Below are 288,358 nucleotides of genomic sequence, written 5' to 3'. Positions count from 1 at the left end.
CTATTTCGCTTTATCGTTTATCGCTATTTCGCTTTATCGTTTATCGCTATTTCGCTTTACCGAGTCTTAGTGTTTACGTCTTTTGTTTTTCTTCTTTCCGCTTTAAGTTTTTTTATATGGCAGGCTGAATATGTCTCTGTGTGTACGTTTTTTCTCAACTGTTGTTTTAAACTTAATTCTTTTCGCTTTATCATTTATGTATAAGAAGAGCTGACAAGTCATCTTGTATACGTTTTTTCCGATCTTTGTTTTTAATTATCATTTCTACCAAAAATATTAACAAACTTAGATATATTGCTTTTCACTGATTGATATTATGATAAAAACTTTTATTTACAAGAAAGTGGTGTGGCAAGAAAAGTTTAAGACGATATTTAAGATCAAATGTTGGTCACATTAAAAAAAATAATATACTTGCTTAAAGTTAAAAATTTTTACAACTTTAAAGAAAATAAATCTGATCACCAAGAAAATCCATTAAATCAGAATCTTATCAATGGTTCAGTGAAGCAAGAAATCCAAGATTGTGCTCATTAAAATCTGTGGAAACTTGTGCAGAAATTAATTTTACTAATTTACACAAAGCTTCTCACTTAAAAGGTAAAGAATTTAGTAACATATTTTGGGATGGTCGTGTAGGGAATAAAAAATATGCAACTGACATAAACAATACTTAGAAATTTCATTTGATCTCTGAAAGGAAAATTTATCGAACATAAAAGCACTGGTAAATTACAATGGAGTCTTTTTAAGAATGGTTTTACAACTTCTGGAACAAGTAAAAGTTATACTTTCTTAATTAAAAAATTCAACCGTAAAAGGGGTACGAAGTGTTGAAAAGAATTTAGGCCTGACTGGTTGTTCAAAACATAGAAAGGCTGAGTTGTTTAAATTAATAGATGGTTGTTGTACAAACCTATTCGCTTCAATGTACTTACATTACGCGGAAGCAATTACGTTAGGTGAAAATTGACGTAGTTTTCCTTGAAAACCTGTAAATTTTGTTTTTAGCGATTTTTTATGAACATATTTGAGGTATTTTTAGTATAAATTTAATGCGAAACTTTTGTAGATGAGTATTTTTTTGAGTAAAGGTTTACACATGCAACGCTGTGTTCTTTTTGAGAAAGCTATAAGCTTACCGAGCGTGATAAAGTCATCAAGAAAAATTCGGACGTCTTTAAAAAATAAGATGTTACGTCAGATGCCGCAACTTGGTTGTAGCGAACCAAGCATGTCAGTTGTTTGTCAAGCGGAAAGATGAACGATGGGAAACAAGTAGATGTATTATTGGCGGATTTGAAACGCTTGACGTGTCAGACAAGGTTGCCAGATAAGGCAATACGACTGGCGTTTGTGGTTGGAATGTGCGAAGCAAATTCTTTATGGTATAGGACCACGAAAGAGACAATTGACGTGATCTTGTTGAAAGTAAGAGTTGCTTTGAATCGAACGAGTGCGAATGAGCTGAATATCACCGCATTCACCACCTGCCGGAACGTCACGAAAACCAAGTCACCTGAGTTCGTACATTTTGTTTGTAGCAAATGTTATTGTCTGGATAAGTAGTTAGATGATGTTGATAAAAAGGTAAAAAAATGTGAAATATATAGATATTTAAAAATAACCTACAGATGCTGAAAAAACAGATTAAAAAAGAATATGAAAAACGAAATCAAACTAAACCAGTGTTTTTGAAACCAGAATATTTCCGACCAAAAGAGAAAAATCTACTTTGAAAAAAATCCATATATATATATATATATATATATATATATATATATATATATATATATATATATATATATATATATATATAGATATATATATATATAAATATGTATTTGATTAAGAAATATGTGCAGGCGAGCTTAGAAAAAGTAAAAAATATGGTGCTGAACTATGTGTGAAACTATTACTTATCTCAGAAGAAGCGGGTTCGGAGATTTCCCCGAAAAGTAACTATTGTCTAATTATTGAAATGAGTCTATTTCATACAAGGAATTCATTAGCAAAAAGCGCGGAAAACTTTTGGAATGAAAACTTCTAGACAATATCATTTCTTTACAATCAGCTAGATAATTTACTCTTTGCTGAGAATTTTAGAGGTATGGTTCAGATCCTGCATAGTATTACACTACTCTTAAAATGTCATGGAATAGTGCTCTTAAAGCTACTAATGCTTAATTAGAAACGCTTTATGATCCTGATGTAATACTCATGTTTGAACAAGGTAATCAAGATGGAATGTCATTAACGTCTAAAAGATATGCAGAAGCTAATAATAAGTAAATATGAGATAAATAAAACAAAAGTGAATCACCAAGGTTTAAAATCTAGATGCTGAATGATCACGATATGTATATTGCTTAAAATCTAGATGCTAATGAATGATCACGACAGGTATATTGCTTATCATGAGACATTAAAACAGTGTAAGTTTACGTTTTGCTATCGAAAAAATTCATAGTATTATAATATTTAAGGAAAATCAATGGCTAAAGAAAATTACTGGTTTGAAAGTCAAGTTTAGGACAAAGGCCGACAACAATTTTAAAAAGGATGTCTTCAAGCTCATCATTAAAGCTGTTTTTTTAAAAAACCATGGGTTGGTAAAGGTGAAAAATTTTACTATAAAGGTCTACAAAATCTAGTGGAACTTCACTTTGCAGAAAATGAGTAAAAGTTGAGTATTGTAGAAAGATGGACTCGCATAATGAAAGTAAAAATGAGGAAATACTTTATTGCCAATTCAACTCATGTATACATAATCGTTTTGGGTGATCTAGTTAACAACTACAGTATTATTTATTCTAAAGGCGACAACTGTTGAAACTGGCATTATGAAAAATGAAAGTATAGTGTGGAAAAGTCAATTCGCAGAAAAATTTGAAATATCAAAAGGAAAGTCAAAACCAAAAGTTTCACTTGATGACATAGTTAAAATAAGCAAGAAAAAGGTCCATTTTCAAAAACGGATGCACCAATAAAAGAACGGAAAAAGTATTCACATTTTCTGCGGTCTAAAATACAAAACCAGTCACATTTAAGAATTAAAATTACAATGAAGAAGAATTAACTGGAGCATTTGATAAAATAGATTTACTAAAAAACAGAACAAGATATTTTTAGAATAGGACTGATCTGGAAGAATTTTAAAACATAGTCTTTAGTTAATTGGATTTTCTTCCCAGATTCAATCAGGACATGGATAAGTAATTTATTTAATAATTTATATAATAAATTTAGTGCTTAGATTTGACACTTACAACCAAAGCAAAAACAGTACTGCATCCAGCTATAAAAATTCTTTTCTTTTCAATAACAGTTTTCACATGTTTGTGACCTTCAAGTGGAATGTTTTGAGCTGTGTGCATTAGCATTCTGCAGTTTTGCCAATGTGCTTCATAACAGCTTTGAGTAGGTGGTGGTGGTCAGCTAAACTTTGATTAGCGAAATAAAGAAGCGTATTTGTGACAATATAGACATTGGTGTTTAGGAGTTACAAAAGGCAGCTGTTGAGTGCAGCCTTTTGTAACTCCTGAACACCAATGTCTATATTGAAAAAAAAAAAGGGTCTTCTTGCTCAACCACTTGATGGTCTTTTGCTGAAATATATACATGTGGAGTTGAGCATTGCCTAAATCTACACATCATATGGTCATATTGTTCAGGGCAATAGCATTTGGCATTATTACCAAGTTGCTTATCAAACACTTCACTTCAGTGAAGCCTGCTTTGGCAGCAATCAGGTAGTGAGATTGGTTTTTTTTCATCATCTATGTATGCCACATATAGCAGGCAACCCTTTCTCCTCATGCAAGCCTGTGATTAAGAACTTCAGACCCAGTGAACTAAATGAACTACAGGAGAGTCAAGCTCATGACTTGCCATACTTTTAAAGTTAATCTTTGCCCCTTAAACTTAAAAACAAATTGAAATATGAATGTTAGAACATTTACCACATACACTTGGAAATTCATCACTGAAATCTCCACAATCATTCTCCCCATCACAAACCCATTTGTTATTTATGCAAATTCCTGTACCACACAAAAAATTATGTTCTGTGCAGTTATCAGCAGCTAAATAAAAATCACTTTAAAATTAGAACCATTATGACACATTATGACTATTTTATTTTATAGCTTTCTCTTAGAAGAAACTAAAATTTTATTTAAAACTTTGAACAAGTTTTTAAAAACACGCACAACAATCTCTTTCATCAGAACTATCTTCACAATCACGCCTAAAATTGCACTTCTCTAACAAAGTGTAACAAGCCTTTTCACCGTCACATTTTATTTGGTTTTCAGTGCATTCATCTAAAAATAAATTTTGGTCATTATAATAGTATGTTTAAATTTTCCTCTCTTTAAGTGTAACATGGCTTAAATCTTTAACAAACTACAGATTTTTTGAGAAAAAATATCTTACCTAAAGAGCGTCCATCATACTGGCACCTTAACCCATAATAATTGTCAGCACATCTGCATTCATTGATATAAAAAAATGTAAACTTTTCATCTAAAATTTCTTTTTCCCTCAAAATATATATGTATATATATATATATATATATATATATATATATATATATATATATATATATATATATATATATATATATATCTATATACACACACATAACTTTTTGTCATAATTTTTTTTTTCAAATTTTAATTTTTCAATTTATTTCTATGATTTTAAGAACTGAGTACAAAATGCAGATTATTAGAAGAATATATATACGTATATATATATATATATATATATATATATATATATATATATATATATATATATATATATACGTATATATATTCTTCTAATAATCTAATAATTCCCCATTTATTCGTAAATGGGGAATTAGAAAGATATAAAGAATCATTGAGAAGCTGATTCTTCTATATCTTTTATTTACTTTTGGGCAGTTTCTGTTCTTTATCTTATTCTCTCACTGCTAAGATGGCAACAAGCCATAAATGCCGAAATTCCAATTTCTTCCTGGTATTTCTTTCACTAGTCTACTGCAGTGATTACTTTCAAAAAAAATTTTTATCATGAGTTTAATTTTGATTATAAAAATTGAAATGCCAATCTTTCTATTGTCTTCAAACTAAAATTCTAACAAGTGAATTATTACACCCAGTTTAAAAATTCAAGCATGAAGATTAATAAACAAATTTGTAACAATAGTAAAAAACAATTTCTAATAAAACTTACAAGCAAACTTCATAATTTTCGATTCTTTCTGTATCATTAATACATGTTCCTCCATTCAAACAAAAGTTTTCAATTAAGCACCAATCTTTTTCAAAAAAAAAAAATTATTTATATATAAATAAATATACAAATTTTTGCTTGAAACGAAGATAAACTGATATTAAATTTTTTTGCTAAGTCTTTTTATGAATTAGACAAAAAGTTTCCGAAGAATCAAAGGTTTTACTTTGCATAATTTCAACTGTTGAACCCTGGATTTGATCCACGTCCTAGTTCTCATTTGATGGTGATATGCTAAGACAAATGATGTTTTAACATATCTGCTGATTTCCCTTTCTAGAGTCCATTGGAAACAATATCAGGTGTTTAATATTTTAAAAGAACGTTGATTTCTGACCATTTGTTTTATTTGATTTGTTCAGAGTGTAATTACTTCTTTGAACTTTTTTTTTATTTAAAGAAAACAATTAAACATTCTGTTTCGTTTTGGTTTATTGTTATTTTTGTTTTTGTTTTTGTTTTTTTCTCCCAAAAAATGATAATAAAATCTTTAATTTTGATGAAAGTTCTCTTAAGTTAAACATTGTTGTTAGGTCATACTTTTTCTCTTACATACCTTATCATTATTTAAGAAAGTGAATTTATTTAGTTTATTTATTTAGAATTAAAAAAAAATCCTTAGATAAATAAAATGAATCAAACTATTTTCAACTGCTAATGGAAAAAGAGATAAAAACCTTTTACGTCGCTCTTTTTCATTAAACTACAGTGGAAAATGCAGAAAAGCAATGCTATTTCATCAAATAACCACATTGATTTTTGGAAAACATTAATGTAACTACCACGTGCGAAATTAGGAAAAATTTTTTTTTTTTTTCGAAACAATACATCTACTTTGCTTTATTCCATTGAGAACATCGCATTTGTTACCTTTGTATTGAAAAAAAAAAACCCAGAAAAAGATGAAATAAAAAAACTCCCTTTCATCCAGAAGCGATTTTTCCTCGGATTGCATCCTTTGATTGTAAAAAAATTATTTAGTCGAATCCAGGACTTTGATTAAAACCCGCCTAACAAAAACAGTCGTAGAGACCGGGCCCGGTTGGCTCAAGGAATGATTTGACACTGCGTTTAACTTTGGATTTTTTCACCAGAAATTTAAGAAATCACACGGAATCTCCCAACTTAGCTCATTCATCTTCCAGTGAAGCATTAATTTATTGATTTTCCAGTGCAATATTAGCGCAATTAGCGAGTGTTCTAATAATACGCTGTTAAAGTTAGAAGATAAAGCAATTTTTGTGTTTTTTTTTAGAAACTTTTAATGACCTACAGGTATGCGAAACTATATCAAGAATTGGAGTAAAATTAAAGCAGTAGGCGAAGGATGGTCTACCGCTGACCTCAATAGACAAGAAGCTTTCAATAACTCGCAGCAAAAGCTTTTGGCGCTCTGTTCAGTGAAAATAATGCTAAGTAAAATTAATTGATATAAAAAATCGAAACAAACGTTTTTTTGATTTCTACGTACATCTATTTAATTATTATTTTTTATGTTTATTATTTATGTAATTTTTTTTTTTGTGTAGTCCATCTTTTTGAAAAACTCTTTCAAGTGAAGGTAAGTGATTTGTGAACTTATCAAAATAATATACTTTTTCCAATTCACTCCGCTTAACGTCATAAGAATCTAATCAACAAACGCAATTTGTAGCATCGAAGATGAGTTTAAATCAATTTTTAATACTCTGAATTAAAACAAAGATTGTTGTGAACACTTGAAAATGTTTTCTTTTTTTGGTTTTTTTTTTTTTTTTGCAGTCAATTTTATGCATCATTTGATCACAATGTAATAACAGAATATAATAATAAATAAATAACACAACTAAGTCAATATTTTTTGCCTATATCGAGCGAACTAAACAATTAAACTGGAAGGTAAAAAAGAAAATAGCTAACAAAAACATTTTCGTCCGAGAAACAAATGCTATATAGCTTTTCAGCAAAATTGAATCAAGAAAACAAATTTGTCTTTCCATTAAAGAAGTCTCGTATTTATTTTTCCTCGATTTAAAAAATCAAGGAAAATCATACTGTCCAATCCAAAAAGAAATTAGAATTCCATTTACCGCAGCGTCCTCAATCATTAAGAAACATGATCTGACTAGAACTGTTGCTAGTATGGCTGACAGAGGACTAAAATGCAAGACTGTTCCTTATGCTGCAAAAGCAGGGACGTATTGGTTTACTTTCTGCAGTTTAAACTAAATTAAATGAGGGAGAATATTAATAATTGAAAAGAAGAATGTTAGAGAAAAAAGTGCAGCACCAGTTGTCACTTCAACAACATCTGCCTTAAGTGTTAAATCGCTATAACTTTGTTCTGCAATTAAAATGGCTGCCCGGAAGATGATGATACAATAATCATGATACCTTAACCCTGAAATTCCAAGATCGGTTCCGTTTCTAATAAATTTCTAGCTAATGAATAAGCAAGTTCTAGCTTATTAATAAGCGAGTCAATAATTAACAAGACTATTCATATTTCAAACTTAACAAACATTTTCTTCTTTTAGCCTCGTTTGCATGCTACATAAACGTCATGCAAAACAAATTGCGAAAGATACAATCATCAGGGAAAGAATGCTTCATAAAAATGGATTATGTTTAGATGCCTTAAAATAAATAATGCTTAACACTGTCATTAAAAAGGTCCACAGTCATTGTGTTTGTTATTTTTATTTATACAACATTAAGAGAAAAATAAATTACCTTAAAATATTCTCAGAATCAGATATATATTTTTGGGCAATAAACCACACAATCGTTTTAATAACATTTTTTTGTGTTTCAAAATGTTTAACAAGTTTACTAAAAACATGTAAGTAAATATATAAATGTAATATATATGCATTTTTTAAAGTATACTTAAAAAGAAAATAATATACACTACCGTGCAAAAGTCTCCGCTCATGTGTAATATTTGCAAGGAACAGTAAATGCAATACATTTTAGGATGATTTTAAATACATAAAAAGAAAAAAATGTTAATATAAAAAGTTGATGAGGCCAAATCATAATTTTGCATACTTTTTCCTTTTCTTTTTGTTTCAAATAATTTTGTTTACCTTTGTTTTGTTGAGTTCTGCTGCTAAAAACATGGCAGAAATTTTTCTATATGAATAACCTTTTTCACGTAAAATACATATAAAGTTCTTCAGTATTCTTCATTAAATTTAAAACTGCACAAAAGTTTTAACCAAAATATTTTTTGTAAGCTTAGGTTTGACAGTAGCATGATACTGTCCGGCATGGTAAGGATGTTTTCAGTAATTTTAATTGCTTGCTTTTAATAGACTTATGTTTATATTTATACTTGAAAATGGCATTAGTGTGCGCATTTAATGTCTTGAATTTAATAAAGAATTTGAGAAATGGTGAAAGTAAAGAAAGAATATTGTGAAGAACTTCGTGGCAAAATATGTATTTTACGTGAAGAAGGTTATTCATATAGAAAAATTGCTTCCAGGTTAAAAATATCCGAATCAGGTGTGAGATATGCTCTACAACGATTGCATGATATTGGTTCCAACAGTGACAGATCACGTTCTGGAAGACCAAGAGTTACATCACGGCAAGAAGATACGTTTATTGTTGTGTCCAGCAAAAGAAATAGAAAAATTCCAGCCACAATTTTAACAGCAGAACTCAACAAAACAAGGGTAAAGCCAGTATCAACTGATACTGTAAAAAGAAGACTAAGATCAATCAACTTAATTGGACGCATTGCTGCACGTAAACCTTTGTTGAGGGCAGTAAATAAGAAGAAAAGATTGGAATGGGCAAAAATGCATAAAAATTGGGGATTAGAAGATTGGAAGAAAGTCCTATGGACAGACGAGAGTAGGTTCGAACTTTTTGGTACCCGACGTCGCGTGCATGTTAGGCGTTTACCTAATGAAAGAGTCCTTCCTCAATGTATACAAAGTACTGTAAAACATGGAGGTGGTAATATTATGCTTTGGGGATGTTTTGGCAATGGGTTAACTGGAGATTTAGTTAAAATCACATCTACCATGGATAAACACATGTACCATAATATTTTGGTTAAGCACGCGATTCCATCTGGTATTCGTATAATTGGGAAAGGATTCATCATGCAGCAGGACAACGATCCAAAACATGCATCTGGGTTATGCAAAAATTATTTGAAACTAAAAGAAAGGGGAAAAGTTTGCAAAATTATGACTTGGCCTCCTCAATCACCAGATCTATCACCCATCGAAAAGTTGTGGGATGAACTGGATCGGAAGATCAGAGAAGCAGGTGAAACATCTTTTATTAATCAGCAAATGCTATGGGAACGTTTGCAAAAAGCTTGGAATGAGATAACAGCGGAAACCATGAATAAATTATTAGCCCGAATGCCAAGATTATGTGCTGCTGTTATACGCTCCAAGGGGTCTCATATTGATGAAAATAAAATTTAACATTTACAACTTTGTATATTAACATTTTCTTGATTTTATATATTTAAAATCATCCTAAAATGTATTGCATTTACTGTCTAATTCATTGTTTAATAAACAATTAAAAATAAACGCAATTTTCTTGCAAACTTTTGTTACTTTATTGAAATATTACAAATGAGCGGAGACTTTTGCACGGTAGTGTATATATATATATATATATATATATATATATATATATATATATATATATATATATATATATATATATATATTACATTATATTATATTTCTCTGTGTGTATACAGCTATTGATTAGTGCTTCATTTGACAAGATCTTGAATTCTTTCTTGATCCTGGTGACAAACTCCACCTTTGGAATTGCATGGGGATAGAATTTATTTTTCGGACAAAAAGTATTTATAAGCTATTTTTTTTTTTACTTTCCAGTTTAATTGTTTTGTTCGCTCGATTTATGCAAAAAATGTTGACTTATTTTTGTTATATATTTGGTATTATATTGTGTTATTATATTGTGATTAAATGACGCATAAAGCTGACAGCAAAAAAAAAAAAAAAAAAAAAAAAAAAGAAAACACTTTCAAGTGTTCACAACAATCTTTGTTACTGAACACTTGAAAGTGTCATTAACTTTTTTTTTTTTTTTGCAATCAATTTTATGCATCATTTGATCAATCGTGTAAGTATAAAAAGGTTCAATAATCACTTTATTCAACAATGCACAATAAGTTCTTAAACAATACTTAATTAGATATCAAGCAAAAAAAAATTCAAACATTTGACGGACAACTTTAATACGCAATTTTTAAACTTATGGGAGTTTTTTTTGAAAGTACGATTTTTTTTATTTTTATGCACACCATCAAATGGTGTACACAATATTTGGGAAATTTTGAAAAAGCTTATCATGGTTTTTCAAATAATCGAAATAAGTTTCAATCTGGCTTCAGTCTGAAAAACCGACTTTGATTTTTTGATGCACTTTTTTATTTTACTGTGTAGTGTGAGAAATGTATGAAATTTGTGAAAAATGTATGAATTAATAAGAAATTTTACACTTTACTTCTGTTAAAAGGTTGTGCATTGAATTAGAGCAAGTTCGGGCGACTGATTTTTTCTGCTTTCATATATACCTATTCTTGGGGAAATGCTAAAACTACCATGGAATCTTGCGGAATTTTAGTTTTTCATTGGAACTCATAATTTGAGTTCCAATGAAACATAAATCAAAGTTTCGCAATGAAAATAAAATAAAATAATACTTTTCAGGAATATGTGCAAAAACTGGAGAATTCCTAAAAATCAAACAAGAAGTAATTAATTCGAGTCTTTTGCTTCAGACAGTTGCTAAAAAAAGTCTTTTAGAGTATAAGTTGGATTGTGACTCAGTTTATTAGTTCAAAAAGTAAGGTGAATTTTTAATTTAAACTTCCCGCCGTATTCGAATCGTCCAATCTTTTTTATTTTTAAGTTGGTAGGAATGTCATTAACATTTGCGCCAAATTACATGTCAAACTCATAATTATTTTTTTTTGTTTACGCTTGTTTCTGAAGTACCAAAAGTGCATTCGGCGATTTTTACGATGTCTAATTTTGTTGAGCAAAGAAGTGCTATTAAATTTTGTTTGCGGAATGATATTTCTGCTGCTAAAACGTATCGAATGTTGCAAAAGGCCTTCGGTGAAGAGACTATGTCTCAAAAAAATGTTTACAAGTGGTACAAAGACTTCAAAGAAGGCCGAGAACGTGTTGATGACTTGGAACGCTCTGGACGACCATCAACTTCGATTGATGATCGCCACATCAACAAAATCAAAGAATTGGTGCTTGCAAATCGTCGGTTAACCATTCGAGACCTTGTTGACATGGTTGGAATATCATTTGGGTTGGTGCAAGCGATTTTGAAGGATCATTTGGGCCTCAGAAGACTCAAATCACGTTTGGTGCCGAAATTTCTCAATTTCTTTGAAAAAGAGCGTCGCGTTAAAACGTGTGAAGCAATGCTTTCTGACTATCAAGACGTCCACAAACAAATTATTACTGGCGATGAGACTTGGGTCTACGCATACGACCCTGAAACAACCGACCAATCGAGTGAATACCGTGAAAAAGGCGAGCCGAGACCGAAGCAACCACGTCAAAGTCGCTCAAAAATCAAGGTCATGTTGACTGTTTTCTTTGATTATTGTGGTGTCGTGCACTACGAATTCCTTCCAACTGGCCGAACTGTCAACAAGGAATATTATTTAAGCGTTATGCAACGTTTGCGTGAAGCTATTCGCAAAAAGAGACCGGAATTATGGGCCAATAACTCTTGGATTTTGCACCACGATAATGCGCCTTCGCACACAGCACTGGTTCTTCGTGAGTTTTTCGCCAAAAACTCTACCCATGTTGCTCCACAACCACCGTATTCGCCCGACTTAGCACCTTGTGACTTCTGGCTGTTCCCAAAGCTCAAGAGACCACTCCGGGGAAATCGTTTTGAGTCCATTGAAGAGATCCAACGTGAATCGGCACGCGCATTGAAGGCTATCCCTACCGAGGACTTTTCGGCATGCTTCGAAGACTGGAAAAAACGTTGGCAAAAGTGCATTGGGACCGGGGGGTATTTTTTTGAGGGGGACGATACAGATTTGGAAGAATAAATAAAGATTTTTCATTTTATAAAAAAATTCACCTTACTTTTTGATCACAGTAGCATGTGCAAAAACTGGAGAATTCCTAAAAATCAAACAAGAAGTAATTAATTCGAGTATTTTGCTTCAGACAGTTGCTGAAAAAAGTCTTTTAGAGTATAAGTTGGATTGTGACTCAGTTTATTAGTTCCTAACAATTGTGTTTTTAGGAGGTTTTGTGCTTAATTAAAACAATAAAAAAAAAAAAATTTTAATTGCTTTTCAAGGTTATATATTTTAGGTAAATATTACCATAATCATTTAGCTAAAAAAGAATTTTAATATTATTACTATTATTATTATTATTATTATTATTATTATTATTATTATTATTATTATTATTATTATTATTATTATTATTATTATTATTATTATTATTATTATTATTATTATTATTATTATTATTATTATTATTGTTATTATTATTATTATTATTACTATTATTATTATTATTACTATTATTATTATTATTATTATTATTATTATTATTATTATTATTATTATTATTATTATTATTATTATTATTATTATTATTATTATTATTATTATTAGAAGTATTATTATTAGAAGTATTATTATTAGAAGTATTATTATTACTAGCAAAAAGCAACCCGTAATACGGGTTATGGTCGGTCTGTTACTTAATTTATAGGGGCTTTTTCCACAAATTACAGTTACGAAACGTTAACTAATACCTTTTCAGAAAAACGCCTTCAAATAGAAAAAATTAAACCATATGTTAAATTAAAATTTATAGTATGCGGAGGTAAAATAATTTACTAATTATTTAAAATTATTTGAGTAATTTATAGCTGACATAGGTCATATCAGTGTAAGGCAGAACCATTTTCCTTGACATTACTAAGTTCAAAACAATAAGTTTTTAGTTACTGACACATAGTAATAACACTTCATCATGCTTTAAATTGACGAAACAGTAAGGCTAAATTCTTACTATGTTTTTTACAACATGAACTTTAATAAGATTAATAAAAAGCAAACGCAAATCATGCAAGAGTTATTAATTTTTTGGTATCCCGTTGATACATGTTCCTATAAAAAAGGAAATTGCCTTTAAAACGTTAAATGCACGAAACGAAATAAATTTACTAAAAATAACTGACCGTTTGACCATTACTATATAAGGCACTAATCTGACCATTTTTATATATGCCCTCTTCGTTTCAATAGTTTTTAGTAAACGGTAATTTGCTACTTAAAATTTTGTTTACTTTTGTACTACTTTGTTTACCTTTTGTTACTCGAAATTTAATTCTCTTAAATATTTTTTCACTCCCTTCCCTGTTTTTGTCTTAGTGGTCAGGAGAATAGAGTTAGTTTTATTAAGAGTTATCAAATTTTCGATGAAGACCTTTTACCAGAAAAAGAAAAAGTAAAACAATTATTTACATGAATAACAATTTTTTCTATTTGTAATGTATATAAGAATTTAACATATATAAGAATTTTTTCTTTCTTCAAAAGTGTTGCAAATGCAAACTAAGCTAATTAATTAGTTAAACACCTTATAAAATTTAAGTAACTCGATATTTGACAAATGCGCAATACTACAATATTCACCCCCCTCCCCCCGTAAAAAAAGATCCCCTAAGTTACGTACAACAAATTATTAGGCATAAAATAGAGAAAATTTTTAAAAAAATTGCATATATTTATACCATTTTAACTGACAAAAATTTACAATAAAAGGTAATCATGTTTTCCTTCATAAATCGTATAAATGCGTCAATCGTAAATCTTACAGAAAAAAAAAAAAGGAATTATGATACCATAATTACAACAACAACAAAATAAGAAAACACAACATAAAAACTGAAAATCGATTTACCTATTTATAGTAACCTACTTTGACATGGCAGTTAATATAAACATTTATCAAAAATGTAACTATAAAATCTGTTTTGAAGTACAAAAGGATTAAAAATACTAACAAACAAAAAAACAAACAAAAAAAAGTTCCAATAATGAAACTTCCTATTATTCATTTTTAACAATAGTCACCAACGTAAAGGTAAGCCAAGCAGTCTATCAACACAAAACATCACAACAATAACACATAGCAATAGAATATTTACACCCTTGATCCTAAAATCCAGCGAAAATATCAAACCAAACTAAAATATGAAAGGCAAAATTACATATATATATATATATATATATATATATATATATATATATATATATATATATATATATATATATAACTTATAAATATTTAAAGGGAAATAATAAAAAATTATTAAATAACTATAATGGATCAATCTATTTTCAATGGCTAATGAAAAAAAGAATTAAAACCTTTGACGTTGCTCCTTTTCATTAAAGTACAGTGAAAAATGCAGAAAAACTATGCTATCTCATCAATTAACCCCATAGTTTTACCAGGTGCGAAATTACGAAAATTTTTTTTTTTTTTAAAATAAACATCTTTTTCGCTTTATTTCATTGGTAACAACGCATTTGTTACCTTTGATTTGAAAAAAAAAATTCAAAAACTTTAGCTACCTCCCTTTCAACCATTAGCGATTTTTCCTGTGTTTATTTCCTTTGATTTTATAAAAAAATTTTTAAAACCCACTTAATAAAAACAATCGGAGAGACCAAACCCGACTGGCTCAAGGGATAACTTGACACCGCGTTTTACTTTGGAGTTTTTCACCAGAAACTTGCAGAAATCACGTGGAATCTTCCTACTTAGCTAATTCATCTTCCACTGTAGTATAAGGGCAATTAGCGTGTGTCCTTATACTACACTGTTACAATTAGAAGATAAAGCAACATTTGTGTTTTTTTACAAGCTTTTACTGACCTGCATGAATGCAAAACTATTAAAAGAAAAAAAAACAGCTTAAGAACTGGAGTAAAGTTAAAGCAGCAGGGGAATGCTGGGTTGCCACTTACCTCAATAGAAAAGAAGCTGTGAATAAGAAATTTTTCCTTTGCATCCAAACGGCGCTCCTCAAGTGTCATACTATACTTTACTAAATTCGAACGGTGCCATTACTATCTATACTAATATGTACCTTAAACCATTCACGCATTAAAAATATTTTTCCTAGGAGCGAGATTTGTCCAGTGTATATCAGATGGTTGAAATTTAGATCTTTCAGTCTGAACACTGTTAGTTTTTTAAGCAAATTCGTTGCAAAAGTGTTTGGCGCTCAGTTTAGTGAAAAAACTGATAAAGTAAAATTAGTTGAAATGCAAAATCGAAACCAACATTTTTTTGATATTCTAATAAGCAAAGGAATTGGTATAGAAACCTTTTTTCTTGTGTGAAGTACATCTTTTTGAAAAACTTTTAAGTGAATTGTGAGCATATTAAAATATTATACTATTTCTAATTCCGTCCGCTGATGGTCAAAAAAATTGAATCGAAAAATAAATTTTGTAGCAGCAAAGATGAGTTTAATTTGGCGATGTTTTCATCGATTATTAATATTCTGAATGAAAACAAAGACGTTTGTGGTCAAAAACAATGCAAGTGATGAGTGATGATGTAATTGTGATAAAAATAAAAAAACAAGGAATAATGAAAAGCAAAAATGAAAATTCTTCATATTCAGACGTCACTGAAGAAAAAGATAATTCTAAATGGGAAGATATCACTTAAACTACAGTAATATCTTAAAGTGTACAATTTAGAAGTGGTGAAAATCTGCACGTTCTAAAGTTTATGCGAATGTCATTGAACCATTAAATTTTTTACAATTATATTATACCAACCAGCTAGTTGAAGAAATTTTGGCTGATACTAGTAAATATGAGCATAATAAAATGAAAGATAGTATTAAAAAGTAATATAAAAATAAATTGAAAGAGAAAGATTTATTGAAGTAGTCTACGTGGATAATCGGGAAAGAATTCGCAACACAAAAATTTTGTGCATTCATCGAAGTAATCCTTAACATGGGAGTAATTCCGATTGTAAATGAAAACAGTCAAATTCCTGTTTATCGAAATAATATTATAAAGTATAAAGAACTTATGAGCAGCGTTGATTGTCCCGATCAATTTAAATCTAAATTCGGAGGTCGTTAAAATTATCTTTTTAGGGACTTGAAATATGCGTAATCATTTCCATATTTTATATGAATTGGAGAAAAAGCAGAGAAACGAATGATCAATCAGTCATTTAAAATATGTTAAACTGTTAGTGAGTCATCAAAAAAGAGATATTAAGTTTAGTTTAAAAATCTTATGCTTGATGACTTTTTGTTAAAACTATTGTCAGGTAGCTGATTACCCTTACTAAAAAATGGTTTCTTTATAAAATCTTAAAGCTGTTAAAGAATAGAACTTACTTTACATAATAAAATATATATCAAATAAAGAATCGGGTTTTATACTTGAACAAAGAGCTTAAGTATGTCTTCATAAAGTCGGATTAGATGATTTAAAGGAACACAGAAAACCGGTATTCACTCTTTAATTAAATAGGCGAAAAGCTTTTCGAATTGAAAAGTTTAAACCATGCCTTTAGGTCAATATTGCACATTTCCAAAGATAAAAAACTTTGAACACGACATTATGTAAAGTAAGTTCGACGTACTTTTGAATTTTTTTCTTCGCATTTTAACCATTGTAAATACTTTTATAAATTTATTAAATATCTATATATTTATCTATTCATCGACGTAGTTTTTATCTCATATTTTTCTATATATTTTAAATAAATTTACAGATTATTTTTGCATTATATGTATATATCAATATTTGTTTGTTCATTTATGTATTAATTAGTGTATTTCAATATTTCTTCCTATATCTATAATTTTATTCATTTATCCCTATTTTCAATTGTTTTTTTATTTTTTAATTTTATGAACTTATTTACTATAAAAGTGTTAACAATTAAATTTAAGTTATCACAACATTTTACCATCACAAAAGTAACAATTAGTGATAAACATTTCAACACATCAGTTTATGTCATTTAACATATCTACTATCATGCTTTTACGTCACTGACTTTAAACTAACATCAGCGCGATTGTTTTGTAGCATTAACCTCAATGAGTTTAATTCCGAAGTGTTTTATATAAACCTGTGATGAGTTATTCAACAATAACGATTGTTTTTAACAGAAGTTTGCAAATTTTTCTAAAGATACGTAGCAAAAAGTAAAAAAGAAGTGAACCGGTGGGTATGTATTTTTTGTTTAAAGATCTCTGCGATCGACTCAGATTTAAAAATAGAATTTTAAACTACTTTACAGCAATAATATTTACTTTCTTCTTTTCCTTAAAAAGATACAGTCAGCACTCCATTATCTTCTTTGTCGACAACTAATCATAAAGAACCAAGTTAAAAAAAAAACCATTTAAATGATCATCGTTGGTATTTTTAATACTAAAGAATGGCTCTGGCCATCGCCACATTTACTCTTTACTTTTATTTTTAACGATTATGTTATCATTTTGTTATTGATACTTTTTCTATACATTGAGTGTATATCAAGAATACCAAAACAACATCCCAGCTAACAAAAACGTTCAAGCACCATTGGAAACGTTTTTAGAACGTGCCCCACCGTTTCTAACGTTCTACGAAAGTTTCTTGAACGTTTTGTGTTAGCTGGGATATGGCTATTCATTTTACACTCTATATTGCAATATTGTATCAACTTTTCTTTATTCATTGGAATCATTATTATTTTTTTCCATCATTTGGTCGACAAAGACCTGTTCTTTTGAATCGAAACGACTGCCATATTATTTTTTATTTGGTAATGAACCAATTAAATCTGCATTTTCTCTAAGTTTACGTTCCATTTCATCTCTTTGTTTCTAACCAACTCCCACTTAAAACTAAAAGTCCCACCTCAATTTTTATCTTTGCATTTTTACGTTTCATATCTATATGAAGAGTCATGCTTATGATGTGAACTTCTAATCTAGATTACAAATAGTTTTTAACAAGGTTGTTTTTACAACGAATTGGATATCAAATGGCTTTAAAGATACCAACATTAGTAATAAAATGAAAAATCGACTTTGCAAAATAAATAACCAATTTGTTTAAAACTAAGTGCAGCAAATCTGTCCATGTTTTAGAAAAGTTCATCATGGATCCAAAAATAAAATGCATTTTGGTTGACAACATCTCTCCGGAATGGAAAAGATTTGCACGTGATGCAGCTTTTGATAGAGCTGTCATTGATTATATCAATCTCGATGAACAGAGTGATCAGCTTAAAATGGACGAGCTGCTAAAAAAGCTGGTTTTACGAAATCCTTCCGACTTTGTATCTGTGATCGAAAAATCTCTCACGCTGATGGGTAAAGTAGATGTTTTGAATGAAATCCAAATGATTTGTAAGTAACGCTTTCGAAATAGAAATACTTTAGAAACTTTGTTCTATAATTCAAGTTGGCTAAGGATTGAAGTTACAGAATTTATAAATGATTAAGAAATAACTTAACGAAAAAAACGCTTTTAAAATATAGTTAGTTAGATAAGCAGAACATTTAATTGAATAATTAGATGCAGGATGATAAAATGGGAACAACTAAATTGTTCTATTTCTCAGACCTTCAAAGAAGTTTCGGAATGGTTTTTTCAAAAGTGGTTGACTTACATTTTTCAAACTTGAAAAGAAACCAAAAAATAAACTTTCGCTAAAGTTTGTTAATAGAATATTAACATGTTATTAACAATATGTTAATAGTAAAAGAGAAATGCAAGAGCTGGCTCAACCCCGTTTGACCAATGTTTAACCATAGGCGATGATCAAATATATGGTTAAAAAATTGCAATCTAGCATTTTAACTTTTAACTACATGTTCAAACGTTAAGCTTCTATAAATTATTATAAAATTTCCACCACTATAAAAAACTTGGAACAGAACTTATATGACCTGAATGGCCCTTTTTGGTCATATGTTTAACTTTTCAGCTATGATTAAAGTTATGGTTAAAATTTTAAACCTGGAAACCCGTTTTAACACTCTGTCCCACTTTTCGCTTTGCTTCAATTTAATCATTAGTTTTATTTTTGCAGCAGAAATCAATTAGTAATTTCAACCATATGTCTAACTATTGAGCTATGGTAAACTTTCAATAATTGCAGAGGTTTTATAATATTAAAAAAAAAAGGAGAGGAAATGTGGATATTGAAGATTTGCACAAAGTAAGGAATGCTTGAGTGAGGGTAAAGTTAAATATGGGATTTGCATTCACTTTAGAGTTAAAAATCAGTGTAAAAAATGTAAAGGTGCATTTAGAATATGGAAATTTTGAAAGAGACTTCTTAGTAAAATTAGGAAGGTGTGGTATATTACTTTTTATTAAATAGGTTTTCACTTAATTATAACAAATTGCTTGACGAAGAACATATGTAACCTCATGCATTTTTTTCAAAATTCTTTGTAGCAGCAGCTTGGTTATTATTTCATTCATTTACAATTGTTATCATATCACATCCCATATCCTACACACCGTTTATTTATTGTACTACGAGATTTTCTTATAAAACTTTGTTCTAAATATGTTAGTGACACGCCAATCTCAGTTGAATTTGTGGCAGAAAAAGCATTATCGATTTTATCAACAGTTTATTTTTTATTAATATAAAATAATAAACTGTAAAAATCTTCTCACCATGGTAAGTTAGACTCCACTATATCTAGATTACACTTTACAAAATATCTAGAAAAAATCATCACTAACAACAAATCCTTAACAAATTGTGAAAAATTGTTCATCTCTATTTAAAATTTAAATCCCGTCTGGTTTAAATAACCAGTTAATTAATGTTAATTTTGTACGTCCAATTAATAAAAGTAAATTAAAGCTCACTAATCTTTTTTGATTACATCATACTGAACAAGCTAAAAGCCATTTAGTATATTCCATTATATTGAAAAGCAAATCTATTTATTTCGGCTTCAGGATTACTTAAGTTTGATATATTGCAGTAGGACCATCATTTAAATCGGAACACTTCCAATCGCCTGTAAAGTATGAAATAAAAAAATATATGTTTTAGATAAGTAGTAGTTTTAGAGAATGGAATCAGCGAGGATGACTTAAGGAGGGCATCATTTAGGTTTAAATACAATATCACATATACACCTTTAAGACTTTGCCTATATAGATGGTGCTGGTGAAAAAATACTTTTCTTTAATGACTTTATTATATTTGTGACGGAAATTGAATTATACGACTATTAAATATAGAAAATGGCAAGATAATGGAAACAGTAAAAAAAATGTATTGTTGAATGCTCATTGTCATAATTTAAAAAAAAGAAATCCTAAAAACGTTCCAGAGATTTTGTAAATTTAAGCGTTGGAAGCGAAATTCTAAGAGTTCTAAGAGTAGACGAAAAACATACTTCTTTTAACATCCAAATATTAGATGAATATCAATTAGATGCATATGCTTCTGAAGTAAAAAAAGAAAAAAGGAAAAGGAACGCGAAAGAAATTTTGAAATATTAGGAGTAATGACTAAACTACGTTTTCCAAATATCATATTAGATACCTTACTGGTTATATTTAACAACTGAAGGAATCTCTAACAGAATTCAAAAAACCATGTTATATATCCCAATACAAATATGTTAAAGATCCTATTGAGTTTAATAAATCACATCTTTAAGAACTATGATATGGAAGAATAACGAAAGTTGTTTAAGAACCAAAATATAAATTATTCTTTGCACAATGGTGCTATTAGCGCCATATGGAATACTTTTGTCATTATAAAATTATTATATTCAAATGAAATTATCAATACCAAAGTAAAAATTAATTATTGAAAGGGCATCAACAAAAGACTCTCTCAAATCAGTTAGAACAATTGTCAAAATTATGAAATAAATACGAATCCATCTGATAACAATGATGTGCATGTCTTTTGAAATTCATTACAAAAAATAATTAAAAGCGCATTTGAGAATGGTGAAAGAGTTAAAATGAGTAATTAAAATGACCAAAACTCATATAGCTTGTAATATCTAAATTGAAGATGGATTTATAAGTGTATTAGCAGGTGTTGCAGCAAGTCTTTTACCAACTAGTGCAAAAAAAATCTTACCTGCACTTGGAGTTTGTGCTCTATCTAGTCTAGCCACTGCTTGAGCTCAAAAGTTAATCGGAAGTCGAACACTTGGATAAAGTTTCTATTAGAAAAGGGTTATAAATGTGCTATTTACACTTTGCAAAGTGATGGAGTATGTTTATATTTGTTTCGATGCAAAGGATGTGAAATTGGTGGTGAATTGGATGATGGATGAAATGTCCCGCCTTAAAAAAACTTCAGGGTTCCCTAAGGGCAAACCCTTAAGGGACCCTTATGAAAATGTCCGCGCCAAATTTCAGGATCCCTTAAGGGCTACCCCTAAAGCGGCCAAAAAAACAACCACGCTTTACTACTCATCCTGTATGAGTAGTAAAGCGTGGTTGTTTTTTTAAACTAGTAATATTCAATAGTTTAACACAGTATATTTAATAATATTTATATAAATCATCATTAAATATCTTTATTTATAAAAGTGTTTTCTAAGTCTTTTGCTTTTTTTGTCGAGGATCTTTGTTTTCACTGTCGTCTTCGTTTTCACTGTCGTCATTATTTCCTTCATAGTCGTCGCCTTTACTCTCTTCCTCAATCGAAACTTCAAGTGTCTTTTTCTTACAGCGCTGCAAACGACCACCAGAGCGATCCTGGCGTTATTAAAAAATCGTGCTACTTTCAGTTCTATCTTTTTAGACGTGGTGCCAGGGAAAATGTGAACAGTTGAAACTATAAACATTTAAATAAATACTTTTAAATAAATACTTATAAAAAAAAAGATAAAAAATATGTAAATAGTCATTTAAATCTATAATTACATAACCAATTACTATAGTTATGCCTAAATATATGGATTCAAATGTATTAGAGATTCACATTTATTAGAGATTGTATTGTTTGATATAGCCGCATTGACAATATAAATTATATCTGCATATAAAAAGATATTAATAGTTTTACTTTATCTTACTGTTAAGTCAAACACCACAAGTCAAACTGTGGACTCACTGTCAAACAGATTCATATTTGTACAACTGTTCACAGTAGATGTAGAATACACTGATTTTCTTACGCTGATTTTCCAGGCTATCAAAAACTTCAGCTTCCTATGTGTTCCAAGCCAATTGATCTTTTGCTGTAGGTCATGCGCCAGTAATTTTTTGAAATTGTTCATAGACAGTCAACCCTCCTTCACTCTTCATCAATGCTAACTAAAAAAGATCAGTTAACAACTTAAATATATTACACCATCATTCACACTATGTTCCCTTGTCAAGAACAACACATCATGGCTATTCTTACATAATCAGAAATTGATAAAAACTTACCATACTATTTGGGTGCTTTTTAATCTCAGAATATTGCTGCAGAGAAGTAAAGATTGGAAATTATGTATGACAGACATTCTGATCAACGAGATCACAAGCAACACATGCCTCCAATCTTCCCTGTCTTTGCTCAAGATTGGTCAACTTATATTCAGTTCACGAAGAATGAACATATTCATAAGAAACTTATCAATCTTACTAAGGTTATCAATCTTGCTTGACATAATGCCAAGTCACACCACTTTGAAAACATGGAAACAACATAATTAAAACATATATACAACTATAAACAAATATGTTTTTATAACACATATACACACATTTTATAACAATATTAAACAACAGATATATTTATAAAAAACTATGAAAAAAATATTAAAATAATAAATAAAGTTGTACATAAAATGTGCTTAAAACCTACTAACAGTAAATTTTCGAAATGAAAATCTAAAGACTATAAAATAAGAACATTAGAATATATGACATTATTTTTGAAATACTTTTCACCTACCATACCTTAAATGAGATGTTTGTCCATTTTGAAAAACAAACTACTAAATGCTCTATGTCTTGAGCATGCAACATATAGTTGGCCATGAGACAAACACGGTTTTTTGAGAAATACCCCAACTCTCTCAAATCTTTGACCTTGACTTTTATTAATTGTTATTAAATAAGCCAATCTGACAGGAAACTGAAGACGTTTAAGAACAAAAGGTAAATTAGAACGTGATGGAGCCAACTGAATTCGAGGAACAAAAACCTGTTTACCACCAGAAACACCTGTCAAAACCTCTGCATCAATATGATTATTTTGAAGAGCACAAACTTTCCTTCAAGTACCATTGCATAACCCAGCTTTGAGTTCTAAATTTCTAAGTAGCATAATTACACAAATAATTTTCAATTTTTAACAATGAGGTGGCATACCTAAGGGAGTTAAGCTATTCAAAAACTCAACAGGAAAATTATTTCTCTCATTAAGATCATCAGTATCAATTTGATCAGCATGTAAATAAGTTTTGACATCATCCGGCAGACATTCAACCACTTCTTCATTGATTGATAATGAATCAACATTAGTTGGTGTTAAAATCATGCGTTTAGAATAATAATTTTGATCAGCATCTTCAAAACTCTTTTCAACAATCGGTTCATTTTCTCTAATAATGCACTGCTTTGGTATTTCAATGCATTCTTTAAAAAGATCCTCTTCTTTGACAGGTATTGTTCCATTCCCAAGTTTTAGTAGCCATTGGGAAAACTCACCTTCCTCATATTGTACTCTCATATTTTCAGTTAATGCAAACTTCTGCACCCATTGCCAATGCAAAGAACATTTTATACACAATTCTTCTATTTCAGCTGGTTGTCCTCTTTTCACAACAGGCAGAATTTGCCTAAAGTCACCGCCAAAAAGAATGATTTTTCCTCCAAACAGAAAGTTGTTTTTGCAAATATCTTTTAACAACCTATCAATTGCATTTAAGGCATGTTTAGGTATCATGGATGTTTCATCAAGCAAAAACAAACTAACTTGTCTTAAAAAATGCCCGTGCATAGAGTTAGGAGTTACATTACATGTGCTATTATCCAATATTGGAATAGGAAGTTTGAATAAGCCATGCAATGTAGATCTATTTGTAAGAATTGCTGCTCTGCCAGTCCATGCAGTTGTAGCAGATTTAAAGCCTCTACTTAAGGTTTCAGCAATCAAATAATTATAAGTAAAGTTTTTTCCTCTACCAGCTGGTCCATCTATGAAAAACAACCTAGAATGTTGATTTTTTACACTTGGTTGCTCAATCAGTACTGAAGGATAGCATTACATACATTTAATTGATTGACATTAAGCAACAGTCTCATTAATTTGTCTTATTTTTATACCTTACATACATATTTAAACACATTTTTAAAACAATTATATAACACATATTAACACATACACAAACAATAAAAAAAACACTTTAAATTATTATAAAAACACATTGATAAAACAACTATAAAGCACTTATTACCACATACACATTCATATCAAAAAAGCATATATGCAAACAATAAACATGTGCAAACAAAATTTTAAAAATGAAGCAAGAAAATTTAAAAAGATTCAAAGTAAACAAAATATATATTTACAAACAATACTCTTTACCTTCTTTTTTTTTTCATAAGAACTGTAATCTTCATAATAAAAAATAACAAAATTTAACCTTTACATGCAACAACATGTGACATGCCATGTCAGTGTTGGCACAAAGTTTTGATTTATTTTTCTAAATTTTCTAAAAATGAATAAAAATAGTTAATAGCATCACAGAAACTTCAAAGTAGTAATAACCATTTTATGGAAATAGCATTAGTATAGCTTTAAATAACGTCCATACCCCTATTTTCTTTCTAAAAAATAAAATAATAAAAATAAAACTGCTAAAAGAAAAGCTAAAACAAACAAAATATAAAAGATTTAAAAAATAAAAATCCTTTCTACTTTAAATCCTTTCTACTTTACCTAATAAAAATTTAAATCCTTTCTACTTTATCTAATAAAAATTTAAATCCTTTCCACTTTATCTAATAAAAATGTGTATATAACTATTTCTTATACTTACTTCAATTATAATATGATTTTAACAATGATTATTTATCTTAATGTGATTCTTTATGCAATATATGTAAACTAATAATTAAATTCCAAAAGGAAAAAAGTTTCAACTCGCTTAAAAGATCCTTCTCCAATGACCGCGTGCAAAGCCTAGTAACTAATGATGAAACGTCGTTAAACATTAAACATTGAATATTAAGCATTTCTGTAGGAAGTATATTATAGATGGCAAAATAATTTGTATTGGACTTTAGTGAATGATTTAAAGCAGTGATTTTTAATAAAATTACCTATTTACCATTTTTAACAATAGACACCAACATGAAGATCAGCCTAATGTCTATTAACTCAAAAGATAACAAAAAAAACATCATAGCAACAACACAAAACAATAGCACACACCATAAGTTAATATAATATGTATCTATATATAACTTAAGTAAGGTAACATTCATATATAACAATACATAAAAAACAACATTATGCAAAATGTTATTAAAATACATTATTATGTATTTTTAGAATAATCTTTAATAATAAAGGTTTGAAAACAGCTAGACCTAAAGCAGTAACAGTTTGACAATAAACACTATCATGTAACCCTCTGTTAAAAGTAAATCACTTGGCTGGCAAAGTTGACAAACCTTGCTCTACACATTAACCAAGTCACAGCACTTTGAAAACCCAGAAACATCATAATATAAACATTTGTACCAACTATAAACACAATAAATGTGTTTAAATATGTATATAAGGTTAAATATATACCTTATATACATATTTAAACACATTTTTAAAACAATTATATAACACATATTAACACATACACAAACAAAAAAAACACTTTACATTATTATAAAAACACATTGATAAAACAACTATATAGTACTTATTACTATACATATCAATAAATGTGTGCAAACAAAAAATTTAAAAGTGATGCAAGAAAATTTGAAAAGATTCGAAGTAAACAAAATATATATTTACAAACAATACTCTTTACCTTCTTTTTTTTCATAAGAACTTTAATCCTCATAACAAAATTTAACCTTTACATGCAACAACATGTGACATGCCATGTCAGTGTTGGCACATAAGTTTAATTTATTTTTCTAAATTTTCTAAAAAAGAACAAAAATAGTTAATAGCATCATAGAAACTTCAAAGTAGTAAACACCATTTTATGGAAATAGCATTAGTATAGCTTTAAATAACGTCCATACCCCTATATTCCTTCTAAAAAATAAAATAATAAAAATAAAACTGCTAAAAGAAAAACTAAAACAAACAAAATGTAAACGATTTAAAAAATTAAAATCCTTTCTACTTTTAATCCTTTCTACTTTATCTAATAAAAATTTAAATCCTTTCTACTTTATCTAATAAAAATGTGTATATAACTATTTTTTATACTTACTTCAATTATAATATGATCTTATGATCTTAACGATGATTATTTATCTTAATATGATTCTTTATGTAATATATCTAAACTAATAATAAAATTCCAAAAGAAAAAAAAGTTTTAACTCGCTTAAAAGATCTTTCTCCAATGACCGCGTGCATTAACAGTACGCGCTCTTTCAAAGCCTTGTCACTCATTCAAAGCCTAGTAACTAATTACGAAACGACGTTAAACATTAAACATTAAGCATTTCTGTAGGAATTACATTAAGATAATCCAGTCGCACCATCAAAAATAGTAAGCACACTTCTATCAAAGTTATCTTCACGAATTTTAATATTCTCCTCCTCTACAACAGGCTCACCCTGCGTCATATAATTGGAAGATTCTCCTAAAATGAATATATTTGACCAAAAATGTTTTTAAAAAAAGTTACAAAAGTTTAGATAAAAAAAGGCAGTCAGATAATTGTCTGACAGTCTATAAATAGGATGAGATAAAAGCAACAATGTACTATAATTACTTTATAACATTACTTTCATATTTTTAAATTAGCAAGATTATTAGCTACCTATTTATATTGCTGTATTACCTTTTCATCTTGAGACAAAAATATCAAGTTGATTACGACGTTTTCTTCTTTCAGTTCTTGAAGCCATTTTTAAATTATACAACAAATATTTTGTTGCTATTATAGGATTATATCTTTATTATATTAAATAACTCATGAAAAATAGTTTAAATAAAAATTGATCATCATGATTAATGTCTATCAATACTTAGAAGCTATATGAAAGGACAAAAATCTTTGAAGCAAATCTATTTTCTAACCATGTAGCTTTCTCGTAGCGAACACAACGGTTCAATTCTACATTTCCTCTTATACTAAAAAACTCTTCTCTACTTAAGTTTTGCATACAACTTATACTTATAAAAATCCGTAAGAATATCTTAATTACTATCATAAAAAAAGCCACTCAAACTATATTTACAATTTTTTAAGGAAACAACGTCAATATATGCTTTACGGAGTTTCTGAATGGTTCAAAATTGTTCTGTTAAATCGTTTTTTTCCGAGTTTTAAAATTCCAGAAAATTAGAGCCGATTTCGGGCTAGCCCGAGTTTATCCCTAAGCCACCCCTTATTAGGATCTGCCCTAAACACACCCTAATTTTAAAAAATCATCAAAAATATACAAATTTTGTGCTGAAAAGAAATGTAAGCTAATATTTTTTAGTCTTGTTAAAAATTTGTTTAAGAAAATTCGCCCTTAGAATACCCTGAACCACGAAGGGACCCTTATGGGGCCCTTAAGTCATTTTAAGGTGGGGTTAGTCATACAGGTAACAGGTATGGACAAGGTTTACTACTAGCAACAAGTTGTCTTTTTAGCTTTATACCTTTATTGGAAATTATCTAAAAAAATATTTAAAGTAAAAAAACAAACTACATAAGAAGGTCTTTAGAGCGTATTTTTATCAAGACTAAGGCTAGCTTGGAAACATAAACTCTACAATTAAGATATCTTTTTTAAAAAAAAATCTTAAAAACTTGCCTCAGCTTCATTTAACTTTATTTCAAATTTCCAATTTGACCCACAAAAAAATAATGAATATTTTTAATGGTTTCAATATAATTAGCCACAGCAACACTTTCTTTATTAAAAATATTGAAAATAGTTTTAGAAACTATCACTATTTAATGCCATTTGATATTAAAAGGCTGTATTAATATGTGTTTTTCAATTATTGTTTTCACATATGGTACATGAATCTACGTAAAAAACTTTACTCTAAATGGTACATGAATAAGCGTAAAAAACTTTACTCTAAAGTCTATCGTCCCAATGTTTAGTGCGACTAACATTGGGACGATAGACTTTAGAGAAAAGTTTTTTACATCTCAATGAAGTGAAATTCAACCAAAATTTCTGGGACGATAGACTTTAGAGAAAAGTTTTTTACATCTCAATGAAGTGAAATTCAACCAAAATTTCTCAACTCTTTATTTAGCTCATTTCCTATAAATACTCGATAAACAACTACATATCATCATCATTAGATGTTCCTCTCTCTTAAAAATTATTGCATGAATCTTCTACAAGTTTTTAAGATTTAATCAAAAATAAAGTTAAATAAAATAGGGAATAAAAACTTAGCTAAGAGTAAGTTAACTTTTCTATTCTTTCAAAACTGTTTCCCAATTATCTAATGAGTTTTACTACTGTGCTAAAATGTAAGAACTGCTCATTCAAAGAATGATTAGCTGAATGGTTAAAGCACATTTGCCGATTTTTTTGAGAAAACAAATAATTCAGTAATACACTTAAGTGGTGCATATTCATATATTTCTATTTAGATGCAAGCGGTCTACTGAAAGCTTATTACCAAAACACTTACGGGACAATTAACCGACATGGACAGAGTCAAAGAAAAGATCTCGAACTTCTCTTTAGTAACTTAAAGTTTGCTTCAGTAGAAAAAGCAGACATTACGATTCCTAATGATGACTTTAATGAATGGGAGTACTTTTGTCGAAGTCAAAACAGTTACAGAACAATGAAATATGAGGAGGTACTGGATAAAAACTCAGAGTTGATTATGATTTCAGGATCTAAAGGTGTTGGGAAAACAAACCTTCTGCAAAGTTTTCTTTTTTATTGGTCAAATGGACTACTTTGGCAAGATTTAAATTTTGTTTTTTATTTCGAGTTCAATAAACTGAACAAGCATCTAAATGTTTCAAACATGAAACAACTGGTAAAGAAGTTTAATAAAAACATTCTAAAAGGATATGAAATTTCTTCGTTTAAAGCAACAATGTTTATTATGGATGGATTAGATGAGTTCATTTACTTTGAACATTTAAATGATTTCAAACATTCAAATACCACTCCTATAACAAGAGCGCTAATGGATGTCTTTTGTTCAAAAACATGCAAGTGTGTTATTAGTGGGAATATTGCTGTTGCATATAGATTCTGGAGCGCAATTAAAGATTACAAAGATGCCGCAAGCATGAAAGTTATGGGTCTTAACGTTAATGGAACAAAGAGTTTTTTAGAAGATCTACTACCGAGTAAAACTCTGATTACTGACCTGGAAAAATTATGTAGCTTATCTCGAAAGGAGGCGGCTTTACTCTCTGTGTCACTTTATTTAAAAGCAGCCTGTTCAACGTTGCTTACTTTAAACATTGAGTCTGTTAAAACCATGACCGAACTGCAGATGCTGATTTTCTTACACATCGTACAACAAGACCGCGATAAAAATGCTCCAATTTCGCTTTTTATACAAACAAATCAGCAGCATATTTTAAATGTCTGCAAAGTGGCCTTCATGCTTATAAATACAGGAAAAGTGAATCTTTCGCATAGTGAGCTTGGCCTTATTTTAGATGAGAACGGCTTTGAACCACTTGGTCTTATAAAAAAATCGGTTGTAAGTCATCAATATCATTTTGTGCATTTATTTTTATTGAGGTTTTGCGCCTCTATCCATCTTTTATTCAACGCATCTCTTTCTGATATTATTAATAACGAAAGATTGCACTGCTGCTTACCTTTTATTAGCGGTTTTGTACACCGTAACGAGAGAAACTTTTTGAGTTTAATTTGCAAACTAAAGGAACCGTCACACCAACATGTTTTTTGGCTCAGAGACATCTGCGGTAAGATATATTCTTTCTTTCATAGGAAAACTTATGTTTGATATTGGAGCATTACTTTTTTGTGTGTATATTTTGTGTGCATTTATTTATGTATATTTAGTCAATTGTTCTAAAATAAAACATTAACGACGGTAATAATCTTTATGAATAAATTTTTCTGGGACTTTCTTAAAGTTTTGTCTAGGAATGATTACGATGATTAGAATATTAGGTATTCCCTATTTAAAAACGATTGCTTTAATGTTCGTTTTTCCTCTCGGATAAATAAGTTGTTTTTTTTATTTATTTAGAATGGGTGGAAAGTTGAAATAAGGAAGGTATTAAAAAATAAATAAAAATTTTGGGTTACTATTCGGTTTTTATTCACTCAATTCCAAAATAAATTACTTAGGTTTTAAAAATCAGGATAGATAGAAGGATTTTTTTAAAAACAAAATATTCAAGTATGATAATAAAATAACTTGGTTTTTGCAGACTTTTGATTTTAAGAAATAATTTACCGTATTTTAGCTTTAAAGTTGCTATAGCACTGTTATTGTTAAAATCTTCTTCTATATTAATATTGAGAGATACTATGTTAAACAGTTAGCCTTAAGTAAATTTAGGTTTTCTGAATTGTGTCCAAACTAATTTCAACGATTTCTAAAAGCGTATAGTTTACTGATCACTATGTGTATAGTCCACCAAATCAGAAAACTCCTATTAAGTAATTATGGCATTTTTTAGATTTTTTCGCACCTTTTTTTCGCACCTTGTTTGTCTTTTATGACCATCTTTAATCCACCATTTTTTCTGCCACAAATTTAATTGCAAAAGACATTCATAGAACAAATTTTGTTTAAAAAAATGTTAAGAATCGGTAAATCACATCCTCAGACTATTTTAGATCATCAAAAGAATATATGAAATAATATATGAAAATATTATATGAAAATAAACAGCCCAAGCCATATAATCTCTAAAGTTCAGAGCTGTTTCTCAAATTATAACATTGCTGGTGATCGATGCCTTACTGGATTATTTAGTCTTGCTTAGGATCCGGACTTGATTAAAACTTTCAAACTAATATCGAAAATTTAAAAGCCTGCTATAAAAATTTGATGTTGGAACATGGTATTACTTTAACACCAAAATTTCATATCCTGTTCAATCATGTGTCTGAATTCTGTAAAAAAAAAAAATGGGCCTTGGAATTTATTTGGAAAAATCAGGAGAAAGTGTTCACTACCTCTTAAAACTGCCTCGTAGAACCGGTACAAAGCGTCCGCAAATAATTCTAAGTATGGACATAACTTAGTAACGGTTTTAAGTTCTTTTAATGGAAAACATCTTATTTCTCTTGGACATGTTGATCTAAATGTTGATATTTTTTAGTGATTCAAATCAAGAAGAAATAGTTTTTAATTTTATATTTGTAAAAATTTTGATGATTTAAAACATTCCGACAATGTGATTATCCATTCTTAAACTATGTAATATAACAAAACACCATCTGCATTATTCATTTCCAATAAATTGTCTGTAACTTTTACAATAAAGTTTTGAATAAAAACATGGCGGACCAAAAAAAGGCGAAAAACACTTGCAAAAAAAGGCGCAAACCAAAACGGGCGAAAACATGGCGCGAAAAAATCTTTAAAATACCATAATTATTTAGTAGTTTTCTGATTTGGTGAACTAAATACATAGTGAGCAGTAAACTATACTCTTTCAGAAAACGTTTGGACACAATTCAGAAAACCTAAATTTAGTTAAGGCTAGGATTAAGATTTAGGATAAGATATAGAAACCCATAGAATGGTTTTATTCCGTTAAAAAGATATTTGTTAAAGTTAACTAATTTTCGACGAATGTAAAAAAAGAAAAAAAAAGCATATAAATTTTCTGTTTTCAACAGCACACATTGATCGCGAGCTCTTCATAGAATGTTTCTTTGAGGCAAAGGTTTCAATTGACGAGGATTTGAAAAAAGCAATAAATAAACAAATAGGATGGTTCAAGGAAGCAGAAGATGAAAATATGGCTGTTCTTAATTCAAAACAAAAATATTTTACAGAAAAAGTAGTTGAGGCAGGAATCCATTTAAATTGCATAGAAAACCGCAAAGATCTTTCGTCAAAAAAAAAAAATCCCATTTCAGATTCCCCGAGATTAAATATATCATACGAAAATAAAAAGAAAACTGACATAGTTACTAAAACTCCCAAGAGCGCGAAAAAAGAGAATGCTAAATCACATTTCAATAACGCAGAAAAACAGTTTCGTGATGAAGAAAATATACAAAATAAGGATTTAGGAGAAAAACATCGACATAGAGTAACTACTAAAAACTGGACTGCTAAGTGCTTATATGAAAAACAGCAAAATGATAATGCTGAAAAGCTATTAAGAGATGAAGAAGTTATAGAAAAAGAAGTTATAAAAGAAAAACATTCAGATACAATAAATGCTAAACACTGGATTGCAATTTGCTTATATAAAAAACAGCAATATGATAATGCTGAAAAGCTATTTAGAGATGTAGAAAGTATGCGAAAAGAAGTGTTAGGAGAAAAGCATGCAGTTACAATAAATGCTAAATACTGGATTGCAAGTTGCTTATATGAAAAACAGCAATATGATAATGCTGAAAAGCTATTTAGAGATATAGAAAGTATGCGAAAAGAAGTGTTAGGAGAAAAGCATGCAGATACAATAAATGCTAAATACTGGATTGCAAGTTGCTTATATGAAAAACAGCAATATGATAATGCTGAAAAGCTATTTAGAGATGTAGAAAGTATGCGAAAAGAAGTTTTAGGTGAAAAACATGTAAATACAATAAATGCTAAATATTGGATTGCAAAGTGCTTATATCAAAAACGGCAATATAATAATGCTGAAAAGCTATTAAGAGATGTAGAAAGTATGCGAAAAGAAGTGTTAGAAGAAAAACATGCAGACACAATAAACGCTAAACACTGGATTGCAAGGTGCTTATATGAACAAAAGCATTATGATAATGCTAAAAAGCTATTTAGAGATGTAGAAAGTATGCAAAAAGAAGTTTTAGGAGAAAAGCATGCAGATACAATAAATACTAAATACTGGATTGCAAGGTGCTTATATGAAAAACAGCAATATGATAATGCTGAAAAGCTATTTAGAGATGTAGAAAGTATGCGAAAAAAAGTTTTAGGAGAAAAACATGTAGATACAATAAATGCTAAATACTGGATTGCAAGGTGCTTATATCAAAAACGGCAATATAATAATGCTGAAAAGCATTTAAGAGATGTAGAAAGTATGCGAACAGAAGTGTTAGGAGAAAAACATCCAGATACAATAAATGCTATACACTGGATTCCAAGATGCTTTTATGAAAAACAGCAATATGATAATGCTGAAAAGCTATTTAGAGATGTAGAAAGTATGCGAAAAGAAGTGTTCGGAGAAAAGCATGCAGATACAATAAATGCTAAATACTGGATTGCAAGGTGCTTATATGAAGATCAGCTTTATTTTTTGGCTGAAAAGCTATTTAGAGATGTAAAAAGTGTGGGAAAAGAAGTTTTAGGAGAAAAACATGCAGATACAATAAATGCTAAATACTGGGTTGCAAGTTGCTTATATCAAAAACAGCAATATGATAATGCTGAAAAGCTATTTAGAGATGTAGAAAGTATGCGGAAAGACGTTTTAGGAAAAAAACATGCAGATACAATAAATGCTAATTACTGGATTGCAATTTGCTTATATGAAAAACAGCAATATGATAATGCTGAAAAGCTATTTAGAGATGTAGAAAGTATGCGAAAAGACGTTTTAGGAGAAAAACATGCAGATACAATAAATGTTATACACTGGATTGCAAGGTGCATATATGAAAAACAGCAATATGATAATGCTGAAAAGCTATTTAGAGATGTAGAAAGTATGCGAAAAGAAGTTTTAGGAGAAAAACATGCAGATACAATAAGTGCTAAATACTGGATTGCAAGTTGCTTATATCAAAAACGGCAATATGATAATGCTGAAAAGCTATTAAGTGATGTAGAAGGTATGCGAAAAGAAGTGTTAGGAGAAAAACATGCATATACAATAAATGCTAAATACTGGATTGCAAGTTGCTTATATGAAAAACAGCAATATGATAATGCTGAAAAGCTATTTAGAGATGTAGAAAGTATGCGAAAGGAAGTGTTAGGAGAAAATCATGCATATACATTAAATGCTATATACTGGATTGCAATTTGCTTATATAAAAAACGGCAATATGATAATGCTGAAAAGCTATTTAGAGATGTAGGAAGTATGCAAAAAGAAGTTTTAGGAGAACAACATGCATTTACGAAATATACAAAAGTGTGGATTATAAGTTGTTTAAATAAAAAGCAACGTTTCCTAAATGCTGGGAAAATAATGGGTTTCCTGAAGTTTTAGGTGAACAACATGCAGATACGATTACTACAAATGAGTGGATTATAAGATGTTTAAGTAAAAAACTACGAGTCCTAAATGCTGGAAAATGCTTTGTGATTTAGATTTTGGCAAAAATTAAATTGTTGAAGTAAACACTCTGGTGCTTGTTTCTTTTGTAGCGATTAAACAGTTATTTAAAAAGCTTGAAACATTCCTTTGCGAATGAGTTGGGTAGAGTTTTAGTCAGACACTATATTTTAAAGGCTTGATTGCTAATTTTTAGTTTGCAAAAGAATTATGTGATAGTCATAATAGGGTGTGTTTAATGTAGAATGGATATGTAAACAAATTATTTGAGGGAGACTTATCGTGCAGTATTTTGATAAAAATTGGAATTCAAGCTGCTTTTATATATAACAATTAGTTTATTACGCTGGAAACTTATTTTTGTTTAGAAAAATACCATTAGGTATTGTCTATATAATCTGGGGATTATATAGTGTACGACTTTGCGTTGCAGAAATGATCCAAATGTTCCATAACGAGTTCGCTTATTTATTAAAATTAGAAGTGGTTAAAGCATCTGAACTATAGCATGCATTAGGTTTCATAGTTTATATTGCTGAAAGATCATTTTTCTTTTTTGAAATATATATTTTAAGGAAGAGGTTAAAAATAGGATTGGATATTTATCAAAAAAATTTTCGGTTTTCTTTGGAAAGAGGGTTTAAAGTGTACGGGGATGAATTTTATTTTTACACTTTATTGAATATTTATAAACAATTACTAATCCTTTGCCCACTCTTTTTGTTAAGTAGAAACTAATTTTGTTAAATCTATTGACCTTAACATTCATACAATATCGTTAAGCATATTAAGAGAAACTTTATTGACTTTATCGATTTTATAGACAACCATTTAGCTATGGTTAAAGATTACGGTGAAAACATATAGAATATTCATTAAAAGAGTCAATTTTAAACAAATGCCAGGCTAGGAACACATGATTACTTTTAACCATTTGAAAGAAGTGTTCCAAAAACTCATTCATAAGTCTTCTTCAAACCAAATAGAAATCATTATTAAATGATAAAAATTCATTTATTTTAAAAACTAAAGTAACTATAACAATTGAAAGAACCATAAAAAAATTTGCAATCAACAATTTGAAAAATTTGAAAAATAAAAAAAATTTTTTGGTCAAAATCAAAACTGAACAACTGATAACAATTTTTGAAAAACAATAACTTTAACAAATTAGATTAGGGTGGAGTGTAAAATTAATCTTAACTACTTTTCCATGAGCTGAATGAATCTGGGTTGCAAATCCATTTTACTGAAGACTATGTTTAACTTTCTTTCAGACCTTTTCTATTCTATAAATATCTTGCTCTGTTTATTAGTAATTCTTTTTAATAAAATGCTCCAATTATTTCTTCTTCATTGTAATTTTCAATCTTATATGTGTCTGGAATTGTTTTTTAGCCTGCAGAGAATGTGAATACTTTTTCTGTACATCTTGAGGCGCAGCCGTTTTCGAAAATGGACTCTTTTCTTGCTTATTCTTACTTTGTCACCAGATGATATTTTTGGTTTTGGTTTTCGTTCTGATATGTCAAATTATTCTTCGAATCGACTTTTCCACTCTACATTCTCATTTTTTATAATTCCAGTTTAAACAGTTGTCAATTTTATCAAAGAATGAGTACTATTATAGTCTTTAACTAGATTATCCAAAACATTTTTGTATTCATGATTTGAATTGGTAGTGATGTATTTCCTCATTTTTGATTTCAGTTCACGAGTCCATTTTTCCACTACACTCAACTTTTACTCATTTTCTGTAAAGTGAAGTTCCACTAGATTTTGTAAACCTTTATTGTAAAATTCTTTACCTTTACCAAACCAAGTTTTATTTTTTTTTAATGAATAAAGTTTTAAAAGCTTTGGCAACAGTCTTACCAACTTTATCTCTTAGAGGAATTAAGCAGCCAAATTTAGAGAAAGTATCAATAACTGCTGACAAGTATTTTATACCTTCGTTAAGTTTGAAGAATGTTTGCATGTCAGTGAAATCAGCAGCTAATATTTCATCCACGCCATTAACACTAACTTTGATTTTAACCTATTTTCTTTTCACTAAGCTAATAATGCATCTGCCAATTTCCAAAGGTACCATGGCTTGTGATTTACAAATTACTAACACCAAAGGTACCTTGGCAAATGATTTACAAATTACTTATTGTTCATTATAAATTTATTTTCCTTAAATAATTTCTTACAAATAACTCATTTGCTCTTCTTTTGCAGAATATTTACTCTTCATTTAATTGTATTGAAATCTAAGCATTAACGTTTTCCTCAAGTCAAGATCACAAGTATCTAGATATACTGGTTTTTTTACATAGCTTCTATTTACTAGCTTCTTTTTTTTCACTTGTATAGTGACTTATAAGCAATTATATTACACTATTTAAAGTTTGGCTCCGCATCTAGTTTCTATGCTTTCAAAATTAAGTATTCAAATAACTTGTCTTTTTCTAATGTTTTTCATGTATTTTCAAAAATCAGCATTATTCATGAGCTTAAATAAATCCTTTTCAAAATCTTTGTTGGCCTTTGCCATTAACTTTGCATTCAAACAAGTAAGTTTTTTTAGCCGTTGATTTTCCTTAAATGTTATTGTTCTATGATTTTTTTCGACAGTAAAACGTAAACGTTGTTTTAACGTCTCATTAAAAAACGTAAACATTGTTTTAATGCCTGATGATAACCAATATACATTACGTGATCATTCTTCAGCATCTAGATAGGTTATAAACTTTGGAGGTTCATCTTTTATTTTATATATATATCCTTTGTACTTGCTATTAGCTTTAGCATATTTTTTAGAAGCAATGACATTTCGAGAACAGTGTTATACCATGCAGGATCCCAACCATACGTTTAACTTCACCTATCTTTATCATTCTCAAAAGTATTACCAACGAGTAATTATCTGGCTGATTTTAAAGAAATGATATTCTCTAGAACTTTTAATTGTAAACCTTTTCCGCGATTTTGGTAATGAATCTTTTGTACGGAATGGATTTATTTGATATTTTTGATGATAACTTACTCATCTCAATAATTTGACATTAGTTTTACTTCGGGGAAATGTCCGAGTACGCTTCTTCTGAGATAAGTAATTGTTTCAAATATAGTTCAGCACCATGCTTTTTTACTTTTTCTAAGCTCGCCTACTCATTTTTCTTAATCAAAGATGTTGATATATTTGGATTTTTCTTTTTAACATTTGTCTATAAAATTAAAATTGGTAAAATACTTAATACCAGTTTTATCAAAATAATTCAATTGTATAAATAGCTTAATATCAATAAGTTAATCGTTGTGATTTTCAGGATAATTTGCTCTCAATAATTTAGGAAGTGGTAATAATAAGCTACCTTATTTGATATGGTTCATAAATGAAATGGTTCATATTTAACACTGTGAATATTAACAGATGTTATTGAGTTTAATGACTAACAACTACCATTTCTAATAAAGCTAGTAAAACTCTCAATAAAACGATGACTCATGGTATCATCTTAATACTAGTTTTATCAAAATCATACAAGGCAAGTAAATCTGTAGCTTTTAAACTTTTATCTTAAAATGAAAACTTAGCATCTGTTTCAAAAAAGTGAAAATCACCAGACATTCATTTGCTTTTTTCGTTATACATTTTAGAATCACTTTTACTTTTGGTTTTTGTGTTATTAGCCAGACAACGTTTTATTGTTGTTCTAACAGATGCCAAAAAAGAAAGAACATCATTATTTCACCATTAAGCTGTTGCACTACATCAACATCAATAAAAACATTTGCACATTTTTTCAAAGCAGATTTTTCTCTTATGGTTTGAGATAATCCTAAATGCTGTTTTTGTTTGTTTTGCTTTTCTAATACCGTTTTAATCAGTTTTTTCAGCAACGGTAGGTTATTTTTAAATATCAATATTTTTCACATTTTTTACTTTCTTATCAACATCAACTAACCACTTTCCAGACAACAACATTTTGCTTGTCTGAGGTAATTCCACTTCTTATTGTCTCTAATAATTTAAGAATGTTTTAGACGTCTTATTCTTTCGTGAATACCTCGATGAACCAATAGATTTCTTTCTATTCTACGACCAACCGAAGTTTGCTTTTTTGTTTTCTTGAACCACTACCATTAGTGGTAGCTGGCCTTTTGGTGGTTCTACCGTGGAACATTCAGTATCAATAATAGCTCATGCATTTCTACCATCCACCTTGAAGTGAATGACCAGAAGGGTGCTTTACACACGAGTATTCAAGAGCGAGCTAGCGCACAGCGGCTGCTTTGTGCATTTTTCCGCCCCTTATCCCATCTCTTCACATGTGAAGCACAGGACATTCATCCCTGCGGCTGCGCAATAGTATCGCGACCTGATTTAACTCTCGACAACTAAAGCATACTTCGAACTTAGGTGACTTTGTTCTCATAACGTTCCGGTTGGTGGTTGAAGCGGTTTTACTAGGAAATGCGGATTCTGGCTAATTGATACATTTCCCATACTTAAGGATTCGAGATGGCGTCGTGTTTTAATGGAAAGTGTTAAGATCGTGAATAAAATATTCTTGCGGGAAGAAAGTTTTTGTTGCCTTACCTTTTTTTTTTCCGTTTTGAAGTTCTAAAATATTTTTTTCCGTTAAGTTCTAAAATATTTCTTTCCGTTAAGTTCTAAAATATTTCTTTCCGTTAAGTTCTAAAATATTTCTTCCCGCTATGATTCTTTAGGACGGGGGTCTGTTTTGGAAGTGTCCAATAGCCAAGGTGGGAATGCCGTCCTCTTGAATGATTCTTTTGTCGTCGTTAGCGCTGAGTGCGACTTTGTTAATTTCTTCAGTGTGAACATCGTGAAGACGTGATCGTATAACGTTCATGGTTGCAAGTTTTTCTTTCTTTTCCATTAAGCATTCGTAATAATCTTGGTGAGTGATGTGATTTTCAACCACAGTTTTCTGAACCCCTTTGCATCTTTCGTGTTCTTCTTTTTCATTAAAGACTTCATAGGAGTAGAGTTTCGGTCTCAGCCCAACAAACTCTTTAATTTGCTTACCAGCAGTCTCATCCTTGAACTTTCCAATAACCTTTTTGTTGAGGCCCACTTTCAACCCAACGCTTTGAATGGCTGGATGGTCTTTAGGACAGTCGCTTGTGTCAAACTTGCTCTCTACGTCTGCGGCAATGTCTTTATAAAAATCTTCCGTTTCGATTTCGTAAAAGAGCGAGTCGGTATCAGTCATTAATAATTTTGCGCGATCGCCGTATTTAGGCTTCATGTAGTCGTAATAATGCTCAAACATGAGAGTCTTGCTGATGTCGAGGATGCTCATTCCCAAGAAAACAGGCTTGTCGTAAAAGACATTTGGTCTTAGACCATTGCCATTTGACCGGAAAGTACCGTGGAGTTGCGCATAACAAATGCAACTTGGATTATAAAATTCCAAAATTCATACCTATCGTTTTCCACAATTTGTCTGGCTACGACAGCCATTTGTTCATCAAAAAATTAGGTGGAAGACTCAATTGCATACCCAACAATGAAGAAAAATATATCAGCTTCTCTAAAAAAATCAAAGTGAGAAAATTTATAAAAAATGGTAAACTTCGAGAAGTGTGGAAAGAATTGAGGTTTATTGACAGCTTCAGATTCTTACCCTTCGGTTTAGAGAAACTGTCTAAAAATCTAAACAACGATCAGTGTAAAAACGTGGCTGAATATTACAAAGAAAAAAAACAGTTTGATTTGATAAGGAAAAAAGGGATTTACCCTTACGATTGGGTAGACTCCGTTGAAAAATTCTCTGAAACGCAATTACCACCTATTGAAGCATTCCATTCAAAACTAAAAGATGAACCAGCAAAAGTTGAAGACTATGCGCATGCGCAAAACGTTTGGAACGAATTTAAATGTAACACCTTTAGAGATTATCACGATTTATGTAATATTTCAGACGTGTTGATACTTGCAGATGCATTTGAAGATTTCAGAAACACTTGTTGCACTCATTGCGGCCTTGATCCTGCTTGGTATTACACCTCCCCTGGTTTGGCCTGGAATACTATGTTAAAGAAAACTGAAGTCGTGATAGAGCTTCTAACCGATATTGATATGCTCAACATGGTTCAAAAAGGAATACGCTGTGGAATCAGCATGATCTCCAATCGATATGGAACTGCTAACAACAAATACATGGGAGACTCGTACGATCCTTCAAAACCTTCGAAATTTATTCAGTATTTAGACGCTAATAATCTTTATGGGTGGGCCATGAGCAAACCTATTCCTGTTAGAGGATTTATATGGATGACTGAAGACGAACTCACCCATTGGAAATCCATGTCTTGTATTCTTGAAGTCGACTTGACCTACCCCGATCAACTTCACGATGATCACAACAATTATCCTTTGGCTCCTGAAAGAATGCTCATTGGAAAAGTAGAAAATCTAGTTCCCAATTTAAACAACAAGGAAAAATATGTCATTCACCATGAAAACCTAAAACTCTATGAACTAATGGGTTTAATCATTACCAAAATTCATCGTCGTATCACCTTTGAAGAAGAACCTTTCATGAAAAAGTACATTGACCTCAACACTAGATTAAGAACCGAAGCTAAAAACGAATCTGATAAAGAATTTTTTAAGCTCATGAACAACTCTGTCTTTGGAAAAACCATGGAGAATATTCTAAAACGCGTTGATGTTAAACTCATTACCACGAAAAAAGAAGCTCTAAAATTATCTTAAAGCCCTCGATATGAACGAAACACCATTCTTGATGAAAACTTAATCGCGGTTCACATGAAAAGAACAGATGTCTTTTACGACAAGCCTGTTTTCTTGGGAATGAGCATCCTCGACATCAGCAAGACTCTCATGTTTGAGAGTCACTACCAAAACAGACCCCGTCCAAAAACACTACCAAAACAGACCCCGTCCTGAAGAATCATTGCGGGAAGAAATATTTTAGAACTTAACGGAAAGGAATATTTTAGAACTTCAAAACGGAAAAAAAAAGGTAAGGCAACAAAAAATTTCTTCCCGCAAGAATATTTTATTCACGATCTTAACACTTTCCATTAAAACACGACGCCATCTTGAATCCTTAAGTATGGGAACTGAGCCAGAATCCGCATTTCCTAGTAGCAGCGGTGATATTCAGCTCATTCGCATTCTTACAATTCAAAGCGACCCTTACCTTAGACAAAATCACCTCAATGTTCTCTTTCGTCTCCCTAAACCAAAATGAATTTGCTTCGGACAATCCAACCATAAATGCCTAACGTACTACCTTGTCTGGCAACCTCGCCAGATACGTAAAATGTTTGAAATCCACCGAAAATACGTTCACTCGTTCCTCATCGTTCTTCGATACGCTTGGAAAATAACTCACATACTTGTTTCGCTGCAACGAAAATTGCGCCATGCGACGTACCATTTTATTTTTTGAAGATTTCAGAGAATTTCTAGATGATTCCATCACGCTCGGTTAGCTTGTAGCTTTATCACAGAGAACACAGCGTTGCATATGTAAATCTTCTTTACTCAAAAAAACTCTCCTCTACATAAGTTTCCCATTCATTTTACACTTACCGAAAACATCTCAAATATGCTCATCAAAAACCACTCAAACTAAATTTTCAGGTTTTCAAGGAATTCGATTTATACTTCATGTAATTGCTTTCGCGCAAAAACATTGAAGCTAATAGGTTTGTACAACAATCATCTTTGAATTTAATCAACTCAACCTTTCTTAGTTTTGAAAAACCAGTCAGGCCTAAATTTTTTTCAACAATTCGTGCTCCTTTTACGATTGACTTTTCTAAATAAGAAGGTATTATTTGAACTTGTTACAAAAGTTGCAAAACTATTCTTAAAAAGCTACTTTGTAATTTACCAGTGCTTTTTGCGTTAGATAAATTTTAAGTTCATAGATCGAATGAAACTTTTAAGTGTTTTTAATGTCAGTTGCATACTTTTTATTCCATACACGACCATCCCAATACGATGACACTTTAGATCCTTTCACTGTAAAAAGAGAAATTTGTGCAAGCTAGAAAATTTAATTTAACCTCCAGTTTCAACAGATTTCAATGAGAATGATCTTGGATTTTTTCTTGCTATACTGAACCATCGATAAGATTTTGATTCAATGGAATTTCTTGATCATCAGATTTATTTTCGTTAAAGTTATAAAAGATTTTAACCCTAAGCAGGTCTATTTTTTTTTTTTAAATATAACCAACGTTTGATCTTGTTATCTCCAAATATCCTCTTTAACTCTTCTAGTTATACCTCTTTCCGTACCACTGTAAATAAAAGTGTTTATCGAGATACGAATCAGTGAAAAGTAATATATCTAAGTTTGTTGATAATTTTGGGAGAATTAAATTAAAAACAAAGATCGGAAAAAACTTAAAAAAGATGACTAGTCAACTCTTCTTATAAATAAATGATAAAGCGAAAAGTTGTAAGTTAAATACAACAACTAAGAAAAGACGTACATAAGGAGACTTATTCAATCTGTCATTTAAATGAACTTTGAGCAAAAAGAAAAAAAATAAAAATAAAAAAAACAAATGGGAAAAGATGTAAACGCGAAGACTCTTAAACGATAAAGCAAAAAGAAGAAAGTTTAAAAACAACGACAGGGAGAAGACTTATACTCGATTATTCATCAAACTATCACATAAGAATATGATAAAACGGAAAGAAAAGAAGTTAAAATGACATGAAAGACCTAAACACGAAGAAGTCTTAACGACGTAAGTCATAAAGACGTAAGCACGAAGACTCAACAACCTCCCATGTAAATAAATGATTAATAGGCATCGAACAGAAAACAACCGAATGCTCAAAAAAAAGGGTTTTACGAGAGAGAGATTTTAAAGAAAAGTAAGAGAGAGTTTTCAAGAAAGTTTTTAAGAAGAATTTTAAAAGAGAGAGAATTTTGGTCATTGAAAAATACCTTGACGAACAAACAGTTTTATGAGTGAACAAAAGAGAAAAAGAAGAAATTTTTGATAATCCGAAGAACTAAAGAATGAAATAGACATCAGAAGAAATATCGATTAAAGAAGAAATACCAGAAGTTTTAAAGAAAGAAGAGATATTCGTATAGAAAAAGAAGAACAAAGAGAGGAGTAATTGATAAAAACAGTATCGAAGAATACAAGTAGAGTAAGAGAGTATTATTTGTAATTTAAAAACATAATGAATAAAAGGGTGCTAATCATTTCACATGAATAGAAAGTTTATTAAGTTATACTGTATAATAGAATATACTGAGGACGGTAAACACAAACCCCAATCCTTTAACGATTAGACCTTGACCATTCCTAACCAAACTATACCCAAACCTTCTTTTTCCTAACAAGAACTTACCATCAACCTCGATTCTAACCTCCATTTACCCTTCCACATAAACCAAGAACCCACACCTCTTTTTCTCTTACACTTTACCATCATCATACAGACAAACATAAAAAACGCTCTCACACGTTACGTTTAATAAATAAGGTTTTTCAACGAAAAAACTCATATCGGTGATTCGTAAAATGGTGCTTAGCGCTTGTACCTTAATCTAAATTTCTCTCCATCAGACCGACATTTTGCAAGTCTGTCAAATATAACACCAACAAAGGCTTGGGTATTTGCTCGAACCTTAGGTAAAAAGTAGCACCTCACATGAAAGTTAGTTGACTACATTCATGTACGGGCTACACAGATGACTACATGGAGCACAAAAATAGAGAAAAAGGGTTATAAAATCAGATAGTGTAATGTCTAGATTTGATAAAAGTTCATTCATTTTGTAAAAAATTAATCTGAATGAAATAGAGAATTCATAAACACGTCTAGTTCTTTATCTTGAAAAATTAATATCATAGACAGCAGCAGGATATCTAATTGATATCCATGTGACGTAAACGTTTGCCACATTATCAAAAGTGGCAGGAGTCTGAAGCTGATTATTATCTTTATCCACTTGGGATCAAAATAAATCTACATATCTCTGGTGATGACTTTAGAGAGAGTCTTCAATTATTGTATGATGATACTGGCAATTATCACTATTTAACTGATCGCACTGGTCTCATTCTATAAACTAATGATAACTGGTCTCATTCTATAAACTAATGACAATTGTTTTTAAAGATGTTAACTTTTCTACTTATGAAGGTGTAGCTTGTGGCTTCCATTGCTATACTCTATCAATTGTTCCTTTTCCAGCATTTTCTGCATTGTAATTCACAATTATCAGACTTTTTTGTTAGTGTAATTGTATGTAATAATAACTATAACAGAGTGTAATTGTACATCATAATAACCATTACAGATTTCAAAGAAATGACGCAATCGTACTTTCAAACTAATTGCACTCTTTGGACCTTCAGTAAGAAAGGCTTGTCTTAAAGCAAAACTAATAATATCGGCTATGGTAGAGCTGTTGATGTATCTTTAATCAATTCTTAATTCAATCTATAAGACTTCGAAAAGTCATCAGTATATTTAAGCTTGTTAGCAATAGAAGCATTATCATAATATATCAATATTAGCATAATTATCTTTATCAGAACTAACATAATTATCGCCAGTAGGTTCAGACAACAATCTTCTAGTTTCCATATTCTATATCTATAATTTTTGATCACTCACAACCTTTTTAGCTTAGGTTAGCATTCTTTATGACTAATGGACAAGTACGGAATTTTTGAAATTCAAAAAGACAAAACTTTTTTTTATATATCCTAGAAAAATGTTTTTATTAATTTATAAACAAAATTTTATAATCACAACTTTTTGTGCAGGTCCTCTTTTCGATCGAATGGATCAATTCAACATACGCACTAATCAACGCATTATTATCTTTTAATCCTGTTTTTAAGTCCATCAGCTTTTCATTACTTAAAGATTTATTCTTTGTTATTACAGTTTTCTATTCAAATGTAGGTTGTTGATTGGATGTTAATGTTTTAGATGCAGTTTATCTACCAGATCTATTTATTGAAGCAGGCTTACAACTACTTATTCCTGCATTAACAGCTATTTTACTAACCATTAGCAATCAAATTTATCCAGAAACCCATTTGGATCACTAAGAATAGAGCGTTTGTCATACCTTAATCAGTTGTTTTGGATTCATTTCAAATTGATTTTGTTTGTTATTTCGTTATGAAATTTTACTTGATCTAGGAGTTGTGACATTTTTTTAATATTTTTTCATTTAAGTACAATTTTTGTTCACTTAATTTCCGAATACTTTTCATACCCTTCAGCAGTTTAAACTTTATCATCTGGCTTCTTTATCATATCAAATTTCTAAAAGACTTTGAGTACCTTCATATCCGTCATCACATTCTGTAATATTATCATTAGAAGAACAAACTTCAGAGACACCTATGTTTAGTTTCCCATTATTTGTTCACTAATAGCAAGAGTTTAGTCAACTCTATTTAATGCAAATATTTTCAAATATTTAGCTCCAGTTGGTCCAAGAAGACAAAGCATATCTTCTTTTTTAATATAATATATAGCCTCTCTCATTCCCGTGAAATTCTCTCTTTTAAGGAAATCTAGCAACTCGAATATTATAAGACATGTACCAGAAAAATTCTGCGCGTGTTCTGATGTGGTGTTTACGGTAACTGCGCATCATTTTAAATAGCTTATTGTTTTAAAATGTCATTGTATTTATGTTATTCAAAATTTAAACAATTCTGTTATTAAAACAATTAGTTTTAATTGAAATGTTATCAAATCAAGATAAGAAGCGAGAAAAATTTTTGCATTTTCTCGTTGAAAATCCTGGTGTATCTAACAAAACAATTTCTAAAGAGCTGCAGATTGCTTTGAGAACGGTGCGTTGTGAAACAATTTAAGGACAATGGTACAATCAAAAGAAAATCAGGAAGTGGAAAAAAAAATGTTTTGTTAGACAAGATCTTGGTAAAAAAGTGAAAGATGCCATAGACAGAAAACCGGAGATTTCTGTTCGAGCTTTAGCGAATAAATTTAAGACAAGTGCTTCCACTATAAAAAGAGTAAAGAAAAATTGTGGCTATAAATCTTATTAAGAGAAAAAAAGTTCCTCGTCGTGAACAAAAGCTAGAAAATGTCACAATTCGATGTTCAAATCTGCTCCATAAAGAATTATGTGCTAAAAAATCTTGTTTGATTATTGACGATGGAACTTATTGTGCTGCATATTTCCGATCTCTTCCAGGACACCAATATTATTCAGCAATTAATTGCAAGAAACTGAATTCCAATTATAAATGCTTTGCAATGCAAAAATTCGCTAAAAAATTCTCAGTTTGAAAAAAGCTCTTGTTTTGTGACTACGGGAACAATTAACACCAAAATATTCACAAAAGAAACGTTTTTTGCCGTTTTTAAGAACACACACGGGTAACCCGTTAATTTAGCCCGATTTAACATCATGTCACTACTCTGGGACAACTTTAAACCGGCTTAGAGAACACAAAGTAGATTTCGTTGAAAAACACTGCCATCCACCAAATTGTCCCGAACTACGTCCTATCGAAAGATATTGGGCTCTTGTCAAAAGAAAACTAAGGTGCAATGTAAAAGAAGTAAAAAACATTAAAGACTTCAAAAATAAATGGATTAGAGCTGCCAGGAAAGTCCGGCCCAAGACTGTGCAAAAGCTGATGTCAAGTGTAAAACGCAAAGTGCGTGCGTTCTCACTTACCAAACATCACAAACTTTCTGAAAAGAAATATAATAATATTAACATATGTACTTTCAAAATACATATAACATTCAATATTGAAATACAAAAGTTAAATAAATATCCTTTGTAATGTTCGTGCGGATTTTTTTTGGTACATGTCTTATTTCTGACTTCTATTGTTTTTTTTCCAAAATGTATTCTTTAGTGATTTTCTTTTGATAAGGTTTTTGCGAAGTGTTTTGGGTTTCGATTTTTTGTATGGACGTGGATATGCGTGAATGTTCTGTAAAATGATAGGAATGTAGTTTATTTTTACTTTGCATTTACTTTTTTGACACCCTATTTTCCTGTGAATACTAACATAGACAAGTGGTGATAAGTATACAGAGTAAGAAAAGATCATTGCGCACCACTTTCCTATTGGTTGTCAGAAGTCCTTAGATCACTAATAGCATCGCCTATTTGCTCAGCTGTGCAAGCACAGTCTCGCAAATAGCCTCGTTGTCATCGGTCACATTACTTCAATTAACCAATGGGAAGGAGGTGCAGAATGATCTTTTCTTACTTTGTCATATAGTTTTTTGAAACAGAGCAGAGCTGAAATGAAAAACATCCGAAGTAGCAACCATTATGTGCAAAAAAGCACACACACACAAAAAAAAACATTCAAAACCATCAATCAAACCCTTTAGAAAACAGCAAAAACCTGTTCAAAAAATAAAAATTAAGAAAATGAAAAACCACTTACTGAGTCCTTGGTTAGCAGAATTGAGCTGAAATGAAAAACCTCAAGCAGCAACCATTTAAAAGTCGAAAAACACACAAAAATATATATCAATAACAGTAAAAAAACATATCATAAAGTAGCAAAACAACGTTCAAAATGCGCAACAAATACGCGTTCCCAGTCGCAAACCGATTGTTTTTGTAAAAGTTCAAATAATAAAATACAAAAAAAGAAAAGGCCGTTAACCAGTTCTTCGCCCGATGTAAATGTAGTACATTGAAAATTTGGGTAAAGTCTCCGCATCCGTTTATCTCTGGGGCTTTCCTGAACAGAGGTTTTTTTTATTTGCTCAAGTATTTATACCCTTCGAAAATCGACGGCCTTTAAGTATAAAAAAGCGTGTATTTTGCAGAACAGACAAAAATAAACCAATCAGATTGCAGAGAAAAGTAAACAAAAGAAAAAACGAAATCGACCAATTAGAAACGAGCTAGTGCCAATAAATCTAAAAATAGCGACCAGTCAGAAAATTCGAAACAGGTTCTGTGATGCAACTTCAGCGGGTGCAAAGTGTTCATTTTTCACATTCTTTTCTTTTGTGTGTTATGTTTCTTTCATGTTGTAATTGTTTTTGTTTTCTTATTTTTTCTTTTTCTATTTGCTCGAGTGAGATATTTTTTTCTTTTTTTTTTTGCTCTGTAGCTTCGACTTTCCCTGCCTTGACTGCATGCTTTGAAATACTGTCTTTTTTTTTCTATTTCCGTTTGGGACATGTTTTACCATCTATTTTTGCATTTTTTCCTGTGAGCTTGCAATTTTTCTTTGTGGCAAATTAAATAATGAACGATTTTTTTGTATTTATACTTAAAGACGAAAAATAAAAATGTTGGGAGAAGAAGTGTTGGACAATTCGCTAATCGAACCGACGCTTTTTATAACTCGGATAATTGTGGGGATTGTTCGACGAAAGACCATTTCAATATTGTCGATAAAATTTTCTTCACCACTTTTTAGTTTCAAAAAGAGCGTGGGACGAAATACTTCTTAAAAAAGATCCTATCATTCACTTGCAGTCCATGATGGTTCCGGCTAATATGTCGCAGATGGAAAAAGAAGAAAACAAAAAAAAAAACAATCCCTTGATTCAAAAAGTCACGAATTATTTTAAAAACAATTCTTTTGAGTTATTTCACGAGCTTGTTTGAACGACGAACCTGTAATGTTGGATTGGATCACCGAAAAAGAGATTGTAGCAAACGGATGAGACGTGAAAGTGTTTGGTTTTAGAAAAGGCATTCGAAAGAAACCTTACAATTGCCATTGCACTACAATGTTGATGGACGACCAATATTTGAAAAGGATCAACTTGAACAACGGAATAAAATAGCTGAGGTGGAACGATTTGCGGAGCGAAATTAACGACAATTTTTAAATGCAAGGATTGAGATAAAACAATTCTTTTTTGGAACGATCTAATTCCTTTTCCGAAAGACTCTCGCAAAATGAGCGAACCAGAATCCGATAAATTCAACATGAAGCTGTTCAATTCTTGCAATCAGTTTTTTTTTCCGAAGCCGAGCTTGTTGCCAAACAAAAAACCTCTTTTTGAGGAATTGAAGTGCGTGATGAATTATGCTTACATTTCAACTCATTTGCAATAGTTTAGGAATATTCATAATAATAATAATATTTAGCAATATCAAGATTCTCAATACAATCTGAACAGCGCTAACGACAATTTGCACAGTTTCGCCAGACAAGGGTACAAAAAGTTTGAAAACGGAAAGAATTTTTAAAAAAACCCTATTGAATATCACCCTATCGAATATCACAACTTGCCTTTTTTATTTTCTGCTGAGCATGACAACAATTCGAGAGAACACAGCGTGTTAGACTTTATCAATCCTGATTGAAGGAAGTTTACCTATTTCTTTTCTATTAGCATCGAACCTCTAAATAAAGCAATAAAAAGCGGTAATGTGAGTTTAATTCGAACTACTGCTCGCGTTTCAAATGCGGGTCGTGTTTTTGGTGAAGATTCAAAAACAGATTTTCATTTCCCGTTTTTGTTCCAACGACTTTTGCAAGTTTGTTCAATGACATAAATCGTTCAAAAGAAGGTACGGGTGTGAAATATTATTACAAGTTCAATAAAAATAAACATTTGGACGATTTGTAGTATTAGAGCGATTATGGCTATAATTTTAAAATTGAAATGCACAATTACGGAAGACCGAACAAATGTTTGTCAATCGAAACGATGTACGGTTATTTATACGGTGAGGACAACACCTGAGTTATAAAAAACCAAACAGAAATCGAAAGCAACTTTAGAGACTGGCAACACATGTTATATCAAGATATGAAGGCTTGGGAGCATTTTCCTTGTTTACCGCCTCGCGCGTTCTTTTGAACATGTTTAAACTTTTGAAAGAAAAAAATCCTGTGGGAAGTTTCAAATACGATTTGAAAAATAACGACGAATTCAAAATGTTCATTAACGGTGATTTCAAAACTGCTAAGTTTAAACCTTATATGTACAACGAGAAAACCAATTTTGAAGCAAGGCTGTATCGCGATCAGGTGAAAGAAAGCTATTCGACGTCGGTGAAGCTTTCTTTGGTGACTTTGGGACTTTGGAAAAAAGAAACTCCCAAGCCGAACAAATCAAGTTATCTCTATTCGTTACAACTTCAAATGAACTTTTTGAGCGACGACGTCGTTCAAAAACTTATCTTTTATTGCACATACATATAACATCGATTGCTGGTGCAAATAAGACACGACGGAACAATTATAGCCAATCGGAGAAAATATCATCCAATCAAATGTGTGCATTTGATCTTGTAATAGCCGAAAGACCGAGGGAAAAAACATAAAACTGACGACTCTGTTCGAAACTTTGCTTTTGCACGGCGGCAATTACAGCATGAACTATGAAAGAAATCTTTTTGCTTTGATACTGTGTTAGTTGATGGTTAACGAGATTCAGCAAAAAAATTAAAAGAAAAAGTATTACCGTTTCGGGTGAACATTTACTTTTTTCTTTCTACATAACTTTCTCCTCCCTCGCTCCCCCAAAGAAGATTGTTGAGTTCAATTGACTCCTGAGATGGTTCAAAAATGTGAGGTTTATTTGAACAACGTGAAGATGAAACACGTGGTTGCATCGTTCAACTTGAATAGCTATTCCACGAAAAACAAAAAAAGAGTAAACGTTTCGTTTTTGACTAACCACCAACCTCTTTTGGAAGGTTAAACGTGCTATTTTGTGGTGAGGGGCACCCTTGATTTTTCTAAATTCAGATGAACGTTTTTAAACTCTAAAAACGAAAAATTGTTATGTCAGAATCCAATCGATCCCATATTTTTGATGCAATGAACCCCATTTTTTTTAAAATCGACTTTTGTTTTGCGCAGAGATTTGTCAAAAGAAACGAAAGAAAAGAATCCGCTTCCGGTATTTAATATTCTAGTTGGAGGAAATTGTTAAAAAAAAGAGAAAAATGAGTCACATCAAAGCGTATTTGAAGACAGCTTCGGAATGAGGATGGTAAAAAACGAATGAATGAATGATTTGAAGAGTTGAAGGAAAAACTGGAACGGATAAAAAAAAGAAAAAGAAATATGTGGCAGAAGAAATGAGGAAGTGGAAAAAGCGAGAAAGAGAAAAATCGAAATGAAGAGCGATGAAGGTGAAAGCTATGTAGAAAGTAAATAAAAATTGAAAAGAAAAGAAAAAGAAAAGAAAAAAAAGAGCTTATTGTGCAGCACGCAGGAAATGTGGAAGAGGCAAACGTGGAAAGACAAATTCGAGCATGCGCAATGCGAACCGTAGTATGCAAAAGACCCGAAAAGCGTAAAAAAGAATGGGTTCAATAAAGTTTACAAAAAACTTTTAGTTTATTAGAAACCTAATTTAAAATATATTTTCGTTTTAAAAAGTTTAACAGGTGTTGATCTTCTTCTGTTACTTTGTGCTCCCTTGAAATCTCCATCAAACGTTTTATAAGGGAGATCAATTTTTCGTTTTCTTTTATAGTGTTGACTGAATTGCATTAACCAATAAACAGGTAATTTGCTTAAATCATTTTCATATAAGAACATTAAGTTTTTTAGACTTTCTTGCGTTCTTAACCAATAAAAAATACGTAGCAGGTTTTTCGTGTTGTTGTTTTTCAAGATGTTCATTTCGTTTTTTAATATTTGCTTCACATTGTAAACAAAAGCGTTGGAAAGTTAGTCTTCGATTTGTTGATTTTCGCTCCGTAAGTCCATTAAAAACAGTTTTTTTGCTTAAGGTTTGTAAAGTTTTGAAAATTGGTTTTTGTCAAAATCGTTGAAATTGTAAATGTACCATCGATCGCAAAAATTGTTTTCTCGAAAAATGAGTCGATGGGATTCGCTAGAAATGAGACAAATGAAATTTGGTTTTGTATTTTGAGGAGATGTTGATGAAATGCGAAAAGAATCACCAACGTCCTCACAATACGGTGTTTGGATTTTGATAAGGTAAGTGGATGGATTTTATTATTTCTCTTTCGAGTGAGATATGAAAGAAAAATACATTAACGATGAAGAGAGTGATAATGACAGTGACGACGTTGATATTTGTGTCGCGTCTTCGGTTCCCGCATATTCACGAAAACGGTAAAAAAAAAAAAAAAGAAACGGAGAAAAAAAACTTCCTGAGAAAAAAAAGAAGGAATTCAAAACGCTCATATTTTGTAAACGAAAAACAAAATCAAGATATGTCGATAACGAAAAGAACAAAAGATTTAACTGATTCAAAAAATTATTATAAAATGGGTATTAGCGAGTTGCAACGAAAACATTAAAGTGATGCGATAACAATGCAACAAAAAAGATTTTTTTAGTTATGGAGTTGTTTGTTATTTATGGTATAAATATAATCCATTTTGAACAAGATGCAATTTTGAGTTTTTTTAAATGCATTTTACCAACAGGGGGCTTCGGACAAGTGTTAAAACGGGTAATAACCACCGCGTTGTCTTTTTCTTTTCTGTTTTTTTAATTCGTTGTCTGTGGCTAGGTGGATGATTTGGTGTATTTTTTTCTTTTCTTTCCAGCCACTCAATATTCTCTCATTTAATTTCCGTCACCGTTTCCACCGGGATAAGAAAAAAACAAGTCACCAACGCCTCAATAAGTGAAAACTCTTCCGCTCAATTCCTTTTTTTCTTTTTTTCTTTTTTTTTTTTTTTGTGAATTTTTTTTCAAAGTGTCACGTGATTAAAAAAGTTTTTCTCCTAATTCTCGAAAGTGTCTAAATAAAGGTTTTTATTCCTTGAATTGACGAGATACAAATCTTTTTGCGAACAGCTATTTTTCTTTAGTTAACGGTGTGCTCGACAAAGTGGCAATGCGTGGGGGCGTAAAAGTTGTTGACTTGATCTTTCGTAGCAACAATTTTGGCTAATCGATAATTGATTCTTAAAACGATGGCCTCGTTGCTGTTTTTGTGCAACTGATCGGGCGTGACACCGCTGTAAGAAGTGGAATTGATGATGTTATGCAAATCGTCGAGATACAAATCATAGTGTTATAAGAGGTAAGTTGCTCGCTCATTTGCAAACGCCTTTTGCAATCCAAGTTGCAAATAGCTTTTTCAGATCGATAGGCATGTCCGGTCTTTCTCGAAAAATGAGTAGTTTGGTTTTCTTCGCACCATTCTTGGAACGAAGAATTAAAAAACTCACCGCCATTATAGATTCACAGAAAAACACGGTCTCTGAATTCTCTCTCGATGCCGCCTAAAATGTTTTGAAGAGCTTTCAAACGGCTTTGGGTTTTTTGTTCAAGGATCTTTGCAAAATAATTTTTCTGGAAACGCCGTCTCTGAATTTTTTATGTCGATGTAGCAAATGTCCGAGAGATTGCCGTGAAAATAGGCTCTCGGATCGGTTTATATTTTCATTTCCATTTCATAAGAATAAGAATTTCTCAAAGCCTCCCTCTTGTCAAATTTGGTTTTGGTCTCAATTATTTTGGTTCCGTGACCAAGCTACCAGCATGTTTTTTGTCGAAGCGTGTTCGATTTGAGGAATACAGTTGTTGAAAATATTCGGCAGCTTTTCGTCCATTTTGTTTTTGAATTGCTTTTCGTCGGTCAGATAACGAAAAGTTTTTTCTCGTCGACCCGCAAAACGAATTCGCTTTTGAAGATGTTCTTCCACTTTTTGATGCAAAGTGCGGGATACGATCAATTTTCGATGATTTTTCGGATGACTTTTCAAATTGAACTTGACTTTCAGTTTTCTGAGAAGTTCGTGAGCAAAAGCTAGTACTCTTTCTTTGGAATCGATTTTGTATAGTTTGAAATATTCTTCAATGATTTTATGGGCGTGTTTGAGCTTGTCTTTCAAGTGACAACCAACGGCGATAAATAATAACGAAATGGGTAATAAAGGTTGAAAGTTCCACGCAACATTTCGTTAAAGGACGAGATGATGTTGTTTTTCATTTTTTCAAAAAAAGTAAAAAATTTTAAATAAAAAAGTATTTTGCCAAACGCAAAAAACCGTTTGTTTTATCTGCTCTTAGTTTTTGAGACATTTCATTTTAAAATTTGTTTCCCTATATACTTGTTATCTTATGCCACCCGTTATATTAATTCTTGCGCAACATCTTCTTTTGAGCGCAATATCATCTTTAATTCCTTTAATGATAAGAAATCTTTCGAACACAGAGAATCTTAGAACAAGTTCACACATTTTAAACTTTTAAAATGAAAATATTTATGTTTACTCTGGCTAATTTATTCTCTTACATGTTTTTCTATTTGCGTTAAGCTGACCTTGATTTCCGTTATATCTCACCTAAGTACATTCTCTATTATATCTCCAAAAATACTCGTCTCGTTCTTTTAAAATAATTTTTTAATGATCATTTTTTTGGTCGAGCGTTGGAATCATTTGTTGGAGTTGTATAATTGATGTTTTAAGTTGCATTACTTTCCTCTCAGAATAAAAATTATAATCGTTTTCTTTTAGAGAAAATGTTTATTTGTAATATTTATATGGCTTGTTTCACTTGAAGTTGTTTTAGTGCTTAAGTAATTAAATATGTCACAGAAAGTTCTTATCTCTTTATCTTCCATAATCATTCATTTAAAGAAATATTTATTTAAAGTAAATATACGAAGAAATTTTTGTTAAAAATTAAACAATCACTTTATTATTTGTTCCTATTCTTCATAAATCTTTTTTGAAATAAAGATAGCAAGATTTTTGGCACAATATGACTTCTAAAATGTTATTTTTTTGCACGCTACTGTAGGCCAACTACTCAGACCTACTGCAAAAAACAGGACTACCAAGGATAAGATTTTAAAATTGAAAAGTTCGCTAGTAAGAAAGATTGCAAGTAAACCTTTAAAAGTTCAACGTTTCAATAAAAAACGAACAAACTGTTCATTTATTGAAACATTAACTGAAACTCAAAAATAAAATTTCATTGATACTGATTTGTTCTTACTTCATTTTCCATTTTTTTTTCTCATCATTTTAAAAATAGTTATTAAAGTTGACATAATGAACATTTACACAGTTGATGAATAAGTTCTCATCCTCAAGAGTAAAATTTTTTAATAAGGAAAATAATTAGAGGCCATCCATTAATCACATTCTCCATGTAATTTTCTTCATTTAAAATTAAACGAGCAGTTTTTACGCGTTTTCATATCTCCAACATGTTTTTGACGAGTAATCTAATCAAATTCTCTATCGATGATTTCTGGGTTTTACAGAGACATTTGATGTAAATTTTTTGATTGCTTGAAGTTGAGCAAAGTAGTTTTAACTTTGTTGAGTGAACAAATTTTTCATATCAATACTTGTGTTTTAATCGCAACATGGTGTTTAATAATTTGCTAATAGTAGCAACACAATGTTAAATTCGATATTTTGCAAGAGAAAAATTCTTAAATTGAAAAAAGATCCCTGAAATACAAATTTCACTTTTACTTATAATAAAACCAGAAAATAATAGTTTTGATGATATTTATCTTTAAAATTAATAAATAAAGTATCAAATTAAAGTAATTGACGTTTGGCTTTGCGACGTTACGTTTAAATCATGCGTTCGAATTAAAAGGCAACAGTTAACTTTGATATTACTGCAGAGATTCTTGAATTTTCCACGGTTCCGAGTACTCCAAAAGCTAATTCAGATAAACAAGGAAGTAGTTGCTCCCAGTGAAAGAGTTCCAAGAATAAAAGTGTTAAAGTTAAAAGGAGTTTTTTTGATAGAGAAAAAATATACATAACAGAGTGAATTTATAAACTTTTTATTAATAAGTTTGTATCTGTGTAAGAGAGAGAAATTTAACTGAATTCTAAAATATTTTAACTGAGTTTGCAGATTCGCTTACTAAAATTAAGGTCAGTTTGGATAACGCGAGGTTCTTACATAATAAAATCCCCCTAAGTGAGGTGACCCATGCGTAGGCTGACTTACACCCGCACTCACTGGTTATATAGCAATTTTTCAGATGAGTAAATTTAGATATTAAAATATCCGATAATTGGTTTTCATGTTTGAAAAGCAAAGTTTTATGTTACCTCAATAAAATAATTTTGATTCCCAGAGCATAGATCTTTTAACGACCGATTTTTTAGTATCCGCAGAGGCCTATATTTACCTACAGCTATTTTTAAAGATTGTATTTTTGACATTTGCATGATGCTTGAAAGATATTTTTGATTATATTATCAACATACATATCGGCTTAACTAAATTCATCGACATAATTTATGCTTAAAACATTTATTACAGTTATGTTCAGAAAAGTTAGAGGAACAAAGGTGAACACGTTTAAAATAGAACATATTTTAAATATTATTCCAATTTTATTTACAACAAATATAAACTTCCTTCTGCTGCATAAAACTCTTTCAAATAAAAACTTTCATAAATATTAAAACTTATTTAAAATAAAGTACAATAAAAATCTCTACAAAAACAAAAAAATTAACTTAAAAAGAGGCGATTGCTCAAAATCACGATAATTCACGATTAATCATGATAATTCACGATTAATCACGAAAAATCACGATAAATCACGATAAATTCTTGAATCAAAAATTTAAAACAAAAGATTATCCTAAACTAAATAGTTGAAAATTTACATTTTCTTTAAATTTTGAAGAATTCCTTCCTCTTCCCAACTCCTTATCTTTTTCCCTATCTAAATAAACATGCAAAACAAATTTTGTTATAAATAATAAACAAATGCCGTAATAAAAAAGAAAAAAATGTTATTAATAATAAACGAATTTTATAAATAATAAACGAATGTTATTAATAATAAACAAATGTTATGAATAATAAACGAATGTTGTTATAAATAATAAACGAATTATTAGTTTGGTAAAGTACACAAGTCATTGCCTTTTTTTGTTTTCTTTTTTTCAACAAAATAATGATCAACTTACACAAGGCCCAAGATTTTCAATTGAACAAAAAAGAAATAAGTCATGGTGAGATAAAATTTGTCTGCTGGGTGAAATGAATGTGATCAGCTTGTTTGCTTCTAAAATCAAACATTTGTGGAATTAAATGCACCAGTGTTGTATGATGTTGAAGATGATGCAAATGTCATTATGCCGCACAACTTTTAGACAGATCGTGAGCAAAAAATGCTTCACCAAGGTGTGAAGCCGGAAACGTTGTGCTGGTATGTAAGTGTGAGGGATATTTTGAGTAGAGTGGAAAAAGAAATTGAAAATTTATTTTTTACAGTGTAAATCTATTTCGAAATGAAATATTATATTTTTTGGAATAGTATAAAATCTTTGTAGCATAATATCTTTATAGATTTATCTTTAAAAAATTATTCATATACAGCTGAGAAAAACACAAAACTTCAAATTGAGCTTACCAAGTCCAGTTGAATTGCAGGCGAAAGATAGAATAAAGTTTCGTCTTTGGAACTGCATTGACTGTTGGTAGGTGCATTACTATCAATCCCATTTGGGCATCTGTTTTTTACAGCTAACAGTCTATGATGAAAATCAGTGCATGTGTTGGCTTTTTCGTTTATTTAGTTAATGCATAACTGAATAACTGATTATTAATAGAAAATATTAAAATATGATAAAATCTTAAATAATTGTTAACAAAGGTCAAAGCCAAGGATTTAACATCTAAAGTCGATAAATAGATTAAAAAAAGGTCTTGCGCCCTGGGGTTTTATAAAAAAAATCCAGCATCCTTTGGCATCATACATTACAAAATAAAGTAAAATGGTTATTACTGTTATGCACATAATACAGCTTATTTGAAACATTTTTGACTTATCAATAACTAATGTTATCACCTCTTGATGTTATTACTGCCTGATAGCACCATGGCATACTTTCAATTAGGGATCTAATTGTCTCTTAATAGATATCTCCCCACATGCATAAGACTTTATTGCAGCTCGTCAAGGCTTGTCAACATCCACCTTGTAACAACGTGGTGGATATTGACTTTTAACACGGCGTCCCATTATGTCCCAAAGATGCCCTATTGGGTTCATACCTAAACTATAAGCTGGCCACTTCAAAATTTCAATATTAACATTATTTAAATATTCAGTAACAATATGTGCTGTATGTGGTCTTGAATTATCCTGCATAATAAAGAATCCATCTCCAATGTATGGTGCAAAAGTCCAACATCCACCATCAACAATAAGAAGCTCTGAACAAGCTAATAAAGATATTCTACCCCATTTCATCAATGAGCCACCTCCACATAAAGTGGTTTCTTAAATGTTACAAGCAAAATATCTTTCATTTAGTCTTCTGTACACTCTTGGGTGGGGATCAGTACTTACAAGGCAAAACCTTGACTCATCTGTTAATAAGACCTGTCTCCAATAATGTATTTCCCAATTCATTTGCCCCCTGAGGTTGTAAATTTAAAGCACAAAGTCTTCTTATCTTAATTAAAAGCAGTTCCATGAACCACAACAAGTTCTATTTGGAGACTTTGTGCAGTAGTGAACTGTTCTCTCAGTGTTCGAAGCAATAAAAATCAGTCCTCAACAACATTGGTAGCTCATGGTCTGCCTTAGTCATGTCATCTAGTGTGATCATTGGTCTCTACAAACTTTAGTAGAACCCTACCAACTGTTGCATGAGACACTCCATCTCTTCTACCAAGTTGGCAATTTGTTAATTCTTCATTGGACAAAATAACAATTGCAACACATTCATCTCAACATAGATTTTCTCTAGAACGCTGCATTGCGAACAGAAGTGTTGTTCAAATGACAGTTACCTTTTCTACTGTTAAAACAATTTAAAACCAATACATACTTTCTTTTAGAAATGAGTTTTAATTACAGCAAAACATGCTACTTATGAAAAGCTGCTTTAATTTCAAAGTTAATTAAGGGAAATGGAATATAACCTACAAAAGGCATAACAATAATCATTATTATCGTCTTGGTAATTGATTAATCAGGGAAATAAGTAATATTTTTCAAAATAAGTTGGAATTTATAAGTGGTGCATTAATTTTGCTGATTAGTGTATATATATTGAATTTATATTTAAACATTAGCATAAATAATGACTCTATATATGTGATGCTGTTTTCTCATAAATAAGATATTACAATCATAATTTTGCAGAATGTTTTGTGCTGATGGCCGACTTTACATTCGAGTCATTATTTATGTAACGTCATTTTGCATTCAAAGATATTGTTAATTTTAAAACCCTTTACAATTAACATTCATAAATTACCATTTTTATGTGGTAAAAAGGTGATGTGGATTCCTCATAATAATTTTTTTTTTTTTGAAAAAATGACCCTTTGATACTTCTCTTGGTGAAGTTCAGTAAGACACCTCTAGGTGTATTACTCAGCTTCATCAAGTAAAGGTTTCTTCTACTACTACCAGAGCAAACAGTAATTGATTAATATCAAGGAAATACCCAGGGGGTATATAAAGCTTCAACAGATCTATTGTTAAATTTACAGGAGATGAAAGATTTGATCTTCCACTAAAGAACTTCTAGTAGTTGTAGCAAAGAGCATTTAGTTTAAGAATAGCTGTTGACTGGTTTACCAGTCTTCAGAAGCCATACTATTTCACTGAGCCCTAAGCATTTTAAACCTGCACAAAAAATGTAAAGGTCTTGTTTAAAAGGATAACTAGTTGAAAATATCAAATGATGACTAGGTGAAAATATAAAAGTTCAGAAAAAGTGTATAGAATTTTCAAAAAAAATGGGAATTTTATTGTATCATTTAAAGTAAGACATTGAGTTCTTTACAGACTTCAGTTTCAACCTTACGATTTTAATTTTTCATAGTTTCAAAGTTTTTACTAAGATCTTTTTCTTTTTTATGAAATTTTTTTTATCAATTTTTGATTAGGTGTCAATACATATAACTTGGTGGTCTATCTTGTTCACAGTGTAAAGTAATTTGTTCAAATATGTTTATGCTAAACATTAGCTTAAATAATATCAACTAAGAATTAAAATTATTAACTTTAGAAACAATTTTTGAAACAACATTTTATAGATCTGGTACTTTATCATTTTGGTATTTGACTTTATTTGTCATCACTTAACCTCAATGGACACAGCAAACAATCATTTAGCAATTGAATATTGAGAAAAGTGCCAGTATAGATACACCAAGTAGCTTCTTAGAATAAATCGAATGTAAAACATTGCAAGAACATGGAACATCCTGAAAAATGTTATAGCTCTTGTTGATAGATAGGTGATAATGATATGACTGGTATCTAGTTTTAAAACAACAAAAATTCAAACAGTATGTTATTTGAAACATTGGGCCGACATGAACTCATTTAAAAAAATCTAGCATAAGGTCTTGGTTTTTGGGCACATGCATAGCTTAACAAAATTGACCAAAATTTTAAATATTGCAATGTATAGCCTCTAATTATAAACTGCTAATTGTACTACGAAATTCCATTCTACATCAAATGATTGCATTATAACAGAAATAGAGAAATTATACCATGATATGCAACAGAATGAGAAAACTGTTGCTAGTTGCAGCTGCAACTATTGAAACTGGGAAACCTAATTGAGCATAAGTATTTTAAAAAAGTTTACAGTAAAGCAATAATGAAAGCTGAAATTAGTGCGCATTCCAATAAAATTCAAACTAAAATTTTTCTTTAATTCAAATGTTCATAATCTGCTATAATAAAAGAGGTTGAAAGTGTAAAATAACAACTCAAACATAGTGCATTGAGATTTTTTTTACAAAAAAAAAATTACCTTCGGCTGAAATACCGACGCATCTGCACACCTAAGAAAATGAGAATACAAACCAAAACTGCTGCAACAACAGTGATAATCAATGGTAAACTAAACTTTTCTAGAAATAAAAAAAATTTTCAAAACCACATGTTTTGCTTCCAGAATGTTAGCTACCAGAAGTTGTGCAGCAACTCTTTCTGTTTCTTCTTTTACAAAATCTCTCATCTCTTGAACTTTTTTTGAAGCTTCTACATTGTAGTCTTGGTATTGATCAATCATTTGCTTAGCTTCAGATTTTATTCTCTAATAAAACAAAAAAACAAAAAACAAAAAAACATTTATATACTTTATTTTTTAACAAATTTTTTTTTTATTACAGTAGTTTCTAATAATCTTATTAGAAACTGCTTTAACAAATTTTAGATTTTTTCTTTTTATCCTCATAAGGAACAGTTGCTTTTAGTTTTTTATAATCTGTTTTTCTGGGAAACTTCTGTATCTAGCAAAACAAATATATTTAAAATACATTTCTGTATTTAGATATATTTTGTAATTAATAATGTATATTTCATTTTAATATTATGTTTTGCAAATGACTGTGACCCTTATAAAAGGTCAGATATGAAAATAAATTTTAGAAAATTTAAAGTTTAAATATTTATAGAAAAATCCATAGGTATTTCATGTCATAAAGATTTAAAAAGTTGTCATTTTACATGGTCGAAAGATTTAACTAAAGATTTAGCTGAACGTTTTCTTTGAATCTTTTTTCTTTAATGAATCATTTTTATTTGATGCTTCTTTGGGCAACACAAGCCACAATTGCAAAACGTACAAAAATATTTTTAGGAAATTTTATTTAAATTTTAAAAGTTTTAAAAAATGAATTAGAGTTTTAAGTAAGATTTTAAGCCATTTCTTTTTATATCTATAAAAAAACAAAAAAAAAAAAAACATGTTTATTCATTTGTTTTTTTTTTTTGTTTTTTTTCTACAAGAATTTGTTAGAACAAACAAATGTCAATTTGTGATTAAAAGAGGAGACAATCAAATTCTAATGGGTGTAATGCCATTTATTTTGTGGGCTTTATTACTTAATATAATTTATTTTTTAATAAATTTTTTTAATTTTTTAATAAGTTTTTACAATTCAAACACTTTTTTGTAGAGCAGCATAGGAAAATAATCTTATAAAAACATTTATGAGATTAAGTTTTTATGAGATTAAAGATTTCTTTATATAAAAGGGGAGAAAAGATTACCTTGAAGAACTTTTGTTGATGGATTGTTAGTTAGATAGGCTCCGATATAGGAGGTACATCTTTCACCATCATAATCCCTTGGACATTTTACATTAAAAGCATAAATATATAATTAGAAAAAACTATTATAACAATAATAATACTAACAACAAAATGTTTTGCTTTACAAATTTGCATTAGTAAAGCAAAACATTTTTCAAAATCTTTCCTACTTGCAGATTGGTTTGCAAAGTAACTTGTTGAAGTCATCATGCTCTTTACATAACCCACCATTTTTATAATACCAGGATACACATCTATATCGCGCTGCAAAAAAGAAAACACAATCAAAATAATAGAGTATTTGATAATATTGAATTCAGAAAGTTACGGAATCAAGCTTAGAAAATAATTGCTAGAAAATTATGTAAACCTAAATGATCTTTTCAATGAATCAACTCAATCTGATTTTTTTGACTTTGATTTTAATAGTTTTCTTCATGAAAAATTCCAAGTTTAGCATTTTTTGAAAAAAAAAAAGCCTTTGGGACTTGCCTAATGAACCATTCTCATACAATGGATGAAGATCCAATTTGTTTAGACAACAATAACCTGCGTATCCATTCTTACATCTAAATAAAATAACCACACCATATCATACATTCTTGGGGGATAAAAAATCTTTTGAACAAAAAAAAAAAACTAATTGGAGAAGCTTACAGACAAAAGGGTGGGACTTTTTCCTTTCCTTTCTTATCTATACAAACGCCGTGATTTAAACAGAAATCCTATTTACATAGGAATGCATTTGGTAAACAAACAAAAAAAATTACCAAACATAAAGAATAGATGAAAAATAGATATTAAACATAAAGAGTATTTAGTAGAAAAAAATGGTGTTTATACTTGCCTTTTTGATAGATATACTTTTAAGTGCAATTTGTTATATTATTATTTTATAATCAAACTTAGTAAAACCTGTTGTTGAACATATTTTGAGTTGTTTCTTTAACTTTTGATAAATATTTTCAAAATATTTATCAGAAGTAGAAATAAAGTAGTTTAGTATTTAGTAGAAATAAAAGGTGTTTGTGCTTGCCTTTTTGATAGATATACTTTTAAGTGTGATTTATTTTATTGATGTATTTTGTTTTATAGTCAAACTTAGTAATACTTGTTGTTTAACTCAGAAAAATAAGTCAAATAGAGTTTTACAGATTACCACAAAAAAGAATTATCTTTTTTTAAGAAATGTTAAAAAAGAAGTTATTTAGATGTAAATCCTTTAAAATAGAACTTTTGTAGAGATTAAAAATTAAATATTATATAGATGTATTTTGTTTTATAGTCAAACTTAGTAATACTTGTTGTTTAACATATTTTGAGTTGTTACTTAAATTTCTGATAAATATTTTAAAAATATTTATCAGAAGTTAAAGTAACAACTCAAAATATGCTCAACAGCAAAAATGTCAACTTTGGAAAATAAGTTATACAGAGTTTTACAGATTAAGGTTTTACCACAAAGAAAAATTCTCTTTTCTTAAAAATGTTAAAACAAAAAATTATTTAGACTTAAAACCTTCAAAGTACAAGTTTTGTAGAGAATAAAATTTGCCACAAGAAAGTTACTATTAATCCTACTAAGTTATGTTTTGCATATTTATTTTTCTTTCCAAATATTTTATTACAAATATAATTGTGAGCATGGTGATAATGAACAGAAATAAAAGTATTTCATAGTAGCACTGTTCAGATCAAAATTATTTTTAAAAAATAACTTTGATATAACTTTTGATAGTATATATAAATTTGATATAACTTTGATATTTTAAATAAAATAAAAACAAAAACTTATTCTTATTTTATAATAAATTATGTTTAAATTTTAATTATGGTTCTATTTTAATTATGTTTTTATTTCAAAAATGATATAGAAACTGTACCAGGAGTGTTGCAAGTGAAACCATCAGACAATAAATCAATACCAGTAGGGCAAGCACATCTATATAGTTGATTATGCGAAAGCAAGCAAAGATGGCTGCAATAAATATTTGCACATGGATTGGAAACTAAATTGAAAGAACAAATTTATTTGGCTAGATCAAAAAAGTTTTAAAAAATAAACTTAAAAACACGTAATAAGTATGTTTTATACTCTCAGGTTGAAGAACCCCATTGTAAACTGAGATGATGCTATTACTTGATGGCGAGGCAATTAATCTGGTGACCTGACTCCCTTTAAATTTATTGCATTTTACCACAAAATCTTTTTCTATCCATATGACATCATCAAGAAACAATCCCAAAGTATATGGGCCTTAAAACCGTTGAGTCACCCTTTGAAAATCCTGACCATTTGTTCCAACACAATATATATAATTCAAATCAAACCAATAGATCATCTCAGTAGGAAAATCTAGTACCAGTGTGTATGGTAAAACTTGATGTGATTTGTAAACAATATGTTTTGTAGATTTTTCTCCATCCATGCTTACTGCCCAAATAAATCCCATTTCAAGCCAATACAAGAACCTTTTGCTACAAAACAAGCACATCAATTAATTAATCAGCATAGTGCTACCATAAATTGTAATATTAAAAAACATGCAATAAGGCGAACAAAAAAATGAGAAGTTATTTGCATAGGATCTCAATGAACCAATGTTATAAAAGTTTCATTTTGATAATAGTTCAAAAGTTCCAAGGTTCAAAAGTTCACATTTTGCTTTTTCAACTTTTCCTTAATTATAATATATAATATGCATATATCAAATTGAAATATTAAACAAAAAGTTGAATCAAAATATCAACTTAATAACCAAATTAAACTTCAATATTTAAAAGAGCAACAGGGATGTCTTTTTTAAATAACTTTAAATTGTTTGGAAAGGAAAATCACATTGGAGAAGGATCTACAACGAGAGCATAAGGTTTGTTAGCATTCACAAGTTGCAGCATGTTACTTCCATCAAGCTCAGAAACCTCAATAAGATTATCTTTTGGAAGAGTCCAGTAAAGCTTTAATCCCACCCAATCAATTGAGATAGCATAAACTCCGTTTAAATTTTGAATGACATCTTCTTTCATGAGGTTTTTTGAAATAGACTTGTTAGTATTTAAAAGATTTAATCTAAACATGAAAAAGTTGTTGATATTATCTCACAGCAGAGAATAAAAAAAGCTTATGAGCATAAAAAGAAGCAAACTAAAATGAAAAGTAAATCAATGGCATTGAAGTTTTGCAAATGACTTCTTTCCATCTCATATTAAGTTAAATTATTTTACTTTAAAGAGATCTTACTCCAAAAAAAAAACATTAACAACTATGGAAAAAAAACTTTTGTGTGAAAACTCAAGTCCTCTTCGTTCATACCTTCATTTTTTTTCAAATCTTAAAAATGATACCATAAAAAATGAATTCAAAAAGATTTTTTGAAAAAGCACATTCACAAAGAAAAAAAAAAAGGAATAAGGTTTTAAGACATAAAATGGTTTTAAAGTTCATTTATAGTCTCAAATATTTATTATTGGTCTTAAAAATACAAAAGTTCTTAACTTAATTTGCTGTCATGATAACAAAACCATCATGATAACAAAAAGATGATAAGAAAATTGGAATCATAAGCTTAATATAGTTTAAGTATGTAGGAATAATATGTATATAAATATACAAAAATGTAGGAAAAGTTTTTAGGTGTCATCAAGCCAAAACATAAGAATTGCACCATTTCCCCAACCTCCCCCCCACCCCACCCACATTCCTTTTTTTATTTTTTTGCATAGATTTCAACAAAAAAAAAGCAGAACATACCAAATCAATATGCTTTTGATTTCAAAGATATTAAAAAAACTATAAAACTTTTTGCATTCAGTATATTAAAACTATTATTAATTATTAAAAATTATCATAGATTATTAAAAACCTAGAAATAAATTCAAAAACTAAAGTTTGAAAAAATAAATTATGACAAAAAACCACCTGCTTATGACAGATTGCTCCTTGTCTGTTCAATAAATGTAATTATGCTTTGCATGAAAAGAGCTTCCACTACCAAGTGATATATTATTTAAAATGACATGATAATCTTCATCAAGTTTTTTGTATTTATCTTTTACCATGATTACTTCCCCAATGGTGTTATTACCAAGTATGTGCAAAAAGAAACCATCTAAAAGTTAATCATAAGATCATAAAGTTAATCATAAGATCATCCAAAATTAAAAGAGCAACTAGAATGTTTGTTCCAGTGAAAACTACACACTGTAGAATTGATTTCTGAGCAAGAAATACATTTCATAAAATTGCTCGTCCAGCCCAAGAAAGATTTAATATATTTATAGTCAAATATCTTTATATTTAAATATAAAATATTTAACATAAAAATCCAGAAATCTTAGGTAAACTCTAAATTGCTTTAACTTTTCAGTGTTACACTTTTCAAGAAGTTGTATTATCTATACATGAAATATTATTTTTCAATTTTAAACTGTAATCTTTCAACAAAACTTGCAAAAAAAAAAAATATTACATTTAGTTATCTAAAAAGATAATCTGTAGAATCTGTAAGAGAATTGAGGTTAATGTTTACAAAATTAAAAAAGGATTTTATTACCACCAGGGACATCACAAAATCTTTTCTCACGTAACTCATATCCATTCATGCAACTACATTGATATCCACCTGGAAAGTTGCGGCACATCTGACTGCATATTCCCAGTACCAAACACTCGTCCACATCTAAGAAAAGCATAAAAAGCAAACAACTCTAAATATAAAAATGTGAATTTAGAAAATAAATTTTGGAATGACAATGGAGTCAGCACTTCAGATCTAAGACCTAAAGTGTGTAAAAAAAAAAAACAACAGATGATACTTGAATACAATTCAAAAAATGATAAATATAATAATGTTTAGAACTTAAATAAGTAACATAGTTTACAGAACAATTCCAAAACAATATTTGCATAGAACTTTATTTTATTTATTTGCATAAATTACTTAAATAGTCTAATCAAGATTTGTCATTGAAAATTACTAACTTCAATTAAATTACTTGTATAAAAGCGAGTATCTTCTGTGTATGTGTTACATGCTTTTTACAGAAGCTGTGTACACAGTCTGGTTGTATAGAAGCTGCATACAGAGTCTGATTAAAGTCTTTAGTGCTTAGATTTGACAACCAAAGCAAAATCAGTACTGCGCCCAGCTATAAAAAATCTTTTCTTATCAAGAATAATTTTCACACGTTTGTGACCTTCAAGTGGACTGTTTTGAGCTGTGTGCATTAGTGTTCAGGAGGTACAAAAGGCAGCTGTTGCAGCCCTGCCAAACAAAAAAAGAGAATCATCTTGGTCATCCACTTGATGGTCTTTTCCTGAAATATATACATGTGGAGTTGATCATCGCCTAAATCTAAACATCATATGGTCAAATTGTTCAGGGCAATAGCATTTGGCATTTTGACCAAGCTGCTCATTAAATATTTAACTTCAATAAATGCTGCTTTAGCAGCAATCAAGTAGTTTTTTTTCATCATCCATATATGCCACATATAGCAGGCAGCCCTTTGTCCTCATGCCAGCCTGTGATTAACATTTTCAGACCCAGTGAACTATATGAACTACAATAAAATTCAAGCTCATGGCTTGCTATACTTTAAGAGTTATTTTTAGACCCTTACTTTATAAACAAATTGAAATGTCAAAGTTAAAACACTTACCACATACACTTGGAAATTCATCACTGAAATCTCCACAATCATTCTTCCCATCACAAATCCATTTGTTATTTATGCAAATACCTGTACCACACAAAAAATTATGTTCTGTGCAGTTATCAGCAGCTAAATAAAAAAAAACATCACTTCAAAATTAGAACCATTTCGACACATTATGACTATTTTATTTTTTAGGTTTGTCTTAAAAGAAACTAAAATTTTGTTAAAAATTTTGAAAAAGTTTTTAAAAACACGCACGACAATCTCTTTCATCAGAACTATCTTCACAATCACGCTTAAAATTGCATTTCTCTTTCAAGGTGTAACAAGTCTTTCCACCGTCACATTTTATTTGGTTTTCAATGCATTCGTCTAAAAATAATATTTAGTCATACTAACATTATGTTTCAATTTTTTGCCACAACCTTTCTTTCATTATTTTACCTCTCTTTAAATGGTTAAACCTTTAACAAACTACAAACTTTTTGAGAAAAAATATCTTACCAAAAGAGCGTCCATCATACTGGTACCTTAACCCATAATAATTTTCAGTACATCTGCATTCATTGATATAAAAAAATGTAAACTTTTCTTTAAAATCTTAATTTTCTTTTTCCCTTAGTGTGTGTGTGGGTGTGTGTGGGTGTGTCTATATATATATGTAGACACACCCACACAATTTATTAATTTAAATTATCATAAATGTATTTAAAATATTTATTTGGAATTTGTTTTATTTTGAGTAAAAAGTAAAGGATTTTGTATTGAAAAAGGGAGAAGTTACCAAGTAAAATTGACACAAAATCTTTCATTCCTAAACCTTAAATTCCAATTTCTTCCTGGTATTTTTTTAACTAGTCTACTGCAGTGATTGCTTACAAAAAAAAAGTTTTTATCATGAGTTTAATTTTGATTATAAAAATTGAAATGTCAATCATTCTATTGTTTTCAAACTAAAATTCTAACAAGTGAATTATTACATCCAGTTAAAAAATTAAAACATGAAGATTAATAAACAATTTGTAACAATAGTAAAAAACAATTTCTAAGAAAGCTTACAAGTAAACATCATAAATTTCAATTCTTTCTGTATCATTGATACATGTTCCTCCATTCAAACAAAAGTTTTCAATTAAGCACCAATCTTTTTCTAAAAAAAAATATATAAAAATATACATAAAAATTTTTGCTTGAAACAAAAGATAAATTGATATTAACTTTATTTGCTGAGTCTTCTAATGAATAACACGAAAAGTTTCCAAAGAATCAAAGGCTTTACTTTGCAAAACTTTAACTGTTGAACAATAGATTTGATCCACCTCCTAGTTCTTAATTGATGATGATATGCTAAGACAGGTGATGTTTTAACATTTCTGCTGATTCTCCTTTATACTGTCCTTTGGGAACAATATCAGGTGTTGGATATTTTAAAAGATCGTTGATTTATGAGCATTTGTTTAGAGTGTGATTACTTCTTTTAATTTTTTTTTAAAAAGAAAACGTTTAAACATTCTGTTTCGTTTTGGTTTATTGTTAATTTTGTTTTTTGTTTTATTATTTTTTAGTTTTTCTTTTTGTTGTTTTTTTGTTGTTTTTTTTTTTTGTCCCAAAAAATGATAATAAAATCTTTAAATTTGATGAAAGATCTATTAAGTTAAATATTGTCGTTAGGTCATACTTTTATCCTTTTATACCTTGTCATTATTTAAGAAAGTGAAATAATAAAAAATCATTAAATAAATAAAATGAATCAAACTATTTTCAATTGATGATAAAAAAAAAAAGAGACAAAAACCTTTTATGTCGCTTCTTTTCATTAAACTACAGTGGAAAATGCAGAAAAGCAATGCTATTTCATCAAATAGCCCCATAGTTTTTTGGAAAACATTAATGTAACTACCACGTGCGAAATTACTAAAAAATTTTTTTTTTTTTTTATTTCGAAACAATACATCTACTTCGCTTTATTTCATTGAGAACATCGCATTTGTCTCGTTTGAACTGAAAAAAAAAAAAACCGAAAAATAGATGAAATAAAAAACTCCCTCTCATCCAGAATCGATTTTTCCATGGATTGCATCTTTTGATTGTAAAAAAATTAGTTGGTGGAATCCTGGACGTTGATTAAATCCCGCCTAATAAAAACATTCGGAGAGACCGGGCCCGGTTAGCTCAAGGAATGAGTTGACACTGCGTTTAACTTTGGAGTTTTTCATCAGAAATTTCAGAAATCACATAGAATCTCCCTACTTAGCTCATTCATCTTCCAGTTAAGCATTAACTTACTGATCTTCCAGTGCAGCATTAGGGCATTTAGCGAGTGTCCTAATACTACACTGTTACAGTTAGCAATTTTTGTGCTTTTTTAGAAACTGTTAATAACCTACAGGTATGCGAAACTATCAAGAATTGGAGCAAAAAGTAAAGCAGTAGGGGAAAGGCTGGTCTACCGCTTACCTCAATAAACAAGAAGCTGTCAATAATTCGCAGCAAAAGTTTTTGGCGCTCTGTTTGTTGAAAATAATGCTAAGTAAAATTAATTTACATGAAAAATCGAAACAAACGTTTTTTTTGACGTCTACGTACATCTATTTATTATTATATTTTTTTATGTTTGTTTTTTACGTTTAGCAAAAGAGACGGTTATTAAAACTAATTTTTTTTTGTGTAGTACATCTTTTTGAAAAACTTTTGCAAGTGATGGTAAATGATTTGTGAATTTATCAAAATATTATACTTTTTCCAATTCCGTCCGCTTAACGTCATAAAAATCAAATTAACAAACGAAATTTGTAGTATCGAAGATGAGTTTAGATCGATTGTTAATATTCTGAATAAAAAAAAAGAATGTTGTGGTCAAAACAATACAAGTGATAAGAGTGATGAAGTAATTGGGATAAGAAGAAAAAAAAATCGAATAATAAAAACCAAAAATAAAGATTCTTCAGATTCAGACGTTACAGAAGAAAAAGATAATTCTAAATGGAAAGATATCACTGAATCTGCAGAATGAATCTTAAAGAGTACAGTTTAGAAAATCTGCAGGTCCCAAAGTTAGTACGAATTTCATTGAACCATAACATTTTTTTAAGATTCTTTTACATCGACCAGATAGTTAAAGCAATTAGCAACTGTTAAAGCAATTAGCAACTGTTAAAGCAATTAGCAACTGTTAAAGCAATTAGCAACTGTTAAAGCAATTAGCAACTGTTAAAGCAATTAGCAACTGTTAAAACAATTATTAACTGTTATTTAATAAAGTAACTGAAACTAGTAAATATGTACATAATAAAATGAAAGAGTAAGAGTCTGTGAGGAAAAACTGGAAAGAATTAACAACACAAGAATTTCGTGCATTGGTTACAGTAATCCTTAACATGGGAATAATGCCGAATATACCACAATAATGGCGGATGAAAACTTTCGAATTTCTGTTTATCCAAACGTATTTATACAAGAAAGATTCGCTCAAACTTTTTCATGCTGCTGCATTAGAAAACAGTTACACTCGGAGCTACAGATATAAAAGCTCGTTAATAGGGAAATCGTAACTGCTTGCAAGAAATAAAATCGCGAGTTCGTAAATGCTTGCAAAAAATAAAATCGAAAATTTTAAAAATTTTGCTAATGAATCCGTTGTGAAACTTGAAGGTAACTTTTCTTTTATTACTTATAATTCTATAAAACCAACTAAATGGGGAATAAAGATTTATGTACTTTACGATTCAGGCAAAAAAAATAATTTAAAACTTGAAAGTGTTATTTTTTCTTTTATAATTTTTTTTTTTTTGTAGTCAATTTTATGCGTCATTTGATCACATTATATAATTACACAATATAATAATAAATATATAACATAAATAAGCAGTGGCGTACCTAGGGTAAATAGCGCCTGGGGCAAACACCGATCTCGCGCCCCTCTTCCTCCACATAAAGTGCTTAATTACAATTTTTTAATAAATGATGACACAAACTTTATTTTATAATATACTTATTTTATATGATATATTATTTCTTAATTTGTTTTATACAATTCTCGCTTATTGTATCGCAACCAAGCCTCTTTTGCGCCCCTTTCAGGCTGGCGCCCATGGCACGTGCCCTGCCTGCCCTACCCTAGATACGCCACTGTAAATAAGTTAATATTTTTTGCGTAAATCGACCCAACTAAACTGGAATCATACTTGAAAAATTGGATCAAACTGAAAAGTAAAAAAGAAAAAAGCTGATAAAATCTTTTTCGTCAGAGTTTTATAGCTATATAGATAGCTATATAGCTATATAGAGCTATATAGCTAATTGATGAATTGAATTGATTAATCCTATATATTTATAAAGCTATATATATAGCTTTTCAGCAAAATGGAATCAAGAAAACAAATGTGTCTTTCCATTAAAGAAGCCTCGTATTTGATTTGAAAAATCAAGGAAAATCATAGCGTCCGATCCAAAAAGAAAATAGAATTCCATTTACCACAGCGCCCTCAATCATTAAGTAACATGATCTGATTAGAACCGTTGCTAGTATGGCTGATAGAGGACGAAAATGCAAGACTGTTCCTTATGCTGCAAAAGCAGGGACGTATTGGTTTACTTGCTGCAGTTGACAGTAAATTAGTTAAGTGAGAATTGCAATAATTGAAAAGAAGAATGCGAGAGAAAAAGTGTAGCACCAGTAGTCATTTCAACAACTTCTGTCATAAGTGTTACATTGCTACAACTTGGTTCTACAATTAAAATGGCTGACCGGAAGATGATGATACAACATTCATGGTACCTTTTTCAGAATTAGATGTATCTTTTTGGGCAACAAATCGCAGCAACATTTTTATAACATTTTTACGTGTTTCAAAATGTTTAACAACTTTACTAAAAACATATCAGTAAAAAGTGTAATATATATGCAATTTTAAAAGCATAATTAAAAAGTATATATATATATATATATATATATATATATATATATTAGGGGTGTTCACAAAAAAAATTTTCTCTGATCTGATTGCACACTAGTTTATATTGGCATTAAAACTTACTGCGCAAAAGATAATTAAAATAAATTAATGTTTAGTGGTTGCTCAATGGCCTTTTAGTTTTACAATAACAGCATTACGCCTTAAATAATTTCCTAACTTTTTCCCATGTTCAATTTAGATAAAATATTAAACAAATTTGATGTACCATTGTCTTTTGTGAGCTAACTTCTTTGGTCATGTTACAAGCAGCCATCGTGTCATCTGATGTTTTTGATTGAAAAACATTTTCATTAATTGTAAATTTTTGCTCAACAACTGAAATATTTTAAAATTTTGAGGTTCTTATTTATTTTAATCCTGTAAAATAATAATTATAGCTGTTATGCCAATATCTTGTTTTTTAGTGCTAAATATTATTAGGTGACTTAACTTACTTTAGTGTTTGTAGTTTTGTAATACTTATGATTTCATCACATTCATATTGAAATATTGATCACATATTTTAAATTATGATTGCAAATTAATATTTAATTTCTCAAGTTGAGTTTAATTTGGTATCATTTAATTTTAGCTTGTTGCTGAAAATGAGTGAAAAGATAAGTTCTTCAAATTTTCCTTTGACACGTAATCGAACTGAGAAGAACCTACTAAACAATGTCCTTCCAACGATGGTTGATGTGTTAAGGACGTTTTTCCACTATCACAAAGCATTGAAACAAACAGTTCCAGCCAGTGCAAAAGCAACATCTAATGGTTTAGCTCACATCTGGAAAAAAGCCAGAATTCCAATGACTTACCAGCCTCATATTGTATCAAAAGTTAAAGCATGTATTGATGAATATAATTTAATTAAAAAGAATAAAGGAATAGCTAGTAAGTCACAGATTGCTAGAGAGAAACATTTTAGTATCAAATTAGATTTACTGTTTGACATTTCACACAAGGATGCAAACAAGCTAATTAAAATTGATGAAGATAAAATATTTCTGGAAGACCAAAAGAATGCTCGTATGATGAAGATGGCTGGAGAAGATGTAAAATTATCTCAACAAGAAAAGCGAACAGCAGAGCGTCAACAAGCAGAAACAAAAACAAAACATAATGAGGAGAGACAAGACAAAAAGCAAATGCTGCCCTTACCCCTAGCTGTAGCCACTTTAGTCTTGATTGTGATAGTGATAGAAAAGCAACAGAAGTCAGTGACATTCCTGATGACAATGATGATTATGAAATAGAAATTCCGGTTTATCACAAAAAACTAGTAAGCCAATCAACTGACTGTGAGCAAATTCCTAAAAATAAAAAGCCACATATTCTCAATGAAGTTTTGTTTTCTCCAGATGTATCATACACACTTAATCGAATCAATTTATCTGACCAAAATTCACTATATTGGCAGCTGCAATTGCTAGAGCAAGTGGAGAGGACCTCCAAAGTACACCATTATCAAGATCAACAGTCCGCCGCAAACGCATCATGCACAGTTCATCAACTAAAAATCATATTCGACAGAAATTTATGTCAAGTGAAAAACAACATATGGTCGTCCACTGGGATAGTTAGATGATGAGAGACAGCACCAACTATGAAAATCCAAAGTCCGATGTTCATAGAGTTGCTATTGATGTGACTGGTTGTAATGTGGAGAAAATACTGGGTATTGTAAAGATATCATCTGGCACTGGACTGGCACAAGCAAAAGCAACCTTCCAGTTACTCACCATATGGAATGTTGCAAATTATATTGCCGGTATGTGTTTTGACACAACAGCGTCAAACACGGGTTCCAAAAATGGTGCGTGCATCTTGCTAGAGAAGTTGATGGAGAAAAATCTTCTCTACTTTGCTTGCCGTCACCATATGCATGAAGTAATTATTGGGGAAATATACTCAGTTTTGCTTGGACCCAGCAGTGGGTCCAACATAGCTCTATTTGAACAATTTTAGAAGTGTTGGCCAAGCATAAACCAAGCCAATTATGCTCCATTAGATAACGCCCATCTTGCTTAACAACAGCTTTAGCAACTTAGATCAGAGGCTGGCTGCTTTCTGCAGCCTTTCTCATCAGATGACTCTTCGTACTTACCAAAAGAAGACTACAAAGAGATGATCGAGCTGTGCCTTTTAATTTTGGGTTTTCCGTTATCAGACTATGCCACCAAGAAGTATTGCTTTCGCATGCCGGGAGCTTATCACATGGCTAGATGGATGACTAAAGTCATCTATTGTATGAAGATATACCTCTTAAGAAATGAATTCAAGCTGACTATGAAAGAACAGAACAGCTTGTGCGAAATTTGTATCGTTGCTGCTCATATCTATGTACCAGCATGGATTGCCTGTCCAATTGCAAGTGATGCTCCAGCAAATGACCTGATGCTCTTCACAAGAATTAAACAATATTCTGAGATCAACAAGGTCATTTCAAATGTTGCTATGAAGAAGCTTCAAAATCACAATTGGTACCTTGGGTCAGAAATCATTCCACTTTCATTATTTTTTGACAGGGTTTGTGACAGAAAAAAAGTTGATTGTTGAAGCTATGATTCAAAGTGGAGCTGATTGAAGTGTCAGGGGTAAAAAGTGTCCAGCAGCAGAATTAATCAAGTTTGAAAAGAAGCAACTTCATGAGCTTGTTACATCATCATCAACTGCTCCTTTGCAGTCACTTGGTCTCGATGTAACCATTTTATATGGAACCGATTCAAAGACCTGGTAGGAAATTGCTGAATTTCGTTATACTAAAGCAATTGTTAAATCTGTGAAAGTTATCAATGACACTGCTGAGCGTTCTGTTGCTCTTACGGGCATATTTAATCAATCCATCACAAAAACTAAATCTGAAATGTAGAAACTAATACAAGTTGTTGAGGACAGCAGAAAACGCATTCCAGATTGCCGCAAAAGCACCTTGATGACATATGCCACTGTTGCTACAGACTAAACTTCTGATCTTGTAAATAGTGCAACATTTGAATGTTATTTGCCTCATTTAAAGAATTTTTTAAAAATGATTAATTGTATATCATAGCTATAACTCAATTTTTTTAAATATTGTTGATGCGGCGAATGCTTTTAGCACAGTAAATTTTTATTTTCCTTGAGCAACCTCTAAATATTATCCAAAACACCTATGATTTTGCACAGAGGTTTTTTACAATCAAAGAAACAATATTTAAAACTGTGTAACATTTAATTCAAGAATTTTTTTTTTGGACACCCCTAATATATATATATATATATATATATATATATATATATATATATATATATATATATATATATATATATATATATATATATATTAGGGTAGGCCAAAAACAAAAAATTTTGAAAATTTAACATGTCTGCAAAAAAACGTAATCCTTTTCACATATGAATACAAACTATAAAAAAAAATTTGGAAAAAAATACCATTGAGTGCTGCCGAATTTGATTTGATTATTTTCATTTTTAGTCTAAAATATGTCAAAATAAGGATTTTGTAGGAAAGTGAAAAAAGATTAAAATTTTTATATCTATAGGAAATATTTGTTATTTGAGGCTGTTCATTTAATAGGCAACACGTTTTTGAACCTTTTTGGACTTCCCCCATGTATAATTTTGTGTTACTTGTTTATCAACTCCTCCCCCGCCCCCTCTTTTATGCGCAGTCCTATTATTGTTAAAAAAGATATATCTCTAAGTAATTTTTTGCTAAAAATTTACTGATTCCACAATAATAAGAATTGTAATTAAAAGGTTTTTTTCACGTCACATTGTAGCTAACCACCCTTTCCATGTGATATTTGGTGACACTTTCAATACCCCTCCCCCATATAGGGAGGGGTTTACCACAATACAAGTAATAACTGCTTTTATAACCCCTTTTTAAATCATATATTGCCTGGATTACAGAAGAGTTGTTTTATTTGGAATTTTTTTGGGGTCTAATTAAAAACAGAAAAGCTAATGAAAAAGTGGTTATTATTTATACTCAGCTAAATCAACGAATAATTGCTTTTTATTAAAATTGCCTACAACTTTTTTGTGATTTTCAACCACGTTAAAAACTTCGTTTCGTACAGCCTCGTCCTAAAGATAAGAAATATTATTTATCTATAATTTATTCTAAAAGTAGATTTGTTTGATTATTTAGATTTTTATTCATAATTTTTCTCAACTAATTTTACGGTTTACCTTTGTAAGTATTTGGAGATAATCAGAACACAACTTAATTCCTCTCTCGACTGCGTCATTAATCACTTTTAGAGTTTTAATAAACATCTTCATTTTCAAATAATAGGCATTGTCGTCCCATTCTGAAGAAGGAATTTTAAGCCATTTTCCATCATCTTTTAAATTATGAAAAATCAACCAAGACTTGTTTCCAATATAAGATAAAATATCGGAATTTTTTCTAATCACTGGAAAAGTTGGTTTACCGCAATTGATACCAAGTGGCTTTCCGTATTCTAGCATTTTTTTTTTAATTTTATCTTTATCATTTAGAGAAAGTTTATTTGAAAATAAACTTAATACAGACACCTGCTCGGTTAGATACCAAGAGTGTCTGCTTAAAACTATTGGGCTTTTTCAGCAGGTATACCAAAGTTTGGTATACCTTTAAGTGCTTCTAGATCATTAAATAATTCTATATCATAAATTGGTGCATCGAAAGCCTTTGACGCTTCTAACCAAGCTTTAATGTAAATGGCTGAGCTAAAAGTCAAAAAGATTTTAAGGTTTTTTAAATCAGATTTGGGTAAATCTTTTTTAAATATTAACATCTTTGGTGCATACAGCAAATGCGCCATCCATCTTGCATGATGGTGAGCACCACATGTTTGCCATTTCTTGGGCTCTTCTCCACCTAATAGAAAAAATTGCTAGTTCTGCAGCCTCTTTGTAATCGTCTCTTGGGTGATGCTTAGAGTGCAATAAGATATAAAATTTCTCTAAGAAATTGCGAGTTTTATTTGCTTTTTGTTTTAAGAATGAATTTTCAAGATCAAGGGATCTATTTGAAAGTTTGAGAGGAATTTTTTTAGAGTGAAGCCATTCTTTATGAAAATTATTAAACTCTATATTCTCATTAGATGATGTCTCTTTTTGAAATAAAGCTTTCCAAAACGACCCTAGGATTAATTCTAAAACATGATGACGACATGCAAGCCAGAGAAGCGTTTTTATAGATTTGCATTCTTCAAGAAGAGTTGCCGCTCCGTTTCTTACTCCAGTATTACAAGCCGTTGTATCGAAAACTTGGGCAACAATATTATCTTTAAGATCCCATTTTTCTAAATCTTCTATGATTCCTTTACATATAGAATGACCTGTGCCTGACGGAATAGGTTTAATAGATAAAATTTTACCTTCCTCGCAGTTTCGAAAAAACCACTAAAACAGTTAAATAGTCAAACTTTTTACCAGATATTTGCTTCATAAGTTTCCCATCCCAATGAAGAGTTAAATAATCTAATCTAACTTTTTTTTAAAATTCTGCCATTATATTTCTTTCCATAATTTGTCTATTTTGCTTACGTGCTCTTCTAATTGTGTTTAGTGAAATATCTACATCATTAGCTTTAACCCCACCTAAAAAATACAGAATATAATTTTTCTTATCAACTAATCACACTAATAAAAAACTTATGAAACTGATTAGTGATTTAAATATCAATCAAAAAGTAACCTAGAACCAGGATTGCTGAAACATTCATCATAAGCTGTGCGTTTGATAGTTTAGATCTATCAGCAGTTGCTGTTATCATTGGATGACAAACAAAGTTTCTTGGCAAAATTAAATTGATATTATCTGATACAACATTTTCCATTACACCTGCAGAAGATTCAAAATTGTTAACTTCATAATCAATTTTAGAAGAGCTCTGAGAATCTGAGATGCAGCAAAAAATGATTCTTCAGTCACTATCACTTTTATAAACGCTGAAATCAATTTCTTTATCATTTAATTTTCTTTTCTTTTTTTTACCGATTCTTAATTTTTCTTTTTCCTCCTTCTCTATTTTTCTTTTGACACTCAATTTTAACAAAGTATCTTTTCCACCTAGTCCTCCGGTTTTTACTCCACTTTTGAGTGTTGAAAACCAGAGAATATCTTCTTCTGCATTTAAATTTGATCTGGTTTTTTTAACATATTCTTTCCAATTCGGAGAACTAATATCAAAAAAATTATCCATTATTTTTCTAAAGCCTTGAATAAGTAAATCTTTTTTTCAAAAACATTTATGTTTAGACTTTGCAAGACTTCTCCATTTATCATGTAACTTAATAATACTTTCAATAATATACTTTTCCTGCTTGCAAGGAATATCAGCTTTATCCCAAAAAACTTTAACGGTTTTCATTGTTAATTTTGCAGCTAATTTTAATTTTGAAATGTTGCTTTTAGTACCTAATTCTTTTGTACATTTAGAAAACACTTGAATCGAACTGTTCATCATTTTTAATTGATACCTTAACAAGCAAAAGAGAAGATGAATCTAAGTTTGTTTTCAAATTGAAAAATAAAGTTATTTTTGGAAATCAAAAATTTAAGTTATAAAAATCTTTAAATAGTATAAACCTAAAAAATCTGTAGACATCTCTAGTAGTAGGCAGAGAACTGGTATTAATATCTGACAGCGGATATCCAACCAACCATATTTCATTTGTCGATTTCAATACTTTTGAGTGTTTCTTTTTAATTGACTCAGTCAAATTATTTTTTACAGACAAATTCTCTTCTCTTTTTTGTGTATGCGATGCCATGTTAAAATGTTAAAATGAATTAAATTTTATGACTGCTAGAAAAATAATAAAACGTAAAACATCTTCATTTCTTAAAAACGAATGGAAAGATGAATATAATTATAGAATTAATAAATTTAGTTGCTTTCTTAAAAAATATATAGTTTTTTAAACAATAAATAGTGTTATGCTACGTGCTTCTTCGTTTTTTTTATTAACCTTGTTTTTTAAATTATCTTTAAACTCATCTAAGCTAACTATGTTGTTTGAAAATAACAAGTTATTTTATTTTAAATCAAAAATCTTTAAGTATCGTAAAATTTCATGGTATTTAATTATATAAAAAAGAATTTTAATTACATTTCTTTTTGTACGTAAACTTTATGATTTAGCGGCTGTTACTTATGCAAAATATTTAGAAAAAAAAGAATAATTCGAATCAAAATACAACGAATTAGTTAAAATAGATAAAACACTGCTTCATGCTGCAGTAGATTATGTTGCTTACATTATTTTTAAATAAACAAGAATGCGTCGCGTGTATTGTTTGTTTACATGAAATACAATAGAAATATGCCGTCATTAGTAAATATTATGCCGAACAAATTAAAAAACGGAACAGAAGTAATGGAAGTTATGTGTTTTGGATTTATTCATATAACTGAAACTTAAAATGAAATTCGGCAGAACTTAGAGATGAGCTACATAAACACTTTCATAACAAAAAATGATTTTTATAGTAAAAGGAACGATACTTTATGCAGCTACTAGAAAAATTGATATTTGAAAAATATATGTGGGACTGTGGCCTACCCTAATATATATATATATATATATATATATATATATATATATATATATATATATGTATGTATATATAAATAAATATATTTCTGTGTGTATACAGCTATTGATTAGTGCTTTATTTGACAAGGCCTTGAATTCTTTCTTGATTCTGGTGACCAACTCCTCCTTGGAATTATATATTCGTTATTATATTGTGTTATTATATTGTGATCAAATGACGCATAAATCTGACGGCAAAAAAAAATTATTGAACACTTGTAAGCGTCATTCATTTTTTTTTTTTTTTTGCAGTTAATTTTATACATCATTTGATCAATCTTCAAAGTATAAAAAGGTTCGATGATCAGTTTATTCAACAATTCACAAACAGGTTTTAAAACAATACTTAATATCAAGTAAAAAAAAATTCAAATATTTGACGGACAACTCATCTTTTAGATGCTATTTTTAAACTTATGAGTTTTTTTTTTTTGAAAGTACGATTTTTTTTATTTATATGCATACCATCAAATGGTGTAATTTCGAACACTAAGGTGAATTCTTAGAACCTCTATAAAAGTGCAAATATGTCGGTGATTTTTATATCCAGAGTATTAGACTAAAAACCTCAGTTCTGAGAAATTGTGTTGAATATCATTTATTTATTTAATAACAGATATGTCAAAAATATTTTACGTCATCAGTGGTAAAATAAATATTCTTAGAGTGTATTTGTTTTTACGTTAAAAGATTTATTTAGCAAATCTCTGTTTTATAAAAGTAAAAAGGCTTTAACTTTATTGAAAAATGGGGTGAATCCGGATTCAAGTGAATAAGAACAAAGGCACAAAATATGCAGTTTGTGCCTCGTAAAAGTGTATCAAAAAAACCTCAAAAGTGTATCAAAAAAACCTCATGTTGATGAATCATTTCTCAAACAATAGCGCAGAATAACAGTTTTTCCCATCTGACGTTAATGGAACACAATTTGTTGTTTTCTGTCTGATATTGTTTGTCTATTTGCACCACCAAGGGAACTGGAACGAGACGTCATGCAGTTTTCAGTGGACAATCGTGAATGGCATGCTTTAGTGATAAATTTGTATTACAAACTTTTTAGTTACAGTCCCGCTAGTATAATTGTTTTGGGTATGGTACCCGAATATTGATTTCAGTTCTACTGTACAGTAATATTTTAATTGTTAATCTAACGTTTTATTTGTTAAATTTTAATTAAAAAAATGTTCATTGCAAACTTTATTTGATCTGTAAAAGAAAACTGTAAAAGGAACTCAATTTTACCCTTTCAAAACTGTTATCCATCACAAGCAACTCTATTAAGTACCAGATATACATAATTGCAAGATAATTACAAATAATATAGCCTTAGCCTATTAATTTCATGTAAAAAAAACCTATTAATTTCATATTAAAAAGAACTATTCCTTTTTTTTTTTAAAAAAAAACAAAACATCTTATTAACCTTAGAAGTTGATATAAACAAACCAAAATCAGGTAACTTCTATTTCACCTACTTCTTCTACTTCATTTCTTCCTTTTATACAGTAAGTTCCATGTAAATTTGTCTAATAAAAAAAAGCAAACAATTCATATAACTTAAAAAAGCAAACACCATATCTATTATAGGTACAGTAGCTTACCAAATTACCTATTGCAGTGTCACGGTAGGGTGACAATGCAATAGGTGATATGGTTACCTACAATCTTTACCAGCGTATCAGGTAGTGTGGTAGTTGTATCCCAAATGTAACATATACTCAAAAGATCTGAGCCAGCAATGCAGAATAGAAAGTCACAAAAATGAAGCCTTTTCATTGACAAGTTTTCATCTGATCAGATTGTTAAATCCACAAACATTGCATGATTGGGAGGATGGAGTGTAAGTGAGAGCATTCACCACTTTACCATTAAACATTGTTCAATCTATTAACAGTTTGAACTTAAAAGTTTCGGTTGTATCAGGTTTGCCGTCTGCTATTTCTAACTATACCTTAAACTCGACCATTCTATTCATTTTAGCTTTAAGATGCTCATCTTCTGATGAAATCTTAAATCATCATCTTTAATCTTCTAAAGAAAATCTTAGATCATCTTCGTCTTCTGATCAACTCTTTTGTTTCTTTTTGATATTGGAGATGTTTAAAGTAATGTAAACCTTCAAACTAGTTCCCACTCTCAGGGGTCTGTGTACTAGAGGGCTTCTTATACAACCATGCTGTTTCCTTCATGATGATCAGTTTAAATAGAACAAAGCTGTTTGAAAAGATTGCTCATTAACTTGGGCCTCACCAACATTTGTATCAGAGAGTCTCTAGATGAATTTCTGATAATTTGATACAGTTCATCAAAAAGATCACACTGAATTTTAAAGCTCCAGACATCTTCAATCTTTATTTTTGAGCGAAAACTAAACTCCATGGTTTTAAATTTGCCAGGATTTATAGCATTTTTCTTGACAACAACAAAGTCTTCCTTGGTAGGATCTCCAGAGATTTTTCTTATTAAAGCCAATGCCAGTGCTTTATAAATCACAAGATGTTCAGCCATCTAGACAACCTTAAACTAAATGATATATAGTATTTATGTGAGTGATCTAATTTTTGAATTGGTTAAAATTCAATTGATTGATTACTTCAGTTTTTTGCTTCTCTCACTAAGATCTTCCTAGTCCTTATTCTTTCTACCAGGACCTGCTGCAATGTCTTTTTTGTTAACTTTTTTTCTTTATCCAAACAGGTTCGCTCATGTTTCAGAAGTCTTGAGATTGTTCTTGAATGTTTCAGTAATTCAGAATTATATTTAAGTTTAAACATTGATGGAGTTTTCTTAAGATTTATCATTTCAGTTTTCAGTTTTCTTAAGATTTATCAATTTCTTACTTGAACTTTTGGACACCATGTGTGTGTGTGTGTATATATATATATATATATATATATATATATATATATATATATATATATATATATATATATATATATATATATATATATATATATATATATATATATATATATATATATATATATAATGACAATTTTCGGTTTTTAAATGTTTTTTACTTGTATTTTGATACTTATTTTGGTATTTTTTCGAACGTAAATTTCCTGATATTTTTTTATCTAAATTCCTAAACATGGTATCTTTTTATTGAATTCTGAAAATTTCTCAGGAAATGTTCCAAATAACGTTGAAATCTCATAGGTTTTTATTCGTTATTCTTCGTTTTTTATTATCTTTGATTCTTTATTTTTTATTTAGATTTACAGTCAGATAACATCATCAACTGGTTTGCAAAATTTATTTTAAAATAACTTTGTGAAACTAAATATAATGCGTTTAGAAAACATCAAAACTTAGGGTTTTATTCATTGCTTTTTCGCTTTAATAAATTTTATATAAAGTTTACCAAAATCATTTTAGCTAAAAAAAAGTTTTTTTTCTCAGTGGATTACTTTTCTGCACATTTGCCACACGTTTTTTAAATTTTTCATGAACTCTCTTTTTTGTAGTCTACCGCCTTAAAACAACTGGTGAAATTCAATACAGTCACGTTAAGAAAAATTAGTGGAACAAAGGTGAGCACCTTTAAAATAAATTTGCTTTTAAACATTTATAAACATTACAGCAAATTCACTTATTAGAAATAAAAGGCTTTCTTTTGTTGCGTAAAACCTTAAACCTCTTTCAAATGAAAACTTTCAAAAATGAAGCGCAAAACTTTTTTTTTTTACTTAACAATTTAAATATCGAAACTTACTCACCATAAAGTTTAAAAAATCTTTACAAAAGAAAATTGGATCAGAAAGATCAACTTTTAGGAAAAATTAAAAATCATGATATATGTCGAATCAAAAACTTAAAACAAAGAAAAAATCAAATTCGATAGTTTTTAAATCATCTTTTTCCCCACCTTTGCACAATTTTGTTGTTTTTAGTAACAAAGAGATAATAAGTTTTTAGTTCAGTTTAAACATTTGTGGATTTAAATGCAACTGCTGGTGTATGATGTTGAAGATAATGCAAATGTCACAATGCAGCAGTTCGTGACCCAGAATGGTTCAGAATGATGTAAAGCTAAAATTAGTGAGCCAATACCTGTGAGGATTGAGAACCGACCCATAACACAGACAAGAAAAGATTTCCAATGTCTGCCCGAGTGAATGGATACAGGATTGGTTATTTGAAGATAAATTCGGTGGTCATTTTTTTCAATTTGTAAACGAATATCAAAAGCGAATTTTTTGCCATTTTAAATTGTCATAAATACTTTTAAAATTTTTTAAACAAAAAAAAATGAACAAAAAATATTCATAGTTTACGCAGTTTTGCTCACGTACTGTAACCCCACGTACTGCAACCTCACGTACTGTAACCTCACGTACTGTAACCTCGCGTACTGTAACCTCACGTACTGTATCCTCACGTAATGTAACCTCACCTTCTGTAACCTCACGTACAGTAACCTTTCTGATGTTACTGTAATAAACCATTAAGGGTGGAAAAAGACCTTGAAAAATGCCATTCAGAAATGTAATATCGCATTTTTAGAGTTGATTTATTGATTGTCAATTATTTACTACAAATGCAAAACACAAAAATTGTATATTAAAATCATCAACTCCAGTTGAATTGCAGATGAAATAAAGAATAAATCTTTATCATCTTAGGAACTTCACTGACTGTTGGTAAGAGTATTACTCTCAATCCCATTGGACAATCTACTTTTAATGCTAAAGAACTTCTAATATTCTATTATACAAATCATCGCGTGGGTTGGGTTTTTAATGGATCTCAATCTAATCTCAACAAAAATGAGATAAAAGATTATGAATACAAAATGTTAAATTATTTAAAGAACAATAACATGTTAAAAATTCAAGTCGAAGCTCAAGGCCAAAAATTGCGTGGTCGTAACGTGATATAACGTGCGTGGTCTAGGATTTTAGGAAAATATAGAAACCAAGATGTTTATCAAAAATTGCAAACTAATACAATGGCTGCTAAATGTGCCCGTAAACGATATTTATAACTGGTTTTGGATTGTCTTTCAATCATGAAATAATCAAAGTATTCAGTGAAAAATATCTTCTTCCATACAACTATTCGTGCTCACTCCACATAAATTATTATTGGAGCTCCAATCATCAAACTTTAATGTTTTTTGACATTTAAAAGAAAGTTGAAAAACTTTTGATAGCACTGTATATATAAGTCTTTGGAATATAAGCCTTTTAAACCGGTATTCGAAACTAGACAAAATCGACCGAAATCCCTGTTTTTGGTATCCCGATACACCGGTATTGGATTCTCTAATAATTTTATCCATAATTTCATTTTTTATTTTTTTATTTTTTAAGTTTATGAACTTATTTACAACAAAAGATTTAATTAGTAAATTTAAATTATCAGCAAATTTACATTATCAGAACATTTTACTATCACAAAAATAAAAATTAGTGATGAGTATTTCTCAACCGATCAGTTTATGACATTTTCCATATCTTCTATCATGGTGTTATCTCACTGACTTTAAACAAACATCAGCGCAATTATTTGTTTAGTAGCATGAGCTCAATGAGTGTAATTGCAAAGTTATTATATAAACCTGTGATGAGTTATTAAATAATACCGATTGATTTAAACTGATTTTGCATACTTTTTTAAAGATACGTAGCAAAAAGTAAAAAAAGAAGTGAACCGGTAAGTATGGAATTCTTGTTTAAAGATCTCTATGATTGACTCAGATTCAAATATAGATTTTTAAACAAACTTACAGCAATAATGTTTACTTTCTTCGTTATTTCCTCAAAAAGATACATTCAGTACTCCATTATCTTCTTCGTCAACACTAATAATAAAGTACCAAAAAATAAAGCCATTTAAATGATCATCGTTGGTATTCTCAATGCTTAAGAATAGCTTTCGCCACCACCGCATTCCCTCTATACTTTTATTTTTAACGATTATGCAACTATTTTGTCATTAACACTTTTCTTATACATTGAGTGCATATCAAAATTACCAAAACATCATTTAGCTATACATTTAATACTTTATACTGTTGTATTTTATCAACTCTTCTTCATTCATTGGAATCATTATCATTGTTCGCCATCATTTGGTCAACAAAGACTTTTCTTTTGAATCGAAACGATTGTCTTATTATTTTCTATTTGGTAATGAACCAATTAAATTTGCATTTTCTCTGAGTTTACGTTTCTAACCAACTTCTACTTTAAACCAAAACCCCCACCTCAATTTTTATTTTCGCTTTTTTACGCTTCATATCTTTATTACCAGTCATGCTAATGAGGTAACCTCTTGGAAAAATAAAGTTTATTTCAGTCTTATCTATATTACAAATATTTTTTAACTAGGGTGTTTTAACAACGGTGGGATATGAAATAGCTTTAAAGATACGAACATTAGTAATAAGATGAAAAATCGACTTTACAAAATGAATGACCGATTTGTAAGAAACTAAGTGCACCAAATCTGTCATTGTTTTAGAAAAGTTCATAATGGATACAAAAATAAAATGTATTTTGGTTGACAACATCTCTCCGGAGTGGAAAAGATTTGCACGTGATGCAGCTTTTGATAAAGCTGTCATTGATTATATCGATCTCAATGAACAGGGTGATCAGCTTAAAATGCAAGAGCTGCTAAAAAAGTTGGTTTTACAAAATCCTTCCGACTTTATATCTGTGATTGAAAAATCTCTCACGCTGATGGGTGAAGTAGATGTTTTGAAAGAAATCCAAATGATTTGTAAGTAATGCTTTTGTTTTATCCATGGCACTTTTTCAATAAGTGACGATAAAGATGAAGATTATAAAACGGCTGTCGAACGAAGATCAAAAGACGCAGTCGATACGTTTTACAAATTAAGTAGAAAGATTGAACACTATATCGATTCTCGGAAAAATGAAGACAATTTGAAGGAATCATTACGTAAGAGCAACAAAATAGCCATGTCCTATTTAAAAAAATGGAAGAAAATGAAAAAAAGATTACACGAGCATTACGCACACAAAAAAACAAGTTTTACAATCTGCTTTGTGAAATATACATGGAAAAAAGCTCTGTTTACTCGTCAACTTGTGACAGTTGTCGTATTCATTTATGCAGCAGTTGCGAACGTAAACATCGAGTAGTTCACCAAAACGATGATGTCAACGATTCCCTGATCGATCTATCGTTATTCAATTCGCATTTATTAAACTCGTCTCATTGTTAAGACAACAACGTTGATAAAACGCTGTTTTTTTTGTTGTAAATGGTGTTGGTTTTATACGACTGTTGTTATTGCTGTAATTAGGTGAAACTGTAGCAATCCAATCGATAGCTAATTGAAGCTGTTGTGCTTTTTCTTTTCCAAAGTATAAAGCAAAAAAAAACAATAATAAAAATCGCAATCAAACTAGCTATTTTATTTTGTTTTATTACGTCAATTATTTGTTTAATACAACTTTTTTTCTAGGTATTCTCCATTTCATTGTTATTGATTTCGTATACAAAAATAGATATAATTATTTTTATTCGTATTTAAACGGTTTTAATTATCATATTTAGATGAACTGTAGAAAAAAATGCAACCACTGTTATGATCGATTTAATCCTTTCAACACCAACGAATGGGAAGATGTATGGAAATACAAACATCATTATTTGTTTCTCCTTTCGCTCGACAAAGAAAATCTAGTTCCGTTTAATGAAATAAATAAACTTTTATACGAAGCAAACAACGATCAAAACACGAACATCGGTGAAAGAGAAATCAAAAGTGCCATCGCTTTTTTTCTTCAAACCGCAGCAAACATTACTGATTTTATCATTCGATTAAGATGTTGCGCTTATCTATGGGGTGTATCAGAACAAATCGAAAATAGATTTGATTCTATCACAAATTCGGCATCGTTTAAACGAATACAAAATTTCATCGACAATCAAACTGTATTGTAAATATTATTCTTTTATAAACCAATATTCATAATGAACAGGTTTTATTCTCTTAATCCGTTTTTTCTCTTTTCTTTTTTTCCACCATCTTCTTAATCTCCTAAATGGATTTTCAATTGTCATATCGATATGGATCGATCGATGAAACGTTTGTCGAACTTGGTAACACAACAAACTTTTTCTTACTAGGTGATAATTTGTCAAGAGCTTTCTTCACCAAATATCTACTCGCACTTTCAGTAAACGCCAATGGAAGAGGAGACAATATTTCAACAGCCTTGTTGGTTAATTCACCTCCTCCTCTCTGTCGTTTTCTCTTTGTTGTTCTTTTTGTTGATCTCTTTCTCTTATTTAATCCGTTTCCACGATAAGGATAAGGAGGCATATATCTTCTCCCGCTCATTTTATTTTCTTTAATTATTTTATTTTTTAACTGTTACGTTATACATTATATATAACATTATTTATTGTTTAGCATCGTTACTTTATCTCTTTTTAACGCTGTGTTTTTCATCAATTTCACTCGACTATATTAAAATAATTAACACCTTTAACATTTTTAGAAAAAAAAATTTAAAAAAAATATAAAAAAAATGGTTCGTGTTATCTATTTTTCAAAAAATCGAACAAACTGCAAACCAACGTTTCTCGATATCGATCAACTTCCAAATGATGATGAGTTGGATCGTTATTGGTTAACGCCAGAACACGCTGTTTCGTTTTCGTCTGGTGCTAAAATTGAAATCGATCACAAACCCTGTGGAGATCGTTCAATATTTATCATTTTGTCAAAAAACGAACACGTTTATATTACAAACAACGATCATAAAAACCTTGTCGATATTGAAGAAGACATTCTGGAGGAACGTTTCGAATTCGACGAATACGGAAAGGAAGAATATGTATTCATCACATGATTTTTGTTTGACAATTGAATAATTCATAATTCTATATTTTGTACATTCTCTAACTTTATGTTTATATTGTGATATAACTCCAACTCTTCCAGCAACAACACATTTGTATGAATAATAATTTGTTCATTACAGTTAAAAATATAAAAAAAAAATGGTTCGTGTTATCCATTTTTCAAAAGATCGAACAAACTGTAAACCATCGTTTCTCGATATCGATATCGATCGACTTTCAAATGAAGTTAAATTGGATCGTTATTGGTTATCACTTGAACACGCTGTTTTTTTTTCATCTGCTCTAACAGAAATCGAAAACGATGACTGTGGAAATCGTTTGATATTTATCAATTTGTGAAAAAACGAAGACGTTTATATTGCAAAATACAGCGATTATAAAACCCTTGTCGATATTGAAGAAAAACTTTTTGACGAATACGGAAAGGAACATTTTGACGAATACGGAAATTTTTGTTTGTCAATTAAATTTTGTCAATTGGATTTTGTCAACTAACAACTTGTCAATTGAATAATAATTTGTTCATTACACCCGTTTTATTTGTATATTACCCCCGGTTTTTTCTTTTGTTTACTTTTCTCTGCAATCTGATTGGTCTGTTGGTTTTTTGTTTACTTTTCTCTGCAATCTGATTAGTCGGTTGGTTTTTTTGTTTACTTTTCTCTGCAATCTGATTGGTCGGTTGGAGGACCCCCGCAAAGGTTTGTTTACTTAAGGGCCGTCGTTTGTTTACTTAAGGGTCGTTTTCTCTATATATACCAGTGCATTCGTTAAACTCTCATTTGGGCGAAAACCCCAAAGGAGATCAGACGGCGAAGCTCTACTCAAATTTTTTCCAAAATGGCGTCGAAGGAAGGTAACTTTGTTGTTCATTTTATTTTTCTTTATTTATAAAACTGCGCGGTTTAGTATATTTGTAGACTGGGAACTAGTTATATTTTAAACGGTATTTTTTTCATTATTTTACACGGTATTTTATTACGTTTTTAAACGGTGTTTCTTTCATTATTTTACTAACGCGTCCGCATATATTTTATACATATATTTGTTATACGCATATTTTTTTATTTTCTGTAATGGATGCTGTTTCAGATGTATTTATTTTTCAGCAATTCTCTATTCACATTTCTGTATACAGAGTGTGAAAATGAACATTCCTACAGGGGCATCCACCTCTCTCTGATTGGTTGGTTTTCATCACCAATCAGAGAGAGGTGGATGCCCCGGTAGGGATGTGCATTTTCATACTCTGTATACACATCATCAGCCATGCCAATAACTTGCCACTTAATTTCACCAGAAACTGATTTTCGACCCATTTGCAAGCAATTGAAATTAATTTGAAATTTACAATATTTCAAGTTGATATTCAATGAATTAAAAGCTGCCTGATGGTGTTGTGATGTACTTTTTGATTATAAACTAATCATTTTAACTTTATTTAGAAATAAAAAAAATATTCGCACCGGATTTATCAATTAATTAGCAAATAATTGATCCTAAATAAAATCGTTTAAACTTTTGTGACACCTCTTAATTTGTATCACCTTCCTTTTAATGAAATTTCTGAGTAAACAGTGATGAGTCGAAACCTACTTTTTTTTATTCTATTAACAAATAACCTATTTACCAAATTGGAAAAAAAAATTATTTTGATATCTATTTCCGTTAGATTTTTATTCAAGAGAAACCGAAGATTAGATCTTAAAATTCTGTAATCGTTTAAACTTTCGTGAATAGCGGTATAAGTTGGTGGTGTCTCTTGTTCACGGCGTAAATTAATTTGTTGAAATATGTTTATGCTAAGCATAAGCTCAAATAACATCAACTAAGAATTAAAAATATTAGTTTAAGAAACAATTTTTTAAACAACATTTTATAGATCTGACACTTTATCATTTTGATATTTTACTTTTATTGTCATCGCTTAAGCTCAATGGACACAGCAAACAGTCATTTAGTATTTTAAGTGAATATTGAGGAAAGTGCCAGTATGGATACACCAAGTAGCTTCTTAGAATAAATAGAATACAAAATATTGCAAGAACATAGAACATGTTGAAAAATGTTATAGCTCTAATTGATAGATAGGTGATAATGGTATGACTGGTATCTAGTTTTAAAACAACAAAAATTCATAAATTATTTTCTTTGAAACATTCGGGCTTCATGAACTCATTTAAAAAAATCTAGCATAAGGTCTTGGTTTTTGGGCTAATGCATAGCTTTACAAAATTGGCTTAAGTTTTAAATATTGCAATGTATAGCCTCTTTGTATAAACTGCTAATTGTACTACGAAATTCCATTCTACATAAAATGATTGCATTATAATTGTAATTGAGAAATCATACCATGCTTTGCAACAGAATGAGAAATCTGTCGCTAGTTGCAGCTGCAACTATTGAAACTGGGTTACCTAATTGAGCATAAGTATTTTTAAAAAAATAAACAGTAAAGCGATATTGAAAGCTGAAGTTAGTGCGCATTCCGATAAAATTCAAACTGACTAAAACTTTTCTTTAATTCAAATGTTCATAATTGCTGTAAAAGAAGAGGGTGAAAGTGTGAAATCACAAAAAAAAACAAAAAAAACTTACCTTCGGCTGAAATACCGACGCATCTGCAAACCTACGAAAATGAGAATACAAACCAAAACAGCTGCAACAATAGTGATAATCAATGGTAAACTAAACTTTTTTAGAAGAAAAAAAAAATTTCGAAATCACATATTTTGCCTCTTATGCCATTTCTTTTTATATCTACAGTAGCGTGCAAAAGTTTAGAAACACCTTCTTTTTTTAGTTTTTAACGCATAACTTTTCACAAACTTTCTCAAATAACCTGAAATTTTTACCGAATGTGTTCTATTTTATAACAATTCAAAATACATTTCACAAAATTTTTAAAATTAATTTTTATTGTTTTTTTGAAAAGGCTTGTGTGCAAAAGTTTAGAAGCAGTATAATAACCTGCAATTATATCAGGTTTTTGTAAACAAAAGCATTACAAAAGGTCAAACTCTTTCTGAAATTTATTATTTGAATTAACTTGAGATATTTCAAAAGCAATGAATTAAAATTAATTGAGAAATTATTAGTGAAGTTTTATAATTCAATTACGTAGTGATATTTTAAAAGCATGGGAAAGGCTAAGGAAGTTTCAGATGAAATCGAGAAATTAATTATAAAAGCTGTGGGGAAAAAATTGACTTACAAAAGGATTTCTGAACTTTACAATGTTTCTAAACCAGGAATATGTCACATTATGAAAAGGTTTTGTCAGCGCAAAACTATTGAAAGCAAGCCTCGCTCTGGAAGACCTAAAGTTACAACTAAAAAGGCTGATAGTTTATTAGTAAGGTTTTGCAAGAATAAGCCTTGCATGACTGCTGTCAAACTTAATTCAATTATGCATCAGTTTCATGGCACAAACTGTAGCATTGATACAACTAAACGTCGATTATGACAAAATAATCTGTATGGACGCCGTCCAGTTAAGAAATCTCTTATATCTGTGAGAAATTTAAGAACCAGAATAAAATTTGCGAGAGATCATCTCAGTTGCACAGTTAATGATTGATCAAAAGTCCTTTTCTCCGATGAATCAAAGTTTATGCTATTTAGTAGTGACAGAATTAGATATGTCAGACGTCCAATAGGAGACAGATTCAATCCAAAATATCAGTTAACTACTGTTAAACATGGAGGAGGAAATGTTATGGTTTGGGGGTGTTTTAGTCATGACAACCTGGGTCCCATTCAACGCATAGAAGGTATTATGGGAGAATTTATTTAGACATAATGAAGGACATTATGCTGCCCCATGCAAAGGAAAAAATGAATCGCAATTAGATCTTTCAACAAGATAATGACCCAATGCATTGTGACAGATCTGTTAAGGAATATTTTCAATCAAAAAAAGTCAACGTTCTTCAATGACCTTCACAGAGCCCAGATCTCAATCCCATTGAGCATCTTTGGGAGAACATTGACAGGCAATTAGTTGGTAGAAAACCAACCAACAAAGACAATTTATTTGGTTTGATTAAAGAATGTTGGTATAATATTCCTAAGGAAGTTCTCATAAATTTAGTTGATTCGATGCCTTGTTGCTGTGATGCTGTTTTAAAGCCAAATTGATATGCACCAAATACAAACTTTTTTATTGAAACTATTTTATTAAAAAATTGTAAATTTTGAAAGTTTTAGTAAATATTTCAGCTTTATAGAAATAAATAATAATCCAAATTCAGCTGTTTCTAAACTTTTGCACGGAAGACTTTTCAAAAAAACAATAAGAATTAATTAACCGGTGAGTTTTAAAAATTTTGTGAGATTGATTTTGAATTGTTATAATATAGAGCACATTTGGTAAAAATTACAGGTTATTTGAGAAAGTTTGTGAAAAGTTATGCGTTAAAAACTGAAAAAAAAAGGTGTTTCTAAACTTTTGCACGCTACTGTATATATATATAAAAAAAAAAAAAAGAAAATGTTTACTCATTTGTTATTCATTTTTTCTTTTTTTTATAACAATTTTGTTTTTTTTATAACAACACATATTTTGCTTCTTATGTTATTTCATTTTATATCTAGAAAAAAAAAAAACGAAAATAAAAACAAATGTTTATTCATTTGTTTTTTGTCTTTTTTTTTTCAACAAGAATTTGTTAGAACAAATAAGTCAATTTGTGATATAAAGAGGAGACAATCAAATTCTGATTGGTGCAGTGCCAATTATTTTATGGACTTTATTACTTAATATAATTTATTAAAAACAATTCATTTTTGTAGAGCAGGAAAATAGTCTTGTAAAAACATTAATGACATTAAGATTTTATGAGACTAAAGATTTCTTTAAATAAGAGGGGAGAAAAGATTACCTTGAACAGCTTTTGTTGATGGATTGTTAGTTAGATAGGCTCCAATATAGGAGGTACATCTTTCACCATCATAATCCCTCGGACATTTTACATTAAAAGTATAATCATCGCAATCTTTGTACAACTTTTATATAAAAATTTACAATTAAAAAAACTATTTTAACAATAATAATACTAACAACAGTAAATGTGCATTAGTAAAGCAAAACATTTTTCAAAATCTTTCCTACTTTGTTGAAGTCATCACGCTCTTTACATATCCCACCATTTTTACAATACCAGAATACACATCTATAGCGCGCTGCAAAAAAAGAAAACACAATTAACCAGAGTATTTGATAACATTGAATTCAGAAAATTACTGATTTATAATTGCTATAAAACAATGTCAACTTAAAGAAAGATTTTGAACAACTCGATCTGATCTTTTGAATGAATCAACTCAATCTGATTTTTTTGACTTTGATTTTAATAGTTTTCTTCAGGAAAAATTCCAAATTTAGCATTTTTTGGAAAAAAAAAGCCTTTGGAACTTGCCTAATGAACAATTCTCATACAATGGTTAAAGATCCCATTTGACAACGTTTTGACAAGGGCAAACCTGCATATCCATTCTTACATCTAAATAAAATAATCACACCATTTCATACATTCCAGGGGGATGAAAAATCATTTGAACCAAAAAAAACAATTAATTGGTGTAGCTTACAGAAAAAAACGTGAGGACTTTTTCCTTTCCTTTCTTATCTTAAAAAATCCAGTGATTTAATGAGAAATCCTCTTTACATTTGAATGCATCTGGTAAAGAAACAAAAAAAATTATTAAACATAAAGAGTATTTAGTAGAAAAAAATGGTGTTTATACTTGCCTTTTTGATAGATATACTGTTACGTTCATTTTAATTTATTAATATATTTTAGTAAAACTTGTTGTTGAACATATTTTGATTTGTTACTTTAATTTCTGATAAATAAATTTAGAATATTTATTAAAAGTTAGAGTAGCAACTCAAAATATGTTCACCAGCTAAAACGTCACCTTTGGAAAATAAGTTCTACAGAGTTTTACAGTTCTAGATAGTTTTACCACAAAGAAAAATTTCTTTTTTCTCTTTTCTTAAAAATGTTAAAAAAAAATTATTTAGACTTAAAACCTTCAAAATACAAGTTTTGTAGAGAACAAAATTCACCTCAAGAAAGTCGCAACTACTAATCCAACCAAGTTATGTATTGCATGTTTATTTTCCCAAAAATTTTATTACAAATATAATTGTGAGCACAAGTATTATGAACAGAAATAAAAATATTTCATAGTAGGACTGTTCAGATCAAAGTTCTTTTTAAAAAAATAGTTATCTTTATAAAGTAAAAACAAAAACTTAAGCTTTTTATAAATTCTTTTTTTATCATAAGTTATGTTAAACCTTTAATTATGTTTCTATTTTAATTATGTTTTTATTTAAATAAAAATATAGAAACTCCACCAGAAGCGTTGAAAGTGAAACTATCAGACAATAACTCAATACCAGAGGGCAAGCACAACTATATAGTTGATTATGCGAAGGCAAGATAGCCGCAATAAATATTTGCATTGAGAACTAAATTGAAAGAACAAATTTATTTGACTAGATCAAAAAAATTTTAAAAAATAAACTTAAAAACACGTAATAAGTATGTTTTATACTCTCAGGTTTGAGAACCCCATTGTAAACTGAGATGATGCTGTCACTTGATGGCGAGGCAATTAATCTGGTGACCTGACTCCCTTTAAATTTATTGCATTTTACCACAAAATCTTTTTCTATCCATATGACATCATCAAGAAACAATGCCAAAGTATATGGGCCTTCAAACCGTTGAGTCACCCTTCGAAAATCCTGACCATTTGCTCCAACACAATATATATTATTCAAATCAAACCAATAAATCATCTCAGTTGGAAAATCTAGCACCAGTGTGTATAGTAAAATTTGATGTGATTTGTAAACAATATGTTTTGTAGATTTTTCTCCATCTATGCTTATGACCCAAATAAATCCAATTTCCAGCTAATACAAGAACATTTTGCTACAAAAAAGCACATCAAATAATTATCAAACAGAATAGTGCTACCATCAATTGTAATATTAAAAAACATGCAACAAAGCCAACTAAAAAATGATGCGTTACTTGAATAGGATCTCAATCAACCAATTTTATGAAAGTTTCATTTTGATATTAGTTTAAAAGTTCAAAAGTTAACATATCAACTTTTCCTTAATTATAATATATAATATGCATATATCAAATTGAAATATTAGACAAAAAACTGAATCAAAATACCAACTTAATAACCAAATTAAGCTTCAATAATTTAAAAGAGCAACTGAGATGCATTTTTTAAATAACTTTAAATTATTTGGAAAGGAAAAACACCTTAGAGATGGATCTACAACAAGAGCAAAAGGTTTGTTAGCATTCACAAGTTGCAGCATGTTACTTCCATCAAGCTCAGAAACCTCAATAAGATTATCTTTTGGAAGAGTCCAGTAAAGCTTTAATCCCACCCAATCAATTGAGATAGCATATACTCCGTTTAAATTTTGAATGATATCTTCTTTCATGAGGTTTCTTGGAATAGACTTGTTAGCATTTAAAAGATTTAATCGAAACATAAAAAAGTTATTGGAATCATCTCACAGCAGAGCATACAAAAAGCTAATGAACATAAAAAGAAGCAAACTGAAATGAAAAGTAAATCAATAGTATTGAAGTATTCAAGTTGAAAAAAGTTTTTAAAAAAAGTTCTTTCCATCTTATATTATGTTAAATTATGTTACTTTAGAGAGATCTTACTTAAAAAAAAAGACATTAACAACTATGGAAAAAACTGGTGTGAAAACTCAAATCTTCTTCATTCATACCTTTATTTTCTATCAAATCTTAAAAATGATGTTATAAAAAATGAATTTAAAAGATTTTTTGAAAGAGCATATTCACAAAGAAATAAAAAAGGAATAAGGTTTTAAGACATAAAATGGTTTTAAAGTTTATTTATGTTCTATAATAAGACCATTAAATAATATTAATTGTCTTAAAAATACAAAAGTTTTTAACTTAGTTTGCTGTCATGATAACAAAATCATTATGATAACAAAAAGATAAGAAAATTGGAATCATAAGCTAAATATAATTTAAGTAGTCTATAGTTTAGGAATAATATGTATATAAATATGCAAATATGTAGGAAAAGTACTTAGGTGCATTAAGCTAAAACATAAGAATTGCTACATTTCCTCAACCTACCCACCCATTTTCTCAACATTCCTTTTCTTGTTTTTTGGTAAGATCATTTCGTCAGGTTAGAATTATTTTGTTCTATCTCGAAATTTGAAAAAAATGAGTTTATGCCTTTTTCTCTTTTTTTGTTATATTTTCTTTCTAGCTGTATTACTTTTAAAATTGAAAAAAAAAAATTAAATAGTGTCAAATTAGGTGTAACCGATTGTTTTATGTGCAAAATAGCGATAGTTTTGTTCTATTTCCAACAACCAATAAAATTGTTTATAAATCGCATAAAATAATACGTGTTCTTGTTTATTTCCTCTTTAAAATTTTAAAATGGCGGAAAATATTAATGTAGATCTTGGAGTAATAAACCAAAATACAGGTATTTTCTTATATATTCTAGTGCTAATCGGCTGTTTTTAGTATTTAAAAAAATCCAGCACATTATTTTAGTAGAAAATGTGTTATCATCTTTCTAGAACCTCACGGATTTTCTTGTATATGTGACATATGCACTAGTGTGTGTATGTCACATATATAACAGAATCCGTGAGGTTCTAATGAGATGATAACACATTTATATATATATATATATATATATATATATATATATATATATATATATATATATATATATATATATATATATATATATATGTATATATATATATGAGACCGTCAATAAGATGATAACACATTTTATATATATATATATATATATATATATATATATATATATATATATATATATATATATATATATATATATATATGTATATATATATGAGACCATCAGCTTCAAAACCGGCCCTTTGACATTTTTTTCGATTTTAAATGAAGCACACCAAATGTTTCGTAATGGCTTGCACTATATTGAAAAATTAAAAAAATGATGGAAAATCTGTTCAATCCTATAGTTTTTACTATGTAAAATTCAGCAAATGGTGCAAAACCGGCTCTTTTTGTTTGCGCAGCTGCTTCAAAACCAGTTTATTATTTCAGCCAATAGGAAAGCACTTATCATACCACGTGATCGCAACAGCTGATATTGAAAATACTTTCGTTTTTAATGCTTTTATCCTCTGGAAATTGCAAATTCTTCATGATTTGTCTTGTAAGTAATAGAAAAAGTAGAAAATGTTTATGAAATATTAATTAACTAAACATTAACAGACTTCTTACGATAGAAAACGATCGAAAAGTAAAAAAAACAAGCAGACTGCAGTCACGCAAACGCGTGGCAGACCCCGAAAACACAAAACGAGCAAGGGAGAAGAAAGCTAGGTATGCATTACTGATGAAGTATTATTTGTAATTATGTTTATTAATTTTTAACTTCTATTTTTCTGCAGGTATTCAAAGAAGAGTCCACCAAAAATCCCTTCATGCAAGCACAAATTGGGTGCTTTCCAATGTCACTGCCTGTCACAGAGTGATGTCATCACTTTCAATGAGCGATTTTATCAAACAAGTAAGAAAATGGACCAGGACAACTTTATTTTGAAGCATTGTTCATCCCTACAGCCGAAACGTGTTAATGGTGAATCAAATAGGAAAAGAGAATTTACTGTAAAATATTTTGTTACAAAGGCTTTCTCTTCCTCTATAAGAATACCAGTTTGTAGGAGAACATTTTTAGGAATATTAGGCATAAAAAAACATAGACTTCTTGGAGTTATCAGTAGATATCACAAATCTGGTACTTCAGCCAAAGAAAGTAGAGGTGGAGACAGGGAAGCAGAGAAGTTTGTTGAGAAAAAAGAGAAAGTAAATAAATTCATAGAATCATTTCAAGTTAGTGAAAAGCACTACTGTAGGTCACACTCAAAATGTAGGCAGTACTTACCAGCTGAACTCTCAACCGCTGCAATGTGGAGGATGTATAACAAAAAGTGTGATAGTCATTTAAAAGTTACCAAATGGTTTTTTACTAATATATTCAATACAGAGTATAATCTAGGTTTTGGGACCCCTAGAGTTGACACCTGCTCTGCATGTTCTGAACTTAAAACTAGAATCAAAAATACAAAAGATCTCCAAGCCAGAGAAAAAATAGTTTTAAAATTAAACATCCATTGCCAAAGAGCTGATGCTTATTTTGACAAGCTGTGAGAAGAAAGTGATGACCTTGTTACCCTCTCATTTGATTGTGAGAAGAACCATGTCTTATCTAAACTATCAGATCAAGCTGCATATTATAGGAGGCAACTTAACTTTTATAATTTTACAATTGTGAAAGGGAGCTCTCATAATACATTTAACAAAGAAAATATTGATTCTCACTATTGGATAGAGGGGGAACAATCTAAGGGATCAAATGAAATTGCATCTGCTCTTTATTTTTCTCTGAATAATTTAAGCATGTCTAGCAACATAAAAAGAGTCAGATTGTGCTGTGATGGATGCCCTGGGCAAAATAAGAATACAGTAATGATTGTTATGATTAGTTATTGGCTCCACAATAAAGCTTATCCTCATATTCAAACAGTGGAACTGGATTTCCCAGTGACAGGTCACTCCTTTATCCCACCAGATAGGGTGTTTGGCACCATTGAAAAGGTCATCAATAAGAAGGAGATCATTGTTAGCCCCAAAGAGTATGTGGAGGTCATTGAAAAACATTCTGCAGTTTTCCATTTAGGAGAAGATTATGAAATTTTTGATTGGAAAAGTTATTTGAAAACAGTTCTAAGAAATAATGTTTCTTGGCATTTCAAAATAGCTAGTTGTAAAAGAATCATTTGTTAAAAAGACCAAGAATTATTGAGGTGAGAGGTGAACCTTTTTATACAGTAGAAGTTAATGCTTTTAAGTCATTGATCAAGAAAGGTAAAAATTTTAATTCAATTAATTTACCAATCATTCATTCACAAATTAAAATTAACCCGAAGAAAATAAAGGATGTAGAAAAATTATTGAACTCTCATTATGGTGTTGATTGAAGACAAGATCAAAATCTTGAGTTTTACAATAAAATCATACCTAAAGAGGAAATAGATGGCATTGACTCTGATCAGGACAGTGAATCAGAAGAAAATAATGAGCTGTGCTGTAGTGAAGATGGATCATCTGATGTTGATGATGCTGATGTTAGGATTTAGTAATTTAAATTTTGTGAATTTAAAACTATTTTATTGTAAAGAATTTCTTATTATGACATTGACTTGCCTTTTTAATGTGTTTTTTAAGGTGCATATAAAAAAAAGAAAGCTATATAATTTTTGTCTTGCTAATTATTACATAAGTAAATTTAATCTTTTAAATGTTGTTTACACATGTATTTGTGGCCTATACATGTCTAGCAGAAGTTTTATGTACACCATAAATTTATTAAATAACACCATATTGCAAGAACCATAATAAACTACTATAAAACCCAGGTAGCTTAACTTATATGACATGTGATGCAGGTATTTCTTCAATTTTTATGACCACTAATAATTAGTTACGTTATTGCATTTTAATAGAAATTTAATGCATGACAAAAATTATTTCGAAATATATTTAACTTTTTAAAAAACATTAGCAGGCTATCCTGCTAAAAAAAAGGGGGGAGAGAGTTTTCTAACATTGTCCATAGATGGCGTAAATATACTGAAAAGCGTGTGAAATCGCGGTGGACTTTAAATAACCATGGGTTCCAACGAAATTAATCACAAAACAATTAAAATTTTATTAAAATGTGCAGTGGTTGGATCAAAACCGGCTCTTTTTTGAAAAAAATGCCCTTTAATTAAATATTTCTATTCAATGATTATCACAATTACTGATATTCACATAGAAAACCATTCATTAGTGACTAAACATGAAGTGTATATGTTTTTTTTAATTTTTTTATTTGCACAAAAAAAAAAGTGTATCCTGTAAAACTTGCTTTAGTGCAAAGGGCCGGTTTTGAAGCTGACGGTCTCATATATATTAATAATTTATTATTGCTCTGTTCTTTTAAGAACATTGAATACTCTATTTTATAGAATACTCTATTTATATATATATATATATATATATATATATATATATATATATATATATATATATATATATATATATATATATAATCATTATTACACGTTGTATATACCAAATAAATTAAGACTCAAATGTAAATGAATTGCTTCGTATGTGGAAGAAATTGTCTTATTTTTACCTATTTGAATAGCATAACTTTTTTAGGTTTCATTTTTATTTTTAGTTTACCCACAACAAGTTAATATCATGGTTACTCCCTATGTTTCAACACATCCTTCAATTGCTGGTCAACTGCGATTACCTCCGCACGGTGGGAAAACGAGAAAACGTCAGGCAAACTGTTATAACTGGAAACAGTCAAAAAGAAAGCGACTTAGGCAATCAGGAAAAGAATATATAAATACCAGGGGCAAGGTTATTCAACTAAAAAGTATTAAAAATAAAAAAGATTGTGGAAATTGTTGCAAGTTTAAGTGTTCCGTGAAAGTTTCAGAAGACGAGTGAAAAAAATTATTCAATGGATTGTGGGGAATGTCTCAGATTGAAAAGCAACACTTTTTTAGTAAAACTACTGAGCGATTAGATAAAAAAACGACTCAGATCAATAAAGTTCGCAAATCAAGAAGAAAATATACTTATTTTTACAATTTCTTTGTTGATAATGTCAAACATCGTGTATTTAAGGTGTTGTATTTGTCTACATTAGAAATCAGCAGCAGGCAAATATCATACTATCATGAAAATAAGCTTGAAACTGGTATTCCTGCCCCTACAAAATGGGGGAAACATTGTAAAAAATAAGTTCTTGAAATGACTAAACAGAGTATAGAAAACCATATTAACTTGTTTCCACGAGTTGAGTCACATTATTGTCGAAGCATATCCTGCAAACAATACTTTGATTGTTCATTAAATTTGAAGAAACTTTATGATTTGTATTTAACATATTGCACTCAATATAAAATTTTACCAGCAAAGGAATGTATGTTCCGCAATATTTTTAACACCAAATTTAATATTGAATTTCAAAAGCCAAAAAAAGATCTATGTGATACAAGCTACCAATTTTGCATTATTGAAAATGCAAGTGAAGAACAAATCCAAAAGTATAACAAGCATATTGCATCAAAAAATGAAACAAAGATTGAGAGAGATAAGGATCGAAAGTTGAAGTCCCCTACCACAACCATAGTTTGTATTGATCTACAAAATGTCTTGAGCTTGCCAAAAAGTAAAGTGGGAAAATTCTTTTATAAAAGAAAGCTCAGTTTTTATAATTTAACAGGTGACTCTTCGCTGAACAAAAAAGCATATTGTGTATTATGGGCATGAAGGTATGTCTGGTCGTTCCGGTAACGATATTGCCAGTGCTTTGATATGTATGCTTAATCAAGTTTACAAGGATCTTCCTAATACTGACAAGTTTTTACTTTGGTTTGATTCTTGTGTTCCACAAAATAGAAACAGTCATATGTCACCTGCATTACGTGAGTTTCTTATTGATCATCCAAATATTAAAATTATTGAACAAAAGTATTGTGAGCCAGGGCAAAGCTCCATTCAAGAATGTGATAATATACATAGTCAGATTGAGAAATCATTACATTCGGCAGAAATATTCAGCCCTCCCCAGTTGGTAAAAGCAATATTGAATGTTAACCAGTGTAAACCATTTTTTGTATACCAAATGCAAAAAAAGGACATTAAAAATTTCTCAAAAATTGCCTGTCTTATGAACTACAAAAAGGTTCCATACTTTAATGTCAAAACACTTGTATATAGGTCTAATGCTCCTGGTAATGTGTACTTCAAGAATCGTTTTACAGATATTTATAAGGAGGTACGGCTGTCTAAGCCAAAAAACACTAGAGGATCAGGAAGTAATCTTGAAGAACCATCAATTCCATTGGCATCTTGTTTTCGACATAATATTAAAATTTCTAGTGAGAAAGTAAAAGACATTGTTTCTATGTACCTATACATGCCAGCTGTAGATGTTTGTTTCTATAAAATATTATTTAAGTAGTTTTTTTTCAACTCTTCATCCGGAAGCAAGTTTAATTTTAATTGTTTTATTTATATACTTTAGTTATGTTATTTTTCAACATTCAGTTTTAATTTGTATAAGGTTCATTCAAACTGTTATTAACATGTTATTCGTATTAAAAACTATGTTTGTTTATTTTCAATAAATCTTTTTAGATAGAAATGATTTTCTTTAAATATATATAGCTCTTGTTAAAAGCTGCCCATCCTTCCAGAAGCAATATCAGTTGAATTCTGTCAAAGTAGCAATAAGAAAGCTAATTATATCATCCCATCCATTTAAGTTTTCCAACGAAGTGTTTTAGGTTTCTATATTTGCGTTTAAATCCCTAAGTTAAAAGTAATTTATTGTAATTCATTTGCTTTTCGCAAAACGTTTAAATTGTATTTACTAAAATATGGAGATAGCACAAAATAATATTAACGCGAAATGTATTTATCGAAATTATCTCCAAACAGGGTCGAGCCATAATAGCAATTTGAGCAACTTATTTTTTTTTCAAAACAAATAATTTTTTTTAGAATACAGGAAAGTATTAAAAAAAGTTTTCATTAATGAAAAATATATCGCCAATTCTTCTGCATTACTACCGACAGTCGGCAGTCTATTTAAAATTACTTATTCTACCGAAAGCTTGTTTTATTGGTTGATTTGACACGTGAATATCTTAGCCAATGAAACGGACTTTCGGTTGGATAAGAATTTATTTTTGGCTACCAACTTTCGGTATGCTATCCACGGCGTTTTTTAAATCGTTAATATTTCGTTTGTTTTAGTTTTTCTTTTAGCAGTTTTATTTTTATTAATTTTTTTTTTTAGAAGGAAAATAGGGGTATGGATGTTATTTAAAGTTATACTAATGCTATTTCCATAAAATGGTTATTACTACTTTGAAATTTCTGTGATGCTGTTAACTATTTTTGTTCTTTTTTAGAAAATTTAGAAAAATTGATTAAAATTTTGTGCCAAGACTGACAAGGTATGTCACATGTTATTGTGTGTAAAGGTTAAATTTTGTTAAGAGGATTACAGTTCTTATGAAGAAAAAAAAGAAGGTAAAGAGTAATGTTTGTCAATATATATTTTTTATCTTTTTAAATTTTCTCGCGTCATTTCTAAAATTTTGTTTGCACACGTTTAATTTTTGCATATATGCTTTTTTTATATGAATGTGTATGTGGTAATAAGTGCTTTATAGTTGTTTTATCAATGTGTTTTTATAATAATGTGAAGTGTTTATTTATTGTTTGTGTATATGTTCATATGTGTTCTAATTGTTTTAAAAGTATGTTTAGATATGTATATAAGGTATATATTCAACCTTATATACATATGTAAGCACATTTATTGTGTTAATAGTTTGTACATATGTTTATATTATGTTGTTTGCTTGTTTTCAAAATGCTGTGACTTGGTAAACGCAGAGCAAGATTTGTCAACTTTGCCAGCTAAGTGATGTACTTTTAATAGAGGGTTACACGATAGAGTTTAGTGTCAAACTTTACTGCTTTAGGTCTAGCTGTTTTCCAGCCTTAATTTTTAAAGATTATTCTAAAAATATATAATAATATATTTTAATAACATTTTGTGTAATGTTACTAATGTTTTGTTATATATGAATATTATCTTACTTAAGTTATATTATTTACATATTATATAAACTTATGGTGTGCGCTTTTGTTGTATGTTGTTGCTGTGATGTTTTTTTATTATCTTTTGAGTTAATATGCATTTGCTTATCTTCATGTTGGTGTCTATTGTTAAAAATGGTACATAGGTAATTTTATTAAAAATCACTGCTTTCAATCATTCCTTAAAACCAAATACAAATTATTTTGCAATGTCACAACCCTGAACGTGCTATATTGGTTAGAAATCATTTTACATTATCTCAGTATTACATTTATAAACTTTCAGTTAGACAATTTTTTTCTTCACTCTTTTATGGCAAAAAATTGTTTCAGCAATATCCTGTTGATGCGTATGTTAAAATGGCAAGCGCCTTGCTTTCATCAGAAATAACCTAAACAAATTGAGAAACAACCAGTATAATGTCTTACATGAACATTTAAACAATCAAATGCAATTGATAGGTTGTTAAAAGATATTTGCAACAGCAACTCTCCGTTCGGTGAAAAAATCATTCTTTTTGATGATGACTTTAGGCTAACTCTGCCTGTTATGAAAAGAGGACAACCAGCTGAAATAGTAGAATTGTGTATAAAATGTTCTTTGCATTGGCAATAGATGCAGAAGTTTGCATTAACTGAAAATATGAGAGTACAAGATGGGGAAGGTGATTTTCCCAACGGCTATTAACACTTGGTAATGGAACAATACCTGTCAAAGAGGAGGATCCTTTTACAAGATGCATTGAAATACCAAATCAGTGAATTATTAGAGGAAATGAATCGATTGTTGAAAAGAATTTTGGAGATGCTGAACAAAATGATTATTTTAAACGCGTGATTTTAACACCTTCTAATGTTGATTATTATCAATCAATGAAGAAGTGCTTGAATGTCTGCCGGGTGAGGTCAAAATTTATTTAAGTGCTGATTAAATGCTCCATCAGATTCTAATTTACCTTTTGTTCTGAAACGTCGTCAGTTACCTGTCAGATTGGCTTACTCAATGACAATTAACAAAAGTCAAGATCAAACATTTGATAGAGTTGGGGTATATCTCAAAAAACTGTGTTTCTCTCATGGTCAACTATATTTTGCATGTTCATGAACTAGAGCATTTAGTAGTTTGTTTTTCAAAATTGATAAACATCTCATTCAAGGTATGGTAGGTGAAAAGTGTTATACAAATAATGTTATATTTTCTAATGTTCATAATTTATAGTCTTTAGAGTTTTATTTTGAAAATTTACTGTTATTAGGTTTTGAGCACATTTTATATCTACAACCTTATTTATTATTTAAATTTTTTTTTCATAGTTTTTGATAAATATATCTGTCATTTAATATTGCTATAAAATGTGTTTATATGTGTTATATAAAACCATAGTTTTGTATAGTTGTATACATGTTTAAGTTATGTTGTTTCCATGTTTTCAAAGTAGTGTGACTTGGCATTTTGTTGAGCAAGATTAATAACCTTGCCAGCAAAGTGGTGTACTTATAGCAGAGGTGTGACTCGGCAACATTTAGTGCCAGGAGGTGTTATTGCTTTAGAGCTAGGTTGTGTTGTCTAGGATTTTTTAATTATTCTGGAATACCATAGTAATGTCTGTTAATGTTCAGCGTAATGTGTATGAGAGAGTATGCAACCTTGATCTTGCTATAAATGCAATTTATATCTTAATTTGAATTTTTTTTATTTTTTTATTTTTTTTTTTTTAGCATTGTTAATCCTTTGGTACTTCGAAATAGATTTTATAGTTTCATTTTCGATAAATGTTATTATCAACTGCTACGTCAAAATAGGTTGCTATAAGAAGGTAAATCGATTTTTTAGTTTTTATTTGGTGTTTTTTTTTTGTTTTTTTTTGTTGCTGTTGTAATTATGGTATCATAATTCCATTTTGTTTTTTCTTTAAGATTTACGATTGACTTATTTATACGGTTTATAAAAAAAAAACCTGATTACCATTTTTTGTAAGTTTTTGTCAGTTAAAATGATATAAATATATGCAATTAGTTAAATTTTTTAAAAAATTTTCTCTATTTTATGCCTAATAATTTGTTGTACGTAACTTAGGGGATCTATTCAAACGGGGGGTGAATATTGCAGTTTTGCGCATTTGTCATATATCGAGTTACTTAAATTTTATAAGGTGTTTAACTAATTAATTAGCTTAGTTTGCATTTGCAACTCTTTGAGGTAAGAGGAAATTCTTATCCATGTTAAATTCTTATATATATTTAAAAAAAAAAATTCTTATACATGTAAATCATTGTTTTACATTTTATTATTCTGATAAAAGGTCTTCATAAAAAACTTGATTACCCATAATAAAGATAACTCTATTCTTCTGACCACCATTAAGGCGAAAACGGGGAAGGGAGGTCCATTATTAGTGTCAAATTATTTAAAAGAATAAAATTTCGAGTAACAAAAGGATTTTTTAGTAAATAGTAGCAAATTACCATTTATTAAAAACTATGGAAAATAGTTTTTAATAAATGGTAATTTGTTACCATTTACAAAAAAGTCCTTTTTAAAAATCCCTATTATGGTTTACCATTATTATTATTATTATTATTATTATTATTATTATTATTATTATCATTATTATTATTATTATTATTATTGTTATTATTATTATTATTATTATTATTATTATTATTATTATTATTATTATTATTATTATTATTATTATTACTATTATTATTATTATTATTATTATTATTATTATTATTATTATTATTATTATTATTATTATTATTATTATTATTATTATTGTTATTATTATTATTATTATTATTATTATCATTATTATTAGTAGTTAGATTATTACTAATATTTCTATTATTTTTATTATTGTAATTACAATTATCAATATTATTATTTTTATTATTATTATTTATATTATTATTATTAATTTTATTATTGCTTTTTGTTGTTAATATTAGTTTTTATTATTAGTCCTTATATTATTATTGCTATTATTGCTTTTCACATTATTGTCGTCAGTTGTTTATCTCTACTGTTGCAGTAGTATTCTATTATATCACGGTACTGTTGTTCTGTTACATATGTGCATTTTTATAAATATATTTATTTATATCAGTATGTGCATTTTATATTATTATGTGTTTTATATTATTAGTATGTGCATAGTATATTATATTAGTATGTGCATTTATATTAGTATACACAAAAAGTTCGTATAATTCGTGTTTCAATATTCTTGCCAATAAAATTTAAAATAGATATTCTTAACATTAACTTATGTATATATATGCTTGATAAAATAGATATTTTTAAATTTAGATCATTTAAATAATTAAAGCTATATTGCAAATTGACAAAGTTGGTATTAGATTGTTAATTGAGACTTGTCGCCGTAATTAGAAGTCTCCATCTGATGCTCACAAATTCATAACTACTGTCTGGGGTGAGGATGCAACTTACATTCAAACATCAAACATAAGTGATTATAGTCAGTTTTCAGATGAATTGAGGTCAGGTAGACCTAGTACCTCAACAACTTTAGACAACATTGAGATCATTCAACAACTGCTTGATGAAGACAAATTTTTAACAATAGAGCAAATTTGTGTTGTCGTAAACATTTCTTTTGGTTCAGTTTATTCAATAAACACCGGAAAATTGATGAAAAGATCAATTTGTTCACAATGGATTCCATATGGCCTCACCCAAGCAAATCAACAAAATTGGGTTGAATTTGCGCATAAATTTCTGACAATCCTACGAGATGAATTGAATGTTGAACAACGTCTAATTGTTGTTAATGAGAAGTGGATTTACCACATATCGATCGGGTGCAAACGCAGTAATCGCGCTTCGATTTCAAAGGGTGAAGAAGCTGCGAAACGTATCAGGAGATCAAAATTTGATGCAAAAAGTATATCAATTTGCGCTATCTCATTTAATGGCAAGGCCTATGTTGAGGTACTTCCAAATGGACAATCGGTCAATTCAGAAGTGTACATGCTTTTCCTATCAAATATGCATTCTAATTTTATCAACAAAGGCATGAAAAGAGTAACATGGAACACAATGCTCCTTCAGCACGATAATGCCAGGCCACATGTGTCTGCTGCAGTCAGAGACTATCTTGCTGAGAAAAAAGTCACCCGTGTCATTCAACCTCTATATAGCCCCGACTTTAACTTGTTGGACAGATATGCTTTCTCTTCATTTGAATTTTATAGCAAGGATTTGGATTTTCAGACAAAGGAAGAGGTTCAAGAAGCCATGGAGACAAACTTAAGGTCTCATTCACGTGATCATATGCAACGGCAACTGGAAAAACTGAAAACAGATTTAAATAAAATTATTTTGAAGCATGGTGCTTACTTATGATCCACTCTTAATTTAATTGTTCTATGCTTATTCTTTGTTATAAAAAAAATTGATTATATGAACTTTTTGATTGACCTTAGTACTAAGTTTATCTCCATAGCCGATCATGGCTAATTTGAGTATATTCGAACTCAAGCCCTTCTTTCTATGTCTCTCTACCGTATACTTTTACATGGAGATCTCCCTTCATTCTTTGAGTAATACTTTATTAACACTTATTCTATTAGAATTCAACCTTTCTTCTGCTCTTGCTTCTACGATTGTATGTGTTCCGCAACAAAACCATAAAGTTTAGCCATTAATGTAGCTAAACTTTATGGTTTTGTTGCGGAAGTCCAAAAAGCTTGCCCTAACTTTATTGTATAGTTGCGAATGTATACTTACTCTAACCTCTAAGTCTTGTTATATGCTTAACTTTTTTTATTATTGTTTAATATATCAACTGTATCTTATTAAATTCAATTGTTTCCTTTAGAGTTTGAGGAAGCAAAAAAATTTTAATTGTTATTTCATCTGCTGTATGTTCACCATTTATCATATCACCTGCTTTTTTGCTTTTTAAACTGTTATAAACTTTAAACTAGTTTGAACCCTAACATCTGTTTTTGAAACAAGATACTGATAAAATTAATATTTATCCAAAAAATCATTTACTTATCTCTTCCAAGAAATAACCGGTTCTTAATCTTTTCTCTGTCATTCAGAAATAGGCATTTTTGAACTTTTTAAAAAGTTTTAATATTCATCTATTAGAATAGTAAGTTGAATTCGTTTCCCACCCAATTTCCTGTAAATATTCTTCGTGTCTTAGATATTGTAAGTAACATTATCTAAGAGATGAAGAATAATAACAGGAAATTAGTTTTAATGATCTATTTAGATAATAAAAATTTATATCTGAAATGTCTAACGCAAACTATTTAAGACTCTGGCGAAGAAACGATGAAACCCAGTAGGAAGTTCTTAACTACTGTCACGATTCTTGTGAAGAGACCATTTTATTGGATTCACCATCCGATAAAAAAGTTTAAATAGTTGAAGAAGAAGTTGAAATAGTAAAAGGAAGACTGGATTTAAATGACGAGGTTTCACCCTCATCTTCCATTTTTAGCGATGTAAATAGCATTTATATCTCAGAAAACTATGATGTACACAATAAAGATAGCTTGGCCTCTGAACTTTCATCTTGGGCATGTGAACATCACCTTACAATGGCAGCAACAAATCATATCTTGCTATTATTTAAAAATCATGATCACAAAGATTTGCCTAAAGATTCAAGAACCTTATTTAGCACACCAAGAAAAGTTCCTCTAAAACAAAAATGTGGTGTTGATTATTTTTACATAGGTTTAAAAAGTTCAATAAAAAGTAAGATAGAAGAGTTTTCATCTCATGAAGACAATTAATCTATTGATTAACATAGATGGTATACCATTGTTCAACTCATCAAACACACAACTTTGGCCTATTCTTTCATCTTTTCAACTTGCCGGTCCATTTGTTGTAGCTCTTTACTGCGGTAGCTCCAAACCTGAAAGTTGTGAGGAATTTTTAAAAGAATTTTTAGACGAGTATCGTGATTTGGAGGTTTTTGGTTTAAACTATAATGGCAAAAAATCTAATGTAAATTTTAAATGATTTATTTGTGATGCTCCAGCACGTCAGTTTTTAAAGGGAATTAAGGGTCATACTGGTGATGATGCAGGTGAAAGATATAAAGTTCATGGAGTAAATATAGAAAATCGAATAGTTTTTCATGATCTTGACTGCGAACCAAGGATAGGCCAGGATTTTAAGCAGATAGCTTATACAGTGCATCAGCTACTTGTTAGTCCTTTAATCTACTTCAGTGTTGAATGCATCAAAGATTTTTGTTTTGACTATATGGATTTAGTTTGCTTAGGGGTTGTTAAAAGATTGCTTCTGTACTTAAAAAAAGGCCCTCGTTGTTGTCGCATATCATTTAATCAGTTAAATGTAGTCTCTGACACTATTTTATTGCATTATGGAAAAAATGCCATCAGAATTTGCACGCCAGCCACGTGGTCTAAGCGATCTACGAAGATCGAAGGCAACTGAGTTCAGACAGTTCTTGACATACACTGGAATAATAGCCCTTAAAGGAACTGTTAGTTCACCAAGTTTTATTAATTTTTTATCTTTATCTGTTGCAATAAGAATTATGCTTACAGAAATGACCATTTGGAATATGCTCATAAATTACTGGTCTATTTTGTTGCAAGTAGTAGGGAGTTGTATAGCGATTCTTTTTATTCATATAATCTACACTGTCTTGTTCACTTGCATAACGATGTTTCAAACTTTGGATGTAATTTAGATCAAATTTCTTGCTTTCCTTTTGAAAATTATTTAAATTCGTTAAAAAGGTTTATTCGCCAAGCAAATAATCCGAAACCTCAAGTTGTGAAACGCATTCATGAGTTTGAAATAAATAATTCAATAAACTTTTCAAAGGATATAAAGACCAAAATTTCTACAAATGAAAAAGACAATTGTTTTCTTCTCCATTCCGGAGAAATTGTTTTTGTAATAAGTATTTTAGATATGACTACTTTTATTTGTAAAATGTTCCAAAAGAGTCTATTAAGAAATTACTTTCCTGATCCATTTGATTCAAAGATGGTTGGAATTTATTTTTTATGTAAGTCTAACATTGGCAAAAGAAAAACTGTAAGTAAGGTAGATATTAAAAGAAAGTTGCATGACTACCAGTCAATGATAGGGTTGTTCTATGTAGGGGAAAACCTCAATGAATGGGACAGTTTTTGCAAAATGATTTTTAAACGTAGATAAAATTGTTTAATATATATATTTAAATATGTTTGATAACCACCGACTCTTGCTCAATGATATAGTAAAACAAAAAAATTGGATTTGCATTTGGCGATTGGTAAAAAGAGAGTTTTATTGGAGCAGACATTTGTCCCATTCATTAAGTATGTCTCATTGAATGGGACAAACATAAAAGAATTTAAAATAAACGTAATTTATTCAATCATTTTTCAAATTAGTTTATTAATTGTAAATGTAGTTAAATATATAGATACATACATAAAGACCACACAAAAAATATTTTTAACTTTAAACATTTTAACTCTAAATAAATTTCAATTAAAGTAGAACTTTCTCATTTTAAAATATTTTATTTAGTTATTTTTATTTAAGTAAAATATTGCAGTATAAAAGTGTGTAAATAATACCCATTACTCATGGGGATAAAACTAAGGGGCAGCAGCATCCCTCTGCTGAGCTGTAAATAATACTTTACTAAATTCATTCAATTGGTAGTACTTTGTCCCATTCAATATGCGCATCACTTTATCCAAAAATGATTAGTCACACCAAAATCACCATTAATTAAGCTTGAATTTAAGCATGGAATTTTGTTTTCCATAACTTCAAAAATTGTTGCAAAATCAGAAGAAAAAAAACATTTTTAAAAATTACTTTTTACATTCGAAAACACGATAACATCCATTGTCATTACGGTCGTAGAGCAATAGGATGGATGAGTCGGTCAGTTGAGTTCTTGTTTCTATCACTCTTTGTTACAGGAATTTGAATATCATTACATCGATGCTTGTATAAGAATTTGAGTTTGTCCCATTCAATAATCGTCCCATTCATTAAGGTTCTCCCCTACTTTACTTAACGATGTGATGTGGTAAGCCAACTATGTATATGATTTTAAAGAGTCTAAGTTATGTATGCATGAATAAATATAATATATATATATATATATATATATATATATATATATATATATATATATATATATATACATATATATATATGATTTGAATGTTGACATCTTGTATAAGAGTGTATGTAATGTTAATAAAAAACATCAAATAATACGAATTCTCTAAATACAAATATTAATTTATTATGAGAAATTTTCGCTGGATTATGGTTACCAGCATCATCAGCTCGTAAAAATATTTTAAATTACAAAAAACGGTTAAAATTAACTGACGTCAGCAGTTGAATGGCTTCTTTCTTTTTTTATATCCTTACGTAAAAACGTAAAAAATGGTGTCCAAAATTTAGTTTTAACAAATTGCCCATTATCCAGATTAATCCCGCCATTTAGAGTGGAACACTGGTGCCTCTGTATCTCAAGAGCCTCACGGACCTTCCGATCAAATTTTTTTGTCTCTACTTTAAGAGTTTTAGTTCTCTCCCAATTAATTTCTTCTGAACATGATTTATCATGTGTGGCTATTGCAGACTGATGATACTTGCCCTCATTTAAGAATTTTTGATGTTGTTGGGTTCGAGTTCTAATTTGTAATTTCGTTTCGCCAACGTATTTCTTTAAACAGTTGCATTCAATTAAGTAAGTTCCAGGTTGGCTATTGCGTGGTAATTTAGATTTGTTTTTACACGTTAGCAGTGATCTTAAATTGGGATTCGATTTAAAAACTACCCTATATCCAACTTTTCTAAATATTTTTCTTAATTTTGGGGAGAGTGATGGTATCCACGGTAATGAAACTGTATGGAGGGTGTCACACTCGGATTGATATTTGTTTTTATTTATAGACCGATTTTTTCTAATTTGGTTTGCAATACTTACCAGTTGACTTTTGTCGTAACCATTTTCGTTGAACATTTGAATTAGAAAATTTATCTCGTTTTGTAAATGTAAATCACTGCATATGGAGTAAGCTCTGTGAACGTAACCTTTAAATATTGCGCCTAAAATTTTGGGGTCGTGATTTGAGTGAGGTTTAATTTGAATATTCGTAATGGCTTCTTTTCTGTAAACTTTAAACTCGTAATTACCATTAGTGTTATTTATTACCGTTACATCGAGGAAGTTTAAAGTTTTATTTTCGCTTTCAATTTCAATTGTGTATTGTATTGCAGGGTGTTGTTTATTCAAAATAAGTTGGAATTGCTCTGCCTCCTGAATTTTTGAAAATCTAGCATGACTATCGTCAACATATCTTAGATAGGATTTTAAATCAAGAGGAGGGTTTAATGTTTTTGCAATATTAAAAGCATTTTCTTCGTGGTATTGTAGAAAAGATTCCGCCAGTATGACCATGAACGAAAGGCCAATAGGACCGGAATTCTCCAACTCATGAATTTCTTCGTTCCACAAGAAATAACATCGATGTAAACAAAGATCTATCAGCTTTTTAGTTTCCGATATAGTAAGTTTAGTAGAAGATTTGTAGGAATCATCTTTATTTAGTTGATCCAAAAGAATCAAAGTAGCTTCTTTAAGTGGAATTGATGGATAGAGGTTTACTACATCAAATGAAACTTGAATCTCATTTTTTTCTATATTCCATGAGTTTGCTTTGTTAATAAAGTCAAGAGAGTTTTTTAAACGTGTTTTGTTTTTGTTCAAGACAGGTTGTATTGTCTTCACTAAGTAATTTGATATTCCATAGTTAGGCGTGCCGATTGTTGATACTACTATTCTCATAGGATAGGATTTTTCAGGTTTGTGAGCTTTAATTAGACCATACATACGAGGTGGGATGGGGTCACTTGGATATATATTATCATATTCAGTTTTTGAAAATCGTTGCTTTTTATTAAGTTGTGAGAGATAGGTTCTGATCTTAGTCGCGTAACTATAAGTAGGATCTTCACTCAGAACTTTTGTTGGACCAATCTGTTCGCGAATTTTTTCTAAAGCTTTTTCGTGTTCTATTCTAACAAAACCATTACCTTTATCAAACGGATATATATCAACAAGTTTGCTTTCTTTAATTTCTTTAAGTGCTTTTCTTTGTTCTCTTGTTAAATTTTGGCTTAATTTTTTGCCCATTTTAAGTTCTTTTAAGACATTTTTCCTCAAATCCTGTGCATTTTCAATCTTGTTGTTATATTCCAGCTTTAAAGCAAAAGACTCTGTTATTGCAATAATGTCCATATAAGGGATATTTCTCAAAGAAGGTACAAAGTGTGGGCCAAGATTAAGAAGATCGTTTTGGTGTTTTGGAATCTCGGTACTGCATAAATTTAAAACAGCGTTCTTTGTATACGTGGTTAACTTGCAGCTGTTATTACCGTGGTTACTTTTAAATTCGTTTAGAAGAACGTTAAACTTTTTGAATAATCTTTCTTTTGACTTTTTGAACATTATTTCACGGGCTTTCTCAGTGACTTGTTCGATTTTTTTGTAGTCTATTTCATCAAGAGTAACCTTAAGAATTTGCTGGAGATTTTTAGTTTCATTTATAAGGAAAAAATATCGTTTTCTAGCATCGTTTTTGATACAAATCAAAATTTTTAATCTAAACTGAAAAACTATACTCTTTGCTCACTTTGTACTTACAGGGCTGTTGATACGTAACGATTTCGGAATAAGTTTGTGTCTTTCACATTTTTGCAAAAAAATTAAATGCTAATATATAATGCTAATATATATATGGTTTCGCTCTAGGTTAATAGTGTCAAAAATTTTCTATGAACTTTAGCTCTGATTAAATGCTAATATATAATGAAATTCAATATTGTGTCAAAACTGAAAGAAATACTCTTAAAGTAGAGACAAAAAAATTTGATCGGAAGGTCCGTGAGGCTCTTGAGATACAGAGGCACCAGTGTTTCCCTCTAAATGGCGGGATTAATCTGGATAATGGGCAATTTGTTAAAACTAAATTTTGGACACCATTTTTTACGTTTTTACGTAAGGATATAAAAAAAAGAAAGAAGCCATTCAACTGCTGACGTCAGTTAATTTTAACCGTTTTTTGTAATTTAAAATATTTTTACGAGCTGATGATGCTGGTAACCATAATCCAGCGAAAATTTCTCATAATAAATTAATATTTGTATTTAGAGAATTCGTATTATTTGATGTTTTTTATTAACATATATATATATATATATATATATATATATATATATATATATATATATATATATATATATATATATATATATATATATATATATATATATATATGTAGAGCATAATATAGTTGATCTACCAATTCCTTCGATAAACTCATTGCAAAGAAAACTAAGTCATACTGCTGGTTAGTTCTATGTGCTTTTGTGTACTACAAGGAAAGTGTAGCTTTTGGGGACCTGACGTCCCTAGTTTTTTTTTAAGTTTACTTTTTATATTGTTTTTTTAAAGAATTAAATATCATACCGAATGTTATGGATTCTTCTTCTTCAAGCAGACCATTGCAGCCTGAAACTGCAAATGATTTAGCAAGTAGTTGCAAAAGGATTTATCCTTTACCAGATGCAGGTAAAGTTGCTTGTTTCTATTTCATGTTTTCTTTTGTTGGTTTGTAATATCAGTAAAATTTTATTTAAATTATTGTTTTTTTACTTTTTAGAGATTCAGAAAAAAGTTACGTTTCAACTTGCTGAAATAAAGAACTTGTTGATTGATAGAACTGCACATTTCTCTAATGATGCAGAAGAAATTTTTAAACAGTGTAAATGTTCAGACGAACTTATTATTTTAGAAAAAGCAATTGCTGACGGGGATATTCAATACAGTACTTTTGTATGCTTGAATATAATTATTTACTCCTTTATGTTATTGTCATAGCTTCTTTTTTTAATTGACTTTTTTTATAATTGTTTATCAAATTATCTATTTGTTTTAGGTAAAACAGTTATCATCAGTTGGCGGTAAAAATCCAGCTAATGCAACAAAAAATATTCTACTCACGTATGTTACCAACATAAGTTTTTTTTTAACGCTAATTCTAATACATATTTTTCAGAAGATAAGTCATCGTTTTCATTTGTTTTTATATTAAATAAAAATATTTATATTAGAAAAATTCAAAATAGGATATATATTTACCCTATTTTGAATTTTTCTAATAAATATCTAAGATATAAAATTTCTAAGCACTGCTAGTGAAATATATTTTTGCATATTTAGACTGACAACAGACAATGTTTTGTCAGAATACAGCATGAATTATTTAAAGAAAATATTTAAAGAGCTTGTAAATCTATGTAATGCAATCACCGGTATCGATCATACCTTATTATTGTATTCAATTAATTCATGATTAAAATTTTTTTTTTTTTTTTTTTTTTGATGCACTGATTTTGTTGATAAATTTTTTCTTATTCTATTTAATAGATATTGGAACAATAATAAAACATTCTTCCGAACGATTGAAGAGAAAATCCTCTCATATTAATTGGCATTGACTATATTCTATATAATTAAATGTTGCATTTTTTAAATTTATTATCCTTTATAAATTTGTAATTCTTTATGTCTCTCTTGGTCTCTCTATGACTAGATAGAATCATATCAAATTAAATAAAAGGCTTGTATCTCTATGACTAGATAGAATCATATCAAATTAAATAAAAGGCTTGTATCTCTATGACTAGATAGAATCATATCAAATTAAATAAAAGGCTTGTATCTCTATGACTAGATAGAATCATATCAAATTAAATAAAAGGCTTGTATCTCTATGACTAGATAGAATCATATCAAATTAAATAAAAGGCTTGTATCTCTATGACTAGATAGAATCATATCAAATTAAATAAAAGGCTTGTATCTCTATGACTAGATAGAATCATATCAAATTAAATAAAAGGCTTGTATCTCTATGACTAGATAGAATCATATCAAATTAAATAAAAGGCTTGGAAAAATAACAGTATTTCTAAAGACTTTCTCTTGAGAAAGTCTTTACGTCTCTACATTTTTACGTAGATTCTTAAAATCTATGTAAAGGTGATAAGTAATCTTAAAGTCTGTACATCTATTAATAGATGTACAGACTCTACTAATAGATGTACATCTAATTAGATGTACAGACGTAAAAAGACGTTTATAGGACGTCTTTTTCAGACGTCTTAAGGACGTCTGAAAAAGACATCTTCTAGACGTCTGAAAAAGACGTCCTCCAAACGTTCACCTGAGATCGAATAAGGACGTCTTACAGACGAGAAATCGGACGTCTTATAGACGTCCTTAGGAAGTCATTGTGGACGCTGGGAATTTTTAAACCTACATCTAATTTTTGAATGCATGACTTTAGTTTGTAAAAACGTTCGAGGTTTTCTAATAGCCCATTCCATCTAGTTTTGGAATCTGCAATAAAAAAGTATTCTTCAAAAAATTCGAGCTTTACATAATTCTGTAGTACCTCATTTTTTTATGGTGAACGTTTGAATATTTGCACAATTTTCCTTACTTTTTGTATAAGGGGACCAATATGACTATGTGTTATTTTTGTATCTTGTTCTTGTATATTGTAATCCTCCTTCTTCGCATGTATTTGAAATGTTTTCAAAGGCATCATAGTTTTTGTACTCTTCTTCATCTGACTAAAAGTCGAAGTCTATTGATTCATTAAAGCAAAAGGTTCTTTCTTCGGTTATTTCTTTTTTATATAGAACATCTACAGCTGCAAGTTGAATTGCATGGGCGAAACACAACTGCTGAGTAGCTGGTATTAATTCGGCTATTTTTTGCATAACTGTTGCTCCATCATTTGTTAAACAAACAATATTCTTTTCTAATGACAAACCATACTGATTCAATTTTTCACTTAAAAGTAAGACACATTTTTCTTCAGGTAAACCTCCATTTGAATCGGAACCCTACACCTCCATTGGTTCAGGGAAGTCCTAAATTTCGAAACTCTGACTCCGAGTGAAGATTCAGACTTATGTATCGCTGGTTCCTTAAGCAAGTCCACTCATCAAAAGTAATACTAAAAACTTTTCCATTTAGTATATATTCTGATATTTCTTTAATTACTAACTGTAAATAATAGTTTCTCTATAACTAGTGACAATTTTTTGTATAGTCGAGGCTCATTTTGGAAGTTTATGACTTAAATTTAATGCTTTTTGATGATTTTTGAAGATCATTGGATGTTATGAAAAGTCTGAATGGAAGACCATCAAGTGCTGCCATTTTAGATGAGATTGCTGGCAGCGAGTATTCTGTATTTTTTTTAAAAATATTTAGTAACTTTTGGAGGAGGCGTATCAGATATTGAAGTAGATTCACCAAGAGGTTTAACAGCATCTCGTTTTCTTAATATTACATCATGCTTTGTTTTTAAATGTGTATGAAGGCCGCGTGTTGAGCACACAATGTGACTGATGTAAACATTCAATATTTAAATGAAATGAATTTAAATAAGTTCAAACTTAAAAATGTTAAATTTTTAAACTTACCAAAGTTGTTCTTGGTAATTATTTTAGACTTTGTAATTTGTAAAAATGTGAACTCGTTATTTACATTCAGATCCTCTCTCAAAAATAGTTGCATTTTGATATCTACTTAAATGTTGTAATACTTTACTTAAAACATTCCTTGTAAATCAATTTAAAAAAGTACTATGAACTATACAAATATTGCTAAAAATAATATATAAAAAAAGCCTTTTAAACCAGTATTCAAAACTAGACAAAATTGACCGAAATCCCTGTTTTTGCTATCTCGGTATACCGGTATTGGATTCCAATAAGTGATAAGCATTTCAACCGATCAGTTTATGACATATTACATATCTCCTATCATGCTGTTATCTCACTGACTTTAAACAAACATCAGCTCGATTATTTGTTTAGTAGCATGAGCTCAATAAATGTAATTGCAAAGTTATTATATAAACCTGTGATGAGTTATTCAACAATAGTGATTTTTTTTCTAACTGTTTGCATATTTTTTTTAAAGATACGTAGCAAAAAGTAAAAAAGAAGTGAACCAGTGGGTATGTTATTTTGTTTAAAGATCTCTTTGATTGGCTCAGATTCAAATATAGATTTTTAAACTAATTTACTGCAATAATGTTTACTTTCTTCGTTTTTTCATCAAAAAGATACATTAAGCACTCCATTATCTTCTGCGTCGACATAACTAATTATAAAGTTAAAAATAAAGTCATTTAAATGATCATCGTTGGAATTTTCAAGGCTAAAGAATAGCTTTCGCCATCACCACATTCCTTCCATACTTTTATTTTTAACAATTATTTTACCATTTTGTCATTGATACTTTTTACATACATTGAGTGTATATCAAGTATACCGAAACAACATACAGCTATACATTTTATACTCTATATTGCAATAATGTATCAACTTATCTTCATTCATTGGAATCAATGTTATTGTTTTCCATCATTTGGACGACAAAGACCTTTTCTTTTGAATCGAAACGATAATGGTAAAACATCATGCAGGTTTAATTGGTAATGAACCAATTAAACCTGCATGATGTTTTATTGGTAATAAACCAATTAAATCTGCATTTTCTCTAAGTTAACGTTCCGTTTCATCTCCTTGTTTCTAACAAGGTCCCACTTAAAACCAAAAGGCCCATCTCAATTTTTATCTTTGTTTTTTTACGCTTCATATCTATGTTAAAAGTCATGCTAATGAGGTGAACTCTTGGAAAAATGAAGTTTATTTCAGCCTATCCTATCTAGATTACAAATATTTTTTTACAGGGGTGTTTTAACAACGATGGGGATAAGAAATGGCTTTAAAGTTACCAATAGTAATATGATGAAAAATCGCCTTAACGAAATGAGTTACAAATTTGAAAGAAACTAAGTGCAGCAAATCTGTCATTGTTTTAGAAAAGTTCATCATGGATCCAAAAATAAAATGCATTTTGGTTGACAACATTTCTCCGGAGTGGCAAAGATTTGCACGTAACGCAGCTTTTCATAAAGCTGTGATTGATTATATCGATCTCGATGAACAGAATGATAAGCTTAAAATGGACGAGCTGCTAAAAAAGTTGGTTTTACGAAATCCTTCCGACTTTATATCTGTGATTGAAAAATCTCTCACGCTGATGGGTGAAGTAGATGTTTTGAATGAAATCCAAATGATTTGTAAGTAAAGCTTCTTTTTTTTTTTTATCCATGGCACTTTTTCGATGAGATTTTATGAAATTGTCACAAACGACATTTGGTGACAAAGTCGTATCGTGAATCTGATTAAAATCTTAATACAATCGCCACATATACCAGCTTAACATTTCATTAACATCTGGCTGAGTAAATTGCTAATAATTAAAGAATATAAAAGAAGGAGCGTTAACAAATGTTCAGAGCCTGTTTCTCGAGGCCTACTTATAGTATCTAGAAATTTTGTTCTATGATTCAAGTTGGCTAAGGATTGTAGTTACAAAATTTGTAAATGATACAGAAATAACTTTACAAAAAAAAAACGTTTTTAAAATATAGTTAGTTAGATAAACAGAATAATTAGATGCTGGATGATAAATGGGAACAACTAAAGTGCTCTATTCCTCAGATCTTAAAAAAATTTTAAGAATGGTTTTTTCAAAAGTGGTTGGGTTTTGCATTCACTTAAGATTTAAAAATCATTGTAAAAAATGTAAAGGTGCATTTACTAAATGCGACCATGGTAAATAAAATGGATATTTTTAAAGAGACTTTTTAGTATGGAGCGATATATTATTTTTTCATTAAATAATAATGTATATTAAAGCTTGAGTTAGTAGAATGAATTTTTTGTATCCAAGCATTTGTGATGAATGAAACAATCGGATGGTAATGGTTAAATACTATCTGATTATCCACCAAAATTATCACTAAATTTTACATTTGAAGGCCACATTGGAAAAACGATCAAGCTACATTTTTAATGGTTTGATTATATCAGGTTTTAAACTTCAAAATACCATAGCTTACTTATTTGTGAAGCTAAATATCTGTGTAACTTGATCGGTTTTCTAGTTATATAGTCAGTTATTATATAGTTAAACTGCAGCCGAATATAACAGGGGCAAAAACCCAAAAAAAGCAAAAATGTAGCTTGAACGTTTTTTCTGTGTAGTCTTCATTTATTTCTGATATTATGGTTAATGTACCAATTCTTTTAAATATTAATGAAGTCATTTTTAGATATGGAGACCCTAATGTATTTATAACTCCACGCTGTTTAGCATCTAAAGGAGAATTAACGCATCTCATTATACCTGTTACTAAAAATAAACCAATAAGGTGCTATTAAATGAGATCTAATATACCTTATCAAAATGTTAAAAAGGTTAAGTTTTCACAGACGAACCATTAGCCAAAAATGAGGAAATGCTTTACTACCAATTCAACTGATGTATACATAAACGGTTCGGATAATCTAGAAGAGAATACTACTACTCATTCTTCGATAAAGATTACATTAGTTAAAACTAGCTTAAAGAAAAGTGAAAAGCTTATGTGGAGAAGTCTATGCCCAGTCAAATTGATATATCAGAACGATGACCAAAACCAAAAGTTTAAGTTGGTGACAAAGTTTGAATAAGCAGAAGGGAGTGATTCAGTTCTTATAAATTCTGTTTTAAGTTTTATATATTTGACAACTTTCATTATACCTTGATGATTTTATAAATATTTGATTATTGTTTAACTAGATTTAAATTTTTTAACCTTGTTTGACCAAATCTTAATGAAAAACGTTTGCCTAATAGGGCTGAGCCTGGTTCTGCAATTTTCCACTAAACTTGTATTGCATTTCTTTCTTTTTTTATTTTTTTTTTTATCTCTATTTTCTTTTAAATTTACTATTTAGATCACTAACATTCTTCAAATTATTTTTCTTGCATACTTTTTATGTCATGCGGGCTCCTTATTAAAAGGTTTTATGTTTAAAGAGCATTTTTTTGAACTTTTGACTGATAAGATCATCTGTACATAACTTAAGCGAAAAGCACTCTAAGTAACTTGTTAATAATAATTAAAAATGTTAAAAATTAGTCTAACATGAATGAAGGACTAGAATATTTTTCCGTGTTTCGTTTGTTTTTTAAGAAATTTAACATTGTAACAGCTTTGTTTTTAAAGTCAAACATCTAAAGAAATTTACTTAACTAAGGATTTTGAAAAAGTTAACCGGTATACTTTAATGCTGCTTTTAAATCACAGGGATATTTTGTTGTTTAAATTAACTGGTGTTTAACACTTTATTTGCTAAATAAAGTTGCATAAAACTGAATATTTACAAAAATATCCTACATAAATTTACTATCTTATCTATTTGGAGTTCATAAACATAACTTTTAGTTAAGTGAAGGCAAGTAATTTATGCATTACTATAAAAAATTGAAATAATCAAACCTTAAGATTTTTTCAACCTAGAGAATTTCGCCATCATTTTAATATAAACCTTTAATAAACTGAAAGGCTATTTGAAAACTTTTGATTAGATTATGCTTTTAATTTTTTTTTCATATACAGCTAATTCAAAGTTAGGTACTGATTCTGACGCTAAAAAACAAACTACATAAGAAGGTCTTTAGAGCGTATTTTCATCAAGACTAAGGCTAGACTAAAAACAAAAACTCTACAATTACGATATCTTTTGTAAAGAAAAACCTTAAAAACTTGCCTCAGCTTCTTTTAACTTTATTTCAAATTTCCAATTTAACCCACAGAAAACAATGAATATTTTTAATGGGTTCAATATAATTTCCCACAGCAACTTTTTCTATTATTAAAAATGTTGAAAATGTATCACTATTTAATGCCATTTGACATTAAAAGGCTGTATTAATATGTGTTTTTCAAGCATTGTTTTCACATACGTACATGAATTTAGAAGCAAAGTTAAACGTAAAAAACGTAACTCTTAAGTCTATCGTCCCAATGTTTAATGCGATCTCAATGAAGAGAAATCAAAAAAAAATTTTTCAACTCTTTATTTAGCTCATTTCCTATAAATACTCGATAAACAACTACTTATCATCATCATTAGATAAACCACTCCCTTAAAAATTATTCCATGGATCTTCTAATAGTTTTTAAGATTTAAACAAAAATAAAGTTAAATGTAATAGGGAATAAAAACTTGCTGAGTGTAAGCTACCTTTTCTATTGTTTCAAAACTATTTCCCAATTATCCAGAGAGTTTACTGCCGTGCTGAAATCTAAGAATTGCCCATTCAAAGAATGATTAGCTGAATGGTTAAAGCACATTTTCCGGTTTTTTTGAGAAAGCTAAAAATTCATTAATACACTTTAGTGGTGCATATTCATATATTTCTATTTAGATGCAAGTAGCCTACTGAAAGCTTTTTACCTAAATACTTACGGGACAATTAACCGACATAGACAGAGTGAAAGAAAAGATCTCGAACTTCTCTTTAATAACATAAAGTTTGCTTCAGTAGAAAAAGCAGACATTAAGATTCCAAATGATGACTTTAATGAATGGGAGTACTTTTGTCGAAGTCAAAAGAGTTACAGAACAATGAAATATGAGGAGGTACTGGATAAAAACTCAGAGTTGATTATGATTTCAGGACCTAAAGGTGTTGGGAAAACAAACCTTCTGCAAAGTTTTCTTTTTTATTGGTCAAAAGGACTACTTTGGCAAAATTTAAATTTTGTTTTTTATTTCGAGTTCAATAAATTGAACGAGCATCTAAATGCTTCAAACATGAAACAACTGGTAATGAAGTTTTATAAAAACATTCTAAAAGGATATGAAATTTCTTCGTTCAAAGCAACAATACTTATTATGGATGGATTAGAAGAGTTCATTTACTTTGAACATTTAATCAATCCCAAAGTTTCAAATACCACTCCTATAACAAAAACGCTAATGGATGTGTTTCGTTCCAAATCATGCAGGTGTGTTATTAGTGGGAATATTGCTGTTGCATATAGATACTGGAACGCAATCAAAGATTACAAAGATGCCGCAAGCATGCAACTTATGGGTCTTAATGTTAATGGAACAAAGAGTTTTTTAGAAGACCTACTACCGAGTAAAACTCTGATAACTGACCTGGAGAAGTTATGTAGCTTATCTCGAAATGAGACGGCTTTATTCTCTGTGTCACTTTATTTAAAAGCAGCCTGTTCAACGTTGCTAACTTTAAACATTGAGTCTGTTAAAACCATGACCGAACTGCAGATGCTGATTTTCCTACACATCGTGCAACAAGACTGCGAAAAAAATGCTCCAATATCGCGTTTTATACAAACAAATCAGCAGCATATTTTAAATGTCTGCAAAGTGGCCTTCACGCTTCTAAATACAGGAAAAGTGAATCTTTCGCATAGTGAGCTTGGCCTTATTTTAGATGAGAACGGCTTTGAACCACTTGGTCTTGTAAAAAAATCGGTTGTAAGTCATCAATATCATTTTGTCCATTTCCTTTTAATGAGGTTTTGCGCATCTATCCATCTCTTATTCAACGCTTCTATTTCTGATATTATTAATAACGAAAGATTGCACTGCTGCTTACCTTTTATTAGCGGTTTTGTACACCGTACCGAGAAAAGCTTTTTGAGTTTAATTTGCAAATTAAAGGAACCATCACACCAACATGCTTTTTGGCTCAGAGACATCTGCGGTAAGACATTCTTTCTTTCATGGGCAAACTTATTTTTGACATTGGAGGATTTGTTTAGGTATATTTTGTCAATTCTTTTAAAATAAAACATTAACGATGGTAGTCACTTTTATGAGTAAATTTTTGCGGGACTGTCTTAGAGTTTTGTCAAGGAATGATTACGATGATTAGAATATTAGGTTTTCTTTATTTAAAAGATTGCTTTACAGCTCGTTTTACTTTACCTCTTGGATAAATAAGTTTGTTTTGCTTTTTATTTAGAATGGGTGGATTGTTGAAATAGAGAAGGAATAAAAAAAATAAATAAATTTTGGGTTCCTCTTCGGTTTTTGTTCACTCAATATCAAAATAAATTACTTAGGTTTCAAAAATCAGGATAGATAGAACGATTTTTTTAAAAACAAAATATTCAAATGATAGCAAAATATCTTGGTTTTTGCAGAATTTTCATTTTCAAGTTGCTTTCGTACTGTTAAATTTTTCGCACTGTTAAAAGTATCGCACGTTAAAATCTTATTCTATATTTGTATTGAAAGATACTATCCTATAATTATTATTAAAAACTTGGAAAATTGTAAGATGCTTTTTTTCGGTAATAAAGATATTTGTTAAAATTAACTAATTTTCGACGAAAGTAAAAAAAAAAAAAAAAGTATATATATTTCGTTTTCAACAGGACACAATGATCGCGAGCTCTTCATAGAATGTTTCTTTGAGGCACAGATTTCAATTGACGAGGATTTGAAAAAAGAATTAAATAAACAAATAGGATTGTTCAAGGAGGCAGATGAAAATATGGCTGCTCATAATTCAAAACAAAAATATTTTACAGAGAAAACAGTTGAGGCAGGAATCCATTTAAATTGCATAGAAAACCGCAAAGATTTTTCATCAAAAAAAAAAAATTCCAATTCAGATTCCCAGAGATTAATAGTATCATACGAAGATAAAAAGAAAACTGATATAATTACTATAACTCTCAACAGCGCAAAAATAGAGTATGCTAAATCACAGTTCAATAACGCAGAAAAACTGTTTAGAGATGTAGAAATTATGCGAAAAGAAGTTTTAGGAGAAAAACATGCAGATACAATAACTGCTAAACACTGGATTGCATGTTGCTTATATAAAAAACAGCAATATGATAATGCTGAACAGCTCTTTAGAGATGTAGAAGTAATGCGAATAGAAGTTTTAGGAGAAAAACATGTAGATACAAGAACTACTAAAAACTGGATTGGATGTTGCTTATATGAAAAACAACAAGTCCTAAATGCTAAGAAATGCTTTCTAATGTAGATTATATTAAAAATTTAGATTGTGGAAATAAATGCTTATAAGCTTATTTCCTAGGCAGCAATTAAACACTTATTTAAAAAGCTAGGAACATTCCTTTCTGAATGTGTTGGGTAGAGTTTTAGTCAGACACTATATTCTAAAAGCTGGATTGCTAACTGTTAGTTTGCAAAAGATTTATGTGATAGTCATGATAGGGTGTGTTTAATGTAGAAAAGATTTGTAAAGAAGTTATTAGAGGGAGACTTGCCGTGCAGTAATTGTTAAAAGTTGGAATTCAAGCTGTTTTTATATATAACAGTGTATTGATTTCGCTTATTTATTAAAATCATAAGTGGTTAAAGCAACTGAACTATAGCATTCATGAGGCTTCTAGTTTATATTGCTGAAAGATGACTTTTTCTTTTTTTAAATTTATATTTTAAGAAGCAGGTTAATAATGGGAATGGATATTTATCAAAAATAATTTTCGGTTTTCTTTGGAAACAGGGTTTAAAGTGAGCAGTTATGAATTTTATGTTTATACTTTACTGAACTTTTATGAACAATTAGTATTCCTTTGCCTACTCTTTTTTATAAGTAGAAAATAATTTTATTTGATCTATCGACATTAACATTCATACAATATCGTTAAGCATATTAAGAGAAACTTTATTGACTTTATCGATCTTATAGACGACCATTTAGCTACGGTTAAAGATTGCGCTGAATTCTTTTTTGTAAAATGCTCCAATTTTTTCTTTTTCATTGTAATTTTCAATCTTATATGTAACTGGAATTGTATTTTAGTCTGCAGAAAATATGAATACTTTTTCTGTTCATCTAGGGGCGCAGCCGTTTTCGAAAATGGACTTTTTTCTTGGTTAATTTAATTTTATCACCAAATGAAACTTTTGGCTTTGGTTTTCGTTCTGATATGTCAAATTTTTCTTTGAATCGATTTTACAACACTATATTTTCATTATTCGTAATACCAGTTTAAACAGTTGTCATCTTTATCAAAGAATGAATAGTACTGTTGTCTTTAACTAGATCATCCAAAACGTTTATGTATACATGAGTTGAATTGGTAGTATTTCCTCAATTTTGCTTTCATTGTACGAGTCTATTTTTCTACAACACTCAACTTTTACTCATTTTCTGTTAAGTTCATTTTCTGTAAAGTTCCACTAGTTTTTGTAAACCTTTATTGTAAAATTCTTTAACTTTACTAACCAAAGTTTTACTAGGCTTTTTTTTAATGAATAAAGTTTTAAAAGTTTTGGCAACAGCCTTACCAACTTTTTCTTTTAGAGGAATTAAATAGCTGTTATTAGAAAAAACATCAATAACTGCTGGCAAGTATTTTATACCTTTGTTAAGTTTGGAGAATGTTTGCATATCAATGAAATTAGCAGCTAATATTTTATCCACACCATTAGTAATAACTTTTATTTTGACCTATTTTCTTTTTACTAAGCTAATAATGCATATGCCAATTGAGAAAAACTAGCACCAAAGGAACCATGGCTTGTTTACAAGTTACTTCTTGTTAATTATAAATTTATTTTCCTCAAATAAATTCTAACATATCTCATTCGCCCTACTTCTGCTCAATATATACTCTTCATTTAATTGTATTGAAATCTAAACATTATTGTCTTCCTTAAGTGAAGATCACAAATATCTAGATATACTGGTTTATTATATACTAGCTTCTTTTTTTTCACTTGTATAGTGACTTGGTTAAAAGCAATTATATTACACTGTTTAAAGTTTGGCTCTGCAACTAGTTTCTATGCTTTCAAAATTAAGTATTCAAATAACTTCTCAATTTCTAATGTTTTTCATGGTTTTCCAAAAATCAGCATTATTCATGAGCTTGAAGAAAGTCTTTTCAAAATCTTTGTTGGCCTTTGCCATTAACTTAGTATTCAAACCAATAAGTTTCTTTAGCCATTGACTTTCCTTAAATATTATTGTTCAATGACTTTTTTCGACAGTAAAACGTAAACGTTGTTTTAATGTCTCATTAAAAAAACGTAAACGTTGTTTTAATGTCTGATGGTAACCAATATACATTTCGTGATCATTCTTCAGCATCTAGATAGGTTATAAACTTTGGAAGTTAACTTTTTATTTTATATATTTCCTATGTACTTGTTATGTACTATGTACTTTGTCTGTAAAATTAAAAGTTGAAGAATACTTAATACCAGTTTTATCAAAATCATTCTCCTGGAATTTTAGCTTATTTTCAATTTGTTCATCAATGTGATTTTCATGATAATTTGCTCTCAATAATTTAGGAAGTGGTAATAATAAGCTACCTTATTTGATATGGTTCATAAATGGAATGGATCATATTTAGCAGTGTGAATATTAAGAGATGTTATTGAGTTTAATGACTAACAACTACCATTTCTAATAAAGCTTGTAAAACTCTCAATAAAACGATGACTCATGCTATCATCTTAATACTTGTTTTATCAAAACCATATAAGTCATGTAAACCTGTAGCTTTTAACTTTTATTTTAAAATAAATACTCAGCATCTGTTTCAAAATAGTGAAATTCACCAGACATTCATTTGCTTTTTTCGTTATACATTTTAGAACCACTTTCACTTTTGGTTTTTGTGTTATTAGCCAGACAACGTTTTATTGTTGTTCTTACAGATTCCAAAAAGGAATGAACATCAATTATTATTTCAACATTAAGTTGTTTCACTACACCAACATCAATAAATACATTTGCACATTTTTTCAAAGCAGATTTTTCTCATATGGTTGGAAATATTCTTAAATTCTGCTTTTGTTTGCTTTGCTTTTCGCATACCTTTTTAATCATCTTTTTCAGCAATGGTAGGTTATTTTTATATATCAATGTTTTTCACATTTTTTACTTTCTGATCAACATCAACGAACCACATTCCAGACAACAACATTTTGCTTGTCTGAGGTTATTCCACTTCTTATTATCTCTAATAATTTAAGAATGTTTTAGACATCTAATTCTTTCGTGAATACCTCAATGAACCTATAGGTTTTCTTTCCATTCTACAAACGAACGAAGAGTGTTTTTTTGTTTTCTTGAACCACTACCATTACTACTTTATATCATTATTACTACTTTATATCATCACTTTATATACTACTTTATATCATTATTGAGAGGATACTTTTCGGTAAAAATAGACAGCCAAGACTGTAGGCTAAAATAAAAATATTCCCCACCAGCAACATTTCAAATGTTTACACTTCTTCGAGTACTAAGCAAAGATCTTGTATCTTTTGGCAAATCAGGATGTAGCTTGTTTAAAAACCCAAGCAAATTGCTACATGCTGTCTGGGATATGTTAAACTTTACTGCCCAAGAAACTAACCTATCTTTTAAAGTCTCACTTTCATTGAGTTCTTCAGTGAAGTCAATATTCTCCTTATCATTCTCATTATAAACTTGAGTTACCCATTCTGGAAAGTCATTATATTCTTCAGTGTTAATTAAATCATCAAGCTGACTATTGGGGTCATCATTAGAACTAAGCAAATCAAATATTGGCAAATTAATTGAATCTTTTGAACTTGATATTTTTACCATATTTATTGGGAAATTATCATTATTTGCTTGAGAAACATGTGACGTTGATGCATCCAAGTTAGGTATATTCACACATGCACTACTCAATATTTCTGAAACCGCAACAGCTATCTTTCGGTTTCTTTGTACGTTTTGAATAAAAATAACTCATTCCAAATAAATAAGCTATAAAAATATTATACTTTGAATTTAATTTTCTAAATGATAAAAACTATAGTTAATTACACAGTAGGGTAACTACTAGGAAATGCGGGTTCTGGGACATTGATACTTTTCCTATACTTAAGTTGAGCCCTGCCAAAGCCTGTCAAAACCCACAATGAAGCAATAAAATTTCTTGTCAGACTCAAGGTTTCCAAGATGGCGTCCTACCCCTAACCAAAGACTTAATCGTAGTCCATCAAGCTAAAGCAAGGCTCAGGAGCAGGTCTGTTTTTGTAATGCCCAATAGCCAAGGTGCTGATTTTATCATCTTGTATGATCCTCTTGTCATCGTTAGCGCTAAGAGCAACTTTATTAATTTCTTCGGTGTAAACGTCGTGAAGATGAGATCGGAAAACGTTCATGGTTGCAAGCGTTTCTTTCTTATTCATTAAGCATTCATAATTATCTCGATGTTTGATGCGATTTTTAACAACGTTCTTTTTAACACCTTTGCATCTTTTCTCTTCTTTTACTCCAGGGGTGTTATAAGAGTAGAGCTTAGGTCGAAGCCCAACAAACTCTTTAATTTGCTTCCCTCCAGTCTCATCCTTGAACATGCCAATAACCTTTTTATTTAAACCCACTTTGAACCCAACACCTTGAACAGCAGGATGATCTTTTTTAAAGTCGCTCGTATCAAACTTGCTTTCTACGTCACCAGCAATGTCTTCATAAAAATCTTCTGTTTCAATTTCATAAATGAGCGAGTCCGTGTTAGTCATTAACAACTTAACCTTGTCACCGTATTTAGGCTTGATATAGTCATAATGGAACTCAAACATCAAAGTCTTGCTGATGTCGAGAATACACATTCCCAAGTAAACAGGCTTATTGTAAAAGACTTGTTTTTTTCATATAAACCGCAATTAAGCTTTCATCAAAATAGTGTTTCTCTCATAATTAGGGCTTTTAGATAGTTTTAAAGCTACTTTTTTTGTAGTGATGAGTTTAATATCAACATGCTTTAGAATATTCTCCATTGTTTTCCCAAAGACGGAGTTGTTCATAAGCTTGAAAAATTCCTTATCAGATTCGAAGATAGCTTCTGTTCTCTTCCTGGTGTTGATGTCAATATATTCTTTCATAAAAGGTTCTTCTCTAAAGGTGATACCTCGATGAAGTTTTGTACCAAACCCATCCGTTCATAGAGTTTTAGGTTTTCATGATAGACGACGTATTTCTCTTTGTTGTTTAAATTAGGAACCAGCTTTTCAACTTTCCCAATGGTTAATTTTTCAGGAGCCAGAGGGTAATCGTTATGGTAGTCATGAAGCTCGTCAGGATAATTTAAGTCTACTTCTAAAGTGCACGGCATGGATTTCCAATTTTGAAACTCATCTTCACTCATCCATCTAAATCCACCAACGGGAAGAGGTTTGCTCATCGCCCATCCATATAAATTATTAGCATCTAAATATTGGATAAATTTCGATGGTTGTGAAGGATCATATTTGTCCATGTGTTTGTTATTGGCAGTTCCATGTCGGTTGGAGATCATACTGATTCCACCGCGTATCCCTTATTGAACCATGTTTAGTATAAAAATATCGCTTAACAATTCCAATTTAATTCCAGTTATTTTTAACATTGAATCCCAAGCCAATCCAGGGGAGGTGTAATACCAAGGAGGGTCAAGGCCGTAATATTCCATGCAAGCGTCTCTGAAATTTTCAAAGATATCTGCTGGAATCAACTCATCAGACACGTTGTACAGCTCATGGTAATCTTTAAACGTTTCACATCCAAATTCGTTCCAAACGTTTTGCGCATGCTTGTAATCTTCAACTTCTGCCGGTTCATCGTTTAATTTAGAGCCGAATGCTTCAATAGGTGGCAATGCTGTTTCGGAAAACTTTTTAATGGAGTCCACCCATTCGTAAGGGTAAACGCCTTTTCTTCTTACTAAGTCGAACTGTTTCTTTTCGGAAAAGTACATAGCCATGTTTTTGCATTGGTCATCGTTTAGATCTTTAGCCAGTTTATCTAACTTGAAGGGTAAGAATCTGAAGCTGTCAATAAACCTTAGCTCTTTCCATACTTCTCGAGGTTTACCTTTCTTATCAATAAATTCTCTAACTTTGATGCTTTTTGTGAAGCTAATATACTTCTCTTCATTGTTGGGTACGCAATTGAGTCTTCCACCTAATTTTTTAATAAACAAATGACTGTCATACCCAGACAAATTATGAAAGACAACAGGAGTGAATTTTTGAATTTTATAATCCAAGTTGCATTTGTTATGCGCAGCTCCACGATACTTCCCAGTCAAATGACAGTGATCACACACTTTATCACCGTTAAGATCTTTGTTGCAAATATGACAAATTGTTGCAGCTTCATAATTTTCTCATCCTCATCAGTCATCACTTTCTTTTTTACTAAATCAATCTTATCGAAAATTTTTCTAAGATCTGTTTCAAGTCTGGTGACAAACTTTTGACCAACGTCATCATCATCGCTTTCTGATGTGTACATGACAGGTTTTTCTTTATAAAGGCTTTCGTCGAAGCATTTGATGTAATAGCAGAAAGAGCTTGGAACATGTCTTTGATATTGTTTGGTGTACGACTGTTTCGAATTTGGTGCGCAAGTATTGACAGGTTTGATGAAACTTTCAAAGTCGGCATATACGACGTAAGGAACTTTCATAGACTTTTTATAGCTTTTAAACTCAACGGTTGTCCCTTCTTGAGGAAGTTCAATTCTTACTGGAGCGTTATTATAACAATCTGGTTGATGATTTTGAAGCTTTTCTTCCTGGTCATAACCTTGAAGGCAATTTCTGCAAAAATGTTGTTTTCTTTTACCTTTTGATGCTGAAGAACCAGCAAACCTACTGAAATTTTTAATAAGGCAATAATGGTTGGTGTCTTCGTTTGAAATAAACAACAAATCAACACAATGCTTTCGATTTACAAAGGGCGAAGTGTTTTTTTAATATAACAAAAGACGTTAACGCTAATTTCAGGATTAATCTTTTTAAGCTTGTCGATTTTATGGTAATCAACAGGAAATTTAATTCCGTCCCAATTGAGCTCTTCAGATTTTAGAATCAAGTCTTCATCAATTCTTTCATTATGCGTATTTTTCATATTCAACGCCCTGGTGACAGACCATTTGAAGCACTGATCGTCATTGTTTTCCATGTTGATGATCGCCTTTTTGTTTTTCAAGTCAGGAGGTAAATCAATGTAGGACCTGCCGCTAGGAGGCTCGTAATCAATACAGTTAATATCCATTTTTAAAATCTTAGACATGTTGCAATTAGATCCCAACTTATTGTATTTGACACTATTTTCCAAGGTTTTTTCTTCCATTTCACCCATTAACGTTCTTAAATTCGTAGCCGCTAGTATAATTTCAGAGTTGGATGAGAAACTAGCCATTCGAGTAGCTTATTCACCAGTTAAAATGCTTATAGATTTCATTTCACAGGTTAAAATAATTCTTACCATTGTAATCATTTCTCCTTCCATGACTTGAATAATAGACTCTCTAACCAAATTAAAAAAGGCGGCAATGTCTTGATATCGAGAAGAACGTTCGTAAGAAAAATGCCTAACAGCACGCTCCACTGCATGCTCAGTTATATTAAATTTTATTTTAAAAGGTCTAGGAGCAGGAATCGGCCCAAGAGCAGGCACCGGTCTTGGTGCTGGAACAGGTCTACCGAATAGAATGCCTTTGAGAGACTTTATCGGTTTTTCAACTCAATTTCTAACGTTGCTCATTGTTTTCTTCACCGTAGTTGGAACGTATGGATCAATGACAGCAAGAACTTGGTTAAAACCGTTGGAGACAGATGTTGTAATTCTTGAAAACCAGCCAGGTCTCGGTGCTGGAACCGGTCTAGGTGTGGAATTCGTTGAGTCTTGAAAAGGCTCATTAAGAATAGACGGTTCATCTCTAACCACCCGATTTTGCAATAGGGCAGGTCCGAATGAAATTAAGTCATTGGAAACGGTACGCGGTGCTGGAACCGGCCTCGAAACAGGACTTTAAGCTATCGAACGAGGAAGCGGTCTTGCCTCAATCGTTCGTCTACGAGGAGCAGATCCATACCCAATGACAGGTTTTGTTGTTCTTATGGCTTCAACGAGCTGTTCCCTGGTCATTCTGGTATAGCCTTTTATAGCCCTTTCTTTAGCATCCTTTCGTAATGATGCCATTGAGACTTTTTTATCTTTAAACGCTTTATCTGACATTTTTATAAGGGGAAGAAAAAAATTTTCGGTGCTTTCAATTTTTCGCTCTTTGGCGATTAATTTTTTTGAAGATATGCAGCTCATCTTTATTTGCGCCGTGATTTTCTTTAAGTCAATTCAATTTTTTTTTAAATCATGGCACACTGTCGGCATATTTTCTTCTTCGAAAAGTCTCCCGTGAAAAGGCCATGACAACCATTAGTCGTAAAGAAATTTTTTGATTCTTTGAAAAGAATTAAAAAAATCAATATGATAATAGCCATGACAAACATTAGTTCTTTAAAGTCTGTTGATCGTACTTCCATTCTTCGAGACCAGAATCAAAATCTACCAAAATAATATTTCCATCTTTGTCAAAGCCGAGTGTGTAAGAAGCGCTATATTCATCAATCACGTCATATTCGTCAACAAACACATATCGATTTCCAACAACATCAATGTGGTAACCTGACTCATCAATTCTAAGCATCTTTTTAAAATGCTAAGAAATTTTTTAACTCGAATTCAATTTTTTGTATTTCCATCAAAAATTCAGAATTAAAATTATTTTCGGAGGATGGAATAGAAAACATCATGAGGTCAATTTAATTATTCATCCATTGTAGAGCGTGTTCGTCACTCATAAACATGTCTTCTTCTTCATCATATTTTTCAAAAAATTTTGTTGACATGCCTATTAATAAATCATTCAGATAATACAGGTTGCCACGAAGAAGTTTTTTAATCTTGTATTCGTCTTTTTTACATATTTGATCCTTAGGAATTTCCATTAATTTCATGATCATCTGAATTCTGTCAAGGGAAAGGTTTTGAATCATTTTATGAACTGGCATGTATTTATTTTTAAGCTCATCTTTCATCAACGGTCTACACAAATTTTCACAAACCCTACATTTGAGATTGAAAATCTTTTCAAACATTTTGCTTTGCTATCTGATTTTTTCAATGAGTTTATCAACTTCATTTTCTCCTTCCTTTTTCAACTCTCTCATTTTTTCCACCAACTCTTTTCTTCTTTCTGCCAAATTTTTTCTTTCTTCTGCCAACTCTTTTTCTATTTTAGCCAACACTCTTGTTTCAGCCAACTTTCTTCTCCTTTCTTCACATGTCAAATTTTTTCTTATTTCCTCACATGCCAAAATTTTTCTTCTTTCTTCTTCCAACTCCTCATTTAACTTTTCAATTTTTTCAAAACCTTCTCCTTCTTCCTCTGCCATAGATATTTCCATTTCTAGTTCATCTATTTTTTCTAACGACTCTCTTTTTGCAATCCCTCTCCATGGGAATAATTTTTCCCTTTCCTCTGCCAACACTTTTCTTTTTATTATCAAAATTTTTCTCTCCTTAGTCAACTCTATTTTTTTCTCAATTAGTTTGCACAATCCATCTCCACCAAAAAATTCATCAGCGACAAATTTACTTTGCATATTACCCATCTTTTCAATTTTCGATGGAATTTATTTTTATTCAAATCAATTTTTTTATTTTCATCAACTTTTGCAGGTTTAAAAAATTATTTAGAAAGACGTGAATACATATTTTTAATCTCTCTAATATGTTCAATGATTTTACGACAATTATTACAACCACTAGCATTTAGTTTCCAATTTGTTCCGATAAGGAATTTATTACGCAGATCAATGTCATTTTTGATATTTTTGATCACTTCTTCAAAAAGTGCTACTTCAACCATTTCTTTGAAAATGATTCGATGTTCCTTTGGAAGTTTTTTTACGTTTTTTAAAAATTTAAGCAAACTTTTTGATTTAGTCGTATCAGAAGTTAGCCCAAAGCTCTCATCAAGACTCATCAAGACTCATCAAGACTCATCAAGACTCATCAAGACTCATCAAGACTCGTCAAGACTCATCAAGACTCATCAAGACTCATCAAGACTCATCAAGACTCATCAAGACTTATCAAGACTCATCAAGGGCATTCAAAAGATCATCCTTTTGCATGTTTTCCATCTTTTTATTTACGCCAAGATTTTTATTTATGTCAATTTTTTAACATGTTTAAAGTTAAAAAATCAATTTTGCAGCATTTTACGTTTTTCAAGCTTTTCAGAATTTAAAAAGTCAATCTTGATTCCATTGTCCACCTTTCCATCTCGACGCTCCAAATATCCCCATCCACGACCAGTCCCTACCATCGCTTTGTAAAGAGACTTGTATTCAGTCACCTCACCCGTTTCAATGTTAGTCATTCTCACAGTGATGGGCTTTTTCTTAACAAAACGAAGCCATTCCCATTTTGGATCGGTTGGTTTCTTTTCTTTTATTTCACGTATTTTCTTTTCTTTTGCTCTTCCTAAAATCTCATCTTTACTAATCAAATTATTTTCAACCGCAAGCATCAGCAACGTTACTAAATCCTCCGCCGTTTTTGAAACACCGTTTTCATTCAGCAAATTTTTCAAATACGATGTTGTATATCTCATTTTATTATACCAAGATTTTTTTTTAAGTCAACTCAATTTTTTTTAAACTTCCCGAAAAGAATTTAAAAAATCACTTAATGATTTTCCAGGATTTAAAGGATCTTAAAAAAGCATCTTAATAAACAGCAGTCATGGCAGTTCCGTCTGAAACAAATTTAAGCATCTTGTCAGAAATAACCACTGCAAAAATAACAGTGTTTGCAACAGTCGCTGTTCGAAACTTAAGGTTTACCACCAATTCAGCTGTTTCTGATGCCACTCTTTCTTTTTGCTTGCTGATATCAACAAAGAACAACGGATACAATTTTATATACTCAAACAAGGTCAGTCCAAATTGACAAACAAGTTCATCGGTTCCATAATATTTTTCATCAAAAGAGAACGCATCCGCATAAGCCATAACCACTTTCTTTTCTCCAAAATTCAAGTCGTAATTATAATTTGGATACTTTATTCCATTAACGGTCACGTAAAAATTGCTAGCATCACAATGGTCGAATATAGACCGATTGACAGTTTGACTAGAAGATCTGTTCGTCTGAAGTCCAAACACGATAAATCTTGGAACGCTTTTGTCCGTGATTCTACCAAACGACCAGGTAAATTCTGTTTGACCTGCTGGAATAAGCTGTCTTTCACACTTTTTGATTTATAAGCCACTTGAATGGGTTTGATTTATAAGCCACTTGAATGGGAATCTTTTTAGTCATTAAACTCATGTATTCAGTCTTTCTCGAAACATCTAATTCAACGCGAGGCATATAAAGTCTGAATTTTTTAAGATCAATCATCCCTGCACTATCGCTCTCCGCTCTGTAAATCGCATCATCGCATTCTTTCTTTGCAAAGGTGATGGTGTGTCTAAACCCATAAACAACTTTTTCATAGGTTTCGCAAAAACCAAAAATGTGCTTCAAAGGTATCCTGAACGAAAATGCACCAACGGATGTAGTGTCTGCAAACAAATGGTCTCGTCTAATGTTAAATCCTGAATTTCCAACAAGATTGGATGAGTCCATAAGCCACATTTGCTTCAAACCATCTGTAACCTGAGATCCGTAAGGATATTTAAACATCCCAAGAATGGTGGTGGCTTGACCTGGATGAATAACTCTTTCTACTTGCTCTCCTGACAAATCATAAGTCATGTAGCTTCGTAAAAGGTTCCATCACTCTTTTTCAACACTCCTTCAATAAGAATGTAAGCCTCTAATGGCAATTTTTGAATCGATTGACAGTCAATTTCAAAAGTAATCGTTCCTGAAGAATTTAAATCAAGATTGGTTGGAAGGTACTCAAAAAAATCAACTTTTTCAATGCCAATATCATACTCTGGGTTCTCAGTCACTATTAATCGATCGGTATTTATCATTTTTATTACAGAAAAGAAATTTTTTTAATTCATTTTACACACGGAAGAGGAGGCACGTCCCACTTTCGCTTTAGCGCAAGTCCTCCCAGAGCAACGAATGTTCTGTAAAGTTCCATAAATCTCCGAACAGCGGCAAACAGCGGCGAATCTTACGTAAAGCTCTGAACAGCGGCGAACAGCGGCGAATGTTCTGAATGCTTCATGGAATTTTCATTCCTTGACCCATCTTCACTAGATCTTGGATTCGGATGGCGTTCTTTTTTGACATTTTCTTACTTTGAATGGATGAACCAGTCTTTAATTTCTCAATGGTCTTTTTACCTTTATCAATGGCTACGTCTTTAGCAGCACAGATGGCAGAAAAAGCTAACTCTGTAGCAGCAGATTTCGTCCAATTTCGCTTTTTGCAGCATTTTTAAGCAAATTCACTATTGCTTTCGACATGCTTGTAGCAGCTGCTCTTTTTATGAAATTTTTAATCGTGTCAATGATTCCACCTCCTCCGACAACGTTCTTCTTCACATAACTTCGATTATTACAAATAAGCATTTTCTTTTTAAATAAAACAAATTCTTTTTAAATCCTTTGATTCATGAAAATTAAATAATTTTATCAATAGTCTTCATTAACGATTTATATTCCTCTTTATTAATCTCCCCTTGTCTCAACAGCTCATCGCAAATAGCAACAGCCTCATTTCTCGACCCTGTATTCCCAGCATGCCAGGCAGCCACGCTCAGTTCAAGCTTTTCCACCAACGCATTTGGATCGCTGGGAAGAAAGATCACTCCACGACCTTTTTTCCCTTTTTCAATACGCATCATTTTTTCCCAAATAGGAGCAATAAGTTGTTGATACTTTGGTATTCTTGAAGCTTTTGGTTTATGCGGTTGCGAATCAGATCTTATCGCATCACTGTCCATCAAAATTTTTTCATAATTTTGCAAATCTTCATCAGTATAGCTGTTTGGAATTTAAAATTTAGTCATCAACTCCCAAAGACCTTTTGTTCCTTCATACTTTTCTCCGCCAACAATAATGTCATCTCCATCCATTTCAACCTCCATTTTCCTAATGTACATTTTATCTCCAACTTTATTCACTTCAAAAGGCATTTTCTTTTCTTTATCCTTTTTATTAATAATCTCTTCGTTGCTTAGGATGATCGGCTGAAACAACTTGCTCACACCAGCTTGAAAATTTGCATCTGAAATGGTGTCGTTGATGCTGCTCTGATAAATATTCTTTCTTCTTGCTAACACTTCTTTCACAATTTCATCACGTTTATACGGGTCTTGTATTTTAAAAAAAGACATGGTTTTTAAAATACGTGGAAAAAAAAACATTAATGGGGGATTTACATTAATGTTTATTGCCCCTTTTTGAATAAATTGTTAAACGTTTGAATGGCGTCTTCTCGTCCTTTTTGGATTAAGTTTTCTTTAGTCACTTCATCGATGTTGCTTTTGGTTTTTGTTCGTATTTCCTCCGTCATGGATTTAAATTTTTGAAGCTCAACAAGAATCACCTGAAACTCTGAATCGCTTATTCTCCCGTCTATCATCGCTTTCGAAATGTGCTCGCTGATCGTATTCAATTTAGGCTCGGTCAACACTTTTATCTTTTCGTGCTTCTCCGCTTTTAAAGCCATCTTTTTGTTCACTTGACCTCCAACAATGGATAAAAAACCCATTCCAATAGCCACGTCTTCACATGCAATTGCTGTTGGGCTGGAAATAATTGTTGTTAAAATACCAATTCCAGTCGCACCCAAAGCAATGCACAGCCCTTGCATCGTATTGTCCACATTCGAAATGATCCGAAAAACGCTATGGTACTTTTTACTCAAATGAATTCGCTTTGCTTTTTAACTCTCCATCTCTTTCTGAATCTCGCTTATTTTTTGAAGACGATAATTATGCCCTCCTTCATCTGTAGAGCCGTTGGAAGAACTGGATAAAGTTTTTCATTCAATATTTCCATTTTTATTAAGAAAAATTTGTTTTAAATTAATATAATTATGATAAAATTATTTTAAATCAGTATAATTAATCTTGCAAAGTTTTTCACCTTTTTTAACAATCACGTCCTGTTTGCTGTTGCTATTCACGTCCATAATGACTTCTACAGACTCTGAAATAATAACTTCATTTTTTCTATAATTTAATTGCTCAGTAATTTAATTCATTAATGTCACCACTGCAACACCTTTCTCCAAATTCAGTCCAATGGGTAAAGCTACCGTTGTATGTGAAAGAGCAGCAAATTTAATGTCTTTCTGAGCAAAAATCTCATACTGTCCGTTCGTGTATTAATAGGGCGGATGATCCAACGTTTTCGTAGACACAATAATGTTACTTGGTTTTCTTTCCTCCAACTCTCTAATCCTCTCTTCCAAATACCTCAATTGCAAATCTAAACTGTGAACTTCTGCTGAGGCAACATTCGAAAAAACTTGTGAGGAGCATGCATTATAACATATTAAAAATAAATTTGTAGATCATTTTTGCAAACTGACTAATTCATTATTATCCACCCAAGAATTAAACGAGTCAGGATAACCTAACCATTTGACTAACTATCTGCTCTTGGTTTTGCGAACGATTTTTTCAATTCTAAATATGTCCTGATGCGTCTTTTGCATCTCCTGCTCGTAAAAAGTACCTTTAATCTCTTCATCATTAGCGTCAGCTATTTAAACGTGGGTGGATTCGTATACTGAACTTTTGATACGGTAAAAACCTCTTCAGTCCATCTAGGAGTATACCCCTTTTCAAAATTGGACTTCTTTTTTGTGATTCTCACTTGATCTCCCAGTAAGAATTTTGGATCTTTTCTTTCTGGCCGCGTCTTTCCATTCAAATTCCACCAGACCTTATTCTTATTCTTCTCTTCACTGGCTTCAACTGGCGTCATTTTGATGGATGAGTGCTTTGTGTTGTTGTAATTTTTCACCATTTCATCTAATATGTCAATGTATCTATTAGTGCTGTTGGCTGAAAAATATTTAAACATTCTCTCTTTCATTGTTCTGTTCCATCGCTCGACGACACAACTTTTTTCCTCGTTTTCAGTAGAATACAATTGCACACCCAACGCTCTCACATGTCTGTTATAAAATTCTTTTCTTTTGTCCACCCACAATTTGATGCACTTTCTTTCTTCGAAGATTTTTTTCAGCGTTTCAGTCACTTCAAGATCCGTTTTACTTTTTAACGGAACGATCCATCCATACTTTGAAAACACGTCAATTACAATGAGCAAATATTTTACGCCGTTGTTAAATTTTGAAAACGATTGCATGTCAACCAAATCTGCAGCCCATATTTCATCAACACCATTCACATTCACCCTTCTTCTTTTAAAATGATGAATAACCGGTTGATGAAGCTCCTCTGCAAGCTGATCTGTCCATTTCAAATCACTCACACCTAATCCAAATTTTGCTTTGGCTTTAATCACAGGAGCAATAAGTTTTCTCTCGTTGATTTCTCTTTGAGTAGGATTGGGAATCGAGTTCATCTCTTCAAGCATCATTTGGTCTGCTAAATTCCTGTTTTGCTGATCGTTGAAATATTTATAAGCCAAATTGTGATGGTATGCTGCATTGTCCACTCTGTCTACCGGCTTGCTCCATTCTTAATACATGTCCGTGGAAGTCAATCTCTTATCCAAATTGGTGCCTGGTCCTGCAAAGTTCATCCCAGGAATATGCATTTCTCCTGGAAATTTCGCCCATGGAAGCTTGATTTTGCTCGACAGTTTATTCAACGATTCTACTAAATCACCTCCTTTTGTGAGCGCATGCGAAGAAACAAACTTGCATTTAGTCGTTCCGCAAGAGTCGCAAATCCCTTTGAGCATATTTTGATTAATTTTTGTCTTCTCATTCTTCAAATGAATAGTTTCAGTTTCTCTTTTGCATTTAACGCAATACATTTTAACATGTATAAATAAAAGTTTCAATATAAAAAATGGATATCGATAATTTATCATTTGGTATTGGTAAAACTAAAAGAAACAATAACAAGCTTTTACCGAGAAGCATTCAAGGAATCATCATTGGAAAGTCCGGTTGTGGGAAAACAACGTTGCTACTCAATTTATTGCTCAAGCCTGGATGGCTGGATTATAAACACTTGCAAGTCTTTGCTAAATCCCTTTACCAACCCGACTATCAAATACTTCAAAGGTCCTTTGAGAAAAAACTTTCTAAAAATGATATTCTTGGTTTGTTCAGAGCAAAAGAAGAACTGGAAAAATTGAATTTAAACCCTGAAGATGTTATTGACAACCTTTCACAAAAACATTTCAACAACGAGATTATGGAGTGTCACTTTTTCGAAAGTGAAGAAGACGTACCTGAACCTCAAAATAGCGATTCAAACAAAAACAATTTGATGATCTTTGACGACCTGCTACTCGATAGAAAACAAATCACGTGCAAAAAATACTACACCCGAGGAAGACATTCTAACGTAGACTGCTTTTACCTCGCTCAAAATTATTTCATGCTCCCTAGACAAACCATCCGAGAAAATACCAACTTTATTTGTCTCTTTAAGCAAGACGATAGAAACATGGAGAACATTTATCGAGACCACGTTTCGAGCGACATGTGAATAAAAGAATTTAAAAAGTTTTGCAAGTACTGCTGGTCTCAACCTCACGGATTTGCTGTCATTGATTTATCCTCCAAAATAGACAATGGAAAATACCGAAGCGGATTGGACGAATTTTTATTCTTCTAAAAAACAATTTAAAAAATAATTCTTATTTAAAAAATGCCTGGTATTATAAACGATGTAGATGGAAAATCAAGTGTTATTACAACTGAATTTTTAGACAAAATCGTTTTTGATAAAGGAAAAAGTTATGAAATGGCTTTTCTCGGGCTTGAGACTTACAACAGCATTCCAAATGTAAACAGTAAAAATAATTCTTTCAAATACAGCATGAACAACGGAGCTAATTGGGAAAACATTATCATTCCTGATGGAAGTTATGACATTAAAGACATCAACAAGTATTTGCAAAAGTCTATTTTAAGCACAATAAAAACAGCTCAACGCGGAAGTTATATTATTGCAAATAAAATTAATTACTCTTCAAACAACCTTCAAATTGGAATCAATCTTAATACTTTAAAATCGACCATTAAACTTGGCTTGAATTATTTGATTGACTTTAACGTGGAGAACAGCATCTCTTCAGTTTTAGGGTTTACTAAAAGAAAATTAAATTCCAATTCCGAATACGAGTCTGATCATATCGTTAGAATCTCAAGCATTAACACCATCAGAATTGTTAACAACGTTATTGGATCGTCCTATATTAATGGAACCCAATTAAATTGCATTTACTCCTTTTATCCAAATGTTAGTCCTGGTTTTAAAATCATTGAGAGACCAATGCATTTGATTTATCTTCCTGTTAAACTTTTCGAAATTTCAACAATGGTTACTCGTATCATTGATCAAAATGGAGATTTGGTTGATTTTCGTGGAGAAGATGTTACAATACGATATCATATTCGAGAAGTGAAATAAATAATTTTTTATCTATTAACAAAATGAGCAATTATCAAAACATTAAACTTTTCATCTCGCAAGGTCAAGCTGATAAAATTAAAAAAGCAATACATGATAAAACTGATGCAAGCATTAAACTTTCTCATCAAGACTTGGATGGCGAACATGTTCTCGCTATCACTAACGCGCAACTTAACAAAATTAAAAAAACACACAGCTGTGGAAAAGGTGTCACTCTTAAACTCAGCAAAATACAAATTGCATACAACTCTAATGTGGAAGGAGGTTTCACTGGAGCTCTTTTATCTTTATTAGGAATGCTCGCATCTCGTGCAGCGCCAGTGCTTGCTAATGGTTTATTGGGTGGGGTTGCCTCTTCGCTTGGGTCTACTGTGATCGATAAAATAGCAGGACGTGGTGTTGTTTACTTGAGCAAAAATGGTAATGGAATGAAGTTAAAGACTGTAAGTGGAAACGGATTGTTTATAACTCCATGGACTAAAAATGCTCAAGGTGATGGACTCTTCATTAAAAATGGAAAAGGTTTTAAATATGCAGGTTCTGGTTTGCTTCATGGACCTAATTCACCCTTTCAAGCATACCCTTCTAAGGAGCTATTCTCTAAACTTCTCTCACCTATTGAAAAAACTTGAATAAAATTTTTAACAATTTTTAAAAAAATGATTGATGTCGATGGAATTATTTTACCCAACGAGGCTCTAACCAACTTTCAATTGATAAAGACTGCTAAACGGTTAAAATTAAAAAGCTTTCGAGGTGTTTTTATGAGAGATGATCTGCCGAAAAAGTCAAGAAGAAAAGAATGTGGGATTATCAACACGGGAGATTCAAGCACAGGTGGGTTTCATTGGGTGTGTTGGTTTAAAGACGGTGATAAAAAATATAGTTTCGATTCTTATGCCCAATCCCCTCTTGTTGAATTGGTTAATTATTTGAAAAGCCCCGTTTATTATAACAGCGAAAGGGTTCAGTTTGGAGACACTTCTTTCTGCAGTCACTTATGTCTTTACGTCTTGAAAAAATTGAATGAAGGGTTTGGCTTTCAAGAAGTTATAAATACCTTGTGGTGAGATTTTTAAAAACAAAGTTTTTTAAAAATAACAAAGCAACAAACTAACAAAAAGACCCTATGACTGGTAAACAGGCAGGTAGGCAAAGGTGTTAAAAAGAGCGTTGTTGACAAAGAAAATAAAGAATCAATCAGTACCTTGGCTATTGGGCATTACAAAAACAGACCTGCTCCTGAGCCTTGCTTTAGCTTGATGGACTACGATTAAGTCCTTGGTTAGGGGTAGGACGCCATCTAGGAAATTTTTTAAAACCTTGAGTCTGACAAGAAATTTTATTACTTCATTGCGGGTTTTCACAGGCTTTGGCTGGGCTCAACTTAAGTATAGGAAAAGTATCAATGTCCCAGAACCCGCATTTCCTAGTAGTAGGGTAAATCAAACATTCAAAATTTTTGATTTTTTTTATTGTAGCACTATATGTGAATAATAAATTTTATATGTTATAGGAAATCACTTAAAGAATTTTTTTTTTAATTTCTTTTTTTACCAAGATTGCAATTTTTGAAAAGTTAAAATTGTTTATTTATACATAAACCAAGGGTGGGTCGTACTTTTTAAATTATTGAAATCTGAAACTGTGTAGATGTTAAAAAATATATTTCCTTTATATATTCGTAGAAAAGATATTTTTGTTTCAAAATAAATTATGAAACGTGAATCCTTTTTTTATATTAATCTTAATGTGGCTAAAGGTGTTCAAAGATTAAATAAAATTGTTCAAACATAATAATGAAATTTTAAAAGAATAATAAGACTTTTATTGTCTGATCAATAAATTTCACTAAATATTAAAAAATCCCAAAACAAATAATTTAATGTATGATGAAAATGATATTCAAATATAAGTAAAAAATAAAAAAATAATTTTAATGACTTAAGTTTTTATTTAGTTATACTTATATTTCCAACTTCAAGCCTGGAAGTTGTTAAGCCTCAATGCAATTAAATATTATTATTAACAATTGTTTTACTTTGTGCTTTTTTTTGAGTTTTTGTTTTGTTTTGCTGGAAGACTTCCAACAATAATATATAATATTAATATATAATATTATATTTGATATCAAATGTAATATATAATTGATATCATTATTTTCAATTTTCTTTCATACATATTTATTCACATTTATTAATAATATATAATATTATATATAATAATAATATATAATATTATATTTGATATCAAATGTAATATATAATTGATATCATTATTTTCAATTTTCTTTTATTCACATTTACGATACATGAACCTTAAATTTTTTTTCAGAAAATTATTTGCAAATATAACAGAAAAGAATTAATGCAATCATAAATAAATGCATAAGCAATTTTTGAATATGACTTTAAACAAAATACGACAAAAGAAATAACACGTATTGCAGAGCGGAAAGCGCCAAACCATTTTGATTTTAAGTATGGCTTTTTCAAATCTGCCTCAATATCGATTTTTTATTTATTTTCCATACGGGTCCCAGACAGATCCCACGAAAAAAGCCCCTATGTACCCCCGTACCAGATTACCGGACAAATCCCATACGGTACCCATATGTTTTGGTTGGCTGGGTAAGTTTAATGAAAGTCAAATCTATTGGCAAAGTATCAATACTTAAGTGATGCCAGATAAATATCTTTTTAAGAATGTAAAAGAAAAATAGCAAAATTTTACTTTTACTTTTTTGGTCCAAAAGCAAAAAAATCCAATCTCACTTGACCGCAGTCTAACAACCATTTAATGCGCATTGTATTACTATTATATATACCTATATTTCATCTATTAGATGTTTTGTCATTTGTTGCGTAGTTTTTGAGATATTTTAGTTGCCCAACTTGCCCCTATGCTGAACTAGCCCTGCTTACCCTACTTGCAGGTCAGTAAAAGTATGTAAAAAAGCATAAAAGTTGCTCTATCTTCTAATTGTAGCAGTGTAGCATTAGGGCTTTCGCTTTATGCTGTAATACTACACTGTTACTGCTACTGTTAATTCACTGGAAGTTGAATTAGCTAAGTACGAAGGCTCCATGTGATTTCTGAAATTTTCTGGTAAAAAAATCTAAAGTTAAACACAGAGTCAACTAATTCCTTAAGCCAACCGGGGCCCGGTCTATCCAATAGTTTTTGTTAGACGGGTTTTAATCAAAGTCCTGGATTTCACCAAACAATGTTTTTGCAATCAAATGACACAATCCGAGGAAAAATCGCTTCTGGTTGAAAAGTAGGTGGTTAAATTTTTTGATGTTTTGGTTGTTTTTTTTAAAGTCAAACGTAACAAATGCGACTTTTCCAATTAAATTAAGCGAAGTAGATGTATTAATAGAAAAAAATTTTTTTTTCGTAATTTCGCACTTGTTAGTTGCATTTATGTTTTGCAAAAAATTATGGGGTTATATAAGAAGATAGCATTGCTTTTCTGCATTTTCCACTGAAGTTTAATAAAAAGGAGGACATCAAAGGTTTTTATGTTTATTTTTCATTATCAATTGAAAGTAATTTGATTCATTTTAATTATATTATGATTTTTTATTAATTAACTTTTTAAGTATTTATATCATGTAAAGACAAGAGTATGACCTAGCGACAGTATTTAAGTTAAGAGAGCTTTTCACTGTGCACTCCTGAGACCGCCAGTGTAAATTTTGGTTTACTCTAAATTTTTTTGTTTATTTAATATTAATGGATTAAACAAAGTATTTTGAAATAATTTTTAAAATCTAAACTAACTTTTAAACATAGAAATTTTAGATTTAATTAATTAAAATGTCTAAAACAAATTGCGTCATTTTATGATTGCATCATCTATTCTATTTGGTACAAATTATTGCAATACCGATGAAAATAATTACTACAGTTAAAAGCGATCATATAAAACTTATATTTTTTTGTCAAAATGGCCGACGAAAAATGTCTAATTTGTGCATGTTGCTTTATTTCCTTTGGAAAAGGATCACATAAACTTATTAAAGTAACTCCCGCATTACAACTTCACATTCAAAATTTGATTTGGAGAGAATATGATGTAGAAAAAGAGTGTTGTCCAAAAAACATTTGTAATTCTTGCAAGACAAATTTATATGCATTGAACAGGGGTGAAACATCAAAATTAAATGATTGGATTGAGAAAATATCTCAAATAAACAAACAAAAACTCAGAAGATCATCTGATATTAGTGAAATATCTGAACAGATCACAACAAATAATCAAGATATCGTTGATAAAATTGTTAAAAAGATATGTCCTTCTTGCTTTTCTACAATAGGTATGATTTCCTTAAACAAATTAAAAATATTGTATAACTTGTATATTTTAGTTAAAAAACTATTTCTTCAGTTATTAAAAAAAAAGTAATTTAAATTTAGCATAGAGTCTATGCTAGCCAATGCATAGTCTATGATAGACTTATTAAATATTAGTGTATTATTTTTATATGTTTTACAAATATAATAATATCAGAGTTTTTTCTACCCTAAATTTCTATTTAGGCAAAGGAATTTCTCACTTTTGCTGTAAAAGTGAAGCTGTAAAAAACCTAATTATGTTGGCTGAAGGTCTTGGAAATGTATCCAGTGAACAAGTTGCTTCTGGAATTCTCAAAATAAAAATGAAAAGAGACGATATTAAATCTGGAGACAAGTTTCCTTTAAAAACCTTTGGAAACAATCTTCTTCTTGTTGTTGGCCCACCTGATAATAAATGCACCAGAACATCCGTTAAAAAGTTATCTCTAGAAACTAAAATGGAAATCTCTAATACTCTAAACTTGAGTAAAAGAAAGACTAACCTACTTTGTAAACATATGCGACAAAATTTAGGGAAGAAAATATTAGAACCTAATATATCAATCAGATAGAGGAGCTGCATAATGTATTTTCAGATTTTTATGATGTCAAAACTGAATCATTCATTTCAGGGGATGAAGAGATAAGTCGTAGTTTAGTATTTGTAAAAGATACTTCTGATTTAATTCTTTATATGATTAATGAAAGAAGTTTGAATCCTTATAGCACTATTGCTAGGATTTCCATTGATGGTGGACAGGGTTTTCTTAAATGCATTATAAATGTTTTTGACCCACTATGTAAACATACAACTTCAGAAAGTCTTGATGATTGTGGTGTAAAAAGATCATTGGTTTTGGCTTTAGTTGAAGATGTTTCAGAGCATAATGGTAATCTTAGCAAACTATTGAAACCACTAGCTCTGAGTGATGTAAAATATTCAATAGCATTTGATCTAAAATGTGGTAACTCTTTATTTGGTTTAAGCAGTCACAGGGGCAAGTATGCATTCTCTGGTGTGAAGTACTCTTGAGAGCAGAAAAAAAAGAACCTTAGGTTCAATTGATACCAACTACAACAAGTTCATTGAAGATGGATGTAAAAAGAATCACATGATGGAATTTAAAAACTGTATTTCTCCTAGAGTTGTGTATCTTGATGAACCTAAAGAAACTTTAGTGGAATATCTCATTACTCCACCAGAGTTACACATTCTAATTGGTATTACTTCTATGTTTGTAAAAATATTAATTACATTGTGGCCTGATTTTGATTCGTGGCTTAAGTCGAACTATATAATCTTTAGAGGTTACCACGGAACTGGTTTGGATGGTAATAATTCACAGAGACTTTTAGATAAATTAGATAATTTAGAAGTTGACCTTTTAAGTGCAGCCTCTATATTACCAAATATGATATTTCTCCAACCTGTAGTTAACTGTCTTAGAAAGTTTTCAATTATTAAAACAAAAGGTTTTAGCATGTTTATTGGAGATTCTATTGCTGAATCAGTTTTAGATTTTAAAAAAGCTTTCGAAAATCTGCAGCTTCATCTTCTGGAAAAGTTTAACTACCAATTAAATATTAGCTGGAAATTTCATATTTTAGTATGTCATCTTGTTCCTTTTCTTCAGCATAGTCAGTTTGGGCTTGGTGTATATGCCGAGCAGGCAGGAGAAAGTGCTCACCACTATCACTATCAAGTATGGAAGCGATACAAGCATCGTTTGGAACACAATGATTATGCAAAACAGCTTAAGAAAAGTGTGATTGAGTTCGGTATAAACAGTTTCAAGTAGTCCTTTTCTCTCATTTTTTAAAATTTTTAATTATTGTGAACTTTGAAATGATTGAATTATTTTATAAGGAATTTCAATATTTCATGTTAAACTGCTACATTTATTGCCTTGATGTTATATTGTTAATCTAGAATTTATCTTAATTTTATCATAAAAGATCTCATTTTTTCATTTTAAAGTTGTATTTTTTGTAACAAAAGTTGTTTTAGAAGTGTAATACCCCTATAATTTTTGAAAAAAATCCCCGCCCTCTCATATTACCCCCTCCCCCTCCATATGTTATTTTAGGTAAAAACTATTTTTGCAAAAAAAATATGTTTAAAAGTTAGTTTAGATTTTAAAAATTATTTTAAAATACTTAACTAAACCCAATATTAATAATTAAACAAAAAAAATTAGAGTAAACCAAAATTTACCCTGGCGGTCTCAGGAGAGCACAGTGTTTTATCAAACTTAAAGATTTTGTTATTATTTTTAATGACAAAAAAAAAAAAAAAATCAACTGCGAAAAGAAAAAACAAAACAAAACGAAATGTTTAAAAGATTTCTTAAAAAAAAAAAGATAAAAAGAATGAAATACACTCTAAACAAATGCTCATAAATCAGCGACCTTTTAAAATATAAAAAGTTGAATATTGTTCTCAATGGACTTTATAAAGGGGAATCAGCAGGTATGTTTAAACATCACCTGTTTTAGCATTTCATCACCAATTAATAAGAAGGAGGTGGATCAAATCCAGGCTTCAACAGTAAAAATTTCGTGAAGTAAGGCTTATGATTCTTCGGAACTTTATCGTGCTTATCATCAAAAGAAATAGTATATACTGTTTGTATATATAGTATTTGTATGTAAAATATATATATTTTTAGAAAAATATTGGTGCTTCATTGATGTGTACTTGTAATCTTTCTTAGGAATTGTTTAGAAATTTTTTATTAATTGGTTGAATTTTTAAACTGGGTGTAATAATTAACTTGTTACATATTTAGTTTGAAAACAACAGAAAGATTGACAATTTTATAATCAAAATTAAGCTCATAATAAAGAAATTTTTTTTAAAATAATCACTAAAGTAGACTAGTGGAAGAAATACTAGGAAGAAATGAGATTTTTGGCAATTATTGCTTGTCGCCATCTCCATTTTCCGTTCTTAACCATATCTTATTCTTTTAATAAAATATCCTTTATTTTTTGATCAAAATAAAAAAAATCAATTTTCAAATAAATAACTTAAATTCATTAATGATATTTTAAATAATAATAACTTTAATCTAAATATTAACAATTTTAATGAGTGAATAATGTTCTATTTAATTTACATATTTAGATTCAAGCAAATTAAATACCGTTTATTAAAAGATATATATATATATATATATATATATATATATATATATATATATATATATATATATATATATATATATATATATATATATATATAAACATGTGCGCACAAAGATACAACTCATTATTCCTAATTATAAATATGTATTACACTGATGGAAGAAAAAAATGAAGATGAAATGTTAAAATTTTTTTATCTTATTGAATTATTCACATACAGTTATTATGGATTATGGTGCCAGTATGATGGATGCTCTTTCGTTAATATTATTTTTTCTATAAAAACTTGTAGTTTGTTAAAGGTAGGGTGTTTAAACCATGTTTCGCTTAAAGAGAGGTATTATAGCAAAAAATTAAACCATTATGTTACTATGATTAAATTTCATTTCTTAGATCAATGCGTTGAAAACAAAATAAAATGTGACAGAAGAAATACTTGTTTATACCTTGAAAGAGAAATGCAATTTTAAGCGTGATTGTGAAGATAGTTCTGATGAGAGAGATTATCGCGTGTGTTTTTAAAAGCTTTTTGAAAACTTTTTAAAATTTTTTTCTCTCTTTTCAGACTTAAGCTGTAAAAAAGTTTTACTGGTTCTAATTTTAAAGTGATAATGTTTTTATTTAGCGACTGAAAACTGCACAGAACAAATGTTTTTGTGTGGTATAGGTATTTGCATAAATAACAAATGGGTTTGTAATGGGGAGAATGATTGTGGAGTATTCAGTGAATAATTTCCAAGTTTATGCGGTATATATTTAACTTTAATATTTCAATTTGTTTATAAGTTTAAGAGCCAAAAAAATAGCTCTTAAAGTATGACAAGCCATGAGCTTGACTTTCCTGTAGCTCATGTATAGCCACGAGTGAAGTGTACTGGTTTCGAAGTTGCTAATCACAGGCTTGCATTAGGAGAATGGGTCACCTGCTATATGTGGCATACATGGGTAATAAAAAAAAAGACACCTCACTATCTCACTATCCGATTGCTGCCGAAGCTTGCTTCACTGAACTCAAGTATTTAATGAGCGCGATAAATAAAATGACCAGTAAAAAATATCTTTTTTCCCGGTTTAACTTTCTACAAATTCCAGTAAAAAAAATATTATTTTCAATAGAAAATAATTAATCTCCAGTAAGTAAATAAACCGCAAGTAATTTATTTTATTTCCAGTAGATAATTAAGAAAATTAAATTTCATATATATATATGTATATATATATATATATATGTATATATATATATATATATATATATATTATTTCTGATATAGTAGTAGTAGTAGTAGTAGTAGTAGCAGTAGTAGTAGTAGTAGTAGTAGTAGTAGTAGTAGTAGTAGTAGTAGTAGTAGAAGTAGTAGTAGTAGAAGTAGTAGTAGTAGTAGTAGTAGTAGTAGTAGTAGTAGTAGTAGTAGTAGTAGTAGTAGTAGTAGTAGTAGTAGTAGTAGTAGTAGTAGTAGTGGTAGTAGTAGTAGTAGTAGTAGTAGTGGTAGCAGTAGCAGTAGCAGCTACTCAAGTGAACTAAGGCGGGAAACCAGTTTTTTTCTAAAATAAAAAAGCCGATAGCTTTAGTTAAATTCAATTGGTTGTTTCGTTAATAACTTATGCATACCGCGGTAGGCTGCGGTACCAAGAACTTTATGATTTAAGGTTATGCAAACCGTATTTGGCGTCAATAATTTCTTTTGTATATATAAGCAATTTTTAAAAAACAGTTCTGTTGCGATTGACGCGTAAGATAATTTATATAATAAATTTACCAAAAACTAAAGCCGAGAATGTTGAGGAAATATATCCGAGTAAAATACAACCGAGACTCATTTTTATTACATTTGTCTTTGGCACAACCGAAACATAACTTATTAATAAATTTTTATTACTTTTTAGTGAATACGATTGCAAAATGTTCACATAAAGTACGTGACAAACCTTTTCACTTAAGCATTTGTTTTAAAAAAAGCAAACTTTTCTTATTGTAAAATAGAAAAAACTGGGTTTTTTTTAATTTGTGAGTTGCACGGTACCTTGAAAGACTTTGTCACGAAGTGTTTATATGTATCAAAGCTCAACCGATTTTCTGAAGTTTAATTTAGGCGAAAATGAGCCCTAGCCTTTGTGTGCGAACATGTTTTGCAGAAGATATTGGCTTTATTCTAACCCCAACTCTGTCCTGGCGGTTGCTTATAAAATATATATTTTAATTCCATCAAAAAGTGAATTGAAAAACCTTTCCAACGATACCAAATATGTTGCTTTTTTTTTGGCTTTGAACGAAATATCAACTAAAGCATAAATGCAGTTTTTGCTGAAAAAAACCTGGTTTCCCGCCTTAGTACACTTGAGTAGGTACATCATTTTACTTTCATGTAAGGTTTTTTTCAATTATTAGAGCAATATTTAGATTTCTTTTAATCATAACATTATGAGTTCCATTCCTCAATACTAATCAGAAAGTGAAGCTTATTCACCACCTAGTTTTAAAAAAAAAAAAAAAAAAAAACCTTCAGGCAATGGGAACTTGACTGTAATTTAGAAAATTTAAATGTAGTCAAAGAATTTTTGCTCAAAGTTCGATTTTCGAAAAAAAACTGAAGAAGGTCAAAAAGACTGCTACCGATGTAATCTTGTGAAAGTTAAACGAGTTCAATGTGCTGTAAGCATTTATCTTTTGTATGCTTGTTTCTCATCTAATGTATTATTATACAGAAGAATCTCAAACACAACTGAAAAACATCCTTGCAAAATTGAGAAAGAAAATTTTTGGAGTCACTAACAACAGTCTAGATGAATTGGAAAAGTGGTTTATTGAAAACTCTTCAGTGCCAAAAGATAAACATACAGCATTTATTGTGTTTTATACAGTGACATATGATGAAGAGTTCCTTTTCAGATTCTTTGCTTCAACCAAACATTTGCTTAGTCTTGCCAAAGATGCAAAGATCATCCATGCTGATGCTACTTACAAAGTTATTTGGCAAGGCTATCCAGTTTTTGTTGTTGGTACATCTGATTCTGACCGCCATTTTCATCATTTTTGCATAGGAGTTTGTATGTCTGAAAAAACTGCAGATTTTACATTTTTATTTGAAGCATTGAGAAAAGGTGTCCAAAATATTTTTGAAGTTGTTATGACTCCTGAGGTTTTGGTTTCTGATGCTGCTCAATCCATTCAAAATGCTTTTCAGCTAGTTTTTGGTGAAGAACAAAAAAATGTGATGTGTTGGACACACATGTACCAAAATGTTTCACAGAAAATTAAATCCATGGTGAAAATAGAGAACAATACATCAATTTTGAGAGATATTGAAACATTACAAAAGTTATCCTGCCAAGAACCTTTCTTAATTTCCATCAATCTGTTTTTTAAAAAGTGGGATGACCAAGAACATTTGTTTTTACTTTACTTCAAAACAGAGTGGGTGAACACTATCTCCAATTGGTACGAGGGCTTTCGGCATTTCACCCCAGCCACTAACAACTGTCTTGAGTCATGCAATAGAGTAATTAAAGATGAGCGTACCTTTCATGAAAGATTTCCTATCAGCAAGTTCAATATTGTTGCTTTGCAGATGATTGAAAACTGGTCTTCTTGTTACAAAAATAATCTGAAATTGTTTTCAAAAACAACAACAATCAGTTCGGCTACCAAGACATTAGCATACCAATGGGTAAAATACAAGAAAGAAAATCTTACAGAAAATAAAGAAGCAGAAAATATTTATTACATACTAAGTGGGGAGCAAAATGTAATTAAAAAAGAAGACATTTTGATCAACAAAAATCATAATGATGCCACTTTCGATAAATTTGTTAAGAACCAATTTGGAATTTGAGTGGTTCAGATGAAAGATGGCAATTGGTAAGATGCAAAATGTACTTGTCCTCATTTCTTCAAAAATTACTCCTGTAAGCATTCAGTAAGAATAGCAATACGTTTGAAACTGTACAATCCACCTCCTAAAGCCAAAAATATTCAAATGCACTAAAAAAGAAAGCCAGGTTGTCCAAAAAAGCTCGAAAAGCTTGGCTGATTCAGTGAATAATTCCTGATGGTAATCTGCAATCCTGATTTAAATCTGTTGGATAAAGTATAAAGTTTATGTGAAGTTTAGCTTGTAAGAAGTGTATGCGTTTATGTGAATTTTAAATGTTAATCTTCAAGTTAAATAAAACTTAATGTAAACATTCGTTTAATTCGAAATGGATTATTTTTTTTTTTGGAATTATATTCCAAAATCTATTTACACTTAAAGTATTTTTTACTTGAGCACTTGAAGTATTTTTCAAAAAATTTTTTCTCCAGAAAAGCAAAAATTTTCTGTTGGGAAGTTTGAATACCGGAAAATTTAACTGATAAAAAACTTAACTGGTAAAAAACAGATTTCTTACTGCAAACTTTTTACTGGAAAAAAGTTGTTATTTTACCGGAAAAATTATTATTTTTTACTGGAAATAAGTTACTGAAAAAAAAATTAAGTTTACCGGAAAAATATGAGTTTAATACATAAGACTTTATTTACAGCCTTTTATGAGCAACTTGGTCATGATGCCAAATGCTATTGCCCTGAACAATATGACCATGTGATGAGTGATTCTCAACTACACATGTATATATTTGAGTGAAAAAAAATCTAGTTTTTGACCAAGACAACCCTTTTTTTGTTTAGCAGGGCGGCACTTAACAGCTGCCTTTTGTACCTCCTGAACACCGATTTCTATGTTGTTACAAGTACACTTCACTATATCACTTATGAAAGTTTAACTGGAGGAGACCACCTCATCAAAGCTATTATGAAACACATTAACAGAACTGCAGTATGCTGAAAATAGTCCATTTGAAGGTCACAAACTTGTACAGCGGTGGCCAAAAATTAAAGACCACTCATTTTTTTTTCAAAATTTATTTTTAACCTTAGTATAATTTTATTTTGGAAAAAGGTATCAAAAAAAGAAAAACATTTTTAGAAAGAATTTTTATTGTATTTTATATTTATTATAAAAGAATTTATAATTTTTTTACAAAATAATGTTAAAAAATTAAAAAACTGACTAGTAAAAAATATAAATGGGAAAAAAAATTGGACAAAATTTTAAGACCATTTTCAAAAATATTACAAAAAGCAGTAAAAAAATAATTTAGAAACGTGTTGTTCCTCCATTTGTTTTCAAGCACTCTTGTACTCGTTCTGGCATTGAATTCATTAAAGTTTTGATTACTTCATCAGGCACATTTTTCAAATGATGAGAGATAGAAGATTTCAAATCTTCCAAATTGTAAAGTTGTTCTTTACCAAGCTTTTGATCAAGCCATGACCATAAATTCTCTATTGGATTCAAGTCTGGACTATTGGCAGGCCATGGAAGCACTTGAATTTTATTAGAATTGAACCAATCGCTAACAGCATGCGCTTTATGACACGACGCATTATCTTGCTGGAAAATAAATCCATCTTGCAACTGCCATAAATCAATGCTAGGAATAAGCGAGTTTTCCAAAATTTCGATGTACCTTTCTTTGTTGAGTCTACCATCGAATAAATGAAAAACGCCAACTCCATAGGCACTCATACAGGCCCAAATGCCTATTGAACCACTGCCTTGTTTTGTTCGTTTCAAAATGCATAATTCATCGAACCGTTCGCTTGGAAGTCTACGCAACATTACGCGACCTTTTCTGTTGTCTACCTCAACGTTCATTTCATCACTAAAGACCACACGGCTCCACTGATCTGTTGACCAATTTTTATGTAGTTTGCACCACTCTTTCCTGGCAAATTTTTGTTTTTTATTTAAGCGTGGTTTTTTTGCAGCAGCACGCCATAAATAATTTAAATTGTGGAGGACCCTTCGCACAGTTCTAGGGCTTGCTTTCAGACCATTTGACAGTGTCCATTTCGTAGACAAGTCTGTAGATGATGCTCGTCTGTTTTCTTTCATTAATCTCACTAACGAGCGAACATCACGGTCATTTGAAATTTTATTGCGTCCAGTCCTATGACGATCATTAATTGACTGGGTCTCTTTGTATCGTTGAATTATGTTAATAATGCAAGAGTGAGACCTTCCGAGCTTTTCTGCTATTTGTCTGATGCTATAGCCTTCTTCTTTTAATACAAGAGCCGCGTATCTGTCTTTTTCTTCGATCTTTGCACGCATTTTTGCAATATTTTTATATCCTTATTGCAATTCAAAAAATAAATGTTTATTTGATATCGAAACTCAGGTTTCGACATTTTATTTTATAGCCAACGTAGTAAGCAATTAAGACAGTTAAAAAAAAATAATGGATTATTATTTTTAATAAGTGCAAATTAAAGATTTGAAAGTGGTCGTTAAATTTTGTCCAACTTATTTAAAGAAGATTTATAAGTACTCATCAGTTTTTTAATAAGTTAAACGCTATTTAATTAAAATTAGATTAAAAAAATTATACCACTTTAATCCGTATGTTTTAATTAACAAGATATTAAAAAAAAAATTTAATATGTCAATTAGAATCTTCTTAATTTTAATTGAAAGATTAAGAAACCAACTAAAAAATGAGTGGTCTTTAACTTTTGGCCACTACTGTAAAGTTTGTTCTAGGAAAGAAAAGAAACTGTATAGCTGGGCACAGTTACTGTTTTATCTTTGGTTGGAAGTGTCAAACCTAAGCCTTTTCAACCATACTGTACACAGCTTCTGTTCAAGGAGTGTAGCACATATACAGAAAGTAATTTATAGTAATTTTCTTTTTTTCTTTATAACATTTTTTCGAACAGCTTTAGGGCAAATCAGAGTTGTCCCGTTGGCTCTTTTACTTGCAAGAATAAAAAATGTATAAAAACAACCTTTCTTAGAGATGGGGATGATGATTGTTATGATTTAAGTGATGAAACACCACCAGTTTGCCATATACAACCAAGATGTAAAGGAGGAGGTCACCACTGCAAATTAACTGACAGCTGTGTTCCTCAGGAAGTGGTTTATGATGGTATTGAAGATTGCGAAGATCGCTCAGACGAGCAACATAGTCCCTAGTGGAAAAAAATCATTTTTAATTTTGTAAACATTCTAAATGTCTTATTTGCTTTTACGCAGGTTTTGTTGATAGGTTACAGTTCAAGAAATATTATTTATTTATAGATGAAATACTCATTTACAGTTTAAAACTGAAAATGAATATTTCATCTATAAATAATATTTCTTGAAAAATAAATGTCTAACTGAAAGATTAAAGCAACTTAAATTTTACCTAAGATTTCTGGATTTGACTAATATATTAAATCTTTCTTGGGATGAACCTGCAATTCCATGAAATATATTTCTTGCTTAGAGTTCAGTTCTACACTGTGTAGTTTTCACAAGAACAAACATTCTAGTTTCTCTGTTAAATTTGGATGATTTTATGATTATCTTTTAGATGGTTTCTTTTTGCACATATTTGGTAATAACACCATTGGGCAAGTAATAATTGTAAAGGATAAATACAAAAAACTTGATGAAGATTATCATGTAATTTTAATTACTATATCACTTGGTAGTGGAAGCTCTTTTCATGCAAAGATTAATTACGTTTATTTGACAAACAAGGAGCAATCTGTTATAAGCAAGTGTTTTTTCGGCATAAATTGGTTTTAAACCATTTTTTCAATTTTTAATTTTCGAACTTGTTTCCATGTTTTTTAATATCCTATAATGATTGTGATAATTTGCTTTTTTTTTTAATATTTTTGAAATCAAAAGCATATTGTTTTGGTAAATCCTGTTTGTTTTTTTTTTAGTCTTGAAATATAAGCAAAAACAAAAGCAAAAAAAATAAAATGAGAGAGCGGGGGTGTGAAAAAGTCTAGTCATTCTTACCTTGGGCTTAGTGGCACCTAATGACATTTGCTACATTGTTAATTAATTATATACATATTAATCCTAGATATTTATGCTGGTTACCTTATAATTCATATATAAAGCCAAATTTGTAATCACATCTTATTGTGATATTTTGTGTTTTTAAGTAAACATTTATGACCATAAATGAACCTTAAAACCGTCCCATGTCTTTAAAACAAAAGTGATCATTTTTGTTTTTCTATTTCATAAAATGATTTGAATCGAGTGAAGAAGCGTTTTGTAATATATTTAGATTTTTATTTAAAATAAAAAAAGACAATGAAAGATATGTGTGTACTAGAAAATAGCCAATAAAAATTGTGAATTTTTATAGTACTTTTTGATTTTTTCCCTAAATTATAACAAAAGAAGAGTGAAAGGGAAAAAAAAAGTATGAGGGGATAATAACATTTGTTAAGAGTTCAAAAAGCATTTCTTATCCACTAAACTATGTTCTACCTTCAGATAAAAATCAGTTATATATAATCTGGTTTCATTCTAGGGCGGTGCTGTACGCCAAATATTTTGTAAATAAAATATAAGAGAAAGTTTCTCAATACTTTTTGTAAATACAGTTTTTGTTTTAGTTTCATAAACTGAAGACACACCGAACATAACTTGATTCCTTGCAGCCTTGTTCACAACCTTTTAAGGAAATTTGTTTAATTAGTATCCATCCTCCTCCCATTCTGAAGAAGGAAGTTTAAGCCATTTACCATTAATTTACCTTTTTAATTAGTATCCATCCTCCTCCCATTCTGAAGAAGGAAGTTTGAGCCATTTACCATTATTGCTTAAATCATAAAAAAGTAACCAAAATTGACAGAAAGAAACTCTGAGTTCTTTTGAATACACAGAAAAGTAAGTTTTCCAAAATTTATTGTAAGTTGATTTCTTGCATTCCTAAACTTTAACACTATTTTAAACAAGTATACGCAAAAAGTTACCTTTAGATTTACAATAAGATTACATTAAATTCACACAAAGTTAATTGCAAAAGAGACTAAAGGCACACACCTGTGTTAGATACCAAGAGTGCCTGTTAAGAAGCTAAGGTTTGCTAAGATCTGTTCCAGAGCTTCAAGTTCTTTGTATAGTTAAATATTTTTAAGTGGTGAATCGGAACCTTTTGCTGCATTTAGTAATAATTTACTTAATTAGAATCATGTAAATTATATTTGGTGCATATTTCGAATGTCATTACTTTAATACTAAATAACTTCAGACTCGTTTTTACAATTTTTTAAATTTATTTATTTCCGAGAAAGTCTTATTTGATAACTGAAAAACTTTAAAATGTGAAAATGAAGTGGTTGCTAAAATTGTGCATATATACGTTAACAAGTAACAACTTAGGACTTCAATTCTTATATAAACAAATTAAAATTGACCTTGACAGTGAGACTATTTAAGATTCGAAAGAGTAAGGTCCATTTGAACTTTTATCAACTTGGCTTTAAAACTTTCTTAAAGTTATGTTAATTAAATGCTTTTAGGATATTGTTTAAAATCTTGAAAATAATTCATTACACGTTTAACGCTGCGCAGACCTTTATTTCACTTTTTACGCTCTGCGCAGATATTACGTGAAAGAGTGTAAAAAGTATAAAAAATAACTTTATTTGCTTATGGTGTTACTTCTGTTCAACTTAAAAGAATTTTCGACAAGATATACACGATAAGTTATTACTGTAAGGAGGAAGAGCTAAAATAAAAACAACGATCGAAAAACCGTACACAAGATAATTTATCAACTTTTCACATATGTAAGTGATAAAGAGTAAGAAAAGTTAAATAAGACTGGGAAAAGACGTAAACGTGAAGACTCATCAACCTGTTACATAAATGAAAGATGAATAAGTATCGCAACCGAAAAACAACCGAAAACTATAAAAACTCAAAAATAAATAAATAAATAAAGTTAGAGAGATAAGACGGATTAGAGCAACTAATGAGTACGGTTGTCTCTTTGGAAGGAGAGAAGAAGAAAAGAAGACGAAGTTTTAAAGAGAAAGTTTTAAGAATTTTTAAGAATTTTAAAAAAGAGAGAGTTTTGTGAAAAGAAAAATACTTTGATGAACGAGCATTTTCATAAGCAGTTTAAAAAGCAGTTGAATAAAAGTAGAAATAAAGTAGGTTTTAACATTGATCAAAAGAGAGTAACCAGAAGATTCAAGTAAAGAAGAGATATTTGTAATAAAAATAAGATATAAAAAAAGAGGAGTAATTGGTATAAACAGTATTGAACACTGCAAGAAGCGTAGGAGAATATTATTTGTAGTATATTCAGTTTATGAATATAAGAGTGATAATCATTACACACCAATTGAGCGTTTGTTGAGTTTTATAACAGATTATACTGAGGACGGCAAATAGAACTTTAGCCCTTTAACGACTAAACCTTGCCCATTCCCAACCAAGCTATCCCTAGACCTCGCCCTTTCCTAACCAAGTAATCCCATGCCCTCAACCTTGTTCCCAAACCTCCACATTTACTTTTTCTACAAAACTAAACCCAAAACATCCCCTTGCCCATACTTTACGCAATAAAAAATAAATAAATAAAATATAATTCATATAAAAAAAAAAACAAAAAAAAACAAAAAAACGCTGCCCTCACATTACTTACAAAATCATTTCTGCTTTAAATCTTTGAAATTAGATATAAAAAGAACTTACGAAAAACTGCGCACGAAATTTTATTTTACATAAATCCGCGGCAGTTTTTTTGCTTCAGCTATAACATTTTTACAAAATTTAAAAAAATATGAAAAAAAAAAAAAAAAACTTCTAAGAGATAACCTTAAGATATAAAACAATTATATTTGAGAAATTAAAACATTGAGCAAAACTATTAATAATGTTCCAATTAGTTAAAAGGAGACGAAAATACTTCCTCAATTATCTATGAACATATTTAAGGAATCAAAATAAGGACTTCAGTTGTTATTCGATAAAGAAAATCGTTACAAATAAGCCTTTCATATTTTAATTGAGTTGACTTCTTGCTTATAAAAGTAATTTATTAAAATAATTGTAAATGATTTTCTGATGGGTATTTTTTGGATTCTTTACTATTTCCTTTTTTTTTCCTGTCGTGAAAGGTCTTAAAGAAAATCCTGATTATAAATACAGTGGTAATTTTTATCACATAATACTACATTAATTGATGTTATTGTCGCTTTGTTTACGCTTCGTCGGGTATACCTTCCTCGAGGATTTCAACTAGATATGATTTAAAAAGATCTAAATATTCCTGCAAAGAAACGCTGTTGTTGTTTATGTGGTATATATGACCTTATATTATAATATTGTTTTAAATTTAGCACTTATGTTAAATAACTAGATGTTTTCAAACTTTAAAGAACGACAATGTGCTATTTCAAATATTCAAAAAAACTTTGATTTTTGTAATAAACATGTTGCACTTTATGAAATTGAAGTATTGTCCCTTCATAAATTAAATATTTTTTTTACATATTATTAAGAACATGAAGCGCTCTATAATAACTTAATAATGTGAAGTGAAGTACAGCATCAAAAACCATTAGCACCTAAAAAAATGGAAATAGTAAATAATTTTTTTTTAATAAAGAATAATAGAACAGAAATATTTTTTTAATCTTGTATGCATTATATGCAAACATAGGTAGACAAAATAAATCTATGAAACTAAAGTTTTTTTAAGTTTCTCATGTTAACTTTGCCTGTGTAATTAGGCCAAGCAGTGTATACTTTAAACTTTTTGACTAATGACCAAAAGAAATATAATCAAAATGATCAGGTATCAAATCAAAATAATCAGGTATCAAATTAAAATGATGAGTTTACCTGCAAATATATGCTGGCTCATCAGCCATAGTATCTCCTTTGATTTGTACCAAGGTGATGATGGTGCTGAATAAAATATTTGCAAAACTAGCGAAGTATGCTAACTGCAGCTTGACTGGCTTGCATGAGAGGTGTCACCTAAAATTATATGAAACAACATGTGAAAAAAATATCGATATTGATAATTATACTTTATTTAAACAAAGCAAGTTAGTTATCTGAGAGAAAAGTGAACTTTGACAAGGTTAAACTCAAAATAATTTTAAAAATACGGTAACCTTACCAAAAGTAACAATTAATAAACTGAAAAATGGATAAAGTTATTTTTAAGTAAGCAAACATGATTAGTCAAAAAAAGGTTTGCCACCCCAATTTTAAAACTTTTTCCCTGAGTTTTCCCTGAGTAAAGAATGTTTTCCCCCGAGTTTAACTTTTGAAACTCCCTGAGCTTCTCAATCTTTCCAGGTTATCCCAAAGATTTTATTTATACGTATTAAAACATTATTTATACTAACAAGCTTAAAGTTTTACAACAACAGTTATATCTTGAAAATTTATTGTTATCTGTCTTGACAAGCCATTCTTAAAACAAACATAAATTATGGTACAAAATTGGAAAAAAACATATTTTCTGTAAACAAAGTTTTCCAGGTTTCCCTGGGATTTTTGCTACCTCTGGGTTTGCTAGATATTCCAGGTTGAATAAAAACCCTGTATAAGCACCACCTTTAAGCTGCATTTGCAACAATCCATTAATAACAAGCATATTTGACAATAAAGAATCATAAGATTATAGCTAATCTTTTTGGCTTTGACTAATAATTCTTACCAATTACTGCTTGAAAACTCCCAGTTGATAACAGCCTTATTTATCTTGACCATATGCAGCTACAATAATTGGAATATCCATTGTGACTAAATTTTTATAAAGCTGTTAAAACAACGATATGAACTATGACCTTAATACTTAATAAGACATGTACCTTTTTAAAAAAAATTGTGAAGAAGAACATATACTTAATTATAAATATTTATTATATCTTTATTATATATAAATTATTTATATTATTTATAACATTTATTATATCTTTATATATAAGTATTATAAATTTATTATATCTTTATAAGATGTTATATTGTTGTACAGGGACTGTTGCAGTTATAATGCTGCACAGGGACTTAAGATACATATTCCCACATAATATAACATCTTATAAAGATGTTATACTATTATAAAATTAATGGAAAGTGCTCTAATTCGAAGTCAAAGTTGTAAAAAATCCCATTAAAAACCCTAATATTCGCCATTTCTTTTCAAAACGCTTTCATTTTTAAAGAAAATTAATTACCGCTACATTGCGCAATAGTTAGACCTGGTTTCCATCAGCCTTTGTATTATTATTTTAAAGTATTATAACGAAAGTGTAATAACAAAATGAAATTAATGGAAGATTTCAAATAAAAGTTGAACGTAGAATATGAGAATGTAGAAAAATTGATCAATAATTATTATTGTATTGTACGCTAATTTATTTTATTAAAGAAAACGGTTTGAATGTTACATTTTCTAAATTTTATGTGATGAAACAGCTATGAACTAAGTTTCAAAAGTTCTTCTTTTAGGAAACAAAACCGTTGAATTCTTTTTTAAAATTTATTACAAAAGTAGGGGAGAACGGGGTGAGATGGGACATGGGGTGAGGTGGGACTTGGCAATATCTCAGTGAAAAATTTAATAAAGCAAAAGTTTTTTATATATGTTATAAGTTTGCAATAGCTTCTTCATATTATTGTGTTTTTTAAGTTTCAGGAGTATTTTTTTTTCGGATTATTTGCGAATATGTAAAAATCTAACAATTTTCCTGGATTTTGAAGACATCATTAATATTAAATATTTATGTATTGTTTGCATATATTTTTATGTTTATGGTTTTTAATTATTCACTATTGTTTTATTTAACTACTGAAGAAATATGATTAGCATATCGCTACGAGAACTATATAAAATAAAGGTTTTCTCACACTTACGAGTAATGGGGTGACTTGGGACAGGAGATATGGGGTGAAATGGGACACTGTTCAATTTTATCATTTTTTTAATTTACTGTACTTTAACTTTTATAATCAATATTTTTGTAAAAAAGCAAGTGAACAGAAAATTATATTTATGTTTATGATAAGATTTCAATGTTTACTTTATAGTAAAGTGTTTTTTATCATAGAAAATAATTATTATTATATTGGATTTCTTTGTTACTTTGTCCTGAAGACATCTTTCACAGTAAGTATTGTTTTAATGCCAATCATTTTTGTATTTTAAATTCAGTTTAAATAAAGTTCTTCACTATTAGCCTTATTAAATTTAATCACATTATAAGTTTTATAGGGTTGTGATACTATTTTATTTTCATTAAAATAAATTTAAAATTTATAGCCTAATCTGGATTTTGGTTAATGCAATTAAAAAGAGCATAATTTTTTTTAATAATGGAGTGAGTAATATGAGTAATAATTTTTCAGATGCCAAGAAAGTACAAACGAGTGACAAGTCGGTTAAAGCCTGATGCTCATACAATAAAAGCTGCTGTGATGGCTGTCGAATCTGGCTGTTTATCACTACGAGCAGCTGCACAAGAGTATACAATTTCAAAATCAAGTTTACAGCGGAAAATAAAGGCTAACAAAGAAACTTCTTACAGTAACTTATACTTTGATGAACAACATAAATATATTTTTAATAAGACACAAGAAGATGAACTTTCAATATATCTTCGTCAAGCATCTAATATGCATTATGGACTTGATGTTAGAGAAACAAAGCAACTTGCATATCAATATGCAATTAAAAATGACATTAAAATACCAGAAAACTGGAAAAAGAGTGAAACAGCTGGAACTGAATGGTTTTATTTATTCTTAAACCGTACAAAATTATCTATTCGTACACCAGAAGCTACCAGCCTCAGTCGAACAACTAGTTTCAATCGCACAAATGTAGATACTTTCTTCAAAAACCTTGACAGTGTGCAGAAGCGCTATAACTTTTCTGCTGATTGCATTTACAACATTGATGAAACAGGTCTGACAACTGTTCATAAGCCAGTGAAAGTGATTGCTGGTAAAGGAGTAAAGCAAGTAGGACAGGTAACTTCTGCTGAAAGGGGAACCCTAGTTACAATGGTGGGTTGCATTAATGCCCTTGGAAATTTTATTCCACCGTTTTTGATATTTCCTCGTGTCCACTTTCGTAGCCATATGCTTAAAGGTGCACCAACAGGTACAAAAGGTGATGCTAATCCTAGTGGATGGATAAATACAGAAATTTTTTTGAAATGGTTTGATCATTTTGTGGAGTATGGGCATCCCAGCAAGGATCATCCATTACTTTTAATAATGGACAACCACAAAACTCATATATCGATTGAACTGATGGATAAAGCTAAGGAAAGCAATGTTGTGCTCTTGACATTGCCACCCCATTGCAGCCACAAACTCCAACCACTTGACAGATCAGTATTTGGGCCATTAAAGAAATTTTACAATTCAGCATGTGATTCATGGTTAAAGGCGCATCCAAATACTCCTATGACGATATATGACATTTCTGAAAATTTAGGAATAGCTTATACGAGAGCCTTTACTTCCCAAAACATTCAAAATGGTTTTAAAGCAGCTGGCATTTTCCCGTACGATCCATATGTTTTCAGTGATGTCGACTTTTTATGTTCTTATGTATCTGATCGACCAATTCCAGCAAACGACAAATCCGACAAACAAACAATCCCCACATCACTGTGTATTGTATCTGAAGTTATTAATGAAAAGAAACAGCAAATCAGCACTTCTGCCTACCATTGGACAGCAGAAGATATAAGGCCATTTCCAAAAGCGGGTGAAAGGGTGGCAAAGAGAAAAAGTGCAAAAAAAAAATGTTCTAGGTCTCTGGTATTGACTGACACACCAACAAGAAATGAACTAGTTGAAAGTTTATCAGAATGTAAAAGAAAAAAAGAAGATAAAGATAAGAAAAAGAAAAAAAGTTACCCCCTCAGAGATCAACGTAATTTTGACTCAATTTAAACATCAAGCAACCTGTTGAACAAAGTTACAAATGCATTTAGAATGGTATTTTATTCTTGTTAAACATAAATAAATTTTGTGTATTGTTATGTTTTATAAGGAGTAGAATAAACAATTAAATAATGCTTAAAATTGTTTGTTTCTATTTTTGTCCCATTTCACCCCAACCATTGTCCCATTTCACCCCAACATGGGGTGACATGGGACAAACAGTGTCACTTTAAAAAACCAAGCTCTTGAACTTAATTTGATGGTTAAATAATGGGTTTTGCAATAATTTAACATGACAATTCATTGGACTATAGTTTTAAACCGATTTGTATGGTTATTGTGGAAAATTTAAAGCACAGCACGCAAGCAAATTTTTTTGTCCCATCTCACCCCGTTCTCCCCTACATTACTTGCAATATAGTTTATTCTCTAATGAATCAAAAAACCGCTATTTTGATTGCCACAAAAAATTGCGCAAGATAAACATACTTTACCGACTTTTTTAACGTAAAAACCATGCTATTAATGTATTGTCAGCAAAAAGATCATTAACTTATTACTTTCAAAATGGCGACTATTAGGGTTTCTAATGGGATTTTTTACAACTTTGACTTTGAATTAGAGCACTTTTCGTTGATATTCAGGTCTATATTTTTATATTTTTCTGAATCAGCATAAAATTCTCTATCATAATCAATCATATAAAAAAAAAAAGGGTTGGGGGGTGGGGAGAAACTGCAGTTGCGCCAAGATGTTATATCATTATGATGATTATATATGGTATATCAAGCATCTTAATAAGATGCTATATCATTATGATGCAGTTATTTTTTATTAATATCAAAGATTATTGTTAACCCTTATTATAATATACATAATTTATATATGTTAAGATCCCAAACAATATATCAATCTGACAATAGAACTATATATGCATCATAATAATGTAATGCCATTTTCATTTTTTTGTGATTTTAAAGTTACGCCAAAGTTTAGGCAGCTCATAGCTAACTAGACTTTTCTTGCGTAAATTGAGCTGAGCAATTTTCTAAAATGTTTGGTGAACTTATTTCAGTTTGGTGGATACCAATAGTTTAGAACTGATTTACGCAAAAACTTTCGAAAGTTTTTTTGAAGCGCAACTGCGCAAGTTTGGTGAATACGACTTTTACAGTTTTGAACTTACGCCAAACATACGCAAAAAAAAAGTTTAGTGAATAAGCTCCCTGAACTTTTGACAAATTTGCGTTAATAACTTCCAAAACCTTTACGGAACGTTCTTAGAACGTGCCCGAACGTTTCTAACGTTCGTCGAACGTGCTCGAACGTTTTGTCTTAGCTGGTTAGACATTTACCAAACCAACATAACAGAAATATTTATTAATTTGCTTGAATTTGCATGCTTTAAAATGAGAGTAAAATCTTAAGACTACAATTATATACATAACTTGTAACTTGGCGTACATTTTAATTATTCTAATGATTTTTAGTCGTAATTTTGTATGGAAAATATTGCAGAAAAAGTTGTTTAGAGGTACTTATTTTGTGTAAAAAACAAAATTAAAAAAATACTAAAAGGCTTTCAAGCCTTGTATTATCAAGTTTTTTTCATATTTCTCTTGCACTTAACTTAACAATTGTAATACAAAAATACTTCAACAATATATTTTGTAAAATTTACAAATGTGTTGTTAAAGGTGGTTACAAATGAAGCATTTTAAATTCTGGGATAAGTGTCAATAACTGTCATTAAACTTAGGATAAAGAAAGCCTTCAGAAGCTTGCAGTTTAAATCTTTAACCATCATTAGGTGAATGTATAAGACACGGTAATCACGATTAGTCTATAATAAGTTTAAATATAAAAAACATTTTCCCTCATTTGAGTTATGCTAGTAACTAGCTCAGCTTATGTTTTCAATGCACATTAATTGCATCAAAGTAATAAAAATAATGTAACTATACTACGCAGAAGCAGTTACGTTAAGTGCAAAGTTACCTAGTTTCTTTGATAATTTTTTGTTAAGTATAAATTGGATAGGAAACTTTTTTAAAGCAGAGTTTTTATGACTAAAGAAGTTTCACAGTTAGGATGTTGTATAATCTGTGAGAAAACTACAAGCTATCCGGGCAGTAATGGAGTCATCTTTGAAATTTTTGAACATACTCAAAAATTACTTTGGTTCGTGAGATCCCGAAACTTGATTGAAGCGAACCAAGGTGATTGCGGAGATGCAAGACATCGAGTTGGCAGCGCTATTTCTTGTCTTGCTGAAATGCGATACTGACGCAGTCTACGATGGTTTTGGAGTGGAAGAAAGAAAAGATGCAACGAAAGTTGAGATAGACTGGACTTTTTTTTATAAATATATATATATATATATATATAAACAAACAATATCTCATTATTGATGCTTTGTTAAAAAATTACTTCAAAACTTAAAACCATTCTCTAGTTACAAAGCTAATTCCTTTTTTTCTATCAGCGCGACGCTTAGCGCACTGCTTAAATTTACAGAATCTCTTTCACGTTTTTAGGATTTCTTTTTTTTAAAATTATAACAATCATTCAACAATACATTTTTTTAATGTTTCTATTTTCTTACTATTTTCTATATTTAATAGTTCTTTAATTCAATTTCTGTCGCAAATATATTTCACTCTTTTTTAATTGTGCGGAGTACTATAAGCTGTCTCGCTACGTTTAACTATAGTTAGTAACTCAATATGAAATGCATAATTTTTGCTTAGTATAATAATATTTACTTTAATAGGCTTTAGAATGGATAGGTTAGATTTTTACGCTTATTTCTTTTAAAGAATCATTCAGATCTCAAAAAGACTCTGGAAGATTTACAATACAGTTATCAAAACAAGGTATTTTTTCACCAGCACCATCTATATTGGAAAAGTGTTTAAGGTGTTTATATGATTTTGTTTTTAAACCTAAATGATGCCCTCCTAATATCATCCTCGCTGATTCCTTTCTCTAAAACTACTACTTATCTAAAATATATTTTTTTGTTTCATACTTTATATATATTAATATACAAAATATTTATAGCGCCTATATAAAATATTTATAGCGAATGGTGTGAAGCACTAATATATTACTAGCCTATCAAAAGTCCAACTGATTAACATATGTTATGCCCTTATTGTTTTGTACTCTTGCTAATATTATCTTCTAAACACTATTTTTGTTTCGATATTTCAGTGTCACTGCCATTACATCAATCTAAATAGAATTTTCTACACCTTGTAACTCCACTTTCATCCTTTAAAACCTGTTGTGGGAAACTTGTTTAAAACAAACCAAAGAGACTTGTAGTTATAGAATATTTCAGTAAAATTACAATAGGAAGGTATATAAGACGTGGATTTGATCCTTCTTTTTTTCAAAATTTTTGTTCTGTGAAGCAATAAAACTTTTTGGTATATGAAAATGGAAATCAATATTAAAATGAGTTTTCAAAGTAAAATAAACGCAATAATACTTGATTGGTTAGTAACGCAGCAACTAAAGAGAGTATGCAAATGTTAGTTTGTAAAGTATTCAAGTATTTTCTGATAATAAAGCACAAACCAGATATAAATATAATTCTTTACATCAGCTAAAAATAGATCTTTTATTATGCATTAGCTAACTTTGCAACATAATACTTAATTCTAAACATTGACTCTTTCTATAATTTTATTCAAGTTATCACCAAATAGTGGAGTAACATGGAATGTCATTTTCATTCCAGAAGGTATTATTATTAGTGCAATGTATAGGCAAGAAGAATGTGCATTTCGATAGTGCTAACGATCAATACTATATCTTCATATGAGCAAATTACATAACACTAAATCTAGTTACTAATGTTGGAAAACAATTATCAAGAAGATTTCACAGACACAAATCCCATTCGTCAGTTTTAGGCTTTAAAATTTTCAATTACGTATAAACTTGATAAGAATCTGAAAACCTTGTTATTTTCCAAAGAGTTAATAGTATTCAAATTCACTTGGAAATTATTTGAGGATCTTATAAAATTGATTGATTATCAATTCTTTTATGAAAGAGTCATGGTACGGAGCATTTGCACAAAATTATTTAATCACCTAAAAATTATTGCATAATTAAGTGCCAGTTAACATAATGCAACAAGTTGATTTACCTAATATTAAAAGTAATAATAGACAAAATTTGCAGGCTGCTGATAAACGAAGAGTTATGAATAAAATAATGTACCACCTAAGCTCTGTAGCTTCAGCTCAAGATGATCAAATTTAACAACTATTTAGTATCAAACATAAACTTATGATAATATTTTATAACAAAGTTTTATGTGAACAGATAAATGAGCAAAAATTTGTTCATATGCATGCAATGTTAACAAAAAAAGAAAATGATCATATTGATCTTCATCAAATGCCAGCAACAGTTAGAGTGTGAAGAATGGTTCTGTTGTAAAGGTTTTTATCTACGATAAATTTTAATCCAGCTTGTAGATTAGCTAATGCAGTTAATATATTTGTTGTTTACAGATTAAAGACATACCGTAAATAGTTATTTCAAAACTCTTATGAATATAGGGTTAAAAGTCAGCAATTTAGTCCGTCCATCATTTTCATTTATCATCGGGCTCGACGATTTTTAGGCAATTGGAAGTGTTCCTAATTTAAATGATGGTCCTATTACAATATATCAAGCTAAAGCAATGCTGAAGCCGAAGTAAAAAAATTTGCTTCTCAAGATAATGAAATATATACAAAATGGCTTATTAGGATATTCTATATGATGTAATCGAAAAAGATTAGTGAAATTTACTGCACTTTCATTAACTGAAAGTAAAAAATTAACATTACTTATCTAAACCCAACGGGACTTGAAATTTAAATGAAGATATACAGTTTTTTAATTTTTGCAATTTTAAATGGAGATATACAATTTTTCACAGTTTGCTAAGGATTCGTTGTTAGTGAAGCTTTTTTCTAGATATTTCGTAGAATTGTAATCTAATTATAGTTTAGTCTGACTAACCTAGGTGAGAAGAATTTTACAGTTTATAATTTTGTGCAAATAAAATGACTGTTGATAAATTCGATTGTGCTAAATCTGCAACAAATTCAAGTGAGATTGGCGTGTCACTAACATATTTAGAACAAAATTTTATAAGAAAATCTGGTAGCACAATAACTGGTGTCTAGGGTATGGGAAGTAATATGACAACAAGTGTAAGTGAATGAAATAATAACCAAGCTGCTGCTACAAAGAATTATGTTCACAGTAAAATGCATGAGGTTACAAATGTTCTTAGTCGAGCAATTGGAAATGGTTGATCAGTGAAAACAATACCTATTTAAAATTCTTATAAGGTATATAAGATCTCATAAAATTTGATATTTGATCTCATTTAATAGCAACTTTATCAGTTTGTTATTAGTAAGAAGTGTAATGAGATGCGTTTATTATTTTATTCTTTTATTGTTAGTAGCAGATATAATGAGAGAACTTTGGTGCGTGGGACTCCATATTTAAAAATGACTTCATTAACATTTAAAGTTATAATGACTTCAAAAAATGACTTCATTAACATTAAAATAATAATATAAGAAATAACTGTAAAATATGGTGATATATTTGGTAAATAATCAGTTGGTAATTACAAATTACCATCTTATAGATTCATTCATCTGTTCGTTCACCGCAAATGCTTGAATGTAAAAAATTCATAGTAACAAAGCAAGCTTTGTTATATTATCATTTAATGAAAAATAATATATCACTCCTTACTAATTTTACTAAAAAATTTCTTTCAAAACTTCCATTTTATTTTAATATTTACTAATTGCAGCTTTACATTTTTTTAAAATGATTTTTAACTCAAAATTGAGTGCAAAACCCTTATTTAGCTTTACCCCACACAAGCATTCCTTACTTTGTGCAAACCTTCCATGTCCATATTTCCTCTCAATTTTTTTTTGCTATCATAAAATCTCTACAAAGATTGAAAGTTTACCATAGCTTAATAGTTGGACATATGGTTGAAATAACTAATTGATTTCTGCTGCAAAAATTAAACTAATGATTAAATTGAAGCATAACTTGATGGTCGGACAGATTGTTAAAACGGGTTTTCAGGTTTAAACTTTTAACCATAATTTTAATCATAGCTATAAGGTTAAGCATATGACCAAAAAAGGCCATTCAGGTCTTACAAATTCTGTTCCAAGTTTTTTATAGTGGTTGAAATATTATAATAGCTAATCATTTGAACATGTAGTTAAAAGTTGTTTGCTAGATTTTAATTTTTAGCCATAAATTTGACCACCGCTTAATGTTTAAACATTGGTCAAATAGGGCTGAGCCAGCTCTTGCATTTTTCTTTTACTAACATTTTAGTTACAAACTTCAGCAAAAGTTAATTTTTTGGTTATTTTTTAAGTTTTAAAAAATGTAACTCAACCACTTTTGAAAATACCATTCTTAAACTTCTTCGAAGGTCTGAAAAATAAAACACTTTAGTTGTTCCCATTTTATCATCCTGCATCTAATTATTCTGCTTATCTGACTAACTACATTTTAAAAGCACTTTTTTCGTTAAGTTATCTTTATCATTTACAAATTCTGGAACTACAATACTTAGCCAAACTGAATTATAGAACAAAGTTTCTAGAAACTATAAGTAAGCCACGAGGAACAGGCTCTGACTCTTTGCTAACGCTCATTCTTTTATATTCTTTAATTATTAACAATTTACTCAGCCGAATGTTCATGAAAAGTTAGGCTGGTGTATGTGGCGATTGTATCAAGTTTAAAATCAGATTCACGGTACAACTTTGTCACCGAATTTCGTTTGTGAAAATTTTATAAAATCTCATGAAAAAATACACCGTGTAAAAAATAGGGGAGCTTCACTAACAATGCCATAGGATTTTATTCAAAACATCTGCTCTACCCATCTCCAGAAGAGCATTTTTGACATCTGACATAAAGTCGGAAGGATTTCGTAATTCCAACTTTTTTAGTAGCTCGTTCATTTTAGCCACATCACTATGTTGATTGAGATCGATATAATCAATAACAGCTTCATCAAAACCTGCACCACGTGCAAGCCTTTTCCACTCCGGAGAGATGCTCTCAAACAAAAGGTGTTTTATTTTTCCATCCATGATAAATTTTTCTAAAGCAAAACCAGATTTAATGCACTTAGTTTATAAAAAATTGGTCATTAATTTTATAAAGTCGATTTTTCATCTTACTACTTATGTTGGTATCTTTAAAACCATTTAATATCCTATCGTTGTTATAAGGCTTTTGTTAAAAAATATTTACAAATTAGATAAGATAGGCTGAAATAATCTTCATCTTTCGAAGAGGTCACCTCATCAGCATGACTCTTAATATAGATATGAAGCGTAAAAAGCAAAGACAAAAGTTGAGGTGGGGCTTTTGGTTTGAAGGGGCATTTTGGTTTGAAACAGAGAGATGAAATGGAACATAGATTTAGAGAAAATGGACATCATGCAGATTTAATTGGTTCATTACCAAATAAAAAAAATATTATGGCAGTCGTTTAGATTCTTAAGAAAAGGTCTATGTTGACCAAACAATTTAAAAACAGTAATAATGATTCAAATGAATGAAGAAACGTTGATAAAATATTGCAATATAGAGTATAAAATGTATAGCTATACGTAGTTTTGGTATACTTGACATATACTCAATATGCAGAAAAAGTATCAATAACAAAATGGTAATATGGTCGTTAAAAACACAAGTATAGAGGAAATGTGAAAATGACGAAAGCTATTCTCTGGAATTAAAAATACCGACGATGATCATTAAAATGGCTTTATTTTTAACTTGGTACTTTATAATTAGTTGTGTCGACAAAGAAGATTATGGAGTGCTGAATGTATCTTTTTGAGAATAAAACGAAGCAAGTAAATATTATTGCTGTAAAGTAGTTTAAAAATCTATGTTTGAATCTGAGTCGATCATAGAGATCTTTAAACAAAAAATATATACCCACCTGTTCACTTCTTTTTTACTTTTTGCTGCTTATCTTTACAAAAATATGCAAACAGTTAGAAAATATTGTTGAATCACAGATTTATATAAAAAGCTTTGCAGTTAAACTCATTGAGCTCATCCTACTAAACAAATAATCGAGCTGATGTTTGTTTAAAGTCAGTGATATAACAGCATGATAGGAGATATATAAAATGACATAAACTGATCGGTTGAAATGCTCATCACTATTTGTAATTTTTGTGATGGTAAAATGTGCTGATAATTTAAATTTACTAATTAAAACTTTTGTAGTAAATAAGTTCAAAAAATTAAAAAATAAAAAAACAATTGAAAATATGGATAAATGAATAAAATTATAGAAGAATAAAAAAATATTCAAATACACTAATAAATACATAGATAAATAAACAAATATTGATATATACAGATAATGCAAAAACAATCTATATATATATAAAATATATAGAGAAACAAATATTAAATTAATTGTAGATAAATAGATAAATATATAGATATATAAATAAATTTATAAAATTATTTACAATGGTTAAATGTGGAGAAAATAAATGTATAACTACATCGATCTTAGTTTATATAATGTCGTGACTAAAGTTTTTTTATTTTCGGAAATGGTGAATATTTACCTCATCCCAGTGGGCACGGCGATGTTGGTTTAACGTTTAGGCGACGTCGAGTGCGACATCACATTAACGTTTGAAATGGAAAGTTGGATCGACGTTAATATTCGATGTTATCGCGATGTCATCGCGATGTAATCGCGATGATTTACGTCGTTTTGACGTTGATTTAACATCGCAACTCGATGTTAATTTTCAACGTCATTCTCACGTTGGTGCGATGTTGAATTTACGTTGGCGACGACGCTAACCTAAAACTAACATCGAACCGACGTGAAAATGACGTCGATGCCCACTGGGATAGCATCGTTTAAACATTTAACTTCAGAAAGCTTTTCATCATGCTTATTAAAGAGTGAATACACAACAAGTAAGTAGACTTTTAAACACTGCTCATATAATTTGATACAAAACAAAATTTTAGAAAATTTCGAAAAGTGTGCGGGTTGTAGCCATGATGTCGAATTGCGGAAATTGCGGAATTACTACCGTAAAAAGGTTTCAACGAGGTGGTTTTTAAATTGCTGTTAAGAAGTCAAATGTTATTCTTAAATACAATGAATTTATGAGCAGCGTTTTTTATACAAGTCTGCATTTACACAAAAAAACAAATTCAAGCACCTGGTATAAATGTGTTTCTGATGTTAATAAAAGCCTTTTATTCAGTAAAATGATCCTCTTTTTTGACTTGTGTTATTTAATTATACTTCTTTCCCTCGTAAAGAATATGCTTAAGTAGTTATTCGCATTAACATTCAAATCTAGAAAAGTTGCAATATGGCAAATAATTACTTAAGCAATTTGCTTTTTTGCGTTATTGCATGTACTATTTTGACAACCTCAGCGAAAGTAAGCTTTTAATAAACTGAAGAGCAAAGCATAAGCTATTTATTTATTGTTAAATGATACTACTCCTCTTTTCATAACGCCATCAGTGAAAAATAGCACAAGCTAACACTTTACAGCCACTTCTGTGACTTCCTATTTGATAACACCCCTGATAAAATGCTTTTCATATGATGCCACTTATTTAAGGAGTGCCTTCGCTAAAGTGCAACTTTTGCTTTGACATGGATAGAGAAGGAAAATTATGCAAAGTAAAAAAGGTAGCTGAAATTTAATGCCATTACTCGATTTTTCTGCGTTAATGAAAAAAGCAAAGGGTTTGTCTTGCCTGTAGTTCAAAAATCTTACGCATAAATGCAGTAGATTCAATACTTTTATCCTCGATGCAAGCAGTTTTACACAAGCATGCGGAAGCATCAAACCATTAACTTGATCTTCAAACTGCAGTAGCATGGAAAAGTAAGGCTTGTTAGGATGATACAATTCATCATGGTCATCCAATAATTTAAGGATGAATTTAAATGTAGGTGGTGCAACTAAACTCGTCGAACTTTTATAATGAAAGACTGATTCCTTTGAAATTATTCATTTCCTGAAGCGTTCGGTGGTAACTTACAATATCTAAGACATAAAGTAAAATAACAAGATATTGGGTGTGAAATGAATTCAACTAAATATTCTAATAGAGGAATATTAAAACATTTTAAAAACTTCAATGTTTCCTAGTTTTGAATGACGGGGAAAAGATTAAGAACTGGTTATTATTAGGAAGAAGTCATTAGATGATTTTTAGATCAATATTATTTTTATCAGTATCTTGTTTCGAAAATAGATGTTAGGGTTCAAACAAGTTTAAAGGCTATAACAGTTTAGAAGGCAAAAAAGCAGGTGATATGATAACTAGAGAACATACAACAAATACTTACTCAAACTCTGTAAGAAACAATTGAATGTAATAAGAAACAGAAATAAAAAAAGTTAGGCTTATGATAAGACTTAAGGGTTAGAGTTGGTATACATTCGCAACTAGACAATAAAGTAAGGGCAAGTTTTTTGGACTTCCGCGACAAAGCCATAAAGTTTAGCAACATTAATAGAACACGTGCAATCTTAGAAGCAAGAGAAGAAGAAAGATTGAACTCTAATAGAATAAGTGTTAGTAAAGTATTACACAAAGAATGAAGGGAGATGCCCATATAAAAGTAGATGGTAGAGAGACAAAGAAAGAAGGGCTTAAGTTCGAAGATACTCGAATTAGCCATGATTGGCTGTGGGGATAAACTTAGTATTAATGCACATATGTAACGGCAAAACAGCACGGTGATATAATAGAATGCTACTGTAACAGTCGAGATGAACAACTGTGACGACAATAATATGAGTAGCAATAAAAGCAATAATAATATAAGAACAAACAATAAAAAGTAATATTAACAATAAAAAGTAATATTAACAATAAAAAGTAATATTAACAATAAAAAGTAATATTAACAGTAAAAAGTAATATACTTCTAAGAGCGCTATTAGGTCTACACGGTAAAAAAAACCGCTTTAAGGGCGACACTGTGTTTTAGCTAAAATATTCATTAGATTTCAATTATGGCGTATTTACGTTTTTGTTTATAGCTTTTACGTAAATTTAATATAAAAAAAAAGTTATAATAATATTTGCTAAAAACTTCGTGTAGCCCTTAATTTTTCAGACTTTCCTATGTAGACCTTAATAAAAAATATCTTTAAAAGCTATAGTAGGACTACACATATATAAAAGTTCGTTTTATTGCCTCGCTTGTTTCCGACTACAAAACAACTTCCTTTATAAAATCAATTAATTAATAAGAATTAATGAAACCGCATTTTTTTGATTTTTGATTTTTTGTTTATTTGTTTGTTTATTATTAAAAGACTTATTGAATATAAAAAATAGATAAATAAGTACACGGAATTGTATTATCGCGCTCTGATTATGTTCATGTTGTCTCTTGGTCGATTTTTTTTGCAAAAAAAAAGTAAAAAAATTCTCATTATTCATAAACCTTAATTACTTTTATACACTTTGTTTATATTGTTTGGAATAAATTAATTTTTTGTTTACAGTTTGAAAACAGTTTAGCAAACAGTGAATGGACGTCATAAACACGAAACCGTAAGTAGCTAATTTATTAATTAAATTGCATCGTACGAGAAAAAAAATTTTGTCTCGAAAGTATTTCTGAAAGCTTTCTCTTTACTCTCGATAAAAATTGAATATCTTTAAAATATCTTAATCAGTTTTTTTTTATTTATTTGTTTATTTAGATAACATGTAAAAAGTAAAAACTAAAAAAAAATTTTTAGATGTTAGGAAAGGATAACATTTAAGATGGTCATTGAAATATATGATGATGAAAAGAAGAAGAGAAAGAAAAGAATTAATACAATTAATAGTTAAGAAAACCCTCTACTCAAATGTCTGTACTTCAAAAATGCTGATGCTTTCGAAATTTGAGTACGTGCTTATTTTAGCCTAGAAGTGGGATCAAATAGTGGTGTAGATTATGGGACTAGTGCTGACACAATTATGGCCCTGAGGACAAAGTCACTTTAACCACTACACTAGTAATTAGAACAAAGCAAAGATGTTTTTCTTTCTCCCCATCTTGTCCCCTACAATTTATTATTAGCATAAAATTTAGCTTAAAAAAAATTTTGTATATATGATTTCGTAAGTGTTGTCTTGTCTTCTTTATTAACAGTAATACAGTGAAGAAAATTTTTGTTTGGAAAATGTATATATATATATATATAAAATAACAACAACTTATCATGAAGTCCGCGTAGCATAGTGGATGGTTCTAATACTGATCAAAGCGCGTTCAAGGTTCGAATTAAACCTGCCTTATACAAAAATGTTTCTTTTGGGTTAAGTTTTAAATTCTTTTAACCGCGCTCATCAAACTTTTGTACGTGTTAGCATTGTAAAAAGACAAGCATATATAAAACAGTCCGGTGTTTTGTTGTGTATGTTTGTCAACTATGCATAGCAATTAAACTTTTTCATCTCCGTGAGTCTAAACATCTCCCCAAAAACATTTATACTATTTCTAATCTTAAAACTCATGTTATTTCTTCCGAGAGGCAGCTACCCCTCTGTCTCAACTAGTATATGCAAATACAAAGTAAATAGAATTTCTGATATTATGAAATGAAAATGTTTAAGATAATCGTAGGATAATGACGGTAAGAGGTAAAAGAGAAAGAAAACAGTTTACTGCAAAAATTTAAAAATGTTTAAGCACAATTTGTGATGTTTTAAAAAATGACCTAAAAACTTATGTTGCAGTCAGTTTTAGTTTTCTTTTAAATGTTGTTCAAATTCTTGCGGGTTTGAAAAAATGTATAAGTTATCAACCTCATGCAAAATTTTACTTTTAAATAAATAAAGTTCGCTTCTAATCACAAATTTAAATTTAATAAAGAAATATTTGCACTCAAAGCACGATTTCCTAATTGGAAAAAAATTTTACGGATGGATGTGTAAAGTTAAAAAAGTTGCACTGAGTTTTGTAACTTTAAATCAAATAATGAATTAGTATATTACATTTGAATTTTATTTTGTGTCACAAGTCATGGAACATTACCAAGGAACAGGAGCCACTATCAAAAGATTAATAGAAAAAGTTTAAAGCGACCATATAAAAAAGCAATAGAATGTCAGCTTTCTTTTTTGAATCTTGATAAAAAAATTTATTTTACCGATTGAAAAAAATTTTAAAAAATAAAAATTAAAACTAATTTGCAAAACACTATCCTTACATTGTTTGCATAAGCCTACATAAATTTGAAATCGTTTGACTTAGAAATTAAAAATTAGAAGTGCAATTTTTTATTTGAGGAAAAAGGTACGTGGCACGAAAAAAGTAACTTTAATATGAAAATTAAGTGTTTTATGAGCCCGACTTTTAATATCTAATGAATTTTAAAATCTGCCACCAGATTTGCAGGCTGTTTGTAACAACTTTTATGCTTCAAAAACATCTTTCCCTATTACCAGAAAACGACCTTTCCATTCATAGGTTTAGAAAATTTCGGTTGCCGTGAAATAAAAAACAGTATTTTGAGAATTTTTATAATAAATACAACAGCATTACAAGGATAGAAATTAGCACGATGCGATAATCTCTGACGCGCTTTTGTTTGTTAGTAGTTCAAGTTAATACACGTTTTCCAATTCTGGTTATTTGTAGCTGTAGCATTGTTAATTAAAGCATCTGTTAAACAAAGACGAAGTGTTAATGCAAATTGACTAAACTCAAATATAAGCAAGTAACTCACTTTTAGGATCCCTAATAGAATCAAAAATCGCAAGAAAGGAAAAATATAACTATGATTATAAAATGTTAATATCTTTTAAACGTTCTTTCTTTTTATTTAAACTTTTCATTCGTTCATTTGTAAGTTTGGTTCGAGCTGTTTTATATGGAATTTCCTTCAAAAATTCTTCCAAAAACTCAAGCAATTCTTGTTTACCTATATAAAAAAAATAAATTAGAGATCTTCACTGCTAGCACAGTCAATTGAAAAAACAGTTTGTGTTCTAAAGCTTATTTTTTTCATGATGTAGTTTGAAATAATGCCTTTAAATATCTCTTATTTGTTTGTTTTATATTTTTAATTAGTTAAGCAGAAATTAAGATTATCTATAATTTATAAATATATATCTATATTTATATAAAAGTATGGTTTTAAAATATTTGTTTGTTATTTTTTATGCTCATGATTATGTTTCAGATTGTGTAAAACATAATCAAAAGCATAGTTCTTAGCGTAAAAGATTTCATAGCTTTAAAAAATGGAGATAACTTGGCATTTTGTTGTCATCAATTCAACTTTGAAATTTGTCCAGCAGTATTTTTTCATCTATTTGCATCCAAACATGATACTCTCTTTCTAAAAAATAAAATGAAAAAAATGATAATAATAATTAGAGCATATTTGTGCAAAATAAAAAAGAAATATTTTTCAAAAAAAAAGATACACATTTATATATTTGTATTTATACTCTATACCAATATCATGTTTACATGATACTTGTGTAGAGTATATATGTATAACTATTAGGAGAAGGTTTGTCATGTTAAATCTGGTTTATTTGTTATGTCTTTTTTGAAATGTTTAATATATTTTAATTTTTTCATTTATTCTGTATGATTTTTTTGTTTTTTTTATTTTAGCAAATAAAAATGTGATGAATTATACTCGATGTGTCTTGAAGTATTTCTCTTTATTTCAATCATTTGTTTTTTTTTGTTTTGTTTTGTTTGTTTAATCTTTAAAAAGCTTTAAAATGTTTTTTTTTTTCTAAGCCAATAATTGTTGGCTGCCAAATTATATAAAAACATTATCATAAATATGATAAAAATGTTTGTTTTTTTTCTAAGCCAATAATTGTTGGCTGCCAAATTATATAAAAACATTATTTATTAAAGTAAAAACAGTAAATTTAGAAACATTAGAACAGCTCTAGTTTACAGATAGTTTTATTTAAATCTCAGAAACATTTCAAAGAGTTAAACATTTCAAAGAGTTAACCATTTCAAAAAAACTAATTTAAAATTATACTTGTTACTAAATAATTAGATACCTGCCAAATCTTTTTGTGGTTCTTCCGCTTTTTGTCTCTTTTTGTTTCTTTTCACAATTTCTAAGAGAACAAATGATACAAGTTACAAAAAACCATACTTTTCAACAATACTAAATTCTGTCAGAATTTAGTATTGTTGAAAAGTATGATTTTTTGTAAAATTAAGAACAGTGTTTAAAATTTTGATTGTAGATCATTCAGTTACACTAAGGTAATTTTTGACCTTTTACATGATTCCAAAAGGTAGTTAAAATTTAAATAAGAATGCAAAACTTTTGAAACAAAGTTCTTTTATTTATTAAAAGCTGAATTAAATGAAAAAATTTTTAGCAAAAATATAAAATAAAATTTATGAGATATTATGGAAATTAAAGTAAAAACAGTAAATTTAGAAACATTAAAACAGCTCTTAAATGTTTAAATTTCTGCATAAGTTTGGAATTTTTGTACAAATTTATGCAAAAAGACTTTTTCTTATATTATTAAGAAAACTAACATAAAATACTAAAGCTATTCATATTTTATTTAAAATTTACCACAAATTTCAACAAAAACTGTAAACTACCTTTTTGGCTTTCAGCTGATGAATCTGCATAAGCTTTATCTACGTCATTTTTAGGTTCAACATCAGTTTTGTTAGATACAAGATTAATAGTTTGAGGAAACCTTGAGCTCTCACTAAGTGTCTTGGAACAACTTCCATTTTTTTAAGAAAATAAAATCAAAAAGATATAAGTTTTTAAAATATTTTTTTTTTCTAGTTTTTTTCTAAGAGCTGAGCTTAAGTGCTCTTTTTCCTACATCAAACATCTATTTGATAAATTCTCAAATTATAATAAAAAGTTAAACCTACTTGAGTCAAAATTAAGATGTCTTCCAACTTTAGTTATCTCCATCAAGGCAAGCGGTACTTGGCAGGTGCTCTCATTTATTTCTTTTGAATGGCCCATATGCTTAAAAAAAAATGCTCTATCTATTTCAGGTAAATCAAGGGCAGAAAATAATGTACTCACTCTATGTCAATTTGTAGTGGCTTTCAAGTTTTCTGTTTTTTTTAGATTTAATTTTTGAATGACACTATGAACAGCATTCCAGCCAGATGTATGTCCTTCAGAATTTCTTGTACATGCAAATAAAAACTTATTTCCTTCTGGTATATTTACCTCTCTTCTTATATCTCTATTAGCTATAATTTTTAATGCTGGAAGGGTATCTGGAGGAATAACTAGCTTTTGATCAATCTCATCTAGATCAAGCAAGCGTTGTTTGTCTATCCATGTGTTTTCAATAGCTTGCTGGTATTCATCAAGATGAAGACTGGCTGGTTCACCACCTTATATGTAAAATGCAAATATAAAATTTAAAGTTTGTTTTATATAACTACTTTTATAAAAAAAAAACAGCTTCAAAATTTTAATTTTTTCTACTTGGATTATCCTTTTATTTGTTTTTCTAATTTATATAATATTTTGTATATTTAAAAACTCATAATAATAATAATAATAATAATAATAATAATAATAATAATAATAATAATAATAATAATAATAATAATAATAATAATAAAAATAATAATAATAATAATAATAATAATAATAATAATAATAATGATAATAATAATAATAACTAGCAAAAAGCAACCCGTAATACGGGTTATGGTCGGTCTGTTAATTTATAGTGGCTGTTTTCCACAATTTAAAGTTGCGAAACCTTAACTAATACCCAGTCAGAAAAACGCCTTTAAATTGAAAAAATTAAACCATCTGTAAAATTAAAAAAAAAAGTATGCGGAGGTAAAATAATTTACCAATTACTTAAAATTGAGTAATTTACAACTGACATAGGTCATATCAGTGTAAGGCAGAACCATTTTCTTCGACATTGCTAAGTTCAAAACAATACGTTTTTAGTTACTAACACAAATCTGACCTTTTAAATATGCCCTCTTTGTTTCAATAGTTTTTAGTAAAGGACCTCCCTTCCCCATTTTTGCCTTAATGGTGGTCAGGAGAATAGAGTTATTTTTATTAAGAGTAATCAAGTTTTTGATGGAGACCATTTATCAGAATAATAAAATGTAAAACAATGATCAAGATGTGTAAGAATTTTTTCTTTTTAATATATATAAGAATTTAACATACATAAGAATTTTTTCTTTCCTCAAAAGTGTTGCAAATGCAAACTAAGCTAATTAATTAGTTAAACACCTTACAAAATTTAAGTAACTCGATATTTGACAAATGCGCAAAACTACAATATTCACCCCCCCCCCCCCCCGTTTAAAAAGATCCCCTAAGTTACGTACAACAAATTATTAAGCATAAAATAGAGAAAATTGAACTAATTGCATATATTTATATCATTTTAACTGACAAAAATTTAAAATAAAAGGTAATTAGGTTTTTATAAATCGTATAAATGTGTCAATCGTAAATCTTTAAGAGAAAAAAAAACACCACATAAAAACTGAAAATCGATTTACCTATTTATAGTAACCTATTTTGACATGGCAGTTAATATAAACATTTATCGAAAATGTATCTATAAAATCTGTTTCGACGTGCAAAAGGATTAACAATACTAATATAAAAAAAAAAAAAAAAAATCAAATTAAGATCTAAACTGCATTTTTAGCATAATGTTGTCTTGGCTTTTAGTAAATAAATAAAAGCAGTAGTTCCAATAATGAAACTACCTATTATTCATTTTTAACAATAGACACCAACGTGAAGGTAAGCCAAGCAGTCTATCAACACAAAAATCACAACAATAACACATAACAATAGAATATTTACACCCTTGATCCTAAAATCCAGCAAAAATAACATACCAAATTAATATATGAAAGGTAAAACTAGAAAACCAATTTAAAGTTAACTATATATTTATCTTTTTACTAAACATATAACTACATAAAAGTATATTTGTTTTTATGTTCAATATTAGTTATTCAATTACTTCAAATTTAGGACATTAAAACACCCTAGATTTAAAGATCAAGGTTGCATACTCTCCCATACATATTACGCTAAACATTAACAGACATTGTGTTTCCAGAATAATTAAAAAAGGCTAGACAACACAACCTAGCTCTAAAACAGTAACACTGCCTGACACTAAATGCTGCCAAGTCACACCTCTGCTATAAGTACACCGCTTGGCTAGTAAGGTTATCAATCTTGCTCAATTTAATGCCAACTCACACCACTTTGAAAACATGGAAACAACATAATTTAAACATAGATACAGCTATAAACAGATATGATTTCATATAACACAAATAAACATATTATAACACATATAAACATATTAAATGACAGGTATATTTATCAAAAACTATGAAAAAAATATTAAAATGATAAAAAAAATATAACATTATTTAACACTTTTCACCTACCATACCTTGAATAAGATGTTTATCAATTTTGAAAAACAGTTCTTAAACATGCAACATATAGTTGACCATGAGAGAAACACGGCTTTTTGAGATATACCCCAACTCAATCAAATGTTTGACCTTGACTTTTATTAATTATCATTGAATAAGCCAATTTGACAGGAAACTGACAACGTTTCAGAACAAAAGGTAAATTAGAATCTGATGGAGCCAACTGAATTCGAGGAACAAAAACCTGTTTACCACCAGAAACACCTGTCAAAACCTCTGTATCAATATAACTACTTTGAAGAGCACAAACTTTCATTTGAGTACCATAGCATAATCCAGCTTTGAGATCTAAATTTCTAAGCAGCATAATTACACAACCAATTTTCAATTTTAAACAATGAGGTGGCATACCTGATGGAGTTAAGCTGTTTAAAAACTCAACAGGAAAATTATTTCTTTCATTAAGGTCATCAGTATCAATTTGATCAGCACATAAATAAGTTTTGACATTACCCGGCAGACATTCAAGCAACTCTTCATTGATTGATAATGAATCAACATTAGTTTGTGTTAAAATCATGCGTTTAGATTAATCATTTTGATCAGCATCTCCAAAAATCTTTTCAACAATCAATTCATTTTCTCTAATAATGCACTGATTTTAATGCATCCTTTAAAAGGATCCTCCTCTTTGACAGGTATTGTTCCATTCCCAAGTCTTAGTAGCCATTGGGAAAATTCACCTTCCCCATCTTGTACTCTCATATTTTCAGTTAATGCAAACTTCTGCACCCATTGCCAATGCAAAGAACATTTTATACTACTATTTCAGCTGGTTGTGTTTATACACAATTCTACTATTTCAGTTGTTAAACATTTTCATCAAAATATTCTAGATTTAAGCCTATAAACTCAAAAATAACAGGCAGAATAATCAGTCAGCATTTTACCACTTTGATTAATAATCTTTTCAATATGATGAAGAGTAGCTTGTTCAGCTATTAGAGGTGGGACTGAGCGGTGAATGAAATCTTCCATCATAAAAGCTTTGCATGTATTCCAGAGTTGTAAAGGATTGTCAGATTCACAAAAGGTCAAAATAATTGAAAACAACTGTCTAATTTGCTTTGGCATACGTGTTAAAACCGCCTCAGAAAGAGTATTCTGCCATTCAGAGTCATTTTGCAACAAACCTTTCAAAACACATGCTTCACAAGACGTTTCAATGACAATACCATAAACAGTATGCACATCCTCCCAAGATGTTGCTCGTTTTGCTTGTAAAAGTAACAGTCTAAGAAAAAACAATTCTCCAGTTGGATTAACTTTATACATTCTTACTATCACCTTATTACCACCCCTTTATCTAACCTTCCATTTACAATGTTTATCATCAAATATAAAGTGATAAGGAATGTCTACATACGAATAGCAATATGCTCTTTCATTTTCAGTATTAACTTAAACCATGCCATTAGGTGCGTATCACGTTGAGCTGCACAATCTAAAGCCATTTGTTCTGCTCCTTCTCTAAAATACAATAATTGATTTTCAGGTAGATGTTTACCAAGTCACAGCACTTTAAAAACACTGAAACAACATAATATAAACATATGTACCAACTATAAACACAATAAATGTGTTTAAATATGTATATAAGGCTAAATATATACCTTATATACATATTTAAACACATTTTTAAAACAATTATATAACACATATTAACACATACACAAACAATAAAAAAACACTTTACATTATTATAAAAACACATTGATAAAACAACTATAAAGCACTTATTACCACATACACATACATATCAAAAAGGATATATGCAAACAATAAACGTGTGCAAACAAAAATTTTAAAAATGATGCGAGAAAATTTAAAAAGATTCAAAGTAAACAAAATATATATTTACAAACAATACTCTTTACCTTCTTTTTTTTTCATAAGAACTGTAATCCTCATAACAAAATTTAACCTTTACATGCAATAACATGTGACATGCCATGTCAGTGTTGGCACAAAAGTTTAATTTATTTTTCTAAATTTCCTAAAAAAGAACAAAAATAGTTAATAGCATCACAGAAATTTCAAAGAAGTAATAACCATTTTACGGAAATAGCATTAGTATAACTTTAAATAACATCCATACCCCTATTTTCCATCTAAAAAAAAAAATAATAAAAATAAAACTGATAAAAGAAAAACTAAAACAAAAGAAATATAAACGATTTAAAAAATAAAATCCTTTCTATTTTATCTAATAAAAATTTAAATCCTTTCTACTTTATCTAATAAAAATTTAAATCCTTTCTACTTTATCTAATAAAAATTTAAATCCTTTCTACTTTATCTAATAAAAATTTAAATCCTTTCTACTTTACCTAATAAAAATGTATATATAACTATTTTATATACTTACTTCAATTATAAGATGATCTTAGCGATGATTATTTATCTTAATATGATTCTTTATGTAATATATCTAAACTAATAATTAAACTCCAAATCTAAACTAATAATTTAATTCCAAAAGGAAAAAAGTTTCAACTCACTTAAGAGATCCTTCTCCAATGGCCGTGTGCAACGGAAAAACACGCTCTTTCAAAGCCTAGTAACTAATGACGAAACGACGTTAAACATTAAACGTTAAACATTTCTGTAGGAATTATATTATAGATATTGGCACAGTCGTGACCCTTGTATATGTATTTGTACAAATATTTAACAGCCTTAACAGACATGCAAGCTTCAACATTAATGTGAGCTTGATATTTCTTTGATAACCATGGATTGTAAGGTACCACCCAGCGGTTATCTACATTGTTACCTTTAATATTGATAACCAAACCATTATCACAACGTCTATAGCGTGGATAACCATTATGAACTGCTACTGTGTTAGTAGTAAATTCTTTAGGATAGTTTTTGCTGCACACACCATCTTTCATGCAGGGAGAATTTGGATTCAGTATGCCACATGGACCATGAATCATACAAGCTTTAAAAACGTCATAAAGGTCTCAATTAACAATCGGATCTGGAATTTCTGCAGATATTAAATTATTGATATCATGTGCTGTTTCAAGCTAATCATCATTTGCAAAGTGAAGTAAAATATGAACATGTGGCAAACCACGCTTTTGAAACTCAATAACCTGAACATGTGTTACAACTTTCCCTAATACACCGTGCTTAAAAATGTCATTGAGAAGGTTATTTAATTTGAGTTTAAATACTCGAATAACCAAGTCAGGTCTATCGTTTGCTGTCTGACCAGGATATAAATTTTCAGTTATCTCGCGCCATTTTGGGTTGCAAGTGAAAGTAATAAAAAGATCTGGTTTACCATACTTTTTAATTATAGCCATAGCATCTTCAAAGTTTTCTTTTAAAGCTCTAGGACTTCCTACATAAGTTGATGGCAAAACTACAACACGCCCTGGTCTAACATTATGATCATTTCCTAGGTTGTTTACATGTTCATGTAAGACATCATACTGCTCGCTTCTCAGTTTGTTTTGGTTATTTCTGATGAAAACATGGCGCTGGCCTTCAATTTTCACATACGCATCAACAGCATATTGCTGAAACAGTTTTTTGCCATAAAAGAGTGAAGAAAAAAATTGTCTAACTGAAAGTTTATAATTGTAATACTGAGATAATGTAACATGAATTCTAACCAATGTAGCACGTTCAGGGTTGTGAACCAATTGATTATGCCAACCAGCATCACCCCTCGGAAAAAATTGAGGATAAACCATAGGATCTAAGTTGGCAGACATACTTGATATAGTTTTAAGAGGTTGACCTCTTGGGTAAATAACAACTTCCCTGGAAGCAGGTGGTGCACCATCTTCACCAACAAATACAACTGCAACTTCATTATGTGAAGGGAGATTATAACGACGTCTATCTTGCCCTTCAAGTAAAGACATTTTTACAACTGACACTGAGCGACCTTCTAGAGCTGCTCGACGAATTTCTTCATCTTCCACTTCAGCCATGTTTTTAAATGCAAGAGCAAATGGATTCTCTTCACTAACAATAGTTTGCAATCGAAACATTAAATCATTTAAGCAAAGATCATTACCACGTTGTTGCATTCTAAAATTTACTGCTGCAAGTGGATCATAGATGTATAGTTGACAATATGTCGGCAGAACATCTTGATTTGGTCTTAGATTACCTATACGATGAAAAACTTAACCACATATTCTAAAACATGGCGGCCCATGATTCATGGGTTGAACTACATTAGCTTCAAATGAAGCAAAAGAAAGACAGGCATTATAATTTCTAATATATTTTAAAAAATTCAGATTGGCATTTCTATCTGTATAGTTTCCTTTAAATAAATCTTCTAAATCTTGTGGAAATGATGAAGGTTGCAACAAAACTACCTTTCCATTATGGCAACATAAAAAATGTGTTTCATCAAGAAATTTCTTAGCACCACAATGCTGACAAATATAATTCATTTCTCCTAAATAATTATAATCTGAAATAGTATTACTTCTTGCTATACAATGCATTCTTTCGTATCTAGCAGCATTTCTAGCATTTTGTTGATTATTAATTTCATCTCGCCTTAGCCTATTTCTTTCATTTCTGCGACGATTATTTTTAACTCGCCTAACCAAGCTCTCCTCATTTGGGTTCATTATTTGCTGCTTGTCGAGCTGCATTTCTTGCATTTTGTTGATTATTAATTTCATCTCTACGAATAAGTAAATAAATAAGAAAAATATTACATACAAAAAATGAAAATCAATGTACCTTATAGAGAAAAGCTGTTGTGATTTACCAGAGTAGTAGTTGTAAAATATTATTATTTTATGTTAGCTTTTACAAAATAATTTATGCTGGAACATCATGATTCCAAAATATTTATAGCAAAATCATGTAGTAAACAGCGCTAAAGACAAAAAATGAAATAGAGATAAAACAAATTGTATTTATGGCAAAATAACTTGTATTGGCTTTTAGTGAATGATTAAAAGCAGTGATTTTTAAAAAAAATTACCTATTTACCATTTTTAACAATAGACACCAACACGAAGATAAGCCAAATGTCTATTAACTCAAAAGATAACAAAAAAAACACCACAGCAACAACACACAACAATAGCACACACCATAAGTTAATATAATATGTATCTATAATATAACTTAAGTAAGGTAACATTCATATATAACAAAACATAAATAACAACATTACGCAAAATGTTATAATAATACATTATTATGTATTTTTAGAATAATCTTTAATAATAAAGGCTTGAAAACAGCTTGACCTAAAGCAGTAACAGTTTGACACTAAACACTATTGTGTAACCCTCTGTTAAAAGTACATCACTTGGCTGGCAAAATTGACAAACCTTGCTCTACACGTTTACTAAGTCAAAGCACTTTGAAAACACGTTTAAATAAGTATATAAGGTTAAATATATACTTTATATACATATTTAAACACATTTTTAAAACAATTATATAACACATATTAACACATACACAAACAATAAAAATACTTGACATTATTATAAAAACACATTGATAAAACAACTATAAAGCACTTATTACCACATACACACATATCAAAAAAGCATATATGCAAACAATAAACGTGTGCAAACAAAAATTTTAAAAATGATGCGAGAAAATTTAAAAAGATTCAAAGTAAACAAAATATATATTTACAAACAATACTCTTTACCTTCTTTTTTTTTTTTCATAAGAACTGTAATCCTCATAACAAAATTTAACCTTTACATACATTAACATGTAACATGCGTTGTCAGTGTTGGCACAAAATTTTAATTTATTTTTCTAAATTTTCTAAAAAAGAACAAAAATAGTTAATAGCATCACAGAAATTTCAAAGTAGTAATAACCCTTTTATGGAAATAGCATTAGTATAACTTTAAATAACATCCATACCCCTATTTTCTTTCTAAAAAATAAAATAATAAAAATAAAACTGCTAAAAGAAAAACTAAACCAAACAAAATCTAAACGATTTAAAAAATTAAAATCCTTTCTACTTTAAATCCTTTCTACTTTATCTAATAAAAATTTTAATTCTTTCTACTTTATCTGATAAAAATGTGTATATAACTATTTCATATACTTACTTCAATTATAATATGATATATAATTGATTAAGATGATTCTTTATGTAATATATCTAAACTAATAATTAAATTCCAAAAGGAAAAAAGTTTTAACTCGCTCAAAAGATCTTTCTCAAATGGCCGCTTGCATTTGAAGAACGCGCTTTTCAAAAGCCTAGTAACTAGTTCAAAGCCTAGGAACTAATGACGAAACGACGTTAAATGTTAAACATTAAGCATTTCTGTAGGAATTATATTATAGATAAGAATAATAATAATAATAATAATAATAATAATAATAATAATAATAATAATAATAATAATAATAATAATAATAATAATAATAATAATAATAATAATAATAAAAATAATAATAATAATAAATAGTAATATTAAAAATAATATTATATAAAATATATAAAGTTATAATGATATTATTAAATAAAATACATTAAAAGAAAAATAATAATAATAATTATTATTAATATAACTATTACTTTTATTATTATTATTATAAAAGTGTAAAAAAAAAAAAGATATTTATTGATACTTAGCCTTTATAGTTTTGCCATATATTTATAATAATGATCTACCATTTGATATGTTTAATCTACTAGGTTTGTTTAGTTTACCAATATAATTAATTCTTTGTACGATTTAAATCTGTTAATATTCAATTCGAAGAACAATTTTATTTCAATCAAAGAAAATCATCTCAAATACTGTCTTATGAGGATTCTTGTTTAATTTTTTTTTTTTTTAGCAGAAACTATTGATTTATTAATCATGTGTTATAATTCTTGACCTTCTTATATCATTTAAAAAGTAGGCATAGGTTTTAAAAAAAAATCTTGTATACAAATAACATAAAAAATCAAGTAAACAGATTTTAAAGCCACAAAGGTTGTGAGAACAACAAGCTTTTGTGTCAATCTCACAATTATTAGTTGAAAACCTTTATGTTTTACAAAATATCTTTTATAGTAAAAAACCACAAGATTATATTGCTCAATTAACACTATTTAAAAATACATTAACATCAGTTACAAGCTCTAATTTTTTTATTCTTAAGCTTAGATAAAATTGTATTTGTAATTATAACAAACTAAGATTATGCAAGTTATATGGAAGTAGTTCATCCTGAAATGATATGATGTTAATGGCTGATATTATTTTAGAATTTATTTAATAATATAAAAAACAATAGTTGTAATTCCATACCTCTTCTAGAATTTAGCAATGTAAGTCTTGCACACGCACAATCCCGAAGCTCAACAAAACATTCAGAGTCAAACCATTGGTAGGAATCTTTTGCTAAATCTGCCATTTTTGTAATTACAAAATTGCGAAAAGCAATCACATCTTCTTCAACTGGAAGTTCAGATGGTTTACGGGATTTTACATTTTGGTTTTTATTTAGTTGTTAAGTGGCATCTCCAAAGATAAAGTCCTCCCACATTTCTAAAACACTAACAAACTTGTCAGTTTCACTAGCATCACTGTCATTTGCTTCTGATAAATATAATGCTTTAAGAACTTTTGCAGCATGTTTTATTAAATAAAATAAATTTTGTTTTAAACCAGCTTTGATCCCTGTATCTGCCTTTTTTGTAAAAATATCTATTGCTTCTCTTAAGGCAAAGAAGTTAGAGCCCAAAAACATACTACTAGAATCTTTACTTTGTGTTGGTAAGTTTTTTTGGTGTAAAAATAAATTATAAAGATGTGCTAATTGTCTCATAGCATTTCTGACAGAGCTCCTTGCCTCCATAACTATCAAGTTTCCTCTTTTCTTTATCATAAAAAACTGAACCAATTTTAAGAATTGTTATGTCTCTTAGGCAAATCTTACCAATTTTGTCTGTTCGAAAATGTGATAAAATGTGTTTTTTAAATTCTTCACTTAATCTTGCTTCTTCAGGTAATCATAGAAGCCCCACTGGAACAGGAAGAACTTTTTGACATGAGTGTTTTTGACACGACTTCACATGATTGTGCCAGAATCGTTTTGAAATGAACACAAGGCATTGACTGCAATAACTAATTTCCTTGTATTTCTGAGCCTCTCGTTCTCTTTCATATTTTGGTTCCGCTTTTCCAGCTTCAGCTACATTGACTTCCAAAATACATTTTCTTTTAAACATTCCAAAAGCTTCATCTCTTTCTTTTTTTGATTTAATTGATAATGCAACTTCAACTTCTGGATGACTTTTGTGCATAAGTTCTTTAGGGAAGATTTTACGTGATCAATGCTTTTAAAATGCAATTGGTTTATCTTTGGAGATTTTTGCATTGGTTCATTCCCACACCACAAATTAATTTTTATATAATTAAATTTTTTTTAATATAATTTTGAAGCTATTTTGGCATTTTTAATATCGGATATCTGCAAACAAATGTGATTAAGATATTTGCTACATTAATCAAAAATAAATTAAAAAGCAATAAACTTAATTTGATTTTGATCACTTTAAACATGGAAAAGTTATGTATAATCAAATAACATTTAAAATATTAAATTAAATGACACTAAAAACATTTTGTGTATTAAAAATTGTTTTCAGCTTAACAAATAAAATAATAAATTTACCTCTAAAACTAAGTTGTAGTTAAGAGCTTCAAAATCAATGTCATCCTAAAAAAATAATTAGTATCTTTGTTTAAATCAAATCATATCATAAATGCAAAGTGGTAGTAAATTAAAGTTAACACTTCACATACCTCACTGGAATCTGATCTTGATGTGCCTTCATTTTCTAGAGTACCAATTCTTTCTTCATCACAGGTCTTTAAATTAAATATTTAAAAATTTATATCATTTATTGCACATAAAATAATTCCATTAAAGTTTGAAATGCTGAATATTTTTGTTCTCAAATGATTAATTAGTTTTAATCAATCTTCAAATATTAAAAAGCATGAATTTATTTACAAAAGCAGTATACCTGTGGAGTTTGGGATAAAGACTCTTTTTCACTTTGATGTTCTTGGGTGATTGATGAAAAAATCTATTGTAAATAAAATAAAAAGATGTTTTTTCTTTTTCTGTTTCTTTTTTGATAATTGATAAAATCACTAGCCAAAACCAATGTTGAAAAAAGTATAATAACAATTGAAAAAGAATAGAATTAATAAAATCAAAGTAGAAATCTAGTCAAATATCTTTTGAATTTTCATTATGAGTTTGAGTTTGCTTATAAATACTACATTTTAAAAATATTACTCCCTATATTTAAAATATCCTTACTTTATTAAGAATATTTTTAGGGTAAGAGTACATCAGATTAACCTTTAAGATTAAATACAAGAAGTAATATAATTAAAATAATGAATCTGTTATAAGTATGTTGCAAAAGATTTGAAGGAAGTTTTTCTTTTTTTCAAAAAAATTTTGTTTTTAAATAATAATATCATGTATGTTTGTTATATATTCATTTAGCCTTTTTTTAGAAATATTTACTTGAATATTGTCTTTTTCATCACAATCTGTAGCTGCCAATTTTGTGACTTTATTAAACTGTACATCACTTCTGACCTCTTTGTCTTTACCTAACTGTGCGCTTTTCTCAACTGGTTCTATGCCATTTTTTGGTCTTTGTAATTTTTCAATCTAAATATTTGTTTTTTTTTCAATAAAAACAAAATGATCAATTTTGTTTTTATTGAAAAAAAAACAACAAATATTTAGATTGAAAAATTACATATACAATAAACACTTTTTGATTATACTTTTTTAGTAACAGGAGTAAATATAACATGAATATAAAAAAAATTCAAAAATATCTTGTTTTTTAAAAATGACTTTGAGATAACAAGAAAATAATACTTCAAAATCAAAAATTAACTTAAGAACTAAAAAAATCAGTAAATTGTTCTCAAAAATAAATCTTTCTCACTCAAGTTATTATTAATCCTTGTGAAGAAAAAAAAAGTTTATTTTATGATAGCCCTAAAAAAATAACAGGTCTAACAATGTGAAAATGGTTTTAGAGGTAGGGTGCAGCAAACTTTATTTGTTATAAAACAATTTATTAGGGTATTTTTAAATCCTTGTGCTCACAGTTATTATCTTATTAAAAGTGCATAAAAATTTTAAAAGGTTTTTTTACCTTTGATATTCTTTTTTGCTCTGTCTTCATTTGAAATTCCTGAATTAAAAAATAGTTTTTTTTAGTAACATTTTAAGTAAATCACCAGGGAATGCAAATAATTGGCAAAATATAAAAATAAGTTGGTAAAACTTGAGAAGAAAACAAAAATTACCTCAGCATGCCACTTTAGATTATCAACTCCATAAAAGTAGAGAATTTCACCACCAACACAAATGTCTTTCAAAGCAAATAAACATAAATGAGGAACATCACAATGCAAAATCTTTTTTCATGTATGCATTTGCAAAGTATTTTGAGTCATTAACATAACGTCCTAAGTATTCATTGTATGGAGTTGCATCAATGCTAAATAAAAATTTTTCGTTTAAAAAGAATATCAATATAAATAAAGAAAACATAAAATTTAGATGAATTTTAGAATAAAAATTAGTTAAGTACCAGTATTCAGAATTTTTGTGTAAAAAGTCATTAACATAACTGCCAGCATTTGTTTCTTTGTATAACTTTTCTTTATTTTCCAGTGTGCTTTTTGCAACGAAATCCCCCCTATATTCTACTATGAGTTCTCCTTTTTTTAAGCTTTTGCATGCAAACACTCCAAAACCTATACAATTAAAACCATATTTGATATCTATTATGTAATATTTCATTCTGATATTTTTTTTACATTAGAAAGTTTGTAGAAATATATTTTCTGACAAGTTTTCTGACCTTTTGTTTGGTTAATAAATTCTCTATTTAAATAACTTGGATCTTCCTTTAATGATATATAGTGCTTTGCTGCCTCAATTGGAGAAATTCGTTTTCTCTGAAATTATAATTTTGAATCACTGAGTTTCTCCTAAAAAATTGGCTTGCTATTTACAATATAAAAACACAGGACAGTCAAAATGTTGTTTTGTTTCCCTCTGCATTTATATGAATAAAATTCTACAGCAAAAGTAAATTTTAATATAAAGTTTATTATATTTATTATAATATATATTTTAATTATTATAAATATTATAATGATAATTACTTAAGACTAAGTTATATAAATGCTTTTTGTTGTTATCATTGTTGAGTTAGTAACCTAATGGGTTTGTTACCTGACTTTTATTTACTATCTTCTCTTCATGATATGGCTGAATGCTACTTGATACCTATAATTGTATTTTTGATATAGTTTGGAAGAAAGTTGTGTGCTATTGAAGGGTTATTTTCAGAACTACTTCTTTAAAAGTGAATTACTCAAAAGTCTGTAGAAGTTCCAAGTTTTCTTGTTTACATGTTTTATTTAAAAAAATAAAACAAACCTGCAATATTGATGTATTTATGTCACTTGCTTGTATTGGTGCACCCTAATTCAATATAAGTATTTATAATGAACTGCATTAAATAACATTTGGAATATTGTACTACAGTTACTCTCACATTGCATGAAATAAATTTTCAGAAGTTTTATTTTTAGCCTTGTATAAAGGTGGGCGTGGAAGTCTATTTTTAACGAATAGGTATGTGAGGATGCATATTAAAAAAACAACTTTTGAAATAAATAAATTACAAGTTTGCAATAAAAATGTTTGTTAATGCTATAGCTAAAACATGAAAGGTCACCTACCATGACAGATGTTATTATACTTGACACTGTTTCTTTCCACTAAAAAAAATGTTTTTAATGAGCTTGTTATATATATCTTTAGTATATTTTTATATCTAAATTTCAAAGTCAAAGTGAAATTAAAGTTTTTCTTTTCTTATTACCTCAGATATGGTTGGTCTAGCCGTTGGATTGTCTTGCCATGTAGTCTCGATCAGGTAAGTAACTTTAACCACATTAATTGTATTTTCCGTATATAAACCGGTAATGTGGCTTACGTTTGGTCGTTCTCCAGATTTGATTGCATCAAGCAAAAGTATATCTTTAAACAATGGTATGACACCATGCCATGCTGTGGAAAAACTGCTAAAAAGCTCAAACGCAGCACAGTGGAGTATTTGTATGACAAAACCGCTCAAAAATATTTTATGAATTTTTTTTCGCTTTATTAGTTTAAAACACAGAGTTTTATTAAAATTAAATGTTTAATTAAAAAAATAAAATTTTTTAAAGAGTAATTTATTATTAACAAAAAGACATATTCGCTTATCAAAGCTTCATGCTGAGATCATCATATTGACTGCTTCTTTGGAAAAAGGCAACGTTTTTTTATGCCGTTTTGATCTAGAACTACTTATGTATGGGTCTGAACTCAATAGCAGCCTATTTAATACGTCTGTATTGCAGTCGATACGAGAAAACTTTCGACTAAAATTTTGTCTGTACTGCCGAAAGTGTTTGTTTCGGGCTTCAGCTGCCTCCTCGGATAACTGGCCGATAGGGAGGATTGCATGAGTTATTACTTCGGCACCATGCATCAAAACTTTATGCATGGTTGGAGACATGGGATACCAACCATACAGATTGATATACAGTTTAGCAGTTTCATGAGCAAAAGCGTCGAATTTAACAGCATCAATTTTATATCCACTTGAAATGACTTCAAGAATAACGTGTAAGCCTTTTATCAAATCCAAGTTAACACCAGTTATTTGTGAAGATAATTCCGGGTTTGAAAAAAATCTTCTTGACGTATTGCCGTCATTCGTATTTCCAAACCCTGCTTTAGGTATATCTACTTGAAGCCCTAATTCTTCTTTGAAGGATGTTTGTATTTTCTTCTTTGCTTCTTTGACAATTTTTTTTTCCTCGTCTGATCGAGCTTGCCACTTTTGTAAAGGTATTTTATAAGCTAAATGAAGAAGCAATTCAAAAAAGCGGATCCTTGCATGAAGAATCGAGAGTCCAAATGAGATGGTTTCCGTATTGATTGGCTCTTTTTTAATCAATTTATTAAAATCTTTCGATGTTTGTCCACAAATGTAGCACCTCATAGTTGATGTAGTATCAGTTGCAGCGTTGCACACTTTACCATCTACCATTGTAAAAAGCAAGGTATGCTTTATTTTTCCAATTTCATTGGGCAACCTTGTTTCCCTGAGATTCCTTATTTGGTTTTTTACGTGCTCTATCTCGTCCATTGTTATGTCTTTAGATTCACTAATGAAACGTATTCGCATGGGCCTGCAGAACCTTGGAGATGAGGTGACTGAGTTTTGCCATATAATTTTTTCCTGTTGGCCATCAATTTTAACAATCATTCTCAGAGGTACTAAAGAACTTTGAAAAATATTTGCATCACTGTCGGTGTTGTTTTGAAATTTTTGCTTAAATTTTGCTTGTTGCGATCCATCACAGCCCCATTTTGATATTAAAACCATATTTTTCTTTTCTTCAATTGAACACTTTTCTACAACCTCTGAGACATATTTATATAAGCGTAATGTAGTGTGGTCAAGTAATGCTTGTAGTTGAATTTCAGCTGTTGTTTCGGTTACTTGTATCGATTCCTTATTAGGGTAACATTCTTTTTTGGCTTGTTGTATTATTGAGTAGCAGGGGTAGACACTTTTGTTTCTACTTTGAATAAGTTCCCACTGTTTTCTGGTAAAATCGCCTTCTACAAACAGTGCCAGTGCCTCTTGAGGTGTTAATTTATTGACAGTTACTTTTTTAAAAGCAGAGTTAAATGCTTTTCGGTATTTCTTTGCTCTGGTAGGCGTGGCCGTAATTTCTTTAATAAATTTTGAAACATCAGTATTTCCTGAAGTGTGCTGGCTCATTCTGGCTGCATACGTCAACTCATCAACAGAGACCTGTTTGCGCAAATCCATAGTTTTTCGACGCTTGCTGCAATCACTTAGTTCTATAAATGATTTTGATGGTCGTCCAGGTTTCTGTCGAATGTTTATTGACCAATAAGGTAGCTCGATGTTTGATTTGAGCCATTGTTTATTGTTTTTTATAAAACTTTCTTGTTTATAACTTGCAGCTATCCATCTTTTCTTGAAATCACTCTTAAAGAATTTTAAAATTCTTGTTATGGTACTTTTTTGATCTATTGGATATTTCATGACTGTTATAAGGTGTTCTTCTAACAACGAAAACTTTTCATCAAATTTTTTACCTTTACAATCTTTCATTATTTCATACAACTCTCTTCTAGTGAACAACTTTTTGACTTCTGTCGAATCTACATGATAAATAATAAAATCAGTAAATACATAGTGGTGTGACCTTAATGAAAGACAAATAAGATATATATATATTTTTTGAGATTTTATAGTTTGATAGTCTAATATATTAGATACAATTTAAGATTTACGTAGTTTGGTTAAGTTTGTACAAAAATATTCAAAAATTAGACAACAAGAATTTATTTTATAGCTATTTCAAGACGTTTTACGAGATTGTGTATATTACGAAATGGTCTACACACTATTTTTGAAGCGTTAATATAAAAAGTGGCGGACGTTGGCGGATAATTTTACAAAAGTATCTGATTGTTTACAGCCTATAGTTATTGCTCGTAAAAAAATTATAACTCGACAAGACCATACTTGTTAACAAAAACATTATTACATTATAATTTTATATGAAAATTAAAACTCAAATAGTCCATCATAAAAACGCTTTATATTATGCACAATAACTACAGAAATTTAATGTAATTTTATTTTAAAATATAGGTCATACCTTCCTCTGCCATAATTAGCCGTTTATTTTTTCAAAACTGAACAATATTATAATAATAGCTGCAATAGCAAATGTCACAAATTTTTGAATTTTTTTTTCCCACGAAATTTCAAATAACAACGCCACGTTCTGAACAAAAATACGACAAAAGGAAAAATCGAGAAGAATTTTCTGTTACATAATCTAATGAAGCAATTATCTAGCTTGAAAATAATAAAGTTAATAAGACTTTTATGCGAACTTGATTTTTTGACTTTTGAGCGGTTTTGTCATACAAATACTCCACTGTGCGCAGTTAGTGCAAGAGCGTACATATCGGACTTTTTGTTTGGAAATTCCACCTCACAATTACACAGTTCAGGACTTGTCTAAGCAAGGGTCATTCCTTGATTGTTGGGCTTCCTCATATTACATGTAACTGTTGCTTTTATATCAACAAAGTCATCAAAGTCGCTGACTTTTAAAGTTACATTGTACTGATGCCCTGTCACTAAAATGTTTGAAAGCTTGATATCTCTATGAACTATATTGTGTTCGTGCAAATATTCAATTCCTTCTGACATTTGTAAAAGAAAATCTTATCTTTGTTGAAATAAAAAAGTTTTCTCTTCATTTAGGAGATTAATCAGCTGAGACAGATCATTGACTTCCACTTGTTCAATGTTAGTGGCGCATAATTCAAAAAACAAAGCGGTTGGCCTTACAGAATAACCTAGAAAGTTTACAACATTTTTATGTTGTAGTTTTTTTAATGTTTTTGCAATTAGCATTGTTTTTCTTTGAGAAAATTGGGTTTTAATCAACTTCACGGCCGTTTGTTTGTTTCCTAAGTTATACTTGAAGACTGAAGCTGATGTTCCTTCACCTATTTTGGAAACCAAGTTTATAGGCATATCAAATACTTCATAGTTTTTTATGCAGTCCGTTTCAGCAACATCTTTTACAAGCTGTAATATAAATCAGTAATAATAACGTTTGGAGTTTAATTATGCTAAATTTATAAATTAGTGACGTAACAACTTATGATGAGATAATAGTGAATACTGCACTGAATTTTTGAAAATATTAAAGTGATCTAAAACCTTTATTATTTTAGATTTTCTTGTCAGGTATTACCAGATTTATAATTACTCAGTTGATTATTAATCAGTTAAGTAATGATAAAAAATTGATAAGTAATGAAATTTAATAATATCTGATTCTCCAAGAAAATTTATCTATATAATAATACTATATTAAAAAGTAAATTTGCTTACCGTAAAACTCATTTTCAATAGTCCTCAGAACTTCGGAAAACAATTTAAAATTTCTAAATATAAAGTTTTAAGTTAATGTTGCTTTTGATGTGGCATGTATAATTTTATAGTAGAAAAAATATTAATATCTCTACTTCTTAATGTAAAACCATGTTAAGATTACCTAGTTATAAATGAAACCCATTTTTAAGTTATGTTTATTTTATATTTGCTATCATCTTTCAAATAACTGGAAAAGTTTTCAAAAACAAAAGTGTTTATAATAAAAAATGAACGTGGATTTCAGTTGAACATTGAAGCTTGAGCGTTAAAAAACACTTGTTGATTTTTTAAAAAATGTTTATGGATCTCATTATAATTTCTACATATGCTACTGTAATGTGCAATTTCGGAAACAGAATTTCATGGCATATAAATTGAATTTCTTATAAGTTTCAAATTTTGGAAAATTTCTTAAAGAGATGTAAAATCTTTTATTCACCTGTAATTTAACGTAGTTGACTGGATTACTTACAAAAATAAATGAAATTAACAAAAACTTTTATTTATCATTACTGTCATAAACACGTTCTCTTGGTTTATTAGTACAGTGAACAAAATTAAAATAAAGTATCATAAACAGCTAAACATCTACTTAACATGGTTACCTTTATTATTGTTCTAAGATTCTTGATATTAAGTTACAGTAATTTTGAAATACTCCTTAAAAAATCAAGAAACAATTCGCGAGGTTAGAATTATTTTGTTCTATCTCCAGTTTTAAAAGTTGGGAGAAAATGAGTTGTTAATTTTAGTTAGTGATAATAACTTTTAAAACACGCTTTATTTTACACATTTTTTTCTAAATAATTTGCTTAAACAAATTATTTAAAGCATAAGTTGTTATTTTTTTAAAAATTACAGCTAAAACTTTAAACAATTTTTACTTTTAGAAAAAATCGAAAACTTTCTCCCAACGTTTAAACTTGGAGATAGAACAAAATAATTCTAACCTCGCGAATTGTCAAACACAAAACTTTTAAAAATAAGAAATACCTTTCTATCACTTACTCGTCACACTCTTCTTCGATCACATATGCTTTATGATATCTCCTAAAGGCTATTTAAACGTTTTCAAGGAGTCAATTTCACGTTTTTTAAATGAGTATTAAAGTAAATCGGAAACATTTTGAAAAGAATGAAGTCAACTTCCAGTGATGGATAGTAACCAACTTCTAAGTTTACCAACTTATTAAGCAGATGAATTATTAAATTAACAACTTTTAAACTTCATAACAACTTTTTAACAGTAAAAGGTTACTTGAAAGGTATTAGAATCTTTGTTTGCCTTTCTTTTATTAACCCGTTCTTAATTTATTTATTTCTACTTAATTGTTCTTAAATCCAATTTCCACTTTCACTCTTAATTAGGTTAAAAATCTGATTTCACTTCCTCAAATTGTTATGCAAAATATCACGAGTTAAATTTAAGTTTTCTGGTTCGGAAACTAAGTGTTACTAACAACTGCCTCATTTTTAATATTGCAAATATTATTCCTTTGTGAGCTTTTTTAAAAGTGTTGTTAATCTTCAATAGTATCTTTGAGAAGTCATTTGATATCTCAATTTAAAACTCTTTCTTGAACTTTACTAGTTAGTTAACTGTTACTAGAATCAATAGTTTAGAAAATCTTAAAGCAAATACTAAAAGATGATAACTTACCCACAACATTTTCACTGCTCAAAAATATATAATACTGTATTCATATCTTATAGATGACTTTAAATCTGCGAAGTTCTTTACCTTTTAGTAAAATTGCGGAACAGCCATAAATTAACTCTTCTTGTCATTCATAATTATGAGGCAGACTTTTATTTCAGTTTCTGAAATAAAAGCGTTTTATATTTTTTAATTACGATCAGCCTCTCTTTTAATTGCCGTATTTCGTGTTTTCATAATGTAAAAAATATCTCTGATAGATTTCGATGTTTGTTTTTGCGCTTACAATCTACTGTTTATTACTTCACTTTGAAAATATATTTTATTCCCCTTGAATTGGAATTGATTAGGAAAGTTTCATATTATTTTTTGCATAAAAGTCAATTGAAGTCATTCCCAGCTGTCTTTAGTTCGATGCCTTCTAACTAACTAGTCAATTAGATAGCTGTGCCTACTTCAAAAACATACCTTTTTAAAAACCTTAATAATTGCATCTTTTTTAGTTCGTTGTAAATTATCTAGTCACGACTATGTAAGAACAAATAGAAAAACGCACACAATATTTCAATTGTTTAACAGTTGGTTTATACATAATCGTAACACTTTGCAACTTGTAATCTGATCATTGGTTACAGGAGTGAAATAATTTCTTTCACTGTGCGTATGTTTACGAGTGAACGCCGACTACTAGGACTCATAACTTATTTTCAAAAAACTATTCTTCTTTAAATCCTTATATATTCGTCGAATTGATTGGTCTTCGTTAATTCTACTGAAAATCGAAATAGGTGTTTTTCCATAGTTTTTAACAAGTTATTAGGTTTCATCAATAGTAACTCGTTCTTTCGAGAAATGTTTCTTATTAATCACAAGAATTACAGATGACGAATGAAATTTTTTGGTGTTTCTATCCTTGTAAAAAAACTGCTGCTAAAGTTGAACTCGGCACTGATGTTGGGTCACACTTTGAAACTATATTTTTAAACAAATGCAAATAAAAATCAAATAGCACGAGAAGTTTGGAAACCCATGGAAAATACTGAAGGTTATATTCACTGTTTTAAGTTTGGCAAATTAGCAAATTCGAGTTCACGTTGAGCACACGAACACTGCGAACAAACTATTTTTGCAAAGATTTTTAGTTCATTACAAAAGCTGTAAAAAGCTTCATTTTAGTAATTAAATTTATCTGTAATTTAATTTTTTAACATGAACTAGAAATATAAAAGTTCTTGGAAATTTTTCCATTTTGTATTTTTAGTTTTAAAAAATATTGAAGGTATTGATATTCTATAGAAGGTATTGATATTTTATTGCAGGAGCGCGACACGAAAAGGCACAGTTGCTTATACAGAAGCAAATAAAATCCTGGAATTGATTGTTAGCTTTTTCTATACATAAGTAAAAACTTCCGTAAGAGGAAATTAGCTTCCCGTAAAAATAAAAATTTAATAAATCTCTATGTGCGGAAGCCGCTGTAATCAATTCTGACGGAATATTGATAAAAATTTAGCATAGTTAATATATATATAAATAATATATGTTAATATATATATAATAAGTTAATATATATATATAATATATATATATATAAAAGTTAATATATATATAATAATATATATATGTATAAAAGCATTCATTTAAACTTTTACGGCTACAAACAAAACAAAACTTAATTTTTTTTGTTGTGAGAAGTAAAACTTAAATATAAAAAACTCATTTATCATAAAAAAGCGATGTTTCTGGGTTTGTTCATTTGAACGCGCAATTTATATAAATCTATTTAAGAACTAGAGAGAGAGAGAGAGAGAGAGAGAGAGAGAGAGAGAGAGAGAGAGAGAGAGGGGGAGTTAAAGTTGTTATGTTCAACTGAACGCCTTGTTTTTACATTTGATATTACATTCATATCCACAGCATAATTTCAAGCTTGAAATTCTGCTTTACTTTCTAAATTTTTCTTGATAAAAATAAAATGATAGCTTTATTGTTTTTTCTTTACTAGAATAGATTTTTTTTACAATGCAGCTGCTACTAGATTATAATTCAAATCTATTCAAAATGTATTCTAACTAAAAAACTGAAATACTATCCCTTATGAAATAGTTTCTGAAAATAAGTTTTCCATGTTCCACTAAATTGTCTAAAACGCTTTCTTTCTCTTGAATATTTTTTACCGAGGTATAATTCCAATATATATTCAGTAACATTTATGTATTGAATACTAAGTGCAACAGTGGCGCCTTAAATATTGCAAATTTTTGAAACTGGTTTGATAACATCTTCATGATTAAGTTTAAAATTATTTTTTCGCATTAAAGAATATTTTTGTGTAATTCCCGTCACTTGCTTTTGAAAGTTATAAATGTCTTATTGGAAATTATAGATTTTTTAACTTGTATTATAAAAAAAGTTTTTGTTTAAAATTTGTCGGGATTTTGTTTCGTTATAGAATTTCTACATTTGGAGTCTAAAAACACTTTCTGCACATATTTGTACCAATTTAAATTAAATAATATTTACAAACGGATATTATTTATAAAAAAAGACGCCATTTATAACTTGACATTCTCTATATAGTTTACCGAAATCACACTATTTTTTGTATATAATAATAAATTAACGAAATTGCCTTTTCTTTGTCATCTGTAATTGCATTACTGAAATTCAGTATCATCTGTATTTGCATCATTGTACATCAGTGCCCAGATTACTACTAAAAAAATAAACTATACTCTTCTAAAAAAATACAGATTAATAATAAAAATTGGAACAAAGTTATCTTATTGGAACAAATTATTACAAAAGTGTTTCAATAAAACTTCAAAAGATAATTTCATTCTTATGAAGTTTTTTTGTTGAAATCTCATTATGATTAAGTTTCCTTCCTTTACAATAACAACGATATTTTTTTTATTGCATATGTTTTGAAGTAGCTAGCTACTTTAGAGTGGAATTTTGTAAAATATTTCGCAGTTTGAAAATTTTTAGAACACCTTTAAAAAATAGAACAGTTAAATAAATCCCATCAACATTATAAATATAATTAATCGTAAAAAATTTTTAAAATGAAATTAAGCACATTGTTTAAATATAACTAGTAAGTCTGAATACATTTCGGATCCACCATTTATCTAATGAGATTAGCCTTAGTTCTGATTCAGTTTTCCACATAAAACCTAGCATATAAAAATGTCTTTGTTTTCGATGAGTTTTTCATGTAGTTTTGTTTCGTTTGTTAATACGCGTGATTCTTTAAATTTAGATTGATTTTATCATTTCTTATTTAAAGTCAGCTAAGAAATTATTTCGAATATCGCTGTAGAATATTACAAACTCATTTCGTGTAGCCGTTATCTGCAACTTGAAACACTCAAAATATATATGCAATTTAAGGACAAGTCGCTTTAAAAGTTTATTTATATTGTGTGACGTTTATCTCCAATTTCAATTGCTCTAAAGTGTATATGCCTTTGAAGACAACACGGAGTAAAAATTTACCAAATTCGTGTAGATATTTTTAAGTACTCGAAAGTATATATGCAGTTTAAGGCGACAAGCTGTAAAATATTGTTAGTTCCGTGTAGATCTAATCTCCAATTTTAAACATTTTTTTTTATTGTTTTATATTTGCATTGTATATCTTTATTTCATTGGTAATTATAATATATAGCATTTAGTATATTTATTTAAATCTAATTTAATCTATAAACGATGCTTGTTTATATATAGTATATTTATCATATATTTCTATATTATATTTTTCAGTGAGTTTTCCTTATATTTATTTATCATTTATTATATTTATAATATGTTATATGTATTTATTATACTTTATTTATCATACATTATTTAGGGTGGCCATCTGCGATATGTGGGGATATGGGGAAGCCTCTTGGTTCTGTTTAGCACTCTGACTTATTCTTGTTAACACGCGTACTTTTCTTTACGCGCAAACATTTGTTTAAACTCTAATAATAACAATCCTTTTTCTTTAACATACCGTAATCGTTATTAAAATCTCAACAGTTTAAAATTATATAAATACTAATTCTTCAAAGCTCCTTTTATAAAATCAAACCTCCGGTCAACTTATATTCCGCAGAACCTAAAACTTTGTATCAACTCTTCTCTTCGTAATTCTTGAAGTTATATCTTGTAATATATAGGCAAAAGCGGGTTCTAGCGCATGACCATGAACACCGATGCACAACGCTTCAATTTTTTTTTGTAAATAATGTCTCAAACGCCGATTTTTCAGTATTCAAGGATGATATTGATTGTTTTTCACTTATAAAAAGCGTGCATCCTTTTAAAAATAGTTTCTTCAAAATTTAAAGCCTTGTTCTCCTGTGTCTTTTATCATCTTTTGAACTGAGTGCAATGTTATCTTTTTTTGTAGTGTCCGATAGCTAGTATGTGAATTCCGTCATCTAAGATGTGTCTTTTATCATCGTTAGCGCTGGTTTAGATTCTTTGAATCCATGGAAATCACAGGTGATTTCTACCACAAGGTGTTAATAATGCTTTGAAAGTCAAGACCTTCATTTAATTTTTTCAATACGTAAAGGCATAAATGACCGAAATAAGAAGTATTACCAAACTGAACCCTTTCGCTGTTGTAATAAACAGGACTCTTCAGGTAATCAACGAGTTCAACATAAGGAGGTTGGGCATAAGAATCAAAGCTGTATTTTTTATTACCGTCTTTGTACCAACACACCCAATGAAATCCTTCAGTGCTTGAATCACCAGTGTTTGCAATGCCACATTCTTTTCTTCTCGGTTTTTTCGGTAACTCGTCTCTAACAAGAACACCTCGAAAGTTTTTTAATTTTAGACGTTTAGCAGCATCTATCAGTTGAAAGTTGGTTAAAGCTTCGTTAGGTAAAACAACTCTTCGACGTTAATCTTTTTTTTTTTTATCTTCTTTTTAAGTTTAACTAGAGAATGAATCCAAGAATGGGTATGCTATTAAAAGGTGAATTGGGTCCAAGGAGTAAACCAGAACCGGAAACAAGAGTGCTAACAAGCGTACCGAGCAATGGGAGTAGAGCACCGATGAAACCTCCTGTTATTTCATGTCCTTTTCCAGTTTTGACAAAGAGTCCTTTTCCAGTTTTAACAAAGAGTACATCACCTTGATTGTTTCCATTCCAATGGTTGAGGTATAAGCCAGAGCCAAGTTTGGTTATTTTTATGCCTTTTCCATCTTTGCTCAAGTAAAATGTTTTAGGTTTTTTAGTTGAACTTGTACGATTAACACCTCGTCCAGCGATAGAATCAACCATAGCTGAACCGGCAAATGAAGCAATCCAACCCAATAAACCTTTTGCAAGTACTGGAGCTGCACGAGAGGCAAGAGTTACAAGTAAAGGTAAAAGAGCTCCGATGAATCCGCCTTCAACTTTTGCGTTGTGCATGAGTTGTTTTTTGCTGAGTTTGATCGTGACGCCTTTTCCGTTGATGTAGGCTTTTCTAATTTGATCGAGTTGCGTGTTAGTAAGAGCGAGAACATGTTCACCGTTCAAGTCTTGATGAGCGAGTCTAATGCTAACAGTAGTTTTGTCTTGAATGGCTTTTTTAATTTTACCAGCTTGTCCTTGCGAGATGTTAAGTTTGATGTTTTGATACATTTTTAAGAGTTAAGAAATTTATTTATTTCACTTCTCGAATGTGATAGCGGATCGCGATGTCCTCACCGCGAAAATCGATTAAATCTCCATTTTGATCAATGATACGAGTAACCATTGTTGAAATTTCAAGAAGCTTAACAGGAAGGTAGATTAAATGCATTGGTCTTTCGATGATTTTGTAACCAGAGTTAACATTTGGGTAAAAGGAGTAGATGCAATTGAGTTGGGTTCCATTAATATAGGATGATCCAATAACGTTGTTAACAATTCTGATGGTGTTGCAGCTTAAAATTTTAGCAATATGATCTGACTCGTATTCAGAATTGGAGTTTAATTTTCTTTTAGTAAACCCTAAAACTGAGGCGATGCTGTTCTCCACGTCAAAGTCAATCAGATAATTCATACCAATTTTAATGGTTGATTTTAAAGTATTAATGTTGATTCCGATTTGAAGGTTGTTTGAAGAGTAGCTAATTTTATTTGTAATGATATAGCTTCCGCGTTGAGCTGTTTTTATCGTGTTTAAAATGGACTTTTGCAAATAGTCGTTGATGTCTTTAATCTCATAGCTTCCATCAGGAACGATAATGTTTTCCCAATGAGCTCCGTTAGTCATGCTGTATTTGAACGAATTGTTTTTACTGTTTACATTAGGAATGCTGTTGTACGTTTCCATACCGAGAAAAGCCATTTCATAACTTTTTCCTTTCTCAAAAACGATTTTGTCTAAAAATTCAGTCGTGATAACACTTGATTTACCATCCACGTCAATGATTATACCAGGCATTTTTTACGTTGAGAAATTTTTTTAGATCATCTCATGATCAGACAGCTGCTTTATAAAAATAAAAAATCGTCCAGTTTGTTTCGGTACTTACCATTGTCTTTTTGAGAGGATAAATCAATGACAGCAAACCCATGTTCTTCAGACCAGCATTTTCTGCAAAACTTTCTAAAATCTTCTATTGTCATATCACATGAGGCGTGTCTTTTATAAATTTGTCCAACAGTTCCTTCGTCTTGAGGAAATAGACAAGTTGGCATTGGTTCTAATGGCATGTCCGTCAAGATCGAAATAGTTTTGAGCAAGATAAAACATGTCGACGTTGGAGTGTCTACCATGCGTGTAGTATTTTTCGCACATGCTTTGTTTTTCTCCTCTTAAATCGTCAAAGATCATGAGGTTGTTTTTGCTTCTATCGAGATCGGAAGGGTCAGGAACGTCTTCTTCACTTTCGAAAAAATGACATTCCATGTCTGTTTCTTCATCACATTCTTTTGAAAGATCGTCAATCTCATCTTCAAGGTTTAAATTCAATTTTTTCATCTTGTTTTTATTAAGCAATTGGAGAATGAGTTCTTTTGGTAGTTTCTTCTCAAAGGCTTTTTTGAGTATTTTGTATTCGGGTTGGAAAAGGGATTTTCCAAAAACTTGCAAGTGGTTGTAATCCAACCATCCAGGTCTGAGAAGTAAATTGAGAAGCAACGTTGTTTTTCCGCAACCGGACTTTCCAACGATGAGCCCTCGAATGCTTCTTGGTAAAAGCTTATTGTTGTTTCTTTTATTTTCATCATTGTTAATTGCTAAAGGAATGACTTCCATTTTTATGTTAAAAAACTTATTTATATATGTTAAAATGTACTGCGTTAAATGCAAAAGGAAAACTGAAACCATTCACTTAAAAAAGGAGATGACAAAAAACAACAGACCTATGCTCAAAGGAACCTGTGACTCTTGCGGAACGACTAAATGCAAGTTTGTTCCTTCGGGATCATCTTCGCATGCGCTCAAGGGATCATCTTCGCATGCAACAAAAGGAGGCGACTTGGTGGAATCGATCAACAAGTTGTCGAGCAAAATCAAACTTCCGTGGGCAAAATTTCCAGGAGAAATCCATATTCCAGGAATGAACTTTGCAGGACCTGGCACTAATTTAGACAAAAGGCTCACATCCACCGACATGTATCAAGATTGGAGCAAACCGGTAGACAGAGTGGACAATGCGGCGTATCACCATGATTTGGCTTATAAATATTTCAATGACCGGAAAAACAGGAATGTGGCGGATCAAATGATGCTTGAAGAAATGAATTCGATTCCTAACCCTACTCAAAGGGAAGTTAACGAAAGAAAGCTCATTACGCCGGTGATCAAAGCCAAAGCTAAATTTGGATTGGGTGTGAGTGATTTGAAATGGACAGATCAGCTTGCAGAGGAGCTTCATAAACCAGTCATTCATCATTTTAAAAGAAGAAGGGTGATTGTGAACGACATTGATGAGATATGGGCAGCAGATTTGGTGGACATGCAATCGTTTTCAAAGGTCAACAACGGCGTAAAATATTTGCTCATGGTGATCGACGTGTTTTCAAAGTATGGATGGATTGTTCCGTTAAAAAGCAAAACAGGCTTTGAAGTAGCTGAAGCGTTGAAAAAGATATTCAGTGAAAGAAAATGCGTCAAATTGTGGGTGGATAAAGGAAAAGAATTTTACAACAAGCATGTGAGAGCGTTGGGTGTTTAATTGTATTCCACTGAAAACGAGGAAAAAAGTTGCGTTGTTGAGCGATGGAACAGAACGATGAAAGAGAGAATGTTTAAATATTTTTCAGCCAACAACACTAATAAATATATTGACGTATTAGATGAGATGGTGAAAAATTACAACAACACAAAGCACTCTTCCATTAAAATGACTCCAGTGGAAGCTAGCGATGAAAAGAAAAAAGGTAGGGTGTGGTGGAATCTGTATGGAAAGGATCAAGCATTACCAGCAAAACCAAAATGGGTGATCAAGTGAGGATCGTAAAAAAAAAGTCTCATTTTGAAAAGGGGTATACGCCGAGATGGACTGAGGAGGTTTTTACCGTGTCAAATGTTCAGCATACGAATCCGCCCACGGATAAAATCGCTGATGCTCACGGTGAAGAAATTCAAGGCACTTTTTAGGAGCAGGAGATGCAAAAGACGCATCAGGATATATTTAGGATTGAAAAAATTGTTCGCAAAACCAAGAGCAGATCATTGGTGAAATGGTTTGGATATCCAGACTCGTTTAATTCGTGGGTGGACAATAAAGAATTGGTCAGTTTGCAAGAATGATCTAAAAATCGTAGATTTCCATGGGTTCAAAGAATCTAATGCGACATTGTCACCACGGATCCAAAAAGGATCTAAAAAATATTTTCTTCATCTTGAAAATGCATGCTCCTCACAAGTTTTTTAGAAATGTTGCCTCAGCAGAAGTTCACAGTTTGGAATTGCAATTAAGGTTTTTGGAAGAGAGGATCAGAGAGTTGGAAGAGAGAAGACCGAGTAAAATTGTTGTTTATACGAAAACGTTAGATCATCCACCCTATTACAACACGAACAGACAGTATGAGATTTTTGCTCAGAAAGATATTAAATTTGCTGCTCTCTCCCATACAACGATATCTTTATCCATTGGACTGAACTTTGAAAAAGGAATTGCTGTTGTCACTTTGATGAACAAAATCACTGAGCAATTGAATTATAGAAAGAACGAAGTTATCATTTCAGAGTATGTAGAGAACGTTATTATGGATGTGAATAGCAACAGCAAAGAGGATGTGATTGTTAAAAAAGGTGAAAAGATCTGCACGATTACATACATTGATTTAAAATAATCTTTCTTAATGAAAAATGGAAATATTGAATGAAAAACTTTATCCAGTTCTTCCATCAGCTCCTGCAGAAGAAGGGCATCGTCTTCAGAAGATCGATGAGATTCAGAAAGAAATAGAAACTGAAAAAGCAAAGCGAGTTCATCTCAGCAAAAAGTACCATCGCGTTTTCAAGATCATTTCGAATGTGGACAATACGATGCAAGGTTTATGCATAGCATTAGGTGCGACTGGAATAGGTCTTTTGTCCACGATTATTGCCAGTCCTGTAGCGATTGCGTGTGAAGGTGTAGCTATTGGAATGGGTTTTTTATCGATTGTTGGTAGTCAAGTGAACAAAAGAATGGCTTTGAAAGCAGAAAAGCACGAGAAGATCAAAGTGTTGGCCGAGTCAAAGTTGAACACGATCAGCGAGTACATTTACAAAGCAATGATGGATGGAAGAAGAAGCGATTCAGAGTTTCAGTTGATCCTTGGAGAGCTTCAAAAGTTTAAAGAAATGAAGGAAGAGATACGAACCAAAGCCAAATACGGAATAGATGAAGTGACTAAAGAAAACTTGATTCAAAAAGGTCGAGATGACGCGATTCAAGCGTTCAACAACATGTTTAAGAAAGGATGATGATTTCCCAGGATTCGAAGAATCTAAAAAGGGATAACATTAATGTGAAAACTGATTTAGGATTTTTTGTCTGCGTATTTTAAAAAGATGTTTTTCTTTAAAATACAAGACCCTAATAGAAGAGATGAGATTGTGAAGGAAGTGAATGAGAGAAGAAAAAGGATTTATCAGAACAGCATCAACGACAACATCTCAGATGCTGATTTTCAAGCTAATGCGAGCAAGCTGTTTATGCTTCTCATTGAAAGCAACGAGAAGATGCTCAATGGATCTGGAGTCACCCGCGGATTCAAAGGATCTAAAAAATTTGTGTCCAAAATGCTTTTTGAAGTGAATAAAGTTGGAGATAAAATGTTCGTTGGTAAAATGGAGGTTGAAATGGATGGAGATGACATGATTGTTGGTGAAGAAAGGTATGAAAGAACGAAAGGTCTTTGGGAGCTCATGACAAAATTTAAAATACCAAGCGAGTATACGGATGAAGACTTGGAAAATTATGAAAAAAGTTTAATGGACAGTGATGCTATACGATCTGATACGAAGCCGAATAAACCGAAAGCTTCAAGAAGACCAAAGTATCAGAAACTTATTGCTCCTATTTGGGAAAAAATGATGCGCATTGAAAAAAGTAAAAAAGGTCGTGGAGTGATTATTCTTCCCAGCGATCCGAATGCGTTGGTGGAAAAGCTTGAATTGAGTATTGCTTCCTGGCATGCTGGAAATACGGGATCGAGAAATGAGGCTGTTGCTATTTGTGATGAGCTGTTGAGACAAAAGGAGATTAATAAAGGGGAATAAAAATCGTTAATGAGGACGATTGATAGAATCTAAACATCGCTCATGATTTAAAAAGAAAATGTTTATTTAAAAAATGCTCATTGTGAACAAAAGAAGATATGTGAAAAAGAACGTTGTTGGAGGAGGTGGTGTTCTAGACTTGATTAAAAATTTCGTTAAAAGAGCAGCTGCTTCAAGTATGTCAAAAGCAACAATGAGTATGCTAAAAAATGCTGCATCAAGCAAAATTGGTCAAGAAGCGATTACAGCTGCAAAATCTGCTGGTACTGAGTTGGCCCTTTCAGCTATTTCTGCTGCTAGAGATGCTGCTGTTGATAAAGGTTAAAAGAAAATTGAGAAATTAAAGACTGGTTCATCTATTAAGATGTCAAAAAAGAATGCGATTCGAATTCAAGACCTGGTTAAAATGCGTCAAAGACTTAAAATCGCTTGATTTCCACGGATCATGAAATGATCTTAAAAAATTTCTTTTCTATAAAATGATAACTACAGATCGATTAAAACTGACTGATAAACCAGAGTATGACACTGGCATTGAAAAATTGGATTTTTTTGAGTACCTTCCAACCAATCTTGATTTAAATTCTTCAGGCACGATCACTTTTGAAATTGACTGTCAATCCATTAAAACACTGCCATCAGAGGCTTACATTCTTATTGAAGGAGTGTTGAAAAAGAGTGATGGATCCTTTTACGAAGCCACAGACAAGATTGCGTTAGTGAATAATGCTTTGATGTATTTGTTTAACGACCTGACTTCTGACTTGTCTGGAGAGCAAGTGGAAAGAGTGATTTATCCAGGTCATGCTCCTACCATTCTTGGAATGGTGAAATACCTTTACGGATTTCAGTTTTCAGATGGTATGAAGCAAATGTGGTTCATGGACACATCAAATCTTGTTGAAAATGAAGGATTTAAAGTCAGACGAGACCATTTGTTTGTAGACACTACATCCGTTGGCGCTTTTTCGTTCAGGATCCCTTTAAGACATATTTTTGGTTTTTGCGAAACCTATGACAAAGTTGTTTATGGGTTTAGACACACCATCACCTTTACAAAGAAAGAATGCGATGATGCCATTTACAGAGCGGAGAGCGCTAGTATAGGAATGATTAACCTTAAAAAATTCAGGCTTTATATGCCTCGCGTTGAATTGAGTGTTTCAAGAAATGCTGAATTCATGAGTTTAATAGCTCAAAAGATTCCCATTCAAGTGGCTTACAAAGCAAACAAATGCGAAAGACAGCTTATTCTTGCTGGTCAAACAGAGTTTACCTGGTCTCTTGGAAGAATCACTGACAAAAGCGTTCCTTTGTATATTTTGTTTGGACTACAGACGAACAGACCATCAAGTCAAACTGTTAATCCATCACTATTCGACCATTCCGATATTAGCAATTTTTACGTGACTGTCAATGGAATAAAGTATCCAAATTTTAATTATGACTTGAACTTTGGAGAAAAGAAAGTGACAATGGCTTACGCAGATACGTTTTCTTTTGATGAAAAATATTATGGAACAAACGAACTTGTTTGCCAATCAGGGCTGAGCTTGTTTCATTATATAAAATTGTATCCCTTGTTCTTTGTGGATATCAGCAAGCAAAAAAAAAGAGTGGCTACAGAAACAGCTGAATTGGTGATTAACCTTAAATTTCGAACTTCAACTGTTGCCAATACTGTCATCTTTGCTAAGGTGATCTCTGATAAGATGCTTAATTTTGTTTCAGATGGGACTCACATGACTGCAGTTTATTAGATAACCATGCGGCAAAAAAATGAATTCGAGTTAAAAAAGTTTCATGGCGAAATAAAATGTACTACACAAAAAAGTTTTTGAAAAACTTGCTGAATGAAAACGGTATTACTAAAACAGCTAAAAATATGCCAACGTTGTTGTTGCTTGCGATTGAAAATAACTTGATCAGTAAAGATGATATTTTAGAAAAAGCAAAAGATAAGAAACCTTACGGACGACCAAGATTTCCTGAAGAGCCTACGCAAGAAAAGAATGTTGATTCAGTTAAGAAAAATCTAATCACTGTGAGAATGACCAACGTTGAAACGGGTGAGGTGACTGAATACAAGTCTCTTTACAAAGCGGAGAAAGCAACCGGTCATGGATGGAGATATTTAAAGCGTCGAGATGGAAAGGTGGAAAATGGAATCAAGATTGAATATTTAAGATCTTTAAGATCCGTGGAAAATGGAGTCACCAAAACCTCAAACAATTTATTAGGTCTGATGATGCTTGCGGTTGAAAATAACTTGATCAGTAAAGATGATATTTTAGAAAGTGTGAAAGAGTACAAGCCAGTTGGTCGACCAAGAATAAATGAGCCAAGAGAAAAAAATGATGATCCAAAATGGGACTGGCTTCGTTCAGTTAGAAAAAATCCAATCACTGTGAGAATGACCAACGTTGAAACGGGTGAGGTGACTGAATACAAGTCTCTTTACAAAGCGATGAAAGGAACTGGTCATAAATGTGAATATTTTGAGCGTCGAGATGGAAAAGTGGTTAATTGAATCAAGATTGAAAAGCTTCATCATTGATTTTTTAACTTTTGCCGTGTTAAAAAATTCAGAAAATTTTCCAGTGATCATGAAATGATATAAAAAAAAGTTTCATGCCACTTAAAAAAGATGGGCAATAATCAGAGCAAATTTTTTAAAGATGAATTTTTTGGAGGATATGAATTTTACAAGCCAGGTGATGAAAAGTTGGAAGTTTTTAGCAAGCAAGGGAGAAAGTCGGGTATTTACAAAATAGAATATGAAATGAATAAAGAAGGCAAGTTGGAAGAATACGTAGTAGCAAAATATGATCATAGAGTTTAAACGTTTTTTCTATTCTTTTCAAAGAATAGAAAAATTGAACTCGAGTTGAGCAATTTACGCTGGAAAGAAAAAATGGAATACATAAGAGAAAGACAGAGGGTATTCAGAGCGCGAATGAATGCAATAAGAGAAAGACCAACGTTGGAAAGTCTGATTGACCTTGACATGGACATACAACAATTTCAAGATGGGAATGATGACGCTGAAAATGAAATAATGTATGAAATAATGGATGAATTAATTGATAGTATGAATGAAATTTATGAAAGTTTCAGAAATGAAAATGAATCCTGTGATGAACTTAGAGATAGAATAAATGAAATGGTTAGAATAAGGTATCCTCCGGAATTTGACGACTATGATGATGAGGCTGAAGAAATGGGAAGACGGCTGGAGATGGAGTTGGAAGAGGATGTCTTACCGGAAGAAAACGATATTATTGCTGAAGAATGGGAAAAATATTCCTCATCTAGTTGGAGAATGGGGAGGCTTTGCGCTCCTGCTGCTTAAAAATCACTTGTGATTTCAACGGTTTCAAAGAAACTAAGAAAGGTTTGCTGAAAAAAAAATTGAACTCGAGTTGAGCAATTTACGCTGAAAAGAAAAAATGTGCGAATCGATGAAAACGTTAAAAAAACAGGCTGAAGAAAGGGCGATAAAAGGCTATACCAAAATGACAAAGGAGCAGCTCGTTAAAGAACGACAAGACCCGTTATTGGTTCGAGTGATGAAGGGATAAGAATGCGAGAAGAAAGAATGCGAGAAGAAAGGAAAAGAATGCGAGAAGAAGAAAACAAAAGATTGTTTGATGAGACGTTGGAAAGTGCGAAAAGGGAGATTGAAAAAACAATGCGCAATGAAAATTGAATTGACTTAAAAATTTTCATGGCAATTAAAAAGATGGAGAGGAAGTATGTGATTGAAATTGATGATATGGGTCTTGCTCATCTGTTTGATGAAGACAAAGAAATTCATGCAGCTGGATGCGAGTTTACTGCACAAGACGAGTGGGGAAGGAATTACACGATTAGATTTGATGAAACAGGTCAAGCTCATGTATACGACTCAATAAGCGAAATATTTGCCAATTATCCTGCTTCTTAAAAATCACAAGTGATTTCCATGGATCTAAAAAAGATCTAATTTTTTAGTTTCTTTGAAACCGTGGAAAATTCTCTGAATTTTTTAATTCTTTTAACTGGAAAATTGAAAAAACTTCTTTGCGAGTAATGGTTGTCATGGTTACCATCATATTAATTTTTAAAAAATTCTTTACCGTTCCGTAAAAAGAGAATATGCCGAAAGTTGCCGAGATTTTTTAAAAAAAATTGAATTGACTTAAGTAAAGTCACGGCGGAAATAAAATGAGTCGCCAATCTTCAGAAAAATTTAAAGAGCAAAAAGATGAAAGCGTTGAAAATTTTTTTCTTCCGTTAATAAAAATGGAAAATAAATCGTTGAAAAAAGTCTCAATGGCATCATTGCGAAGAGATGCTAAACAAAGAGCCATCAAAGGCTATACCGAAATGACTGGTGAACAGCTCATTGAAGCCATAAGAACAACAAAGCCTGTCATTAGTCAAAAGTCTGTCAAAAAGCCCATTATAAAAGATGTTAAAGATCGAAAAGATCGAAACTATTCCAAAATGACTGTGAAAGAATTAAGAGAGGTTGCTAAAGGCCGTGGTGATATCAAAGGTATCTATAAAATGAAAAAAGATGAGCTTATTGAAGCTATTGAAAATCCAATCGTTGGAAGCGGACCTCGTAGACGAACGACTGAGGCAAGACCGTTACCTGTTGTTCATAATCCGACAGGTCGTGAAAAACCTCCTATTGCTACAAAGCCGTCGATCATTCCACCGAGACCTGTTGTTGTAAAGCCTGCTATTTCTCCAAAACCGGCTCACTTGCAAAAACCTGCTCCAAAAGCTGGCTGGTTTTCAAGATTGATGACAACTGCTATTAATGCGGTTAATCATGGTTTTAACCAAGTAAATGATCTCGTTAAACCGTATGTTCCAACTGCGGTGTAAAATACAGTGAGCAGCGTAAAAAGCGGAGTGGAAAAAACGATCAAGTCACTCAAAGACGTTGCCTTTGGCGCTCCTGCTAAGCCGGTTCCTGCTCCAAGTATGACAGGTCGTGAAAGTCCTCCTATTGCTCCGCGTGAAAGACATTTTACCATAAAGTTTGATATGACTAAGCATTCAGCAGAACGTTCAACCAGACTGTTTTCATATACACCTTCTTCACATTGCCAAGACATTGTTCCTTTTTTAGACTTGGTGAGAGAGTCTGTTATTCAAACCATGCAAGGAGAAAGAAACACAAAGGTAAGAATTACTCTAGTCTGTGAAATGACACGCGTGAGCATTTTGACTGGTGAAGAAATGACTCAACCGGCTAACTTTTCATCCTTCATGGAAAGATTGCTCGAGGGGACAGATGTAAGAACGCTCATGAGTCAAATGGAAGAAAAAATATTAGAAAGCAGCGCCAATTACAACAAGATGGGATCTAATTGCGTCTTGTCAAAGATTATAAGGATGGACATTAGCTTTACTGATTATGAGCCTTTTAATGGTTCTTCCTACATGGAGCTGCCTCTCTAGTTGAAAAACAAGAAAGCTATTATCAACATGGAAAACACCGATAATGAATGCTTTAAGTGGTGTGTCACCCGAGCTCTTAACATGAAAAATAGAGACAACGAAAGAATTGATAATGAGTTGATTGAAAAATCGAAAGAGTTCAATTGGGAAGGAATGGAATTTCCTCTAAAGTTGACTCAAGTCGAAAGGTTTGAGAAAAATAATCCTGACATCAGCGTGAACGTCTTTGAGTATGAAAAGAATAAGCCTCAACCTTTACAGATATCTAAATATCATGATCGAAAGCATAATATCGATTTGCTTCTCATCTCAAACAAAGACAACAGCCATTATTGTCTAATTAATAATTTTAGTCGGTTTGCCGGTTCCTCAACAACAAAAGGAAAAAGAAAACTACATTTTTGCAGAAATTGCATGCATGGTTATGAACTTGAAGAAAAGCTTAAAATTCATCAAGAATACTGCTACGATAACGCTCCAATGAGAATTGATCTTCCAAAAGAAGGGTCGACTGTGCAGTTTAAAAACTACAACAATACCATGAGAGTTCCGTAGCGTGTCTATGCCGACTTTGAAAGTTTCATCAAACCTATCGATGACAACACTGAATACAACAATAAAGAGTCGTACACCAAACAATACCAAAAGCATGTTCCAAGCTCTTTCTTTTATTACATCATTGGACCTAATGGCTTTAAAAGTAAACCTGTTAAGTACACAGCCGAAAGCGAAGACGATGACGTAGGTAAAAAGTTTGTCACCAGTATTGAAGCTGACTTTATAAAAATTTGTGACGACAGTGATTCACGACAAGAACAATGGGAAAACAAGAAAATAAAGTCGGATGAGGATAAGAAGAAGTTTGAAGACGCAACCGAATGCTTCATTTGCAAAAAAGATCTTAACGGTGACAAAGTATGGGATCACTGTCATTTGACTGGGAAGTATCGCGGTGCTGCTCATAAAAAATGCAATAAAAAATATCAAATCCTAAAATTTATTCCTGTTGTCTTTCATAACTTGTCTGGCTATGACAGCCATTTGTTCATCAAGAGATTAGGTGGAAAAAAGGCAAAGCTCAATTGCATACCCAACAGCGAAGAAAAATACATCAGCTTCTCAAAAAGCTTCAAAGTAAAAGATTCTATTAATAAGAAAGGTAAACCAACAAAAGTGTATAGAGATTTAAGGTTTCTTGACAGCTACAGGTTCATGTCAAGTCCTTTAGAAGATTTGACTGACAACCTTGTTAAAGATTTGTGTGAAGAATGCTCCAAATTAGACCCTAAAACATGCAAAAAGAACTGTCTGGATAAGAATGGAAAAAAATGCGTAAAACGTAAAAAGAAAATTTGACACGAGCGACTTTCCAAAAGACCATCCTGCCATTCAAAACGTTGGCTTCAAAGTAGGTGAAAATAAAAAGGTTATTGGAAAGTTCAAAGATGAGACTGGTGGTAAGCAAATCACGCAATTTGTCGGACTTCGACCCAAGCTCTACTCTTACTACATCCCTGAAGAGGTTGAAAAAGAAGATCAATAACACAAAAAATGCAAAGGGGTTAAAAAGTGCATTGTTAAAAATCACCTCACTCACCAAGACTACTACGATTGCTTGAAGGATAAGAATGAACATCTTGCAACCATGAACGTTTTCCGATCTCATCTTCACGACGTTTACACAGAAGAAATCAACAAAGTCGCACTAAGCGCTAACGATGATAAAAGACACATCTTATATGACGGAATTCACACACTAGCTATCGGACACTACAAAAAACGATAACATTGCACTCAGTTCAAAAGATGATAAAAGACACAGGAGAACAAGGCTTTAAATTTTGAAGAAACCATTTTTAAAAGGATGCACGCTTTTTAAAAGTGAAAAACAATCAATATCATCCTTGAATACTGAAAAATTGGCGTTTGAGACATTATTTACAAAAAAAAATTGAAGCGTTGTGCATCGGTGTTCATGCTCATGCGCCAGAACCTGCTTTTGCCTATATATCTTGTATCTCCTCCTTTCGTATCTCTTAACTAACTCCTGACTGACCACTGACTGACTCTCATTCACCGACTAAATCCACTCTTCTGTTTTGTATCTCCCTTTTTATATTGGTTCCAATGCTTCGGGCGTTGGCATCTTTTCATTTTTTATTCGTTATTGTGTAAAATATTAATTAATGGCTTTAGGTGGTTTTATTTTTATTAACGACATCTTGTTTTACTTAGAATTAGCTTCCTCACAGTATTTAGCCAGGACAGTCTCGTATTTTTACAAAATGTCCCGTGTCCTTTATTTGACCATATTTGTCCCGTATTTTTGAATTATTAAGTACAAATTTCACTTTTGAAGTTTTAATCAAAATTTTAACGTTTTTTTTTAAAAACAATTTGCAAATAATGATGTCGTCGAACATATCTATTTGAAAAACTAAATTTGTCATTTTATTTTTAAATATTAAACCAAAAGATTGTTTTATAAATTAAGCTTGTTTTGTCTTACAAAAAAAATTTTTCATCAAATAAATTAGTCAAGGAACAGTTTTGATGTTGTATCAAAGTACCAAATGTAAAAATCGAATTGATATAAGACAATTGATTCATTGACAATAATTAATTACAGCTCTAATTTAAAACGCTTACATTTTTATAATCTAATTAAGGAAAAGGTTTCTTTCCTTAAAAATGTTATTTCAAAAGAAAAGTATTTAAAACAAAATTTATTTTTAAATTGATTAAAGAAAATTAAACAAAAATAAATTTGTTTGCAGTACATTAACGTTTTGCAATCTTAATTTTTTTTACTTAAATGCACTTTTGTCAATTCATCAAGAAATAAATTATATATATGAAAAGGTTGAGCAATTTTTTTAAAAATAACTACAAAATTTAAAATATTCTGAAAAATAAATTAAAAACTACTTTTTGTTTCAATATATTTACAAGAAAAGTTTTTTAGCTAATTTCCGTATTTTTAGCAAAAATCCCGTATTTTTTGCCAATTTTCCCGTTGTTTTGAAAAAAATCGAAGGCCACCCTAACTTTATATATTGTTTATTGTATTTTATTTTAATTTATCTTTTAATTCTTTCAAATAATTACTTGAAAGTATGTAAGTTGTTCAAATGATTTCGTGTAGACCTAATCTGCAGTATTAGATACTCGAAAATATATATGCAGTTTAAGGCGACACGCTGTAAAATATTGTTAGTTCCGTGTAGACCAAATCTCCAATTTTAAATATTTTTTTAAAATTGTTTTATATTCGTAATATATATTTTTAATTGATTTGTATTGACACTATACATAATGATTTGCATACATATATCGTATTTTATAAATTTATACTTCTTACCATTTTGCATATTGTGCATTTATTTTTATATAGTATATTCAATATATTTATTCTATATTTATTATTTATTCCTATTGTAATTTATCTATTATTCATCATGGTTTGTTTATATATTACTTTTCATTTATCAAAAACTTCGACTGTCTACTCGAATGTATATTAGTAGCCTAATCTCAAATTTGAAGTATTTGAAATTATATGCAGTTTAAGGCGACATCATTGCAAAATATTATCGATATCGCATCTTTATATTCCTATTGAAGTACAATAAAACAAATACGTAGCATTGGATGAAGTTATTGCATTTGTTTGTTGAAAAATAACAGGTTGGTATTGAATTAAACATAGTTTTGTGAGTATACAAGGAAGTGTCCATTGCAAGCATCATTTCTTGTGAAGCGCGGAAAAAATGTAAAGAAACTATGATGACGTGGATAGATTTATATAGAAACCTTGATAATTATTGAATTGGTATAAATAATATTGTTTACATTGATATAACATAATATTGTTTAAAAAAACTAATTTAAAAAAGATTTTCATTACTTAAAAATCTACGCATTACTTTTAAATTATAAAATGACGTAACTTTGATTCCGTGCCAAATTGAGTTTTTTTTTGGCGTAAGAAAATGTATATCTAGTTTATTTTGCTATACACTCGTTTTCAAGACAAAACAAAATAATTTTTAAATAGGTATTTAATAAGTCTTTATTAAACAGTTTTTATATTTTTGATATAGATTTAAATAACATAAATAATTGTTATAAATATTCGTCTAGGCCTAATCTTCACTTTTACGTATTTGTACAATATACATGCTTAATAATAAAACACTGGTTTTTAGCAAAATTTTAAATAAAAAATAAAAATGTTAAATGGAAACTCTATAAATTATCAAAGAAAACCACACGGGTAGTGAAAAAAGTATCAGCTAAAAAAAATTAGTCAGAAAAATTATGCTTGAATTAAGGTCTACACGAAATATGTCGCCCTTAGTTAAATATGTAGACCTAATATAGCAGACTTTTACATTTCGTGTAGACGTATATATATATATATATATATATATATATATATATATATATATATATATATATATATATATATATATTAACAATAAAAAGTAATAACAAAAGTAATAATAATAATATTAATAACAATGATAGAAATAATAATATTGATAATAATTATTATGATAAGAAAAATAATAAATATATTAGTAATAATATAACTACTACTACTACTAATAATAATAATAATAATAATAATAATAATAATAATAATAATAATAATATTTGTTCGTATCTTAGTATTTCTTTGTGTGTATGAAGTGATATTATTATATGCATATTGCTCAATCATCCTCCCAACATGCTACACACATTAAAAATAATAATTATAATTCATCAATATCATTCACTAAAAAAAGGCATTTCTCAGAAAATATTTTGAACTTTCTGCCACTTAATTTTAAATCTGACCCACCTTAGTACCAAAAATGCAGGGGAGACTTGGGAGGGTAGGGAGAATAGCACTAAACCCAGATTTTTTCAGGTTAGTATTTTTAGAAAAAGTTGAAACACAAACAAATCAAGATCATTTCTTATCATCAAAATTACTACTAAGACTTGCCGATTCTGGCGCATTGACATGTTTTACGATTCTGGCGCATTGTCATGTTTTACGATTCTGGCGCATTGTCATGTTTTACGATTCTGGCGCATTAACATTTTTTAAATACTTAATGAATTCAAGATGGCGTCATGTTTTACGATTCTGGCGCATTAACATTTTGTGTATTTTCATAATGAGATGACATTATGAAAAAAGGGTGTGAATGAGTTATTCTTTGTAGTAGTTCAAGTATGGAAAAAGATGTTTATATTTTTCTCTTCGCGTTTCTCTAATTAATTAAGCAGCAGAAGCACACACTCTCTCTTCATCTTTTTTAAAACCTTCAATTAACGCTTCAATCTTTAATCTATTTCTTTTCTCCCCCTCATTAATGTATTCTACGCTTACATTATGCATATCTTGTAAAAATTCATTATATATATAATCATCATATTCATTTTGTTCTTCAACACTCATCGAATTGTAATCTAAAACTATAGTATCATTGTAAGGTTCATTGTAAGGTAAATCTTCAGGATCATCATCATCTTCAGCGTCAACTAACACAAGTCTATTGCGAGGACGTATTCTGTTAGGTATATCCTCTGGATCATCATCTTCAGGGTCAACCAACATATACCAATTGCTAGGTCTATCCTCAGCAACAGAACTGTCATCGTCTTCGCTTTCATAGAGATCTTCTAAAAATTCATTATCTGACATACTCATTGTTATTTTTTATATGAAAAGAAATTTATTTAACTCATTTTCAATTTTTTCTTTTATCTGTACATTAGGCTCATGGAAATCACTAGTGATTTTTAAGCGTAATAATAGGCTTGTCCTAGAAGAAGGTAAAAGCTTCCGGATTGACCGACTTGAGCATCACCAGAGTTGAGCGTGACAACGAGTCTTCTACCAGCTGCGACAGTAGGCATAGAATCTGCTTCTCCAAAATTTCTGTAAAAAGAGATGGTGGTGGTGGAACCGATGGAGGATGTGGATTAATACAACAGCCCTGTCGATTTGTTGTTGAAAGAAGTTAAATTTGAGCCGTTCCATGAGGACAAGTAAAAATCTTCTAATCCTGAGGAGGAAAAGATGCATGTGCTGTCACCGTCATAACCAGTAAAGTAGGTGTAATTGTTGGTGTTGTACGGTGTCCAAGGAGTGAGAACAGTGCCGTTACCTGGAGGTAGATTCCCATCATACATTCTGACTCTAGATTCCCACCAGTTTCCAGAGGCGCCAATGATGTGCATCCTGATGTATTTCAACGACACACCATTTCCTTTTCCGATGGTGTTCAGCAAAACGTATTCACTGCCGTAAGTGGTATTCAAATATCGAAACGTTCTGCAGTACAGCTTGTAAAGAGGGATGGTTGCAGGAATGGAAGCAAGTGTGGAAATGAACGGTTGAATCCAATACGTGATGGCTGTTGCATTTTTGTTGACCAGTTGAATGGAGACGTCGTTTCTGAAAGGCATGTCCAATGTGAAATATCCTCCCAAGGAAGTGGTGTTAAACATGTTACATCCCTGCAAAGAGTTGGCGTAAAAAGCTCCTCCCAATGGTGAAAAAAGCAAATCGGTAGCAAGTCCTGTTTGATCCACTCCAACTCCTTCCGTGGTTTCTGCATAATTCCCCACATTAATTTCTCCGTCAGTGAAGATTCGAATAAAAACTTGACCGGGAATATTCGTGCCAGAGGTGCTGTATAAAGCCAGCCACAGTCTTCTCAACACTCCAGATTTTCCAGAAAACGCAAACACTGGCGAAGTGGTTAATGCTGCAACCGTCTGAGACTTTAATCCTAAACTGGTAAAACTGGATCCTGGAACGACACTGGTCAAACTTGATTTTTGTAACAACAAGTCTACATAATTCTTTGTCGCTCCATCTTGCGCGTTGACTGGATCAGTCACATTAATTAATTTGTGTGAATTCAAATCCAAATCTGCTGCACCTACAGTTGTGCCACCTGAAGCATGCGTGTCTACATACCCTTTATATATAGTGTTGTAAGAGACCTTGGTGTCTACATACCCTTTTGTCGCTGCGTCTTTTAAAGCGGTAGGGTCGGAAACGTTGATCAACTTGTGTGAGTTCATGTCGATGATTCCAGTGATGGTGCTAGATCCATCCGTTTTAACACACTGGCTCGAGCTGACATCGACGTAATTTTTGGTGGCAGCGTCATGAAGATTGGTCGGTTCGTTCAAATTGATCGCCTTGTGAAAGTTCAAATCCAAATCTGCAGTTCCCACTACAGTTCCAGTACCACCTGTCACGTGATTGTCTACGTAATATTTTGTGGCGGCATCGTGTGCGTTGGTGGGTTCACCCAGGTTGATGATTTTATGAGAGTTGTAATCCAAATCTGCAGTGATGGTGCTAGATCCGTCCGTTTTAATATAAACGTTGCTGGCTGAGTCTGATGCAAGATTATCAAAATAAGCACTGAATTCGTTTCTGTTGAATTTGTCAATCATTTTTTAATGGGGAAAAATTTTTTTAGATCCGTTTGCGGATCAATGGAAATCTACGATTTTTTAAATCCGTTGAATCTAAAAAATTCACCAAAGGGTATTGACAACGTCTTGAAAGCTGTCTCCCTCTTCGCATTTTTTCAAGACGTAAAGACACAAGTGACCGCAATAAGACGTGTTTCCAAATTGAACCCTTTCACTGTTGTAAAAGACAGGACTTTTCAAATAGTCAACGAGCTCGACGAGAGGGGGTTGAGCGTAAGAGTCAAAGCTGTATTTTTTGTCTCCGTCTTTGAACCAACACACCCAATGAAACCCATCTGTGCTCGAATCCCCCGTGTTAACAATCCCGCATTCTTTTTTTCTTGGCTTTTTTGGTAACGCGTCTCTGACAAAAACTCCTCGAAAGTTTTTTATTTTTAGTTTTTTTGCTGCTTTCATCAACTGAATAGTGGATAAACCCTCGTTTGGTAAAATAATTCCCTCCACATTTATTTTTTTGTTTCTCATTTTTTTTTATTTTGTTATTTTTTAAATCCTTCATTTTTGTTACTCACCTTTTTGACTTACCTGAAATTTCTTTGTTTTCCTCGATTATCTTTCTGCATCTGCCTCTACCTCGTGTTCTGGACCAAAGAGTTGATCATAGTCCATAAATGTAAAGCACGGTTTTAGTTTGTAATGTCCAATGGCTAGCGTGTGAATTCCGTCTTGCAAGATGTGTCTTTTGTCATCGTTAGCGCTGAGTGCGACTTTGTTGATTTCTTCGGTGTAAATGTTATGCTGATGAGATCGGATAACGTTCATGGCTGCAAGCTTTTCTATCTTATTCATTAAGCAGTCTTTATAATCTTGATGAGTGATGTGTTTATCAACAACTTTCTTCTTAACCCCTTTGCATCTTTTCTCTTCTTTTTCATAGGTTTTGTAAGAGTAGAGCTTAGGACGAAGTCCGACAAACTCTTTAATTATTTTTCCACCAGCCTCGTCTTTGAACATACCTATAATCTTATTATTTAACCCTACTTTGAATCCAACGTTTTCAATAGCAGGATGGTCTTTAGAAAAGTTGCTCGTGTCAAATTTGGTTTCAAGATCGCCAGAAATGTCTTGATAAAAATCTTTTGTTTCGATTTCATAGATGAGCGAGTCAGTGTCAGTCATGAGTAATTTCGCGCGATCTCCGTATTTAGGTTTGATATAGTTGTAATGGAAATCAAACATCAAAGTTTTGCTTATGTCTAGAACGCTCAGTCCTAAGTAAACAGGCTTGTTGTAAAAGAGTTTTGTTCTTTTCATATGAACTGCAGTAAGGTTTTCATCAAAAATGGTATTTCTATCATAATTAGACTTTCTTGACAATTTCAAGACTTCTTTTCTTGTGGTGATTAGTTTAATATCAACATGCTTTCGAATATTCTCCATGGTTTTTCCAAAGACAGAGTTATTCATGAGTTTAAAAAATTCTTTTTCAAACTCGTTTTTAGCTTTTGCTCTTAATCCAGTGTTGAGATCGATGTATTGTTTCATGAAGGGTTCTTCTTCAAAGGTGACACCTCGATGAATTTTAGTAGTGATCAATCCAAGTCGTTCATAGAGTTTTAGGTTTTCATGATGAATGACGTATTTTTCTTTGTTGTTTAAATTAGGAACGAGCTTGTCCACTTTATTAATTTTTAGTCTTTCAGGAGCTAAAGGATAGTCGTTGTGTAAATCGTGTAGGCTTTCGGGATAGGTTAAATCAACTTCGAGAATACAAGGCATGGATTTCCAATTAGCAAGCTCCTCTTCAGTCATCCATCTGAATCCTCTAAAAGGAAGAGGCTTACACATAGCCCATCCATATAAATTATTTGCGTCTAAATACTGAATGAATTTCGAAGGTTGTGAAGGATCATAATCACTCATGTATTTGTTATTAGCAGTTCCATGTCGTTTGCTGATCATGCAAATTCCACCGCGTATCCCTTTTTCTATCATATTAAGCATATCAATATCAGACAGAAGCTCTAACCGAATTCCAGTTAGTTTTAACATGGTATCCCAACCCAAACCAGGTGAGGTGTAATACCAAGCAGGATCAAGCTTGTAATAGGTACGGCACACGTCTCTGAAATTTTCAAAGATATCAGCAAGTATCAGAACGTCTGACTTGTTGTACAGTTCTTGATAATCTTTAAACGTTTTACATCCAAATACATTCCAAACGTTTTGAGCATGCGCATAGTCTTCACAGCTTATTCCCTCATCATTCAGTTTTGAATAGAATGCTTCAATAGGAGGCAATTGCGTTTCGGAGAACTTTTCAATCGAGTCCACCCAGTCATAAGGGTAAACACCTTTTTTTCTTAATAAATCAAACTTTTCTCCAGAGTAATATTGAGCAACGTTTTTGCATTGGTCGTTGTTTAGATTTTTATCTAGATCTTCTAACTTGAAACTCATGAACCTGTAGCTGTCGATAAACCTTAGCTCTTTCCATACTTCCTGAAGTTTACCTTTCTTATTAATAAATTCTCTTACTTTGATTTTTTTCGAGAAACTGATATATTTTTCTTCATTGTTGGGTATGCAATTTAGCTTTCCACCTAATTTCTTGATGAACAAATGACTGTCATAACCGGACAAATTATGGAAAATGATGGGTATGAATTTTGGAAGTTTATAATTCAAGTTGCATTTGTTATGAGCAGCTCCTCGATACTTTCCAGTTAAATGACAGTGATCCCACACTTTGTCACTGTTAAGATCTGATTCACAAATATGACATAGAGTTGCAGTCTTAAAATTCTTTTCATCCTCATCCGTTACCACTTTCTTTTTTACTATATCAATCTTGTCGAGAATCTTTATAAGGTCGGCTTCAAGCATGGTTATAAACTTTTGAGCTACGTCATCCTCATCGCTTTCAGCTGTGTACATGACTGGTTCTCCTTTGTAAAGGCTATCGTCAAAGCATTTGATATAATAGCAGAAGGAGCTTGGTACGTGCTTTTGATATTGTTTGGTGTACGACTCTTTATGATTATATTCAGTGTTATCCTCAATGGGTTTGATGAAACTTTCAAAGTCTGCATATACAACGTATGGAACTCTCATAGACTTGTTATAGTTTTTAAAATGAACGGTCGTTCTTTCTTTAGGAAGTTCGATTCTTACTGCATCGTTGTCATAGCAATAAGGTTGATGCTGTTGAAGCTTTTCTTCCTGGTCATAACCTTGTAAGCAATTTCTGCAATAATACATTTTGTGCTGATGATTTGATGTTTGTGTAGATAATAACCGACTCAAACTTTTAATGAGACAGTAATGGTCAGTGTCTTCGTTTGAAATAAGCAACAAATCAATGCAGTGCTTTCGATCTACAAAGTCAGATATTTTCAAAGGGTAAAGTTTTTTATTTTCATACCCAAAGACGTTGATGCTAATGTCTGGATTATTTTTCTCAAACTTATTGATTTTATTAAGCTTGACAGGAAACTCTATTCCTTCCCAATTCAGTTCTTCTGATTTTAGAACCAAGTCTTTATCAATTCTTTCGTTGTCTCTATTTTTTAAATTCAACGCTCGAGTGACTGACCATTTAAAGCATTGATCGTCCTTGTTTTCCATGTTGATGATCGCCTTTTTGTCTTTCAGCTCTTTAGACAACTCAATATAGGAAGAACCACTGATAGGCTCGTAATCAGTAAAGTTAATGTCCATTCTTATAATCTTAGATATAGTGCAATTAGATCCTAAAGCATTGTATTTAACACTATTTTCCAAGACTTTTTCTTCCATTTCACCCATGAGCTCTCTTACATCCGTAGTCGCTAGAATAATCTCTGATCTTGATGAAAAGCTCGCTTCTCGAGTCACTTCTTCACCAGTCATCATGCTTACAGATTTCATTTCACACGTTAAAATAATTCTTACCTTTGTATTTCTTTCTCCTTCCATGGTTTGAATGGCAGACTCTCTCACCAAATTAAAAAAGGTTGCAAGGTCGTTATATCGAGAAGAAGGTCTATAAGAAAATTGTCTCACAGAACCCTCCGCTGAATGTTCAGTCAACTTGAATTTTATTTTATAAGGCTTTGGCAAGGGTTGCTTATACACTGTTTTTAATACAAGTGATTTGATAGACTGTATCTTTTTATCGATTTGTTCCGCTGATTCGTTTACCTTCTCCTTGACTACTTCAGGAACGTAGGGCTCTATCCATTCTTTAACATCATTAAACTTAGTTTTAACATACGACGCCACACTTTTTGCAGTTGCCTTCAGACTTGAAAAAAATGAAGGTCTCGGTGGAATGACTGGTTTTGGTGTTATGGCAGGTGTTAAATCTAAAACCGGTTCATCAAGGATGTGTTTTTGCAAATGAATTGGTTTCGGAGCAATAGGAGGCTTTACCACAGGTCTTGGTGGAATGATTGCTGGTTTCGGAGCAATAGGAGGCTTTATCACTGCAGAAGGAACAAACCTTATTTTTGTCGGCTTTATTGAAACTTTTACAGCTGGTCTAACAAACCTCACCACGGTAGGTCTACGAAAAGAAGCAGGGGCAGAGACAACTCTAGGAGGCTGCAAAGTCATTATAAGCTCCCCTTTTCTCATTTTAGAATACCCTCTTATTTTTTGATCTTTAGCGATTTCTCGCAATTCTTTCAACGTTCTGTTTTCCATTTTTATTATAGCAAGAAATTTATTTAACTCAAATTCATTTTTCTAATATTTTTTATTTCTTTTCAATTCTCTGAAAAAAAGAATTGAAAAAATTTTTTTAGATCTGTTTGCGGATCAATGGAATTTCTCACAGACTTTTTCTTGCTAGCTTTTCCGAATTTAAAATTTCAATCTTTATTCCATCTTCCACTTTTCCATTTCGACGTTCTAAATATCTCCATCCATGTCCTGTGTTTTTCATTGCTTTGTAAAGGGATTTGTATTCAACCACTTCCCCGGTTTCCATATTGGTTGTTTTCACAGACACAGGTTTATTTCGAATTGAAGCAAGCCTCTCGTATTTTGGATCGATCGGTTTTTTTTCCGTTTTCTCATTTTTCATTTTTATTTCTTTTTTTGGTCGGCCTACTGCCCTGTGTTCTTTTACACCTTTCAAAAGCGAATCTTTACTTATTAGATTATTATCAATCGCAATCATCATCAAAGGCAACAATTTGTTTTAGGTTAATGTGATTCCATTTTGCATAAGCAAATTTTTCAGATAATTTTTTGTATATCTCATGTTTTAGTTTTAAAAAGAAAAAAATTTATTTAAATCATTTTTGTTAAGAATCTCATGACAGACTTTCAAACCTAATAAACAACGTTCATGCTGGTTCCGTTGGATTCGAAAGTGATCAATCTGTCTGAAACGATCACTGCAAAAATAACGGTGTTTTCTGGTACTGCTGTTCGAAATTTGAGGTTGAGCACCAATTCTGCCGTTTCAGAAACAACTCTTTCTTTTTGCTTGCTAATGTCTACAAAAAACAACGGATACAAACTTTTATATTCAAGCAGAGACAAACCAGATTGACAAACAAGTTCGTTTGTACCGTAATATTTATCGTCAAAAGAGAACGCGTCAGAATGAGCCATGGTAATTTTCTTTTCTCCAAAATTCAAATCGTAATCGTAATATGGATATTTTATTCCATTGACGGTTACGAAAAAATTGCTGACATCACAATGGTTGAAAATGGCTGGATTTACAATTTGACTGGAATTCTTGTTTGTTTGAAGCCCAAACACGATATATCTCGGAACGCTTTTGTCTACGATTCTTCCAAGAGTCCAAGTAAATTCTGTAAGACCAGCAGGAATGACCTGTCTTTCGACTCTGTTTGACTTATAAGCTACTGGGATTTTAATTTTACTCGCCATTAATTTCAAGAATTCTGATTTATTCGAAACATCCAACTCTATTCTAGGCATAAAAAGTCTGAATTTTTTAAGGTCGATCATTCCTGCGGCAACAGTCTCAGCTCTGTAAATGGCGTCGTCGTATTCTTTTTTTGCAAATTTAATGACGTGTCTGAATCCATAAACAACTTTGTCGTAAGTTTCGCAAAAACCAAAAATGTGTTTTAATGGTATCTTGAACGAAAATGCACCAATGGATGTCGTGTCTGCAAACAAGTGGTCTCGCCTTATAACAAATCCTGAATTTCCGGTGGCGACTGAAGTGTCTTTATACCACATTTGCTTCAAACCATCTGCAAGCTGAAAACCAAAAGGGTATTTCAACAATCCAAGCATGGTTGTTCCTTGGCCTGGATACATGACCTTTTCCACTTGTTGTCCTTCTAAATCATAGGTGACATCGTTGAACAAATACATGATGGCGTTGTTTACCAGAGCAATGTTGTCTGCTGCTGTGTATGCAGTTCCATCCGCTTTTTTGAGAACCCCTTCAACGAGGATGTAAGCCTCAGACGGAACTGTATGCACAGATTGACAATCAATTTCAAAATTGATCGATCCTGAAGAATTTAAATCGAGGACTGTTGGGTGGTACTCGAAAAAATTAACTTTTTCAATTCCAGTGTCATACTCTGGCATTTCATCAACTCTTAATCTATCGGTGTTTATCATTTTTAAAATGAGAAAAAAAAAATTTATGTCATTTTTGATTTGTTAAAAAAATCAAAGATTTTTCCATGAATCCGAAGGATTTAAAAATAATCAAGCAATCAAAAGCCCGCTCCCCATTTTAACGAGATCTTGGATTCTAGCCGCGTTCTTTTTCGTCATTTTCTTTTTCACTTGAATGGAAGAACCAAACATTTTTTTATGCAGCTCTTCCATTGGATTAATATACGGATCAGTCTTTGCCGCTTCGTTTACAATCGTGGTGAGTATTTGGTTTGGATTCACTGTTCCTGTCTTGGCGTAAACTTTTTCAAGCGCTTTTTTTCCTTTGTCGATGGCAACGTCTTTAGCAGTGGATATAGCTGAAGAGGCTAATTCTTTTCCAGCTGATTTGGCGGCTGTGATTGCTTCTCTTCCAATTTCGCTTGCTGCTGCTTTTCTCAATAAATGAAGAGACGATCGTGAAGCGTTTGAAGCTGCCATTCTCCTCAAAAAATTTTTAATCGCGTCCATGATTCCTCCACCTCCAACGACGTTCTTTTTAAAATATCTTCTGTTGTTCACAATGAGCATTTTTTAAAATGAGAAAATATTTTTTTAGATCCGTTTTCACGACTCGATGTATTTTTGAATCGCTCTGTATTCTTCTTTGTTTATTTCCCCCTGTCTCAAAAGCTCGTCACAAATGGCAACGGCTTCGTTTCTCGATGCTATATTTCCAGCATGTCCTGCAGCGATGCTCAAGTTAAGCCTTTGCGTAAGCACATTCGGATCACTCGGAAGAATGATCACTCCTCGACCTTTTTTTCCACTCGTTAGTGTGTAATTTTTTTCCCAAATGGGTGAAACAATCTCTTTCCACTTATGACCTCCCGAAGCTCTTGGTATGGTTGGTGTCTCTTCCCTCTCCATTGCATGCGTTTCAACCAGTATTTTTTCATAATTTTTCATGTCCTCGTCTGTTACCTTGGTTTTATCAGGTACATTTTTTGTGATCAATTCCCAAAAACCTTTTGTCCCCTCATACTTTTCTCCGTCAATAATAACGTCGTTATTATCGATAAAAATTTCTTTGTCTCCAATAAACATTTTTCCGGGTTCTTCTTCTTTTGCGTGAATTCCAAACTTTTTGTCTGCACTTTTTTCAACTGTTGCGTAAGTGTATAAATATTTCATTGCAATATTTCCAACATTCATTTTTCCAAAAGTTTTTTCATCACTTTTTGGACTTTCAAAAGACGGCTCGCTTTCTGGATAAGTCAAAGCCAGTGGAGTGTTTTCAACCTCTCTGTATGCGATGCTTTTTAGTTCGTTTTTTATATTTTCATTGCTTTCAATCAGAGGCTTAAAAAACTTGCTCAAATCAGTCTGATAATTTGCATCTGAAATGTTGGTGTTGAGACTCTCATTGTAAAGTTTTTCTCTATTAGCTCTATATTCTCTCAAAATCTCATCTCGCTTTTCAGGATCTTGTATTCTAAAAAAAGACATTTTTAGAATACGGAGAAAAAAACTTAAAACAAAAACTCGATTGCGTTTACGATTGCGTTTACGATTTCTTGATTCTTTAATTTTTCTTAAACAGGTTGTTGAATGCTTTTATCGCGTCTTCTCTTCCTTTTTGGATCAACGACTCTTTAGTCAATTCGTCAATGACGCTTTTTGTCTTGGTTCGGATTTCTTCACTCATGGCTTTGAATTTTTGAAGCTCGCTGAGAATGAGTTCGTACTCGGAATCACTCACAAATCCATCCATAAGAGATTTTGAAATGTGGTCACTAATCGTATTCAATTTTGACTCGGAAAGAACTTTCAATTTTTCATGCTTTTCAGCCTTTATCATCATTTTTTTGTTCTGATGATTTCCGAAAATGGATAAAGCTCCCAATACAACAGCAACCCCTTCACACGCAATCGAAACTGGAGTGGCAACGACGGTTGATAAAAGTGCAATCCCTGTAACCCCTAAACCAATGCATACCGTTTGCAATCCATCGTCGGTGAAACGAATTATTTTTGCCGCTCGATGGTATTTTTTACTCAAAGCCATTCGTTTCACTTTTTCATCCTCTATTTCTTTTTGGATCTCACTGATTTTTTGAAGTCGATATAAATGCCCTCCATCTGATGGTGCCGTTGGAAGAACTGGATAAATTTTTTCAGTGTTTTTGATTATCTCCATCTTTTTAACTAAGACACATTTTTTTAAATTCGAATCGATGTAGTTTATTTTACAAAGCTTTTCACCTTTTTTAACGATGACTTCCTGGTTGTTATAATTGTGTATGGTCATAACTATGTCATCCACAGACTCGGAAAAAATAGCATCGTTTTTGAAATAATTCAATTGGTTGCTTATTTTATCCATCAAAGTGATGACAGCAATTCCTTTGTCTAATTGTAAACCTACAGACAACGATATCTGCTTGTGAGATACAGGAGGAAATTTAATGTCTTGTTGAGCAAAAATCTCGTGCTGTCTGTTGGTGTTGAAATAGGTGGGATAATCCAACTTTTTCTTTGTTACAATAATGTTTTTCGTATTTTTTCGTTCCAACTCTTTGATTCTATCCTCTAAATGACTCAGTTGGAAATTAACATTGTGAATCTCTACTGAGGCGCTGTTTTTAAGCAACTTGTGTGGGGCATGCATTTTTTAATATGAAAATAAAATGTTTTAAGTCGTTTAATTTTCAGTTTTTTGTGCTTTTTACATTTCCTCGTCTAATTCTTTTACCTCTAAATCCAAGTCTTCACACATCATGATGCTATGAGGTAAAGATGCATTTTTCACGATGACTGCCTCGACCAGTTTAACTTGAATAGACACAATCGAAGGACCAATATACACCCCCTCAATTCTAAGTCCTCCAATAGCGTAACATCGTTGGTTGATAAAATCATGTCCAGAAGAGTTGACCAAATTTTTATTATGATGTTCTCCTTTGACTCCATTTTTTATATCAAGAGCTGTTTTCTTTCTATGAAATGTAGAAGTAATGAATATTTCGTCTTCATTTTTAAATCCGCTTGCGGATTCATGGAAATTCTTCGAATTTTTAGTTATATACATTTTAGCATAAAACACTGGCGCTGCTTCAGGATGATCAGGCTTATATTTTAAAATACTCAATTCGTCTGAATTAATTTGCTTTTTTCTTCCTCCCTTTTTAAGTTTGGTTGACAATTTATCTACTTCACCTCTAATAAACAAAGTAATCTTTTCCATTGTGCTATTAAAATTTGCTTCTTCTTCAGTTTTACCCTTTTTAGCATCAAAGCAAACAAAGGACATGGAATACCCAGTCAATTTTTGTGTTGTCGGATCTTTATTCTCACACACACCATACGAAAATAATATAGGTGTTCGTAATACAAGAGGACCATCTCCACTTGGATAAGAATATTTTACTGGTACTTTTTGATAGACTACTGGTTTTGTCGCTGCGTAAATTTCTCCAACTGATAATTTGCTCTCATCAAAATTTTCAATTGTAATAAAATTCATTTCTTTTCTATATACAAGATTTTTATTTAACTCAAAATAAAAATTTTTTCACTTCTTTATTATCCTAACCCTTTGACTAAGGAATTAACTTTATCATCATTTGAATTATTTCACTCATTTTACGATAGCAAAACTTCAAGTTATTCTTGGTTGTTCTCAATTTCATATTTTCTCTATCCCAACGATATTCATCTTGTACTTCTAAAAAATCATCAGCCAATTTTTCTACTAAATAATACATCTTTTTAAGGATATCATTCATATCATCTAAATTCTCTGCTTCATACATACTACAACGTAATTCATTCAACAACAATTGATACCCAGACATGAACATACCCAAATCATTATCTCTCATGCGCTTATACATAGCAATTTCAGACACATTTATTAATTCAATCATCTCATTCATTTCTTTTCTATATACAAGATTTTATTTAACTCAAAATCAAAAAATTTTTTTTCTTGCCATACAAAACGACACGACTATTTTTGCAAACGTATCAATTCTTCATTATCCACCCACGAGTTGAATGAATCTGGATATCCTTTCCATTTGACTAAAGATCTGTTCTTTTGCTTTCGAATGACTTTTTCAATTCTAAATATGTCTTGATTGGTCTTTTGCATTTCTTGTTCATAAAATGTACCTTTAATTTCTTCACCGTTAGCATCAGCGATTTTATACGTGGGTGGATTCGTATGCTGAACTTTTGACACGGTAAAAACCTCTTCAGTCCATCTCGGTGTATACCCCTTTTCAAAATGAGACTTCTTTTTTACGATCCTCACTTTGTCTCCCATTGAAAATTTTGGTTCTGCTCTTTCTGTTTGCGTCTTTCCATTCAGGTTCATCCAAACCCTATATTTATTCTTTTTATCCCTGGCTTCCACTGGTGTCATTTTAATGGAAGAGTGTTTTGTGTGGTTGTAGTTATCAACCATTTCATCTAATACGTCAATGTATTTATTGGTATTGTTGGATGAAAAATATTTAAACATTCTCTCTTTCATCGTTCTATTCCATCGCTCGACAACAGAACTTTTTTCCTCGTTTTCAGTGGAGTATAATTGCACGCCTAGAGCTTGTACATGCTTGTTATAAAACTCTTTACCCTTATCCACCCACATCTTTGTACACCTTCTCTCCTCAAATATTTTGCTTAGAGCGTTAGCTACATCAACTCCAGTTTTACTCTTTAACGGAACAATCCATCCATACTTTGAAAACACGTCGATCACCATGAGCAAATATTTTACACCGTTGTTGAATTTTGAAAACGATTGCATGTCAACCAAATCTGCAGCCCATATTTCATCCATGTCGTTCACAAACACTTTTCTTCTTTTAAAATGATGTATCACTGGTTTATGAAGCTCGTTTGCAAGTTGATCTGTCCATTTCAAGTTCTCCGGTGCTTTTTTTTTAGACCTAGACCGAATTTAGCTTTGGCTTTGATGATAGGAGTGATCAGTTTTCTTTCGTTTATCTCTTTTTGAGTAGGGTTTGGAATGGAGTTCATTTCTTCAAGCATCATTTGATCTGCCAAATTTCTGCTTTGAACGTCGTTTAAATATTTATAAGCTAAATCGTGGTGGTATGCTGCATTGTCCACTCGATCTACCGGTTTCCTCCACTCTTGATACATATCGGTGGATGTGAGTCTTTTGTCCAAGTTTGTGCCAGGTCCTGCAAAATTCATTCCTGGAATGTGCATTTCTCCTGGAAATTTTGCCCATGGAAGCTTTATTTTTTTTGAAAAATTGTTAATCGTTTCCACCAAGTCTCCTCCTTTTGCCGTATGCGAAGATGATCCTTTGAACGCATGCGAAGAAACAAACTTACATTTGGTCGTTCCGCAAACGTTGCAAGCCCCTTTAACCATATGCCGGTTGTTTTTTGTGATTTCGTTTCTCAAATGATTCGTTTCTGTTTTCCTTTTGCATTTAACACAGTACATTTTATTTAAAAAAAAATATTTTTAACTAAAAATGGAAGTGTCTGATTTGTCATGGAATATTGGGAAAATCAAAAGAAACAACAACAAGCTTTTACCGAGAAGCATTCGAGGAATCATCGTTGGGAAATCCGGATGTGGAAAAACAACGTTGCTTCTCAATTTATTGCTCAGACCTGGATGGTTGGATTATAACCATTTGCAAGTTTTTGGAAAATCTCTTTTCCAACCCGAGTACAAAATACTAAAAAGTTCGTTCGAAAAAAAATTGCCAAAAAAAATAATTCTCGACTTGTTCAAGGTACAAACCGAAATTGAAAAATTGAAACTAGATCCTGAATGTGTTATCAAAGATCTTTCAAAAAATTTTTCCGAAACCGAGGGTATGGAGTGTGAATTTTTTGAAACGGCTGACGATGTGCCTAATCCTGAAGATCTTGATTCATCCAAAAACAATTTAATGATCTTTGACGATTTGCAATTGACCAAACAAAACAAATGTGAAAAATATTACATCCGAGGAAGACACTCTAACGTCGACTGCTTTTACCTCGCTCAAAATTATTTCATGCTCCCAAGACAAACGATCAGAGAAAACACCAATTTTATCTGTCTCTTCCCTCAAGACTCAAAAAACATTAACCACATTTACCGAGATCATGTATCTAGCGATATGAAAATAGAAGAATTTAAAGCCTTTTGCAATCATTGCTGGTCTGAACCTCACGGATTTGCGGTGATTGATTTGTCGTCAAAAAAAGACAATGGAAAATATCGAAGCGGATTTGACACTTTTTATTTTCCAAAAGAAGCCATTTAAAAAATGTTACATAATAAAAAATGTCAAGCATAATCATCGACGTGGATGGAAATTCCAACGTAATCATAACAGAATTTTTAGACAAAATCGTTTTTGACAAAGGAAAAACTTATGAAATGGCTTTTTTTGGGCTTGAGACGTACAACAGCTTTCCAAACATCATCAGCAAAAACAATTCTTTCCGGTATAGCATGAACAATGGAGTTCATTGGGAAAACGTCGTCATTCCAGACGGGAGCTACGACATCAAAGACATGAACAATTATTTACAAAAAGTCGTCTCAAACACAATAAAAAATTATGCGTCTCAAAGCGCAAGCTACGTCACAGCAAATAAAATCAGCTACTCTCCTGATAACATAAAAATAGAAGCCAATTTAAACACTTTAAAATCAAGCATCACACTTGGAATGAATTATTTGATGGATTTGAACGTGGATAACAGCATCGCCCCACTTTTAGGATTTACAAAAAGACAATTGGACTCCAATTCGACATACGAGTCTGACGATATTGTTAGAATTTCAAGCATCAACACGATCAGAATCCTCAACAACGTCATCGGGTCTGCTTACGTCAACGGAACCCCACTCAATTGCATCTACTCTTTTTATCCAGCTGTTGGTCCTGGTTTTAAAATCATCGAAAGACCCACTCATTTGACTTTCCTCCCTGTTATGGTTTCAGAAATTTCCACAATGATCACTCGCGTTGTCGATCAAAATGGAAATTTGGTTGATTTTCGTGGAGAGGACATTACAATCCGTTATCTCATTCGAGAAGTGAAATAAATATTTTTTCTCCCATTTAAAAATGAGCAAATATGTTAGTGTTAAATTAAATGTGTCTCAGGGACAGATTGAAAAAATAAAAAAATCAATGATAGCAGGTAAACCTGTGAGCATCCGTATTTCAAAAGATGATTTTAATGGAAACGACGTTTTACTTGTAACACAAAATCAACATCGAAAACTTTTGGATGCTCTCCATCGAGGAGTTGGAGTCACCATTAAAATGAGCAAAACCCAATTGGAACATAACGCAAATGTGAAAGGAGGATTTATTGGAGCTCTTCTACCTTTATTAGGTATGTTGGGTAGTACACTTGCAACAAGAGTAGTTCCAGCTCTTGCCACCGGATTGTTAGCAGGCGTAGGATCTTCTGCAGGTTCTGCTATGGTTGATAAAATTGCAGGAAGAGGTATCGTTTATTTGAAAAAGAATGGAAATGGAATGAAAATGGGAACGCACAGAGGAAACGGATTATTTTTAACACCCTGGCCTAAAGGAGGATCATTCAAAGACGGAGTTTACGTTAAAAGCGGAAGAGGATATGAATCTATCGGAGCTGGTTTGCTTCTCGGACCAAACTCTCCATTCTCAAGCATCCCTTTTTTAAATTTAATTTTGTAAAAATCGAAGATTTCCATGGATCTATTATACAGATGAAATAAAAAAATGAAAATGACTTAAATAAATTTTTTCTTGTTATAAAAAGATGAGTATTACAGAACAAGAAGAATTTGAGGAATTCCTTTACAGCGAACTACCGGAAATAATTAAACCCACTTTTGATCCAGAATTACACAGAATGGCCATACAATTCCACGATGATCAACACAAAAAAAGAATTGATGAAAATTATATTCATAAAATTAAAAAATTAAATACCTTGCCCATTCATACCAATACGAAACTCTTACTAAAACATGGATTTGAACAACAACGACAAAAACAACATGCACAAAGAATTAGAGAAACGCGAAGAGAAAAATATAAACATCTTTTTACATACTTGAACTACTACAAAGAATAACTCATTCACACCCTTTTTTCATAATGTCATCTCATTATGAAAATACACAAAATGCTCATGAGCCAGAATTATAAAAAATGTTAATGCGCCAGAATCGTAAAACATGACGCCATCTTGAATTCATTAAGTATTTAAAAAATGTTAATGCGCCAGAATCGTAAAACATGACAATGCGCCAGAATCGTAAAACATGACAATGCGCCAGAATCGTAAAACATGACAATGCGCCAGAATCGTAAAACATGTCAATGCGCCAGAATCGGCAAGTCTTAGTAGTAAAATTATTTCCACTACTTTTTTTTACGGGCTGTTTTCCAGAACCAAAATGGCTACTTTCATTGGTCTACAAGACGTTCTTGAAGCCGTTGGTATTCTTTTTCTATAAAAAAAATCATATTTTCTACCACATTGTTTTAGTTTTTTCTACACTTTTGAAATAAATGTATCTATAGGAGCCTTTATTTATGTTCTCTTTGCTAATTTCTTCAGTTTTATATGATTTCGTCAAGTAAATCCTTCCATAATCGTAATTTATCCATTTTGTTTTAAGCTAGTTTCAAGCTTTTCTTCTTTGCAGATTGCTTTTCTTTTTTTTAAACACTTACCTTTGTTGGATCTTTTACTATTTTCTCTTTTCTTGCCCTTTTTGATTAAAACTCTGTTTCTTAATTCAACTTTTTTAAACGATCTGAAAGGTGATTATAAGCATATTCACTTAAAATGATAATACTTAGTGGAAAATTTCCTATTTTTATAGACCCAGTTTGGGTAAATGCCAGTGGAAATGAATAACAATTCCAATTATATCATAAGTTCTTAAAGGAGGGTGCATCGACATCCATGCATCGGAAGTTTTATTTAGATACTTTTAGAAAAGAACAAGTGCAATAAAATCAGACTGTGGGTTGGAGTTTGTGGCAACTGCAATAATAAGTAAAATGACTCTTTCAGAACTTGCCCAATATTTTTAAAACCTTTCCGAGCTAAGAAAACGAATAAGACCAGTTTTAAGGTTTTTTAAAAACATTCTAACATTGGAGGGGTGAACCCTTTGCACCCGAACCATTTTTTTGCATTGGTATTCAGCTACCTATCTCCTTTTAGATGATTCACTAACAATGTCACATATTTTAAATTACTGATTGATCACTCGTTTCTCTTCTTTTTTACCAATTTATTTGAAATATAGAAATAATCACACATATTTCCAATGCCCAAAAAGATAACTTTCGCAACCTATTTAACAATTTCCGCATAAAACAGCACTTAGATGTAAACTGATCGGAAAGATCAAAGCTGCTCATAAATTTCATTTTATTTAAGAACAACATTTGACTTCTTAACAGCAATTTCAATACCACCACGTTAAAAACTTTTTACGGTAGTCATTCCGGAATTGCCACAATTGTACATCATGGTCACAACCCGTGCACTTTTCGAAATTTTCTAAAATTTTTCGATTTAATTTCTTGCAAGCAGTTACGAACGCGCTATTAACTAGTATTTACATCTGTAGCTCCGGGTGTAACTGTTTTCAGCAGCATCCAAAAGTTTGAGTGAACTTGTCTTGAAAAAAAACATTTGGATAAACAGAAACTCGAATGTTTTTATCCGCCATTATTGTGGCATATTTGCAATCGGTGTTATTCCCATGTTAAGGATTACCGCAACGAATGCACGGAATTCTAGTGTTGTTAATTCTTTCATGTTTTCCAGACTCTTTCTCTTTCATTTTATTATGCACTTATTTGCTAGTTTCAGTTACAACTTCTTTAACTATATGGTCCGTATAAAATAGTTTAAACATATGTAATAGCTCAATAACCTGCAGATTTTTACCATTTATTAATTGTACCCTTTAAGATATTTCTGTAGATTCAGTGATCAATTGTACCCTTTAAGATATTTCTGTAGATTCAGTGATTCTTATGGCTTGTATTGTTTGACCACAACCTTCTTTGTTTTCATTCAGAATATTAACAATTGATCTAAACATGGTCAAAGTTAACTCATCTTCGCTGCTACAAATTTAGTTTCTTGATTCGATTTTCGACCTTCAGCGACGTAAATTGGAAATAGTATAATATTTTAGGTAAGGGGTTAAGCAGCCTTCTCCTGCTACTTAATTTTTTACTCCAGTTCTGTTGCTGTTTTTTCTTTCTTTTTTTTAATAGTTTCGCATAGGGTGGGGCGGGGCTAGTTGAGCAATTTTTACTAAATCTATTAGATCTTGATTCTTTCTCGGATTTACATAATTACTTCACTATTCGAGAGATAATTTTATCTGATAAAAATTACTTTAGAAAAAAAAATACGTTTCTAGATTTGTTTGCGAAAATATTCTCTGAAGTTTACCAAGCTGCTCAACCTACTCCAGCGGGGAAGTTGAGCTGCTGTGTGGCTCAAGTTAAAAGTAAAGTTAGTTACTTAAAATTTTTTTCCCTAAATTTTGACTTATATATTTTATTGACAAGGTAATATTTATGTAAAAATATTTTTAAAAGAAGCAAAAATTTAATAGTTTTAAATCACATTAACATATTATTTTAAATAATGGATTTCAGATATCATTTAAAATTTTTCAGACTATTTAATAATGATTAACTCAAAAGTGTTTAAGGACCTTAAAATGTTTATCCAACGAAGTTTGTTTCTTCGTATCCGTTTTATTAATTTTTTTCAAACCTGCTCAACTTTCCCCGACTCGACTAGGTGAAGCAAAAGTTAGGTTATAAAAAGAGCTATAATATTTAGGGAAAAATGGCTAAGTTTAATGAAAGTCAAATCTATTGGCAAAATATCAATACTTAAGTGATGCCAGATAAATATCTTTTTAAGAATGTAAAAGAAAAATAGCAAAATTTTATTTTTACTTTTTTGGTCCAAAAGCGAAAAAGTCCAATCTCACTTGACCGCAGTCTAACAACCATTTAATGCGCACTGTATTACTATTATATATACCTATCTTTCATCTATTAGATGTTTTGTCATTTGTTGCGTAGTTTTTGAGATATTTTAGTTGCCCAACTTGCCCCTATGCTGAACTAGCCCTGCTTACCCTACTTGCAGGTCAGTAAAAGTATGTAAAAAAGCATAAAAGTTGCTCTATCTTCTAATTGTAGCAGTGTAGCATTAGGGCACTCGCTATTTGCCCTAATACTATACTGTTACTGTTACTTCACTGGAAAATGAATTAGCTAATTAAGAAGGTTCCATGTGACTTCTGAAATTTTCTGGTGAAAAACTCCAACGTTAAATTGCAGAGTCATCTTATTCCTTGAGCCAACCGGGGCCCTGTCTATCCAATAGCTTTTGTTTGACGGGTTTTAATCAAAGTCCTGGATTTCACCAAACAATGTTTTTGCAATCAAATGATAAAATCCGAGGAAAAATGGCTTCTGGTTGAAAGGAAGGTAGGTAAAGTTTTTGTTTTTTTGGTTGTTTTTTTTGAAGTCACACGTAACATATGCGACTTTACCAATTAAATTAAGCGAAGAAAATGTATTGTTTCGAAAAAAATTAATTTCAGTAATTTCGCACGAGGTAGTTACATTTATGTTTCACAAAATACTATGGGATTAATTGATAAAAAAGATAGCATTGCTTTTCTGCATTTTCCAATGTAGTTTACTAAAAGGAGGACGTCAAAGGTTTTTATGTCTATTTTTCATTATCAATTGAAAGTAATTTGATTCATTTTAGTTATTTAATGGTTTTTTTGTTATTTAACTTTTGTTCAGTATTTATAACATGTATAAACAAGAGTATGACCTAGCGACAGTATTTAATTTAAGAGAGCTTTCATCAACTTCAAAAAAAAGAGAAAAAAAAACAACTATGAAAAGAAAAAACAAAACGAAACAAAATGTTTAAATGTTTTCTTATAAAAAAGAAATATTTGAAAGAAGAAATTACACTCTAAACAAATTATATATTAAATTAGCGACCTTTTAAAATATAAATATTTGAACATTGTTTTCAAAGGAATTTAATTCTAGCTTTTTATTTATAATAGGACTACTAGTCAAAAGTTTTTTTAAAAAATGATGAATAATATTTAAACAGACGAACTAAAATCTCGTGTGCACGCTCTCTGTTATTAGCACTAAGAAATTGCTAAACCCTTAATTTGAAAGCACGTTAAAAATTAAGGTGAGACTTGTGCAAGAATTTCTTTAACAATCTTGCATGGAAAACAAGGAATAAATGTTACTTGAAGGAGAGAAAGCAGCTGAAAATCTAATTTCAACGCTGATAGGAACCGTGCTCAACTAAAACGAATCTTTAATGATATGAAAGGGAACTCCTAAAATAAAATCTTCAAAAAATATTCATATGAGACAAGCTGAACTTAGAGAGTTTCATAAATTAAAATGCTGTATTGGTGGTGTACAAGTAACTGTCTGCGCCATTTTTCGATTGAAGAAGATAAGAAATCACATTAGCTTTGGATTACTGCAATAGTTTAAAAAATTTTGACATTAAGTGAAAGTTGTTCATGTGCAGTAAAGTAGTTCATTGGAGATGGATTGTTTACACATTCAAGTAGAACCATAAATAAACTTGTTCCTGTTGAATCCCAAATTATAAAGATGGCATTAGACTCTTCCAAATTAAGATTCAAATTAGACTTCAGTAATACTCGAAAAGAGGATACTTTGGTAAGTTCAGAAGGAACTCAGCTTTAGTTATAGTTTAAATATAAAAAACATTTTCCCTCATTTGAGTTATGCTAGTAACTAGCTCAGCTTCTGTTTTTAATGCACATTAATTGCATCAAAGTAATAAAAATAATGTAACTATACTACGCGGAAGCAGTTACGTTAAGTGCAAAGTTACCTAGTTTCCTTAATAACTTTGAAATATAGTTTGAGCGGTTTTTTTGTGATCGCATTTGAGGTATTTTTGTTAAGTATAAATTGGATAGGAAACTTTTTTAAAGCAGAGTTTTTATGAGTAAAGAAGTTTCACAGTTAGGATGTTGTATAATCTGTGAGAAAACTACATGCTCTCTGGGCAGTAATGGAATCACCTTTGAACTTTTTGAATATCTTCAAAAATTAATACGGTTCGTCAGATGCCGAAACTTGATTGAAACGAACCAAGGTGATTGCGGAGATGCAAGACGTCTAGTTGGTGGCGCTGTATCTTTTCATGCTGAAAAGCGATACTCACGTAGCCTACGATGGTTTTTGAGTGAAAGAAAAAAAAGATGCGAAGAAAGTTGAGATGCTTTATCGCAAGCTTTTTCTTTGGATGCTTACTCAGCAAATGAGTTGTTTGCAAGGTGAAAGATGAGCGATGAGAAACGGTAGAAAATTTTGGCAGATCGAAACGCTTGACTTATCTAGCGAGGTTTCCAGACAAGACAGTGCAACTGCGAACTGCTTTTTGATTGCCAGAAGCGGTTTTCTCAAAGTTTAGGGCTGCAAAAAAGACACTTGAAGTGATGTTGCTAAAAGTAAGGGCGCTTTAAATTGAACTTGTGAGAATGCGTTGAATATCACCGCTGCCACCACCCGCCGTAAAGTTGAGACCGAGGACATCTATGTTCGTTGTATGCTATTATTGTCGACGGTTAATTCACTTCCTGAAGAATTGCGCAGCCCCGGAGAAAAATGTCTGGTGTTTTAAATGCGAAGAGATGAGACTTGTGGCGGCAAAATTCCAAAAGCAGCAGGAAAAAGAGGAGGAGAGCAAGTGGTGTACGCCTGCTCTCCTCTTAGAATATTCTTGGTCAAATTACAAATCAAAAATAAAAGTCAATGTTCATGTCACAATGTATTGTTTTCCCTTTAAATCCGAGGTTCGCGAGTTATGGATTAAAAATTTTTCAAATGCAAACTTTGTGTTTACAGATTATAAGCGAGTTTTTGCTCAGCACTGGCCTAAAGATGGTAAATAATGATAATTTTACGGAAAATGAGCTGTCGCGGCCTGTTTAAGAAGGCCTTGGTATAAAACATTATTTGAGTTTCATCAAAAATTACATTGAACAAACGTTGTCCCAATGTAAAACGGTTTCAGTGAAAAATAGATAAAGAGAATTGTAACAAAACGCCGAAAAAAAAAAAAAGGTAAATGTTGGCCCAACGAAATGAATTCGCTTTTTTTAAAACTTACATTGGAAAAATCTACGCTTGCTATCTGGGTCAGTTAGAAACTTAGTTAAAATTAAAACGTATGTTTCTTACGAAATCAGCATTATCAATTCATCTGACAAGATTTGAATCTGACCATAGGCGTTTTAAACTTATCCAAGTGGAGCCTGCAGCAGGCTAGAAGGGGTAAAAAATCAAAGAACGATAACTAAACGAATATTTTTAAAGATCTTAGGCTTTAAGATGAAAGAATAACCGGATTGGATTATAGTAACAGCATTTTTCAGTTTAGGTAGTATGTACTTTGTATATACTTTGCTAAAACGGATTCGATTATCACTTCCAAGACTGTAAGGTGGTCTTCATATTAAATAAACTAAGTATTAGGTTTCATTAACTCCACTTTTGTTTTTTGTTCCTAATAGTAATTACATCGTTAAAAAATAATTTGAAATGTAAATTTATATTTAAGTAATTCATAAGAACTTCATAATGTTCTTTGATTGCAGCTTTTATGTCCAAGTAGAACTAGTACAAAATATGATATAGCTCTATGAATGAATTTAAACATTCTTTAAGAATTTGTTTGCTCTGATTTTATCTCTTTCTTGTTTTGAAAGTGATTAGTTTAACTGATTTTTCATCACTTTTTTTATGGAAACTGATTACTTTCTGCATTGCCAGCGCAACTAGAACAGTTAAGTTCTCTTTTACGCCCTCACTACATTAATGCTCAGTATGAAAAAAAAAAAAAGTAGTCTTATATCCTTTATCAGATTTTCCTCGAAATCCTTTAAAAGCTTTCCACGGAAGATAGCTTCCTTGAAACGCTCTTTAACTGTATTACCTGAGTTGTTTGAACATGGCGGCGCTCCAATCTTACTTGCTTTGAACTGGATAGACTAAAGAATCAGCATAATCTAAAATAAGTAGTTCTTAAGTATCCTTTGGTATACTAAAGCATAAAAATAAATCTTCAATTAAATTTCTGTGAGCAGAAAAAAACAAAGAAAAAAAAGCTTTATTTTGGACTCATTTTTGTTACAAGCTCAAACCTTTTCCTGCTGGTTATTCCTAGTTGAAAATTTATATCTTTTTTTCAATTAAAAAATGTTTATTTACGATTTGATAAGTTTATTTAGCTAATCCACCTTCGATTTTACAGCCTGTAAGAAAAAAAGAAAAAAAACTGCGTAAAACTATTTGGTTAAAACTTCCTTAAACCTTGTCCTGATTTCTATGATTACATTTAAAAAAACTTTTGCCTAATTTTAATTAATAAATTGATAAAAAAAATTCAATTCCCTAATGATGAAAAAATAATTGTTGATGTCTTTATTATATACACATACATTAAAATGCAAAGAAGTTTTACAACACCTTTCGTTACTTACAGATGGGGATTTATAAAGGTAGAGAAATAGAATCAATTGTAACCCTAAAAGTTAGCTGTATTTTTAACAAGCTGCATACTTTTACTCCTCTCTTTCTTTCTTTATTATGTTAAACTTATCTGACATGTAAAGGCATGAGCTACTATATAACACAGCCTGACTTTTTATTTTGAGTCAAAAAATTAGTGCACCAAAAAAGTCTTAACCTACAATGTTAAGACATCAAAAATTACAAAGAAACAGGTAAGGTATCTATATAATTTAAACTTAATACGAATTTTAAATGTAACATATACTTTATTTTCCCAACTAAAAAAGTGTCGTTGTAGGTTCAATATATGGTTTTAAGGAAAAGATTGAAGAATGTTCTAGAAACAGGAATCTGATAGCAATTATCTAGATCTTTCAAACTGTTTTATTAAGTTTGTCAACGGAGCTGATTGGATCCTCAGAGATATGTCAGCGATACGTATTGATCATTTTAAAGATGAGTATATGAAAAGAAGTAAATGTAAAACTTTGAACCATTCTAAAAATCCTTTACCGACAATTATTTCCGGCCATCTTATCAAAACCATCATTAATTCAACCAAGCTTTGCTTTTAAATATAACCTTCATTTGTCAGATGAAAACGATGATATCTGAAGACGTGATAGAGTTAAAGAACTGCAGATCTTGATGATAGTTTTCGTCCAGCAGGGTTTTCTTTTAAAAAATTGATTGCCACGTGTTGTACCTTTGAATATATTTTAGTGAAGGGGATATCATTCCAAATATTGAGACTATTCAAAATAAAGAAGACTTACATGTAAAGCAACATATAATAGAAAATCCTTTTTCATTACTTGAATGGTTTCGAAAAGGTTGTGTTTGTATGTTGACCAGACCCAGTATGCTTTTTTAACTTTTTTTCCTTAATGCATGAAATTGCATTAAATATATTAAAGAAGGTATCTAAATTACATTTTCAGAATTATCTAAATTGTCTCTTTGTAAAAAATAATGATGTCCAGTCTACTTAAATGAAAAATCAAGATTTTCTCTGATGCAATGAATGACCGAAGTTGATTGTTATTTATCTCAGTAATGTCAGTCCATGTTTTGTTCAGACTACCTTTCGTTAGTTAAATTCTGTTTTTTCAGTCTTTTTTTCAGTAATACTAATGCAACTTTAAAACTATTTCAATAATGAGAATTTTCAGCTCAATGCAATTAATTTAGATAAGTTTTGAAATAAGAGTTAAAAGTATTCAACAATCAATAAAGTAATCTGGCTTTCAAAAAAGTCAAAAATGACATAATGAAACAAGTAATTACCTTTAACACATTTATAATTAGAAATAGCTAAAAGTTTTCCCAAACAACATCATCAGAGCTAAATGTTTGTTAATAATTTGAATTTATTTCATGTTTTAAGTTGACATTTTTATCTGATAGCAAAATTTATTTCAAAAATAAGAAATATTTATTCGGAAGTTTAAAACTTTTTCAACAGTGACATTTTTGATCCGGCGTTTCATTGGTTATTTTAAAATACTTTTAGAAAGATGTGAAATTGTAATGAAGTTAATACTTGAGCGTCGATCTACTGACTAGAAGAGAGTTGTCGACATTATCAGAAGAGAATTGTCATGGAAAAAGAAGAACTGACAGAAAACCCTGTTCTTTTTAATAGTATTATTTAAATGTTTTATTTTCACCTTTTGCATATTTTCAAACCATTTTTATTACTTTTATCTTTTTTTTTTAAAAGAATGAGTGTTCAAAAATGTTGAATAGTTTTTATGATGCAGTTTTCATTCTTGCACAAGGTAATAATCGAATATGGCTATTGTTGTTACGACTTTGAAATTATTCGACTGTCGACTAAATTGATTAATTTGTTCTTTTACAGTCGACCAAAATCGATTTATTAATTTTTAAAATCGACTAGGTTGACTAACTGTCGATTTAGTGGAAATATTTGAATAAAAATCTAATTATAATCATATACTTTAATGTTGCATGACAATTTCATTTTTTAGGTGCTATCAAATAGATAGAACTTTATTAGAATAAACAAAAAAACTATGCTATTTGTTATACTGTTAAAACAACACATGCTGTTGTTATATCAAGAGCACTTTCTTTGTTCAATTTTAATTCATCTATTAGATGAATTAAAATCTAACTTTTTTAGGGGTGGCAGATTTATAAAACTTTCTCGCATACTTAACTGAGTAACATAACTCATTACTTAACATTTTGTTATAAAATGTTAAGTAATGAGTTTTTTACTCAGTCAACTGGCTAGTATGATTAGAAAAAGGAAACAAATTAATAAAGTGATGCTACATACAGTAAGTAAAGAGTTGATTTTATGTGATACAGCAAATCAGGTCCAATGTTCAGATATTTTGGTTGAATTAAAAAATCGCTATCAATTAGATTCTTACCCATTGCTCAGTCTTTATAAATAATTTATCTTTATGAAAAAAACCACCCATAAATATATCTCTTTACTAATTGGTAAGGATCATAACAATGTTAAAGATTCATAAAATTAAATTAAGAGGAGAAATTAAAATAAGGATCTTTGGATAATTACCCAATTAAAAAGGCTCTTCGTCGATTTAGTCAAAGCCAATACTAATTATGACTGAGCTTGGCTGAGTTTCACTAATCGTTGAGAAAAAAAAATTTTTTTCCTCAAATTAAGTTTACAGCTAGAACTTAAATTGGATCAACTTAATAACAGGAAATAAAACTTCAATAAGATTAATTCACAATTTAATTGTTCTTTTCTTCATAATTATGAAAATGACTTTTATTAGCACCCAGGTAATTTAAAGAAAAATACTCTAACAAACATATCATTATTCCAATTAATTTTATAATAAATAGCTTAAAAAAAAAAAGATGAAGCTGATATCAAAAAATAAAATTATCATTAACATTTACTTGAGGCTAGTTTAAAAAAATATTTAATAACTGGACAACATAGAAGTGTTCAAATTATATTCTATAAACGAAATATTCTATTACTAATATAGGACAGTTTGATGGAATAGATTTATTTACTAAGAAAGTAAAATTACAAAACTCACTTATTCTTATAATTAAGTGATATATATATATATATATATATATATATATATATATATATATATATATATATATATATATATATATATACAGTGAGAGAAATAAGTATCCGAACAAAAGATTTTTTTATGGAAAATAAACTTTGTCAGGTTTTTTCCGAAAAAAAAAACTTTATAGAAATAAAAGAAATGATTATTCTGAAAGAAAATTTTATTACGAATTCAATATGCAAAAAAAAAATATCAATAATAATATTTAATTGATAAAAAATTAAGATACATTTAAACTATGCAATTTTTTAGCATTAAATAAGTATCCGAACAAAATTTTAAAGATTAAGGCTTAAAGATTAACGTTTCTCCGAGTAATTATTTTTTTGACTTTTTAATATCGAGTTGGACCGCCTTTAGCTTTTATGACTTCTCCAAGTCGACATGGCATCGATTCAACTAATTTCTTTGTCGTATCTGAGTCGATATCAGCCCAAGCTTCTTGGAGCATGATTTTTAAATCTTCTTTTCTTTTTAGACATCGTGTGCCACATTTTTTATCCAGAATTGCCCAGAGATGTTCAATTGGATTGAGATCTGGACTTTGCGCAGGCCATTCAAGTAACTCAATTTGCTTTTGAATGAAAAACTCTTTTGCTTTCTTTGACGTATGTTTAGGGTCATTGTCTTGTTGGAAGATAAAATGCTTTCCTAATCGCAGTTTTTTAGTTGAAGCCAGAAGATTTTTATTGAGACTTTTAACATAAACCTCAGAGTCCATAATTCCATCAATAAACTCCAGTTTTCCTGTTCCGTTCCAAGCCATCGATCCCCATACCATAACATTACCTCCACTAAATTTTACTGTGCCTCGAATACAACTGAGTGTGAATGCTTCCCCTTTTTTTCTCCATACTTTTTGAGCTCCATCGGACTTCACAAGATTAAATTTTGACTCTTCCGTCCACAAAACTTTCCTCCAGAATGATACCGGCATATTTACATATTTTTTAGCAAATGCAACTCTTCGTTTTCGATGGATTTTTGAAAGGGATGGTTTCTTGCGTGGAACTCTTGCTTTGAATCCACTTTCTTTCAATCGATTTTGAATAGTACATGAGCTCACTTAAAACCCAAAATCTTTCTCAAGGAGGCTTGACACTTTTGGTGCTGATAAAAAACGGTTTTTTTGCACCATCTTGACAATTTGTTGATCTATTCTTGATGTTGTTTTACGCTTTGCTCCGAATCTGGGCTGATTTTGCACATATCCAAACATATTATACTTTTTAACCAGATCGCTGATGGTTCCTAATGCCATTCCAGTCGCTTTATTTATCGACCTAAACTTTTTACCTTGCTTGAACAAGCCAATAACCAAATTGCGCTGAGCTTGGGACCATTCCTTGATTTTAACTCCCATACTTGATGATATCAATGGTAAATCAAATGAATTTAAAAAAATATCAGTCAATTATTAAAAATTACTCGTTGTAAAACAACAATATTTCTAAAACCATTGGTTTAAAAACTTTTTTTAATAATCAATTTCAAAAATTCGTTTACAAAACAACATGTTCGGATAATTATTTTTCATTGAAGTTTTAACACTCCTTCGGGAATCGTTAAATTTTAGCAACGCAAGTAAATTACCTTTGATTAATTTTTTGCAACATAAAATCGTAATTAAATTTGCTTTTAGAATAATTATAAAAGTATTTATCAAAAACTGACAAAGTTTATTTTTCACAATAAAATGTTTTGTTCGGATACTTATTTCTCTGACTGTATATATATATATATATATATATATATATATATATATATATATATATAAATATCTGATCCACTTTGTGAAACAAATCTTGCGACACGATCAACTAAAAGGTGACAATTCAATAAATAAATAAAGAGAAATTTAACAGTTTATTTTGTTTTTTCAATGCAAATTGAGTTTCCATTTGTTCTGCTGATGGAAAGAAAAACTTAAATAAGAAAAAATCGTTTTTTGAAAACTGGAAATCTGAAAAAACACTGAATAATGAATCTTCAACAAGAGTTTCAAACTAAAACTAAACTAACTCTAGGCAGATTATGGTATCGGAAAATACATTATTGCTTATCTCAAATACAATATGTTGTTAAAGCTTCATGGAAAGTCTTACTTTTGTTTTTCTTAACTGAGGAGTTCTCATATACAATAATCTGCATCAGTAACAAATTTTTCACTAGTAAAATCGGAATGATCATGTTATTTTACTGGGCTTAAATTCAAGATGAATTATTCATGGAATCGCAGTAATTCTGCTATCAGATTAACTCTACAATAACTCTGCAACAAATGAGTTTAACAATAAGTCTTCTGCTAGATGAAAATTTAAAATCAGTAAAAAATAAAAAAGCAGACTAAATTAGTTATCTATGAAAAACAACCTTGACTTGTGGTCTATAATAAACACTGCTCAATTATACTCTTTGAACAGCACTCCTTGATTTATACTTTTTAACACTCAGTGTTTACTCAAATGCAAATACTCAACAGTCATTATTTTTCTTTGTTTTTGATTAGGTATAGACTGTTTCTTTTTTCATTTAAACACAGAATTGCGTTCTGCATTTTTATAAAAATTAGGTCTTTTACTTTCAAAACCAAAAAAGAAAATTTTTTAAGCACTTTTCCTCACCTTATACATCGTACTGAGGTATATAAAAGTTACTGTTCATGCCTTCCCAATTGCTTTCATATTGTCTGTGGTTAAGTTCTGATGCTCAGATATAATCAAGTTTAAATAAAACAATTGTAATCATTTTGGCAGAGTCAGCAATCAATATACATGCTGCTAAGTTTTTTGATAAATGATGCTTTGAATGGTTTTAAATAAAGATAATAATGAGACAAGTTTTAAATTTTTATGAACCGATAGCTTTAGCCTCTAGTTAAATTCTTTGTAAGTAGAAGTTTCAACATATCTTCTTGAATAGAATTCTCTTCAATAGAATATCTCACAAAAATGGGATATTGTGATGTTGATGAAATGTCAGTGCTACAATCAAAAACTGAACTAAAGTATTTAAATCTATGATATGATTTAAATACTTTAGTTCAGTTTTTGATTGTAGCACTGACATTTCATCAAACACACTTAATTTCCTTGACAGTACTTTTCAACTTTACATTCTGTAAGGTTGAAAAGTACTGTCAAGGAAATTAAGTGTGGTGTCGAGGAAGTTTACAACTTTTAAATTAGATTTAATAATAATAGTAAGGTTGAACCTATATTTAAAAATGTAGACAAATTTTACTTTATTTTTTCTGTATGAGGGCCGCTGATATTATAGAAGCAGCAGAGACCATCATCTCGCTGTAGTCCTGTGATGTTGAGCCCGTATTCACGGGCAACAGTATATAATATGTATAGGCCTACTAACTCGCACAGTTCGGCTCCGTCAAAACTTCCCATAGTAACGTTAAAATTAGGGTTGCCTGATTTTTTACTCCACATATTATTTCCTGCGAAAAGTAAAGTTTTCCTAGTACGGTAGATGATGTTGATTGATTCATCAGGAATTATGGTGAACTTCTTAGCGTGTATTAAAGAATCTTGAAGGAATTGTTTTGAAATAGAAGGGTAAAATGTCGTATTGAATAAAAGTACATAATTTTTTGTCTGGTATGGACTTAAACCATTCTATTATTTCTTTTGTATTATGCCATTGGTGTACGAGGGTGGCCTTACTCACTCTGCTATTAATATCATCTAATAAAACTTTACTAATTTTCCCCAGATCAGGTTTAGTATCTTGGTATATATATATATATATATATATATATATATATATATATATATATATATATATATATATATATATATATATATATATATATATATATATATATATATATATATATATACAGTGGGTTGTATAAAAATAGAGTCATTAGTTATTTTACGCAAAATTTTTGTTTTTTCAAAATTATCTTTGAAAACAAAAAATTAATACAATTAGAAGGTTTTTTTTTGTAATAATTTATTGATTCTCTATCGAATGGCTAATAATTCGAACTCGTTAGGTTAACCAGTCTTCAGAAATTATTTATTTAATTAGAACATACCTGTATTCATAATGTAGCAAAAAAATTTAATGACTTGAAAAAATTTAATGAGTTGAAATATCTTAGCGAAATATTATCCGAGCGATCTAAAATTTGGTGATTGATTTCTTTTGAACTATATAAAAATTCTTACGAAAATAAAGTTAATTTATCATTCTTATGTCATGAGTTATTCGAATTGGTAATTATTTGGTAAAGTAAAAAGACAAAAATGGGCAGAAAAGCTGTTTCAAATAACGTATGATGACAAATTGGTAGGTTTGCTAAAAGATAAAACAAAGAGCCAACGAGAAATAGTTCGAATGTGCAATGTTCGCTTAAATGTGTACAAATTACGTTGAAAAACCACGAGCTACATAATGATGTAAAAGATTTACCAAAGGCTTGTTAGGCCTTTAAAGCTAACTTCAACAGACCAAATTTATTTCTATCAAAAGGTTAAACAAGACCCTAAAATTTCTTACTGCGAACTTGCCGAAGGGTTCACAAATACGCCTGGTAACGTTAGTATTAGTAGATGAACTAACTTACCCTAACTAACCATAACTGTACAAAGATGCCTAAATAAGAATGACTTATATTGCTACGCTGCTTCTCAAAAATCACTTTTGCGTGTCTCAGATCGCCTAAAAAGATTAAAGTAGTATAGAAAAAGACCTCACTGGTCTGTAGAAGACTGGCCCAAAATCATTTTCAGCGACGAATCCAGTTTTAAGGTGATAAATCGTAAGTCAAGATTAATCACCAAGAGCCTGTCTGGTGAAAAGTTCAAACGGTATTTATGTGTTCCAAGGGTACAAGGCGGAGGATTATCAGTCAGAATATGGGGATGCTTCTTTCATAAAGGAACAGGATCATACAACATTTATAACGGCAGAATTAACCAGTACAACTGCAAAGAGACCCTCCAAAGTTAACATTTGCCAAAAGCCAGAGCTTTTTACGGAAGACGACATCAATTGATTTTTCAGCACAATGGCGCAACGGCTCACACTGCAATCTCGGTTAAAGAGTGGCTTGATTGGAAAAATATTACCTAATGCCTTAGCCAGCTCGTTCTCCAGATCTCAATCACATCAATAACATTTGGGCTTGGATAGACAAGAGGTTGGTCAAAGTGAGCATAGGCAATATTGCGCAATTACAGCAAGTTTTAGGAAATCTTTGGAAAGAATTTCTAAGAGAATTATGCATTTGAATAGTTGAATCAATGCCTAGAAGTGTTCGTGCTTGTGTGAAAGTTCTTGGTGCGCATACAAAATACTAAAATGCACCCTGACTCTATATTTTTGCTCTTTTTTTTTGTTTGTTTTATAACAGTTGTATATATTTCTCATAAAAAAGTATCTAAAATTTTTTTTTTTGAAAATTTTTTTTTCTTATATTTTTGTGATACCACTGTTAATAAAATTTAAAACAATTTAAATTATTAACTTATTTTTTTGCTTTAAATTAAAAAAAAACATTAAAAAAAATCATATTAGAAATCAACTGACTCTATATTTATGCAATCCACTATATATATATATATATATATATATATATATATATATATATATATATATATATATATATATATATATATATATATATAAAATTGTGCTATTTTTAGATATTTTGAATTATGCATTTTTTGCTTCATTTTTTGAAGGTTTTGCACGCTTTGTATCCCAAGAAGAATAAATAAAAATAACACCTCAAACAGAAAAAATAGGAATTTTATTAAATATTGTATACACGAAAATGTATTGTAAATTGATGTGGCTTCAGCAGTTAAGGAAAATACACACACACGCACACACACACACACACACACACACACACACATATATATGTAATGAAATACACGTTTTGTTAATTTTCAGCATAAGTTTTAAATCTTTTTTGTAAGTAAGTCTAAAAATAAATTTAAAGTTAAAAAAAAAACTCGCCTTTCAATTTATTTTAAAGAGAAACTTTGATAGAGAACTAAAGTCTCCAATACTAAGTTTACTAAAGTCTAAAGTTTACTTCAGCCGAAAATTTCAAAATATTGGTAATGAGAACTGTAGGACAATTTTCGCATGTTGACGCATTACATAAGTCATTCGTTAATTTGCGCACGCTTAGTATCATTACGCCTGCACATTATAAACATTCACAGAACAAGTCATTTTATGGTGCGTTCGCAGACATCAAGCCAATGATGTTTTCCGATGGAACATAAGTTAATTTATTTTATTTCTTGGACCGATATGGGGCCCGATGAAGTAAAACGATGCCGATCTAAAGCTGATATAAAACATGTCGGCAAGACATCGGGCCGACTTTCATGTGTTATCTGGACATGATAAAAATGAAATTAAATTTCATTATTCTGAAATCCAATGAATAGTTCCCTTAAAAGTTTAAAGAAAGTTCAAACAAGCAACTAAGTCTACTAAGCAAAGAGCATAAAAACATGATATGAGACCTTGCAACGCATTCCAGGAATTTTTTTAAAAAGTTATTACTTTTAATTAAAAAAAAAACTTTTCATTTTGGACCTGAAAAAAGAGTCGTATTTTAAGGGAGTGCTAAGGAATTTTGTGGTTCAAAATTACTGAATGTGGTAAGAGTTTAATACAAAGGTGTAAGGCAAGCACAAATTTCTAGTATGTTGATACTGATGTCGAATAAGAATTATTTGCAAAAAATTAAGGTGATTGGCGTTAACTCAGCCCGCCCCAGCCTCTAACTACCCCCAACCTATAACGATTCCTTAAAGCATTATTTGTTTTGCTCTTTTATAAATTTTTCAACAGATTTTGAATAATTTAATTTTCTTGATTTCCATATTAACTTTCTAATTAAAGTTTCTTATTTGGATTTTTGTTTCAAATTTCTATTTAAACTTTCTTATTTAAACTTTTTATCTAAACTTCTGATTTAAAATTCAACTTAAAGTTTCTAATTTCATATTCTAAGTTCACTTTCTAATTTAAGTTTCTAGTTAGTAACTCTAGTTTTATTTTCCAATTTGAATTTCTAATTTAAAGTTCTAAAAGGAATTTATTTAACTTTCAACTTAAATTTTTTTATATTTTGATTTGATTTTCTAAATTTAATTAATAGTTTAAAATTATAATTGAAGCTCCAAATTTTGTAAGTTTAAGTTCTAACTAGAGGGTCAAATCATAATCTCATTAAAATTTCAAATATAAGTTTTTATTTAAAACTTCTTCTGATGTTACTTTTTTATATTGAAAGTTTAAATTTTAAATTTAAAGTTTTAACATAAAACTTTAATTTGATTTTGAATTTAAATTAAAACTTTGAAGTGAGAAGTCTAATTAAAACTTTAAACTCATAATTCTCCTATGAAAAAACCAGCTCATAAAAATAAAAAACTTTTAATATTTCATTTCACTTTAATATGAAGTATCATATGAAACTTATTCAAAACTTGTCTCCTAGGTCAATATCTGAAACTCAACATTTTCAAATTTCCGGCTGTAAAAAAGTCTTTGTCATTGACTTTACACTCTTTTAAACAAACTTTCATCAGTTTGCTAACCTCATTGATGCAATACACTGCTTCTTTTTAAATGGATTCCTCCATCACCGGTTTACTTTGTTAACAACTTCTATCATGTTAATATCTTTTATCATATATTAGATAAAGAACTTTCGATATAAAAGGTATACAAAAAATCAAATATACATGCATATTACTAATAAAATTACATTTATCGGACTTTCAAAAAGCATTTATCTAAAGAATTTTACAACTTTAATTTTATCATTACTCTTCGTTTCATATTTTCCATTTCTCTCCGTTTCATATTTTTCAAGCAGCTTGCAATATCATTTCTTGTATTCGATTTTCATGAGTGATTGATAACTGAAATATCAGTTCGTAATTCATTTACTTGATAATAAATTTCTAAAGCTTTAATATTTTCTTCCAGGTGATGAAAACAGATAGCTATGTTAATTTTTGTTTCTCATGTTGATGGATCATTGATTCTTAAAATATCTAAGTTTCATCAACTTATGGTTTTTTGGCTGCATTTGAACATTCTGCGTAGGCCTGATTTAACTGATAAGTGGCCTAACGTGACACTTTTAGCTTCCATTATTGTTCAAACCAAACATTTTTAAAAAGTTATGTAAAACTCAACTTTTATTTTTTAAATGAAATGAGTTTGTTAAATTAAAAAAACTGCTTTTACTTATAGAACAACACAGAATAAATGATTAGATATTAATTACAATGTTTAAAATAAAGAGGTGACATTTTAAAACTTAAACTGCAAGAAGCGAAATATAGTAACCTTAGTATCATGCATAGTGTTTCATAGTGCTTCTAATTTCTCTGAGCTTGTTTTTTGTTTTCATTTTTTTTTCCACTTGCTATAATCATAGTTGTGCATGGGATTCAAACTAAAACTGATGGCCTGCATAACAAAACTATTGTAATCATTCATCATTTCTTTTTGAGTGTTCATCACATTTACAAATTCTTTTATAATCTCTTTGGTTGGTGATAAGTTTGAAACTTCATCCTCTGGTATTAAAAGCAGCGAGTTTAAAGTATGTATTGCGCTATCTATAATTCTTTCTGTTTCTTTATCAAATGACGCTCTTTCAAGTAAATTAAACGATGGTACAAAATGGTGCGGTAACGATTTCCTTTCAAAAGCTGAGAGTAGAGTCATTAGCAACACATTCAAACACTCGCTAGCATTTTCCTTGCACCACCACGACTGCGCAAAACTTTCGCTGACGTTTAGCATAACAGTCTTAACCAAAAACGACGTTATGATTTTTATGTTTTTGTTTGACAAAGGCTTAAGGTATTTGTAAAACAGACTTTTAAAAATGAAATAAATATAGTGTTGCCAACATGTCCATTGCCGAATAATTTCAATCTCGGCCACTGAGAAGGAAAGCCGCCAGTCAATATCACTATGAAGAAGTTTTTTACAAACGAAGTGTATTCCATTTGTAACAATTTGTTTAACTGAAGACTGCTCTGGCCATTCTCTTTTTCTATTTGGCCACTCTGCAGCGACTTCCGGCCAAAAGTTACATTTACAGCACAAAACATAGTCAAATGCCATTTTCGAAAACTTTTCTGAAAGTTTTAAAATGTTATTAGGGATTTGATTTACGTCTCCTGGATTTCTCTGAGCAAAACGCATTGTTTCCATAAAAATTAAATCTTGCTGTAAAAACATATCGAAACCAGCAAGAGCTTGTAGACTTTTCGCATATGTTTCAAAACCAAGCAATGCTTTTTCAGTTTTATCCGAATCTGGTTCATGTGAAAGTGTATTAAAGACTGATAAGTAGTACTCAAACAATTTTTTTAATTTAGTTCGCATATCTTCAACATTTTTCTCTGTGTTATATCCAAATCCTTGCATAAGATAATGAGAAATAGTTTCTAGTCGATGGTTACACAAAATATCTGTCAGCAATAAACTTTGGTTTGACCATTTAATAGCTAAACTTATTTGTTCACCCTTCTGCTTTCCTTCTAATCTTGAATCTAAAAAATTGTCTTGAATCTGTTTAAGCAATTGTAACTCATCGTTGGCTTGCTGTTCAAACTCTGGAGCAACATTTAATACTTTATTTACCAGTTCTTTTTCAGACTTTTGAGGATCGCTTTCACGTGTACCAGTGTAATCAGAGTCATTTGAAAATATTACACTAAATGATCCAGCAGCATCTTCGGGATTCCATTCTGAACTCATTGTATTAGGAGTTAAACCAGCGAGTCGTTTAAAGAACTGAGGTTGTTCATTAACAGAATCCTTTTCTTTATTTTTAAAAAAGTTACTACTAAGATATGCTTCATGATTATTACTATTGTAAATTAAAAACTTTTGAAACTCATCCCCAAATATTTTTACAAGCTCATCCATTTGATTGAGTTCCATCTTAAACACAAAATGAGCAAACATAGGGTTGCTCTGATCGCAGAGCTCAAGATATCTTCTATCGTTTATTTCTAAAATCTGATCCATTATATCAAATTCAACCTCTCCTTTAGTATCTTCAAAAAACATTCGCGCCATGTTTGCACCTTCAACGCAACTACCAGTTGGTACAAATTTAGCTTCATGGGTTTGAAATGAATTTGATACTGATGTTGTGCTATTGTTTAGTTTATCAAAGGCTACACACTGATCCAACAAAAGGCTGAGAAAATCTGCCCATGCCTGACGATATTCATACAGCGTTTCCGGAGAAATGTGCTTTTGAAACAAGTTCACAATGGCTTCCATCGATTAAATTTAATTATTTATTTTCCTAAACAGAGAAATTTTGCAGAAATTGACTCAATGAAATCATTATACAAAAGGTATCTCATAAAAAAATTATCTATTAAGTGACAATTATTATATAAACTTTTTGCTACGAATATATGTGGAACAAAAGTGGTGTTTATGAAATGAATTAAAACAAAATTATTTTTTAAAAAAATTTAAGAAAGATTATCTATTTCACCGGAAGTTTTCTATTTTTCCTAAAATATATTCCGTAAAATTGTTTCAAATAAATTTCCATATATGTTTCTGACTCTTTAAACGGAAACAAGAAACAGATTCATATAAAACCAGTAATTGCTACCAAGAAACAGACCTTGACAAAATTTGCAAGATTTCTTAAAGAATGATGAATGATTAACGATATACAATTACTAATACTCTTAATAAATTTTTATGCAAAGAAGACATACAGAAAGTTAACAAAAACTACAATTAAAAGGTACCTAGTGCTTTAGACAATATATACTACTCCTGCGGATTAAGATTGTTTCCGAGGCCAGAACAACCTCGGGTTAAAGTGTATGGCCAATATTGATAAACTTTTATCCAAAAAAAACTTGAAAAGAACTTAATAGGTAAGGAGAGCAGCAAACAAGTATTGCAAAGTATTGTCTACAGCTCGTAATTACAAAAGGAGTTCTGAAAGAGATCAAAATGTAGGTTATAAAGTCGTTACTGAGGTTTTTTGATTGATAGCCATCATGCTGTGTTCATGTACGTCTCTATTGTTGTATATGTATATAGCAGTTCTCTTATCGTCCTTATATGCTTTCCCCGACGTGCATATTCTTGTAATTTCTTTAACTTTTGCTGTTACTTATCTTGATGCTGTATTTTTTAGTCGAATGCGGAAGAATGGCATTTCAATATAAAAAAACCATTTGCGTATTGCAGAGATGGTATCGCAAAGGTTGGTTTTTTTTACACTGTTTCTAAATTACTCAAATGTTTTTGAAAACCAAACTTTAATGCAATTTGCATTTTTAATCAACTTGCCTGCAACCATTACTGCCAAATACAAGTCCAACTGAACTTAGTTACTGAAAATGAATTAAAATTGATATTTTTTGCTGTCAGTTCCTATATTTGAATTAAAATGGAAACCTAATGTAAAACAAAAAACTCTTTATCCACCTACAACTACATAACTCTAATCTATGACAGGTGCACAAAAGAGCATGATTTTAGAAATCATATTTAGTGTCTTCGCAGTTAAAATCATAACATTATTTATAAATCCATTCAGATTAGTAACTTATCATTCTCCATTTTTTTCATAATTCAAATTGTATTAATATTAATAAAACTATCCTTGGGATGTAAACACGTAAAAAATCGATACGCAACTGTATAAAGTTTACTAATTTTTATGAGCATGTAAACTCTACAGAATTTTAGGGTATTTAATCAAATTGTTTAAAAATAAATAAGAATTTATATGATGTAAAAAACATTCCGTTGAAAAATGCTTAGCTTCTCTAAACTAAACTATTAGCAAAATTTAGAGCCAAATTGGACAATAAAACTTCTTTCAAAAAGATGGAGTTAATACGCCATCCTTTTCTCTTCTTAGTTAAGAAATAATATTTTAGTTAAAAAGAATAAATCTTATTTTATTGAATTCTACACACAGCATGAAAGCATTCAGAATTATTGCTCCTGTTTCTAATAAGCGAATTGAATATCTGAGCAATATTAATTATTAATAGAAAAAAATTTTTGCCACAACGAATGTATTCAATATATAACAAAGCAAAACAATTACATACAACTTTGTTTCGACAAAACTTCTATAAAATGTCAAGGTTTAAAAAGAAAGCAACTATATACGTCCTTGATAAAAGCAAATTTAAAATATAATATAATAAAGGTACGTTAATAAATGCAGCTTTTTTTCAAACTAATGGTTGTGATAATAAATATAGATTTGATAGATGTTGCAATATAGACAATATAAAAAAAAAAATTAGTTTTATTTGTTTTAGCAAAAGGATAACAAGTGAAACGCCGATTGTAATTTTGTTATACTTTTATAAACTTTAAGTAAAAGTGCTCTATTTTAATATCTAAATGGGGTTTTCTTTGTTTAAATAAAATATAAGTAATGAGGTATATTTGTGCGTTTATTAACAACTCTACTGTAACTGAAAACGCATAATAAAAAATAAAACAAAAATGATTTTTAGACCGAAAAACTAGCTTTAACCAAAAAATCATGTTACATTCCAAACCTCATCTTGACGATCATCAAACAGTTCAAGTTGATAAAAAAAAATAAAAAACAATCAAGATCAAAAAACAAATTTAATAAACCAAAGTTTTTCTTATTTGTTCAAACGAAACTTCTATTAAAGAGAGATAAGATAAAAGGAATTTATCTAAATCCATTACCGTGGTAAAGGTAATGCAAAAAATTATGCAAAGATTGATTATTGCTGTGATAATTAATCCCTCCTCATTGTTTGTGTTTCACAGCATTTATCGAATATAATCAATTTGTTAGTCACTTACAGAAAGCAGGAAAAGAAATAAATAAAACCTTTGGAAATAGAACTTTTGAAAAATTTGGAATATATGGTGGATTTTAAGGTGAAAAAAAATCTAAGTAACATTATTCTTATCAGACACACTTACCTTTAAACAAACGGATTTTCTTCAAACCACAATTTTGTTAGGAATTGCGAGAACTTGGCTCGAGCAAATTAACCTTAAGTAACTCAAAAAACGAACACACGACAAACAATTATTTTGCTTCGACTTTTTATAAAATTTTGAAAAATCTTTTATAGCTACAAAGCTTTTAGCACTTCAATATAAAACAAGGTTTAAATTGAAAGCAAGTTATCAGATATCACAAAAAAGTTCTCCTGATTTCAATACGTTAACAGCCATACTCTTATCAGATATTGCCACAGTCTTGTCCTTTCATCATGCGAAACTAAAAAACAATCCTCGTCCTACGTGGCAGTTTTGTAATATCAAACAATCAAAATGATTGGTCACAAAATCAATAAAGAAACTCACTCGGTGGGTAAGTCAAAAAAAAAAAATCAAACTTAAAATCAAATCTCTTGGTATACAAGCTCATGTAGGAAGAGAAAAAAAGGCAGATAAATAAATTGGTAGGTAAAAAGTGTAACTCAAAAAACACAAACTCACCTCTTGAAATAAAACTGAATCCAAACACATCACCTGTGAAAAAAGGTTTTTTATTCAAAAACTTATCAACGTTTTACTTAGTAGATAAACTTTTAGATTAAAAGTTTTTGTTCAGCTTGTTTATTTACCACCACAAATTAAAGCAAATATCTTCTGGAATGAACTTTGGTTCTATTATACTCGGCTCAAGTTTCCCTGAAATGATTTTTTTGTCAGTAAAAAATCAATGGAGGGATAATGGAGCAATCAATTCTTCTCAATTACTCTTGTAGCAGATTCTTTTAGATTTTCTATTTCCTTGGAATGTGAAAATATAGTGTTTGAAATGGCTTTCACAAGCAAATAAAAGTAAACACCATTTTCAGAATAACACATTTAAAAACTTTAACGAACTAGACACTATTGCTAAGACTTCGCAATATATTATCTGCGGTTAACATATCTGTTTTTTGTGCAGTGTTCTCTAAAATGAACTTGGGTGTTGTTAATCGCAAGACGGGCCTTTTAGACGACCAATACCCATTTTAAATAATTAATTAGTGCAATTGCCTATCAATTAGTAGAGCATCTTTGATTCTCTTTAGTAACTTGCAATAAATACTGCCTTTAGTCCTCCTGCTTAACCAGAAACTAAATTGATGTTTCAAATTTTATGTGCTCTCAAATTTTCTGAGAGAGAATCAGAATTAGTAAAGCTTTCTTTTTCTTATATAATCATTTAAAAGAACTTTATCGTCTTCGATTTCAATCAAATAGATGCAATGACAACACAAAAAGTATGCTGAGAGGATTTTCTGTTTATCAGGTGTTTTACTGTCTTTGTATTTGCGTACTTGTATTGTGTATTTGTATTTGTGTACTTTCTATTTTTTGAAACAAAGATTTCGATTACTCAATAAACTTTAGAACTTAGCATAATTTAAGTACAGTTCTTAATTCAGCTGTTGGTATGCATATTTTAAAGATGTTCGTAAAACCAGGTAAAGGTTTTAACAAGCGCAAACTACACTTTGTTTCAAAATCATTAAACTTTTGGCTCCCGCTGTTTAATTTATTAAACTTTGCAATCATGAGATATGCTTAAAACAACAAGAACACATAATGCTTGTCACATCAAGAAGACTCATGTTTGGTTTGACATTTAGTTATGTTGGTCTCTATTTGACTTTTATTAGCCCATTACTAGAGTAAGCAGTTCTGGATTGGTCTCAATTTATCAAATCTTATTATAATAGTATTGAAAGAATTCAACCAAGGCCACTGAATTGATGATAATAATCAGAAATCTTTCCTATAAATGACTCGAAGAGTTAGGTCTAATAACCTTTGTGGAAAGGAGAAAATGTTGAAATCAAATGTAAAGATTATGCCTTATATTTGCAAATAAGACAGAGTCAATTGTTTTCGAATCATCAACAACTTAATAAGATTTAACTGTTTTAAATGCTAGAAAGAACAAACGAGACTAAAGCAAAAGAGAATTCGTTTTTCAATTAAACAACAAAATTATAAATGCTCTACCTATTAGTGAATTATATATAATTAACAGTGTTAAAACAGTACTTGATTGCATTGGATAGGTTACTCTTAATCACTTCATGTCACAATATTTGATAACACAATTGGTTGCTCAGCCAGTCACAGTGTATACAACTACGACTATCAGTTCCTATTGATGTGGTTTCTTCATTCTTGCTCTTGCTTGAACAATCCCACGAATGTTTGTGATGTAATAATAAGTAAATAGCAAAAGCTTTGATTCATAGTTTTGATAGGATATGAAATGTTCAAACAGTTCCTAATGATCGTTGAATTTAGCATAAACTGCTTCAGTTACTTTTTTATTTATTAATTCAAAAGGAGTCCGGTAGCATTAAGCGAATTCTGGTCCGTGGTAGAAAAAAGCAATTAATTTTCATTTCTTTTCATGAAATATTTATCGAAAGTTTGTCAAAAACTTGAATTGACAAGGTTTCTAGAGCCTAACAGTTTTAATGATGTCTTAAATTCAAAATCCACAGGATTTTGAATTTAAGGCATCATTAAAACTGTTAGGCTTCTTTTTTGACATAGCAAAACCGCTATAAAATCCATACTATTAATCATAGACCAATAAAGTTTGGTGGCAATGTAGCCTTAAAATTTGGTGGCAATGTAGCAATACCAAGATTTGGGTAAAAGTTTATCCCAATCCATGCAGTATAACAAAAGTTATGGTAGTTTTAGTGTTGATTTTTTGTTGATTTTTTCACTTCCAGTTATAGTTGAGCTTTTACCGACTTTTAAATTTACTGGTAAAACGGTAAAAAAATCAAAATTTACCGGTAAAATCGGTAAAATCGGTAAAAAATAAAAAGGCATTAACAGAAGACCATAAAATGCAGTAATAAGTAAATAAAACACATTAATGTTAGGTTTAAGATTTATTTTTGGATAAAAAATGAGCTTTGAGAAAACAAAGTGTATCAAGTAAGTCGTCACTCATCCTGCATCGAATTTTTGTCACAAATAATCCAGCGGCAGAAAAGGCTCGCTCAGACTCGACACTTGTTGGTGGGATGGTTTCTAGTGCATTGAACAAAAGTTCAAGGTTTGCAGTTCTCTTTCCGGTCGCTTCATAGACCAACATTTCTTTTGAAATGGTCTTGAATTCGTCGTTTGAATTGTGTCGCTGTTTTTCGGCCGAATGCTGAATTGCTTCCTCGAGTTCCTCTTCAAGAGAAAGTGGATTTTCGTCAAGAGTTTCTGAGCCATGCACTTCTTGAATAAACTCCAGGTCATCTGGATTTGTTGGAAAAAGCCTAGACAGCAAGTTTTTGGCGGTCTTTCGAAGTACAGACTTCGGAGGCATATTGAAAATTTTATGCTCTTCAATGTCGGACAAGCATTCTGGATTGGAAAGATATCTGTACAAACTTACAAGATTGCTCTGCCTTCTCTCTTCAAAACGTCTCAAAGTTGCACTCTTCATTGCAATGCAAAGAGGTGAATCTTGTTGTTTCAGCCTGTTCACAAGAAACTTGAAAGTTCCTTCAGCAGGAAGAAGAGTTGCATTTTGTCGGCAAAGTGCTTCTGCTGCTAATTTTACTGGTTCAAGAGCAGCAACAATGTCGGATAAAATGTCTTCTTCATCATCACTGCAAATCAAATGTGGAGAAATGCCCTTCAATACTTTTCTGATTGAATATTTGACTTTGAGGAACTGTTGAATCATTGATAGCAGACTGATTCATCTTGTTCTGCAGTCAAGGATAAGTGAAACCTCTTTTCCGTGCTCTTTCTTAATTTCTTCTTGAAGGACGTCATTTTTGATGGGCGATTTTCGAAATAACTTGAAAATTTTTCTGACTTTTGTAATGACAGATTGCAAGTGAACTTTCACTTTCGGAATGGGAATGTTTTCATCTATGGCGGCACCAAGAAAACTGACTCCGATCTCAGATTCAGATTCGTCACTGCTGACTTCGTCGTCGTCGCTTGTTTCTTCGAATGAGTTTTGTTGGATTGAGAAGGCTTCTCGTACAGCACTTTTTGAACGGCCAAGTACATTCCGTGGGTATAACAAGTTTGATGATCGGTTGGAACCAGTTTTCCGAACTTAACTATCATGGAAGCTCCGTCAGTAACTGAGCAGACAATGCTGTCGCCTAGTTTCAACCCAAATTCTGCCACTTTTTCAGTGACAACAGCTGCAGCTTTTTCAGCCGGCAGAGATCCGGAAATTCGAGTCAAGCACAGATTCCAGTGATTGTTTTTTTGATGAATATTAATATTCATGTACCTTCGATTTTTCAAAGAAGTGTACTCATCAAGTGTAATTGAAAAGCGTTTTCCCATTGTCACTAAAGAATTGAAAGTGTTTATAAGGTCATTCCTTACGCCAGTTGCAAACTTTTTAACTGACTGGGTTGCTTGTTTGTGATTTTTTGGGAAATCATAACCTTTTTCAGACATTGCAGATTGAATGAAAGAGCTGTTAACAATGGCATTGAAACTAAATCCATTCAGTGCTGTAAGACTTGAAATCACTTCTTCAATTGATTGTTTTTGAAAAAAAGTTGAAATCTTAGGCCTTTTTGGTTGTGATGCAGCTTTTGGCGTCACTTTTTCCTGTGTTTCCTTTTTGATTTCATGTTTCTTGTCTAAGTGATACCACATTCCAGTTGTGGAACTTGTGTATTGACTTGTATTTTCACATATTTTGCAAGTAATTGTTTTCCCTTTGTTTAAGGTGTAGTGTTTCCAAGCGTCCGACATTTTGCCAAAACGCAAATCAAATTTAGTGATAAAGACCACAATAAATATGAATGATGAAGACATTGCAATGACATCGCAAATGGCGGTCGCTTTTTTGTAACGGTGAAAAAGAAAGAAAAAAAAATCATCTAGAAAAAAACAAAAACTATTAAAAGTAAAAAAATATATATATATATACATATATATGTTAAAGAATAAATGAAAGCATTAACAAAATTAAGCCAAAAGAAAAAAAAAGAAAAAAAAAAGTCAATCAAATACAACAAAAAGATATCTTTAATTTAAAATGTATGAAAAAAAAAAAGAAGTTAAACGCTAAACAAAGTTAAGAAAAACATGGAACGTTTTTATAAATTCGAAAAGTCGAAGATGTAACAAAAGTATATACTTTTTAAAATTTATTTCTTTATTTAAATGTTGTGTAATTTTATTTTTTCTGTGATTTTGTCCCTATTTTTATGTTTTATAACCATTTGTAAATGACCGTAGATGTAATATTGTTTTCCAAAATACTTTGATTGATAAATGTCACAAGAAAGTAAATACGTTTTTCTTAAAGCGTTTAGACAAAACTAAACCAACAAAATCACTTTTCAAGCATAAGAAACAACAGCTTTGTTGACAGGAAAATGAAAACTAAATTTTTAATCAAATTTTTAATTTATTGATTGAGCCATTTCAAGCATTCTAAAACATTTTCAAGCATCCTTCAACGTTATTAAAAAAAACAATACTTGCCGAAATTTACCGACATCATTTTACCGGTAAATCGGTAAAACAATTTTACCGATTTACCGGTAAATTTTCGGTAAAAGCTCAACCCTACTTCCAGAGCAAAACATTACTAATTACTGCCTATTACAAGCTCCCAGGCCATAATGTGGGTAACACACGTGCTCTAGTTGAATATACCAACAATATTGTAAAATAAGGATTTTCATGTTCTAACCAAAATTTTTGGTTTCGGGGGTCAAAACTGTTGTTCTTGAAAGAGCCCTATTTACACCATATGGATCTTTTTCTATATAAAACCTTATATGACAGTACTATTGGTGCCCCATAAGCTTTCTTTTAACTAAACTTCTACCTTAGAAGCTAGTTGAGACATTTTAACAGATTTTTTGATGAAAATTATAAAAAATCTTGACATTTTTTACTCTAGCAAAATTGCGCTTATTCTACACACGGATTTAGCCCTGAGGATTTGTGAGCAAATCAAAGAAATGTGTTGAAAACCTTTTGCATGTGATTTTTAACTGGTCAACATGTGTAGTGTGTTGAAAAACCCATTTCATACATAAAATCACCTAAAAATGCCTAGAATTTTCTTTGTGTTTTGTTTTCAAAATCATTATCAAATGTACAAATTGTAAAGTTTTTTTTTTTTTTTTTTTTTTTTTTTTTTTTTTTGCGGCATCGTAAGAGCAAGACGTGTTTTTGAAAAAATTTTCAATATGGAAGTTACAATGAAAAATATTGAAAAACTAATAACCAACAAACTGGAAGAACAAAAAAAAGGTATTCTTAGTGAAACTATCAACCTTTTAAAAAAACAGGAAAAGATATTTAGCGATATCATAAGTGCAAATCTAAAAATATTAACAGATCGGCTTGACAAACTTGAAAACGAATTTAATAAAAGCAAATCGAATGTTAAAATAATTGAAAAAGACATCAACGATATAAAGGAAAGCATCAACTTCCAGGAAGAAAATTTCTTAAAAAAATTATCGGAAACAAACAGTCTGATGGCTAGCGAAATTAACAATTTAAAAAAAAAAAATATTGACCTTGAAAATCGTTCACGCCGTAATAACCTAAGGATTGATGGCTTATCTGAGCTGCCCATGGAATCTTGGAATGACTGTACAAAGAAAGTTAAAGATCTATTTAGAAATAAACTGGAAATCTCTGAAGACGTAATAATTGAAAGAGCTCACCGCATTGGAAAAATAAATGAAGATAACTCTCCAAGAACTATAATAATTAAACTACTAGACTTCCAAAATAAAAATAAAATCTTAACGCTATCAAAAAAACTCAAAGGAACCGGAATATTCATTAATGAAGACTACGCGAACGAAACGATGGAAATAAGAAAAAAGCTATGGGAAGATGTTAAAAGATTCCGAAAGGAAGGTAAATTTGCTATAATCAAATATGATAAAATATTCGTCAGAGATTTTCGTAAATAACTTTAATTTTAAAAAAGTACTTAATCGAGATATGTGAAATAGTTCTGTACATTTTTTATTATGCTAGCACGTTTTGATTTATCGCACTTTACGCTATGACTGACGCAAACATAAACAAAACAATAGATTTTGAAACGCTGCGTTTCAATGCCTTCGAAACTGCTAATAATATTTTACTAAACGATTTTTACGACTCTGATGCGCAAATTTTTCACAGAAATAATTTTGATTCGAAATATTTTGAAACTGAAACTTTTAAAATTGAACTCGAAACTTTAAAAAATAGTTTTACTGCAATACACATAAATATAAGAAGTATAAATAAAAATTTTGATAAACTAAAACACTTTCTAATAGATTGCAATTACTCATTTAGTATGATTTGCATAACCGAAACGTGGTGTTCTGATGAATTACTTCAAACGAACACAAATTTTCAAATTCCAAATTATAAACTAATATCTTTTGAAAGAAAAACAAATAAAAGGGGAGGAGGGATCGCAACGTATATCCGAAATAATCAAGTGTTTAAAGTAAGACAAGACCTCTCTATCTCTGATACTGATAGTGAAGTCTTTACTATTGAGATAACGGGTAATAAATCAAAAAGTATTATAATTTCCACTTGCTATAGACCTCCAGAAGGTGATATAAATAAATTTACAAATTTTTTTAATGAAATCTTTCTCAAAATAAATGATAAGGGAAAAAATATTTTCTTTATAGGGGATTTAAATATTAACAGTTTAAACTACAAAGAAAACGCTGATACTAAACTCTTTTTTGATAATCTGTTTCAATTGTGTATCCTCCCAATCATCAACAAACCTACCCGAGTAACCCCAACCTCCGTTTCTGCTATAGACAATATATTAACAAATACATTTCTAGAAACCTCTTTAAAAGCAGGAATTATCAAAACCGATATATCAGATCATTTTCCTATTTATTTTTCATTATCTCAAGATCTACAAACCTTTAACAATACCAAAACCAAAATTTATAAAAGAAAAATCAATCAAATCTCTATCAAAAATTTTAAAGACTCGCTATCTATAGTAAATTGGGATGGAGTATATCAAGAATGTAACCTTGGACACACAAACTCCGCATACAATTTGTTTATTAATATTTTTCTAGACCACTACAATAAACATTTCCCTGTTGAAGAGAAAGAAATAAAGTTAAAACATTTAAACTGCCCATGGATAACTAACGGGATTAGAAAATCATCAAAAACAAAACAAAAATTATATATCAAGTTTTTAAAAAACAGAAATGAAACTAACTTAACTACATACAAGGAATACAAAAATCTGTTTGAAAAAATTAGAAAGAATTCTAAAAAAATATATTATTCAAAACAACTACAAAAAAGCAAAGGTGATATTAAAAAAACCTGGAACATATTGAAAGAAATAATAGGTAAAAACCATACAAAATCAAATGATTTACCTGATAAAATTATCGTTAATGAAACTGAATATATCGACAAAAATTCTATCGCTGAAAACTTTAATAGCTTTTTTGCAAACATAGGCCCTAACATGGCTTCAAATATTCAATGCCCTGATATCTCCTTCGAAACCTATATCACAAACCAACATCTCTGTTTAAATATTTTCTCTGGACTAAACCATGAAGAACTAGAAATTGCAAAAAACTCACTTAAGACGTATAAGGCTCCTGGGATAGACGACATTTGTAGCTATATAGTTGTAAATGTGTTTTCAGTGATAAAACAACCAATATATGAAATATTTAAATCTTCAATTATTACAGGATCTGTACCGAATAAATTAAAAATAGCTAAGGTAATACCAATATTAAAAACCGGAGATTCATTTACACTAAATAACTACAGACCAATCTCAGTTCTACCTGTATTTTCAAAACTTTTGGAGAGAGTAATATACAATAAACTGTATAAATATCTAACAAATAACAAAATCCTAAATGAAAAACAGTTTGGCTTCCAAAAGCAACATTCAACCGAACACGCAATTCTAGATCTTATTAATAATATAAATAACTCCTTTGAAAACAAAAAATACGTCCTTGGAGTCTTTGTTGATTTATCTAAGGCGTTTGACACAGTAGATCACGCTATTTTAATTAGGAAAATGGAAAAATATGGGATAAAAGGTGTTGCACTAAACTGGTTCAAAAATTTTTTACTAGACAGAAAACAATGCGTTATTGCTCATAAAAAAAAAGCTTCAAAATTACTCAAAATAAAATACGGTGTCCCCCAAGGTTCCATTCTTGCACCTCTTTTGTTTTTAATATACATAAACGATCTTCCTAAAGCCTCGAGTAAATTGGATGTCATAATGTTCGCAGACGACACTAATTTATTTTATGCATCCTCATCTATTACAGAACTTTATGAAACTACAAATACTGAACTTGAAAAAATAAACAGTTGGTTAAAATCTAACAAATTATCGCTAAACACAGAAAAAACCAAATACATTCTTTTTCATCCTAACTTTATAAAAATACCTTCCGATTTACCTTCGTTAAATATAGATAATAAAGAAATAGAGAGAACCCGAGCAACTAAATTTCTAGGGATACTTATTGATGAGAACATCTCTTGGAAATCACATATAGATATTTTAAATACCAAAATATCAAAAAACATTGGTATCCTTTACAAACCAAGTTCTATACTGTCTCCTGATAATTTAAAGTTCTTATACTTCTCGTTCATACAAAGCTACTACATATACGCTAATGTTGCATGGGCGAGTACACATAGATCCAAACTAACCACACTATATCGAAAACAAAAACATGCTGCAAGAATAGTTTTTAATAAGGATAGACTCTCGCATGCTGAGCCACTATTAAAAAATTTGAAAGCATTAAATGTATATCAAATCAATATATTCCAAAATTTGTTATTTATGCTCAAATATAAACTTGGACTTGTTCCTTCTCACTTTTCAAAGGATTTCTTTCAAAATAGCAACAATAGATACCATACCAGAGGAACGGGAAACTTCAAAGTACCTTTCCAAAAAACTACTCTCTCGCGCTTTTCTATTTCGTACCGTGGTCCTTGTCTATATAACAAATTAGTATCCAAAAATACCCAACTGGAAAAATCGAATAACTTAAATACTCTGAAAACATTATTAAAAGATCTTATTTTAAACACTAACAACTTTATGAACTTTTATTAAGCCTAAAACATTCAAAACTATATATAAAACTAACTTTGTTCCGAAACCAATATCAACTCTAATAACTCTAAAAACTGTAAATAACTCAAAAACAAACAACAACAACAACAGTAATAAATTATATTATTTATCAACACTAATAAATAAATAAATTTTTATTTATCAACACTATATATTAAAAAACGACTTTATATTACCTATTTAGCAAATCGTGTACCTACTTATATTTATGTGTATTGTAATAAAATTAAAAAATTAAAAAAAAAAAAAAAAAAAAAAAAAAAAAATTTTTTTTTTTTTTTTTTTTTTTTTGTTTTGTCTGCATTCTTTGTTTTTTGCATTTTTACTTTCATTCTGTCGAAACTGATGACATGATTTTTTAAATATAAATTTATTTTAAATTGAAGTATCCAAAAATATTAATAACGCAAAGCGGTTTCTTGATGACAAGACCATCGGTCTTCTGCAAGTTTCCCGCGTTCTTTGAAGTAATCTAACACTTTACAGTTTTATTTCATATAATATTTGTTATAACGTAATCTTGTGATTTTTAACTATACTTAAACTGTAAAGATTGTATTATATATTACGAGTTTATAAAGATTAAAGAACAAAAAAATAAAAAAAAAAAAAAAAAAAAAAAAAAAAAAAAAAAAGTTCAATAAATTTACACTAACAGTGAATTAATTTCTAAAATTTATTCAACTCTATTCTTTTCTTGTGATATCTTCACACTCTTAAACTTATTTGACATGACATTTTAAGCACTGGTCAGCATACTATTTGTAAACGGCTCTAAACTTTGTCATAAGATTGGGACAAATTTTAAATATTTTATTTGAGATTGACCATAAATCATTATAATGAGTTACTTATGAGCTTAAATTCTCTTCTAACAAGTAAAATTAATCCATTAAAACGAAGCTGAACGGATGAAAACTTTTCATTATTTTCTAAAGGTGTTCACTATTCAAATCCACAAGACAACTGAACAACCTGCCTTTGTATTTAGGGTGGGTTTTATCTCTTTGTATCTTGATCAATGCTGGTGAAAACCTTGATGTGCAGTCTCAACAGCCTGTTCACTGAATTGTCCTAAGGGCAATTGTTTTATGTTTACAAAGTCCTTGATGTGATGGAATACTGTATGGATTTTGGGCGTGATGCTTCCAAAATGGATTGCCATATATGTAGCTTTAAATTGATCAATCTTGAAAGAAAAATCCTTTTCTAGTACATTTCCAAAGCATGAATTCACAACCAAATTAAACTTTTTGAAAGCTTCAATGACAGCAAGAACTGGAGTGTTGGAAGTTTCTTCAGCAAGACATTGTAAAACATCAACATTTTTCAACAATTTTCTGCATTTATTGCCTTCAAAGTGTCCGCCATGATACGGGCTTGGGTGAATGTGAAGCGTGGCTGGCCACTTCAGCATCAGACCACACAGTTTTGAGAATTTTGAAGAGCTGATTGACTGTGCCCAAAAGAAGGTGTAACTCCATTGGTGGAATGATGTCTAGAATCAGTGTATCTTTAGGTCCATTGATAATTGACTTGTGAACAACATTGCCAAATATTTTGGCCTTAGGCAATACTCAACCCGATTTTTCAAAAGGCTTGAGATTTCTTTTGACTGAGCCAAGTGTTCTTAAACTGCCTCTGCAAGCAAAGTTCTTTGAGTCAATATCACACCAACAACAAGGGTGCATGCTTGAGTGTGTTTGAAGTCCACAAATGATGTTGGCAACTTTCATGTCACATGCGATAATCAACTTCAGAGCATCTGCATTGATGAGTGACCAGACCTTTTGAATATTAGAATGAGTTTCTGGCAAATCTTTAGAGACTACTACAAGATTTTGTCTTTTCACACTTGTTGCTTTTGCCGCTCTGGAACTCAAAAGTCGATTTTGGGGTTGTGAGTTCGATTTATCTTGTTCTGTGGAACTCTCAATAACACTGACACAAAACTTGAGGAAACCGTTGCCTCCATCAATGCCTAATTTGACAAAGTAGCCACCTGAAGTTTTTCTAGATTTAATTACTTGACTAACCAGAACAGACAAATCTTTGCAATGAACAACAGCATGGGTTGTGTCACAACCTTTGGAATCTGTGGTTTTTAAGTCTGTAAAATTAAAAAACTCCTTCAGTTGTTGACCAGCCATTTGAAAATTGGCATAAAAGTTGGGCTCAACCATCTTCTTGTCTGATGACTGATGAACAGTTTTCACTAATTTTTTGATCCCATTGTTGGAGTGGCCAGTGTTAATTTGTACATTGATGAGGTCTTGGGTTGTCAATGTTGATGTGGCAGAATGTGATCTTGCTGCACTTGACCCTATAGAAAATTTGCATTTATTACCTCCAGCAAACAAAAATTACAAATACAATCATTTTATAAATAATCACTTACAATGTTATAATATAACTAATTTTTGCTGACATTGTACCTGGCGTAACAGGGAGTGGATGACCTCCAGATGCTTTTGCTAAACGAATTGTGGCTATTGGAGATGCTACCTTATTTTCAATCACATTGGATGCTATCTGTTCTCCAGCTTTGGGATCTAATGAAGCCAATTTTTGTATATTTTCCCTGAACTTTAACTGAGAACAATGATGTGGTAATCCCTTACCTAATGGGCTGAGGCAGGTACTGCATCTCACAGCTGGTATTTGATTCACTTTCATTTTTTCATTAGGTTCAGCTTTTTCTGGTAACCTAGACTGTCCAATTTTGCAAATCAAGCAGTCACACACATGACTACGTGTTTTAGCTCTGACTCGGATAGATTTGAAATCAAACAACTTTGGCAAAGCAACATCCTTTCCTTCCTCTTTTCGTCTTAAGGCAGTTCTGCATGATTCACAAAGACCTTGAGTCACACCCATCAAGATTTGTCAGGTAAATACGACAAACTCGTTCAGCCTGAAAAGTAGTCATCTGTCGGCCACATTTTTGAAGGCAGAGCATGCAGACACACTTTCTGTTCTGCTCATGGTTTCTTGCCTGATTTGGCATCTTAAGGAGTCAGTGGATTGTAGCTGTGTACCTAAACAAGTTGAGCTATAATATGAAATTGAAGAATATGATAGACAAACATTAAGAATTCTGGCAATGTTATTTCATTATAAACATTCCTGTAGGATTCTCTGTAATGTCATCATAAGAGATGACATTACAGAGAATCCTACATGATTTATTTAGATATATTTTGATTGGAGTTCAAGATAATGATAATCTTTAGAATCCTGCAAACGTTTTAGTTCAGTGCCACAAAAACAAATTCATGTTATGATTTTAAAACTTTACGATATGTACGTCACAGCGTACAAAATCAAAGCAAAAATCAAATTAATCATGTACGCTCTTATTCAAGTGATGATGGGTTGATATTGTTAATTCTTCTTATGCAAAACCCTTTTATTTTTCTAATCATTGTAAAAACGAAAATGGAGCAAGACTAAAATTAAAATACTTAAAACTTTGAAACTGAATTTAAGCATATCTTATGATAGAGTAGAAAAGATGTTCATTTTGAGAATAGTAAGCTGACCAGTGCTTTAAATGTCATGTCAAATAAGTTTATGAGTGTGAAGATATCACAAGAAAAGAATAGAGTTGAATAAATTTTAGAAATTAATTCACTGTTAGTGTAAATTTATTGAACTTTACAATTTGTACATTTGATAATGATTTTGAAAACAAAACACAAAGAAAATTCTAGGCATTTTTAGGTGATTTTATGTATGAAATGGGTTTTTCAACACACTACACATGTTGGCCAGTTAAAAATCACACGCAAAAGGTTTTCAACACATTTCTTTGATTTGCTCACAAATCCTCAGGGCTAAATCCGTGTGTAGAATAAGCGCAATTTTGCTAGAGTAAAAAATGTCAAGATTTTTTATAATTTTCATCAAAAAATCTGTTAAAATGTCTCAACTAACTTCTAAGGTAGTAGTTTAGTTAAAAGAAAGCTTATGGGGCACCAATAGTACTGTCATATAAGGTTTTATATAGAAAAAGATCCATATGGTGTAAATAGGGCTCTTTCAAGAACAACAGTTTTGACCCCCGAAACCAAAAATTTTGGTTAGAACATCAAAATCCTTATTTTACAATATTGTTGGTATATTCAACTAGAGCACGTGTGTTACCCACATTATGGCCTGGGAGCTTGTAATAGGCAGTAATTAGTAAAGTTTTGCACTGGAAGTGAAAAAATCAACAAAAAATCAATGCTAAAACTGCCATAACTTTTGTTATACTGCAGGGATTGGGATAAACTTTTACCCAAATCTTGGTATTGCTATATTGCCACCAAATTTTAAGGCTACATTGCCACCAAATTTTATTGGTCTATGATTAATAGTATGGATTTTATAGCGGTTTTGCTATGTCAAAAAAGAAGGTAAACTTTTTCCATTTTTGTAACTTCAAAGTCACTTTTTTCCCGCAGACGTACCAAAATGATTTCAAAATTTGCACCGGGTGACCCTGGGATGTGTACACTATCACCCCATATAAGTGGCATTCTTGGGTCAGCTAGGTTGGCGATATTGGATTTCATGATAACAGTGTCCTTTTTGTAACACCTCATGTATATTATTAAAAACACATTAATGGTTTACACTGATGTAATAAAGCACATATAGAAATTTTCTGTTATGAAAATTCAATATTCAAAAAGAAATACAAAGTTCAAAATGTTTCAATAGTGCAATTGTGGCATTACAATAAACCCATTTTTATATGGTAAACAAACATATTTTTTTACAACTTCACTTAGTGGTAAACGCTGATACAAACCATCAGTTTTTTCAACCAAATAAATAATTAATTTTTTAGAATCACACGGATCTTTAATAAAAGATTCCTCAAAAATAAACTCCTCAAAAAGAATATAAGCACAATGATTGCTTGCTGTTGGTTTTAATATAATTCTAACCATTCCAATTTTACCACATATTTCAAAGCAATTATCTCCAACACTGTTAGACATGAAATACTTTTTGTTCTGATGCTGCTTGAATTGAAGATAGTGGCTCAGCGTAATATTTACAGGACCATCAGTATGCAATTTACTAAAATTAACAATATGATTAAAACATATTGTTAATTTTAGTAAATTGCATACTGATGGTCCTGTAAATATTACTCTGAGCCACTATCTTCAATTCAAGCAGCATCAGAAACTTCAGGATTTTCAAAAATTCTCTTTGCAATTTGTGAACAAGGTGACTGGGCTTTGCGAACAAGCTTTTTTAGCTGACCAAGATAATATTCATATTTGAATGATAAACAATTGTCAAGAGCACCGTAGTGTTTTGCAGCATCAGCTAAATGTATTAATGAATGAACATTATATACTAACTGATCTCTACCATATAGCTCTTCAAAAGTCTGCACAAAATATCGTAGCAACTGACTTGCATGCCCAGCATAGTGTTTAAGTAAGAAAGTACAAAACAAAATCCTGACAGCAATAGATAAGTCCATAAAATTCTGAAAATAATTTGGTAACAATTTTCCTTTCAAAACAACCGGTCCTGTATAAATCAAAAAAAGACGGAGCTCAGTAGCCTTGCATCGCCTAAATTCAGCTAACGAACGAGATTTCCTAGAAAACTCTTTTGAAATATATGGTCGCAAAGCAGCCAGTTTTTCAGAAATGACTACAACAATATCTTGTGACAATCTACATGATGGTGGGCCTTGAATCCAAAAGTTTATAATTCTTCTGACAACACCCAAACAAACACAATGCATATAATCAATTGGAAACCCACTTACCATATTATAATTTAGCTTTGTGAAAGGAAATACTACGTTATGGTGTTCTGAATCAAGTTGATTTAAAAAGTCTAGATTAGTTCTTAAAGGAGCAGATAAATCAGGTAACACTATTTTTTGATACCACTCACCACGTTGAATACATCGTTCACAACTATTGTATCAATTATGTGTTTTAATGCATTTAACAAATGACCGAGCAGGGGCATCACAAATAGCTGCTTCCAATTTTATTTTGTATGCTTTTCCAGTGTTGTCACATACAACACCAACTTGCTGAAAACATTCCATTTCATCAATAAAATCTTTTAAATAGTTATCAACAGAATTTGGTTTGCAAGGGCTGGACAATAAAGCAATTGGAAATATGCTTTGATCAAGATCTTTAAAAGAACCAAGAATTGGCCAAAGTGTTATGTTTGAGTTGTTAAACAATGGAACAGTGATCTAGAATCTTAAGGCAAATCTGATCCATTTTTTTCTCAAAATCTGTAGTAAATTGTCTAAAGCGTTATGAGATATTTTAAAACTGGTTGCCTATTTTCCTAGATCATCATCCAAGCTATTATAATTTGGGTTTAGTTTGGGGCAGAGTATCATAAAATTCTGAAACTTTGTTTTTGCTTAGGATTTCATTAGTGTCAGAACATTCATATGAATAATCATTAATCATATTATCTTGCACAATTAAATCATGATTTAGTTTATTATTTAAAGAAGCTTCTTCAACTAATTTTGCCACAACTGCAGAAATTTTTCGTCGTTTTGTTCTTTGTGAACTCATGGTTTTTAAATGAAGAAAATTTGAAAACTTGGTTTAACTTCAAAAGGATAGACTATTAAATAAGCGCTAAAGTTGTCCTAAGTAAGCATAAGAAATTTCACCTGACCTGCGCGCGCATTCGGGAAATTCAGAAGGGACCCAGATGAAACCCGTTAGAAAATACCAGATTTCGTCCGTACCGGATCCCCAGATTAAAACCGTACGGGTCCCGTATGGTTGTGCTTTTTGGGAAATCAGTTTACCAAGTTCAACCTAGCTCTCATATGTTTTTAAAAAGCAACCACTTTTCATAAGATATCACATCAAGTTTGAATAAGGGTAGGACATATTAAAGTTACATAAAAACTTTGTGATATACGAAATGCGAAATGAAACTGATAAATAAGCATTACCAAAAGGAATAAGGATGATAGAAATCAGATTGGTCGAAACTGATTTGATATTCCTAAATATTATTGGAGGAAAGCAAGCACCTAACCTCAACATGAAATTATAATATAGAACAGGGTAAATAACTTATTGCTCTTTACTATGCTCAATACATGTTCCTATTTTTAATAATGTAAGTGTATTGAAGAAGGTATCAACCGCAAGCTCTATGTTAAAGGGAATGTCTCAGAAGCAAATGCCTAGTGTTATACCAAGCATTAGCAGACGGAGACACGATGGTTTGGTTGGTAAAGTTGTTAGTAGTAGTTATCAGGTTATAAGCCAACCATTATTATTAGGTAAGAATGGATTGAGATTCCTTGGCGAAAGGTAGAAAATAAAACATTTAAGCAACAAAAACGAATTAATCAAGCCATGCAACAAGATAATATCAAACTTGTGCATAAGTTACAAAGATTGATACTAACCTCAACAAGTGTAAGAATAATCGCTTCTCGCAAGGTACGCCAAGATAAAAGAGGATTCAAGATAGCTAGGATAAAAGGAAAAATAGCTCATACCCAAAAAAAAAAGGACAAACTTAGCTTTATCAAAAAATTTAAAGGGAAGGAGCAAACCGTTAACAATACTTTGGACTAATGAAAAATGTCCACTTGAAATGCCCAGAGTTAGGATTAACAGCACTTAATCCAATAGATATTTGGAATATGCTACTTATCACCCATCCATTTCATCCATTAAAAGGTTAGTATTTTTGAATATCTATAAGAACAGTTAACAAACGCTAGGTTTAAAAGAATTATACGGTGCAATTGCTTTTCCACGAGCTTGTTGAGTTTCTAAGCCAATCCCATGTTAACACCACGTAGTACGGCGTCCAGCTCTGCCATATTTATGTGAACTTCAGATCTGTGTTTACGCAGCCATGTTGCATCTTCAACCATGACTCCTCCAATATGGACTAGAGCTCCTAATGCCAAAAAGCTAGCATCAACCAATACTTTACCCTCATCACGACGCACTTCATATTCTCCATGAGCATTTTCTCCCGCCCTTTAAAACACTTCTTGCAGCACACACCTCACCCCCTCAATATCCCATCCACTTTTTGAAGAAAACACCTTCCGCTTTATAATACAGCAAGCAACGCGCAACCAATCGTACACCATTAAGAAGAAAACCGGCCTCCTCAATAATGTCCGCAGAACTTCCCCAGCTAATTGCCTCTCGACCACAGTAGTTTGTCACCAACCTTCTTCTTGGCCAATCCGAGCACTCGTGTCCCACTACCATCGATCCTTTCGCCATCTTAACTTTTTAAGCCACATTTGGAAAAATGTTTTCTAGCATATGTCCATGTTCTTTTATCACTTTTTCATCTTGTTCAACTATGGCGCTCACTACTGATTTTATGATCATCGGTGCCACATTAATGATGGAATTCAGGAACCGAGCTTGAGTCAAGTTCGACTTGAAATCAACTCAGACTTGAAAAATTGACTTCTGTGAATGCGTAAACGAGGCTTGAAAATTTCATGTTCGTTCTTGACAAGTCGAACTTGAAAAATAATCAGTGTTGAATCAAGAGCATTTATCGGAAAATGCAACCAATAGCGGCAATCCATTTTTTTCACAGGAAAAACCTTTTGCTGAAACAAATTCACATAATGATATTTGTCTAATATACGGTTAAATAAAAGGTCAATAATTTTTATTATGCATCAAATCTCGCAGTTTTATGATAAAAGCAATTTCGGTATATATCGAGATGATGGACTAGCTACGTTTAGGAACAAAAGTGGTCAGGAAATGGAGAGAATAAAGAAACATTTTGTAAAAATTTTTAAAAATAACAATCTTCTTATCTCTATTAAATGAAATTTGAATATAGTAAACTACCACGATTTAACACTAAATCTTAACGATGGTTCTTTTTAACCATATCGCAAACCAGATAATATACTGAATTATGTACATACTAGTTCTAATCATCCACCGAGTTTAATAAAAAGTATTCCTAAAACTATTGAATTAAGATTATCAGCAGCATCGTCAAGTGAAGAGATTTTTAAAGAAAGTATTCCTCCTTTTCAAGCCTTGAAAAAATCGGGTTAGAATTGCGAACTTGCGTACCGTCCAAGTATAAAATCAACAAACGGCAACCATAAACGTAAGATAATTTAGTATAATCCTCCTTTCAGTGCAAATGTTGTTACAAAAATAGGTAAATGTTTTTTGAACTTCATTGACCTCCACTTCCCTGTTAACCACAGGCTTCGTAAAATATTTAGTTGAAACACAATAAAAATTAGTTATTCTTGCATGCCAACTATAAAATCCATTATTAACTCTTCCAATAAAAACATTTTGCATAAAGAGCCAAAAACTAATGATATGAAATGCAAGTGCACTGACAAATCCAAACGTCCAATGAACAACCGTTGCCTTTCCAACAACATCGTTTATCAGGCCACCGTCTATTCGGACAATCCGGAATATAAAGAAAAAGTGTATTTAGGACTTAGCGAAACATCTTTTAAAGCTCGGTATGCTAACCACTTAAAATCTTTTAATGCAGTTAGGTACAAGAATGATACAGAGCTATCAAAGGAGGTATGAAAATTAAAAGAAAAAAGCTTCATACCTTTTGTCAGATGGAAGATTTTTAAAAAGTGCAAACCATACTAAATACTTAAAGTTCCATAATAAAAGTTTTTTCTTTATCGTTTTTAATTATAATTATATATATATATATATATATATATATATAGTGGTGTTCACATAACCACTGGAAGAAAAAATTTTTTTCTAATCTGAACGCACACTAGTTTATTTTGTGCCAAATGGCATTAAAATTTACTGTGCAAAAGATAATTAAAATAAATTAATGTTTAGAGGTTGCTTAATGGCTTTTTAGTTTTACAATAATAGCATTACGCCTTAAATAATTTCCGAATTTTATCCCATGTTGAATTTAGATAAAAAATTAAGTAAATTTGATGTACCATTGTCTTTAATGAGCTAACTTCTTTGGTCATGTAACAAGCAGCCATCGTGTCATCAAATGTTTTTTATTGAAAAACATTTTCATTAATTATAATTTGTTGCTGAATAACTGAAATATTTAAAGATTTTGAGGTTCTTATTTATTTTAATCCTATAAAATAAAAATTATAGCTGTTATGCCAATATCTTGTTTTTTAGTGCTCAATATTATTAGGTGACTTAACTTACTTTAGTGTTTCTAGTTTTGTAATATTTATGATTTCATCATATTCATATTGAAATATTGCTCACATATTTTAAATTATGTTTGCAAATTAATATTTAATTTCTCAAGTTGAGTTTAATTTGGCATCATTTATATTTAGCTTGTTGCTGAAAATGAGTGAAAGGATAAGTTCTTCAAATTTTCGTTTGACAGGTAATCGAACTGCAATATGGTTGATTGGTCAACCTGAGAAAACCTACCAAACAATGTCCTTCCAACGATGGTTGATGTATTAAGGACGTTTTTCCAGTATCACAAAGCATTGAAACAAACAGTTCCAGCCAGTGCAAAAGCATTATATAATGGTTTAGCTCACATCTGGAAAAAAGCCAGAATTCCAATGAATTACCAGCCTCATATTGTATCAAAAGTGAAAGCATGTGTTGATGAATATAACTTAATTAAAAAGAATAAAGGAAGTGCTAGTAAGTCACAGACTTCTAGAGAGAAAGATTTTAGTATCAAATTAGATTTACTGTTTGACATTTCAAACAACGATGCAAACAAGCTGATAAAATTAATGAAGATAAAATATTTCTAGAAGACCAAAAGAATGTTCGTATGATAAAGATGGCTGGAGAAAATGTAAAATTATCTCAACAAGAAAAGCGAACAGCAGAGCGTCAACAAGCAGAAACTAAAATAAAGCAGAATGAGGAAGAGAGAAGAAAAAAAGCAAATGCTGTCCTTACCCCTAACTGTAGCCACTTTAGTTTTGATTGTGATAGTGATAGCAAAGCAACAGAAGTCAGTGGCATTCCTGATGACAATGATGATTATGAAATAGAAATTCCGGTTTATCACAAAAAACTAGTAACCCAATCAACTTACTGTGAACAAAGTCCTAAAAATAAAAAGCCACATATTCTCAATGAAATTTTGTCTTCTCCAGATGTATCATCCACACTTGATTGAATCAATTTATCTGACCAAAAATTCACTATATTGGCAGCTGCAATTGCTAGAGCAAGTGGAGAGGACCTCCAAAGTAGACCATTATCAAGTTCAACAGTCTGCCGCAAACGCATCATGCACAGTTCATCAACTGAAAATCATATTCGGCAGAAATTTATGTCAAGTGAAAAACAGCATATGGTCGTTCACTGGGATGGTAAGATGATGAGAGGCAGCACCAACTATGAAAATCCAAAGTCCAATGTTGATAGAGTTGCTATTGATGTGATTGGTTTTAATGTGGAGAAAATACTGGGTATTGTAAAAATATCATCTGGCACTGGACTGGCACAAGCAAAAGCAACCTTCCAGTTACTGACCATATGGAATGTTGCAAATTATATTGTCTGTATGTGTTTT

At 30.4% G+C, this 288,358-nt stretch overlaps 15 protein-coding genes, 2 long non-coding RNA genes and 7 pseudogenes across 37 annotated transcripts; 11 read left to right on the top strand and 13 right to left on the bottom strand.

Annotated features, from left to right (window-relative positions):
* Positions 1 to 3,608: 3,608 nt before the first annotated feature.
* LOC149893656 (protein kinase C-binding protein NELL2-like) lies at positions 3,609 to 6,084 on the bottom strand. Of its 2 annotated transcripts, none has more exons than XM_090091942.1 (4): positions 5,962 to 6,084; positions 5,225 to 5,309; positions 4,438 to 4,490; positions 3,609 to 4,325 (listed from the first exon to the last, which is right to left on the bottom strand). In XM_090091942.1, exons 1-4 carry the CDS (start codon positions 6,035 to 6,037, stop codon positions 4,198 to 4,200), a joined length of 342 nt encoding a protein of 113 aa, XP_089948068.1. In that variant the 5' UTR covers positions 6,038 to 6,084; the 3' UTR covers positions 3,609 to 4,197. The 2 variants fall into 2 exon arrangements, with proteins under 2 accessions (XP_089948068.1, XP_089948069.1); XM_090091943.1 differs by lacking the exon at positions 5,962 to 6,084 and adding an exon at positions 5,451 to 5,627.
* A 10,745-nt stretch (positions 6,085 to 16,829) lies between these two features.
* LOC149893655 (uncharacterized) lies at positions 16,830 to 35,514 on the top strand. Of its 4 annotated transcripts, none has more exons than XM_090091502.1 (4): positions 16,830 to 16,950; positions 18,470 to 18,730; positions 29,127 to 30,437; positions 32,335 to 35,514. In XM_090091502.1, exons 2-4 carry the CDS (start codon positions 18,481 to 18,483, stop codon positions 34,857 to 34,859), a joined length of 4,086 nt encoding a protein of 1,361 aa, XP_089947628.1. In that variant the 5' UTR covers positions 16,830 to 16,950; positions 18,470 to 18,480; the 3' UTR covers positions 34,860 to 35,514. The 4 variants fall into 4 exon arrangements, with proteins under 4 accessions (XP_089947628.1, XP_089947638.1, XP_089947632.1 ...); XM_090091506.1 differs by lacking the exon at positions 16,830 to 16,950 and adding an exon at positions 16,986 to 17,555; XM_090091511.1 differs by lacking the exon at positions 16,830 to 16,950 and adding an exon at positions 16,986 to 17,559.
* Positions 21,852 to 26,855, bottom strand: LOC145201966 (uncharacterized). 5 transcript variants are annotated; one of them, XM_090091900.1, is made up of 4 exons: positions 26,366 to 26,855; positions 22,761 to 26,079; positions 22,403 to 22,643; positions 21,852 to 22,161 (listed from the first exon to the last, which is right to left on the bottom strand). In XM_090091900.1, exon 2 carries the CDS (start codon positions 24,319 to 24,321, stop codon positions 23,671 to 23,673), a length of 651 nt encoding a protein of 216 aa, XP_089948026.1. In that variant the 5' UTR covers positions 24,322 to 26,079; positions 26,366 to 26,855; the 3' UTR covers positions 21,852 to 22,161; positions 22,403 to 22,643; positions 22,761 to 23,670. The 5 variants fall into 5 exon arrangements, with proteins under 5 accessions (XP_089948026.1, XP_089948035.1, XP_089948042.1 ...); XM_090091909.1 differs by having other exon boundaries at positions 22,761 to 25,042; XM_090091916.1 differs by having other exon boundaries at positions 22,393 to 22,643; positions 22,761 to 26,855.
* A 38,605-nt stretch (positions 35,515 to 74,119) lies between the features above and the next one.
* Positions 74,120 to 76,525, top strand: LOC149893654 (uncharacterized; annotated as a pseudogene).
* Positions 76,526 to 78,097: 1,572 nt separating this feature from the next.
* On the bottom strand, positions 78,098 to 80,288 carry LOC149893653 (uncharacterized; annotated as a pseudogene).
* Positions 80,289 to 93,105: 12,817 nt separating this feature from the next.
* On the top strand, positions 93,106 to 93,432 carry LOC149893652 (uncharacterized). The gene has a single exon (XM_090072007.1). The coding sequence runs from the start codon at positions 93,106 to 93,108 to the stop codon at positions 93,430 to 93,432; it is 327 nt and encodes a 108-aa protein (XP_089928133.1).
* A 5,017-nt stretch (positions 93,433 to 98,449) lies between these two features.
* LOC149893651 (uncharacterized) lies at positions 98,450 to 110,132 on the top strand (annotated as a pseudogene).
* Positions 110,133 to 111,034: 902 nt separating this feature from the next.
* On the top strand, positions 111,035 to 113,824 carry LOC149893650 (uncharacterized; annotated as a pseudogene).
* Positions 113,825 to 114,538: 714 nt separating this feature from the next.
* LOC149893649 (uncharacterized) lies at positions 114,539 to 116,259 on the bottom strand. The gene is made up of 2 exons (XM_090071684.1): positions 114,736 to 116,259; positions 114,539 to 114,556 (listed from the first exon to the last, which is right to left on the bottom strand). The coding sequence occupies exons 1-2, from the start codon at positions 116,257 to 116,259 to the stop codon at positions 114,539 to 114,541; spliced, it is 1,542 nt and encodes a 513-aa protein (XP_089927810.1).
* Positions 116,260 to 116,757: 498 nt separating this feature from the next.
* On the top strand, positions 116,758 to 118,310 carry LOC149893648 (uncharacterized). Its single transcript, XM_090071581.1, has 7 exons — positions 116,758 to 116,761; positions 117,104 to 117,160; positions 117,265 to 117,381; positions 117,473 to 117,645; positions 117,749 to 117,813; positions 118,033 to 118,124; positions 118,240 to 118,310. Exons 1-7 carry the CDS (start codon positions 116,758 to 116,760, stop codon positions 118,308 to 118,310), a joined length of 579 nt encoding a protein of 192 aa, XP_089927707.1.
* A 2,419-nt stretch (positions 118,311 to 120,729) lies between these two features.
* On the top strand, positions 120,730 to 128,236 carry LOC149893647 (uncharacterized). Of its 3 annotated transcripts, none has more exons than XM_090091725.1 (4): positions 120,730 to 120,850; positions 121,721 to 121,981; positions 125,164 to 126,474; positions 127,151 to 128,236. In XM_090091725.1, the coding sequence occupies exons 2-4, from the start codon at positions 121,732 to 121,734 to the stop codon at positions 127,771 to 127,773; spliced, it is 2,184 nt and encodes a 727-aa protein (XP_089947851.1). In that variant the 5' UTR covers positions 120,730 to 120,850; positions 121,721 to 121,731; the 3' UTR covers positions 127,774 to 128,236. The 3 variants fall into 3 exon arrangements, with proteins under 3 accessions (XP_089947851.1, XP_089947844.1, XP_089947857.1); XM_090091718.1 differs by having other exon boundaries at positions 121,589 to 121,981; XM_090091731.1 differs by lacking the exon at positions 127,151 to 128,236 and adding an exon at positions 126,736 to 126,880 and having other exon boundaries at positions 121,589 to 121,981.
* Positions 128,237 to 133,072: 4,836 nt separating this feature from the next.
* On the bottom strand, positions 133,073 to 134,939 carry LOC149893646 (uncharacterized). The gene is made up of 3 exons (XM_090071480.1): positions 134,470 to 134,939; positions 133,839 to 134,386; positions 133,073 to 133,695 (listed from the first exon to the last, which is right to left on the bottom strand). Exons 1-3 carry the CDS (start codon positions 134,937 to 134,939, stop codon positions 133,073 to 133,075), a joined length of 1,641 nt encoding a protein of 546 aa, XP_089927606.1.
* A 13,906-nt stretch (positions 134,940 to 148,845) lies between these two features.
* Positions 148,846 to 151,436, top strand: LOC145190348 (uncharacterized; annotated as a pseudogene). Its single transcript, XR_016453749.1, has 2 exons — positions 148,846 to 149,447; positions 149,671 to 151,436. The product of XR_016453749.1 is annotated as an uncharacterized LOC145190348 (transcript).
* A 14,581-nt stretch (positions 151,437 to 166,017) lies between these two features.
* Positions 166,018 to 168,387, top strand: LOC145189307 (uncharacterized). The gene is made up of 2 exons (XM_090091773.1): positions 166,018 to 166,588; positions 166,828 to 168,387. The coding sequence occupies exons 1-2, from the start codon at positions 166,475 to 166,477 to the stop codon at positions 168,385 to 168,387; spliced, it is 1,674 nt and encodes a 557-aa protein (XP_089947899.1). The 5' UTR covers positions 166,018 to 166,474.
* A 6,504-nt stretch (positions 168,388 to 174,891) lies between these two features.
* Positions 174,892 to 176,536, bottom strand: LOC149893645 (uncharacterized). The gene is made up of 2 exons (XR_016453852.1): positions 176,402 to 176,536; positions 174,892 to 175,549 (listed from the first exon to the last, which is right to left on the bottom strand). It is a non-coding gene; the product is annotated as an uncharacterized LOC149893645 (long non-coding RNA).
* Positions 176,537 to 184,673: 8,137 nt separating this feature from the next.
* LOC149893644 (uncharacterized) lies at positions 184,674 to 195,550 on the bottom strand. Of its 10 annotated transcripts, XM_090091814.1 has the most exons (9): positions 194,239 to 195,550; positions 192,621 to 192,742; positions 189,460 to 191,624; positions 189,057 to 189,069; positions 188,836 to 188,954; positions 188,325 to 188,428; positions 186,913 to 188,192; positions 185,993 to 186,717; positions 184,773 to 184,843 (listed from the first exon to the last, which is right to left on the bottom strand). In XM_090091814.1, the coding sequence occupies exon 3, from the start codon at positions 191,008 to 191,010 to the stop codon at positions 189,994 to 189,996; it is 1,017 nt and encodes a 338-aa protein (XP_089947940.1). In that variant the 5' UTR covers positions 191,011 to 191,624; positions 192,621 to 192,742; positions 194,239 to 195,550; the 3' UTR covers positions 184,773 to 184,843; positions 185,993 to 186,717; positions 186,913 to 188,192; positions 188,325 to 188,428; positions 188,836 to 188,954; positions 189,057 to 189,069; positions 189,460 to 189,993. The 10 variants fall into 10 exon arrangements, with proteins under 10 accessions (XP_089947935.1, XP_089947949.1, XP_089947907.1 ...); XM_090091809.1 differs by lacking the exon at positions 185,993 to 186,717 and having other exon boundaries at positions 184,674 to 184,843; XM_090091787.1 differs by having other exon boundaries at positions 186,913 to 188,428.
* Positions 193,765 to 197,415, bottom strand: LOC149893643 (uncharacterized). The gene is made up of 7 exons (XM_090091941.1): positions 197,281 to 197,415; positions 197,127 to 197,165; positions 196,478 to 196,627; positions 195,963 to 196,025; positions 195,739 to 195,804; positions 195,608 to 195,652; positions 193,765 to 194,486 (listed from the first exon to the last, which is right to left on the bottom strand). Exons 2-7 carry the CDS (start codon positions 197,154 to 197,156, stop codon positions 194,430 to 194,432), a joined length of 411 nt encoding a protein of 136 aa, XP_089948067.1. The 5' UTR covers positions 197,157 to 197,165; positions 197,281 to 197,415; the 3' UTR covers positions 193,765 to 194,429.
* A 1,313-nt stretch (positions 197,416 to 198,728) lies between these two features.
* LOC149893642 (uncharacterized) lies at positions 198,729 to 202,030 on the bottom strand. The gene is made up of 3 exons (XM_090091742.1): positions 201,745 to 202,030; positions 198,873 to 201,241; positions 198,729 to 198,768 (listed from the first exon to the last, which is right to left on the bottom strand). Exons 1-2 carry the CDS (start codon positions 201,755 to 201,757, stop codon positions 199,266 to 199,268), a joined length of 1,989 nt encoding a protein of 662 aa, XP_089947868.1. The 5' UTR covers positions 201,758 to 202,030; the 3' UTR covers positions 198,729 to 198,768; positions 198,873 to 199,265.
* A 59,270-nt stretch (positions 202,031 to 261,300) lies between these two features.
* Positions 261,301 to 266,943, bottom strand: LOC149893641 (uncharacterized). Its single transcript, XM_090091767.1, has 2 exons — positions 266,629 to 266,943; positions 261,301 to 263,974 (listed from the first exon to the last, which is right to left on the bottom strand). The coding sequence occupies exon 2, from the start codon at positions 263,947 to 263,949 to the stop codon at positions 262,048 to 262,050; it is 1,902 nt and encodes a 633-aa protein (XP_089947893.1). The 5' UTR covers positions 263,950 to 263,974; positions 266,629 to 266,943; the 3' UTR covers positions 261,301 to 262,047.
* Positions 266,944 to 269,569: 2,626 nt separating this feature from the next.
* On the bottom strand, positions 269,570 to 272,287 carry LOC149893640 (uncharacterized; annotated as a pseudogene).
* Positions 272,288 to 272,821: 534 nt separating this feature from the next.
* On the top strand, positions 272,822 to 273,836 carry LOC149893639 (uncharacterized). Its single transcript, XM_090091891.1, has 2 exons — positions 272,822 to 273,549; positions 273,673 to 273,836. The coding sequence occupies exons 1-2, from the start codon at positions 272,865 to 272,867 to the stop codon at positions 273,702 to 273,704; spliced, it is 717 nt and encodes a 238-aa protein (XP_089948017.1). The 5' UTR covers positions 272,822 to 272,864; the 3' UTR covers positions 273,705 to 273,836.
* Positions 273,837 to 274,587: 751 nt separating this feature from the next.
* On the bottom strand, positions 274,588 to 276,200 carry LOC149893638 (uncharacterized). The gene is made up of 3 exons (XR_016453854.1): positions 275,274 to 276,200; positions 275,061 to 275,193; positions 274,588 to 274,766 (listed from the first exon to the last, which is right to left on the bottom strand). It is a non-coding gene; the product is annotated as an uncharacterized LOC149893638 (long non-coding RNA).
* Positions 276,201 to 281,517: 5,317 nt separating this feature from the next.
* LOC149893637 (uncharacterized) lies at positions 281,518 to 282,617 on the bottom strand. The gene is made up of 2 exons (XM_090070951.1): positions 282,011 to 282,617; positions 281,518 to 281,930 (listed from the first exon to the last, which is right to left on the bottom strand). Exons 1-2 carry the CDS (start codon positions 282,600 to 282,602, stop codon positions 281,518 to 281,520), a joined length of 1,005 nt encoding a protein of 334 aa, XP_089927077.1. The 5' UTR covers positions 282,603 to 282,617.
* Positions 282,618 to 287,157: 4,540 nt separating this feature from the next.
* The window catches only part of LOC149893636 (uncharacterized), a 1,396-nt pseudogene continuing 195 nt past the window's right edge, over positions 287,158 to 288,358 (top strand).

The sequence above is a fragment of the Hydra viridissima genome, unplaced genomic scaffold, assembly GCF_058129835.1.
Source record: "Hydra viridissima isolate aposymbiotic clone 2 unplaced genomic scaffold, HvirCarnegie_v1 scaffold_1, whole genome shotgun sequence".
Taxonomy (NCBI): Eukaryota; Metazoa; Cnidaria; class Hydrozoa; order Anthoathecata; family Hydridae; genus Hydra; species Hydra viridissima.
Note: the sequence above shows the minus strand (reverse complement) of the source record. Positions and strands in the feature narration are given on the sequence as shown.

Coding starts and splice junctions, on each gene's coding strand:
- LOC149893637 (XM_090070951.1), bottom strand. CDS start 282,602: ATGGTAAGTGGGTTTCCAATTGATTATATGCATTGTGTTTGTTTGGGT. Junction 281,931..282,010: donor TGCAAAGAGAATTTTTGAAA/ATCCTGAAGTTT, acceptor TATGCAATTTAC/TAAAATTAACAATATGTTTT.
- LOC149893644 (XM_090091823.1), bottom strand. CDS start 191,010: ATGCAACAACGTGGTAATGATCTTTGCTTAAATGATTTAATGTTTCGA.
- LOC149893641 (XM_090091767.1), bottom strand. CDS start 263,949: ATGGAAGCCATTGTGAACTTGTTTCAAAAGCACATTTCTCCGGAAACG.
- LOC149893649 (XM_090071684.1), bottom strand. CDS start 116,259: ATGTTCAAAAAGTCAAAAGAAAGATTATTCAAAAAGTTTAACGTTCTT.
- LOC149893652 (XM_090072007.1), top strand. CDS start 93,106: ATGGGAAAGGCTAAGGAAGTTTCAGATGAAATCGAGAAATTAATTATA.
- LOC149893648 (XM_090071581.1), top strand. Junction 117,161..117,264: donor AAAACTAAGTCATACTGCTG/GTTAGTTCTATG, acceptor GTTTTTTTAAAG/AATTAAATATCATACCGAAT. Junction 118,125..118,239: donor TCTATGTAATGCAATCACCG/GTATCGATCATA, acceptor TCTATTTAATAG/ATATTGGAACAATAATAAAA.
- LOC149893647 (XM_090091725.1), top strand. CDS start 121,732: ATGGATCCAAAAATAAAATGCATTTTGGTTGACAACATTTCTCCGGAG. Junction 121,982..125,163: donor GAATGAAATCCAAATGATTT/GTAAGTAAAGCT, acceptor ATTTCTATTTAG/ATGCAAGTAGCCTACTGAAA. Junction 126,475..127,150: donor TTGGCTCAGAGACATCTGCG/GTAAGACATTCT, acceptor CGTTTTCAACAG/GACACAATGATCGCGAGCTC.
- LOC149893655 (XM_090091502.1), top strand. CDS start 18,481: ATGGATCCAAAAATAAAATGCATTTTGGTTGACAACATCTCTCCGGAA. Junction 18,731..29,126: donor GAATGAAATCCAAATGATTT/GTAAGTAACGCT, acceptor ATTTCTATTTAG/ATGCAAGCGGTCTACTGAAA. Junction 30,438..32,334: donor TTGGCTCAGAGACATCTGCG/GTAAGATATATT, acceptor TGTTTTCAACAG/CACACATTGATCGCGAGCTC.
- LOC149893656 (XM_090091942.1), bottom strand. CDS start 6,037: ATGTGGTTATTTGATGAAATAGCATTGCTTTTCTGCATTTTCCACTGT. Junction 5,310..5,961: donor GAAAAAGAGCGACGTAAAAG/GTTTTTATCTCT, acceptor TTTTTGAAAAAG/ATTGGTGCTTAATTGAAAAC. Junction 4,326..4,437: donor GTATGATGGACGCTCTTTAG/GTAAGATATTTT, acceptor ATTTATTTTTAG/ATGAATGCACTGAAAACCAA.
- LOC149893646 (XM_090071480.1), bottom strand. CDS start 134,939: ATGGCTAGTTTCTCATCCAACTCTGAAATTATACTAGCGGCTACGAAT. Junction 134,387..134,469: donor AAAAAAACACTTCGCCCTTT/GTAAATCGAAAG, acceptor AAATTTCAGTAG/GTTTGCTGGTTCTTCAGCAT. Junction 133,696..133,838: donor GATCTTAACGGTGATAAAGT/GTGTGATCACTG, acceptor TTAAAAAATTAG/GTGGAAGACTCAATTGCGTA.
- LOC149893639 (XM_090091891.1), top strand. CDS start 272,865: ATGGAAGTTACAATGAAAAATATTGAAAAACTAATAACCAACAAACTG. Junction 273,550..273,672: donor TAAAAGATTCCGAAAGGAAG/GTAAATTTGCTA, acceptor TTATTATGCTAG/CACGTTTTGATTTATCGCAC.
- LOC145189307 (XM_090091773.1), top strand. CDS start 166,475: ATGTTTATGATAAGATTTCAATGTTTACTTTATAGTAAAGTGTTTTTT. Junction 166,589..166,827: donor TCCTGAAGACATCTTTCACA/GTAAGTATTGTT, acceptor ATAATTTTTCAG/ATGCCAAGAAAGTACAAACG.
- LOC149893643 (XM_090091941.1), bottom strand. CDS start 197,156: ATGAAGACAGAGCAAAAAAGAATATCAAAG. Junction 196,026..196,477: donor ATGAAAAAGACAATATTCAA/GTAAATATTTCT, acceptor TATTTACAATAG/ATTTTTTCATCAATCACCCA. Junction 195,805..195,962: donor CTTTATCCCAAACTCCACAG/GTATACTGCTTT, acceptor TTTAATTTAAAG/ACCTGTGATGAAGAAAGAAT.
- LOC145201966 (XM_090091916.1), bottom strand. CDS start 24,321: ATGCACGGGCATTTTTTAAGACAAGTTAGTTTGTTTTTGCTTGATGAA.